At 38.8% G+C, this 288,358-nt stretch overlaps 1 protein-coding gene across 2 annotated transcripts; it reads left to right on the top strand.

Annotated features, from left to right (window-relative positions):
* Window positions 1–125,880: 125,880 nt before the first annotated feature.
* pcdh11 (protocadherin 11) lies at window positions 125,881–283,773 on the top strand. 2 transcript variants are annotated; one of them, XM_004545516.5, is made up of 7 exons: window positions 125,881–126,591; window positions 132,795–133,375; window positions 139,438–141,945; window positions 182,186–182,245; window positions 207,176–207,211; window positions 217,313–217,511; window positions 279,387–283,773. In XM_004545516.5, exons 2-7 carry the CDS (start codon window positions 132,836–132,838, stop codon window positions 279,839–279,841), a joined length of 3,798 nt encoding a protein of 1,265 aa, XP_004545573.1. In that variant the 5' UTR covers window positions 125,881–126,591; window positions 132,795–132,835; the 3' UTR covers window positions 279,842–283,773. The 2 variants fall into 2 exon arrangements, with proteins under 2 accessions (XP_004545573.1, XP_004545574.1); XM_004545517.5 differs by lacking the exons at window positions 182,186–182,245; window positions 207,176–207,211; window positions 217,313–217,511; window positions 279,387–283,773 and adding an exon at window positions 147,327–149,422 and having other exon boundaries at window positions 125,882–126,591.
* The last annotated feature ends 4,585 nt before the right edge of the window (window positions 283,774–288,358 follow it).

Here is a 288,358-nt window from a genome sequence, read left to right as displayed (position 1 = left end):
AACAGGCAAATTGAACCTCATTCAGATCTGGCGTTTGGAATTATTTTGGTTTTCATGTGACGTATGACCCTGAAGGTAAGCGAGTCATGGACTAAAGTAAAACAGTATGTTGGATGTGCCATGCAATGCTCAATTACATTGGTGTGAACTAGTGTGTTAGCGCAGTTAGCTCGTTAACGTGTTGGCCGTCTAGCCCCATGCACGGAGCGATCGGCGGTAGCTCGTTAACGGAGATTTGCCGTGTTGTGGCGTTAAGGTCATTTCAACGAGATTAACCTGAAAGCACTAGTGGGAACACAACGAATATGACTGCACATTTACGCCGACATCATCGTAGTGCAAAGACAAGTGGAAGCAGACAAAAAAAAGCAAGCATGCTACTAACTTTAGCCGAGTCATTTAGACAGCTGTTAGCACATGATTCTCCTTATGCTGCTGAGAATATAGCCCAGAAGAAGCGGATAGTATAGCTTTTATTTTGGAAAGAGCCATTTCTCTGTAATAAACTCTCTTTTCCAAAGATGAGTGATTCCTCAATCAGATACAGGGCTCGCAATATCGCTAGCCCGACGTCCTGGAGCTAGCGATTTTTTTCAGTCGGGCTACCAAAATCTTTCTCTTCCCTGCCCGTCGGGCTATTGTAGGAAAAATATATGTCAATGCTTTTGCATTCTTTCAGAAATGTAGCTGGGTAATTATGTCATTGGCATCGGTGAACCACTGTCAATATGTGACATATTGAAGTCGCGTTTGAATTTGCGCTTGTTTTTTTGCTTTCACTTTGCAATCGTGCGAACTGTGTATAGAGAGCGACAGCACTGATCTGTGAGTGATGATAATTTGTGCACCAATTCCTCTGACATGGTCTTATTAATCGTTAGCTTACTATGCAAACATGACAAGTGAAATCTCCCGCAGCTTACACATGTGAGAGGTTGATTGCGCAGAGAATCGCTGAGCTTATGTGAGTGAGCGTGTAAAAGCATTTCAGTTCTGCTGAGCCAAATAAGACAGGTCAGGGTGAAGAAGTGACAGCCAAAGAAAAGCTTACCACAAAACGGAGAAGTTATGACAAATCAGACTATAAGGCAAAAAGAAAGTGCAGCTTTATGGTTTCATGGACAAAAGAATTTCTGTGGCTGCGATATGATGTGTCACGGTCTGGGGGGCAGACCGTGGGGATGTGGGGAAAGGAGGACCCAAAACGCAGACTCTGCGATGCAAACAGTGCTCTTTATTTACAGTGGAAAACTGTAAACACAATAACTCCCCGTTGCTCCCTCGAACCCCGTGTGCATGCTTCCCTCCGACGTCTGTGCTCGTGCTCGTGCTCCCCGCTGTTGTGTTTCCGCACACCCCGTGCGTGCTGCCTTTCTGGACCACTCTTCCTCCTGCAGGGAAACCATAGAGGCAGCCGTCAACACTAACCCTCGGCGGGCATATACGAACAACACAGACATATGCTGACACACTAACTTGGTACGATAACTCAATGATCCCGCGTCGGTGGGAGCTCCAAGACTCTCCTAAGTAGCTCCCCCGACGAGCCCTGATCAGCGGCAGGTGTGTGGCTTCGGGTGTGGCCAGTCCCTCCGCAGGGCCACACCCCTCAGGCCTGCAGGTGGCCGAGCTCCATCCTCCAGGCACACCCGCAGACATACACACCCATACCTCGCCTAAACATATGAGTGGGACACAGACTAACACAGCACAGAGAAACACACATATGTACACGCACAGAGAAGGAGAAACGACACCAAAAATACATAATAATAATACACAGGTCCATGACTGCCCAGGGATCCTGGGTCGCCCAGTCCCAGGACCCTGACAGTACCCCCCCTCTAAGGGTCGGCTCCCGACGACCCAAAAACACAAACCAAAAACAGTACAACCAACCCAGGGTGGGCGGCGGGAGGTCCAGGACGGAGGGCAGAACCAAAACAAGCCAAAACCCCCAAAGAAAACAACCCCCCCAAGGTCACAGTCCCAGAGTCCGACCGCGCATCCCGCAGCGGAGCAACAAAAAGAAAAAACGCCACAAAACAGTCTCAGGCGGCCCATCAACATAACAAAAGAGTTCAGGGGGCCTACCTCGAGCCCAACGGCGGCGACGTAGCAGCTCCGGCGGACGGCCCCGGGTCCAGCAGCAGCAGCAAAACAGTTCAGGGGGCCTGCCACGGGTCCGGTGGCAGCGGCGCTGCTCCTCCGGCGGCCTGCCACGGGTCCGGTGGCGGCGGAACGGTTCTGGCGGCCTGCCACGGGCCCGGAGCGGCGGCGCTGCTCCTCCGGCGGCCTGCCACGGGTCCGGTGGCGGCGGAACGGTTCTGGCGGCCTGCCACGGGTCCGGTGGCGGCGGCGCTGCTCCTCCGGCGGCCTGCCACGGGTCCGGTGGCGGCGGAACGGTTCTGGTGGCCTGCCACGGGTCCGGTGGCGGCGGCGCTGCTCCTCCGGCGGCCTGCCACGGGTCCGGTGGCGGCGGAACGGTTCTGGTGGCTTGCCACGGGTCCGGTGGCGGCGGAACGGTTCTGGCGGCCTGCCACGGGTCCGGTGGCGGCGGCGCTGCTCCTCCGGCGGCCTGCCACGGGTCCGGTGGCGGCGGAACGGTTCTGGTGGCCTGCCACGGGTCCGGTGGCGGCGGCGCTGCTCCGGTGAGCAACAGCGAGGCGTGGCACCAGGTCCATGACGCGCCGATCGCTGACGTGGACGCACCGGACGTAGATGGCGAGGAGGCCGCGCTAGACGTGGAGGTCCCTCCGGTCCGCTGATCTCCGGCTCCGGCTGAGCGGGTCCCTCCTCGGCTGCTGGCAGCGAGAGCTCCTCCTCGGCTGCTGGCAGCGCCGGTTGTTCCTTCCGCTCGCCGAGCTCCTCTGCTGGTGGTTCGCTGAGCTGCTCCTGCTCGCTGAGCTGCTCCTGCTCCGGCTCGCTGAGCTCCTCGGGCATGCTGAGCTCCTGCTCGGGCATGCTGAGCTCCTCCGGCTCGCTGAGCTCCTGCTCGGGCATGCTGAGCTCCTCCGGCTCGGGCATGCTGAGCTCCTCCGGCTCGGGCATGCTGAGCTCCTGCTCGGGCATGCTGAGCTCCTCCGGCTCGCTGAGCTGCTCCTCGGCTGGCGGCTCGCTGAGCTCCGGCTCCCGCTCGCTGAGCTCCTCCTCGGCTGGCAGCGCGAGCTCCTCCGGCTCGCCGGGCTCCTCGGCTGGCAGCGCGAGCTCCTTCTTGGCTGGCAGCGCGAGCTCCTCCTCGGCTGGCAGCGCGAGCTCCTCCTCGGCTGGCAGCGCGAGCTCCTGCTCCGGCAGCACGAGCTCCGGCAGCGCGAGCTCCTGCTCCGGCAGCGCGAGCTCCTCCCGTTCGCTGAGCACCCACTGGGGCCCGCAGAGCTCCAACTCGGGCAGGGCAGGTGCGGGTGGTGAGGTAGCGGCCAGTGAAGCAGACGGCTGAGGGGCGACTGCAGGCGGATGAGTTGACGGCTGCGCTTCAGCCACAGATGGATGATCCGGAGGCGACGATGGTGTGGCAGCCACTCCCGGTAGACTGGACAGCGATGCAGGGACAGATGGGTGAAATGATGGCAGAGGTGGTCCGGCCGGCATATCGACCTCCAACTGAGGATGAAGGTGAGAGGCTGACAGGACTGAAGACTGAGCCACCAGCTGGGCAGCAGGTTGAGGTGAGGGTGAGATGGCTACTATGAAGGGTGGAGAGGATGAAAATGTTACAGCTGGCCCAACAAATTCCAGGGGTCCAGAGGCAACTGAGACCTCCAGTTCTGTCTCTGGGGAAGCCCTGGGGAGAACCTCCGTCTCCATGCGGCCAGACTGAGCCAAAAAGTCATTTGGGTCTGTATGCTCGGAACTCCCTAGCTCCCAGCTTACAGTCTCAGAGGGAATATTTGCTGGGTCTTTGGAGGTACAGCAAACAGTTTCTATTTTTATGTTTACAGAAAGGGAATTTATAACACCGGCAGAGTCCATTTTACTCACTGTGGCATCCAGAGCCGCTGGTCCTGAGTCTTCGACCAGCACAGGAGTGAGTGTGGATGTGGTTGAACGCTGCTTGCGAGGACGCCTTCTCCTCCGTGAAGGCGGGGCCGGGTGTATGGAAACAGTCTTCTGCTGTTCATCTGGGTTGTGATTTTCAATGACATGATTAATAGACACAAACGAGTCGGGTTTACTCACTGCGGTGATGAGCGCTGTTGGTCCGTTGCCAGCTGACTGGGCTGAAACCGCAGGAGTGGGTTGAGGCGTAATGGGATGATGGTAGAGAGTGCGGCATGCCTTCCGTAACGGCGGATCAAACGATTGTGCCGCGAGCACCGACGGGAAAGCCCTCCGCCGACGCGTGAAAAACCAAGCGGCTAGAGTCTCTAGGAGAGCAGCCGAACTGTCCATGCTCGGACCACCCAAGCCAAATAGTTCAAAACTCGAGCTCTCCCTTAACCTAGCGACCAGGTGCCTAAGTTTGTTAATGTCCAGAATGTTCGTGGTGAAGGTAGTGGATGAGAGATAATTGTCAAAGAACACTACCTGTATATGTCTCTTGGGTGGGTCTACAGCCTGGATTACGCTCCGGCAGTAATCCCATAGCTGCGTGAGCGATCTCTCCTCCGTGGCAACTCCTGAATTTGCTGGGTCCATGGTGGTTGGCGGGATCATTCTGTCACGGTCTGGGGGGCAGACCGTGGGGATGTGGGGAAAGGAGGACCCAAAACGCAGACTCTGCGATGCAAACAGTGCTCTTTATTTACAGTGGAAAACTGTAAACACAATAACTCCCCGTTGCTCCCTCGAACCCCGTGTGCGTGCTTCCCTCCGACGTCTGTGCTCGTGCTCCCCGCTGTTGTGTTTCCGCACACCCCGTGCGTGCTGCCTTTCTGGACCACTCTTCCTCCTGCAGGGAAACCATAGAGGCAGCCGTCAACACTAACCCTCGGCGGGCATATACGAACAACACAGACATATGCTGACACACTAACTTGGTACGATAACTCAATGATCCCGCGTCGGTGGGAGCTCCAAGACTCTCCTAAGTAGCTCCCCCGACGAGCCCTGATCAGCGGCAGGTGTGTGGCTTCGGGTGTGGCCAGTCCCTCCGCAGGGCCACACCCCTCAGACCTGCAGGTGGCCGAGCTCCATCCTCCAGGCACACCCGCAGACATACACACCCATACCTCGCCTAAACATATGAGTGGGACACAGACTAACACAGCACAGAGAAACACACATATGTACACGCACAGAGAAGGAGAAACGACACCAAAAATACATAATAATAATACACAGGTCCATGACTGCCCAGGGATCCTGGGTCGCCCAGTCCCAGGACCCTGACATGATGAGCTAAATAACCAGGGCTGCACATAAGTGGTCCGCAGGTGCGCATTCGCTGTCAAAATAAAAAACACGCACAAGGGTTAGGGTTAAATTTAAAAACTGTACTTTTGAGTTAAAATATATATTTATAATTTTAATAAATGACAAATTAAAAATGCATGAACATTTTTTTGTATCGAAAAAATATCGAACCGTGACACCAAAGTATCGAACCGAACCGAACCGTGAATTTTGTGTATCGTTGCACCCCTAATATATATATATATATATATATATATATATATATATATATATATATATATATATATATATATACGTACTGCAAATAAATCACTCTTTAGAGGTTAGTTGGTTTTCATGAAATACTTGAGAATTGTAAAGCTTTCCATTTTTTGCCATCACAAAAGGTTTCATTTGTAAATCCTTCTGATTTCTTCGCAAATTATAGAGTTTTGCTTGTAATTTAAAAAGTTTTGAATTCAAGTTAAATTTCTGCAAATGGTTGGCCTCCTTCACTGAAGGATGAGAGACAAGACACACTCCTGGCTTTGTCTGCATCACTGTGATCAGGTGATACACTTTGGTCCACAGGCAAAGTCTGGAAACATGGATATGGATTATGCTATGTTGAAAATGGCAATAATAAAGAGAAATAAACAGATGTACATGCCAAAGCTCCACCACGGATGTAAAATAACACAGAATTAGACCCAGGCAACTTTCTTTTGGGGTTAAAAAGCAACTGTGGACTTTACTAGAGAGGCGCACTGTGTAAAAAAATTTAGGAAGCATTAGCTAGGAGTCGCTATGAATCACACATCTTGCTGGGAGGGTGACTCAAAACTGTGAGTGGTGCTTAAGCCTTGGTTTTGTCCTGAAAGGCCCCTCCCGTTTAGTGTTTACATCCTAACCCCACATATTTCTGGTCAACAACAATACTGATATTTTGATGAAAAAGAGCAGAATTTAGTTAAACTGAAATTAATGTGGTCTGATGGAAGGAGGGAGGAGGAGAATCCCAATACAAGAGGCAGAGATGTGTCTTGGTAAAGAGGCAGCCAATTTGCTGTAATAATCACTGCATTTACTGAGAGCAGAGCAGTTCGTAGTGCTGCAGATTCTTCTTTACTCAACAGTGCATACGCAGAAAATCTTTCAAATGTTTTTTTTTTTTTTTTGTATTCAAACTTCTTTCGAATTTTTTGGCCATTACACAGCATATTGAAATGTTTCATAAAATGCAGCTATTTGTAGAACTCTAAAGTGTGTTAGATATGTGTATGAACATGCATATGTATGTATATGTATGAATACCTGCAGCCTGCTAAAGAAAAATAATTAAAAATACACAGCACAGGCACAGTAACAGAAAGAAACCACCATAAGCAGAAATTGCTTATAGTGGTTATTCACAGTGTGTTTAATTATACAGTTGTATGTATATGATCCTTTAGATAATATTTAGACAGTATTACCTCATTAGTATATATATATATATATATATATATATATATATATATATATATATATATGTGTGTGTATGTGTGTGTGTGTGTGTGAGTATTTTATATATTTAGATAGAGGCTAGTGAGTATATCTGCAATGTCTGTAGTTATGATAATTTTATTGCTCACTAATATGCAATTGCAAGACATTTAATCTAAATTTGATTAGACAAAATAATCACTTTAGAAACCATTTGCATTTCAGCTTCAACTACACGAAACTGTGTATATATAACCCCCGTAAACTAAGATCCAACTATACTGTCATTAAGAAAAACTTTGATTAGGAAGGCTTTAATTGTTTATAATAAACCAAAGCTACCATAATACTGCCTCATTATGTGATTTTAGATGGGGGTTTTTTCACATGTGAATGTGAAATTGACAAGACAGCTGTGCTAGATAGTGAAGCTACGTACTAACTACATTTAGTCAGTGGTCTCTTCGGTCATCCTTCAGTATAGATCCCGCCCACCCCATTCAAATTCTTTGACATGCAGAGAAAAATTATTCATACCCCAAATCTTTTTGTGAATGCACAAACAGAGAAATACATTTTGAAAAGTTCCCAAGTTTATGATTAAAACCAGCTAAACTGTACAGGATCATTTGTTTGACATCCACATAACTGTCTTTTCAGTTTAGTGTACTTAGAGACATATTCTTTTCTTTGTATGGTTTAATATAAAAGACAGAAAAGTAACATCATGTCAGGTATGGTGGACGGTGCACATGTCAGTCTTAACACAGAGACACAAACAGCCACTCACACCTACAGCCAACTAACTTAATGCTACGTTTTGTACTGCGGGATAAAACTGGCTCATAGGGAAAACATGCTGGCACAGGAAGAACATGGAAACTGGCAACCAAGTGAATCCGCATAATGCTTAAAGAGAAAAGTTTTTCAAGTAAGCTAGAAGTGTGACTCAATACTTTTCTCCTTATAAAATCAGGACTAACAGGATTTGTGTGTTATACTGTTAAAACCTATGACTTCTCTGCCCTGTCTGACCTCAGCAGCAATGTCCCTTTAGCCTTCACAACCTGTTAGGTAAAAAGGTTTGATCATTTGTGACAGTATTTGTTTTTCAATTATTCACATGAAATAATTGCCAGAAATCATATTAAATAGGTCATTGTTTTGTGCCACATGCATGTCCACATGTATTCCTGTACAGAAACAGTTAATCGGTGTCTGAAAACACATAGTATGGGAATGAGATAGAGAATAATTATCAGTGGAAGGAATATATTAAATTAATACCACTAATGTGAGCAATTAATTCAGTAATTTAAACTAAAATACAGCTGCTAGCTTGGAGCTAGCACGCTGGGTGCATTTTGCAAACTGCCTGCAATAGCTATACCAACTTAAAGATTTAATTTTAGGGAATGAGTGGAGTTATCTGAGGACTCTTAAGGGAAACTTAATTAGATGGCACAAATTAAGCAATTAATTTATTCATGCACACAAATTATTCATTCAGTAGCCCACCTAACAAATCTGTGCTGATAAATTAGAGCTACATAACTTGTATTCTCCCTATAGAGCCTAACATCAGTAGTTTAAGTTGTTGGAAGGAATACTTGACATTGAATCTCAATTATATCTGCTATTTCCATTAAAGTGAAGTGTTTTGCATCTCTACCTAGATACAGGAAATGCTTCAAATTAACACTGAACAACATTTAACTTTTGTGTGAATCAAGCTGGTTGTACTCCATCACTGTGGGGGCTCTACTGAATGGTTTGTCATACAGTGTCAAAAAAAGAAATCTAATTCTCAAGTAAACACTAATAGAATACGATATGCTATGCCTTTTAATCAAGAAGTAAGACAGTAAAACATTTATGTAGGAGGTTGTTTGTTTGTTTTTTTCATTTAACAAATAAACATTCTGCATCTCGCACATAGAGCTGAACAGGAGGATTTGTTCATCACTAAAATATCACCCTTATGTAAAAGCTGTATACAGACATAAACCCACATACATACAGTGACTGAAAACTGTGAGATTTCAGTAGTTGTTTAAGATGCACAAAAGTCTAAAAAATTCAGATGTGACACCACTTTAGTCTGAGTTTTAGAGTTTAGAGTTTCATTTTATGCAAGACTGTGCAAGACCATTACTTCTCTCACAGTGCAATGTAGGACTTTCATTTTACAGAAACAACTACACATACTGTCAGTGTTCTTCCACACTTGTATGTATACTGACCTTTACAGAAAGAGGTTAGTCTAAATGAATGAAGAGCTGGTCAGTGTGATCACCATTGCCTTATGATGAAACATAAATATCCTCAGTGTAGGGTCTCTTCCAGCTATTGGGATTCACCAGCTCTCCTCATCTCTATGGACGATTCTGGACCAGCATGTTAGCTTTCTCCATCACTTACACAAACACTGAGTTTGAAGAAATGAAATACTACAACCCTCAATTCCAAAAAAAGTTGAGATTCTGTATAAATGTTTAAATAAAAATAGAATGTAACAATTTGCAATTCTCATAAACCCATATTTTATTCACAATACAATGTGGAAAACACGTCAAATGTTTAAACTGAGAAAGTGTTCAACTTTAAGAGAAACATTGGAGTCTTCTCTCACCCCCATTCTCTGTGGCCTGCTGGAGCGGGGGGGCTAGGAGGAGTTGGCCGTCCGACTGCGGTCTGGAGTGTGGGGCCTCCCTGCTGCTACGGAGTCGGGGCGGTCTGCCTCTCCCCACCGCAGGGAAAAGGGTAACACCACCTGGGTCTGGGTGCAGTTCCCCCCTCCAGGGGCAAGGGTACCTAGACCTGGTTCGTAGAGTACGCTTGGGGAGTGTGATCGTGTGTACAGCATCTCTTTATGTCTGTCTCCACGTTGGTTGAGTGTGGAGTAAGTGCATATGAGAGCATGAGGGTGGGAATGGATGTTTGTGTCTGTGTGTGCCTGTATGTATGTGTCTATATGTCAGGTTGGGTATCAGACACCACCTCTCTGGGGACATCTCAGACCCTCCAAGGTTTGGAAGCCTATCTCCACCCACCACCACTTCCCCTGCCAGTGGCGGACTCCCTCAGGTATCGGTGCGTTGCTGGTTCTTTGTGTCTGGGGATGGGCGTCCGGGTACACACCGGCTCACTCCTTGGCGGCCGCTTATCGGGGCCTGGAGCCTGGGGCTCGCTCGGGCCACTTCGGAGGTGGGGTGCCCACGGGCTCACGGGCGCGTCACTGCAACTCCCCCTGGCTTCTGCTCGGTGGCTGCTGAGTGAGCCCTCATCTGGGACTCTCCTCAGCTCTTACTGGGACAGTGGCGCGGCTGCCCCTCTGTTGGTCTTCCTTGGTCTCTTGTGTTCTGGGGGCCTCTGGATGTCTGGAGTTTTGATCTCCTCCATACCGGCTTCATACCCTGGAGGACGGGGCTGTGGCTCCCCACACTCCCTAGCAGATCGTTACATGGAGAAACCTTTGGAATGCAAGCATGCTGATCCACACAGGTATGCACACAGGTGTACACACGGGTATTCACAGACGCGGACTACAGCTTTCTTGGCTGCTGCCTCAAAGCACATTGTGCGCTGTCTATCTTGCGTGCTGCACAATATCGTTTATTATTTAGTATCTACTGATATCTACTGCTAGCTAGTTTATTGTGATGGTGCTTTTTTTTATTATGCTGCTCTTTGTTGTTTGCTTTCTCTTCTGTTTTTTTTCTCCATACAGGTGACCCAGGTGTTTTGTTTGTTTTTTTTCTTTCTTCCCCCCCTTCTCACCGTCTCTTCTCCCCTTTGGTTTTCTTTCTCTCCCTCTCTTTCTTTCATTCTTTCTCCCTGTCCTATCCCCCAGTCATGTCTGTCCCGTTTGTAGCAACTGAAAATAAAATAAATTCATAATTATAATAAAGGTCAATCAAATGGACCAATATGGCAAGGCCATGATGATCCACTTGGTAAAATAAATCTGCTTGGCATCTTTCTTGGCCTTAAGACAACAATTCTGATGGCTAAAGATCCAAACGGGACACACAAAAGAAAAAAAAAAAAAGAGAAACATTAGCCCTTTTTGAATTTGATGGCAGCAAATTGTCTCAGAAGTTGGGACAGGGCCATATTAATCATTGTCTAATTTTCAGAACAGACAGTAAAGATTCTGGATCAGCATCTTGACTGGAAGTAGTCTCAGGAACTGAGAGCAGTGTTTGGATATTTGGGAGAGGAATCATGTCCCATTGTTGTCTGGTATATGGTTCTCGGTCCAGGATCTAATATCCCTACCTCCCCATACCATCAGAGATGCAGGTTTTTGAACTGATGCAACATCAATGATTTTAAAAAAGAACTTCAAAATCTCTGTTTGTCTGACACATTTTGCCTCAGTCCATTGTGAGTAAGCTTTGGCCTAGAGAAAACATGGCATTTCTGATCATGTTCACATATAGTTTTTGTTGGAAGTTCACAGACTGGAATTGTTCCTGGAGCCATGCCATGATTATCATGACAGAATCATAAAATAATGCATGTGCTGCCTGAGGGCCTGAAGAAGTTGGGATTTTCAGCCTTGTCCCTTGCATACAGAGATTTCTCCAGATTCTCTGAATCTTAATGATTGTATGCACTGTAGATGATGAGGCATTTATATTCCATCCATCCATCCATTCACTTCCGCTTATCCTTTTCAGGGTCGCGGGGGGCGCTGGAGCCTATCCCAGCTGTCATAGGGCGAGAGGCAGGGTACACCCTGGACAGGTCGCCAGTCTGGCATTTATATTCCTTAAAAAGGTATTTTGAGAATAATTATTATGCAATTTTTGACACATTCTTTTGCATACCGGTGAATCTCTGCCCATCTTTACTTTAGCAAGCGTTCTAAGATGCTCTTTTTTTTTATACCCAATTAAGTTACTGAACTGTTGCCAACGAACCTAATTTGCAAAATATTCCTCCAGCTGTTTCTTTTTAGTACCACTTACATTTCAAGCCTTTTATTTACTCCGCCCAACTTTTTGGAGATGCATTGTTGCCATTAAATTCAAAACAAGCTAATATTCTTCATGAAATACAAATAAATTCAGTGAAATATGGGTTTTATGAGGTGTGCAAATTATTACATTCTGTTTATATTTACATGTACAAAGTATTCTAATTTTGGGGTGAGGGTTTGTAGTTGTTTGCTTGAAAAGGTGATTTAGGGCTGACAGACTGATAAACATATATAAGTTCGTAATATAATGAATTCAGACTGGCTACTCAGTGAAGAAGCTACATGCAATATATTGTATTCTGAAAAAACGCAGTACTCAATTATCAGACAGAACTAAAACAGCCTTGGCTGCTTCTGTGTGTAGCCTCATTACAAGAATTTAATCTTAAGTTTCATTTCTGACATTTGTCTTGTTAGCTGAGAACGTTCTGCAAATAGTTTTTGTAAACATTAAAATCTTACCTCCAATTACAAACTGAGGACCTTGTAGCTGTTTAGTAGGAGTGACAGGCTGTTTTTTGTTTGTTTGTTTTTTCAAATCTTCTTCTTGTTGTTTATTGGTTAGGAGCACAGGTTAGAGCAGACCTTCCCAAAGTGTGGGGCAGAGCCATTGCAGGGGGCATGAAAAGAGGGGGGGGGGGAACAATGCTTGGGGCACCTAGACAAACGCAAAGCAGGAGATGAAGCATTGCTGAATATGTTTCCAAACCAACTTCATTCTAAGCCAAAGACTAGAAAATATAATAAAAATATTTAAAACAAAAAAAAACTACCTTTGAATGTTGTTGAAAAAGTAATAAAAATATTTAAAACAACAAGAAAATATGGTGAAACATATTTTCCCTTTGGTTTCACCTGCACAAGTGCCAAGGTAGGTCTCCCCTGCAGAAGTGGGTTTCCCTTCGTCGGGAGCACCGCTGGGCTGTTCAAATCATGGACAAACAGTATCCCACAATCTTGATTTTTAGTTCACAAACACTTGTTGTAATGACTACCTACTCCTGACATTTTTGAGATGTTAGCTCTTTATACAGTAAAGTTACAGCAGGATACAAATAATATCAGGCTGATCCTGCCACGATTTGTTCCCCTGTCTAAATCATGGACAAACAGTATCCCACAGCTGTTTATGTTTTTAAACCCATTTTGCACAAAGAGGCATTTTTTTGAAAAATTTATTGATGAATGTTCTTGTGACACACGCTAGGCACAGATACACCCACACACAGGTCGTTGTCATCAGATCCCACATTTATTAAGAGTGTGCACTGAATTACAACAGAACACCGTCTGACAGCGGTCGGTTTCCCCGGCGTCTCTCTCCTCCGCTCCTCTCCACCTCACTATATAAAGGAAAGGAAAACCACCATCAGTCCAAAATCGCCATCAGCTGTTCTTACCAGCACCGCCCCGTTGAGCTCACTGCACCACTCCTCCCCTGCAGCCGCGCCCCGGACCACACCTCCGCCACAGTTGAATATTATTACACAGGAAAAAATAACTACTTGTAAAATAATTACACCGTGACGCCTCTGCCTTTCTAAATAGAGGGACAGTAACGGCGTGTTTATATGTAAGAGTTTAAAAGCTGAAGATAAACGCAAAAAAATGAGTTTTCGGTGATTCGAAACGCCGTTTATGTGTGGACGAAACAGCTGCGTTTTCAAAAATACCTATGTAGGTGTGGACGTAGCGTAAAAGAGTTAGTAGTTTATTTTCTTACTACCTGCAGATTACTTGTATTTGCTTAATTGTTTACCAAATGTTTGAGGTGTGAAATAAACCGCAATTGAGCAAAATATGGGTGTGTGTGGTTGGAGGATGTGTTAGTACATGCGTGAATTATTCTTGTAAAACAAAGGGGGGCCCAGCGAAAAAAGTTTGGGAACCCCTGGGTTAGAGAATGATCAGTTGTTTGCTTTTTAAATTTTCTGTTAGGGGATAATAGGGATCATTTGAAGTTTTTGTTTGTTGTTTTGAGCACTGCTTAACATTAAAGTTAATAAACTGCTGCTCAGCACCTCGAATTAATCTGGGCTGCAGGCCCTTTCTTGGGAGTGGACTCTAAGCTGGGGATATAACCCATTACATGCTGTTTACCCTAAATGAAACCCAGCCTATTTACATAAATGAAACAGAATGTTACATTGTCCAGCGAGGTTTGCTAGTCATCAGTCATTGTTAAATTGTATCATGGATGGAAAACCATGAGAGCTCTGAAAGAGTCCAGTATTGAGTAAGGAACAGGCAAATCTGAGTGCTTGCAGAGGTCAAAGGTGCAAGGCTGGATTTATTGTGTGCAAGTGTGTACTGGGTCATATTCAACTTTATTTATCAGAAAATGGTTTGAGCACTGAATAACAATTGTGTTTAAAGTGCCACATAGAAATGTATCAGAATCAACAAGCGGTTCAATACTCACAGTAGACCGAGTTTCACAGCCTGTGATTTGTTTTTGGTAACAAAAATTCTTTCTTTAAAGGCAAGAAAATATTTTTTTGAAGTTGGTTACATGTAAGAATCTGTTTTCAACTATTTTCATGAAAGCTTTTGTCTATGTTAAAATAGTAAAAGATCTTTTCCTGACCTTGCATACTGATTTTAAGTTACTAAACATAACACGTTCTATTCAAAGAAAAACAACAAAAAAAAGAAATCCAAAAAAGCTGCAATTCTGCAAAGCAAGTGTTTTTATATCGTGTTTATCTTTATCTAAAGTAAGAGTTTTGCCAAGACTAAAAACCTTTTTTGGCAAGGGTGTGCTAATCAATAAAAGCAGCAACAGTGTTCAGACAACTTAAAAATAGCTGCTACAAGCGCACTGCTGACGCTCACCTGGTCAAGCAGGTGACTCACATTCCAAAAACAAGCTGGGACTGCACCGGACCATTTCCCATGGGTCATTACTCCTCACTATCTCCCTATTTTTCTGTCTATTCCCAATTTTCCTATAAGTAGAGTATACAGAGAATAATTAAATGTAATAATAATATTAGTAATACAAACTGTGTATCACAAGGTCTCAATAGTCACTATTAATAAGAAAAAATATACAATTCATGTGCAAGCTGGCAATTCCATAACCGCTAATGCACCCCCGTACTATCAGGCTTTTGAACTGAGCACTGATAATAAGCCATATGGTCCCTCTCCTCTTTATTCTAGAGGACTATGGCATCCATGTTTTCAAAAAAATGAAAAATAAAATAACATTTTGATTCATCTAACCACAGAGCAGTTTTCCACTTAGGCCTAGTCATTTTAAATGGGCAGGGGAAAAAACAGGTGTTCTGGAGGTGTTCCTGAGCCGATACAGTGATATCCATGAAAGAATCACATCTGTTTTTAATAGCAGTTTAATTGGCCTTGTTCTTTTTTGGCCAAAGAGATTTCTATAAATTTTCAGAATTTTTTGACGATATTATCTATTGTCGATGATGATACAATCAAACTGTTCACAATTTTATGTTGAAATTTTTTCTGAAATTGTTCCACAATTTGTACAATCAATCCTTTTGTTGACTCTACCCTAACATTTTTGAGACGTCTTGCTGCCGTGAAATTTAAAATAATCCAATATAGTTCATAAAATAATAATTTGTCTCATTTTGAATTTTGTATTGTGTATTTTGTTGTAAATAAAATATGGGTTTATGAGATTTTCAAATCATTGCACTATGTTGTTTTTCTTTTGTTTTTTATACACCCTCTAAACATGTCATAATTGTATTTCACTTTGCATTGAATTATTATAGAGACTGTATGAACGTTTATCTTTTTAAATTAACGCACAAAGAAATATAACTGTTTTATTTAGTGTATTATCTGGGAACATAATCAACGTGTTGTCATTTTTTATTTCAGAAACAAGGAAACCAGGCAGACAACTCAAAAGAAAAAAAGTATTAATTTTTTTTTACCTTAGAATTTTCAGATCAGACTTCAGACCAACATGACTCATTATACTGCATAACAACTTCATTCAGTCCCGTTATTAATTATGGGGTTAAGTCTGTGAATCAACAATTTGAAATTTTAAGACAGTCAATTTCCTAAAGTGGCTGTCTCAACACACAGTTGCTTGAGTCTCCTGAAATACATATATCAAATTTGAAGTAGATTGGATGAACAGTTTGCAAAGAATAGACACTGAGACATTCTCAAATCTATTAGTTAAATGAAAAGATAATTGGTTTACCAAATTGGTTTTGGTAAACCAACAGTAATAAACAATAAACAGTAATTGCACTCTGACCTTTAAAAGATAGCTTGAACCTATTTTTAGGCTCCTTGAAATAAACAGCAGGCGTTTGGGTGTGTTTCCAAGTAATTGTCAGCAAATATTGTCAACTTAATTGTTCTGATAGCCTCTTGCTTTGCTGTTCTTTCACTGGGACTTGCCTGGGCCTTTTCAAATGTATACAGCTGTCTTACAGATGAGGTTTATCCTCTCATATTTGAACATACACTGATAGGAAAAGTAAACACAGACTCCTGAAAGCTGCACATAGTTGTGCTGCTACGACTGGGACATGGAGAACACTAAGCACTGACTTAAATTCAGCATGGCAGACATTTGAGTTTTTTCCTTGCCAAGAAGGAAAGTATAATTACCATCCCTGGTGATAGCAACGTTTTGTTTGAGGGATCTTTTATCAAAAATTAACGAACACCTTTCCACCAATCAGAACAGCGTTTTCCGCCAGGCTATGTTTTAATGTAAAATATGTTCTACAATTCATGCATATGGACACTGTAATAACTATAATGAAAATGAAGATAATAGTTCTTTCTGGAATGAAGATGGTCTTCAGATTGCTGCCGGACCACATCCTATCATCATTAGGAAACCTACCAGAGATTCAGATCTAGGTAATACAGGAGAAATACATTTAGAGAGACAGAGAAAATGAGAAAGGAAAGATGAGGACGGGAAAAAATAGATATGCAGCTTCGACATTATTATTAAATACATACAATCACAGCCTGAAAAAATGCCCAAAGACCAGCTGGAGTGGCGGTACTTGACTCACCGCTGTTATTCCCCTCCATCCCTCCAGAATTCACTTTCATACACGGTGTACCAGTGCATAAAGTCTTCCATGGCTAAGACCTGACAGCTTCAGATGCCAAAAATCCATCTTCCAATGCAATTTAGCACAGAGGTAGCTGGGAAGATGGGGAAATTATACAGGACTTGAGTCAGAGTTTTAAGGTAGCAGTGGAGGCCCACTGACACATTTGAAGTGATGACAGGTTGCAAGAATCTGACAAGTCAAAAGTTAGTGACTCCAAAAATAAAATTTCAGTCGCTTTCTTGAGACCCTCGTGACAGAGCAAGTATTGATGTGCTGCTGCACTCCTTTTTGTTTTTCATAGGCTCAAGATAACTAGCCTTCTGACCAATTTTCCCATGGATTCTCCTCATTTCTCACCTCAGCTGAGAAAAAATGACAGAGACGGAGTAATGCCAGTTGTTGAAAATTGACTTGGTAGAATGGAATCTTATTGTCAGTACAATATAGTCACTACAGTACAGTGATTTATGAAAAACAAATACATTAGTGTGGAAGCATTTTTCCAGATGACAATTGGTTTTGACTCTTCTCCAGTTCTTGAAGTTTTGCTTTATGTGAGCTTTTGTTTTGTTTGTATGCAATTGCAAAACGGAAGGTGAAATGAATCAAATGTCACAGTGTATAAAATTGAGAGGAACCAAATGTAAGATGAAAAAGCAAATGGAATCAAAAAGGAAATGAAATGAAATATCACATGAAGTCTAAATTAAGTCCAAAATGTGAGGTAAAAAGCAAAATTCCTGAAACGCAAGAGGCCAAAGAATCTTTAGAGAAATCAGGGATGCACATCACAGACATGACATACTGACAGAGGACAAATTAGACTAAAAATACAGTAAAAACTGACTGAGGATGCCTAAAATGTTGGGAACAGGTCACACATTAAAGCTGTTGGTAGTTTCAAACAATCTGGAATCTACTGAAGATAAATAAGATATGAATGGACAAACCACACAGAAACATAAAAACAAAAGCGTAGGAGCAGGCGTTACCAGACAGAGGAGGAGAAACACAAGACATAACAGACAACTTAAAACAAGGAAGGAAATCCAATAAAACACAAATTAAAGCTCCAGCAACATTTAAACAGTAATGAAAATAAAGAACTCAAAATGTAAAATAAGAGTCAAACCTCAAACAATACAAGCTTATTATACCAGGATGAACATGAAACAAAATCACAAAACCAAAACTCGGCGTCACAATCGTCAAACTTAAGGCACTAGACTAGTAAAAACAAACAGAAATCAAAAATGTATTAATAAACTGTTCCAAAATGCCAAAAGAAGTTATTTATGGGTAATACAGAGTGAATATTTGCAGAGTGACATATTTTTTGTAGTTGTTCACTATTGCAGTGGATTTGAAATGAAAGTGTGGCTGAAGGAGTTTTACCAGACACAGTGCAATAACCATTTCGTCATGGTCCTCTCCTGTCCTCTTAGGTTCTGACCTGCCTTCTTTCTGTTCTCCTTTACCTGCTCTATTTCTCCTCACACTGTCATGTTCATGTGTGTGTGTGTGGGCGTGAGTATTAATTCTGCTTACCTCTCCCAGAACTAGGTGTGGCTGTCCCAGTTTCCACCAGTGCACCTGATCCTCATCTGCCATCTCCAGCAGTATATAACCCTGATTCTCCTCTCGTTCCTACTGTAGCTGGGCTGTTTAGCTAGTCAGTGTGGTAGAGTAATTGAGGCCACTTAGTTTGAGGCCTTGTTTGCTTGCTTACCTGTTGACATATGCTCTCTACTTACTTGACCTGTTCTCTTTTGTTGCAGATTCTGTCCTGGTGTGTCTACCTGTGTTGCTTCTGGAGAAACCTATGTGACCCACTTTTGCTCACAAAGAAATATTCACTTGTGGATTTGGAAAGACCTTACCTGCACCAGACCCCCATGGAGAAAAAGTGAATCACCAGCCTATGCTAGCAAAATGAAAGAGCAGTGAACACGTGTCATACAAACCTGTAGTAACTGGACTTCAACCTACAAAAAGGTGATATTCATACAATGGTTTTGAGATCATTAGTAGCATTTTCGAGGCCTGTAAAGCCAAAATGGGACAGATTTATTCTTTACAGAGGTATCTACATGGTCCCTTTATTTACCAAGCTTTAAATTTAATCAGATAAGTGAGTGATAAAGTCAAAGTAAACTACTTTTACAAATATACTTTTATAGTTAAAGAGCACATACAGCTTGGAGTAAATGTATTTTAATTACACAATATTAGAATATGAAATAATAATATTAGAAATAGTAGAATTTTCCCTAAGTTGTTCTGATTTCTGTACTACTAATGCTATATTATGTATACAAGATTGTATACATTTTTGTGAGGTACACAGGATGACTAAAGTCATATTTCTATTATGCGCCTCAGTAGATTTGGTTTCTTTCTGGACAGACTATGATCAGCTGACCAGTGCTGCAGGTCGTTATAAGGTTTACTGCTCTTTGTCCTATTATATAGAACTGGATGTTGTATGAGCCACCATTGCAGCTTTCTGACTGCTGGCTAGTATAAAGGTGGAATTTGGCAAGTGCTGCTAAAGAATATGGCTTAAATTCAAACTGATGACTCCTACTAGTCTCTCTAAATGAAAGTTGTTTTGTGTGGTAGCAATACTGAAACAGATTATACTACTTTGGGCAGTTATTTGGGAAACAAAACTATCCAGCCAGTGGCCAAGGGGATATAACACTGCGTACACAGTATATCCAGTCAAATATGATTCAACAAGAAAGTGCTTAAAAGTTTTAATGTTAAGCTTTTCCCCTGAACTTTATACCTTTACTACTACATTTGCTGTTGGAAAAGTGTCCAAAAACTCAATTCAGAATTCTTTGAGTGCCGTTCTGACCATAAATAGACATTACACGTAAATTTTAAGTGACTTAACTTTTGAGATAATCTCTTCCCGTCCTCTCCTGTCCTACAGTATGTCATTTTCCAACTATATATATATTCTACAAGACCTTTATTGTCCATTTTTTTCTGAAAACAAAAACAAAAGACAGAATAAAAAATTTTAACTTTTTTCCCTCCACAGTGAAAGTAGCTGCATTGCCAGTAATTCACGACTGATACATACTTTGCTAAATCTTACATATATACAAGTTTCAGTAATGCTCCTCATTTCATTTTAGATCTTTTTAAGCTCAGGTTTTCAAATTTCAATTTTTTTAGCAGATAAGTTAAGAACCTTTGTGAAATGTGAATTCATTTTTTTTTGTTGTGAAAAATACTCTTAATACATATGTGAATTATTCATTCAGGTAACTAAATATAGATGGGAATTAATATTTATGTTATTTCTAAAAAGCAACAAAAATCATCCCCAAAGCTGTTGTGAGTCAAAGCAGTTGCTGTAAATCAGAACCAGGTAAACAAATCCCTTTACATAGTACTAGTAACGGCTGAACACAGCACACTCAGTATATCAGTGATGCTGTCCTGTTGTAAAATGATTACAAACAACCACTATAAAAAGCATATTTACATTAACACACATTTCAGCGACCGATGTTTTTCTGTAAATTTTGCTAATTCTCTCTTCAGTGGCTCAATAAAACAAGCCAAGTACTGTATAATATGGGTAAAGTGTTAGTGTCCCTCAGAGGAACATGTGACCCAACTGTCAGATGCCAAAATGCCAATGGCTTGATTGACATTCTCATGTTAAATGTCTTTTTGAACTCATTAGCACATTAAGGCCTTTGTACATGGAAGAATGCCAGTCACTTGTATTATTTCAATTTGTCATTCAATAAGCTTGTGGGAATTTGAACACATTTTTTTAAAAGGTTGTTGTCCATTGATACATCTAGGGCAGACATTTATGAACAAAAACAAATTTCAGTTTGCACCATTACCACACAGACCATTTAGACTGCAATAGATTGAAATTTGCAATTGTATTGATCACGCATAGATTGATGTCGAGATAAACATGCACAAACACGCACATACACATTCAGTCAAAAGTCAGCGAGGGTTATTTCTTCACAGCAGCCGTAATTCCAGTTTCAATCATAGCAGAGTGCTGAGAGCTCAGCATCAGTCAAGTCCACCCACTCCCATTCTCACATCTGTCACATCAAACGATCATGTTGAACTTTAGGGTAAAAAAAACAACTTTCAAGCTTTGCCACTAAAAAGGGGTATGGAACAGGGACATATATAAACATGTGTTTGTGCATTTGGTCACAAAAGGTTAGCTCTGAGACAGATGTGCAAAAATATACTCATACATCCTCAGCGTGCAGTGTTGGTGCTAATACCTCGATACAGCACAGGTTACAAAAATGGTTTGCTTTTAAAAGATGAGTGTTTGCTTTTTCCCTTTTAAGTTGTAACTGTCACCCTAATGCATCTTTCATAAAAGTGATTGACGTATGGTGTTATCATCTTCAGTGGCATTCTAAAGAGGGCTAGTGGCAGTCTCGATGCACTCTTCATTTTTAACTAATAGGGACAGCACATGGCTGGAAGCTGTCGCCTTGTTGGTCTCTATTTGACACTGATGCATTTCTATGCCAACTGAAAATGTCTGGTCCATAGCCAGTCATAGTGCAATGGAATATATGAATCAATTTTAAGAACATAGTTAAAAAGAAAAAAAATATTGTGGGAAACTATCACAGAAAACAATAACTAGCTTTCCGTTAGGGTGCTTAAAAAGGTTAGTCCACTGAGTGACAAGAGCATTCCCTCTAGCACAATGACAGACACACTTTTCCATCCAGGTTGTAAATAATTACGCTGATGAAGTAAGCAGTTGAGAATGTCATGTCTCATTTGTTTACAATGAGTGAAAAAAGGCAATCATGAAACATGTGACAAACAGGAAACTATTGGACTGTTTTAGGAAAGTGATTTTCAAATTGAGGGTTTATTGTATCATTTCTTTTAGCTCACTTTAACAATATACTAAATTTGTATTTTCACTTTATCTTCATGAGATGAATGAGAATGAGAATAGCCTAATATGTACACAGACTCCTAAAAGAAGCTCAAAGTAGGTAATGGTTGGCAACAAATGTTGATTGTGTCTCAGTTTTGAGACTAGCGTTGAAAACACACTCAACATAGTTTTTTTTGCATAGAATTTTTTAAAAGTCTGTTTATGTTTTTATCTTGGGGAATTTTAACAGTCAAACACATGATATTGAAAGCATCAGAGGCCACTGTATGTTCCACTGTGAATTTGTTCAGAAAGAAAATCAAACAATCATTCTTTGAAACAATCTTTTTCCCAGTGTTTTGGGGAGTAGACTGACTGTATTGAACCCTCAGCATAGATCAGCATCCGTCTAACCCTCCATTCAAATTCACTGTATGATGCAATTCAATGCAAGTCAATATTTTAAGGGATTTCACTGAAATTACTGTGCATGTCTTACAGGGTCAGCGTACTCCAAAAATCCTGGGCTTTCTCTGGCCGTGTGAACGGCAGTTTTTCTCTTCCAACCTCTGCAATTTGATGATGGAAATCTATTTCTCTTTCAGGCTGACATGGAACATCATACAGGTCATATCAGCCTTTTGATCCAGTAGCCATTAATAATGATGGGGTGTGAAAAAAAGTAGACTTGCATATAGTCAGTCCCATTAATAAATGATAGCTCTGATCCAATTAAAAGGCCTTGCAAAGGAGGGTTTTTCAAAGTGTCCTCAGAGAACATTTTTGAAGGCACGCAGGCCGGTAAATAATCAAGCCTGGGGCAATCCCGCCCTCACTACCCAAGAGATGCAGGCTGTGTCAACAGCGTGGCACTGTGCTGTCACCACATATCACTCCTGAGCCTTCTCACAGCCCTCAGCTGTGTGAAAACACCACAGTCCTTATCTTTCCCCTCCTTACCACGGCACCATGTTAGCCGTAGAGCATACACACTTGAGCCAACTATACAGACTCCCTTTTTCTTTTTTTCTGTTTCTTCTTTTTTTCAACACCATATTTGCCGGTTACATTTGACTTCCATTCTGTAGTGTTTGAGCTGTGCAAACAGAATACAGAGCTATTATAATTGGTGGATATATCACCATGAATACAATAGATCTTCGCTCACTCTATTACCATTAATACCTTACAAATTTACAGCAGAATTTGTAAATTGAATACTCCAAACAGTTACATTGTTCTGACAGTGTATAGGTTAACATCTTAGTGAGATCGTATAATTATTATTGCACATTATCAGGAAGTACTTTTATTTCTAGAATCGATTACATTTAGTAAAGATATCTGACTCTTTGCTAATAAATATTTATCATTAGAAATATGAGATTAATATTTTTGTATTTTTTGCTTGTTATGCATTTGGGGTATGTGCACACACCCACACACACAGGTCCTGAAAATATACACAGACGAGAGCCTTTAAATGAAAATTCTTGTGACATATCATCATTAGCGAAACGGACAAGCTCATGGCGTTTAGCTTTGTGCCTGGGGCTTGATGATGCCCTAAAATATGAGCCACAGTGTGCGTGGAGCAGGCTTTGACCTTCTTATACAGATGCGTTAATACTCCAGAACAATATGATGGGACATGGGAACAAAATGATCTTAATTAGAAAAGGAACTCATTCTGTCTAAGACCAGCTCAGTCACCAGTCTACCAGTCCCCTCTCCAGCACCTTATTACAGCGTAATGACTTCCAATGAATTAAGCATGTCAGCCTATATTTAAATGCAGAATGCGAGACAATGCCGGATATAATAGACTGGTAGGGACTACTCTATTTGTGCTGAAGTGGGAATTGAAAATTATTAGTTTGAGCATTTTTGTGCATAATGCACTCTCGCTGAGTGAAGTGTCGAGCATAAAAAATTGCATTTCTTTATCTATGGCCGCATCATTATCATTTCTTATATACCAAAACATGAAAATTCATATTTTGAGCAGGGAAGGGCTGCCACTCATGCATCCATTTGACACTGTCATAAATGCAAAGAGTCATCTTGACATTAAAATGAATATAATTTTATTTTGATATTTGACTCATGAGCAGGGGATTAAACAGCCTTCATGATAATCCAGAAAATGAAATTCACCGCAAGCTGCCGATCAGTAAGCTTGTTTTGCAAAGTAAATAATTTTGTTGGACTAGTACATGGAGGACACAATGAACAAAGTGTCCAAAATACACTTATTTATAGGCTCATGTATTTTTTGCAATTATCCAAAAAATATTCTAGTTTTTTTTACCCCATGAAGTTATCATTAGTAATGTCCCTAACTATAATCTTAACCCTATGTTAACAGAATGTGCATTGTTTTATAAAATGTATTTTTCCATGTCTTGACAATCAAAGGACAACAAAGGGGTAGGGGTGTAGGGTAGGTGTCATCACCAGTGATTACACCATTGATTTACTGATGATGTTTTTCTCACACTTTAAAGGGGAGCCGTGCCCACCCTACCCTGCCCCAGTTTTAAAAGCTTCGTTTTAACCTTCTTATTTATGCCGAAAAGGTCATTGTGCTTTGATTGATCAGGTAGCCCTATGAAACAACCGAGGTTACTTATAGAAGCTGTATCTTACATTAATTGACAATTAGACCATCATGCATTGCAGCCTGTCTATCTGTTGCCAGTAGAAACAGAGCCTTAATATAATGAGCTAATGTGATTTTCCTTTTACCTTTTGAGAGTGCCCGGTGAGCACAGTAATCCTCAGAGATCACAACCATTCTGTAGCTCATCTCCTTCTCTGCCTGAACACTGGGATTTAAAAAAAAATGATTAAAACCACTACCTCAACTATATTTAAGAGAATTAAATTGCTCACCCTTAACTGTAAATATGTTTCTGATACATTGTGAAGCAGCTTGCTTTTGAAATATTTGAATTCCAGCTATAACTACAATGGGGTTTCTACTGCTTTAAAAAAATGTGTCTGCTGTAATGTATTGAATTGGTTTGCAATTGGAGCTTTAAATCACAATAAGGAAAGGCCTATAAAATAGCATACTTATGGACACAGAAGAATAGTATGAAACTGCAGTGTAACCTCACTGTTCACTTCTCATACTGTAATTGTGTCATACAAGTGAAATGGCCAAAGTGCAACAATCCTTCTCTCTCCATAACAACCCAGATAATATGGTGGCTCATTTACACTGACATTGTAAATACTTTTATATAGATTTATGCCATATGATGTTGACCTAGCCAAAATGTTTCTACTTTGTCACCATTGCTCTGAAATGGTGATTACAGTAACTCTGAAACTAACTACAGTATGTTGCTATCTAATGTTTGCCAATTATGGCTTATCAGTGACCCATTTAAATCAGAAATTCACATGAATCTGTGTTTTTGTATGCTTTATACTGGCAGCAAAGTAGGAAGAACTTTGCTAAAGTCAAGTTCTGGCTGGCAGTAGTTTGGTAGTAAGAACTATTTACCAGCAGGTTCCTGTATCAGGTCAGCACCATCTGATGTTTGGCCTTTGAGTTTACCAAACTAGTCATGTTAACAAAAGGTGCACATATTGTTAAATGCACCTAGTCCTTGTTTAGCGTGCTCCGATTGGTCTTGTGTTCAATGATTTATGACTGTCAAAATTACATTTGTGACGCAACATTATTGACAAGGTTAGCCACATTAGATTGATCTGGATCTTTGGTTACTCAAATGTTGGAAATGTTAGAGCATTCTTGTATTTGCTCTGGCAGCCAAAAAATAACTTATTTTTCCTTTTTGTGATTTCCATGGCTGAGACATTTTAGAGTTAGAGGAAATGGCTGGAGTGAGTAACTAAAAGTGACAGGCTATGAGGTTGCTCTGCACTCTTTAAGGGTATGCCAAAGTAGCTGCTTGGCAGGCATTATGTAAATTTTGTACTTAGTGACATAGATAAGTAACGGGAAAATAAAGAAAGAAAGAAAGAAAGAAAGAAAGAAAGAAAGAAAGAAAGAAAGAAAGAAAGAAAGAAAGAAAGAAAGAAAGAAAGAAAGAAAGAAGGAAAGAAAGAAAGAAAGAAAGAAAGAAAGGGGCATTTCAGATATTTCAGGAGCAGTCTTCTTTGTTAAGGAGAATATTTTCCTTTTGCAGGGTTTTGGGGTTTTGTAAATGTGTAGAGCTCTCACATGCACTAAAGCTTATATAATACATTAAAGAAAAAGGAAAACTCAAAAAGCCTGGTATTGGCACTTTGAATTTCAGAGAAATTGCACTATATCCTGCAACGACAGTGTTCTCAGTGTTATATAAAAAAGCTTAATAATAAAGGTTTTTTAGGACATTTTCTTCATTATTCTTATGTTTGTATTACACTTTAATCGTTGTTTCATGTTCAGGATGTGAGTAGTATAATGAACACATAACCTATAACAGTCAATATAGTTTTGGTTTGATTAATATTACAGTTCACTTACATTTTAAAACTTGAAATTGCAGCTTATTTAATTGAAATGGGTGTCGACAGCGCTACAGTGGATATCACTGTCACATCTCAGTAAGAACTTCCCAACCTGCTGGCTGGCTCGGACCATTATGCGTGTTTTACTCTTCCTCCTGCAGGCCAAAAAATATGCTGCTTAGTTACCTAAATTAGCTGTAGGTGTGAATGTGACCATGACTAGTTCTGTGTCATTGGGAATCCTGTGAACTGAAATAATCTCCAGCACTCGTATGACCTGGACAAGGCTAATGGATTATTGATGCAAATGTAGATGTATGTTGAAGAACATTTTGAGGTCTCCCTGAGAACTGCATATATCACGACATTTGTTCATATTGATCTTCCCAGTTAAGTTTCAGTCATGGTACCATTGTGTTTAAACCAGTGTAAAACACATTGCATTTCACGTCATAACCCAGGATATTACAAGTATACCTATACAGACGCTGGTCCTAATTCCGAGTAAGATGCTTTCTGTTTATGTCTTATTGTCCCCAAACAATAATTGACATATCCCTAAAGTGCAAACAGCGCATTAACTCAGGGACAAAAATAAATGTGAATGTTATGCATTTATTATTGATGAATAATCATCAAGCTGAAGTTCATTAGATGCTGCTTTACGTTTCTGTTTTAATTATTGGCCCTGGAAGATGTAACATGATAGGATCTTTAATCACCAGAGACAGAGGCTTGCTTCCAAAGGACACCTTGCTGACATGCTGAGCAGAGAATGTGTCTACAAAGCAGATTCACTGATCTCTATGAGTACATGTGTCATATCACCTTGATAATTAACAAAGGGATGTGTCAATTACCGCTGTGTTATCAGGAAAGCTATGCCAGCAAGTGAGTTATAGGGGTGCAGATTTCATTCCAATCCCAGTCATCGCTGCTGCTTGTCAGATGTATACTCATCTCACTATAAAGGTGGAGCGAGGCCACCATTAGCAGCACCGTTCCCACAGCACATATTCAAACGAGGGCAAATTGGACTCAGCTCAGCAGAGCAAAGAGGGCACAGAGAACCTTCAATGCCTTGTTTTGCACATTTGTACTTTGTGTCTTCTGTTCCCAGAGAGATAATCTGCTAGTGAGCATTGTATGACTCAACTAAAACTGGAGGTATATGTCAGGACGTCTAAAGCTTTTTTTTTTTCAACATTGTTTCTATGTGCATTTGTAGTAGTGACAATAAAATATGGAAGCATGCACTGATATTTTGAAGCATTTGTACCCATTTGCGGGTACATCACTTGGACAACTAGAAACAAGCAGTTCTTCTTGGCTTTTCCTCCAGGTTAGCTGAAGAACAAAAATGCATAGTTTGTGCCCCTGCAGTATAGTATGGATCACTACCACAAACTGGTGGGGTGGACATTGTGAAATGTACTCCAGTGCTTACCAGCCGATGACGATATTTATCTCACTATGGTCCAACTGTATACTTGCAGACTAATAAAGAAACACTGATGTAAGAAATCCACTCTGAAAATTTTAGTAAATATCCAATAATTAGATTCATGTTTTAATATTTGTGGGTTACCTTCTAATCTCCCTCTCATTTGCCGTGATTGAAATGCATTTCTCACCTAAACACAACACAAAACCAATGCAGCTGTTGGCCAGCAATGTTTATCAGCACATAATATTGCATGCAACAAGCAATGGATGCTATATAATCTGTTGAACTGGTCACTTCTTTAGGCAATCAGTTACACAGAGTCTCTTCCTGAGCAGATTTACCACAATCTCACCATCCAAGCAGTTTTCATCCAGCAAATGAAAGAGCAACACATTATTGACCTTTTACCTCAAGTCAAGGCTGACCTCATCTGTGGCTCATATAATCTCTATGATCTGTGTATACTGGGTGCCAGACTAACTTCCTTCCCTTCTCGCTGAAGTATCTGTTGGTTACAGAGGGCAGATATCAGGCATTATTTATTCTTCTGCAAGTCCTGATGCTTCATTACGGTGTTAGTAGATTATCTCTGCAGACATGTGATGTCACACTTCTCAAAGTGGAGGTGGAACAGTCTGAGACCTATTGCCTCTCATCTGTAATGTAGAAGGACTGTGCATTTGCTCTATTTTAAGATGCATTGTTGTTGACAGTGAAACTGTATTCTTGTAATAATCACCAGTTGGTGAAACTATCAAATCATGTTCACCAAAACTCTATAAGGTTGTAATTTTTAGTTAACAAATTGAAAAAAGGAATTTCAGAAACAATGGCTAATAGGTCATTGCTATACTGCACTACAGCCAATTAAGTGAATGTCATATAATGTTTCATTCTTGTTATGTGGTCACGGTGTGGTAACAAAGCTAATGCCATGCATTAAGTCAGTGCTTCACTTCTTAAAATAAATTAATAACATAAACATAATCACGAATCTTTACAAAATCAGAAAGGTGATTTTTGTAACTTTGAATGTGGCATGGTTGTTGGTGCCAGGTCTGAGTATTTCAGAAACTGGCGATTTACTGGGATTTTCCTGTGCAACCATCTCTAGGGTATACAGAGAATATTTGAAAAACAAAAACATAAGTAAAAAAAAAGAAAACATCCAGTGAGCGGAAGTTCTTTGTGCCGTTTTGATGTCAAAGGTCAGAAGAGAATGACAACACTGCTTGAAGCTGGTAGAAAAGCAATAGTAACTCAAATAACCACTCATACAGCAACAACCAAGGTATGCAGAAGAACATCTCTGAACTTGTGACATATCTAATTTTGAAGCTGATGAGCTACACTAGTAGAAGACCACACCAGCTGCCACTCCTATCTGTTAAGAAGAAGAAATAGAAGCTTCAGTGCCATGGGCTTCAGCAGAAGATTGAAAAGCAGTGCCTAATATAATGGGCCTCATAAACATTCATAGTAGGATCAGACTTTGACGTGACAAGAGAGTCACATCAAATGTGCAGATGTGCAGCATCTGATGTGTAGCCAACAAATCTGAGTCATGTCAGATTTGTTGGCTACATATGGATTTGGAACCAACAAATATTTAACAAAAACCAGACCAAATACAGAAGCAGTGTGTGAAACACTGCATACAGTCTTAGTGTTTCCATCGGCATTAAGAATGTAAATAGCAGACAGGTGCACTTCATCAGATGTACTTGATTAATTGAGCTTCAGCAAGTGTGACCACCTCTATAGAGTTACAAGATTTGTTTAGTGGTCTCAACATTCACGTCTGCTTTAGGACAATGTCAAGAAGGAATGGTATCAGGAAGGCTTCTAAGGATATTTCCAAACAGTTTAATGTCCACTATACATGTCTTGGTAGCCGGGGATCAGTCCGCCAGGACCTCCGCTCCTGGACGCCGCCCGGTTCACATTGCAATCAACCCCTACGTTGCCTCCTACGAGTGGTGGGCCTGCAGGAAAATGGGCCCATGTCCCTTTTTCGAGCTGTGCCTGGCCGGGCCCCATGAACTAAGGCCCGGCCACCAGACGCTCGCCCTCGGGCACCCTCCCCGGGCCTGGCTCCAAGGCGGGCCCCGGTAACCCTATCCCGGGCAGGGTGAACTGTTCCCTTGATGGTCTTTTCATACGGGTCTTCTGAATCGCTCATTGTCTGGTCCCTCATCCAGGACCAATTTTCCATGGGAGGCAAAAGCCCCCAGACAACATAGCCCCTGGGATCCCTGGGACACACAAACCCCTCCACCACGATGAGGTAGCGATTAGCGGAGGAGAGGAGGCAGGGAGGAGGCCCCAGGGCAGACCCAGGACACGCTGGAGAGATTATATCTCTCGGCTGGCCGGGGAACACCTTGGTGTTCTCCCGGACAAGCTGGAGGAGGTGGCTGGGGAGAGGGAGGTCTGGGCTTCTCTGCTTGGGCTGCTGCCCCTGCAACCCTGCTCCGGATAAGTGGAAGAAAATGGATGGATGGATTAAAGTCCATTATTCTACATTAAGAAATAATATTCACAAGTAGAGAACTTTCAAACCACTTGCCAGTCTTGCCAGGAGTGGACAGACCACCAAATTCACCCCAAGGTCAGACCTTGACCTGTAGAGTCTGAGACATAGCTCTGGGGTGTTTTTGGAATTTCTCTCAGCATTGCATGGCTGACCTTGGGGTCAGTTTTCTAGGGCATCCACTCCTGGGAAGATTGGCAGTTGTATTGGCAACAGTGTTGTATTTCAACAACACTGTTGTAAATAATTTTTGTCACTATAGAATTAGCAGAAGCTGACCATAATTCATCTGGAATTAAGAGGCTAAATAAGGGTAAGGGTGTACTTATGACAAGGCAATGTTGGTATTAAAGGAATAGAACGAAGGAAGGAAATAGAGGAAATGATTCCAATCTGTTCATGTAAAATAAGGGTCTTGTTTACATATGAGAGTTAGTCAGAGTGCCACAGAGTTCTAAAAGGTCCTTAAAAAGGACTGCAGTGAGCATACCGGCAGGGATGTGTTTTTTCTTAGGGTTTAAAACTCTTCTCTGTTGAATGATTAGCCCCCATCATATCTTAAAGACCTCACACTACCATACCCACATAGCAAACTTGGTATGACCCGGATCTGGCCCACACAATGTGCATGCACATGGCCCACATAGCGCAAAGAATGACGGCCCTCTGGTGGCCCACCCATGGGCCAGCACAAGGCCAGTTGCAGACACACTGCTGGCCTGCGCTAGCCCAGAACAGTCTCAGCTCTGGCCCCAGATGTCAGCCTAATGTGTACCTTAATCAAGCCATGTAATAACAACATGTGCCGGAACATAATAATGCAAAAGTAACACGACAAAACTCTGTTCAGACAGTGAATGGACTGATTCATATAGCGCTTTTCTACTCTCCCAGATTATTCAAAGTGCTCTATACAGCATGCGACATTCACACACTTCCCTTAAACTGAGAGCTTCCTAACTATATTCATACTCTTGACATAAAGACTGGAGGAACCAGCGATCGAACCACTACCCTTCCAATCAGTAGGTGATCTGCTCTACCTCCTGAGATACAGGCACCCAGTGTTAAGCATGAGTAAACCCTCACTAGGAATAAAGTGTACACTCACAAACCTGTCAAACCTGCATTTGAAATGTTGGCTACCAAAGCAGTATAGTATTGCATTTGGGTCTTCGAACTAAAATAGGAAAATAGGAACATAAATAGTGCCATCATTGCCAGACCTGGCCCACATCTGGTTGACATACACCCTGCCATGACACTAGTCAGTCACAAGTGCCAGCTTGATGCCGGATCCGGGCCAGACCTGTTTTCTATGAGCCTGGGCCACATAAACCAAAACATTATCGGGCCAGATGTGGCATGCCATCACATAAACAGTGCTATCTATGCCAGGCCTGGCCCATATCTGTATGACATATCATTTACCATGCCAGCAGTCAGCCAGCACTGCCAGCTTGACACCAGATCTGGGCCAGACTTGTCTGCTATGTGGGTATTATCCCAAGACTATACCAGGACTAAGACTGCAGACTCACTTGTTCTTAGAGTTTCTAAAAGCAGAATGGGAGGCAGACCCTTCAGCTATGAAGTTCATCTCCTCTGGAAGCAGCTCCAAGTTTGGATTCCATTTTGATAAAGCTGGAAAAGGTGACCCTAAACCATGCCTTATTTATACTGTTACAGGCTCAGTTTGCTGTAGATCTTCATCTAATGCACTAAACACTTTTTCTCCATTCACCACTATTCATTCTTTACATGTCCCCCACATGCGCCATTTTTGCCTCCTCTCTCTCTCTTAGTCTGTTTATTGTTCTGTATAACTATGGTCTCTTCTTTCTTCTCTTTTTTTCTTTTTTCTTTCCCCTCACCCCCCTTAACCAATTCAGGCAGATGGCTGCCCCTCCCTGAGTCTGGTTCTGCCGGAGGTTTTTTCCTCTTAAATGCTAGTTTTTCCTTCCCATCATCAAAAAATGCTTGCTTATAGATGGTTGCTTGAATGTAGGGTCTTTACCTTACAATATAAAACACCCAGAGACAGCTGTTGTTGCTATTTGGCACTATGTAAATAAACCTGAACTGAATTGAATTATGAATCATTAGTTTTAAAATATCACAATTAGAGTCATTCAGGCACAAAGATTGTCTGTGTGTGCTGGAAATTATTTCAGCAAACTGGTGTGAAACAATGTTTTGTTTACTATTATTATTTTATTAGTATATATTTTATTATCTCACAAAACACTTGGTGGTGTTATAAATGCCTAAATGCTAAAAAAAAAAAAAAAAAAAAACAGATTTAAAAATGTAAAGAGAAATATGCCAGTGCATTCACACATAAATAATTCTGCTCCATTTGCATTCCATTAGGCAGAAACTCCTCATATACTTTATAAACTGTACACGCATGCAATTTAGTTAAATAGGTACAATGATAAATACAATTTATTTCAAATATTTGCATAATACTATGATGTGTCTTTAAGTTTTACCCCACTTATAAAGCTCCATGAGCAACTCCTTAATTCGGTCACTGCACCGAGTGCTCCGATTACCACTGGGACTACTGTTACGTTGGTTATTGGGGCAGGGATAGCTCAGTAGGTAAAGTGGTCGCCCCATGATCGGAAGGTCGGCGGTTCGAATCCACTTAACGGCTACCCTGAGGTACCCCTGAGCAAGGTACCGTCCCTACACACTGCTCCCCGGGCGCCTGCTTAGTGGGCTGCCCACTGCTTCACTGAGTGAATGGGTCAAATGCAGAGAAAAACAAGTAATTTCCCCATGGGGATCAATAAAGTATCCATTATTATTATTATTAACAATCATGATTTTGTCCATCTGTATCTGGAAGTCCCACTGGATCTTAGCTCAATCATTGTCGACCATTCTAGGGGGTGTCTCCCATTTTGACCTCAGGACTTCCAGGCCATACTCAGCACATATGTTTCTGTATACTATGCCGGCCACTTAGGTATGGAGTTCAATGGATGCCCTGTTTGCTACTAGTCGTTTTACCATCAGTCTGGATGGTGGGTATCAAAGTTTCATAGGTCCCACATCTTATTCATGTAACCCCTTCCGCTGGGGTTACTTGTGAAGTAGCATTCCAACAGTGCCCACGTATGCCTTCTTGTTCCTGTAGCCCACTTGTCATCAGTGTGTCCTGGTTCCTCAACACCTGATGTGAACCTTGTTAATCCAGGCGACGTCCGAGTAAGGCTTCAGTTTTCTGTCTCTTTCTGTCTCCTACGACTCCCGTTCCAATGGCGTGTAATTTAACCACTAAGCTATCCAGCTGCTATATATATATATATATATATATATATATATATATATATATATATATATATATATATATATATGCTTACATTAACACCTATGGTCAATATGGAATCACCAATTAAACTGACATACATGTCTTTGGATTGTAGGAGGAAGCCAGAGTAACTGGAGGCAACCCACACAGCCACAAGGTAAAGCTGCACAGAGAAGTCCCAGATGACTGGTGGATTCCAGCCCAGGACCCTCTTGCTGTGAGGCTACAGTGTTAACTTACTGCACCACCATGCCACCAAATATGGTGATAGATCTCGATCTAGATCTTGATCTATTGTCATTTATACAGATATAGAAGTACATTTTCCATTGTGTTGCTGCACATTTAGTGGAAATTCCCCCAAGAAACCAGAAAGTGACACGCAAGAAACTATGTGGTTGTGGTCCAAGACCCATCCATCAAAATACTTGCACTGCCTTGTCTGAATGCAGGCACAATTGTAGAGTGCTACTAAGCATTTCATTTACAGATCATATTTTCTTCTAATGATCACATATTCCAAATAAATGTTCCTCTGCGACACATTTTTCAGGGTCTGCAGCCTAAGGCCTGGCTGCTTCAGATTTGGAAAGCTGTATCTTTAGAGGAATACAGTCTCTTGTAGTCATTCTGCTTTGGGGGACAACAGTGAGCTGATGCAGTTCCCCATCTGAAGTGACAGTCCTGACAGAATAAAAGTAATGGCAACCCTAAACAGTAGGAAATGGATCTGACAAACATTTAGATGCTATCTTCAAGTTACACTGAATAACTGTGCTGCCACTCCTAACACACCAGTGTAGCCACTGGCAACACCAGCCAGACATGTAATCCCTTTGGACAACAGAGCACCTCATCAAGCAAAGACCCAAATCAAAATAATTGACAAAAGCACGGAAACAATGAAATGACAATGACTGGATAACCTAACATTTATATCACAATAAAACCGTTAGCTGAGTATATTGTGCTGTTCAAAAGAACAGCAAATAGGACAATGATTTAAAAGGTTAAATTATATTTTATTCTTTTACTTATTCAGGTATCACCCTGAATATTTTTTATGCACAAAAAACAGCGTGTGAATTGAACATGTGTATTTTAGATCCTTAGATTTTATGGGTACTTTTTATGTTTTTTTGGGTTTTTTTTTAAAAGAAAACACAATTATTAACAATAAAGGATACAGTGTGTCAGACTAGAATGACTTTATTACTGCATTCTTGACTTTTAGTTGGCTTGTTGTCCATTTGTACTTGTAAACCACAGTGAGCAAAACAGAATTTCTTCATTTCACTTATGTCCCTTCTGGGTTACAAATACTATTTTGGCAAATAATTTATCACATTCAGAGCCTGTTTACAGATGCAGTTTTATTCCAGCTGTTGCAAAGGTAATTCAACAGTTCCATGTAGCTTTCCTGATCATTTTTCCATACCCATTTGCAAGTCTGCCTGCCCACCCATCCACCCCCACACCCAAGTGTGTCAGAGAAGCTCAAAAGAAATTTTAATAAGGTCAAAAAGTGCATAGCCTTAGAAAGGGTTTCTGGGGGTCCTGCCCATGAGACATTTTGACCATTTAAAACCAATTTACTGCAATTTTACAATAGATTTGCATATTATAATTCCATTATAACCAGAAAAATTGATTTTGTGCACAAAGTTCTAATCATCACAGTAGCCCGGTGGTTCGGTAATTGGTATGCCATTTGTTACTTGAAACTCCTAATTCTTTTTGGCACCTCTATAAAAGTTTTGCACCATATGGTCACATTGTGCATTCATTTGTAATATTGAAGAAAAAGAAACTATAGATAGAACTCAGAAAATTAGATATTTGCTTTTTATGTGCATTCTCATACAGTGTGTGCTTCTTTAATACACCCAAAGTACAATACAACTATCATATCAAGTAGTATTTTGCACGACTGTTCATCAATCACCATTGATTTTATAAGAATACACATTTATAACTTGTTTTTCTTTTCTTTTTTTAAGAAGCAGTTGTGTTACAAGGTATGGTCCATACCTATACTTAGACATTAATTACAGCAATGCCTATAGTAACAAATAGGAGTCAAACATTAAATCATCCTATTATCTTGCAAAGTCCTTAAAATGGTTTCACTAATTGCAGTCTACAACATAATAAGTATATTGAAGCTTACACAACAAAGGTTTAAAATATCCACGAATAACAGTGTATGTGGTGAATTATTTTCTTCTAGACAGTTACATAAAGCAAATAATACTGTGCAACATAAAGGAAGGGTAAAAAAAATCGAATTATTGTTCATTTACTATGTTCGCTATAGTCATTGATTGCAGATTTAATGACATCTGGAAAGAACTCATCATTGTAAATGACCTCTGAAAACCCCAGCAGTCAACCCATATCAGTCTCTCTGCATGTCCTGATCCAGTGTTTTCCTTAAAAAGGATCATGTGATAGTTACCTCATCTGCCCTAGTTTCAGAAGTATTACTTGATAGTCTAAAATCAATGACAGAGGGGAATAGAATAAACAGAGTAAAGCCTTTTAATTCCACTGTTTTTTTTTCTTTCAGGGAAAGCAATATGACCCAAATATGTTTTTTATAACTGAAAAAGTCCAAATTGTAAATGTTAAGAAAAGGACAAAGCCACGAGACAAAAGGGTTAAAGGAAGGAACAGTTTTAAAAAAAAAAAACTAAAACAAACCTTTAAATGATATTAAATGTTATCTTGTCTTGTAAAATTAAAAAAAAAAAAAAAAAAAGGTAGAGCAGGGGACCGCATGAATATTTCGAAGTCTAATTTAGTTCTCATATTAGGATTCCAAAGTGGACAGATGGCACCATTTGCATGTCTACCAGTACTCTTAGTGATCAAGCAACATTTTTGCACTTCAATGCAACTGTCTCATAAGAAGGTCATCCATTAAGTTATGCAAGCTTTAAAAGCCTTTTCATGTATTATGAAATCAATTTTAAAGATGGGATTGCACGTGCACATATATTATTCTTCAATATTTATATATTTATAGCTGAATTAGGACATTTACTTGTTTTATGCCAGAAGGAATTGTTTTTTTTTAGTTTAATTAGTTATTAGGCTTTATTTTTTGTTGTGACAGATCAAGAATAATCCACACAATAATGAGGTGACCTTGAGTTGTCCTCTCAGATCCGCGACCACCTCCTTAGAGGGCTTCGGCTTATAGTCATCAGTGGTGAAAATGTTTGCGGGATCATCTACATCTCTGATTTAATGAGGCATAGTCAAATCTTATGAGAGTCACTTATGTTCTATAAAATCCCTGGACAAAGCTGTAAAATCAATGACCTGTTTTGTTACTTAATGAGTAGCTCAACTGTGGAAAGGTTGAACCGCTGTGATTCCTATACTGCGCCATTGAATATATAACTTTCACCATGTGGCATCAAATATTTATGTTTTTATTTATATCTCTATATTTACCCTTTGCAAATCTTCCAAGGCACATTAAACTGTAGTCTTAGCTTACATGACTACACGGGCCTCCATGTTCTGATAATAGTTTGCTCTGTTATAAACTACTAGGTGCAAGTTTGCATACTTTGCTGGCTATTGTACTACAGTACTGTGGATGTCTTCCATAATATTGTACCTGCTAATCTCAGTGGGGTATTAAACCTGGAATGATTGGTATGCAGCTTTAATGTGGCAGAGTTAAGAGTTAGGGGTGAGGGAAAGGATATAAAACCAACCAGGAGAAAAATTAATATGAGGGAAGGTAGTGGAACTGATAGTATTCTATAATGTGTTGGCACCAAGATTGGAAGAAAAAAAAAAAGACTAAATATAAAGTGATGAAGGTTTCTGGATTGTTTGGAACATTTTCATATAGCAAAACAGAAGAAGATATAAAGTTCACCATGAGAGAAACTCTAAACTCTTGAACCGTTAATGATATTCACTGAATCTATTTCCTGAGAACAGCTGAAAAAATGCAATAAATTGTTTCCTTCTTTAAACTTTTGTGCTGAAAGTAAACGTACATAGTGAAGCTGTAGATCCAGGTGAGGAGCGATTATGTATTCTTCCCCATCCTTGTAAATCCTTAATCATTAACATCTGCTCTAGCTTTCTTTATTGAAGTATTTCGCCTATGTGTGGTCCACTTATCCTCGTTAACTCCACTTTAGCCAACTCAGCACATAGATCGAAGGATAGATAGAAAGGAAAAGAGGGAAAGACAAAAGGAGAGAAGAAGCAAGAGACAGGAAGGCACCTTTGGAAGATAAAACAAATAACTTCTGGCTCTATTTTAAGCTTTTAGGGACAGACATGCTCGCTACAATCCTGGCTGACTCACTTGTATTTTGTCCCAGGAAGTAATTCCTACTCTTTGACAATTGACCCATGGATTTGCTGTCTGGTAGCAGGATGTCTTGAAATAATATCTATAATTGCCCCTCCACAGTATTGATTCAGACAAGCATAAAATAAGATCACAGCATTTGTACTTTGAATTTGTTGACTGCTGAAATTAAAAACTCATTAGAAATCCCATGCACTGACCTTGAGTTTTATGGGAAGCCTGGCCACCTTTTAAAATCAAATACACCAGCTGCTGTCGACGTGGCAACCGCTGTAGTATTAATAGCACAGTGGTATTTAAGGGTGTATAAAAATAAATAAATAAAGCTGTGGGCGTTTTTTTTTTTTAAAAAATAGAATGAATAACAGAATAATATAAGTTTCAAAACAACGGAAAAACTCTAATAGGAGAAAAAAAGTTTGCAACAGCAATAAATTGTTCTCACCTTCCACAGAAGCATCAAAGATGTTCAAAAGGTAAAAGAGGGTAAACAATCAAGAAGAAAGGAAATATGGTGGGCAGTTACCTTTGTTTTGGTGGATAAATGGTGGACAACAAAAAAAGGGGTCATGGGTTCAACAGTGATGCTTCCAGTAGCATTTTTCATTTTTCTGCTCACATTGCTGAGTGCTGGCACACTAACATTAGCAAGCTGACAGAGAGAAGGAGACAGGAAAAGGTGAACACATTAAACATTAAATAGTAGCTTTTTTTTTTTTTTAAAGTTATCAGTTTTGAGTAGATTGATGCCACAGTTAAAAATAAAGATTTTTCCAAATTAGTCATGTGGAAATCTTATTACAAATTCATCTGTATTTAAGGAAAAGTGTCTTAGTTGGAGTATTAGATTAGTGTGATTTATAAATCCTGCAAAAGTAACGTCTCATTTGTCAAATTTGGTTGCGACCAGTTAATATCATTTGACATTAGCTATCAGTATGCCCAAGCCTTGGAAATATCAAGGCTTAGTGTTTATCACCAAAACAAGATGAAGAAGTTTCAGAATTGCATACATATAAAACTGAATATTCCTTTGTTCTCTAATTCCAATTGTAAGCATATACGATTTTTATGTTATTTTATAATCTTTGCTAATGCTTATTCTTGGCAAAGTGGTTTCCAGTCACAAATCCTGAAGGAATATTCACCTGATACCAGGCAGAAAAAAGAAAAAGAAAAAAGGGGATATGATCAATTAGTCTTTCCCTCATTTCTGCAAGTTACACATGATTCTCTCTGTAGGTTTTGCCATGGTTTGCTTGTTCCTGTAAAGTAGTCTTGGGGTTAGCTGCCTATTTTTTTCCTCTTATTTTAGACAGGGAGGTAAGTAGTACTTTGGTATTGGTCTGTAGGTTAGGTTATCTTGGCTTTCCTTTTATTTTTAGGGATTTTTCTGCTTGTTTTTTTATTTTGGCCTTTGGTCACCCTGATGCTAATTTGAGCACAGAAAGTGTTGTAAACCCACTGCCAAATGAAAACAGCATATATCAGATTCAACAAGATATTCCTGTCACTGCTTGGGACCTGGGGAAGATGGATCTCTTGCATGTTGTGTCTCTGCCACCCCTAGATGGGACATAACAGCCATAATTATTTATCTATTGCAACATGGTGTATTTTAGTGCACAGTCTTGCAATACATCACAATTTTCTCTAACACCCAAAATTGATACACTAGTCACACTCAAAGGCAATTTCAGTATCCCTGCACTTCTCTTAAACTGCTTCTCAAGTCACAAAAAACCCCCTCAAAACAAAACCAGAAAATCTTGAGCAAATTACACATTTACATGCATTTCCTTTTCAGAATACTTCCTGCCTCTCTTTCACTTTCTGTCACTAGCAGGTAATCAGGGCCATGACTGGAATATTATTTACTAGATTGGCAATGTTAAAGTTAATGTTGCAAAAATTTCCTTTCTACAGTCAGATTCCAGCTCTAATGAGGCTTTACTGATACAGCACTGATGGTTCTGCAAAGGAGACAGGTGCTTCTGGAGGAATGTCAAACATCTACCTGCATATTCTTGTGCACCATCATAAGGGTCATTTGGTATTTCCATTGAACAGCAGAGCAGAAATGGGCAAAAAAGTGCATGAAAAATCACCGTGCGCTTTGTACATGTAAGTGTATTTGCATGTTTGAGAGGGAGATTTCTGGCTGTATCTGCTTTTTGAGCTCTTAGTGCACATAAATGTATTCATTTGAAAGTAATTTCAGTATCCAGAGTCACTTGCAGAGCAGCATTACATACCATGAAAGGCTTTTTTGAAATAGCCTGGTAGCAGTGGAAGGATTCCAAGTGAAGTGATTTTCATGTTTTCTAACTACTACTTGCTTTTATATTTACTGTTGATGTTTTCCTGGTTTTGTGGCATATTCTTTAATGTGGCAGCAAAATCCTACATAAAAAGTCTTTAAAGTGTCATAGTTTATGGAAATACATCCCCTTTTCCGTTTTAGTGTTGGTCCATTTGACTGTGTGATGGCATTTTAAAGTCCTTGAGGAAAGCAGTGCTTTGGCAGCTCAGGTCAGCTGGACTGTCTTGACATTTGCTGCTGACAAGTGTTGAATCTGTGAGGATTGTGAGACTGCTGACTGATATTACAAATGAACAGCGACTAGAATAAAGTTGGTGGAAAACAGTGATAAAAGAAAAAAGTTCACAGTCAAGAAGTCCTCTCCAAAAGTGAATTATTCTCCATCGTGTCTCACATTCTTTGATTGACTTTGAGATTTGATTTTCTATTCACTTGGTTTTCATCAAATCAGTTTGAGGAGAGGGATGTCTCTAAATTTCCTGGTGAAATTCTCTCTGGGATGGTACAGTTTAAGTATTGCACAACAGGGGTCTTATCTTTATATTGTTTGACAGCTAAGATTTCTCTCTAAAGCAACAAGGGACACATGCTCTGTATGTTGAAAGACATAAGAATGCCAGTGTCTCCCAGTTACATTCTTTATATCTTATATTTTTATAGTGTTAAACGTGGCCATCTGCAGATCTTAAGTGGTACTTTTCTCACACAGGAAAAAAAACGTGTCCACACCTAACTGGCCCTATATGAAAAAACAAGCACCAAATAAGCCCCAGACCATCACACTACCATCACCATGTTTGACTGTGGGTATGATGTTCTTGTTATGAAATGCTGTGTTAATATTACATCGGATGTAATGGGGCTCACACCTTCTAAAAAGTTCAACTTTTGTCTCCAGATCATTTCACAGAATAGTTTCCAAAAATGTCTTGGGGATCATCGCGATGAGAAGAGCTTTTGTGTTCTTTTTGGTCAGCAGTGGTTTTCTCTTTGGAACTCTCCCATGGATGCCATTTGGTTCCCACATTCACTTGGCAAGCAAAAGGTTGCTGGTTCAATTCCAGACAGAGACACAAATCCCCTTTGGGGTTGCGTCAGGAAGGGTGCAACTCTGCCAAATCAGACATACAGAACAACCCACTATGGTGTCCCTTTGTGCTCCGGGAGCAGCCGAAAGTAGCTTCTTCTCATTCTTGAATCTTGAAGGCTAAGCTTAACCAAAGCAAGTGAACGCTGCAGTTCTTTAGATGTTGTTCTGGGTTCTTTTGTAACCTCCTGGATGAGTTGTTGATACGCTCCTGCAGTAATTTTGGTTGGCTGGTCACTTTTGTGAAGGTTCACCAATATTCTAAGTTCCCTCCGTTTGTGGATAATGGCTCTCAGTGTGGTTTGCTGGAGTTCCAAAGCCTATGAAATGGCTTAGTATCCCTTCCAAACGTGTAGATGTCAGTGACTGTTTCTCAGCTGGTCCTGTGTTTCTTTAGATCGTGGCACGATGTGTTGATTTTTGAGATCTTTTAGATCTTTTCATCACTTTGTCAGACATGTTCTATGTTAGTTGTTCCTTGATTCAGCAGGTCTGACAGGGCTGGGTGTGGCTAGTGAAACTGAACACAGCATTTGAAAAACATTAGGTTAATCACATTAATTCATGATGCATTTGATACCTGTTGCTAATAAACATCCAACCACTGTACTATGAAGCATTCTGTTTTGCTCCTACTATTCTGCTGTACTAATGTGAATTTCCAAACTGTGGTGCTCATAAAGGTTATCCTTTCTTGTCTTATTTAACAAGCGTTGAGGAAATGACATGTAAGTGGGATAAATATGCCACAAAATAAGAAAATTCATCTTCATTCATGATAAAACTATTAGGGATGGCCTTTCCTATTGAAAAACCTGCTGCTAAAATGCATCTATGACATTAGGGTAGCAAATCATGAAGAGTCACAAGTGACTAGTTCTGATTAAAATAAGGTGCCTAATTAATTTTACAGGGCTTTTATTCATTAATATTCTTATTTAAATTAATATTCATAAGTTTTCTCATTGCTATAATGTACAAGAGAAAGGTGAGCAAGCCTTAATAATAAAGATGGCTGGTCTTTGTGGGTAAAAAGCTTGGTCTCGTGTATTTCAGTGAAGATAATTTTAAAATATCAGAGCGCTGTGCTTGTTCTGAATGTGGAGGACTTTTATGGAAATATTTGCATTATGATACAGTCTGGAAATGTGCCACCACCTTCACTAAGGCAGCTAAAATCCACATCCAAAAGCTCTCCAAACTTTTACCTGCTGGGATCTGTCAGAAGCATTTAGAGTTTTAGCTGTTACACTTCACAGAGAATTATACATGGGGTTTCAACAGTGCAAGCTCAACATCATACAGACCTAATACATCCATGTTAAACAGCTGTCAAGATTAACACTGCCAAATATGTTTACATATCTTGCCTTCAGCGCTGAGAGGAACATCTAAGCTAAGGTCTCAATGTGTGACTGTGATGTCTGAGTGATATTGCCCGGTATCATGGGAACTCCTTTGCCTGTTGATGAAAAACTGCCAAATCTTTCATTTTCTGTCTGAAATGCATGGAGCTGAATTTTCATGATATTCTGGGGAACTTGTGGCCAAAGTGAATGATCTTGCCTCAAGGCAACGTCTTGCATGGTAGTTTGAAACTTTTCACCAGGTAATAATTTTGTTTTGGACAGGTTGATTTATATCCCAGTAATCAAACTTTAACACACATAAAAGACCGTAACTGTCAACAGGGTGTGTGGATAATGTGCATGTTTTGCTGTAAGTGTGGTTGTGTGTGATTGTGTATGCATGTATCCCCTACAAACACAATTCTCTTATGCCTCATATGCCCAAAAGCCATCATCAAACTCTTGTGTGTACTGTAATGTCTGTGTCATTAGTCATACATTTCTATAAATATTCAATCAGCTTGACTACCAGCAGAACACCAAGTTTCCAAAATACAATCTCACCACCCCTTACATTATTTATTTCTAAGCCCTCTTATGAATTATTTTTTCTTATATCATGCCTTTATTTTTTATGTTTGCTTTTCAGAATATAAACCTCAGCAAAATAAAAGCCACATCTAAGGCACGCTTCAGCTCATGATTTCACTTATAAATTTATGTCTTGCATCCCTTTGAATGTGGAATCTGCCCCAAGAAGTTTATATGAACTTTCTGGTAAACAAGGTGAGATATTTGTTTTGCTGGGATACGTTAAACAATGTCTTGAAATTTGACTTATAAAAAAAGTGTTCATAAACTGAAGAAGAATAAAACTTTATCAGATATCCCATAGTACTGGCATTTATATCTGTGCTTTCCGTATAAATTTAGCTGCATATTTCAGGAAATATAGGCTAACAAAGCACCCATCTGTCATTCAGTTAGGCTTATAAATATCTTCCGGGCAATGTCAACCTGTGTGTGAATGCTGCTCACTTCTGTTTCCCTGTTAGCTCTGTGGTCCATCATCAGTGGACTACAAACATTAGCCTATTGTTTAAGTCTGATATTCAACCTAACAGGTCATTAGTCCCTGTCTGTGCCATTGTTCATTTTCAAAAACCCATGTTCTTTTCATCATTCAGCCCATTTAAGCGCCATTTTCCTAAGTCATTTTTGATGATGAATTGGCCCCAACAGTGGCACTTCAATCAGGCCTGATTTTCTGTAACACGTTAGAAAATGAGAGAGAAAATGATATGGAAATAAATCACATTTTGCTTCTTGATCAGAACCACAGCCTGAGCCTGAGCTGCTCTCTGCCTTGAGTCAATTACTCATTACACACAGCTATTGACCTTTCTTCCAACAGGAAGCTCAGTGAATATCTCTGCAAGGATTGTAATTGACAAGATGTCTCTTTTAATAGAAAAATGCCCACATTTCCTCACAAGTTAATTATAAATTCAATAGTGGACCCAACGGCCACTGCCACTGAAAAAGGTTAGTATAGACATTTGTACCTGCCAGGCCACCCATACATGAACACATAATTTATTCTGAATGGAGAACCCATTAACACATGTGCATTTAAGCTACTTAAGATGGCAATGTCACAATTTTAAATTCTGGTTCATAAACACTATATTATTCTAGGAGGATGTAACTTGTTAAGGAATTTGTGCACCACAAGGTAAACATATACTACAGCTATGCTGACTGCAAGGACTGGCACCATTATCCAAAGTGAGAATGAAGTAATCAAGCGATTTAGTCTCACATTATGGGACAATACAAAAGTGGCAGCCCATATGTCAGCTTAAAGAAAACGTGCCAATTTCCTGTGATTCATATACATGTGCCCTTCATTTACCCTAAAGCCTCTCCTTGAACTATGTTGAGTAGCACAACAATAATCAACATAGTGCAAGTCCAATTCTAAATGATTTTTGTAAAAGCACTTCATTCTTATCTACTGAAAAAAATGTGATACATCCTGACATATAAACTTCAGGGTTGCCTGAATGCTTCTTAAATCCCATCAAATAAGACATCTCAACCTTCACAACCCTTTTTCTTATCTACAGTGAGGCTGATACGACAAAGGAGGGGATGTCGGCTTCTGCTTGTCATCTTCAAAAGTGACAAACACTCACAAAAAGCACTTTTTTATACCACATATATAAGATTCAAAATTTTGTCATTTACACTAATTTATAGCTTGGTGTTTTCAGTTAAATTAATGTATTTTTAGATGGGGGAAAGCACACTTAATGGTATCCTGCTGATCATAAGGTAAGTCAGCCTGAAGACCTACAACGTGGGAACCACTTTGCTCTTTGCTGACTGACACATCAGATTTACAATCGGGACTAAATCGAAAATAATGGAAGAAAACAAAGAATGATGAGTCAAAATATTCTTCAACAGCGAACAAGAGCCACGTAGGAAAGCATGCCATTAATCATCCTTTTTGCTGTTCTCACCTTAGGGGATGATACTGAGCTATTTTGCAAGTCTTAATCATTACTCCTTTGTGCCTCACTTGGGCATTTTTTCAGCTAATATGTCAAAATATGTGAGTTGATCTCTAAAATTTCTGTTGCCATCAGCTTCACAAATAGTAAGATACAAGTCGGTTTTGCCAAATATCCTGCTGACAGACATCCTTGTCATCCTGCAGTTATAATTCATCCATGTGAAATGATGGGCAATGATTTTGATGGAAGCAAATTCCAGCTGGCACATGAATCAAAGATAGCACAAAAATGTAATTTATTGATAGCTGGATGTATGGCATAAATAGGGCATAAATATTTAAGGACAACATTTGATAAAAGTAATCAATGAGCAAACTACGCCAGTATTAATCTTCTTTCTTGACAAATGCCAATGACCTAGAGACAACATGCCATGAGTGAACTTACAGAGTTCTTCTTCTTTCGGCTGAAACAGTTGCTGTGGATTCAGTGGAGTAAGGAACAGCAGACTGCACTAGACAATTGAAAATATAGATGAATCCTGGTTCCTGCTGTTCCAGACTGATGAAAAGACTAGAGTATGGAGGGAAATCCACATGAGTGCATGAATCATGCCACACATCAGGCCATGGCACATTGATGTGCGGTCTTTTTTCTCTGTGGCACATATCGTATTTGGACCCTTGATAAAAGAGAAGCAATGGTTCAATGCCACAGGATAGCAGAGTGTTATTGCCAATCAGGTGCATCCCTAACAGCATGGAGGCACTGCTGCGGAAGAATTTTTCCAGCAGGGTAATGCCCCATGCCGCATGAACAGAATTGTCCAGGAAAGGCTCCATGAACATGACAGTAAATTCAGCGTAATGCCCAGTCACACGATTTCAGTCCAATTGAGCATCTGCGAGATGAGATTGAACATTTGGAGTAGAGATCTACTTCTAGTCAACTTGATGCCACTGTGGGAAGCAGCAAAGTCAACATTGGCAAGCATCTTTGTGTGAAACCCTTTGACAAGATGTAAAGGTTATTACCTAACAAGCTGACACTGTGATGGAGGGAAATGGGATGCGAATCAAAATTAACACCATTTACTGTTTTTACATCTATTCATCTAGTGAGGGGAAATATATTTTACATATATAATACGAGCAGAGAATGAATGGTTGAAACTAAAGAAAAGACTATGGGAAAAACAAAGCTCACAAATAATGCAGTTAAAAAAAAAAAAAAAAAACAAAGGCATGAAATACCACTTTTTGTTACTGTTGTTGTTGTTGTAAACCATGGGTGCTATAGATAGTGAGCTTTTGAAGATTTTTATCAAAGCCAGGCTGTTTTCTCCTGCTCTAGTTTTGTGATACGGTATGCTAACTGACTGTTTCTGCACAGCCAAAAAAGCTGCATCAGTTTTTATAAAGTAACCTCAAGGTAACTATTTCTTAATTAGCAAATGTCTTTATGTGTTTGATACAGTGTATCTGAGTGCTTGCTGCATTGCCCTTTAAGAAAAGAAAAATGAGAAAACATCTTTGCCAATTTGAAAACACACAGACACATCACACAAGAGAATACTATGAAATACTGAGCAAGTGCAATGAAAATGTTTGCAGGGGCCACTAAAAAGTGAAGGTGGGACAAGCTGGCTCTTGTCATGGTGGTTCATCAAGTCACTAAAGTCCACTACTTTTCAGTGATTAATGGAAAATGAGCTAAAAAGCAAACATGTAATACAATGCATTTAACAATAACAATAATATATTTTTGGCATATGATAATTCTGCTGCCTGTTTCCATATTTGGTGTATCTGTAGCTTATCTTTCTAGTCAGTTCTTTTAATTTGCAGCATTGTTAGAATTTTTTTGCATATGTTCTCAAATCAGTAAAGATGTTTTCTTTATTTGCATGAAACTATTAATTTGCAGTGCCTCACGGCTCCCTCGCTAACGGATAATATTGTCCAAACTAGTACATTGTCTTAGCAATAATTTTCACAACAATAATAACAAATGACAGTGACTACTCTATTGTCAAAGTCATTTAAGTGCGGTAAAGTGATGATGCATCAACATTAATCTTTCTTTTCAATCGCATACTCGGCAAATGCATCTCTTGGGAAGTTTAGGGAACCTCTTGACATGCTGTTTCCTCTTCATTACCCAACCAGCTGTTGTTCCTAATGAGCCTAAAGGCAATCTCTCATTCTCCAACTTATAGCCATGTCTCTTGTGCAACTGGTGACACATCGTCTGCCCACAGACTGAGGACCAGCCACCAGAAAATGAAGTTCGTTGTCACCACCACTTTGCTCTAATTTTTTTTAGTATTATAGAGGCAAGCAAGAGCTAGAATGAGCAAACTTTAAAGTACAAGCAGTGTGGATTTATTTAAATGTAGGACATTTTAAATTAAAAGTTAACAAATTGAGAGTTTTTAACAAGTCCTTTAGAATTTCTATAATTTTTGAATTAAGCTTATAGCTTATCAGTGGACTAGAAATAAAAAAGCAATTCAACACATTAATAATTTACTAGTTGTTTTACATTAATCACTTACAAAAGAAAAAAAAAAGACATGTCTTAATGATGTGTTGGTTTACAGTGTGTGTATCAGCTCTTCCTAGTCTGAGTGCAGAGCCCCTTAAAACCACCAATGTAATGTAACTCGTGAAATAATATATACAAGCTCAATGCAGTATCTTCATGTTCCTGGTTGTTTTTTTTTTATTATGGAAATTCTTTTATTACAGCTTACAAGAACTAGAACGATGCACAAAAGGAACAAATCTCATCTATACAACTTACCTTCATAGACCATGCTGAAAATAATACCTGAGCAATTTATATGTAGTCACACAAATCTTTGCAAATAATTACCATCAGCTCCTGACAGGGTGCTGCAGGTGTAGATTAGCTCCCACTCAGATTACAGCCTCATGAATCCTCATAGATAGAGTATGTACCCTGACGCATAGTGAGTGAAACTGCTTGTGGTGTGCCAGAGGAGAATTACTCCCCTGATGTATCACATTAATATGTGATAAACAACCTTGCATTGCCAGATTACAATAAATAATTCACTGCCCTTCAGAGGATGTGGTGTGTGCCTGCACAGATTATTTACAGCTTTGAAATTATTCTTTTAATCTCATACAGCAAGCTGCCAAGGTGAACCCGGAGTAAATAATGCATGGTAAAAGTTTATTCCTGCTCTCTCTCTCTCTCTTTTTTTAGTATTACTATTTTTTCAATTATTTTCCAGTGAATGGTTGAATGACTAGAGAACTGTAGGACTGTGTGCTGGGTCTTTTGGTTCTAATTGAGTTTGGGATTCATTTAAATAGTATCCTTGAGTTACTCTGCAGGACTCATGTTTGGTCCACAGCCAAAATAAACAGAAAACTGAATACAGGTATTATCTCAAAGGAAAACAGTTGAGATAAATTAACAGGAAAGATATTTGTGGGCTTTTTAAAGTTCCTCTAAGGTTTTACTACACATCAACCATTTAACACGCCACAAATATTTAGAAGGTAGTTCATCTGGTGCTGGAAGTACGTATCATTTGTATAATATGTACTGATGAAGTATTGTTTAACCATCCAATATCAAAGATTCTCTGAAATGCTTTTGACAGAAGCAAATTTGAATTCATATTTTCAGGTTGTGGTTTAAAGGAAACACGTGCAAAAAATAGACATAAGACATAATTTGAAGGGATATAATGTGCATAAATTAAGCCAGCACAATGATACAGTATTTACTGTTGTCACCTGACAGCAAGATGGTTCTTGTTTTGGAATTCCTGGCTGACTTAGTGCTGTATAAATAAAATTGAAGTGAACTAAATTGAATTGGAGTCTTTTGGAATTTGGATTCTGTTCTAACCTGGAGTTTCCCCAAGTTGAGCGTAATAGAAGTACATATACCAGGGGTATACTTCTATACTTCTCGTCCAGTCGACGAGAGGTATAACTTCTTGTTTCTTCGGGGAATGGGTCCTGATTGTCATTTGCACTTTTTTGATGAACAACAGTTCAGAGAGTGCAGCCTTCTTGGAGTCACTGAATGGGATGCTGGAGGGTGTTACATCAGGAAACTCCCTTGTCTTACTGGATGACTTTATTATCCAGGTGGATACAAGCAGTGAAACAGGGGTGTGTTTAGGCCAGCCCAATCCGAAGATGAGCAATGTTCTGTTATTGGACTTCTGCATTGTCCATAACAAACAGCGTGTTCGTGTCTGTAAGCTCATTTGGCACCAGATCTTAAATTCCCACTTTGCTAGCCTTCTTAGATGGGGCTGGGACACTGAAGGACCATGTTTCACCCTATCATTGCTTTGGTAGCTGTGGCCACAAGGTGGTTGGTGCAAGTCATAGTGGCAATCCCTGAACCAGACATTGCATGGAAACATTGCATGGAGATCTGAGGCAGTTTTTATGGACTGGCAGATTGCTGGCTCCCCTTTATAAGGAAATTGCCTGGAGGGTGTGTGCTCCACCTAGTGATTCTAAGTTCCACTTAGAATCATTCCCAGTCTCCAGTGGAAGATCTGTATCTGGTCCACCGTTACAGGCCATTTAGTCACTGTACAAACACAGTGAGAGCTTGCACTTCATCCCCAGGAACAATTTAGACCCATTTACAGCTTTTGTTGGCCACTGCCAGGGCTGCCCTTTGTTGTTCAAAATTCCTAGGCTTAGCTAAGTGATAATGGTTTCCATTTTGGTGCATTTCCAGGGTCTCTGTTTTGCTTGTTTAGTGTATGAAATTGATTCTGTTTTTTTGCCTTCAACCAATACATTAAAATCAAGATCAATGTTTGGGGTGCAAATACAAAGGTTATTGAACAGGTGAGTGTCACTGAGAGAGGATCCATATGGTTTGTTAAACTTCACCACTAAAAATGTTCTTTCATGAAGGTATATTCAAAGAAACCAAAATAGGTCTTCTTATATGCGGTTTTCTTTGTGATCTTTGTGAAAATACAAAGTTGGTCTTGACTGCTTCATTCCTGGATGTGTAAACCTTGACCCTTCTAGGAAATGTTTAGATGTCCATTCAAGTTCCTGTAATTCGTGACTCAAGTTTAAACACAGAGATATGCTTTTAATAAACTAAGCGCATGTTTTTACCTCTTACATTGGTAAATAATTGTTTTTAACTGTAAACATGATTTTCCATTTGAACTTATTGCCACACCCTGCTTGCAGTCAACCAGTTAGATCATCTGAATTTGGCACGATAGAAATGTTCAGATAGAAATGTTCCATAATCTGCTTTCTTAAGTCTAGCAGCGAGTGTGAAAGAAGCTGAGAAAGAAGCAGTCCGAAGCTGCATTTTTGGCAAAGTTGTTCTCCTTTCAGTGATAAGTCACCATATGGTAAACTTTGCATAAAATCATTCAGCTGGGGAAACAAGTCATTGGATTGGAGGTTCAACCGGGGTCGTGAAACAAAACCTCAATGCTGTAAGACCCTCCAGTCAGTTGATCTGGTTTGCTCCTTGGCTTGGTTTTGTTTTATTACTTCTTTTCATGAACTTCCATTTGACCCATGGGCCATACACACCCATGTCTTCCTCTAGAGATAGGGCAAGGCATTTGGTCATTCTGGATAGACTCAAAGTAGAGATGCTACTTCTCTATACTCAAAAGAGCCAGTTGGAGTGGTTCAGGCATCTGACTAAGATGCCTCCTGGGCATAATAAAGGTTCTTGTAATAATAAAACAAATATTAAACACCCTGCACGTTCAGTTTGAGGCAAGCGAGAGCTGTATTTCAACATCACACATTGTCTGTGTCACTCTCAACAACAGTACAAATATCATTTACCTTTAGAACTCCAAAGACCATGTCTCCAAGAGAGCAGATAGTAATTAAGTGACCACTGTTGCTTCTCATGTGTAAATGTGTACAAATTACTTTGGTAATGATCATTGATCATGCTTTTGTATGATGCCGTTAAGTGAGAAGACTGTTCACAATGGAAAACATTAAACCAGACCCCAGTTCCTGTTGAAGATGGGCTTTTCACAATAACTTTAATATTGAAATCTATTCAGGTTATACTCCAGAATAACCTGGATAGCTATAAAATCAAGAACAGCAAAGCACATAAAACACTGGCAGGTGGATAACATCAAGCTAAAGCTTTATAGTCACCAAACCCTTAGGCTACTATTGTCATCTGCCCCATGAATCTGTAAAGCAAAGCACCTTTACTGTTGCCTTTTTTATGTACAACCACATTGGTTGTTCACTCAGTGCCTTAAGGTACTGTGTTTTAACTTCAGGAAACACTGCTGCCATTTTTTAAACCTTTCAAATGGGAAGATTAGTGTGCTAGTACCAAGGATTACAGGCATTGCTCCACTAGCAGGTCTATAGGCATTTTACCTGCATATTTAAATTGTTTCCCCTTTTCAAAAGAATCTATACAAAATAAAAACCATGAAATACATAATTAATTTTCTATGCTCATGTAGATGTGAAAAATATAACGATTTTATTAAATATGTTGTATGCTCCATGAAGAGTTAAGTTTCTCATACTAAACATACTAACTCAACATATATACTAAAGCATACTTTATATAAAAAACACAGATGTCAGTAATAATAATGTCAAGACCTGTTTAAGACATAATAACATTTCAGAAATTTCAGTTATTTCAAATTAATAAATAAATGAAGGTAGAAATTATTCGCCAAGTAAACTTGCAATGCCATTATAGTCAACTGGTTTAAAGGGAATATGGACCAGATGACTTGACTCCATATATGTATTATGTTGTTACACAACAATTAATAGGACAGGTGAAGGAAAAGGGGAGAATAAGAGGGAAATTTTCTATAGCTAACTGTTGAATCTGCTCAGTCAAGACATCCTTGAAAAAGTTTGCCTATGCAGTATTATAATAAAACTGTAGCACATTTTTTATTGTGAAATGCAATGCAGTTACAGACTTTTACATTTCCGAACCAGAAAATTTAATACATTTAAGATATGTCCTTTATTTTGCAATAATAATCTTGTGGTAAAAGACAAACAATTTAAGAGTTTTATTGAGTGAAACAGTTCCAAGGACTTTTGCAAAAGATTTTGTGTATATCTCACTAAGTCAGTTTTTCAGTTAGATGGAAAACCATTAAAAAGAATTCAGTTTAATACAAATAAATTCAATTAATTATATAAAAAGACCTCACTTTGGAGTGCATGATGGCGACTAAACAAACAATTCAAAAAGATATAACTGTAATTCCTTAGACATGGATGTATACAGAAATATTTTTTACTTGCTAGAATAATTTGCTTGATCAATCACCTAATTGGCCTAACTACTTAAGCCTTCTAAATATGGTAAGACATCATATATGCAAATAACTTTGAAGCTGGTCCATTGCTTCATCACAAAAACAGCACTGGTTTGTTTAAATACTTTAAAACTATGAGCCTCACATTCTCCTTACAAGTAAACTCTAGCACTTGTGACTAATTTATGCCTCACAAGTGTCTTACAAGTATTGCAAATTTGTAATATTACCATATTTTCATAATGTACACATTTATGGAACATGATTATGGATGCATAGGAGAGTCTTTCTAGGAATTAAGTAATATCAAATACTAATAGTCTGCTGCTCATGCACCACATGCAACTAAAGGAGGGGGGAGGAAACTTGATAGAAATAAAACAAGCATTCATTTTAAAAATAAATAACTTAATCTTAAATAAAATACATTAAACTCACTGAAGTGCAATCAAACAGGTAAACTGGTTCTTTCAAAATACCCTCCATAAGAAATAATGAGATAAGACTAGAGGAAATGTGAGCTGGTGCTACATAGCAAGGAAAAAAGCTATATGCAATCGATTTCAATTTATAGCGACTCAAGTAAAACGATGCAAAACATTACATTTAGCCAATGAAGAATCTTCTTGCATTCATCAGCAAACTTGTCAGGGGCCTATTGGTATATTGTGGAAAAGGCAAGCTGACACAAGAACTCCCTAACAAGAGTGCAAATACATACACAGTTGGTTAACTAAAGAGAAATTTAGCTTCTGTTTGGAAGTTGCTGTTTGCTTCAATTTTCACTATGATAAGAGGGGCACCTTAATTTCAAGTATTTGATTTTGTGTAATATACTGAAATATTTATAATTAGAGCTATTTGTATTTATCAAAGCAATTTTATAACTTTGCAATATATTGTATTATTTATTTTAGTTTAGTTAGTTGCTGTTCGAACTGCCTTGAAGCAACTATGATCACATAATTTCCTGTGGGATTAATAAAATATTATGATTCTGATTGGAAAGCAAGATCATTCCAATCATGACTCCGTGCAGAGTTTTTGAGTTGTACCTTAAATGTCCTGGCAGATTGATTCTGTTGTGGAAGGGACTAGTAGTATGGCTGGTGGGCTCCATGCAGAAACACTGTAACGTATTGTTCCCTAAGGTTCTTTATTATATTCAAATTAGCAAGTTCTGCAATTGCTGCACCTGTGCAAGCTTGCATAAGAGGTGAGACACAACAATTAGATATGCCAGTCAATACTTTTACATCAACTGCTGACAAGAAAAATTAATTCCCTTTCCTAATTTTAATTAGTCATCTCTTTTATTATGAGCTCTGATATTACTTTACATCTTTGATTTATTTATATAGGTTCTTCCAGTGTCAGCGTATAGTCTTGATAAGGGAGTCATGCTTCAGTTGGGAGTAAGTCAGATAATTGTTAAAGGAATATCATTTGCATTGTTAAACAGTTGGTAATTCTGGATTTAGTATATAATGTGAGACTTGTGTTTTTCATTTAGGGCAGTTTGGTAATGATGTGCTTGGAGACTAAATATTTGCTTTTATTTCTTTCAAAATCTGAAATACACAAAATATACAAGATGCATTATCATACTATCTTGTGTTACTTGGCTTAAAGATACTGTAGAACAATTTCAGAAACCAGGTGCAGCCAGGCATGGCCAATTCAGGAGACAATTTTCTCACCTTAAAAAGCAGAGAATGACCACCTCTCCAAGGGTTTGACTCGTCGCTGTAACCTCCCCACAACTGATTACATATTAATTTATAGTAGGCCACTTCTCAGCATATTTTTCTCAGTAAGTTGAATACTTTTCTGCTGTTCTTTTCCCCCTTCCCCTTGGCTTTTCAAATAGGTAACAACACACTTTTGAATTTAAACAGTAAAGAACTGTCAAATAATTAATTTATTTCAACGAACTTTTGCAAGCTTTCTTAACCATTGTACAGTATGTAACTAGAAATAGATATTCCATAATCTTTAAGGCTTTTTTTTGCTTTTATTTAATTTTTATTTTTTCTATTTATCCCCCATCTTGCTTCTCAGCTGTGTCCTACACCCTAGAGCAGAGGTGGGTAGTAACGAGTTACATTTACTCCATTACATTTACTTGAGTAAGTTTTTGAAAAAAAAAAAACTTTTAAAGTACGTTTTTTGCACGATACTTTTTACTTTTACTTGAGTACATTTGTGAAGAAGAAACGGTACTTTTACTCCACTACATTTGCAAAATTTGACTCGTTACTTTTTTAAAAAATAATTAGTTTAGCACATTAGATAACATGCAACCAGTGGAGTTTCCGGTAACATTTTTCCTATCAGATGTGGCCATGCAGTCACATGACCAGTTTAAAACTGTGGCGGGCAGAGCGGCCCAAGCGTTTCAAAGTAGCGGACACACGGAAGGAAGAAACATGAAAACATAGCAGAGCCAATTATCTACGCTAGAGCTGAAGAGGATGAACACCCTTGGCCTCACATACAAAGAATGTTTCGCTTAAAAGCAGTAAAAAAGAACAGCTATGTCTTCAGTGTCTGTGTCTTCAGTGAGAGCCAAAACAAACCAATTTTTCAGCGCACATGTAAACAGCTCGTCTCTACTGCTTTAACTGTTAACTGTTTAACTGCTCTGATGCGACCTGAGTGCGTCCATAACATGAAGCTTATCATACAAAATCTGTCTCTCCCTCTCCCTCTCTCTGTCTTTCACTCACACACACACACCATCAACTTTGCTAAATTACTAAGGAAAAACATTGACAAGGCAGCTGCAATTGAGCAGCAATGTCCACCCAACTCTTTTCATGGTTGTTGTAGTCGTGATAATTTTGTGAGGCCACATTGAAAAGCCTCGGAAGCGTAGTACGGAAGCGGAGAGCTGCCACCCAGGCAAAAGAAAAAAAGATAAAGGTCACATACTTGTCACTGGAAATTGTTTGCACTGTTTATATATTTACTGTAGGCATTGATGAAAAAAGCTTTGTTGTGAAAAACTGAAATCTGGAAATTAGAATTGTTGTGCCTTATTTTGTTGTTTTTACATATATTCCTTTTGAAAATACTAAAATTTGTGTATTTATTTATTTTTGTCTGATAGCATTTATTTAAAAAATAAATTGGACATTTCAAACAGTTACTCGCTACTTGAGTAGTCTTTTCTCCAAGTACTTTTTTACTCTTACTTGAGTAACTTTTTTGATGACTACTTTTCACTTTTACTTGAGTAATAATATTTTAAAGTAATGCTACTCTTATTTGAGTACAATTTTTGGGTACTCGACCCACCTCTGCCCTAGAGCAGGTCAATAGTAGTGATGTGTCGGTCGCGAACGAAATGGCTCTTAGAGCCGGATCGCGAGCCGTGGGTTTTTTTTCTTTCTCTCACCCTCTCTCTCGCACTTCTTTTTCCGCTTCACTCCGCATGCGAGCCTTGTGCTTTACGCTGGGATGAGAGGGGAGGGGCAGTAGTTACACTCAGTAGCACAGGAACAGAGCAGGAGGGAGAGACAGAGAAAGAGCCAGGGACAACAACAACACATTAGAAAGGTATAGTGATCGTCCCCAACTATTTTCAGTTGCAGACGATAAAGGTTCAGGTTTATTCATGCAGGTCCATATGACAGAGAATGTGCATGTTCTTTTTGTTTTCATATTTTAATTTATATTTAATTGTGTTGTGGTTTGCAGTGTTTTGTGTTGTTTCACTTAAAAGGAAAAAGCTGAAAATTTAAATAGTTAAAAGTTGAAATGTGAATAGTTGGTTTTTGTATTATATGATATATTTATTACATTTTATGTGGAGTGAATAAATAAATGTCTATTTATGGTGGCCCCTAGAGACAAAGCACATACAAACTTCAAATCACGTACGAACTCTGAAGCACGTACAAAAGACCACAGAAGTGCTCCAGCATGCTAGGCGCAGTGTTGAGCTTTGTTACCCAGTGGCTACAAAAGCCAGCAAGTACCAACGACCTGATTTGGTGTGTGGTAGTAACAGGTAAATGAACATTTTTTTTAATTATTTGAATATATATGAGTGCTTGTGTATAAATACACAAACAATACACATATGCTTTCAATTGTGTAATTTAAGTCATCTAGGTAGCTCTGTTTTGGAAGTTCAGTTAACGCTAGAAATGTGTTTTGGAGTTTGTACGTGCTTTTTGGAGTTTGTACGTGCTTTGTCTCTAGGGGCCACTGCATATATTTATATATAAACATATATAAATAAAAGCACATTTTTTTACATTAGTAATTCCTTTGGTGCATAATTTTATATTATTGTTAATAATAAATTAATTAAAGCAACAAAACAATCTGAAGAGCCGATTCAGAGCCGAAAGAGCCGGTTCTCTAAAAAGAGCCGGAAATCCCATCACTAGTCAATAGCAGTTCTCTGAAAAATGATTGGTAATCTTTTATGCCCAGTACAATGAATTTGTCTTTCTATGATTGGAATGAAATCGCTGCTGGACTGGTTTACCAAAAGACTATATTTTCTTCTTTTGTTTGACAAATCTTTCAGAAGCATTAACAAAATCTGCTGCTCTGTTGAAAAGACTTATTCAAGTGACAGCATTGTTATTCAGTGTTTGACTTCTGCAAGATTATTCTGGCTTGTTGTGTCTGTGTGTGCATTTCTGAGGTAATTCAACCACAGATGTTGATCCATTGGAAGTGATTGTAATCACTGATTTTCAGTAAGACAATCACACAACAAATGGATCAGTGTTATGTGCAAGTTAAAGCCAAAGTTTCTACTCTCCTTCACAGTCGCTATCTGGATAAGACAGCTAACGGCAACAGCCATACAATCTTCAAGTACAAATACAGCTAAGCCGCTAAGCTGATGATTGGTGTGGGAACACACTATGTAAGCAAATGACTTTGAGGAGAGGGAAAAGGCACTACTGATTTCTCAATTATACTTCCTCCTCAGGCTTGGAAAAGACAAAAAAATGCTAAACTGCTTCGTTGACAGTCAACTGGGCCAGACCAAACTCTTACCCTGAGGTATTGTGGTTCAACAAAAAAGGGTAATAGAGCTTGCTCCATGTGAGGAAAGCTTATGCTGCTGTGGGACTACAGAGAGCAAGGTTACGCATCTGAACAATGTGACAACTGTGCACTCTCGCTTTAAAGACATTTTTCATCTCTTGTAGTGCATAGAGATGGAATGATCTATGAATCTGAAACAAAGTCTCCATGGCAGAAAATTTTACATCTGCAGTGGATCACACAGGGAGACTTGCATATAGAGAACAAGGAAACAGAGGTGGGACCAAGTCATTGTTTTGCAAGTCTCAAGTCTTTATCCTCAAGTCTCAAGTCAAGTCTCAAGTAATGTCAGGCAAGTCAGAGTCGAGTCTCAAGTCACTGGTGTAAAAGTCCGAGTCAAGTCACAAGTCTGAAACTTTGAATTTCAAGTCCTTTCGAGTCTTTAAAAAAAAAAAATGAAAAAATAATGTTGCAGTTATGCTAAATGTAAATATTAGACCATGTAATTTTAAAATCTGTGTTTTTCTCAACACATGACAAAATAGTGAACTTAGAAAATATACACAAATTGTGAAATTGCACCTCTTTAAAATGCAGCTCAATTAAACCTAGCTCCAAGAATAATTTTCACCGACAGTTCTGAGATAAGCTGCATGTTATTCTTGGATGCGGTTGTAGGACCGGCTTTAAAATCGCATGACAAAAATATCATACACATTAAAAAAAACTGTATCACCAACGTAGCCTGGACAACATTTGCTAGTTAGATGAAGTCAGCTATCTCATCGTAGCATATTTATAATTATACGGTTCTTGGAGTGAGTGCATACACTCATGAAGTTTAGTAACTTCAGGTCACTGCAACAAGCCCAGGTACAGTTTACCGCCGGATGGGTGCAGGACCTTGAAATGCACCGTGTAGAACGAAAGACCATCGTACCTATCATAAGTTTACCAGTCTCACAAATCGTCGTCATAAATACACATTCCTTAACCGTTTATTAATATAACCTTTGAGCTCAACGGTAATTAATTAGTAGTGGAAATAATTTCTGGTAGCATCACAGAAATGTAGCAGTGACAATAATATTGTATGCTGTAATCGTACTGGACAATTAGTGATACAAAACAACTGTTTTATCCTGTGAATAAAAGTATATGTTTTTGTCAGTGTACCATAATAACAGAAGCGAAACGCAATATTGTGTCAGGACAATTCACTATTTATGCACAATAAACAAAGGAGCATAGCGCGACAATTTCTGTTCAGCGCCAGACTTGCTTGTAACCTATATCACTAATTATGTTATGAAAATGACGTATTAAGTACTAAAAAACACTGACCTTCGTGTAAATGCTTGGAGCAGACTAACCTGTGAGCTGGAGTGTTCTGGGACGTTATATTTGATCTTTGAATGGCTGCGATCCAGGCCATCCGTCGCCTCTTTGTTACTTCGGAAACATGGCTTGAACAATTTCTCTTCAACGACGTAATCCGATAACAACCGATCTCTTTACCCGTCGGCTTCCCGTGGCTGTCATGCGACCGGCTATTGCAGTTAATAATACAACAGCTTCTTGACATTTTTGTGTTTCTTTTTATCGCTGTATAACTGATTTTAATTGAAAGCCTGCGTGCGCTAGTACCGCTTGCCACGAGTTCCCAGAATCCTTTGCGGTTCTACCCGTGAATGACGTCACATTTTCAATCTCTATATAATATGCATGTTAAATTTTATATTTGGGGTAAAATATCAAGTCTTTTCAAGTAAACCGGTTCAAGTCCAATTCAAGTCCCAAGTCATTGGTGTAAAAGTCCAAGTCAAGTCACAAGTCTTACAACATTTTTTCAAGTCAAGTCTAAAGTCATAAAATTAATGACTCGAGTCTGACTCGAGTCTGACTCGAGTCCAAGTCATGTGACTCGAGTCCACACCTCTGCAAGGAAATTATATGACGTGCAAATACAACATTGAATTCTTCAGTTTTTAGTATGCATACACAGGCAATTGTTAAAAATTTGAATGGCTATTTTTTAAAACTTTCCTTAGACATCATACCTACCCCCATCATTAGCATAAACATGTAGGAATACTATTATACACATCTGCGTTTACATTTACACCCTTGTGATAAGTGGGTTACCCTAGAATAGAATACTATGAATCTACTGTGGTGCACCATTGTTGTTAAATACTTAATGGTGCTGCCAGTATCTTCAAGGAGCACCTGTCTCATTGTTTTGTTAGTGTGATTAGAGTGTGAAAGAGCTGTAGGGAAATAGAATCAATAGAGAGCTCTGTGTTAAGTCAACTTATTGTGAACATTAGATATGGCATATTTGTTGTGCTAAAAAACAAAATGGGCCCACAAGAGGTGTTTTTTTTCTTCCATTATCTTATTGTTGTAGTCCTGAAAATTATTGATCTGAGGAAATAATAACATCATCTTTGTGCCTTAGCTGCATGGGAATAAACATCCAAGTTTCTTTTTTTTTTCTCTTTGTGATATTTGCCATTGCAATACAGGAATGCTACCTATGATTCTAGCATGGCTATGCTGTGGAGCTGTTTTACACTTCACAACTGGATGAGATATGTCTATTGTTATTACTAAAATGTAACATTCACATTGCCAGGGGATATCATCACATGCACAGAGTTGGCTATTGGTTACGCTTTAGAGTCTTATTCAAGTTTAATGACACACATGTGCCTTTGATATCCGGTGATGGGTACACTGTTGCTATGAATAAACCAATTAACAGAGTAGTCACTTCTACCTGAGGTGCCCCCTTCTAGTAAAGAACACTTCAGCAGAAAAGTATGAAAACGTTTCGCTGAAAGGTAGGAGTAGTCTGAGTAGGAGTTTAGTATGTAATGTTATATTTATAATCCCAGTAGTAAAAGTAAAAACTGCTGTCGCAGTGTTTTGTTGACATTAAACTGCACACATAATGGTGTGGAAGTTTGATTTAAAAGAGACAAAGTGGAAGAAATAAGGTTATCCATGTCTGTGTATCAAAGCTATACAGCATTATGTCCAAAACCCAGTCAGCAGAGTAACTGAGGAACCCCAGTATGTGTCTTTGTGAACATATAATAACAGGTACAACAATGAACTCATGTCTCAGACTCAACTTTAACTGGAATTTACTTAACATGTTGCTTCAGATTATTCTCTTCCTTGAGCTCTGCCAAGTGAGGTGTGTATACACATATATTTAGACCTAGTCAGTGTCATATCATCATATCATACAGGTGCACAAAGATGCACAATGTAGAAATCTACCATTCAAACACCCGGCAGAAAATACCTGTCATTCTCCCTCTGTGAAGAGTGTAGGAGTTCTTTACCCCCCTGCCGCGCTCTTGTCTATTTTCAGTGATATGGTTTCCAAGCCAGCAATCACATAATTAAGGCCCTTCATCATATTTATTCATCCTCAAAGGTTTCTGACAACCTACAACTGTTTTCCACCCCCACTGCTAAACCTTGTACAAACATGAATACCCTTGGCAGTATCTTGATAATTTGATGCATTCTCTCTTTGGCTTGATTCATCTTTATAAGAGTGATAACGCGCATAATCTACTAGTATATACTGGCAGGACTAATAAAAAGAGAAGTGCAATTTTCTTTTGTGTCTCATAATGCGTACTGGGCTTAAAAGTCTCTGGCTTTTCATTTCAGTTTTAGATTCGACAATAGATATTTATGTTCATGGAAAATATTTGTGCAAAGATGAATATTTTCCATGACAATTTTGCAGTTGTCATGAAAAATGTATATAGATGTTCATGTGTGTGTACAGCCATGATCTCTATTTTTTGTCTGAGTAAAGTAGACCTGCTTAACCCCCCCCCCCCCAACTATTTACAGTATTTCTCAATGAAGTGTTGCCTCAACATGAGCACCAACGTTGTTCTCTTTGTTTTCGCATCCTTGTTTCAATCTTATGGATTAATACATCCATTACGCCACATATTCTAGTGAGAGACCAAGAGGAAGTGGAAGTGTTAAAAATTTCGAAGATAGCCACCATGGATATTCTTTACGGCTTTGAAAGTCCTGTTTGGACATGATTATGGTTCCGAGGTACGATTTTCTACAGAGAAAGTGGTGAGTAATGCATTTTCTGTGAACCAACCTTTCAAGTTAACGTGAAGACTCACATTTAGAAATAATTACATTGTGTTCTTGCTTTGTGAAACAGGTTGCGATATGCACCACAGCTATCATCCATCTGGCTTGTTGCAGATCGCTAAGCTGTGCTTTTAGTCTCATAAACTACAAAAAAAGGGGACAAGAAGGGACAAGTCCGTCTCGGCAGCGCGTGCACCCACCCCCGCACACCCGCACCCACATACTTTTGTTATTGTGCACATCTATGAAAGCAGGCACGTAACATGAGGGCTCCCTATGCCTTACAGAGCATTTACATATGAAACTGAAATGCCTACAGTACCTCGACATGACAGAAAATGACTGATACAGATCATGCAAATATTTATTCCAAGAATGAAATATAACCTACCTGTGGTTTATTTAATAGTCAAATTAATACAGAACCTGTGACTGAGCCAGTGTTCATAGGAAAAGCTGAATTTGGTATTTTGACCAACTGGAAGCAGAAGTTCTTTTCATTTTTATAATGATTAGTCTTTTATGTAAAAATATTAAGAAAAAAGAAAACATGAATAAAGTTATTCAGGAATAGTACATTGTAAAGTGTAAAGGATTTTAACAGTGTCCCATCACATTAAACTTGTAACTTACACACTTGTACACTTTGTTCCCCTTGGTTGTAGTTAGTAGTTAGTTAGCTACCTTTAGTCAGGTAAGTCAGTGTCAGACCCAAGCTGCTCTTAAACTAAAAGAAGTCACCGAGTTGTTTGATAAAAGTATATAAAATCTGTCTGTTTTTTGACTCAGCACTGACAATATTAATTGAGAAAATGTATTATACAGGAAAGTATATATTGGAAAGTAATACCAGGACCTTTTCCATTAGGACTGCTTTTCCTTTTGCAAACTAAAACAGTCGCACCGACTGATACAGAAAAAAGGTGCAAATTGGTGCACAGAATTTCACAGAATGCAGAAAATTAAGTATCCCACAGTTCCCCCTTGATGGGTCTTCTATTCGTGTCCGTGTTTTATGAAAAGGTGTTCCGTCACATTTTCTAGCTGCCATATACACTTGGTATGAAGAAAATTAAATAAACATGCTCAGTTTTGAGTAAATGACTTGCTTGTTTCATACTCTCACGAATTATATGTTTCAAGCAGAGACATTTTTTCTTGCTTTAAGCCCTGTGTGCAATGCAGTTGTGGAGTATGCATGACAAGACTCACAGATTCTCAGCACTCTTGCTCTCTAAGTATGGGCTCCATCACTTAAAGCCTCACACTCAGAAATGGTTTTAGAACAAGACCGAGCTCTATTCATTAATGTATAATTCCAGAATCCCATCAGAGTAATACACTATCATTCTGCTTATTATAAAATGTTTATAAGCCAGTTACAGTTGTCTGGTGCCCCCTTAAGAGCTTTCATGGATTATTTAAATAATACCACAGAGCAATATATATCAGCTTCACTTCACACAGGTGTATGGTGACCATCTAATGCCCGTTGAACGTGAGTACTTAACTGAAGTTTCTTGCTGAAAGTTCCCAGCAACACTCAGATAAAATCTCTTCATTTTTTTCTGTTTGAGTGCCGTGAAACCTGAGAGCAGACAGCATGTGTCTGTCTGAGAGCAGACAGACAGACACTTTTTAAGAAGTGGATTCACTTGATAAAAAGGAACATTGCTCCATGTTCCTTTTTACATTGTCCCATGTTCCTTTTTAGGTACATTTGAGGTAAAAACTTAAACTTTTTATCAAATAACAAGTTAACAATGAAAGCAAAATCTGTAGGCTGTCTTTTTTATTGGTCTCTGGTGTTTGCTTTCATCATTATACAATATAACTTTTTAGATGTCATCGTTGTCATGTACTTACATATTGTGCCTGCATGGATACTTGCAATTGCTTTTTTGATGTGTGCGATATGCTTGTTTGTTATCTCTGCCTCAGTGCCCCCATATATTACCGCACTAGTTTGCAAGGTATGTGCCAAACTTTGTAAAACTGCTGCATAAGTCCAATCAAAGGGCAATAACTGAGTTGGTGGTGTGGGACTCTGTGGTTAAGCTGTAAACACGGTGCAGCTGCATTTCAGTGCAACATTTCAATCATCTGTGAATCCATGGGAGTAAAGGCCTCATTTATACCATCTATTGTAAACAAATTAAACCCAAAGAGCAAGTTTGATATAATTAGCCCGAGTAGATCACAGGAAAAAAACATCAAAAAAAGCTGCGCGCATAGCCCTAATGACTGCTGCGTAAACGACTAAATAAATATGCACGTTTAAAAATGAGAGTGGGTTCACTTCCAGTTTTCTAGTGTAGTGCGCCACAGTTCTGGTGGCTAGGCATGCTGCCAGCACAAACTCATGAGGGTGTTGTGTCGTTAACAAACAAGCCCCACATAGCTCCATTCTTTGCCTCCTACAATTTAAAACACAAGATGGGAGAGTGTGCCAATGACAGAGCAGGGAGTGATGCCAGAGACTGCACAATGTGGGAGAAGTGCTAATGATCAACAGTCGCTTCTAAAACACACAGCTGGAGCGGGAAAAGAAGAGGGAACTGTAAAACACGGCTGAGTCGCCCTAATTCATGAAATTATTAACACTTAATTATGAAATTGCCGTTATCTATAGCTATCTATTTGTCTGTGTGTGTGTCTGTCTGTATTGCTATTTCTTGTGTTGTGAATCAATTCAAATCCTTGAATTACAAACAGAAATTCAGCAGCAGTCCAGACTCCTAATCTTAATTGACCTCAGTCTTGCCACAAATCACTTGTGTTTAGTCATCTCTCTCTCATCTGGAACAAGCTGCTATTTGAAGCAATTATGTCCGAGAACAAAAGTGTTTTCCAATACAAAAACAAAGCAAATTGCTATTGTTATGAAGAAGGAACAATTTTCCAAAACATTTGATGCATAACTACAAAGTCCATATATAGTCTTGGGCCACTGGCTATCCTTGTACAGCAAATTTGTTCAAAACCCTCAGAGAAAACATCATTTAGAAATATGTATACTGAACAGCCATCATTGTCACACGTTGCTCAGAAGAAGTTCCTATTATAAAATGAAGTTAATTATAAACAAGTCGTCTGTAAACAATATTTCATGGGAACTATGTTACACAAGGGACGTCCTTCAGAGTGGAAGGGTAGAGAAGATTCCCACTTTATAAAGAGCATTTAGGAATCTTTGGCACCAATGTGACCAGTAAATTTATTACATTTATAAAGTTCTCGAGCTATAACATTATCTTTAAAGATCTAAATGGCATTTTGATGAATCAATTTTATTTCATTAAAAGTCACTCTTACTTGGTTTCTTTGAGAAGACTCCTAATATTGCATTTTAAAGTCAACTGCACAATCAATAATGAGGCGATGTTTTAAACAGGATATTAACCAAGATAAGATGCCGATCTGTCAATATTGTGTACCTATGGATATATTGTCAGATGCACTGAAATGCTCATTTCGCCAAATGTCCCCAACAGAATTCTAAAACCTAAAAAGCACACTTAGACTTTAGCAAACTCGGCTTTCTGGAGTCTGTGTGGCATTCCAGCACTGGCCGTGAATATCACTGAGATTCACATAACTACTGAAGTCAGGCTTCTTTCTGGGCATCAGGTTCAATTATCTGGATTTACTGGAGGTGAAGAAAGAACTCGAGTTTAAGAGTGAGAGTGTTATAGTGACACTTTTCTTGATCCCTGGCCCCCCTGTCATCACCCGAGGGAGTCCCTTTCTAAGAAATACGAGGAGAGAGAGTGTTCTGTTTGCCCTCAGGAGAATCATAGCAGCCTGCCTAGAGGAATGGGCATCTTGTTAAGACTCAGTGGCTCACAGTGAAAATGAAGGACTTCAGTGGGAATTTCAGAATAGAATCGGGGCTATCTAACAAGCCATCACAAAAGTCAATTAGGACTCAGGTGTCACTTTAGGGACACAACACTTCCTAGGCTTGGGGGGGAAAAGTTTCTAACCTTGGCCCTGGTCTATAACCTGGAGACGAATTTCAGTGTTTTCAGCAGGAAAGCAAATTTCAGCTCTGGATCAATCTCACTGTGTGGGTCGACTCAGATTTCCCTTGGTCCAGTGTTCATGGAATGAATGCAGCATTTCCAGACTTTATGCTGTGTTTTGAAAACTTTCTGAACTTTGTTATCAGCACACACACAGATGATACATGATCATCAGGGAGCAGTTGTATTTTCAGATTTTTCTCAGGATAGTAACTTTTCTTCCTAAATGGTTTTGACATTTCTTGAAGATCTTTGTGCGCCTAAATCCCTAACACACACACACACACACACATATATATAAATGACTCTTATTGTGAGCAAATGAACCTCAAGGTCTGTGTATAATATATATACAGTTCATGGCATAATCCACTATTAGATTTAGGTGCTCATATTCCTCAGAAGACGATATCAGAAGGACTTTGACAGTATGACCACAGAGAAATTTAGCTTCACACATGGGAAATATGCCCAGTTGAAAGAAAACTATAATTCTCCTTCAAGTTTTATCATCTGAAGACCTTAACATGTGACAGATATCATACCTGACTGAAGCAAACCAAACTTGACCTAACGTAGTTGTGAGCTTTGAAACAATGAGCAGTCATCTTAAGCCAAAGAAATCTTTATATGTGTGTAGTGGCATTGCAAAGAAGAGTGGGAGAAGTCTGTAACACAAACGATGGCAGTCGTATGCCACTTCTTCCCATATTCCCCAAAGCCCCTTCTTCTTGTGTGTAACAACTGAGCAACTGTGTAGCTGCACAGTGCATGCGCAGTGAAATAAATACCTGTCCAAAGTTGTCACACAGACAGATGTGCACAGATAGCCCAGAAATCAAGTATATAGATTTGTCATTGTTGTTTCTTCATGACTTTTTACTTGTTGATTAAACATATCATTGATGTCTGAATTGAACTTATGTAGATGCAAAGTGTTGATTTATTTGATGCTGACTACTAATTTCTTTCTTTCTGTTTTTTATAAAAATGAAAATCCACTATGTTACTTTCACAGGATTATTGTGTTCAATACATAACCTGAATCTGAAAGTTTAAAAAGCAAATGAAATGCTGTTATATAGTAATTCGATCTTTAAAAAGGAGCTACAATAACTTACCTTAAAATAACAAAGAAAACAAGTATTACAGCTTAGTAATAATGTGGTAATAGCATAGTAATAAGGTGGAAACAATAGGAGTAAATAATAATAATAATAATAATGGATTGCATTTATATAGTGCTTTTCAGGGCCCTCAAAGCGCTTTACAATTCCAACACCAGTAGGCAGCAGGTGAAGTGTCTGGCCCAAGGACACAACAACCGAGACGGTTCGAGCCGGGGTTACAAGACGAATTGCCAACTCTTTGAGCCACGATCGCCCCAAGTTATTACAACTTAATTATCAAAGTAATGTCCCCATAATCATCTTGCATAAAGATTAGTTATAGCTAAACAGCATTACATTGAAATTTGTGAAAAAAATTCTGTAAGTACAGAAATTTGTGGAAACAAAAATATGCCTGTTATGCAAAACTAGTAATATGTTGGTAATAACATGATGGTCTGTGGTATTATCATATTATAATGCTGTAATTAATTCTACAGTAAGTCAGACATTGTTCTTCGTTTGAAGGTAAAAGTGTAAATCTTATGTTTAATGTTGTGACCTCTTGGTACCAGGCTTCCTTCATTCTTCAAATCCTCAGTTAGGGTCTGCCTATAGGCTATATCAAGATCTCATCTGGGACTTGAAGTTTAAATACTTGTCCATGAATACCTCAGCATGTGGACAGGAGGAGCCTGGAATTTTACCACCCTGTGGTTAGTGGACAAACAATTCAGCCATCTAAGCCACAGTCATCCCTAATCTTTGCCCCTGTATCCTTACACAGGTTTTTTTTCTTTTCAGGATTCCCCCCTGGCTTCTTGAGCCTAACACCTGAGAGCAAAATAAGAACAATGGTAGGCTGCCTCCTGTATGGCAGCAGATAGAAAAGAATTCCTGAAAGGATTGAGGGGAAAGGAGAGATTGCGAGAGAAAACACTGTATAACAACATAGACGGCTAAATTGTATATGTGTGTGTGAGTGTGTGTGTATTGCTCACAGTCAAACAGTTGAATAATATGGCTCTTAGTAAAGCATACATTAGGATCTCATTTTTATGCTACATTTTCTCCATCATCTCATTGTTTTTATCCAATAAAATATCACATTATGACAGTATGGTATATTTCTGTATAAATATTTTTACATGTTCTGAAAACAGAATTATGTGTAGATCATTTAACAAAAAAAAACTAAACAAGGGGGCATGTTACATTACCATGTGCTGACTACAGAAGTTTATGGCATGGAATCTGAAGAATTTATCCTTTAGTAGCTTGTTCTAACAGTACATCTGGAGCAAACCTCAATGCATATTATAAATGTTTTGTCTGAGTGCCAACTTGACATGCAAGCGTTTATTTATTTATTTTGCTTTCACTCATCTATCACTATGTTTATTTATCAGGGGAAACCACTTTACGGATGGCTGTATTTGTTTGGAATTCCTGAAAGTGAAGAGTGTTGTCATGAGGAGATTAGAGTTAATTGAGTCATCTGTCCCTGCTTATAGTTTATACCCTCAGTTTAAATCAAGACTGGGGTGGAATTTTGATTTTGCAATCTGCTGAACCAACCAATAAGATGAGCTTAGAGGCCTTCCTGTTGATGCCACAACACATTACCCCTATGTTGTCAGTGCATTATCCAAAACTTTGCTGTTGAACATAAAAGCAACTCAATCTTGTTATCGTTTATGCACCAACATCTACTTAACAAAAGACTTCCCCAAAGCCTTTGCCATGGTTCAATCCTAATAGTCTTAGCAGCTTTAGACTGAGAACAGCAACAAAAGGAAGATCACTCTTCCCACCTCCATAATTAAAAAAAAGATTAGCAGCATGCCACAAATCCACTGCATATTTACAACAGGTGAGGTATATTGAGTGTGCCTGCTTTAGTGAACAGGAGACCCTTAGACCAAGATAATGTTGACATGTCTCCTCTAAAAGAAATTACACGATATTACAATTCCATGACTAAGGATTTGTCCTGTCGTTAATAATATACTTAGTTTAACAATAATGCCTTTTTGGTCTTTGGAAATGTGCCTTTCAAATGTCAAATGTGAAAATCTGCTTCTCTTAACCAACATGGCTCTTTAGTGGCTCATGAGCCCACGTAATCCTAGGGTTAACCATAACCCTATTAATACATATGCATGAATTTATCATCTTCCAGTTACCGTATTTTTCGCACTATAAGTCGCACTAAAATCCTTTAATTTTCTCAAAAATCGACAGTGCGCCTTATAATCCTGTGCGCCTAATGTATGAATTCTGATTGTGCTTACTGACCCCGAACCGATTTTATGTGGTACACGGCGTTCAAAAATCTGTCAAAAATGTTTTCGTACGAGTTTAGTAAGCTACGAAGCCGCACCGCTTGATGGATTCTCGGAGCATTATGGCTACCGTAGTCAGGAGCCTCACGGAGTAATCAGGGTCCTGCAGCATTACTGAGAGTTAAAAACTGTCTAAATTCTTTCATCTTTAATAAAATGATCAGCGTTGGTGCTTTACCAGTTGTAACAATTAAGTTTAACATCCAGGCATCCGTGAACACAGAATTTTATTTAAATAAATTTAATGACGTTAGAAGTTAGCAGGAAGTTAACTCGCTAGTTTCCACCTAAACATGATATACCATGTTCTGACTGAGAGATTTCTGAAAAAATGTAAATGTACAGCTCTGCTTTCACTTCCAACATAAATGAGAACAGAAAACCTGTGATGTTTGTAGGGTTACTGAAGTTGGACTAGCTGGTATATAATGATCGCTAGCGACACAGCTTTGTTAGCATAACAAACACAGTAAAGCTGGAGGATGAACACTAACTTTTTTCCACTCAATAAAAGTTGATGTGAGGGTTCCGGATGGTTAGAGACAAATGCAGTCGCATGTCGGGATGCTGTAAACGGACTGAACTTCAGTCAGGAGAACAACTGTTTTTGCAATATACTGCAACGACACGGGAGAGAATTCAGTTGCGAGAGAATTCAATATTAATGAATCAATGGTAGTGGAGGAAGCAAGAAGAATGAGCTGAGTAAAGTTTGACTTATCTGACCGTTTTGTTTAGCTTAATGCGCCTTATAATCTGGTGCGCCTTATGGTCCGAAAAATACGGTACATCCATCCCAGCACTCTTAACCCCCACCAACAGTCACCTATGCATGTGACTCGCTTTCTCTTGTTGTTTGTTTGGCACTTTTGGTGTTGAAGGATGGTGACCCCAGTCTTAAACCAATACATAGGTGCTGTACACAATTTTCTTGTAAAATGAAACAGAAAAATCACTTAAAACATATGGTTTACTTAAGATATATATTTATATATTTATAATAGTTAGTGCAGAAAAGTTCGTGAATCAGGAAGTGTAGAAGATTAATAAGGAGAAAGGGGGGCCACTTATGAAGAAGATGAAGAGTGGAAAGGCAGTTGGTATAGATGACATACTTTTGAAGGCTATGGAGATGTGTAGGAGAGAGGGAAGTGGGCTCTTTAACCAGATTGTTTAACACAATCCTGGAGAGTGAGCGGATACGTTAGAGAAGGGATAAGAAGTATACTTGTACCATTTTTCAAGAACAAGGCTGATGTGCAGAGCTATAGCAACTACAGAGAGATAAAGTTGATGAGCCATGCCATATGGGAAATAGTTGTTGAAGTTAGATTAAGAAGAGAGGTAACAATCAGTGGGCAGCAGTATGGCTTCATGCTGAGAAAGAGCACTACAGATGTGATGTTTGCTCTGAGAGTGTTGATGGAGAAGTATAAAGCAGATCAGAAGGAGCTGCACTAGATCTAGAAAGCTTATGTTAGGGTGTCAAGAGAAAAGCTGTAATACTGCACGAAGAAATCGGAGGTGGCGAAGAAGCACATAAGGGTGTTGCAGAACATGTATGTGGACAGCAAGCTGGTCGTAAGGTGCAGGAGCGACAGATGGGTTTGAGGTGGGGGTAGCATTACATCAGGGTTCAGCTCTGAGCTCCTTGTTTGCAAGTTGTCACATGAGGTCAGACAAGAGCCTCTGTGGACTATGACAACATTGTAATCTGCAGTGAGAATAGGGAGCAAGTGGGAGAGACCCTGGAGAAGTGGAGATGTGCACTGGAGAAAAGAGGAATGAAAGTCACTAGAAGCAAAGAGAAAGTTAGATAGGCAAGCCTGAGATGGTTTGAACATCCAGAGGAGAGATAGTGGATATATTGGGCAAAGGATGTTGACTATGGAGCTGCCAGACAGGAGGAAAAGAGGAAGACCACAGAGAAGATTTGTGGATGCAGTGAAGAAGGATATGTAGACAGCTAGTGCGACAGAAAAGGAAAACATAGAAAGTGTTGACAGAGTCAGATAATCTAGATGAAAAAGTCCAGATCTTTTTTTCTTGTAGACAATCCACTACATTATTAAAAAGAAAGTGGAAAGATAGAATGGGATACGTTAACATTAAAATAGATAAATGTACTATATATATATACTATATTATTATCTGTATTACTCATTGAGTACTGTAAATATTATGCCACTGTCTAAAATTAGCAGCATGTATTTATTGTTTTTTGTGCTTTCCTTCATCACTGATTCATAACATGACTTTTATGTTTATGCACGTTTATGTAGGCCAACAATCACCACTCATAAAGTTGAATGCGGTGTTCTGTACTCTTTCAAAGTTTGCTTTCAGAGGTTGCCATGTAGGAAGAATGGGGCCTATGAACAAGTTTGAGCAATTAGGAGCATATGTCATCATTACTGACAATAATGCAGGTGCTAGCAAGCTACAACTAGATATTTTATTATACTATGGTACTGTTAATAAAGTGTTGAGTGAATGTCAAAGTGTTTGACATTAAATATTTAGTGAAAAACATAAAAATTGTAAATAATTGCAAAGCGCAGCAGCTAGCACCATACTCATAGTCAAATGGTGCTTTTTTCCAGAATGTCGATTTGACAAAATAGCCTATTGGGTTTTGTGCACTACACAAGTAACACTAATGCAGTAATATACACTAACCTAAAACGGTTATATAGGCCTCCTTGGTAGATGACTACGTACCATTAGATTTTAGTTAATGATATGACTTTTCTCAAATGCAGTTGGCAATCTTTATTGGCTATTCATCTGAAAGCAATTATTTTTATGAATAAAAACACCAAAAGAATCAATTTAGTCTATTCAATTACTTTTCCTGACGTTTTAGGCATCGTGACAAAACAAGTTGAGATACGTGTTTTATCCTTAATTCAAATGCATCTGAGTCATTTAGTGCATCACATTATATCTCACAAAGTTTATTGTAGCTGCGTGTTCACTCAGTTTTTCCTATTTTTATATTTTCTTTATATATTTAACTACAATCTCTCATGTTTATGTTATACAATAGTCCCACAGTACCTCGCCCCTGGCCTTCTTTCTCTCTTCTTTTTCTTTCTCTGTCTCTCTCTCCTTCTCTGTCTCTCATGTCAGTGTGTGAGTTGCAAGCTCACCTTCCTTGTGGGGATTGGCACGAGGCCTGTCCCTTCACCTGTTCCTGCTGAATCTCAGACTGGCACATCTGTCTTGCATCAACTCATTACCTGAACATAAAAGGACTGGCTTTTCATCCACTGCCATTGCCAGATCAATACAGCGTTATAAGCGGTAACAAGTCTAAACTCAGTTATGTTTTCTAGTTTGACTATTCCTCAAGTATTTATCCATTTTTCCCTTGCCTCCACTGTCATTATCAGTGTATCAGCCTCCTTTCTGTAGGCTTCTGAATGAAACATCCCCTGTGCAAAATTCCTCTCTGGAAGGAAACCTGTGGTGGAGCTCACCTGCATGCATGCTCTCCTCCACCCCTCTGCCATTTTGCACATTCTGGTGTTGTTAAAAAAATAACTCTGACACTTGTTCTGGGTGACTCTCTTTAGGTTCTGTAGTTTTAGAGGGTAAACTGTTACCATTTTGGTTTGGAGCACAATATTTGGTATGAATGTATTCTGTCAACTGCATTCAATTTTACATTCGTTGCACATTATTTGTCACTTTTTTCAAATGTAATGAAAAGAAAGTAAATGACGCTACTCGTCACTTTACTTCTGTTGTAATCAGAATGCATTATCATATAATTATTAGTTATCAGTACAGACCTTAAGTTACAGTCCCACACAGTGACATAAATCCCCATCCTAATGACGAGAGACACACAGTCTTTCTTTTAGTGCTTAAGTAAGGTAATAATCGCCACTATGACGCTACTGCAGAAATATAAACAGAGGCCATAACTTGATTGATCAGCCCTGCCTTTTTACCTGTTGAAGATCACGCTCTGGCTGTTGGACCGGGGTCAGCATATGCTCAGCTTTAACATCGCTCCAGGTTCTTCTCTGGTATTGTGTTAGCATGCTGTCTGTGCAGATGTTTGCAAAGACCTGATGCTGTGTTAGCAGTTTCATGCAGTTTTTTTTTTGCTATCGTGCTCTTGTCCATTCATGCTATAAAAATAAAAGTAATGACTGCATGTCCACTCCACAAAATTAGGAGACCTCTCCCTCAGTTTCCTTACCCCCTGCACACAAACTGAAATCAGCTGATTGCAGCACAAGTGGGGAGAGAAAACGGCATATTTGATGTTTTTTTTCTTTCTGCCCACTCTCTGTGAAAAGAACTGAAGAACCGTTTCAACACAAGGGATTACTTAATTGTAAGTGTAATGTGATTACTGAGAACATTAATGCATTCCATTACTGTGTTACAGAAGAATGCAATGTTATTATAGTAAGACAGTACTTTGGAATGCATTATGTCCACCACTCACCACAATGCATTCAAAATTGCGGTCAAATAGTTTTGTTTAGGAAGGTTCCTGAGTGAAGTACTTACAAGGCAGCCATAATAAGATGCTTCTGTGCTTCCTTTAATATTTCATTTACCATAAGTTACACTGAAGCATATTTTATGAAAATAAAATGGATAGTTTCATCCCATAATTCAAAGTGTCGTACCATCTGATTGTTCATGAACATAACTAACAAGTGGCACAGATCACGTCATTATTAATTATAAGTAATGCAAATTTTTCATTTAATGCCATCTGATCTGTTTAAGAATTTTTAATAATATTCTGATGAAACTAAAACTGATCAATAAAAATAATGCTATTGTATAATATGTTCTTTTAACTATGTAAACATTTGTTTACATTTTATTAAAGTTCACTATACTTCAGCTTGCTTTACATATATCTATTTTATGTTGCCAACTTTTAGGATTATCATTAATTAATTTTACTATAGAGGATCCAAGTACCAAGCTTTTCCTCAGTGCTCAGAAAGTCCCCTTTAGACTTTTGCTTGACCTCATGACATCTGGAAAAGGAAAATTGATTTGGAAAAGAGTTACAAGATAATAGGAAATAAAAAGAGTTAACCAAGTTTTGCAACATGTTTTACTTTGATCTGGTAGAAATTTATCTTGTAAGCTACAGAAAGACTGAATATCACAGAGATCTGTGAAATATGGTGAGCTAGCAGCTGCCTGAAAGTTTAGTTGCAAGAGTTGGTTCATAAATTAAAGAAGTTAAATCTTTAAAGTTAGGGAAGGTGAGGCCATACCATTGTTATTCAATGTAAGAAATGTAGCCTTGGACAAATAGTCAGTTCAAAAGACTGAAATGCTTGTTTATATAGATATATACATTCAAGAACAAGTATGAGAAATATAAAAAAACAAAAACCTTAAAAATCTTTTTTTCTTTTTTTTTAAAAAATAGGTCTTTCTGTGTCTATTCCCTGAGGCTGGCCGCACAATTATCCCCTCTCAGACCACTTCTAAATGTCATTTTGAAAATTGGGACCAACAAGATTAGGTCTGTTTCAGCTGAGCTCCGTTAGTGTCATTTTGTTTCTTAAGAACCAACCAGTGTGAAAAGATTTTTTAAAAATGTATTAGTATTTATCAGGGGCACTGTTGCCAGGGATACACCAGTAAACAGAGAGAGAAGCAGACACAAAGTACATGAAATAACTGAGAAGGAAGAAAAATTTTTGCAACAGATGAATGGCTGCGTTACACAACACTGAAGACATAGCCCGACAAAACTGAAAAAGGAGCCTGGCTACAGTTGCTGAAGCTTTGCATAAACTGCCTAAACAAATAATGATGCAGAAACAGAGGCACTGTTTTTAGATACTATCATTCCTCTCCACCATTTTACAAATCAGACATGTTATATGATTTACATGTCACACAACTGTAGCTGATGTATAGTATGAAAAGTAGCTTTTTGTTTTCACACCATGAAACTTTACAGCATTATGAGATCTATGGATGAGTATGTATTTATTGATCATTCAGGCACAGTATTAAACCAGTGACAAATAAATAGCATCTGCCTTGTCATCATCATAATCATCACCATCATGTAATGTTCTGCTGCAAAACCTTGGCTCCTAGAACTCATTGTTACTGTGACATGCACTTCTGACAACTAAAAATTGTTGAAGACCAAACAGAAATGACAGAGGCCTCTGCCAGCAGAACAATGCTTAGCACACCACAAAAGCTTATCAGAAGCAGCATGATCAACACAACAAAGAGCTTTATGTGAGCTCTATGTTTTGAATAATCCTCCAAACATCCCAGGTCCTAATCTGATCAAATGTCCGCACGCACCCTGCAAGTCACAGTAACCAAATGAGCCACTGTCACTACTGCCAGTTAGTCCAGACTTCCCATGTACTTGCCCCAGATGAGAGATGTTTTAAATGCAGGAGGGGACCTGGCACAATAAAGTAGGCTCCTTTAATGTTCTTACAAGCTGGTGTATGCAGTGTTTGCAGATGAAGGTGATGACCTAAAACAAATGTACCCAACTCTGTTGGAGAAAACAACATTTAGCTTGCTTGGTGTATTTTCTGAGTAGTGAACCTATTTGAGAATAAATACATAAAAAAGAGGTGTTGCCACTGTGTGGTTGGAGTAACAGCTCGGTAAACAGGTTAAAAATCCATTGAGAAATATGTGCTTTTGATTATGAATAGAGGCTATATAAATATTGTGTAGGATGTAAGAAAACCTTAAACGTGGCAGGCTCAAAGATAGAGACTTGATAGTGAAGGAAGGCAGGTGAAAAGATGCGTAACGCTGTGAAAGAGACCGGAGAGGCATTGATTTTTACAGTATGTGGTGTATCATGCAATAAACAAGTGCAATGTTACTAAGCCTGTCACATTTCATTTGCAATATAAGTGTGCTTATAGGAATCTGTAAGAAAAACATGATAGCACTTCAAAAATTGCTGTAGTTGTCCTTGAATAACATTTTAAACTCACGTTTTTAGTTGATGGGGTGAAATTAGGACTAGCTCCTTTAGGAACTAAGTAGAAATATAGCAGGCTGCAAAATCCAAGACTGAGTTATTAATGGTAAAAATATTATTTGATTACTTTACCACAAATGACAAAACAGAAATAGAAACTTAATTTTTTTTTATCTTTTTTGAGACATTTAAGAAAGAGCTTAGTGGGAAAATCCATCCCCACCTACACCTTTGCCTGTTCTGCTCTAAGGCTGCTTTAACTCTAATTTATGTCTTCATATAGTCTATATAGCTTTTTGAATTCATAGTAGTATTCTGAACTTTTCTTTGTAGCATAATCCATCAATTAAAAATTCTTTGAGAATGAGGAGCCAGATGACAACCCTCTTGATCAAGATAAGAGGAAAGAAAGGGAGTTTTTTCACTCATTCTGAATATGAAAAGCTTGTGCGTCCTCCTATTTAAAACATTCAAATATGCTTAAAAAAGAAACAAAACGACAAAGGCAAATTTTTTATTTTATGAGATTTTTGCAGTTCTGTAAAAAACAAACTGCAGTATTCAGTAGTTTCTAGAAACATGTGTAGCAGCAATAACTTTAATGTTTTCTGTATGACTTTATCAGGCTCTCATATCATTGTCATTGAAACATTGTTCCAGTTCATTTAGATTTTGACACAGCATTTCAGTCAAGCTGGGGTCTGGGCTTTGGCTGAGCCACTACAACAACTTAATTCCTTTCTTTTTCAGCCATACTGTTGTGCTTTTGCTGCTGTGTGTGAAACCACTGCTGTGTTTTTGATGCAATTTTGGGCAATTACTGCTGTACAGATGTCCTTATATTTGCCACTAGAAAGCTTCAGTTTTAAGAAGAGTTCATGGTTAACTCAAGGACTGCAAGGTGCCTGGGTTTTGTGGCTGCAAAACAAGCCTAAATCATTGCCCCTCCACCAGTGTACTTGACACAGTAGTTGAATTACTGGTGTCAGTTTTTGCTAACTTTGCCAAATGATACCATGCATTATGGCCAAACATATCCACTTTGGTCAGGTCTATCCTAAAGATAATGCTCCAGAATTTTTTTTTCGGATGTAATTTTTTGTAGCCTGTAAAATCTGAAGAATATATCTGAGTATTGCATTACACAGTCTGAACTAGGGATGAATTTGCTCAGATGTCCACTCCTGGGACACTGACACTTATAATCACATAATCAAGTGCATTTGATTCAAAGCAGTTTCAGCAGTTTCAGCAAGCTGAAAAAGGGAAAAGAATATGAATAAGAGCAGGATTTTATTTTATTTTACCAGTAGTAACACTGAACCTAACCAAATTCAAAACCAGTGAAAAAACTGTCAGGACAGAGAAGGGGAAAGATGCCAGTGGTCTCCACCTGTCAGGGGCATAATTTCCAGACCCAACCAATATAACCCCTTCAATAAAGTTATGAATTATCTTGCATAAATAGACTGTTGATTTTCTTTACTCATTTCTGGCATTAGCAGCAAAATAGTTGCATGTTTAATCATCTGGGAATTTACCCAGATTTATTTATTTATTTAGACAGAGATCTTGACACCAATTGACCTTTTCAATGCAATGTCATTGATTGTTGCTGAATGATACACTAATTCTTTCTCAGCTTCCATTCTTCAAAAAGTTCCACTTTGCCATTACTTTGGCTTCCTAACTGGTAACCTTAACTTAATCAGCCCTCTCAGCAGGGACTTCATTTGGTTGAAATTATGCTTTCATAACGTTACTTCTTACACACTTCCTAAAACATTGCAATGTTTGAAGCGACTTCAACATAATCAAGTTATCTTTCAATTAAATGGATTTATTGAATGGAGATATGTATTTGGCATCTTTGACTTCATTAAAAATGACAATTTGGAGTTAGTCGAACAAAAAACTTAAAAACTTGAAAAGGTAAAAAAAAAAAAAAAGTGTACAGCCTAGCAAACAGAAATCTTGATGACATTCCTGTAAGTTTTATCACAAGTGTTCACAAATAATTGTAGGTAGGCATCAAATGTAAAAGATAAAAATGGTTTTCTCTCATATATTTGTGCAAGTACGGCATAACTAAAAGATGCACTAACTTCATCGAGGCCACAGTTAACTAAAGAATACATCAAAAGGCCAGTGTTAGTTATTGCACTGCTGTATGGAGTCTGCCAATATATGTAACTGTGCTGTCTGAGAATACTGAGTTTTCTTCAGCTTTCAACTGCACAGTCTCTCACGATGATCAATATGAATTCACAAGTCAAAAACACAACAGATAAAAACATAAAAGGGAAAACAATGTTCATATTTAATTTAACTTTTAACTCTTTCTTTTTTTAAGTGAAAAGTGAACTGAGTTTGTTTGCTGGCGAGCATTAAGCCCAGTAAATATCTACATTTCTATTGCTACCAGGTGATTATTTTTCTAATAAGCATATCACATCAACAGTTTTTTATTGTCACCAGGGCAGCAAATTGATTTTAATTAGTACAGCCATTTTACAGGTACTGCAACTGATGACTTTTAAAGAAGCTCTTTTGTTTTTAACTGCAAAATTAATGTGGACGTGATGTAGTACACAAACAACTGTATATGTGTCTTGCAGTTCTGATTTTGTGTAAATACTCTGCATAGATATTGTGCTAAAATTGCCTGAGTGGAGATGAATAGACACATTAGTGCTGGGACTCTTTAACGATTTGTCAAAGGAAATTAGAGCAACTGCTCTTTATGATGGTGCTGCATAGGAAAGTAACTGGGGGAGAATAATTCAGTCTCAATTCATTTTATGCTGAAGGCAGGTCAGGGTTGAATTGCACCATTTGGCTTTCAAAACTAATGTCCATGCATATCTTGATTGCCTGTGCAAAAGCTCAGGGTGGCCTTTATGGATCCTGGACGACGGGTGTGGGGAGGGCTCAGCCTGTAATGCTCATTGCTGGAGATGATCACTGACAGCTATAACCTTAAGGCACTATTACCACCAGCAGCAACCATCATTTGGTTATTACATTCAACAATCTAGTTTAATGGGTTTGCCATCATAGCTGTGCTACAGTATGCTTCCTCACCAGGGTTGGCAATTGCTGACAATTAACAGTTTGGTAGTCTTTTATATTTTTGTGGCAGAGGAAGCGGTTGTTCTTCCTCTGTTTTTCAGACACAAAAATAAGATGTAAAAAAAAAACTCAGCTCATTTAAAATATAACATTTAAAAAATACAGTATCACTTTTCCTGTAAAAAATCAATTTCTGAAATTCTGGCTCAAATTCATCAACAGTAACACCTCTAGGACCAGATGCAACATGGGACAGTGTCTGTTAAAGTGGGTGTGGGTGGCAGATAAAGATGCACTAAGGTGTGACTGTTTTTACTAATTTATTGGTCTTTATTTTTATTCCATGCTGGTCTGTTTTTGGCCAAAACGTGTAAAACAAAGACCTCCTTAAAGTAATCATGATGCAACAGAATCTAATACCGACACTCTGTTGGTTCACTGAGTTTTACATTTTGTCTTTAATTATCAGCCACTTTGCAGTATTGCAACTGCAGCATACAGTTGGACATTTTCTATTATACTGATTACTCTAAGTGCTTCCATGTCTTTTAGTGTTGTTAAGTTGGCTAGTGCATTTCTTCTTTTTAAAAACGTAGCAGATTGTTGATTTGACCACTTGTAACATTTTTGCAGTCGTTCCAATAGGGGCAATTTGGTTTTTCAGCCGAATGATGGTGTCTTTCATTTGCGTTGACATCTCTATTGAACTTCATATTAAGAATTCCAGTGAAAAGATGCCAAATTCAAATTCAAACCCAGATCTTTCACGTGCTTAGTTTATCAGGGAACCAGCCTCACCTGGCCATGAAACTGCTTGTCAGTCAATTGTTTAATTATTTTTGTATATAAATATCTCACAGTTAATACAATACTTTTGTTAGCCCCCTTGAATCAAAAATTTAAGTGTCATGTTGACTTATTTAACTTATTTAAATTCCAAAAATGTCCAAAATTGACCTAACTGTATCACTGAAGAAAAAGAATTTTATTAATGTCTTTTCAAAAGAGTCCAAAATTCCCTTTTTACTAATTCCCTTAAGTATAAGCTGCAGTAAAGGCCCAGCAGAGCCTCTCAGGGGAGGAAATAGCATTTGGTAGTCCTTGGATTCTACACTTCAGGGAGTCTTTGACGGCAAAGAATTTGATCCAAATATTAAAAACTATGCCAGATGTGCTAGTTTTTCCAATTAATTTTGAGCCTCTGAAAATGGGGCACATTGTATAAAAATGGCTTTAATTCCTAGAGAGTTAGTGCCACCCCTTAAATTAAAGCTGAAACTCTGCTCTTTGAATAACATCTCAGTGTTTTGACTTAAAATGACCAAAAGAAAATCTGTAACTGTCCAAAGATTACAGACTTAACTGTATATCTATAGCTTACATTATGATTTCACACCTAACCTGTTTGGTTGGGTTCATTTAGGCTGGTGTGAAAGCTTTTACTCAAACTATAGTGCAGACTAGGGGTGGGTTTTTATAATCGATTCATCGATTAAAATCGATTCTGGCTTGGATAATGTAAAATCGATTCATTAAAATCCTGAATCGATTTTTTAATATAAATTTATTTTGTCCGAAATGCCAGAATCTCTGGTGACATCTCACAAAATTTCAAGAACCACCAAACAGTAAATGAGAGCAGGTACAGGGATTCTGCACATAGACTTAAACACACAGCGCGACCCGCGGATCAGAATCAGTTAGATGTTGCCTTTCTCACAGTCGGGGCTGAAAGCCGACAGCTCGCTGATCCGGGTCCGCGCTTTGTGTTCACGCCCTTTATGCGCTGATTCTAAAGCTGTTAGTTTGATCTCTCTCCAAACAATATTGACCGAACCAGCAGCTAAAGAAGATCCAAACGCTTCACATAAACATCGTCATGAATTCACTCTTTTACTGTTTTGCTTCCATTGCGATGCGCAGCTCTCTCTCTCTCCCCCCCCCCCCCCCCCCCCCCCCCCCCACCCTCTCTCTCTCTCTCTCTCTCGAACAGTTTCGCTTTCTTCATTATTCGCTTGCTTGTTACGCACAAGTCTACCGCTGTTTACAGGCTGTCGGCCGCTGTTTTTTTCCCTTTTACATTCTTCCGAAAAGAAAACCTCATTTCTGCTGTTCAATACTGAACAAATTTAAACTTTTTAATATTATTCAAAATGCAAAATGCTTAGCCGTGTGTCTAATAAAACCGCTGTAACGTCAGAGGTAATGTTCATTAATTAATGGTTTTCTTTCGTTTTTGATGTACTGCAGAATATTTTTATAAAATCCCAGGCCAGGAAAATCACCTTCATGTTTTTCTGTGTTTTATCTTCAGCTACTTTGACACAAAGGCATCTGCTGTGATGCTCACACCTTGGATAAAGTCTTGCGAGTGTCAGCTTCCTTTTTATAGATACAAAAATATGTAAATGTTCTGATCTGAATTATATCTCTGACTGTCAAAATTTCCCAGATTTAAATCGAATCGAATCGAATTAAATCGAATCGTGGATCGAATCGATTTGGGACCTTGTGAATCGGAATTGAATCGATTCTAGAAATCAGTGACGATACCCAGCCCTAGTGCAGACCTAACAACTGAGACAGCTTGAAAAGGTGGGTGGTTTGTTTGTGGTGTGAAAGCAAGCTAGGATTTTCTGCAGATATGTGATTTCAAAAGCTAAGCTACTAATAAGTCCATCTGCTGATTGTGAAATCTGTTTAGGAAGCAATCTCATACATGATCCAATGCAACACATAAACACATAATTTTAGGATCCATTCTTTTCAGGCTGTAGCTGTATTTGAGAGGCTGAAATGTTCTTACAACTGGTTCTACAACTTCAGCAAACATTTAACACCTGATTGAATTTTGGTCCCTTAATATAAATGTAATTATTTGTTATTTGACATTTTTCTTATTGTTGTAAGCAATTTCTAGTTGTTGGCATAATTTCCTTTTACAGTAAACTATTCATATTACAAATGCCACTGAGAGATTAAACGTTGCCCCATGCTTTAGAATCCAAACATTCTGTATTAGTTCAGTGGATACTCTAAAGCATTTTAAAAGCAATCAGCATTCTCGTTCTTTCTGCTTTAACACTTTTTATCTGGAAAATGAGCCATCCCTTAGAGGACCAGTGCACCCAATGCAGCCTCCGATTAGAGTTCACTCTTCACATGATACAGAACAGGGTGATATTGACTGCTTCCACTTCACTGGAGTTATCTGAGATTGACACATAATGAAAGCACAGCAGGGAAGCGAAAACAAGGAGAAAAGTATATATGCTTCCAAACAGTCTCTCTTTACTATTAGCTGCAAATTTAAAAAAAAGAGCATATGATTGTACTTTCAGAAGTATCCATTTCTCCCATTTCGGCTGATAAATAGTTCATTAATATTTCTGCTTTCTGATTGTTGATGAATAATAGGTTATCTTGTACCCAAAGAAACACCTACACAGACTCATAAGATCGTAAACAGGCTTTTATTTGACTTGGAAAAAATGGGTCTTTAGCATCCATTCACTTTAAAGCAGGTGTGAGACAACAGTCTTACACTAAAAATGGCCACCTCTATCACTCCTATCAAAATGGGACATGGTACAGTTGGTGCTACAGCTCTTGGATGGCTTGTATACATGAGGCAGATGTAACCAAGTTATTGCAATGAAACAGCACTCATGAGAGCGTGTATGTAGATTACTACTATGAAATCATAAAAAAAGTTAGCAGATTCTTGATGAATATAAACAAGAAGAGTACAAAGACAGGTATAATTAAGCAAGAGAAGTGACTAAGCACAGGCAATATAGTTCATCCCACTATACAAATCTTATATCAGCATATCAAAGCCCACTTTGCTGCTGGCTAAAACAGTAAAGCGCATAAGATTATTTAGAAATCTATTATTGTCTTTATCACACTACCCTGAGAAAGAAACCTGTGGAATGTTTGTATGTTTTTCATATTTACCTTACAATGTTCAAGTCACAAATCTTTCTTCTAAACACTGCCCAAAGTCCCATACACACAGATGTAAAGCGCGACGTTAAGCCAAATAAGGATGTTCTTACATTTTCAATGGGTGGAGGAGAGTCAAATTGCCTGAAACCCACTTCAAGGTCATCATCTTCTAAAGAAACTAGAGAGACAGCTGGATGTTGCCAACAAGCACAGTTTGCAAAGATCCAGGGAGCTTTACATCATTATTATGCCTTATTAAAAAAGTATATTTCTACTGCTGCAGTGGTTGAATTTACAGAAATACCCTGCATTCAAGAGAGGAATGCTGTACAGTACAGACTGCAGGATTAAACCTTCAATATAGTTTATGTAACAGTCTTCTATAGAATATGTGAGGTGTATCAACTTTAAGGCAGATATTTTAGACTGCAATCCATTAACTCATTGTACACTATTAAGAGAAGAATTTCAGCTATAGGTTATATTCATATCTCTAACAAAGAATAATCAGACTAATGCGACAAAATAATTATTCCCTTAATTTAAACAACTTATAATTAATGGGACTGGAAGTCTTAAAAGAGCTAATATTTCATTAATGTGTTATTACTCTATCAGGCAACTGACCTGCTGTCTCAAATTACTGCAGATGACACAGTCTGAGGTGTAATTAAAAAACAATTAGGAAAATATTGCAGGCTAAGAGCACCTTCACCTCCCCTCAGCTAAACGAGGGAAGTAAGCATGTTGGATATGACGTTTACAGATTATACAGGTGTGTGTAGGCAGTATTTGCAACAGCTCAACGAGGAGTGTCTTAACTTTAAGATGCCAAACTGTAAAATCATCTTACATGGATTCTGTTTTGATAAAGATACAGTAAGTAGAATATATTTGGCTTTAAGGTCTCTAAATTCTGTATTTTTTTATAGCATCAAAGTGAAAAGTTCAGCTTTGTAGACTAAAACTTTTTAAGCTGTGGACGAATATTAGTTATAATGATAATCCTGACAGAGATTCACTGTAAGCCTCTAACAATGTAAGGTATGCTTCCTCTACATATTACTGTCATTGTTCATTTTCAAAATAAGTTTTCTTTTTTACAATTGAACTCATGTTATGTTCACATTTTTATTGAAAATTCATGTCCATCCACTTATACAAGACATTTTCATAACGGTGCTGGAGCCTATTCCAGCTGATATCTGGAGAGAAGCAGGGTACTCCCAAGGCGCAACCACTGGAGTGGAAAAGTGAAGGCAATGCGAAAGTGCCAAAAAACTGTAGTTCCTCTACATCCCACTTGACTCCAAAAGGGAGTAAAGACCCATAAAGTCTAAAATTATAATGCTCAACTTTACCTTTAGCCTGGCAAAAACTTTTCGGTCACTATGGTTGGTTTTCTTCTTCATAGCAACTCTGAGTGTGGTGATTTTTTTATAACCTACTGATTGAATGGTGTCTTTATAAATACAGTTGTAGCCAATCAGCTCTTGCTGGCCTTGTCCACTTTTTCAAGTCATTAAACAGAAGCTATTTACTGTGTGTATGCTGTTGGAGGCTTTTGGAACATCCTTTGGTTTTGGAGAGTAAAGGGTTTGGTTTGGTTTTTGGTTTTTTAGTCCATTTCTTAGTACTGATATATGTGTCTCAGCATTGTAAACATGCAGATGTAGGTTGCTAACCAAGCTTTTCAGCTTAAGCTCCTAACTTAGTACACCATCCTTTTATCCACACAAGGTCTTAAATAATCAGGCCCCATCTTATCTTAATGACCTTGTAGTACCATATCACCCTATTAGAGCACTTCGCTCTCACTCTGCAGGCCTACTTGTTGTTCCTAGAGTATTTAAAAGTAGAATAGGAGGCAGAGCCTTCAGTTTTCAGGCCCCTCTTCTGTGGAACCAGCTTCCAGTTTGGATTCAGGAGACAGACACTATCTCTACTTTCAAGATTAGGCTTAAAACTTTCCTTTTTGCTAAAGCATATAGTTAGGGCTGGACCAGGTGACCCTGAATCCTCCCTTAGTTATGCTGCAATAGACATAGGCTGCCGGGGGATTCCCATGATGCATTGAGTTTTTCCTTTCCAGTCACCTTTCTCGCTCACTATGTATTAACAGACCTCTCTGCATTGAATCATATCTGTTATTAACCTCTGTCTCTCTTCCACAGCATGTCTTTTATCCTGTCTTCCTTCTCTCAGCCCAACCGGTCGCAGCAGATGGCCGCCCCTCCCTGGGCCTGGTTCTGCCGGAGGTTTCTTCCTGTTAAAAGGGAGTTTTTCCTTCCCACTGTTGCCAAAGTGCTTGCTCATAGGGGGTCATATGAATCTTGGGTTTTTCTCTGTATCTATGAAGCGCCTTGAGGCGACTTATGTTGTGATTTGGCGCTATATAAATAAAATTGAATTGAATTGAATTGAATTATCCATACTTCAGCTTAAAACAACAATGAAAACATCATGGTGGCAGCCAAAAAAACTGATGCTGAATCTTTAAACATGGAGTCCAGACACAATGGCTGATGTCACAGTGGCTACATCCATCTTTTATATGTTCTATGGGTATTCCCAGGATAGGTCAGCAGTCTATTGCATTTGTAATACAGAGAGACAGATAACCAATCATATTCAGTCACCCAGGGAGAACTCTCAAATTCCACTAGAAATCCTGCCAGCTGGCAGGTTTGAACCCAGAACCTTATTGTTGTAACTGTGCTAACCACTGAACTGCTCAAAAGGCTCTAGTACCCTCAAAGTCATGATTTGCAGGTTTTCTTCCATTGCTTGTTAACTCTTATTTGATTTTGGGTCAGGTCATGATGAATTTCACTCAGTCACTATGATTTAATAATGTTAGTTTGACTTTTGTCTGAGATTAATCCATTTTCAGGGTTTTTACTTTTTGACTTTGATCTTTGTTAATCACAGTTTCTGACCAATAATTCACAAAAATTACAAAATCTGAGGAGACGTTAAAGTGATTTGAAGGTACAATTCATCTAAAAGTTTACCACCATTACCTGCTGGTATTTCAATATAATATGCTTCTTTTTATAACTTTAGACAATAAAAAGCAGCTAAAAATATAAAAGAACATTTATATTACTAGTCATATTCATTCATTGCTCAGAGGCATTTTAAGAAATCTTTAGAGACTTTCTGTTGAAACCAGCTTCCTTATTGCCCTCCTTGTTTAATTTTTCAACCCAAGGAAATGAAGAGGAAAGTTTTTTTTTCTGCTGTCTGCTCTTTTTGTTGCTGTCTTCATACCCCACAGCATCGGTAAAGTCCATGATTTCAGTGGCGTATCACATAGACTTCTCATTTTATTGGCAGTTCTTTTAAATTAAAAGTCACAATCTGACTGTCAAGCAATTGTTTGTGCCTCGTAGCAATGAAGTCATCAGCTATTTAAGTGAAGATGCACGCTGTTGGTTCTCTACATGAATAACTGTCAATTGTAAATTCATATCCTTTTGCATTAACAAGACTGGAGGGCAAATTGGCTTTAAATTGGTGCTCAATTCCTTCCTGTACTTTCCAGTCTATTTTTCTTTCATTTTTTTGTTATGTAGTATACCACTGTCAAACACAAGCTTTTCTGGCTTCAGGTTGGGTCACAGTTCACAAGTTTTGACAGTGATCTGTGCATGCCCTTTAAGCCAATGTCCATCTTCACATGTGACCTACAGTACACTGACATTGCTGGTGTTTCACAGCGGGACAAGTCATATCATCAGTCTTTTGTCTGTGAAACTTATCCTGTAATGGTGCATGACTTCATTTGGTTTCAGGGTTTTTGTTTTGTTTTTTGTTTTGCAAAATCTGTGAAAATGAAAATAAAAATCAAATGCCTCCTTAAAATAGCATTGCTGCACAGCTAACAGTATACTTGGACAGATTTACATTACAGTAAAATTTAAACATATCTAGGTACTATGTGGCTAAGCAGAATGACCGTTACTGTCAGCATGTACTTCACAGCTGCTGGAAACATGTGGCGTCACATGACCTGCACTCACTGCCCATTTTTAAATTGCTCATTAACAGATGATATTTATACAGCCAATCACATGACAGTAACTTAGTGAATTTAAGCATGTAGTCATGGTCAAGAATAACTGCTTAAGTTCATACCAAGCATTAGAGGAATATGGCTCTACTGCTTCAGGCTGGTAGAAAAGAACTTCAAACCTTGAAGCAGATTTATTACAACAAGAGCAGTCCATTACCACATGCAGTGCTTGTCAATTAAGAACAGGAAACTGAGGCCACAGTTCATGCCAGCCCACCAAAACTGGACAGCAGAAGACTGTCAAAACATTGTCCGGTCTGATGAGTCTTGATTTTTGCCGCAACATTTTGATGACAGTGTCCGAATTTGGCATAAACAAGATAAAGGCATGAATACATGTTGCCTTGTGTCAGCCGTTCAGGCTGCTGGTTGTAGTGTAATGGTGTGGGAGATATTGTCTTGGCATTACATTACAGGATACAAGTCATATCCATACAAATCCACATTATCTCACCATAATTGCACCATATTTGGATAATTTCCATTCCAAATTGTCTTTGAAGATACAGACAATCTTTTTTTTTAGTTTATTTATCAGGGGGAAAAAAGCTTTAGTGGACTAATAAATATACATTAGTGTGTAACTACGTCTTTCAACAAATTGCTATATTGCCCTGACATCTTGAATACAGTGACTGAGACAAACATCTTTGTTCCACCAAACTGTATTTATCTATGTAGCTGAAGACTGGCCACATATGTAGTATGCCAAAGGAGAAGGACAAGTAAGTTCTGTACTTCTTTTGAGAAAAGTATGTACAGTACTGTACTCAAACTCAAGATATGAAATATTATACACATGTCTTATTATATAAGAAGCAGTCCCCCTCCTCTCCAAAAAAGCAAAAATGCAAATAAAAGAGACCAGGATCTAGATAAAATGTTATCCTCTTCATCTGCACCTAATTATATTAGAGCCCTGAAGTGAAGACAGGGACCTGACACATGAAAACATGCATCAACATGCTCATTTATTCCTGATTCCTTATATTGCCATAATTACTTTTTGTCGGCATACTGGGCATGGGACACTTCCAACTCTGGACAGCTGACACGGAGCTTACTAAACAAACTGCTGAGTATATGCTATAGTTACACAATCCTTCTAAAAAAAAACTTTTCTACACTTTGATTACATTCTCACGTCTAGAGTCCAATATGAGATCCACTTCGAACAGTGTTTCACTAACACCAGCTAACAGAGTCTACCAGTGGCAAATAATGCTGCACTTACCAATAGAAAAGTTCAGGATATCTTCAACAACTCACCTTAGTCTCTTCCAGAGTAAACAAATGTGGACACACTGGCAGCTGAGGTAAAAAACAACAACAAAAGACTGACATCCTACAGTCACTATAGCTGAACAGCAGCAAGGGTTGTTTGTTCTACAGTGGTCACCATAGCCAGGATTATAGACTTAAATTGGTAGGGGTAATAACACAAAATTTAGTCTACCAAATTCTACTGATTTCAAGTACACAGCAAATTCAAAAGTGTTAAATGTTTTGGTGTTAATAGTCTTCTTGCAAAAGTAGAGTTAATTTTACTCTAAGTAGAGTCACATTCTTTTAATGTAACTCTGAGGTGTAAAATGATAGTAGTTAAAATCGAGTGTTAAAAATGAGTGTTTCTCTGTCAACTCTGGAGGTGTTACAATGGAAACATTAACTCTTGACCTCTTAACTCTGAACTCCTAGAGGGGCTATGACACCAATAGAGTGAATTCACAGACTCTGCCCCCAGCACGGCTCCAATCGAAGCTGAAGTGAAGCCGTTTCAGAACATTTTGCTCTACATATTTGAGTTGTTTGCCATGCTTGGTAAGTCGTTTTTTCAAAGATTGTTTCAATTATTATTAGCTTTTACTTCTGTGGCTCTTTGGAGTTGAGACAAAGCTGTGTGAAAGGCATTAGCCATGTTGCTCGCTGATAGCATAATATTCTGTTTTAGCTAGCTGAAAGGTATTGTTTGCGGGCAAATACCACAGCCTTGAAAAAAAGCTTGCATGTGAATTTTCAGTCAAACTTTTGGTCAAATACACCTAAAACAATGTCTAGAATGTGAAATGTTGGTATAATGGTGCTACTTGAAGCCTGAAAACGATCGCCCATAAAAATAAAAAAACCCCGAGCAAACAGCAGTAGCAGACGTCCTGACTGGATTCTACGTTAGCATAGATAACTCCAGAGTTTTGTGCACACGGTTTAGGTAAAAATTAAAAAGGTTGAGGTTTTACATTTAGTTCAGTATTACCTGTTGCCTGTGTCCTTGTCTTTTGGGAAAATACTTTACACAAATAATGGCTCAAAGAGGATTCCTTTTTTTTTTTTTTTTTACTGTGCTGCAATTGTTTACTTGTTTGTGCCATTAATTAGTGTCAACTAATTTTTATTCAATCTCCGCACAGGATATGCTTGTGAAGATGGAATATGGGGGAGAGCAGAAGTGCGTTGAAGTTCCACAAAGGGATGAATGAAGGACATGCATATTGTATTGAAGAAATAAGTGATGAGAATGCTGTTATTTGCATTTACCATGTCAGACCTTTTGATAAACAAAATTCTAATGAAAGTGAGAACATGTATACTGTTACATCTTTCAGAAAATGTTTTGAAATTGTGGTGCACAGTTCAGAATAAATGTTTTTCAAAAACCATTGCATCTTTTTAGTAAATGTTTATTTCCAAAAGAAATTTCTAGAAGTTCAGAACAGTAAAATTCCCGCTTTTTAGAATGAATTAGAAGATAACTCTTACGTAGTTAAACTAAAATACTCTTTGAGAGTTAATATATAAACTCTTAACACCAAGTGTTAAATTATCAACTCCAGACAGATTTGGTGTTTAACACTAAATCAGAGTTAACGTACCAACTCTCCAAAAAGAGTTAAATTAACACTCTCTGGTGTAGACCCATATAGACACTTTAATAGTGTTGAAATCAAATCTGACAGTGTTAATTTGGACATGCTGGATTTGCTGTGTAGTGAGATTTTCATATTGTAACTTTAAGCCACTAAACATTACTGTTTCAGAGTAATAAATACAAATAATTCAATAAAAATACATCAACCACATTTGGACTATCAGGAGACTCACAAAATAAATAAATAAAAAATCCTAGAATTACCTGATCCTTCACATCATAATTCTATAAAACTGAACTCTTTCAGTTTCTTCTTTCAACATATGGGTTTGCAGAGCATTCAGGTCTGCCATCTATGACATCCTACAGTTATGAAGGGCAACTGTGAAGAAATTACATGCATGGTTTGTTGGCTTTGCGAGTAATGGTGCAGCTGCCATGAAAGGCTGACAGTGGGAAGCAGCACTACTCCTGAGTGAAAAGATCAACTCCAAACTGAGTATCATTCCCTGCATCATTCACAGGTTAGAACATACAATATTCTGATGCTGCGGAGCACATTACAGAGGTATTTTCACATATTTATTACATTAACCCTTAAACTCAGTTTCTTCCTTCTCTATATCGACACTTGCCAATGTCGGTAAAGGAGGGTGGCAGACTTCACAGTAAAGCAGAAATATCTGAAAATAAAAGTAGACTGTTTTCTTGGAAATCTAGCATAGAGGAATATTCATATATATTACTATTCATTGTCTTCACTCAGCACATGGATAAAATGTTTGTTCATAGGTAGAAAGGACTTTTTTAGTCACCCACTATAAAATGCCGGTATCTTTTAGTGGAAACAACCACTGTCTGTTCTTTTGACAGAACTTTGGGTTTTTAAAGTCTTATTTTCTTCAATAAAAAATATTGTGTCTGTAATGGTGGATTTTCATCCCAGTCATGGAACACTGGACCAGTTCTTTACCCTTTCGAGGATACTTGAGGGTGCATTCAAATTTGCCCAACCTGTCTACATGTATTTTGTGGACTGCATTCAACCGTTTCCCTCGGAGTATTCTGTGGGAGGTGCTTCAGGAGTATGGAGTGTCTGGCCCGTTGTTATGCGCCATTTGATCCTTGTGCAACGGTTGCAAGAGCTTGGTCCACATAGCTGCCAATAAGTCAGACTCATTCCCGGTGGGTATTGGACTCCGCCAGGCTGGCCTTTGTCACCGATTCTGTTCATAATTTTTATGGACAGGATTTCTGGGTGTAGCCAAGTGGCGGGAGGCTTTCACTTCGTTGGTTTCAGTATCTCGTCAATGCTTTTCACTGATGAACCCAGCTGAACCACAATTGTTGGTTCATCAGGTGGTAACCTGCAGCTGGTACTGGAGTGGTTTGCAGCCGAGTGTGAATGCCATTGTCCTCAGCCAGAAAAAGGTGGAGTACCCACTCTGGGTCAGGGACAAGTTACTGCTCCGAGTGGAGATATCTCAGCATCTTGTTCATGAGTAACAGGAGAGGGGATCTGGAGATTTACAGACAGATTGGTGCTGTGGCTGCAGTGATGTGGTTGCTGTACTGGTCTGTTGTGGTGAAGAGAGAAGATCTCGATTTACCGCTCGACCTACATCCCTACCCTCAGCTTTGGTCACTAGCATTGGGTAGTGACTGAAAGAATGAGAACGCGATTACGAGCGGCAGAAATGAGCTTCATCTGAAGAATGGCTGACCTCTTGCTTAGAGATTGGATGAGGAGTTTGGACATGCAGGAGGAGCTCAGAGTAGAGCTGTTACTCCTCCACATTGAAAGGAGACAGTTGAGTGGTTTCTGGCATCTGACAAGGATCCCTTCTGGGCAGCTTCTGGGTAAGAAGATTTTGTAAGCAATGTTGCTGAAAATTTGAAGCACAGACATACTTATAACATACTTACTTTACTTTATGCTTGTGTGTAATTAGCAGTGTCATGCCATCAACACACCCGTGGCACAAGAGTATGTATTTCTATTTGCTGCAACTAAACTTTTTTTCTAAAAATGTGTTTGTATGCAGTTTCTATCGAAGGACAATTTCACTGCTACCATTATTGGTGTGTTACTGGCCTTGCTATTTCATATATATATATTTTTTAAAAAACGAAGTAATTTGATTGAAAACATTAATGCAGTGCTGTACAATATTCAGGCAAAACTGGCTGGCAAAAGTACAAATTGTTTTGATGAGCTGAGACATTCAGGTGAGAAGTGTTTCAGCACAATAAGAAATATCTTTTGCAGTGAAGTGTGCACAGAAACCATGCACAAACACAAATAGAAATTGCTAACACTGGTGAGGAAATGACTGATTTGAGAACTGCATTAAGAGTAGTGAAAATGATGTTTCTGATGTGAGAACTGCATCAAAGTGATTTAGGAAAAACTGTTATCTGGAAAATGAGGTAGAAGGCCACTATAAGGTCTCCTCAGCAGTAGTTGTTGTTCTTTGGCTTTACTCTTTCACAGTAAGTGATTTTATCAATGTATATGTCAGGTTGAATGGTGATGTTTGAGGTTATAAGGTTATATAGTAAGTAAATATCAAACTGCTTTGAATTAAAAGGAAGAAACTTTCTTTAATGCATGCAAATAATTAAAGATCAAGCAAACAGAAGCAGCGCAAAAGTGGGTAGGTACAAAAAAAAAGCCTGGTATTCGATCTTATCTTACTTGTATATAATACGTTACAGCAGCATAAAAAGACAGAAAGGGATGCTTAGACGTTTGAGGACATTTAACCGATACTAAAGACTGTCTTGAGTGTTATGAGCTATGGTAATTAATTTAAGATGTTTTTACCTTGAATCTGCTTCTAACAAAAGCTTACAACAAGAGAAAGAATACAATGCAATATTTTTCATGTTATTCAGCCTACAGCCTGTATAGGAACTTTGACTTTCTTAAGGTAACACAGTATTTTATTACTAACAAAGAAACCAATGTCTTTTTTTATTCTATATTTTTCAATTACCATTTTAGTAAATGTTCAAAAATGCTTTAGAATGATGCTAACTTTAAAAGCCATTACTCTGCAATTGAGTATCTCACTATCAAAGACAATATTTTGCTGTGTGTGCTTTTAATTCCCCCAAAATGTATCATAGACTTACCATGTTAATGTACAAATTGGGTTATCCTTCTTTCAAGGTCTCCAGCCTTAAATTAATATGACATATTTGGCAAGGAAACTGGAATGGCTTTTAGAAGAATTTAATAAAAAGCATCGCTGATGAAATTAGCTAATGCCCATTGACATTTTATCCAGAGCATTAAAAGAATAACTGGTTCCAGTGATCATATTTCCCGTGGTTTCTGATGTTGCTGTCTAATCTATATTTCAAAATGTAAGCGAAGAAATCGTTTTAAGCTCAGGAGTGGCACCGGTGTTTACTATGAGCCAAGAAAAAAAACATGTACATTACATTTTTTCTTAGTTATTTGTAGTTCCAAAACATTGGCAGTAAAGCATTTAGTTGAGAAATTTTCTAGCTTAACTTGGAGATACAACTACCGCAAAAGAGTAACAGGCAATAAAGATTTGTGCACATTTGTATGCACAAAAACTGCTCGCAGCAAACAGCAATTATAAATCCAGGTCCCCTACCAACAGTCATATTCTTTCCACAAAATCTACTATGAATCATTTTACTTGTTTTGAATCACATGTCAGTTATAATGATGGAGACCCACACAGAGCATTCAGCAGACAAAAAAAAGCAGCAACCGCATGTCCACGGTAAAACCCATGAGAGCAGCTGCATGTGAACAAAGCAGCCTTCAAATTTGTCATTTTCTCTGTGGTTGTTGGTATAGTTGCAATGATTTGCCATTAAAATGTCAGCAAGAACCACAGTTTTTTAACTTTTCAAGCTATCTGAAGAGTTCTAGTTGGATTTTAATGCTAGTGGTTGTCTTCACATGCAAAGCTGTTTTTAAAAAAAGCAAAGGAAAGTAAATTTTCTTCATTTCTTCCATTATTTTTACATTAAAAGATGATGTCTTTACAGTTTCTTTAGTGATTTTTATGATTTAACATGAATGATTTAATATCATATCACATGATATGTTTGATAACTGTACTTCAAGGTGCTTGCATTTAGTAAGGCATTTTCTCTTGATGAAATATGGGGTGTGATGTCACACCTTTAATGTCAGTGTTGGATTGTTGCTTCCTTGCCTGTATACCCAAACTTTTTTGACACTTGATGCTGACACATGCATACAAATGACTTATCATCTAACACAACTCTAATTTACATTTGCAATTATCATTTGAAATGGCTGTGAGTCATATATTGACAGTGTTATAAAACTAATAGTTTTTTTTTTTCAAACTCAGAGAAAGAGTTACACTTTTCTCTTCTTGTAATAGTCTTCAAGGATACCTTATTAAACCATGCTTCAGCCATGGTTTGCTGACTTTGAGCTATCATATCAAAGATTTTGACAAGTTCTCTTTAAACGTGATTCTAAAGCGCAGTCACTGCCTCACTGAGAGCCCAATTAGTATAGGGAAAAGAATACCAGAGCTACAGTCAAAAATAAGTATTATAAAACATTTAAGAGTAATAATCTGTATCCAAGTCATAACTCCTTTTTTAAAACTGTTTCATTTACTTTACAAACTTACTGATTCAGTCTAATATTTTTATATCATATTCTATATTTTCTATATTTCAGAAAATTTAAGTCAATGAGTCAGCACTCAGTCTGCATGTGAAATGAGAACAAAACATATAACTGTCATTTTTTATTGTTATTTATTATGAAATTATAAATGCCACAAGTTTACCAAAACATTATGTAATTAAGCTAAACTATATAATGGTTAAATTCAAATAACATCCTCCAGATTTTGTAATTAATTTTTGAAGGAAAAGAAACTCTGCCTTGTTAGTAGATGTAACAAAAATGTTGATGCATGAAATCACACAATAGATGCGATCAAAAATGTCTTAATGTTTTTGTTTTTCCATTTTGGGGTGCTGGTTATGTTTACACAAACTGATTTTTGAAATAAACCAACGGATTAGCATTGTAGACCAAATAAATTTCTGCTATCAAACTCATTGATTTAATAACACAGCTGTGCTAAACCATTAATACAGCTCACTGCTTTGCCTGCTTTACACACAGAAAAGTGGCAATCTTTTTAGTTTTCATGTTAAGGATGGTACTTTCTTTCCATCCACCTTGTGTCATTTATATTTTCTGTATAAAATTATTGATATATAAGTTGTAGTGGCTTTTCAGCTTGTTATCGTGTACACTGACAGGCCACAATATGAAAACAGGTGAGGCGAATGGCATGGCTCATTTCTGCACAGTTCAAAATTCTGCAAAAAAATTGTATTCAAGCTGACATTACTTTAACATTCAAGAGAATGTTGCACACCAGGAAAATCCAACCCCCCGCACTACAGTGGCTTTTTTTTCCAATATCAGTGCCACCCACCGACACCGCAAAAACCTGAAGGGCTTAAGGCATTTACCTGGCCTCCAAAGTCCCAAGATCCTAATCCAATTGAGCATCCGGGGAATGCACTAGATCAAGCCTTATCCGTGAAGGCCCCACTCAGCAACCCACAAGACCCAAAGGATCCACTGCCAATGCCCGATACCAGAAACTGCAGCACACCCCCAGAGGTCCCGATGGGTCAGTGCTGTTTTGCTTATAAGAGAGACCTACACAGTGTTAGGCAAGTGTTAATAATATATCCACCTCTTCGATGACAAATTCCTGAAAGAGTCTGTAAAGCTTATTTTAAACTTTGTAAAGCCTATAGTGTAACCTGTGTGAGTGGTCGTCATCATTGTCATTATTTATGCTTATATGTGAATTACCTTGTGGTCATGTCTCTGTAATTAACATAAACCTTATGATAGAAACACATACATTTTTCAGTCTTTTTTAATTTTTCTATTTTCCAGGGACAAACATATTTTCCCCTCAGGTTTTTTAATTTCTTCGCATATTCCCACATGTCCATTCTCGTGGTTTTATCTCATCTTTAATCTTTCCAGGAATTTGCTGATATTTGTGAGTTATATTAATGCTATGATTACCGTTTCTTAAATTGAAACAATGACTGCAGTTCAAAAACTGCAGGGAAAAACTAGCCAAACTTTGACAGGTGTAGTCAGCTATATTGAATAGGCTAATCTCAATAGTTTCAGGCTGAATGAATAATGTTACATTCATAGAGAGTTGCACATTAGGTTATGCCGTAGGTCACGTTGTAGGGGTTGGCTGTTACAATGTATCTATGGCATAGATTGTAGCTACATATATTGGGGTGGCTATAGCTCTGGAGGAAGACCCGGTCATCTGCTAATTGGATGCTTGGTGGTTTGATCTCTGGCTGATCCAGTCTGCATGCCAAGTATCTTCTTTGGGCAGGACACTGACGCATCCATTTAAGTATGAATGCATGTGAATGTTAGGTGGGAAGCACTTCATAGACCTAGAGATGTTTATGTAGCCAAGACATGTAATCTGTCCTTGGGCTGCACAAGGGTCTTATCCTCAGTTTTACATTCTACTATATATGTAACAGATTTAATACAAGTAAAAGCAGAGACATGCACACATGCGCTGCTGAGGAAAATAAGCAGAGGTGCTATAGAGTATTCATTGCTCACCCCTTGTAGGTGCCCAGGAGTCCTTCTTGTCAGATGCCAGAACCTCCTCAAGTGGCTCTTTTGATGTGAAGGATTAGCAGCTCTATTCTACATGTTAAGTACATTTCAGTAAAGATCCACTGTGTCATCAAAATACCGTTGTTTTTTTATGGCTAGAAATATCAGGGCTAAACTATAACCATTCAAAGTGAAGACTCGGTGATGAGTTAGAGGTAGGGTGATCTGGTCTCAAAAACGAAATTTGGGGCATAGGAGTAAGATATAACCTCAAAGTTGATGTTCATGGCACTGGTCACATAAAAGATGTCTACTGATTAATTTCTTTACCAGCTTTCATAGCCTGAAAATCCACAAATAAACTGTCAAAATATACCAGTGGTAGTAGAAAGGTCTCTGTTTTCGCTTTCTTTGATATTTTCCCATTTGAATATCGCCATAGCCTTTGTTGTTGTATTTACAAGGAATGCAGTCAGGGCACTCATGAGATTGTGTCAATATTGACTTTGCAGAAATATTCCCCAAAATGCCAAAATAATATTGCAAATAAAACCAGAACTATTGTTAGATTTTGTCTGGTACTGTCAGTGTTAATCTCGTTAAAATGACGATGCATTAACGCGGCAAATCTCCATTAGCGAGTTAGCACGGATTGCCCCGTGCGAGGGCTCCACAGTTAGCTCTTTAACGCGTTAGTGCCGCACACAAGGGGCGATCCCCGCTAACTCGCTAATGGAGATTTGCCACGTTAATCCGGTTATGGCGTTAACGTCATTTTAATGAGATTAACGCTGACAGCACTAATTTTGCACTTGTGCCATTTTCCAGAAAAAGACTTACCAAATAATACCAAATACCAAATAATGGCAACATGGAACTTGGAAACAGCCAAGTATAGGTCACAAAGGAATTTCTGCAAAAATACTAATCTGGCATATTTTAGAATTTTAAGAACATAATCCCTTAATGTTGTAAATACATCTTTCCGTGTTTACAACCATTCGCACAGTTTTCCGTTCTTCTGAAAAGGTACAATACTCGATAGATGAAGTGCACAGAAATAGCAGTGATGGTGATATTGCCAGCAAACGACTCACGTGCTGTTTAACTGGTTTGGAGATTTATTTAGTTTAGCTTATGTATACTTAAGCAGTCCTTCTAAAAGTAGGACACCAGCAAAGATTTTTTTTTTTATCTGTGTGTGTGTTTTTGTTTGGTTTTTTGTTTTTGTTTTTTAATATGCATACTTGTTTATTCATTCCCTCTTCTTTGCAAAATGCAGAAGGCAAGAAAACTAAAACCAGATGTAGAGTATTCATCATCACTAAAGCTGAGGTCATCGTTCACTGTGCTCATCTTGCCTTTGCTTCCAATGAAAGCAGATGCTTTCAGAATCTATAAAAGACCACGTGTAAAAGTAGTGGTAGATTCTAGAACATAAAATACAAGAGAGGTATAAAAAAAGAAAAAAGAAAAATGCCTCTGGGCAAATGTCTGTTTTACACAGGCTGAGCCTCTGGGTCGCTGCTGGCAAGATACTCGACAAATGACAGCACTTGGTTGGTTGTTTCGAGGCTTCGAGGCCATTTGCCTTCATGTGACAGGTTGTGTATCTTTAACTACACTCAAAAAGGAACTGGTTATAAGCTTGTTTTAACATTAGCAGAGGATAAGATGACATTTTGTACTTTTCCCTCTGTTTTCCTCATTTTGTGTTCCTTTTTTGCTGTCATTAGGTTAGCTACAGGCCTACAGAACGGCTATGGTATTTGATAGATACCTTTCATGACACAAATTTTCAGTTGTACTAGTAGAGAATACAGCTCCATTAACTGTGCCAGCAAGCAATGACACTAACCCAGCATGTACAATATCAGGTCCTTCCCTAAGGGGAATGCAGTTATCTTTTAATATGCCTGTGTTTTCCCCATGATTACGTGTCAGAAATCTAAACATCACACTTTACATCGCATTTCATTTCTATCTGTATCTTTTTAAACATAAGAAACATTCTGAACATAAACACAGCACCTGTGATGGCATAAAGAATCAAACATGATGCATTAGACCACATGCTCAAATAGACAAATGCTTGAAAACACCATAGAAAGACAATAGCAGCTCTTAAATTGAAAAATCTAGGCAACAACAGTGACTATCCACAAGCAAAAAATGGAATCAGAAAGCCATTGTTCCTCAGAGAAACTCGTTCTGCTCCCATGGTTCTGTCTTGCTTAGGACAAACACTAGATTTTATGACCTGGCAAAGATTCTGTCTTCTCTCCAGTGACTCATTTTCACCCATAGTATCTGCAATAAACAGGACGAAAAACATCCTGGTGCTGTATGGTAATATTTTCAGTAATATAGTATCCCCTTTGTGGTTACCTGGAAGACTCATAAAAAGGTTTTTGGTTATACATATTGTAAGAATGATTTCCTACTTTAGACTTTTTTTCTAGACTACTTATTGTTTAAAGAAATAGCTGCATTGCTACAGTACATTGTATTAAAATTGAAGCCATAATGTCCATAACATCTATAAATATTTTCATTGCTTGTTGGAGATTTCAGAAAGCTTACAGAAGTTACATAGAGGTTTACAGAAAGTTACATTATTAAAGTTACAGAAAGTACATATTCACTATTTATTAGCAATCTAACATGTGTAAAAATTTTGTTCCTTCTAAACAAAATTTTACAAATTTCATTTAGATTTTTATAATCATTCATTTCTGAAGGCAAGGAAGGCTCATTTTCTGCAGACACTTTACACAGAACGCACCTGCCAGAGTTTGGAGTTTGATGGTTGTGGTGAAACAGACAATGTGGTGTAGATAAAGATATATCGATATAGGGCTTTTATTTTGAAAATCCAACACCTTAAAATAAGCTGGTAAATTCCTGTAACTAACTGACTAAAATATTTTGAAAACGTGTGCAAATACTGGATGGTCCAGGCACCCTACAAGGATGAACACATTTTCATGAAAAACAAGCAGCAACTGGTAGAACTTGTTTTACAAATTTGCTAAAAAACATTGCATAATATGTCAGTTAGTTTATGTTTCATATACAACTTCAGGATCCCAAATGAGTAAACAGTGAAAAAAATCAGAGAGTACAAGAAAATATACCCATATACCAGACAAAAATAGGAAAAGGTTAAACTGACCTAAATATATGCAAAAATAGCATTGTGGTCAATGTATACTATTATAGTATAATAATAAGATTATATAGCTGCTCAATTGTAGCTCAAGTCTATACTTAGGCAATCACCAATCTGCAGCCACCTGCTACTCAGAGTAAGACAGTGCACTCAGAGGATGATGTACAGTCTTGATTTTCCTAGCTCGTCGCATTTCTGGACTCCTAAATGCGGATTATATGAGTAAACTTGGGCATGCGCAAGTGCACGGACAAGCTCTTGCACATCTGCATATAAAGAAGCAAAAAAAAGCTAAAATTTGTTGATGAGGCAGATGCACTGTAGCCACTGTCACAGCTGTACACCAAGTCCCTTAGGGAGCACTTTGCCAGCCACCCTGTAAAAAAACTGCTACAGCACATCTGGGTCACAGCAGGTGCTGTGTAGTCTCATGATAGAGTGCTGTTTGTCGCAAAACCTTTGGACTGGTGTCCTTGTGCGTCATATATGGAACTTATGTTCAGTTTGCAATGCCCTTCAAATATTGCAGTAAGCTGAAGACAAGTTAAAGTACAGTACATAGACTCCCTGTAAATAACACGTAACAAGAGTAAGATACAATATATTATCCACAAAAAAGAACAACCATTCTTGGAGATAACAACAGTTGTGACTGTGATGTCGCTTACACAATTCCTGCAGGCAAAATGTCAATCCTATTACAACTGTATTCTATCACATATTGTGAGATTTTTCTTTTTTGTTCTTTACACAGTTAAATATGACAAGTTGTCTCCTAAAAAACATCAGTGTAAATTACAGGAGTGTTGCATCAGTAGTTCTCAGTGTTTTAGGATAAACTGTAAATATTGTTTATATTTTTACTGACGAGGGTGAAGGACAAAACAAGGACAGCCAAATGTCTGATCATGATTCTGTGGTGTCAGAGATAAGCAAGTGCAGTGTAATTAAAAAGATAACTTTCATTTCATCAAGCTCTGTTACTTGTCTGTGGCTCTTGATTGTAGATGTTCCCTTCACAAAGTAACTGACCTTCGCATCCCCTTTATCAAGCAAACCATCAAAAAGATCTTGATATCTGTGAGCAGCAGTGATAAATGATTGATTAGTGTGTCACAAGGTCTAATTATATTCTATAAATATAAGGAAATAGGAACAAGCTTTGGGGTCACAAGCCAGAAAATGTGTTGATTAACTAAGGCTTACAAGATATCAAATTATCTTAAGTCATTTTTTGGTTATATGTGCTTTCTGATAATTGTTTCCTATATGTGAGTCTCATAGCTGACACTGATGCTGAAATTAACCATTTCCAATATTCATAATATAGTTAAAAGAAATTAATCAAATATCGCAGTGAAACTGTTTTATGCCACTTCAGGATTCACCCTTGGTAGAGCTTGAAAATAATGACTAGTACAGCCAGAGCTTCCAGCTTCTTTCATGCACTTGCCTGTCATCAAACATGTTTATAAAAGACATTAAAATGGCTGTCATCAAGATGACACATGAAAAAGGAAGAAAAAATCAGTATGCTTAAAAGAAAATGTTGATAAGTCAAATGACAACATTTGGAAAATTGTACTTCTGGCAGAAGATTTTTCAGTCATGAAAGAGAAAAGTCAACAGTAGTGTAGGTGTTTGATTTAAATACTGCAGTGATCACTGGCATCAGTGCTGCTGATCAACTCCAGCAAAAATCCCCTATGGCAAGCTGTAGTGTTTTACTATGACTCTGGTGGCAGTGGGGTGAACGTGGGATAATAGAGGATTCATATTATCCCACATTCACCAGGATTTATGCCAATGATGGCATCAAACTTCTGGAAATTACAATAAGATTATATTAAAGAATAGAGCCCTCAAAAATATCCTTAACGATACATAAAGGTACCGTATTTCCTGGACTACAAAGCGCACCTGAATATTAGCCGCACAAGCTAAAATCAGGGGAAAATCTTGTTTTGTACATACATTAGCGCACCTGACTAAAAGCAGCGGGTGTTTCAATGTTGACTTATCATATGTAAGAGAATATGCACAAAGGGAATTGTCAGGAAAGAGATGGCTGTTTGGAGACACACCCCTTTTATTAATATTTTGAAAAACAAGTTATGGGTACATATTTGCACAACTTTTTAGGTATATGTACAAGTAGCGGTAATTACAAGTACGAAACATGTACTGTGCTTCATAAATGAGTAACAAATGTAGTACATAACAATAACCTACAGCACACCAGAAAAATAGATTGGGCTACCTTTTAGGCTCAGGTGCAGTGACACGGCTTTAACAAGAAGAAAAGTCAGTCATTCACCACCATCTTCCTGCGCACTAAAATCACAAAAAGTCCTCTTCTCCAGTGTCGGATGCGAACAGGCCCAGGATGACTACGTCATCCACTCTCAGCTCCTTTCCTTCGTTGTCACTTTCAAAACCAAAGAAATCCTCATTGTCAGTGTCAGAGTCGAACACCCTCAGAAGGGCCGTGGCGGTGTCCTCCTCTCCATCATGCAGCAGTCCAGCCCTTTGAAATCAGCTGGTGATCATGGATGTTTTCACACTTTTCCACGCTGTCAGATTCCACCAGTGGAGTTGAGCATAACTTGCTTTTCGCAAGTTTATTGCTGCTCGTCATCCACGCCTCCCGCTGAATGCGTAGCGCTACTTTGAAGTTAGTTTTTCGCGCTACTTGTACGGCACTATGTTGCCTGGCAGATGGACATGTGACCAACATACCACTCTTGAACCCCGATACTGTGTGTCTGATCACATGCCCTTCCGCCAGGCAACTTAGTGCCGTACAACAGCGGAACAAACAAAACAAATCGTCTTACGATATGACAAAAATCATGGATAATCCATAGAAAAGCCGCACCTGACTAAAAGCCGCAGGGTTCAAAGCTTGTGCAAAAAGTAGCGGCTTATAGCCCGACAATTACGGTAATCATCAAACTCCGATCCGAACTTGATAAAAATACATCTGCCAAATAATAATCTTAACAAACAGAAAACAAAAATGTTAAGGTTTTTTTTTCATTTGTTTGTTTTTTACGGAGCCCCGCAGGGGACATGGGAGAAAAAAAAATTAAGACGGACTTTTGCGAGATCTCGCAAAACAAACTCGGGATCTCGCAAAACTTTTAGCCGCATTCTTCAAACGCCGGCTCGAAGCCGACCGGGAGGTCGAGGCACGATGTGCCGGGAAAGCGGTTTTCCTCCCGGCTGTAGTAGGTCTCGACCTCCCGTTAGCTTCAAGCTAACGGGAAGAATGCGGCTAAAACTTTTGCTTTTTCGAGTTTGTTTTGCGAGATCTCGCAAAAGTTTTGCGAGATCCCGAGATAGTTTTGCGAGATCTCGCAAAAGTCCGTCTTAATTTTTTTTTCTCCCATGTCCCCTGCGGGGCTCCGTAGTTTTTCTTGTTTTGTTGATCTGTGAAAGAAATATTTCCTAATAAAAGGCATCACCTCTCTGACATGCTAAGCAATGATACCTTAAAATACCATAGTTATTTAAAAAACTGTCTTTGCTTGAAAATCTTGAAACAATAATATTTTTGTTTTCTTTGAAGGGGGTACAAATTTGTAAATGCCTTTGCTGTTAACCTTGCAGGTTTACATAAGCGGGTCAGTTACAGGCGAGACCTTTCCAGTTTGGGGCATAGCTGTTGTAAAAAACAGTGAGAGCTGGCCCACATTTAACAACAGCTAAGTGGAATTTGATTTGAACTCCGCTCTTCCACCTCCAGGTCTTAGAAAAACACAACGCATGTTTGTGCATCTGAATCCTCACCCCTTCAACTTGTCTGGGCTTTGATTTCTTGACATACTCCCTTGCAGCCTTCTTGCTTCAATGCTCAGTGCACTGTGTTGTCTCCCATCTTCTTGTATCCGTCTCCTATCTCATTCCACATGTGCTTGGCTCACAGTCTGCTTTCCATAAAGATAACATTGCTGAGTTAAACAGATGGGGTGTAAATGTTCTCTCAGTGATAAGTATCTGCGTCGACCAATGAGATAGAAAAAGATTTTTCAAGCGACTTAAATTTTCAAAAAATATATAGCACTCGGGGGTTTAGACAAGTGTAGAATGCATATCGATATGCAGGTTTCTTGTGATAAATGGGACTGTACATTAATAATGGAGAATTATGTCTCTCTGAAATGTGTTTGTCATCACGAGCTGTCCCTTTTGTGAAGCTAAGAGCCTTGAAAAACATGACTCTGATTTGTGATCGGCATGTCCCTGGCAAGAAACTCGGGGCGATCGTGGCTCAAGAGTTGGGTGTTCGTCTTGTAATCGGAAGGTTGCCGGTTCGAGCCCCGGCTCGGACAGTCTCGGTTGTTGTGTCCTTCGGCAAGACACTTCGCCTACTGGTGTTGGCCAGAGGGGCCGATGGTGCAATATGGCAGCCTCGCTTCTGGCAGTCTGCCCCAGGGCAGCTATGGATACAACTGTAGCTGCCTCCACCAGTGTGTGAGAGTGAATGAATAGTGGAATTTTAAAGCGCTTTAAGGGGTCCTGAAAAGCGCTATATAAAAATGCAATCCATTATTATTAATTGTTTAAACAAGAGAACAAAAAATGTAACTAGTCTGCTGGTCTAAAAGACAGAAAACCCTCAGAAGACAGTTAAACTGAGCACACTTTAAATATATGAAGGTAAATGCTATTTCAAGTGTATTTTAGGAGCTATATGAAACCATTAATCATGTTACTCATTAATCATATCATCTTTAAATCTCCCTGAAATGAGTCATGAGGTTGCACAAACACACACGGTGTCAGATTAGTTTCTTCTATGGTAGTGTCCACATCCTGGTGCAGAATACGCTTGGTTGCATTCCGTTTTATCCTGACAAAGCCGACATACGACTGCTTATTTTTTACATAAAAATACTGCAGAATTCTTTGTCAGGGCTGCATCTCCAGGTAGTGACCAGCAGTCACGCACCAGTATTTACTGTGGTACATCAATACAATAACAATAATACCTACTAGTATCGCTGTAGTCAATTAGCAAATATTTTTAATTATTAAATATTTATTCAACTAGTCACGCACATCCCTAACTTCCGATGTTTTGCCAATGCATCTATGGAACCTACTTCTAGTTTAAGATTAGGAGTAGTGGAACATCTTTCCAGCAGTTGCGTGTACTTTCTTTCACAAAAAATTCAACTCAGAATAGACCAAAAAAGAAACAGTATCGAAATTTAACAATGTAGGAACTATTTGAGTCCATGTAAAACTAAACCTTCAGGTTTCTTACCATCCTAATCATTTAATCAAGATTAGATGGTTAGAATGTTGCTTCACAGATTTCACCTCAGATAAAACAGGCACAGGCATATGTATTAAATATGTACAGTCTGTACAGAGATGACTGACCCAGCTGTCCATCCCTAAATCTGCACTGTAGTGGCATTTTTATTCCACCCTAGTCACTGCAACTTAATCCTAAGTGTTACTGAACTCCCTGTCAAACATTTTGTGTTGATAAATCTCCTAGTTATTCTTCAATCAATATAAGGGCAAGGTGGTGGGTGAAAAACCTTTATAATCCTTGCCCTCAGCAAGCCTTTGCACACAGGCCAATTTCAGTCTGGTTTTATCATTTGAGCCTGACAGTTTGCTGTATGTTGAGTGGATCCAATCCATATTGTTTGATACCACTCTTGGCTCACACCCATAAAGTATTCCAATGAAAGTAGCAGCAATGTGTTTTTAGTGTCAGTGGAAAACCTTGTTTGTTTATGCAGTTGTAAGATTTTCAGATAGAATATCAATGTGGGAGGCAATTGAGCAAGTGCTAATCAATTTCAACTACCATGAAAAATGTTGCAGCGGCCTACTTAACAGTAACAGTAAATACGGTCTAATTCACATTGGTTTATTTTAATTAATTGTGAGACATAATGCAAAGACACTAAAATAAGAATAATATGTGTGACTGATCAATGATTAGATAACCTATGCAAATAACCTGTATATGATTTTAACCACCCAGGAGCACAGCCAAGAGCATGTTCATTTCAACACCGATTTTTATTTTAACATAATTCTAGCACATAGTGCATTCAAGTTCCATGATGTATTTAAATTATGTATATTTAAATTCATGGTCCTGATGCTTTAAGTGATATTTGGATATTATCTCTGCTATTTCCACAAGTTATATGAATTATTCATGAATATTTTGACATTTGTGCATTTGGTACCAACTAAATCATATTAAAAGTAATGAACAAATCTTGGTGTCACATTGTTAAGAAGTAGACTGCAATAGCAGTTGACTTGCAGGAATAAAAGCTTCTTTTACCAAACCACCCTTTATTTCCATCCTATTGTTTTTGTAAAAAAAAATATGAAATATGGTTTAAAGGGTGGGTTGTTGTGACTTTATCCACAGTAATATCAAACTTACCCCATATGCAAAGAAATACGTATGTTTCCACCGCAAGAAAAAATATGATCAAACAATTGATATGTGAAGGATTAAAAGGGGTCTTACAAGGGGGGCGAAAGGTTTTCACATTTCAAATACTGATTCGTGGTCAGTAAATCGAGTATATCACAGTGTATTGTGATACCCTTCTTATATTATCAACCGCTGATTTAAACCCTGTCATCGCTTCAGACTGGAAAACATATACAGAAGTATACAGATGGGGAATGCACTAAGAAAAGGTAATGCACTAAGCGCTTTGGAGATCCAAAAAACATTTACAGCACACATCACATTACGTGACAAACAAGACAGCGCTATCTTGCTAGATGTCAAAACTGGGAAATACTCCATCTCTTTTGTCTGATGCGCATTATTTGCAATTTGGCCGAGCGGGTTTGCATGTCTTCGAGATGTTGTACAGTACATCAATAGGACACCTTGTTAGCATTTTTTCAGCTGAGGCCCATTTCACAGGTTGTAAAAGACAGAAACAATCTTAAAAAGCTTCTGCTAGGCCGTGAGAAGCAACGTCAAATGAGTGAAGGGTCAGCACACCAACAGTTAGAGGGAAGCCTCAGGGACATGTATAAAATTGGATCTGCCATTTTCTGAAAAATGTGCTGTTGATTTGATACTTTTCGGGTCTGGGTTTTGTTCCTGAGGATGTCCATAACAGTTGATGAAGACAAATTACAGGTGCCTTCCTCTAAAGGAAAAGAAAGGAAAGGAAAGCAGAGGAAAGAAAAGGAGATTGCCCATACTGTACACAACTGCTGGTCCATGGAAGAATAGACCAAGTAAAATGGCTTATTAAAAGGTAATGACAGACTCTTTAAGTATTTATAGATCATTTCAGTGTCCCAGGACAGTTTGTGTGATGTCTCCGGACTTGCATCAGTCTTTCCTAAAGCTACACATCAGAGGCAGAACCTCTGAATTTGAGATGTCACTGCTGTGTAAAATTGGGGCCTGCTGATTTGCCAATGCTTACACTTTCTAAGTTCACAGTAAAATGAATTAAAATTCTAGCTCCGTGAAGCATATTATAAACCTCAATGAGAGTGCAAGTCTTATACACAAAGTCAGCTTTTAACAAACTGTCCAAGGGCAAAAATTATAAAATGAAAAATATTAAATGAAAAATAACGTAACATATCATTTGAGAAGTTCAAAAACGTTTTTAATTCCCCTTAGAAAATCAAAACCCTAAAATTAGTTTGTTAGCTGCCGCGTGCAGTTGAAAGGAGCCATAGTTCCTTTAAACTAGTGAAAGTTAAAGAGAGATAATACCTTTATGATACTGTAAGCTAAGACTGAGTTCTTCTTCAGAAAATGATGTGTAGACTGAGCGCTCAGAAGTAAAAGCATATTTTTCTACTTGCGGGTTGTGTCATTTTCAGCACTGATGTGTTTCAGTGAAAGTCTGTGTTGTGTTGTAGTGCTGGCATACAGCCTTATTTGAATTTTCTATAGTGGTTTCTATGAGCTTACTCTATTAGAATCACAGAGGGCTTCCATCTAGTCAGCAGCAGCCTGCATGCAAAAGAAGTGTCCCTGGAGCCTCTGTTTACCAACCAAGTCGGATTTGCTGCTCTCTAACACAGCCAGGCTAAAGCTCAGCTACCCAGCAACCCCCCCTCCATACCCCCCACTCACCCTTCTGCTTGCCCTCACCACAAACAACCTCCCACCCCTGCCCCACACCACCCCACACAAACACACACACATACACACCACCCCCACCTTCGCTACCACCCGCTGGTCCTCGAGGCTTTCCTTTTGTCGCTCATCCTTAGGCTACTTTTCGCCAGAATCTGTGCAAACTTTTCAGACTGCGAGCTATTTATGTAAATCTAGCGGCACAAAAAAAAAAAAAAAAACATTGTGAAGCCATGGTTACAAGCCATCCTTAAAAAACGAGACACTTCAAACAAAATTGTTTAAGCCTCCAAATAAGAAAATTGAAGGAGAATTGTACTCCTGCTTTGACAAAATAGAGGGAGGGACTTCAAGAGCTTTTTAATAAACATTGAACACAAGCCCTTTTGCCTCCGTAAAAATGTCTTCAATCTGTTTTTAAGGCAGAACAGAAAATAGTTGTTGTTTTTTTTTATTTTATTCTTCACTTCTTCACATGTTAGAGGAGTTTCAGCATCAGGCAAGTTTAGTTATGTGATTTCAAGACATTCAGAATTTTTGTTTTTGGCACTTTGATAACCCTCTTTCTCAGTAGGGGAGTGTGAAATAAACTGTCTGTAAGAATTGTTGCAATCCAAAAATGTGCCTGTACAGGAGGGGGTCTTTCTCATCCTCACATTTCTTCAGGGGAACAACTTCTCAAAGTTGATGAAGTTAGTTAACAACTTTAGCTTCTCGTGATGGGAGGATGGCATATGTTAGTTGTTGTTAGTCTTTCGCAAACACGCTGCATGTGCTCGTGAGGATGTCATCAGATTTTTTTTCTTCACTTTTTTAACCCTCAACAGCCTGTAGAACCATCTTAGTCTGAGTCAGAGCGTTAGCCTGAAGTAGCCGTTTTCTGCTAGATTTATCAGTCTCTCATATGGTTGTGTAGTAATTTTGAGCCAATCTTCTTTGAACATCACTGTTTCAGTTCATTGAGTTTTGTTGACATTTGCTCATCCACAGCTCTCTTAAGGTCCCGCAACAACATTTCAATCAGGTTGAGGTGTGGGCCATTCCAACGCTTTAATTCTTTTCTTTCTCGGCCAGTCTGCTTTAGATTTGCTGGTGTATTTGGGACCATTGTCCTGCTGCAAAACCCAGTTTGGACCAAGCTTTAGCTGTCAGACAGATGGCCTCTCATTTGACTCTACAATGCTCTGATATATACAGAGGAGTTTATGGTTAACTCAGTAACTGCAGGGTGCCCAGGTCTTGTTCATTCAAACTTTGCAAACCTAGGCTTTTCTGCCATGTTCGCTTTTAAGAGAGAAAAGTTGTTCTTCTAGAAAACTAATCAAATAAGCCACTTTTTGAACTTTTTGCTTGCACAACCAATTTATTATTTTATGTGTTTTTCAACCTACTTATTCTGCCTTTATCTGTTTCACAAGTTGTCTTTTATTTGTTTATTTGTTTATTTATTCATTCAGCCTATTTTTTTCTATCCATTTATTCATTTATATATTCATATATTGTTTGTTCATTTTTAATATGGCCCTATAAGAGCTGGGTTAGACTCCACTCTTTTATTTATTCTTTTCTTGTTTTTTGAATTTGGCGAGTCCCATCCTCCATAAGCATCATGATATAGAAAATTACTTTTCTGAGTAAGCATTATCATTTCTTTTTGGCAGCAAATATTTTGCATTTAACTTCAAAACACAATCTTGGCTCTCTGTTTAGACATTCTGGCTTCCCCATTTGCCCTCATTATAAAAGTTTGACCTGCCAAAACACAGAAAACAATAAAAAGTAAATATCAACAGTCAGTAAGCAACATGGATGGCAGAATACCAAGCACAAAAGAACGGGACAAAACTGATACTACCATTTTCATTATTCTTAGCTTTTTTTGCAATTACTTGGCAAGAAGATTAATTTGAATTTACACAGAGCTGCTGTCTTGGCATCAGCAGTTGGCAAACTGCCACAAACTTGGCATAATGCTGTCATTCTTCTTATCAGAAATAACATAGTTATGAGTTCACCAATGCTACGCTACTTGGCACCTATTACTTGCATGACATTGTCAAGAAGAAATTATTTTCTGTCTTTACAATAAACATCTGCTTGATAGTTTCTTCCTGCACCTTCAAAGCTGTTTCTCTTTTAGCTTTTGTCTGTCACCAGAACAGAGCTGAGTCACTGACTGTCACTTCCAGCTGCAGTTTGTAGAATCTCCAGACATGAAATCAATACAACATTTTCCTTTTGATGGACACATACTGGGGACAGACAAATTCACCTTACCAAGACTGCACTTGATTGAGCCCCAGTTAGATTGTGAATGTAATTGATGGACTGACACAGACAGCTCTACAGGAAGTTACTATTCACTGACAGCAAGGAGATGTATTTGAATAATGTTAAATATTTTGCTTTTCCACTCCCTACAGTTTTTTTTTTAATTTTTTACACCTGTCCACACCACAGGGCAGCAGATGCTTTGATTTGAAATCACATGACGTGTACAGCACTGTATTTGCAAGGGGAAGATTTAGCTTTGTCTAACTAGTAATGACTAATGACGAAACTACTGCACAAAAACACAAGTATTTGCTTGAAGAGAGTCTAAAATATATTGTTTTAAGCTCTCATCCAGCGTGACATGAGGCTCTCGCAATCATATTGAAACATGATATGTTTAACAGTTTGCTTCTGTTGGATAACAAATAGGTATGAACAGAACAGCAGAATAAAGATACTAGATAGTATAGATAATGTGTTCTGTTCATTACCAGAACACAGCTACAGTGAATAAAAGGGTTCTTTCGCTTAATATTTTGTTTCAAGTGTGGCTTTTTGTTTTTTTGTTTTTTTCTTTTTGGTTACAGGCCAGTAGTCTGCATATTTTGCAAAACATGAAAAAAACAACAACAACAACAACATTACAGTCCTTTGTCAGTTAAAAGCAGCCTGTTGTTTTTAATTATTTTAAAGGTTAACCAAAACCACTGTTGCAATTTTTTTTGCATTTCCATCCCAGAGACCGAACAAGCCTACTGTTAAAATCATACTGCAAGAAATTCCTGTTTTAAGTTATTTAAAAAACAGCATACTAACAATGACTTACCAGGTCTTAGAATGCCAAAAAAAGGTAGGTTAAAAATTCATAAGCTCCATAATAAACAAGATTTTTTTTTATTACTTCCAGGGTTACATCATGTATTCCACCTACTGATTAGATGGTGCATGGTTTAATCTCACACAAACTTTTACAAGAAAAAAAAGACCATGGGAACTATAGTTTCTATAGTCTGCTTCCTTATAATGACCCAATTCTTCTGACTGATTCATATTTTATGTCAAATTTCACATATAAATGAGCATTTTTTCTCACCTTACATGTTGTGAATGCCAAATGCCAGGTTTGCCTCTGCTTTCCTGGAAAATGATCATCAGACTGTGATACTGAAGAACACATGACAGTGTTTCTGGGTGGCTGTAGCTCAGGTGGTAGAGCAGGTCATCTACTGATCGGAAGGTTGGTGGTTCGATTCCCGGCTTCCCCTAGTCTGCATGCCAAATATCCTTGGGCAAGATACTAACCCGAAATTGCTCTCCGATGCATTCATCGGAGTATGAATGTGTGTGAATGTCAGTTGTGCTTGTGTGAATGGGTGAATGCACAAGTTGTGTAAAGTGCTTTGAGTGCTCAGAAGAGTGGAAAAGCGCTATATAAGAACTAGTCCATTTACCATTAATACTTACAAAGTTAAGAGCATTATTGGTGCAGGTCACCACACTAGATTTCATTTTACTCTGAAACTTTAATTACAGTGCATACCATCACCTCCTACAAATAAAAGCAATACAATACAGAAAGCAGAAGTGGCCCTGAAACAAGATGCTGTCTAACACAATAACAATCTATAAATGCCATTGGTGCACACAGATTTTATTCATTTACTCATCAATGTCCTTTCAGTGGCATTCAGGGTGCTGCCCTTCCTCTATTCAGTAACCATTCACTCCTCTCCCACTTCTCTTCCATTACCTCCCTGCCATTATATCATGGCAAACTAATGTTGATAGCTTTAAAAAAAAATCCCTTTTAGGCTATATCTATTCACACAGATTACATTAAACAACAAGGTCTAAGGATCAAGCTCAGTCATTCCCGTTTGACTGGTTTAACATATCCAACCTATTATAATTTTAGTCGCAATTACATTACAAGAAAGACATCTCAAGTGAAGCATCTATAATATATCTGGCATGGCAGTAATTTGGCAAAACACAGATCTTTCAAAATGAAAGTGTTATGAAACACACAGAAGGGCAATAACAAAGACAAATTGCCAGAATGGAGATAAATAGTGCAAGGAAAAATAGAATCAACCATGTTCTTTTTCACCAAGACTATACCATCTGTTAAGCTCCACGGCCTTAATCACTCTGCTGTGTGGAGAAGATGTTGTAACTTTGCTAATAAAAAAAAAAAGACTTTCTTTTTTTTTTTAAACTCAACCAATGGACACTCTTAAGGTTTCAGGTGATTCTTATCTAACCTGCAAGATTTCTATATTTGTCTCCTTTTCAGCCAGTTGAGCTGTTTAAGTTTGCAAATGTCTTACTTTATTGTAACCCACATAAAAATATGTGGGCATTAGAAAGTTAACTCCCTGCAAAAAAGAGACTATTTTATCTTTTGATATCATGTCTGCCTACCACTGCTGGTACCAGACATCACAAAAAGAAAGAGAGTAAACATATGTTGGTATCATTTTGCAGTGCGCAGGGTAGTCTTATAGGATCATTAGGAGCCTCCAACATCTGAGATAGATGCCATAAGACTGCAACAACTGTTCCTATTACTATAAAGTGTAACCGTAGGAGCCAAGGAAATGCTGGAAAAGCTCATTGCAAATGGTTAAACTTTGCCTTTTAATGTCCTTAAAATTCTGAAATAGAAAATATATCACCAGAAAGCTCTAGATGGGTTCTACAGGGATGTGACACCAATCCCTTCACCTAACATGTTGCTTTTAATCTTTAAACATCTTAGAAATTGCAGCTAAAGTAGAGGTTCCCAAAGTGTGGGGCGAGCCATTGCAAGGGGGTGCGGTATGAATAAAAAATAAATAAATAAAAATGCTTGGACACTGCTAGCATAATGGACAGGTTTTTGATGGGGCTCGCACACAAATGCAAAGCAGAACATCAAGCATCGTCAAATAGGTTTCCAAACCAACTTCCTTCCAGAACAAATACTAGAAAATATGATGAAGCATATCCTGCCTTTGGCTTCACCTGCACAAGTGCGAAGGTAGGTCTCCCCTGCAGAATTAGTTTCCCCTGTGTCGGGAGCACGCGCTGGGCTGTCCAAATCACGGACAAGCAGTGTCCCACATTCACAAACACTTCTTGTAATGACTAACTACTCCTGACATTTTGGAGATGTTAGCTCTTTATACAGTATAGTTACAGTATAAAAGACCCTGTATAATGTTTCTGTTAGTTTGTTTTACAAGATTTTCTTGTAAAACAAAGGGGGGGCTAGAAAAAAGAAGTTTGGGAACCACTGAGCTAAAGAGATTTGTATGTCTGAAAATGACATTAATGAGTTGCTCTTGGTTTTGAATATCCCAACAAAGGGTTGCTGACCAACTAGAAATGTGTGATGCATTGAGGAAAAACATCAAACTGACTTTATTCATTGATATGCACAGGATTCTACTGCCATGTTTACAATTTCCTCCTAGCATTTCTATAACAGAAATGATGGCAGAAGCTACAAAAAAAAAAAACAGCTTTCTGGTGAAGATTTTACAGTGTATTTGTGTCTAGGACTCAACAGAGCTACAGTATAGGTTCCCAGAGAATGCTAACAAAATGGGGTCAGTGTTTAGACTAGGAAAGTTGTCAGAGTTGTTGTGCACCATCTGCTTGTTCATTAGTCAGACCAGGGAAAAGGTGGAAGTGGATGACCATTGTGGAATGGTGTTTTCTTTAAAATGACCATGCTAGTTATATTCCTTCCACCACTGAGGCCTGCTAGGCAGCTTACGGCGAAAAAGGAAATTCTGTTGTAACTCAGTCTGTGCCCACACACACAAAACCAAGAGAGTGGTAAGAGGTGCAGGATTAAGCGCAGTTTTGGCTTGAAAGCTTTTGGTTATCCAGTTTTGATTAGGACTTATAAAGCTTGGAGTCCTTGTGGCGTTAACAGAGAGAAATGTATATAGAAGGGGATGTCTCTGCTTGTTTGAGTTTTTACATTGTAAAATATATATGCAGTAAGGAAATAAACACACACACACAAAGATGCAATAAAACTGAATTTCATTTTTACCTATGGAAATTTTACGATCTGTCGATCATGTTGACATCTTATAAATCGCTCTTATATGATTGATATTCCCTTTATTTGATTTCATTTGTTTGCTTTTTATTCTTTGTCTGTCTGCATTGTGTTTAACTTTTGTTGTGATACACAATGCATATATAAAAAGTAGTATGTCATTCATTTCTTTCTTTCTTTCACCTTTAGTGACCACACCAAGATATATTTAAGATCTAGACTGGAATGTGCCGATTTTAGCATGCTGAGCCCAGATGGTGACTGGCCAGTTAGTCTTACATTTGAGCTGGTGGCCTATTTTAAGGATAGGCAACACAGGCATGAGCCAATAGCTGTCGCAGTCACATGCTATCATGTTGTTAGCGTGAAGTTGTGGCAGTTAGCAAGTTCTTCACTGTGAGTGAGGGCGATTCAAAACAAGCCAAAGTAAACAGTGGTGGAACCACTACAAAAATATCTGTAACAACAAACCAAATAACACATTTAAATCACTATTGACCAACTGAGAATACCCAGACTGGAGAAAAGGGAAAGTGGCTAAAGCTAAAGCTAGCCAGAGTGTAGAGCCAGCTGCCTCAGTATGAACAACACATTGCATTGTGTAAAAACACAATACAATTACTAACAAAATTATGGAGAGAAGTAAATATAAGAGGGAATACTAGAAACTGACATTTGTTTGGTTATATAAAGCTGTTGCACCTGCTTTTATTTGGTAAGCTAAAACAGACAAAGGTGTGTGTACAGTGCATCATTTTCAGTTAATTATTTATACCTCCTTCCAGTACCATAGCACTTTATTTTCAGAGTTGTTCAGCCGAGAGAAGATCCTGTAAGTGCAGTTGGGGAGAATTGTAAAGTTTAACGATTTCATTTATTAATAAAATAAAACTAAGCACTGAAGAAAAGTTTATTTGTTTTTTGTATATGTCTGTATATGCTGTCAATTATAGCGCTCAGAAAGAAAATAGAAAACATAAAAATCAGTCTCTCGGCATCCACCACATAGTTAATTGGTTCCCAGTTCCCTAGACTTGTGATTTCGTTAATTCTTGAGTGTGCGCTACAGCAGCTAGTTTTGTTGTACATGACTATGCACCTGATATTTGCAGTCATGCTCCATCAATTCTGTACAGCATGATATCCATGGTCCATAAGGACATAAATTTTATTACTTAATACAAATAATAGTAAAAACAACCAAACAAGCTAAAATCAACAAGAAGATTATTTTACAAGGATGGCTCTTAAACAAAGAAGAAGCTATTCAATTAGTTAAAACAATAGTATCTGAAGTTGAATTTACAAAATGTACCCTTTTCAAAGCGTTCCCTTTGAAGAAAAGGCCTGGGCTGCAACCAAGACGATGAATTTTGTGTCTCCTGAGACATAAAGGAAAGAAAAGTCTTGACATTAAAGTTAATGTGAAAAAGAATACCAAACCAGCAGAAAAAGGAGGAAGCAAGTGGAGGACAAGGACTACATGCACTGACAGCCCAAAGATGAGAGAATCATAAGTGCAACAGGGTACATGACAATGACAGTGATCACATTAGTCAAGAATGAAAGGGCATAATTTGGTGGTTATTTAATATGTTAGGTCAATGCATTGCTAAATTAACTATTTTCATTTTTATTCACCATTAAATCTTTTAATAAATACTCTTGATTAAAGAATATCTTTATATAAAATAATATATATAATACATTTATATTTTTAAAAAATTCTTAAATGTTGTATGACAGTCTTTATCATTTCTGCTTGTCTGGGGCAGTTTTAAAGGTATCCACAAATGAAAAATCCAACAAAGGAAATATTCACATTACATTTGTGCATACAGTTTATATACATATATAAAAACCTACCATTAGAGCAGCTTATTTATCTATGTCTAAGATCACTGATCACCTCTGTGATTCTTTTCATTTTGAACTTCACGGAAATTAGTCTATTGGATTTACAAGGCAGGTAATTTTAGGTTATTAGGCACTAATCACTCATATATTTGTTCTGTTGTTAATTAACTTTTATATGTTGTCTGTTATTCAGTCAAATATTATCATATGTCTTGCCATCATTATAAAAAGACTTTATGTGACAAAAAACTAAGTAAACCATAGATTGCATTCTTTGCTTTAAATATTTATTATGCCAACCAACTGTGTTTGTATTTGCATTTACAGTAAGTTTGCATGTTTGCAGTGGTGCAAACCCAGAAGAATAAAGCACTAGTGATTTATCTTCATAGATACAAGTGAATATCCTAGGTTAGGTGAGATGATGGATGCACGAACACCTTGGGATTATATTATAGTATCACAATCCTCTAGAGCTGTGTTGGCCAATTAATTTTCCCAGTTTCTTACAGCCTGCGTTCAAGCGATCTTTTATTGCTCAATGTTCCATTTGCCAGAACTGAACTGGGAAAGAGGGCTTTTACTTATGCTGCCCCTTTCACATGGAACATGATGCAAAAAGACTGGAAGATAGCAGATCTTATTTCATTAAATGCTTTTAAGTCCAGATTGAGAGAGCCAGAGAAAAATGTTTTTAAAATGTAATTGTTATTTATAATATGTATGTAACTTTGTAATTTCAACGTGTTGTCGCCTCTTGGCCAGGACTCCCTTGCAAAAGAGGTTTTTAATCTCAATGGGACTTTTCCTGGTTAAATAAAGGTTAATAATAAAAATAATAATAATACATGAGAAAATGGGACTGTTGTAGAGGGCCACACCAATAAGATGAACTCAGTTCTGCTCAGTCTTCATTTTATCTATTATTATTGCTATTATTATTATTATATTTTTAATCAATATGACCCCAGCTGTTAAGACAAGAAGCAGTTTTCCCATAGACTTCCTTTACAACTACAACTGTTCCTGTTCCTGTGGCCCAGTCGAAGTTTTGAGCAACTTGGCTGAAGTGCTGGGATGGGGCCTTAGGAGAACACCGGATAAATTGCTCAAAATGTAATTTATTGAAGCAACTCTGTAAAGAAGAATGAGCCAAGAATCCTCCCCAATAATATGAGAGACTGGTAAAGTCATACAGGAAATATTTACTTTAAGTCATTGCTATTATAGATACAAGCTATTGTATCTACAAACTACTCAACATTTTTACACATTTTTCATAGGACTACATAGACTCCTTTGAAAATGTAGTTTTTTCACATGACTGTATGCACCACTTCCATAGTGTTTTCATCCCTGATCTAGCCGTGTAGCTGTGTAGCCACTGGGTGAGAGCTCCCGATCATATTTGTGAGTCAAGCCTCAGTCAAGCAGAAAAGAACCCATTTATTAGCTATCATCATTTTGCACACTTAGTTACAATGTACAATGACCATGAACAAACTCACAATAGAAGTTGTTTTTTTTTTTCTTTTAAAGGGAGCTATCTGCTCAATGGTGCTAGTTGGAAACAGAAATCATGACACATACAGTATTATTATTACATATATACATGCATACAGACAGTCATGCGTCTGCATAGACTACACACAGTATTGAGGACAAAACAATCACTTGGAACTTTAATTTGTTTTTTTTTTCACCTTGAACTGCTTATTTACCAAGACGAGTGCAGAAATGTGGTTGATGTGGTAAATAATAAACTTTATGTTCTGTTTTATGAGATTTTATACAGGCATTTTATGAAGAGTTTGAGCCATTTTATAACATCTTTTCCTGTTAAACACAGATTACTCCTATATTACGTCAAACTGAAAATCACATATACTCATAATACTTTAGCTCACCTTGAAATTTTGATTAGGCTGATAACTGTGCAATACATTTTACCTAGTCCAATTCTGCACCAAGGTCACTTAAAGTAAACAGTGTGCATTCAGTAAAATCTTGTCTTGCTGAACGACATGATCAAAAGATGTTATTGCTTATGATTAAACATACTGATTCCCTCCTTGCCAGTATCCTAAAAAAAACTCAGCTGTTGGCTCTATCAGTCCTCTTGAAGAAAAGTCTACACTGTAAATAAGCATGCTTTCATGTCTATGTGACCTGGAGCAGATATAGCGATGTAACTGTACTTAAAATGTGATATTTTTGTGTGAGTACTATTTTATTTTACAAATTTACAGATTGTCATTTCAGAAATGTTGTTTTCCATTGATTACATTTTTATCAACTCAACCGAAACCTACAAACATAAACACCATATGCTCATGCAGATTTTCAAACATATTAAGGGAAAGGCTTCTGGAATGGAAGTACATGGTTAGAATAGCAACTTATTGTATTGTATATCAAACTCAAAAATAGGCTAAAATACACTTAAGCAAATATACAGTTATAGCATAGTATGACCTAGGTCACTTTGTTTTGATTTGGTTCCTTATTTATTTGTTTAGGCTGTCCTGAATGACTTGAGGTATTATCCCCTTTGCCACTACATCGATTTTATGTGTACTTTTCTGTGTTGGAGTCGTATGTTAAAGTTACATTTTGGCCAGAAATTATTAAAGCTGTTGGAGTCTGGTACTTTAGTGTAGGACAGTGTGCCCAGAATTTTAAGTTCAGCTGTGGTCTTGAGAATCAGTATCTTGGTAATGTTTGGATCAATATGTTTGCTTTTTGCAGATGATGCTGTCTTTCTGACTTTAGTGGAATTTTTATTAAAGCATTTCGGAGCTCAGTATGATGAACTTGGAGTGAATGCCAGATCCTTGGGATTTTTTAAGCTAGCTGCAGACCTTTGCTCCCATTCACCCATAAGAGCATAAAGCCCTGGCTTGCAATTGGTGTTCAAGCAAATCCAAATATGTCTTGTACAGTTGCAGTGAGACTCTAAAGACATCAGTGAAGCTCACACTGGAATTCCCTTTGTCCACTGAGGTAGCCTACTTTAATGTCAAGAGAAAAGGGCTTTGTTTCTACAAATTTGAGGACACTAAATTATTAAGGTGTTATCTTATTAAATATGCCCCAGAACCAGACCACTAGCATTCAGGAGTATTGAGCTGAGAACCCCACTGTAGAAAAAGGTGACTTTTCCAAAACGATCCAAGTAGATGTGTTTTGTCTACATTTGTCTAACCAAAGTCTCAATGGGCTTCTTGGTCCTTGATGAATTTATGAATGGATGGAATTAGGTAGTTGGAAGCTTATTGATGGTGACTATTATTTAAGTTTGTGTTTTTAAAAGCACTCAGTTTTATGAAGATTTCATTCCAATTTGATTACATTTACTAAAGGAAATCAAAAAGGCGTAATAAATTTCTATTTTGTGGCACTTGAAGACTTGGCCGTTACAGATTAATAAACATGTTTTCTGTCAAATACGATTGTTTGTGAACTGCAAGGACTCTTAAAATAGCAGATACAGATATCCCTCAGAAAATGTTGATGTTCCTGGAGTCTTAATTATTATTTGGTTGATGATGAGATTTAACAGCAAGGAAGTGTTTATCAAGTGCAACTATCAAGAGCTATAACACATTTTACAATTTCCAAAACAAAAAATTTCTATTTTTGTTACAGTACTTTTTTTTTTTTTGCTTCTCTTAAGCTTCGAACTAAGGCGCGTAAAGTCTCAAGAGTGCAAAAGAGATGTCTGCACACATTGTCTTTGCAGTGCCATGTCTTTGGCAAGGGGGCATCCACAGTTTACAAGGCTTGCCTTCAATTTTACTCATCAAACAATGGTTGTGTACACAGCCCATTCAAGGCAGGGAAAATGCAACAGAACGTGACAAGAACATCAAGCATTTGGCCATCTGGGGAGGAAGATTGCCAAATAATCGCTCCTTAGTGATCATGGAACAGTTATTCTTATTCGTGCCTGTCACACCTTAAAAATAGTGGATGAAAGAGAAATATGTGTGAGCACTAATCTCACCATGTGTTTCGATGACACTGGTAGGAATCTCGTGTTGGGAAACATGCAATGTTCAATAGGGAGTTGAAAAAGCTATAAATTGAAAGAAGCTGATTTTTAAACTCCTCCTCCAAGCCTTTAATTACACCCATACAATTTATTTTTCACTTCCTTTTGTTGCCACCAAGGCGAGTCTTTTTTGTGACCTTACAAAGATTCACCATTAACCCTGCAATCTCTAAAAATGTATTTGAAATCAATTCAGTGACCTTCACAATGCAAAGGCAAACATGATGTCAAGCCCATCCCAATGTCAGATGATGTGCTAAACAAATGTTGCATATCTTTATTAATGAGTCCTCAGTGAGTACTACAGAAGAGGTTAAAATTTCAACATGTTAATCTTTAGTTATTTTTATAAAAAGCAATTTTTTTCTTGCAGTTGTATCATCATCAACATTGTGCACTGTATTTTTTTTTTCAATCAAGGATTTTTCACAACTAGTGTGCAAAGAAATTAATGACTGCACAAATGTGCATGAATTTACACTGGGACTGCATACTGCCGACTGTACAGTATACAGCCAAGCAAACCACTCTCGTCTGACAGCGTTGCCCCGGGCTCTGTTTCACAGTAGACAGATGGAAGGAAACATCACCACAGCATGTACAATCGCCTTCATCAAACACACAAAGGGTGTTTTAACAGTCAGTTACTTCTTGAGAAAGGGAAAGCTTTCCAGGAAGCAGGAATTATATAGTTTATGCATCCATCTTAAAACGAGAAACATTTTCATACTGATCTGTTAACGTTCTGCAGGTACTGTTGAGCATTTGTACTTGGTGTGTTTATTTTCAGCAAAAAATTGACAGTTGAAAGTGAATAGGTGAAGCATGTTGCGCTACAAATTGATCTAGCACCATACTATGAAAAAAGCAGACGTATGATGTTGAAACAAAGCAGAGGTGCAAAACACTAGGAGTCTTTCATTAATAATGTAAACACAAAGTCATGTCAGTGTATGTTGTCATTAACTGACACACTTCCCACCTGTTCTTTATCATATGATAAGCCCTTTTAGTTAAATCTATTTATAACCTGGAATACAGATCTTATTACCGCCATGTGGTAAATAGGTGGCTCATAAATAATAAATAAGCACGACAAATTTCCTTTTAAAAAGCATTTTTTTTTATTTCCAATCCTGTCAGTACCTCTTTGTGAAAATATGGCTATTCTTCTAAACATAACAACATTCTGATAAGAGTACTCTTACTTGTTAGGTTGTCAAAAGCAATTAACAGTTCAGCTGCTGTCAAGGACAAACCTGACATGATACATTCACGGAGAAGTCAGCCTAATCACTACAGTGCTTGTATGCAGTTAGTTTAATGCACAACATTAACTAAGATTTGTATCATCACTCACGCACATAAACACACACACATACATATATTAATTTGCCTGTGGAACATTAGGTGAGGACATTTAAATTGACAATAATGTGGTTCAAAGACTTTAGTCTAATTGGTGCATTCCAACTACATGCCACTCGGCGTTAGACCGACCCCTCATTAGTTTTGAGAGTTTTTTGCTTAATGAATTCGGTCCTATTCTGTTATAACCATGCTTCAAACTTATCTGACAGGATATTAGTGACATGAGTTTCCTCCACAATAGACTTTTCTATTGGTATTAGGCTGACTGCTTGAATCAAACCAAATGCAAGAGTTTTTATAAATAAAATTGTGCTTGCTAATCTCATAAGCACTCTTTTGCTTATATGCATGGGAAATTGTTTAGACTTTTGATCATTTATTTTAATTCAGATCTTTTTAACCATCAGTTGATGGGCCAAAATGCATGTTTTAGCTCCAGTTGGGCCCCAGTCACCTGTGCCTAGAGACCATGTGGCAACCACTTTACACAAAGGAAAAAAAATGTATATTCTTCTACAACTGGTTGGTGAGTGGTTGTTGGAGGTGGCTGTGGGAGAAATTGGTTGCAAGTTGTCAAATTTTCTAAAAAACTTTTAAAGAAATGTGGTGTAGACCGGAAATTCACCTTAAATGCAAACTTCATCTTTGCACTTTTCAGAGTTGGTGTGTTTCATGCAAACCACAGGCAACACCTGAATCTGCTACTAACCAAAGCAGTCTGTTCAGCACCATGTAGCTTTTTGTAACCACTTTCATCACTGCAACTGTCAGCAACCGCCTGCAAAACGTTTGCCAACCAGTCAGAGATTGCACATTTTGCCCTTGTGACTCGTGGTTTCCAGGTTGTTGCCAGCTGGTCTTTAGGTCTGCATGTCAGGGTTCCTCCCTGTTGGAATGCCAGTATGATTTACTGTTGGTGTCTTGCCGCAAACACCCCTAAACTGCAGTGTCTTGTGTGTGTGTGTGTGTGTGTGTGTGTGTGTGTGTGTGTGTGTGTGTGTGTGTGTGTGTGTGTGTGTGTGTGTGTGTGTGGGAAACACACAAGCATACACAGTGCTATATCACTTAGCTTTAAGGGCACAATGCTATTAAAGGAAAATCAGAAAACAAAGAGAAAGGACTTTAATTTAATGGTCAGTGTAAGTAAATTTCCATTTCTTCCTAAATCTCATCACCACTATAATAGCATTTGCAGTCTGAAGCAAATTCTGGAAAGTAAACAAAAATGCAAAGCAAACATAAAGTATGTGGCAAATAAATTATGCTGTTTAAAATGATGATTTTTGCCATCATTCTTTTTGTTACAAAGAGCAAAGGCACAAAGTACAAAAGGCTGAAATGCAAGCAAATTTATTTTCATCTAATGTAGACAGATAATTCAGATTTTGTGTATGAATGCTAATATTCAGAAGTCTCAGGTGGACCCACTGCTTCCTCGTAATATTTTCTTTTTGGTTTTAGCAATAATGTCACAGACATAGTCTTTTTCTATATCTACTGCTCATTCATGCTGCATATTCATGCCCCATGGAACAGTTCAAATATTATTTCTTTCAGAGATTCTTTGTGTCTGTCCTGTGTTTCAACACTTTTAAAATTCTCTCTCGGATGCCAATAAGGTAAAAGCAAATATTGAATTGTCCTCACTTCGTCCACTCCATCTTTCTCAAATCTTTTTCTTTCTCCAGAGATCCTTGAGAAAGTGGGAGAGAAAGACACAGGCAGGAAGAAATGAGGCAATAGCGATAGTTTCAACTCATTGTGGTAAACCTCAGTGGTTCTTGAAAGTTGCCATGGATACAAACCCAGCCTGTATGGATGTGGAAAAAAAATGTTTTGTCAGGATGTATCAAACTCTTCAAAAATATCTTCTGTATTTCTACAGACTACGCTTTAGACATATTTGCATTGCTTTCTTTCTGAGCGACATGCTGTGGGGTACTTTTTTCCTACCAGAAAATCATACAGTGTTAACAATTTAAGCTCAAATGTGCAAATGCAAAGATTTTGCTTTTGGTTTTTTTTATATATCCATGGCAACTTGTAGAGTGGTGAACAAAGACAATAGCATAGCACGAACTTCATTGCTGTGTCTTTGGACAAGTTATGCTGTTTAAGCTGAAAGGATAATACAAAACCACAGAACAGTATTGAATCAAGTATGGTCGGCAAAACCGCTGTCGTCTCTCAGCACCTCTGAATGTTAACGCACGACGACCTTGCTATTTAGCTCTGCAACCCATTCCTTCACCCATCCCTTTGCCCAGCTGTACCACACTGATAAGGTATATTAGTGAGTGTGCTCCTTCCATTTCTGCTACATGTGAGCATAACAAGTCATGGATTCACTGCAAGTATGATTAAAAGCAATGATGGGTAGAGTGTCAATTTGATCATATCTATAAAAAACAGAAAAGCAAGTTTTGCTATTTGAAAAATGTAAAAAAAAATGTAGTTAAGATTGTAGGAAATGACTGCAAAGTTCTATCTATCTATGTAGATACACACACACATATATATCTCTGTCTATCTAGATAGCTCTAGATCTAGACAACACTTTAGTTAGTATTTTGTGTTAATACTTGTTTATTACTAGGTATTAAAGTTGCATTCATATTAACATGCACAGTCCACAACTTTCCTGTCACAACACTACCTCTCCTAGTTAAGGAAAGACAAAAAAGATTAGGAAAAAACACATTGGGGTTTGAGTGATTTGACATTACTCTGAACAAAAACCTAACAAAAAAAAACTGTCGAGTGGACATTTAAGATAATCAGCTTTGGTTAAGCTGCTGCAACATTATAACTGAGGATTTCTTTTTGTGCCAAGAATAATCAAGAAGGTTAAACAGAAATATGAACCAGTATCAAATAAGTTTTACACCCATGGCTGTATTTCATGTTGAATTATATTACTTTGGGGATTCATCTTATAAAATTTGACATGAGGAATTATGTGCCTTCTGACAGATAATATTGCTTTTTGCCGTTCAGATACTGCAAATGCGTTCTTCAGAAATCCTCAGAGACAGTTAAATTAAGAAAACACATTGTGTATTATACAGTGTTTTCTCAATAGGAAGAAAATAAATCACCCCTCGTTTCATAGTAAATTAAGAAAAAACAGCAGCCTGTGGTTTTTTTATCCGCTGCTAAAAACAAGTATTATTTGGTCTAAACTTACAGTGGAATCATCTGGTGAAGTCCCTGTCTTCGCGGATGAAGAGCACAACATGGAATCCTTTGAAAGGAAACAGTGAACAGGTGAGGGAAAAGCACATAAAATCATGCCAGAGGCTAAACTTGTTAAAATGCAACAGCCATTTGTTGTATGAGGTGATGTCAGAGGGACAAAGGTAATTGGCAGTAACATGATGTTGGTCATGATGATTTGACCCTCTGCAACCATAACCCTTTTTGACCCCTGTAAAAGAATCTGTTAGAATCTACTGGAAGCTATTTAGGGACAGAAAACTCATTCATCTCACCACAGCAGGAAAGTAGTAGCTTGACAGTATGTGATTAGTAATTGGTAACATTAAACTGATCCCCATCTGACAATGAGACTTGAACCTGCAACTGTATTTGCTGATATTTTGGTTCTAAAGTTAAAGAAATGGCATCGCTTTGCTAATACCAAATAAATGCTCTGTATTGTTTAAATGAGGTATACTTTTAGACAAGGCATTGGCATTTTTTAACTTTGTTCATTGTCATCTTGTTATTTCTTACATCTCAAGCATTCAAGCTATTCATGCTACTAAGATGGTCTGTAATACTCATAGCCCATAGTAATTATTTCTGTATTTATAAATACAAGTTGTGAAAAATGTAAGAAAATTCATAACCCTACTTTTCATCCCGGAGTATGTCTCAGCTTTTATATGCTGACATCTCAGGAATGTCTGAAAAGAATTCAAATCTCAGATCATTACACAAACGTGCCATTGTTACAGTAGTCCCTCACTGAAGGCTTTGTATAAACGCGAACAGTGCCCCCCTCTTGCTTTCAGGTAGATTCCTGGAGCACTCTGTCTACAGCAAACAGCAGAGGCATCTGTGGTCCACGTATACCCCAACATCCACCTACTGTACATCTCAGTGCGAACATCTCTCCAACGCAGTGCGGCTTTAAGAGAACCGGGGCTCTTAAATCTGAGCTTGGCTCCTCCTACCTCCATGATGTCAGTCGGAGGGAGAGCGAGAGGGAGAGAGGTGAGCAGCATTGAGGAACTGAGTTCATACAATACTACTGAGACATCTACAGCTTAGCAGACAGATACGGTGAACCGCCTATCCCGGCTCCTGTAAGTGATGCTGCACTGAGGCACACTTTGATCCAACTCCACTGGGGGGGCGATGCGCTCTATGCATCCCGCATTTAAGAGTTTTTTTGGGGGAGAGCGCGTACAGCCTTGAATCAGTCAAAACAAGTGGTTATAACATTAAAATAGGTTTAAGCTTTCACTTCTTCATCAGAAGTCTCTCTCTGTTTTTTTCGCCCTCTTGGATTTAAGTTTGATGTGCGGTTTAAGAGGCTTTTAACGCACACACGTGCAAGTTTGCTGCCAGCTGGCGAAAATAGGAATTTCAAGGCAAATTAGGCTAGAGAGACAAAGTTTATGTAAAACAAGCGTGGATCACTGCGTATCTCCGCCTGTGGGATTGTGAGCCCAATACATCCGAAGAGGAATTACAGCGTCCTTTAAGTTGATCGCTGTGCATGCCCTTTTTCTCTTGCACGGGAGGACCACATTTTTTTAGCACATGGATAAGTTTTTGTAGTGGATAACATTTTTTCTACGCTTCTTTCCGATTTTGATGAGGATCCTTTCTGCCCGTTTCCCCCACTTCACATTAATTCATGGCACTTCTTTTTTGTGAATCAGTGATGTCTCTGCGCGACGGTACTCACGGTTGATTTTTTTCATCGTATTCGAACGGAAAGGTAAGCTTCGATCTTATTTACTACTTTACTGTTAAAAACAAAATGCATTTTACTTTAGCGCTCTCTGAATGTAGGCGCATATGACCGCTCTATCCTGTGTGCGTATTTGGAGAGCTCCATAACCTAATTTATTTACTCTGTACGTACTGAAATTTCGGTAAGGGTGAGGACATGAAGTACATATATATATATATATATATATAAAATCAAGGACAACAACATAAACTGGGCGAAATTCGGGGGCTGTAAAGCCTAAAAGGTAGTTTGATAGTGTTGCGACAGTGGGTAATTTTGATGCTGAGTAGGTTTTCCTAGAGCTGCTCCAAAGATATAATAGGCGTCCCCATGAACCGAGTGTAAATACAAATTATCCATTTACACGGTGCATCGTGGAGCATCTAAGCGGAGTTGTCGCACCATGAATGTGTACCGCGTGGCCGGTCACGACTTCGGGCTTTATTTAGTCTTGCTCGTTGCTGATCGCTAGATAGATAGGCCTACTTTCCAAGAGCATCCAACAACAGGGACTTTTCAGCGCAGGTTTCTCAACAGCTTGGCCGCTAAGCTCGGTGCGTGGGTGCGCGGCAACAGCGCGCTCCTGGTCAAGCGGTTTAGCTGTCACAGACCATAACCTCAGGGGCTTTCATCCTGTTCACACTTCTACTCGGGGGGGGAAGCAAACACGGAGTGAATTTGTTCGAGGAATAATAGTTCAAATAGTCAATATGAATTCCACTTCTTCCTAGAATTAAACACCACGGTTGGCTTTTGTAGATAATTTGCTATACCTGACCCGCATGCATATTATTATTGTGGCTGTTTTGAGAGGCCTGTTAAACTCAGTATTTCCTGGAGAATAACTTCAAATGGTAATGTGAAGCTCCCGAGATGTGCCAGATATTTTGGCAATATCCTCGGCGGTTTATATTAAAAAGGGAGTCAGTGGATGATGGAAGCAAGGTATATACTTTATTTGCAAAACACAAAAAAAATATTTTATCATTCACATCCACATTTTAAAATCGCCAAACGCAACTGAACCAACTGACTGTAGTCTTTAATATCCTTGCATGACATGCTCCAAATTTGTTTTATGGCTCTTAGAGGTTGAACTACAGCACTACCGAGTGCTGAGTTTTGGGAGTCATTAACTTGCTCAGGGACACACTATGTGTTCTGAAGAGCTAATACAGTAAGTAACTGTGGTGTCAGGGATTCTTACCAGGAATGGTGTCTTTCTGCATTTGCGTTCAAACTCTTTCCACAGTTATAATTAGTTTATATAATACAGTTAATTAAGGATTTCTCCACAATTTAAGTTCATTTTAGTTCCTCTCTTGGGTGACTTTCTGATGACACACTGTAGCAGATAGCAGAAGGTGTCCTTTTCATTCTTCATCAACTATGACTTATTAAATTTGACTACCTTTATAAAATGTATCTTTTCTGAAATGATTTCAGAATCCACAATGGAAAACTTTTGGAACATTTTGGAAGCGTCTTTCCACATCATTAAGAGAGACATTTATATTTTAGCACTTATTCATAATAGTGAATTTTTTCACAAGTTTTTCATAAGTTTTATTATTTTGATAGTTTCTCTGACTATTTAGGATTGAATTTAGGATTAGTCAACCCAGACCCATAAATAAAAATTTAATACGATTTTAAAATGTACTTACAAGTTATATTTAACTTGAGAGATGACGTAAAACTGCACCAATCGAATCGATCACTGATTTAGCTTTTGGATTTCCATGTATGGACTGCCCTCTTGAGGTCCATGATTACAGCACTGATATTTAGCTTGTCATCTTGGAAATAGCGGAGGTCATTTGTTTACCTGTGTAGTAAAAGTCTTCTTATGCTAGTTAATCTAAGTATTAAATTGATTCAGAGGTGAATATGCAGTGGCTCAGTCAGCCAAACAGCATTGCTTGAATCTACTTAAACATTATGCTAGATATTATGAATCAGAACTTTTTTTTATGTAGTAGGTAACCCTCTTTTTTAGTTGAACTTCACTCTACATACATTGCTGGTATTATTTCCATATCGAGGATATTTTTTCTTACAGTATATTACCTTGCACTATTATATTGTCTAAGCACTACAGCTTAGGCAATATAGACATTGCTGAAGTTTCCCAAGAGAAAACAACTTTTGTTCCACCACCATGTGAAGAGAATTGGTCTAGCGGTGTGCACTAAAAAAGAACTGACTGATCATGACAGAAACCTGGTCTGTCAGACTGTCAGCGATCCTTAAAGCTGTTAAAAGGGAAAATGCTCATGACAATCAAACGTATTCCATCTACCGGTGCCCTCTCTTTAAAATCTCTTTGGATCCACAGGCAATATTGATATACAACTGTGGTAAAAACCTGGCTTTGACAGTTAAAGGACTCCAAATGTCAGAGTAACTACACTGAAAGTTTCCAATAAGGGTATCTTTTAGGGGTGAAGGTAGGAGGTGGCAGTCGATGTATGTCTCCTCTCCCACTGCTCCCTTCAGCGGTTGCAAACCACAGGAAGACCTGTCCATCACACTGTCGTGGAAAGTGATCTCGGGCCAGCCTGCTCCTCTTCGCTGTGTTTCCCAAGAGGGAGGCTTGAGTTTGCCTACTGGATTCAACCTGCTGTCTGGGGCTCAAAATAGCATTTCAGCAGACTAGTGAAATGTAAGCAAAGGAGACACTCTGACTGACACCTAGAATCCCCCTCCTCTTACTTTTTCCCCCTCCAGCATAATTCCTTTCTCACCTAGCTGATCCCTTATGGACAGGTTTTTAAAGAAGTGTGACAAGTGAAAATCACTGCACTTGTTGAAAATCATGGTTCAGAGAAAAGATCCCACATCAAATTAATAGAATACCAGGAGTAAATATGTTCAAGGGCAAGGCGTACCTCTCACTTGTTAAATAGTTAATATTTTAACTTCATTAGTTAAATAGCTACAAATGTGTATTTATCCTGATGTATATGTATATCTGAAATAGAAAAAAAAAAACGCATTTGCAACACCCATTAGCGATGCAAGGGTGTCTTGCTTATTACTACATTTGTACTCCTGCATGTACTGAATGAAAAACATACTACACGCCTTCATCCTGCAGCACATTATTGTCACTTACCAGAAAGAGGAGATCTAGATCATGCTTTGATCTTTTCTGTTTTTTTCACTTCAGCGAATCACATCCCATTTAAGGATGTAATTTAAACTTCATTTTGCGTCGTGCGAGCTCAGCCTTACACTGCATGGCGACCATCACAGTAAAGCAATTGCTGCTCACTCTAAGAAAGATGCACACTTCAAAGTAAAGTGTGTCACGGTTACTAATAGGATATATCTCATCGATATTTTGACGTGACAGTACAGCACTGCTAATATTGCACGTGTAGAATGAGTAACCCTCACACAGATCAATGTCATCTCGCTTTTTTTTTCTGTTCAACTGTTCTTTAATGAGTCTCGTGCGACTGCTTTGTGAAATGTGGGAAGTCTGTGTCTACACATTTCATGAATGCCTTGCAATTGTTGGAGATTCAAAACCAGCTTAATTAAATTCTTATTTTTAATCAATTCCCCTTTGTCAGCGGGCAGAAAGCTTCAATAGCTATGAACGCTGTTGCCTTGCCAATTTAGAGGACCCCTGTAGTGCAGTTTAGGTAGTCATACTTTTTCTACAGAATACTGTCTCAAATGGATGGAAATTTTATAAAGTAGGTAATATTATACCTGGATAGCAACAAGTCGGGTATGCGTACAAATTTAAAGTAGAATCTGTAAACTGTTGTGTCGTGGCTGTCATACACATTTGCCATCCTTCGACGCAAATGTGTGTTTGATTTCAAGGCAGCCGCCTTGTGAATACAAATCGATATCTTGTGGATATTCATATAAGGTTAACAAACACTCACTGGGAAAGTTATTAGCTGTTAATTGTGCTGCAATGCAGATGGGTGGTTGTGGCTGTGGGGTGGGGGTATGCTTATAAGACTTTTAAGACTTTACCCTTACATGTTGATTAAAAACAGACCAGTAATATAGTATTCCTGTCCCCCCCCCCCCAAAAAAAAAAAAAAAAAATCTAGCAAAGAAGGATGCACTTTTGTAATAAGACTTAACTTCTGCCTATTAATGCATATGTGGCAAAACCTCAGTGGAGACCAGCGCAGCTGTGGGTGACACTACGGAATACAGTCTCTTGAGTAAATCCAAGAACGTTAAATGAATGACCTCATAGAAAATGCTAGCTAGCAAATCACATCACACATAGAGTAACTCACTTAATAACAGGTAAGGGTTCAGGGGGCAACATGTATTTGGTGTCACTGGGCAAACAAATTAATAATAACCGTGTGGTATATTAAATTAAAATGCTCTCACAGAGATCTAGTCTCTACTTCTCTCCTATCCTCTTTCTAGGTTTTCAAACAATAGAAAATTTAGCCTGTGACTGCAGACTTTAGTACGTTAGTAACCTTATTAGACCAAATCAGGCGAGCTGTACAAATTAGTATAGTGAATGGAAAAGCCAAGATAGGAGGTATAACACAGTGACGTAATGTGATAAGCAGGGATAAACAGGGTTTGAGTTTTTGTAGCATATTGACATATTTTTAGCTTGTAGTATGTGCATATGTCCATGTGCTCAGAACTGAAAGGGGGGAGCTGCAGGAGGGCTGCCATTTTTAAAATCTGGTATTTTTTTTCCCTGCAACCTTTTCTCACTTTCTGCCTACTGCAGCTTTAACCAGTGGAAAGCAGTCAATATTTATGCTACAATATGTGCTGAATTGTAAGGTATTACTCAGTATCGTCTTCCGATGAGCTACCTGGATTTTAGCAATCGAGGATCTTGCGCTTTGGCAAGCTTTTGTACTTGTACAAAAGAAAAATGTATAACAGACTCAAACGAATTGGGACTCTGTGCTTGAAAAGTCATCAGTGAATATTGTTAACTTATGTGAAATCAGCCTCACTGTGTTTTAAACATTTTTGCCTTGCAAACAGCAAACTGTGTGCAGTTTAAATTTAATGCTGGAGATAAAACATTTGCTAGCATGTAATGAAGTTCAGATTAAATTTCTCTAATTTGACTAATGGTGGCTCTCGCAATAAATCATTTCACGTTGTTGTTTCCTTCTACTGCTCTTACTTAAAACAATGCTTTTATCATACTGTGCTAGTTTACGCACACACGGACGTTCATGAAATATTTGAGAGCTCGATTGTTTACATTCCAAACAAATGATAATCTCCATTAATAGCTGCTGTCAAGCGGTACAACTCCAAGTGTCTTTGTGTGTGCATGTGTGTGTGTGTGCGTTCATGCATGGAAGCAACAGTGCTTAAGGCTCATTTCTGCTTTTTCCAAATGAGCCAAAGCCTGCGTGTGGATGCGCTTTATAAGGACACTACTGTAGCATATTGACTTAGACCGACTCATATATGATGGCGGAACAGCAGAACGGTGGTTAGTACTGCCTCAAAGCAAAAGGGCGCCTGCGTGGGTTCTCTCTTTGTACACTGGCTTCCTCCCACAGTCCAGAGACATACAAGTTAGTTAAATTGGTGATTCCAAATTGGCTGTAGGTGTGAATGTGAGCATGAGTGGTTGTCTGTCTGTCTCTCTGTGTTAGCCTGTGATAGATTGGCGACCTGTCCAGCGTGTACTCTGCTTTTGCCCTATGACAGCTGGGCTCCAACCCCCCACAGCAACTCTCAAATGGACAAGCGGTTAGGGAAATGGATGGATATAAATGAAGCTTTTATCCAATTTTTTGGTTCTTCTTTTTTCAGGCAAAGTAGTTTGTTAACAAGTTTTGAAAGAAAACTATTTCATTGTAACACTGAATCTAACTGCTTTCATACTTCTCAATAAAAATATTAAATGGTTCATTACAGCGATGAAATGGATTGATGGAATGCATGAACTACTAGCCTTTACGTGTCCGCTTGCTCAACGGATGTCATCAAAGGTTAATTGTGTAAAACTGCCATTAATTTGCTCTCAAAGACATGGGAAGGATGTTGGCTCATAACTAGTTAGGATGAAGAGGTCAAGTTGAAAACTCTCCATGAGGGAAAATAGTACTAATTACAGCAGAACTTGAATACCGTGTAATTTTCTGCACTGACATTGTGCGTTCTGTCTTTCTCTCTTCTTTTTTTCCCCTCTGGCTCGTCTGTCATGACAGATTTGCTGCAGTGAAAGTGAGGCTCCCATCTACTCTTGAGTATGGACTTAGCAAGTCAGGCTCATGTGCTGGTGGTCTTGCTCACCTGTGTGGTCTTACAATGCCAGGCCCAGGAGAGGGACTACACAGTGAAGGAGGAGCAACCAGAGAACGTCCGAATTGGGAATCTGCGCAAGGACCTGGACCTGAACCTAGACCCCAGCATCAGGCTATCCTCGCCGTTGCAGTTCAAGCCTGTGTATAAAACGGGCGATGTGCCTTTGGTGAGGGTGGAGGCTAACACAGGGGAGATCTTTACCACCAATCACAGAATTGACCGGGAGAAGCTGTGCTCCGGGGTCTTCAATGAGAAACGCTGCTATTACGAGATTGAGGTGGCAGTGTTGCCGGATGAGATCTTCAGATTGGTCAAGATCCGCTTCCTGATTGAGGATGTGAATGACAACGCACCCCTTTTCCAGTCCACTGTAATAAACATCTCCATCCCAGAGAACACAGCCATTAACACACGATACCCGGTGCCCTCAGCATTTGACCCTGATGTTGGGATCAATGGGATCCAACATTATGAACTAGTCAAGGTGAGGATTAAGCCTGTTTCATTATTGATATCTAAAAAGAGAAAAAAAGGAATAAAGTATTTTGTTGTGGTCTTTGAAATCTTATTAATGTTAAAATGGAAAATGAAATAAGGCGGTATTTACTTATACATTAGTGAATTTTCAAAAGATTATTGGAAGTATTGGAAGAATCAAGTTTTTTAAATATCTGGTTCAAAGTGGATTTTGTAATGAGCTTTTTCATTAATGAACCTGAAATGTTTAACAGACCTCCGATGGATCTAATGCTTTTTGTTGGTTCTTCCGATTTCGGATGTTGTATTTGATTCTTTTACGAATTACGATTTTGTTTAAAAATCACTGTGTCTGAGTCCCTAGCACTAATGTATCCCTGTTTTGTTTGATATGTGCTGAACTCTCAACTGTAACAAATTCATTAATAATCAAACTCATCCAGGTATCAGAAAAGAATTTCCACGTAAAGACTAATTAAAATATCAACTTCACTATAATACTCCATGCTGGCAGCCTAAACTAAATGCTTTCTTCCAAATTAAATGGAGTAGTAAGTGACTGAAAGAATATGGCCCGAAGCACTGTGTTACTGGAACAGCATTCAAGGTACACGTTTACTGAAAGGACTAAATAAAATAAATAAACTTTAATTGTCTGTTATGTATGTAACTTTCCGAGCAGTTACAGCCACACATTTGAGAGATTGAAAACGATTGTAGTAATTTGTTTTGGAGAAACACTTTTAAAGAACAAACACACAATAGAAAGTATGAAATTAATTGTCTGACTTTCTTCGAAGCAAGCACAATATTCAGTGCTCACATTATTGATTAAGCTGTGACAAACTCTTATGCCTGCAACATGCCACCTGTGTACATCAGGTCTGAATAGCTGACTATTTGTTAATTAATGAGCTCTTACATCCTTTTTCTTTGTCAGTTTTGTAGACTTCATTTAATACGACTCAGATTCTGCATTAGCTGATTCTTTAAACCCTTTATGGTGCTGTAGAGTGTAGTGCTATCGTGTATATATGCATACTGCAAATGAATTCCCAATTTGCATTGAAAATATGACCTACTTTTTCATACAGTGCAATATGTTGGAGAGTCTAAAAGATTAGATACCAGCCATTAATATCTCCATATGTTTTTCATTAGTAGAGAAGGCTGTTTTCACTGTGTATTAACAGAGAACATGTAGCAGAAAGTGCAGACACATCATAAACTGCATGTCCAGCAACAGGTTACATATGCTAAACATAGCGCATTAAAGCAGGTGTAAAGGAATAAACTGTATTGTTGTAATATGCATCCAGTACAGAACTAGGAAAAGCCTTTTTTCTGCACTGTAATATTCTTTGTTACCTAATGAATTCAGCTCCAAGTTGAAAAATGTAAGATATTATCATGTGTTCTTCAATTATAGTCTAGACAACACTTAAGGCTTTGCAGATAAGTAGTGAAGATTACATGATCACATAAAACGAAATTATATAACTGTAATAATAACAAATGCAAAAAAGTTGTTGTACTTAAGGGAACGGTGTGAGGCAGCATGACAAGTACACCGTGGAGTCTCAGATGACGTTAACATTGTGTAGGAATGAACAGAATCATTGCTGTCTGTGTCTGCCTTGAATACCAATTTGCATTTTTAAAGAGTCTCCCCACTGCCAAGACCTCTCCAGCGCAATGTCCTGAATTGTTCATGCCTGGAAAATCACCAACCAAATGTTCTGCTCATTACGATGATCATTTGCAATAATTTTCTTTACCCTTTCTACAATATGGAGCTTTCTAAAAGCTGTACCTAGGCTGTGGTTGTGTTATCTTTTCCAGGAAAGTCTTCTTTCAGCATCCTTGGCTCCACAGCCCCGTTTCGGTACTTCTCATTATATTCTCATTGTATTCAAGATTAATTTGCTTGTATCCCAGGTTCCATATGAGTAAAACGATGTAGGGTGAAGCATTAAAGTGAGTTGGATGCACTTTCAGCCTTTGGTATGTTTTATTTCAGTGGTGAAGTAGAAAGCCAGGGGTTTAGGGGGGAAGGAATGTGTAAGCAATTCCTAGAATAGCTCTTGGCCGCTAAGCCACCCTTGGACTATCTTTGTATGGTCCTGTGAGATTTGTCTCAGAAGCTCCCTCAGAATGATAGTTTGCCCAGTTTTTTTCTCATGTTGTACAGGGCACAGTGCTAAAATTGCTTCCATTGTGTAGCACAATGAGCCATACTCAGTGGTGTGTCACTCCACATGTAACTTGCCTGAGTTGTCAATATACAGAAGAAATGAAAGAAACATGGTGGCCTTTTTTGTGCAACTTCCTTCTTTTTCAAAGCCAAGAAGGACAACGGGTAATTTCGTCCTACACAGTGCTCCAGCTCCACATATAATGGTTGGTAATCATACTTTGAGCAAAACTCCACCATCAGTGCAGCGGTGTGTTACGTCACCTGAATTGAATAGAAGTTGTCCTAAGAAATGGTCAAGGTCAGAGAAAGTAATCACATGCATGACTGGAGAAGAATCCCCCACGAAGGGAGATTTGATCACTACATATTCACAGGATAAGTCGGGTCAACACAGAAACGTACTCAGGACTAAATGAGATTTTAGCGTTTGTTTTCCTCTCGCTTTTTACAATTTCAAAAGTTGGCACCGTTCTTTATTCCGGTGCTTGGTACTTGACATGTGCCCTTGCATTCACGTCAGCATCTTTCAGTAGATTTAAAACAGAATATATTTAGTTTAAATTTGATTCTGTCACTAGCTTGACTATGTTCCACTAATAAAACAATGTCTGTATTTAGGGCATTTATGCTTAACCTTATTCCAACAACATATTTTGTCTGAAGTTATTTCCAAGGCCAATCCACTGTTTTGTTTTGTTTTTTTACATTTCTAACTGAAATATACCTTAGATTTGAAGCGGAGTAGTCTTTTTTTCTGGTACTCCAAGTCTGAGCCTGACCAAATTCATTCCCAAACTGATTTGAAGATGAAAATTTATTCAAGCTTCATTCCCATGTAGCAAGAAAAATGTGATTAATTCATTGCATGGCGCCTATAGGCATTGAATATTTGGGTGGAGAACTTACTCTCAAGCATTTCTACTTTTCATTAGCATCCTATTTTGACACATTTTCTTCTTCTAGGGGTTGACGAAAAGAGGCAAACACTTCCTAGGTTCCTTTGTCTTAATTATATGCATGAGATCATGGCCAGGGGCAAAAGGGGATGAGGGATAGAGAGAAAGAATGAGGAAGAGAGAGAGAGAGATAGAGAGCGAGAGAGAGAGAGAGAGAGTTTCTATCAGCATTATAAAGAGGTGCTATAGCTTGTGATGAATACCTCTGCCTATTTAGTCCCATCCATGGGCATCACCGTGACTAGAGTCTTCCTGATATATTCACAGCCCAATCTGAGTCTCCTCTGAGTTTTAATAAGGTCATCAAATTGAGTGAAAGATGCATCTACTGATAATCTGAGGCACTGTCGGCAAAATGGGGTTCAGATTCATCCTTCCCTCATCATCTGCCACCTCTGCTTCTGTCAGTGTCCCTCAATCATTTTCATTTAAATTAGCCAACTCTGATTAGATTTTGTACTTCACAAACCTCACATATACGGTGCTCTAATCCCCCCCTTGGCTTCCAGAGAACCTGTGGCCCTGTAATGTGGGATGAAAGGCAAGTCATCAAAGTTCAAGAAGACATGTACCTGTACGGAATATATGAGGTGGCAGAGCAAGGCATGGTCTAATGTGCACACTTGACCGTTTAGAGAGCTTTGTCCTTCTCACTCAGCCTTAAGGTTTCCAGTGAGTGATTCATGCTAGTATTTGGCCTTTTCTTAGCCTGCCCTAGATCTTATCACAATCCACCAGACTAATTCTGCATTCAGGAGGATGCACAGCCTGAGAGATAGCTCTCCCCAAGTTATTGAAATGCGGTGAGTGCTGCCTTGTCAGTTGTAAAATTGTGTGGAAAAAAGACAAAAGCATAGAGGAAACGCTGGCTTATAAATCATTGTGCAGCATTCCCTTTGACACATGCTAACTCGACATCCTACTATTAACATCGGGCTTTGCGAAAATATCAGCGTGCAGCTATACTGTGCCGAATCTGCAAACTATTCAAACGACTGAGGATTGAGGAGATCTGTATAGCTCGAGTAGTGCTTAACAATACAGCCCCTAGAATGTTGTCTTGGACTTTTCAGTTAGAAATACTTCTGCTGGGTACATAAAGATTCAGCAGAGTTTATCCATAAGGCAATTTTTTTTTCTACAGTTCCACGCAGAGTTTTATATGCAATGTCTGCTTATCCCTATATGACTTTTGCTTGCCAGAAGGATGACAAAATAAGGTCTGAAAGATCATTGCTGCAGTGTTGGCTGTTTTAAGTAGTTCTGTCAATCACTGACATGTTGACAACATTCCCTCTGCAAGCAATTTTTCAGAGTACACAATAATTTACATGCTGCAGCTGCACGTTTTCTTGTGTCGGCTACAAAGCTATGTTGGCACAAGGACAGTTCTAGATGTTGAAACCTACTGAGGACTCTTGTGCTCACAATTTGGTTGAAGTGTTTCTCCCTTGAATAAGCAGAATGTATATATCTTAATCTCATTTGATAGCTGTGCCTAGACAGAGTAATCTCTTCCAACATTATGTGCAGCATGAAGCTTATCTCTTTAAAGAGGATGCTTTTTCTTGTTTTACCATGAAACTGCTTCTGACTGAAAGAGCTTCAAAGGGCTTCTTTGTTTCATAATGTGCATGCAGCTCATTCATGGGCTTGATCGTCTTCTTATTTCCTCCCCCTACTCTCTCTCTCTCTCACTCTCTGTTTTTTTCCCTCTCTCCCTCATACTAGTATGCTATGGTATGGATCCATACCATGTATTTGTCAGGACTACGAAAATAGTGAACATTAATGCTAGTTTTTTAGGGGGGTGGAAGGCAATTACTCTTAGCATTGAGTGCCAGATCCTCGGGTTTATCATGTGGATTATTCTTGTATTTGTTTTTATCATCCTCCAGCTTTACTTTTGCCTAGATTTAGCTCCTCCTGACTGAAAAGCATTTCTAATATGCAGACTTTTTAACTGTCTTTCTTTTTATGTATAGAGACTTCTTGAGGCATGTGCAAGTGCTTTATTGGTGTGTCTCCATTCTTGGCTGTCTCTCACTCCTATGTCAAAGTTTAAATGTTTATAAAGACAGCTGTTTTATTTTAACTTGAGACTGTACAGAAAGGTTGAGTGAAGTCTGATTTTATTGATAGTAGCAGAAACTGGATGATGAGGATAAAAAGGTAAACAAATCTCTTAAAGTAGTAGTTAGTCGAAACAGATCATTTACTAAAAAATGGTCATTTGAAAAGGATTTATTACCAAGTATTTCATATATTTTTTGGGATGTGTTTAGAAAGTGTCAAAACAAAAAGCCTGAAAAAAAGCTGATGATTAGCATGTTTGCACATTTGCAGGGACCCAACTGAGATGAGCAGAGCAGAGCAAAGAGCCAGCTGCCTTTGTTGAAGAATTTCCCAGGCTGTTTAACTTGACATTCATCAGGATGCATAAGAAGGGCTACAAAGGAACCTGAATAACCTAAGGAGAAACCTCAACAAGATGTTTGTTGTTATAAGATAATTGAAAAATCTGCAATTTAAGAACAAAAATGCCCAAGGATGCCTTGGAATTGTTATCACATATTTTTTTGTTATTACCCAAGTCAAAATGTGATGTTCTTAGTTATGGTACTAATATATCAGTCGAGTCTGGTTTTATTGAAGTGGCTTAGCAATTTTTGCACCAAATGAAACTCACACTGTCTTGTGCCAGACAGTATAAAGGGGAAAGCCCCTAAAAAACAAACAAAGAAACAAAAACTTAAGGATAAAATCCTGTAAGAAATGTCATTTGAAGTTAAAAACAATGAGTGGACATGTAAAATGCTATTTAACACTAACAAGCTGGTTTCATTTTGTTTCCATTATTCAAATAGGTATATAAAATCAACACCTACAATTAAATATATTGTCCTGTCTTTGCAGAGTGTCAGTGAGTTTGGCTTAGACATCATTGAGACGCCCGAAGGTGACAAGTGGCCGCAGCTTATTGTTCAGCAGAACCTGGATCGTGAACAGAAGGATACCTTTGTCATGAAGATAAAGGTGGAGGATGGTGGCAACCCTCCCAAATCCAGCACAGCCATTCTCCAAGTCACCATTTCTGACGTCAATGACAATCGCCCCATTTTCAAGGACAGTGAGCTGGAAGTCACAGTACCAGAAAACGCACCAGTGGGAACATCGGTCGCTCAGCTTCATGCCACGGATGCAGACTTGGGTTCCAATGCGCAGATCCACTTTGCCTTCAGCAACCAGATCTCTTCCTCGACCAAACGTCACTTTGCCATCAACAGCTCTACTGGACTTATCACTGTGAAGCAGCCACTGGACAGGGAGGTAACTCCTGTTCATAAACTCATTGTCCTGGCCAGTGATGGCAGCTCCACCCCTTCCAGAGCCACAGTGACTGTTAATGTAACAGACATTAATGACAATGTTCCCTCTATAGACACTCGCTACATTATCAACCTGGTTAATGGAACTGTTCTGCTGTCTGAGAATGCACCTCTGAACACCAAAATAGCCCTAATTACTGTTACTGACAAGGATGCAGATCTTTATGGCAAAGTAGCTTGCTACACTGACCATGATGTTCCTTTTCGATTGAAGCCTGTCTTTAATGATCAGTTTTTACTCGAGACAGCTGCTCCTCTAGATTATGAGACGACTCGAGAATATGCAATTAAGATAGTGGCCTCGGATAGGGGGACACCTCCTTTGAACACTTCAGCTATGGTCTTAATTAAAATCAAGGATGAGAACGACAATGCGCCCATCTTTCCCCAGCCAGAAATCCAGCTTTCCATACCGGAGAACAATGACCCCTCTACACAGTTAATAAAAATAAGCGCCACTGACGCAGACAGTGGACATAATGCAGAGATTATTTATACTCTCAGCCCTGATGCGCCTGATGGGTTTAACATTGACAGACGGTCAGGAATTCTCTCTGTTGGCAAACGACTGGACAGAGAGAAGCAGGAGAGGTACTCATTCACTGTCATAGCGAGGGACAATGGCTCTACATCCCTGCAGAGCAATGTCACTGTCAAGCTAATTGTCCAGGACCTTAATGACAACAGCCCAACTTTCACACACCCTGAGTACAACTTCTATGTGCCTGAAAACCTGCCTCTCTATGGAACTGTTGGTTTAATCACAGTAACGGATGCAGATGCAGGAGATAATGCTGTTGTAACTTTGTCCATTTTGAATGGGAAAGACAATTTTATCATTGACCCCCAAACTGGCGTGATCAAACCCAATATTACCTTTGATAGGGAACAGCAAAGCTCCTACACATTTATGGTAAAGGCAGTTGATGGAGGACAACCTCCAAGCTCCTCCTATGCCAAGGTCACTATCAATGTAGTCGATGTGAATGACAATCGCCCCGTGTTCGTCATTCCGTCCTCCAATTACTCATATGACCTAGTGCGAACCACCACCACCCCTGGTGCTGTGGTCACCAGAGTGTTTGCCATTGACAATGACACTGGTATGAATGCTGAACTGCAATACAGTCTTATTAGCAGCATCATCATTACATCTAGGGTCTCCCCTCGAGGTCTCTTTGCCATCGACAAAACAACGGGTAACATAACACTGCAGGAGAAAATAGTTGCAGCTGATCAGGGGCTGCACAGGCTGGTAGTCAAAGTCAAAGATTTAGGCCAGCCGGAGTCATTACATGCTATTGCACTCGTTCACTTGTTTGTAAATGACTCTGTGTCAAATGCTACCTTTATACAAGAGCAACTGCGAAAAAGTATGGAGACACCATTGGATCGCAACATAGGGGACAGTGAGGTAGCCCCTCAAGCTAACGGATATGTGATTGTCGTCATAGCTATCATAGCAGGGACCATGACTGTCATCTTGGTGATATTTGTGACCGCTTTAGTGCGCTGCCGACAGACACCCAGACATAAAGTAGTGCAGAAGGGCAAGCAAAGTGGAGAGTGGGTGTCACCTAACCAAGAAAACCGTCAGATCAAGAAAAAGAAGAAGAGAAAGAAGCGATCTCCTAAGAGCCTCCTCCTGAACTTTGTGACCATAGATGAATCCAAGCCTGACGACCCCACGCACGAGCATGTTAATGGTACACTGGATCTCCCTGTGGAGCTAGAGGAGCAAACCATGGGGAAGTACAACTGGGCAACCACGCCGACCACCTTCAAACCTGACAGCCCCGATTTAGCCAAGCATTACAAATCTGCATCCCCTCAGCCTACGTTTCAAATCAAACCCGAAACACCAGTGGCCCCAAAGAAACACCACGTGATCCAGGAGCTCCCCTTGGACAACACATTTGTGGTGGGATGTGACTCACTCTCCAAATGCTCATCGACTAGCTCCGACCCATACAGTGTCTCAGAGTGCAGCTGTCAGGGGGGATTCAAGACTGCGGGGCAAAGCACCAACCGACAGGTAATTCATGACTTCCTTTTTAAACCCACCCACACTAGTCCCCACTCACGCTCCCCTTGCTGTCCTCTGGTAGGTGATGTTAAAGGGGGTGGGTGGGAGCATGAAGGAAGGGGATTTACCTACACAGACCATGACCATGTCTTCATGAATGTCATTTCCACCTAAAAATGGGAAGAAATGAAACAAACAAAAATGAAAGAAAACGTAATTTGTTGCAATTAATGCAGCAAACCTTCCACTGTACTGTTGTTAATCCACCCTGTTTTCATTTTGACCATTTAAATGCAACCATAACTGTATAATCATTTACCATAAAACATGCTCAGCTTTCAAAATCCAATCTTTGAGCAATGGAAGCAGAACAACTACAGTGGCTAGCTGTTTTAAAATGGACAGGGAGTAGTTGCTGGCGGTGCAAACTGGGATATGCAGCAACTCTGAATTTGAGTTATTAGGATGAATGAAGCTGTGACTATTTGGCTAACATTGTCAAAGGCACAAGTGTGAAAGTAAAAGTGCAAAAAAAGAAAAAAAATGTGCTAAAACAACTTGATAAAGAAATCCCATATTTTTGTGGCTTCAGTCGTGAAAATATTAAGTCCTAGCTTAACTGTGCCAGTGCTTCTTTGTGGGAGTGAAACTCATTTGAATGCCAAGGTATAGCAAAGGGCTTATGATTCCCTAAGAGATATTTGCCAAATGTGAAGTGCCCCAATAAATAAAAACTGGCAAAGGGAAATAAATGTAAATCAGAAGTAAGGAGAGGTGGCCTTGCTCTGTGCTGACAGCCAGAGCAGAGCGCTGTGGGGAAGACTGAGTACTGTTTGGGGCGGGGGAGAGAGAGAGAGAGAGAGAGAGAGAGAGAGGGGGGTCACAAGGATCAAGGTGACGCAGAGCCTTGAGACCAGTATACATAAACACCAAGGGAGCAGTAAAATAAAAAAGCCAGCCAGGCCAGTGTTGCATTTAGCCCATAAATGTCCTACTTTAATGACCCCAATTATTGTTATAAATGGCATATGTTGATTCAAATACTTTACATTTTTTAAATGGTCTCACATTAGAGAGGATCACAACAAAGGTTTGCCACACTGATGTGTTGCAGTTTGTGTTCGACAGGGTGATGTTGTTGTATTTCTAATACGTGACAAAGTAATATCATGTTGATATTTGACCTGCTATCACTCTGACGATGGAATTAATGAAGGTTGATTGGTCTGTGCGTGGGGTCGTAATTTATTCATACCGATCTGTGTGTGTTGCCATAGTTTTCCCTTAGTGTCAAACATCCAGTTGATTTTTTTCTAGCTTTTCCAATCATTTCCTTGTCTTTCGTTTTGCTTCTTTTAAGATTTTTGATGATTCCCATTGTTGCTTGGTTGCACTAGCTTTCGTTTTTGTTACTGTTTTGATCATGACTTTCACAACTGTCATTCATGCAATTCTGGGTCAATTTCATGATATTGCATCAATAATTGATTTTGTTTGATGAGGTGCTTGCTTTTCTTTGTGTCTAGCATCATATTGCACACAGTTTCTCGATCTTTGGTTCACTTCTTTCTTTTTGCTCTCACTATGCTTCTATTTGAGATCTAGCAAGCTTTAAAATTCATCATAGCGTAGTTGTGGCAAATGACTGTTGATCCTGTGAAGTATTGTACTTAGGCTAATTTATGAAGACACCCACACAGACTTGATAGTCATTCCCTTCATCCACCTTTTATTTGAACCCCTAGTTAAAAGCTATGCTCTGCCATGGTACATTATACATAAGCCTGCTACATGCCCCTGGTACCAAAGATTTCATCCATAATGTGTTTATATGACACACTGACGAGTTGTCAGAATGATTTTCCCCTCTTACAAGTAGTGGCTGCCCTGAAATATGCAGAAATATTCAGCCTGTGTTCAACCATCCTAAATTATTATCCGTTATGAATTTTATGCATCAAGGATTGAAATTGATTTCCACTCATGTTACTGATCAGAGTGAAGAATTGTTATTTTTATTTTTTTTTGCAAATAATTTCAAATCAATGAATATTTAATTAGTAAACTTTCTGCCAAATCTCTTCGGCTATGGTTCTATCTGATTATTTCTAAGGTATATTTATCCACACTTCTAATAGAACATGGGTTTAATATTCTCATATTCTGGTATTATATCCAACTAATATTTCAATATTAGCAAAAAAAAATTGTTCTCATTGGTTTTCCTCAGCAATCCATCTTTAGTGATGTTAAGCTGGCAATATATCTATTTTTTTCTCTCTGTCCCCTTGAGCAATTGGCAAGTGATTCCTCCCACTTTACACATTAGATTTCCCACAAGTTTAAAGTGTGCTTATTTAAAGCCTATGTCATAGAAAAAAATAGCATGAAGCTTTGCCTGATGAGAATCATTGGCTGCAAAGGTTAATTAAATGCACTAAAGGGTTAATCACTCGTAATACAGTATGATTAAAATCACTCTAATTGGTTTGAGAAAGAGGCTGATAAGAAAGAAGAAAAAGGCAGCTGTCCTTTAAGATTATCAGGAGTACCATAAACTAGCCTTGAGTGAGTCCTGTCCTCAGGATCCAAAGCGATATGACAATAGATGCCCAGCAGCCCTGTTTGCTAAAGGACTATTAAAATTGAATCTGTTTGATTTTATCTTTACGCTTCTTCAAAGAGACTACATTTTCAAAGTTTTAAATAGCACTTATAAACAACACTTCAAAATGTGTATGATTCTTGATCTGATGTGGTATAAACATAATGTTTGAGAACTTGTAGAGATCATTTGTAGTGTGGTTCTTAAAAGAAAAACTACATTTGGTCTGTAAGTGGCAGCTATTCACTCTCTGTTCAGCTTAACTTAATAAAAAAACTCCAAACGCGAAGATCATAGGTAGTTTTCCCTGTTCTTCATCAAAGTGACGCAGTTCTTTTGTGCATTAAAGTAATATCTAATTGTCACAGAAGAAGGTGAAAATGAAACTGACAAAAAGCCGAGCCATTGAATAACAATAGAGAGGGAATGCGGGAGGAGATAATTATGGTTGAAGGTCAACAAAACGTTTCCAGGGACTTTACAGATGTAGCTGATAAAGACTAAAGCTTGTAAAAATACTTCAGAGACTACAGATTTGTGCCACCATATGGCTTCATTATACAGTAAGAGCTATAAATGCAAATCTCCTCTTTTCCCTCCCTTCTCTTCCTATTTTTTATGCATCTCATCATTTTCTTTTAACCCCTACCCCCTCGATATTAGAGGTCAATCTGCCTCCAGTGATGAGGAGCACTTGTGAGCGTATGTGATTTAGAGGAATCAGATCAAATGACTACCACCCTGCTTAAGTGATCTCAGACATCATGATGAATAGGTTGGCTAATATTTTCTTATGTTTGGCCCATAATTCTACGCCCACAGTGCAGGAATTGAGATTAACAATTTGTTAGTGTCTTCTGGTACCACTTCACAGAGTACTGTGCAAAAGTATTGAGCTCTCCTTGATTTCTTGATTTTTTCATTCCAAGAAGCCAGACATTGTTCTCAATTTTAAAGTTGTCCTAAGGAATAGTTCTCCAGGCTTCCGGAAGGTCTTTCAAAGTTTTTCTTTGGACATTGGCTGCTTTTTTTCTCTCTTTTTCAGTCAAATCCCACTACCTGACCAGTTTTAGAGGAATGTTTTATTATTATAGCATAAAAAACACATAACTCAAGGGATAAGCCAGTGATGCCTCTACAATATAGGCCCTTTTTTGCTTAAATGTGACACAAAAACATGGTGCCAGTGGTCTCCATGGACAAATATTGAGGTATGTCAAATTACACAAAAACTGGATTGAAACTCAGTGGCGACAGGTCTGATGGATTAATTAATCCAAATGTAACTTTTTTGTTTCAAATCATTGTCAGTATGTATGTAAAGCATGGTGGAGGCTTTGTCATGGTTTTGGGATCCATTTTAACCAGTGGTTCTGGGAACCTTGTCAAAATTGATTACTAACATAAAAAAGTGTCATCAAATTTTGATCCACCATGCAATACCTTCTGGAAAGCATCTAAATAGCAATGGCTTCATTTTCCAGCATGACAATGATCCCAAACACACTTCAATAATGTAAAAATAAACCTGGGTGGAAAAGCACAGAGTGGAACACTCGGTCATGGATTGGCCTCTGCAGAGTCTGGACCTGTGTGGGATCATCATGACAAAGAACTGAACAAAAGGCAGCCGACATCCAAAGAAGAGCTTTGAATATCCTTCAAGAAGCCCGGAGAACTATTCATGGAGACGATTTAAAGAAATTACAAGAATACTTAAGAGAGTTCAGGCTGTCTTAGAGATTAAAGTTGGTCATACCAAATATTGACTTTGAAGCTGGTCAGAATTGTATAAGCATTGTTTTTGCCTTACGTGCATACTGTATTCCCATGTATCTTTGCACATTTTTTAATAAATTTCCAAAAATATAGCAAAATATCAAGAAATTGGATGACCACAGTACTGGACATTGAATAAATAAAGATATTTTATAGATGTATTGGATAACAAAGGCAATATTAAACCTTATTTGTGCAGAAATCTTTTATTTATGCGGGGGAAGGAATGGGCCAGTAACACTTGCCACCTATAGTTTGATGTTTGATTGCAGGATGTTTGTGCTTAATGGTAGTGGGTGCACAGCCGGGCATTAAAGCTATGATTTCACAAGGTGATCAGTTTCAAATCCTTGCAACTGATTATGGTTTTGTTTGTAGTAGGGTTTTTTGGTCATTTTTTGCATTTTATTATTATTATTTGTTTATTTCTGTTGAGTCATTGTTGAGTCATTGCATCTGTAATCACTGTGCTTTGTTAATGTGAGCACTATCAAGACAGATCCTTCCCAATCGCAGATATGTTGGTACCTTTGTGAGGAACAGCAAAATGTAATATTCTGTACATATCAGAGGACCCACTGGCAAGGGTCCGAAATAAAGACTGGGCCTAAATTGATCCAAATATTTTTTTTTCTTTTTTGAGGGGAAATGAAGAGTGCTGCACTAGTGTGGTGGGAGAGAAAAAAAGACAAATTGGGAGTGGTAATTGGATGAGATTGCATGCTCTGATAAGTACAGGAAAATGCACAAATGTGTGATACCTGTAGCATTCTTCAAGGAAACCTGACAAGATAATGACTTGATTGCCAGCCGTACCTTGAAGAATGCTTTATTTTTTATTTTTTTATTTTTATTTTTTTAAATATCATCCACACTCTTTTTGGAGTTTTCTTTAATCAGTGTTCAACGTAGCCTCACACTGATAAGGCTACAGCATAGGCTGCTCAGAGCTCAATGATATTGTAACTACAATCTCCCTATATCTGTCTGTCTCTCTATATTTCAGGAGATGGCACTGAAACCACCACACTATGGCACACTCTGTGGCACAGGTACAGCTCGCTCCCACAGGATTAAAATCAATCTCTAGCTCCCAAAAGAGAGAAAAGAAAGAAAAAAGAGAGAGGGAGAGGGCAGAGGGAGGAAAGGAGGAAGGCAAGAACTGAAGAGGTGAAAACAAGTACTTTACTGCCTCTACCGCCTCAAACCACACCTCTTCACACAATTGAGCGAAAAGATGAATTTAGAGGGGGGGGGAAGGGGAGTCTCAGAAAAGAACAGACAATGCTTCATGTTGCTGCCTGAAACTTGACAAAGCCCTTCATGTGAATCTGTTGGAAGTTGGAAATGCTTTACTGAGTCCTCTGCTATTATTTACCTTTGTCAGTGGGGATGATATTGTATGCCCCATACCCTCCTCAAAAAATGTCCCACTCCAGCACCCACTCTGTAAAATAGGTGTCAAATACAGTCAGTAGATCTGTAAAGTATGTTTATATGTATGTATGTATATCTATCACAGAGTTGATGGTGTTTATATTTATTGATTGCCTTTTATTTGCTTTGTTTTCAAAACTGCCTGGTGGCCATTTTTATTTTCCTACTTTCTATTTTTTGTATCATTTGATGTTGCTCTATCTGGGCTTGCTCATGGAACTAATGACTTTTAATATATTTATGCTGCAAAGCCTATGATCTGTAGGCTTCCATTAGTATTGAGCCCGCTCACAGTGTATCATGTCTGTCACCCTTTGCCTCGTTTATTTCCACTTTTGCAACTGATTACATTGTTGGTGACAAGTGTGGCTGATGTTGCAGATGCATGCATGGCCCTACAATACCAACAGATTCGCAGTGCTTTTTAGCTGTGCTACCGTTCGCCATGCTGTTATTACACTGGTAGAAATGGTAGGACAAGTTTAATACTTTGAGCTAAGCCACAATCACAAGGGACTAACTGCTGGGGTTATAATCAAAAGCTGTTTATGTAGGGCAGATTTGAAGAGCACTAAGCCTAACCTTTTGTGTGTCGCTTACTATTTCGAAGTCAGAACTGATTTAACTGTTGGGACCCATATTAAAATGACTCCAGATGGTAGGGGAAAAAAATCATAATTATAATCCTCTGGCAGTCATTAATATTTCTTGGGTTCAAGCAAAAAGTGCTTCACTTTGTACACTTATTTACACTGAAAAAAAGAGAAACGTATTTTCTGATGAGAACAACACTGAACACCAAAATAAATAGGTACTCCAGGATTGAGTTTAAAAACAAGCAATAAGTTAAGATTTGATTTTAAAAAAATCCACTATGATGCACTTAATACTTATTATTCAGAGCAACGCTTTTTTCTACTTTTTCTCCACTCATAGGACCACCATGACACATTATGTCTTATTGAATCATTTCTACCATGCACACCAGTAACTGGCTCGATGGGTTTGCAGCGTTATTGTTCAATAATCCTGTTAATTGATAAGCTAAACGTCTTTAATAGGTAAGGCCTAAAAGGCAACTTCAGTACAGAAATATAAACATAGAATTAGAGTAATTAAAATGGACAAAGTCTGTGTAGTCAGTTAGAAATGTGCGGCTTGACTTGGGTAGGTGCTGTTTTCCCTCCTATATATAGTTAAATGAAATGACTGCACAGACAAGATGCCTTTTTTTCATTTTGTTCCAGTCTTTGATCTGTCATGGTTGTACAGGCTGTGTCCATTTTAAAGCTTTTAATTTTATGTGTGTCACCTCTTTGTAAGGCAGGTTGTTATTATTTAAGGAGGTATATTCATGTAATTATGGTATCAAATGTATTCACTACTGCGTAGGAGCCACAGTATGAAATATACATAGCATCCTAGCACTGTGTAATAATTAGATTTGCCTGATCTTTGGGGAAAAGACAAAAAAAAAAACATGCAGGGGAAAGCTTTTGTCCTTGTAAGGGAGACAGAAACCTCACTTTTATTCAATGTGAAGTACAATATGCACCTTACATGATCTTTGTAATTGACTTTGATTTGCCAGTGTGGAGAAAACTGTAAATGTTTTGTTTATGTATGTGTGCGCTTCTGAAATTTATTAAAGTCTTTTGCATTGTATTGCATATTTCGATGACTCTTCTTATTCATTGTTTTAAGCATCCAATATTAGTTTACATCACACAGTTTTCTGCACACGATGCCGTGTCTGCCTGATGAGAACAGTGAGACTATAATGAGGCCAGCACATGTTGTAGAATAATTTGTTGTTTTTCTCATATACACTTAGTTGGTAACATTAAGTATTGGTAAAACAGGCTGTGGCCTGTAAAAAATATATGTAGCTGTGTTGGTTGAGGCAGCATTAACAGGTCAATTTCAGCCACAGAAAAACACCCATACATTTCTTCTACATTTTGCAACAGTATAGCATTTAAATAGGCAAAAGAAACAAAAAACAATGATTTATATCGCTAATTAGGAACAGATTACAGATAAATAAGTTATGGAAATCTCGAGAAGAACGCATCCTTTGAAGTGCAGAGACAGAAAACAGCCAAACAGGAGCTTTTTTTGGACCGACACTTTTTTTTTAAAATTTATCTTCCTTCCATGAGAGCTGATAATGATCATTTGATAAAGATAACTCAGCTATTATGATGTACAGTAGGGCACGAAAACAGGGGTTTACACATCTGAGAGAGACTGATGCTAGAAAGTACAATAACCACTGCTCAAACATTGTGTTATGTGCTGTTTATGCGGATTTGATCCAAAAATACAGACTTGAAAGACATAAAACAAAGTCTGAGTCGAGACAACAGAAAATGTTTAATTGCTTATCAGAGTTACTTCATAGTTTGAAACCAAGCGAGCTAATCAGTTCCCGTGGGGAAAGTGTCCTTGGTGATTTGAGAAAGTGGTGCACACTCAAGAAAAGCGTTCTCCAATGGAGAGTGCATAAATGTCAACTTTCTATTAATAGATAAATGTAAACCTGATAAATGCATCGTCTTGGCGTAAAAACAGAGAGCGTAGATAGATAATAAGGTAGATGTATCTCTTTGAGGAACACAAATTCAGCTTGATTTTTTTCTTTCATATATAATTAGGCAATACATGTTTTCAGATGAACCATAAATAAATTTAACAGCCAACCATTAATGAGTATTGACATTTGTTCATGAGTGGTATGTGTTAGATGGAGTTTTCTCCAGCGTCTTGGTGCAAAGTCCAAATTAAGAAGGAAGAAAGAAACAAGAAAAGGAAATTTATTCAGTGGATGCTGGGTTCTAGCTCTGTCTGTGAATCACTGTTTTTCTTTGTTTGTTTTTTTGTTTTTTGGTTGTTAGAAAAGGCACACAAAATCCAGTGCTTTTATCTTTTTACATGGCTATTAAAGCTTGCCCCATAGCTACATTACAGCGTGTCACTGAGCAAAGCATTAGCAGAGTTTCTTTGTTGACATATTGATTCATGATTTATGAGACGGCAGTGTTCAATTTCATTTACCAGGCCAGGAAGCAAGTTATATGTACTAAGTTTGATTACTTATTGTATAATGCAATGATACGTTTGCAGCTGGAGCATCATATATATGGACCAACATGCTGGGCTTTACACAGACACACATGCGGCCAGTGGTTATGTTCGTGGAGAGGCTTGCTAAATGCCCTTCATTAAATTATATGGATATGTTTCTTTTTCCACTTTGTTTGCTTAATCATTTAGACAGTGGCTTCTTATTTTCCTGTAATGTCAGCTATTCACTTCGTTATTTAAGATTGCATCCTAATAACTAGTTGGGAATACTTCACAATACTCAGAAAGTATGTGTGAAGTTTGTTATACCAGACAAAGATTGCATAGCTGGCCCAGTGACTTTCCTCAACCTTGAGAATGCATGCAATCAGTGCAATCAGTACATCAGCCCTGTTATCAGTTCTTTGCCTCTAATAAATGTAACATAAAACTAAAGCATGTCTGTTATTTATGTGGTTAAGATTGCAAAGGAGTAACTGAGTAGGCAAAAACCATTACACATTGATTTTACAAGTCACTCACGTTCTCTTCTGGGATCATTGATATCCGCTGTAGACGGTATAAAATTACAATTCAAGATTACAGATTTTTAAACCAAGTTCACTTTTTAAATGGTGAATTGGTGAATTCTGAGGATGGTATTGCATATATTTGATGTCTTTTTATGTTATAGAGAATAACACAGGTTAAAGTGAAGGCATTTAATAGTTTGGTTGTCTTTGGGGAGGTGTAGGTCAATTTAACAAGCAGCAAGCATGCTCAGGGTATGATGTGAAGTTGTCCTGAAGCAAAACTGACTGTGTAAGCAGAGGCTATTTATGCATGTGCTGTGCAGTGGTGCAGGAAACAAGAAGATGCTGTGTTTTTTTTTTTTTTTTCTGTTGCACTCCACTCAAGGCAACACTCCACACAATTGCTGCCAAATCTCTGCCAAACTGAATAATTCAATCATCCCCCATAGCTGCAGTGGTCTATCTACCTTTGTGTGTGCAACAATCAAATCAGTGTGGAAGCCTGCCGTGTGGTTCTTTCTGAGACACTGAGTAGCTCTACAGCCCGGAGATTGTTTTCATTGAAAACAATTGTGTTGATTAAACGAGGTGTGACTGTGGAGCAGGCATCTGAAGAACATCGATTGCTTGTACAATTGTTTGTTCCTTGTTAAAAGTGTGATCTAAAACAGTGGACGCCGTTAGTGTGCAAGGAGCATATGGTTGGCTGGTGTGCCCTTAAGACAGTTAGTGTGCTTCTGTATTTCCAAAAATATCCCAGGTAAAGAAATCCATTGTGATCGCTTGTGTGGGCTTAATAATGCCTTTTGATTAATGACCACATAAAATTCTTAAATCACAGTTTCGGGTGGGTTAACATGGCTTTATCAGGACCTGATTTATATTATTCTTTTTATTGCATTTTATCTTTTGTGAATGTACATTACTTCATACAGATAAATGATCTTTACAACATTTTTCAGCAGATAGCAGCCTTCCCATTTCCCTTATCCCACAATTCTTTGAGGTACTCGTGTGGATTCAAGCTTTGCTTAGCTCTAATTCCCCTGTAAAAAAAAAAGAGTACTGTAAAGATTAGGCAAAATGTAAAATTGTTATTCTGTTTTATATGTTTGGCATAGCTGGACTGGCCATCTGGCATATTTATTTATTTTTATAACAGTATAAAAAATGAAAGGTGATGGATTGGCCAGATGCTAGCAGATGTGTAAAAATAACTTAGTTGTTTGGTGGTGGCTATGGCGGAGCTGCCACAAGAGGCCAGGTGGATGAGGGAAAGGAGAAGCAGCAGGAGGAGAGACCCAAGGTGGCCGCTGGTCCGAGTGTCAGGTGAACTGAACTTCAGGTAAGAAGTATGACCTGCAGTCTGGGTCGGATTTAAACCAAGTTTAGGTGGAGTTTATTTTCGTTGTGCTGACTTTTTACAGTCAGTTAAAATAACTCGTACTGCGTGGTAGCTAGCATGACGGAGTTTCTACAGCTGGGTGGGTGCTATGATGTTACTGATAGTGAACTTTATTTTATTCATAAGGTTAGTTAGTAGAGTTGCCAACCGTCCCCTAAAAAGAGAAAATATTACGCGTTTCAAATTGAGGTGAAAAGGAACACAGTTTGTCCCGTACTTCAGCTACAATGGAAAAAGACACAAAACTGGAGTTTTTCTCTGTCTTTACGCTGCAGCTGCCTCTTCTCTCATTCAATCATGAAATTGATCAATGATTAGCTGATCGGCTTTTCTCTGTTGTTTGTTTATCGCCCACTTTGCGCCAGAAAGAGGAAACCAGCGGATGTCGCGCTAAACAACAGCAGCACGTTTAAGCTTGATCAGCTGTTGTTAGAATTTATTTAATATTAATTTCTAGTATCAGCTGATGTTTGCTGGAGCCACAGCTGTAAAAGCTGCTGGTCATTATGTCGGTTTGGTTATCTGGTGAGAGGGAAACATGAAGATGAAACCAGGAGATGTCCTTACTAAATCATCAGAGCTGAACAGGTGATGGAGAAACAGGTTTACCTTTTAGATGACATGAATAAGTTGAAGGGAAGTTATGAACTGTTTCTGAGAGACAAATAACACCAGGATCCTTTCTGTGTAGCTGACAGCTGGTAACTGTGCAGGGGCGGGTCTAGCAAAGCTTTGCCAGGGTGCAGGTGGGGCATTAGTAGGGAGAGGGGGGCACAAAGAAATACTTTTCTTTCTTATTCTCATTTAAAATATCTAGCTTTTATTAAATAATTATCTGAATCTTACAACCAAAGTTTTTATCTGATGTACAACTTATAGAAATCATACATAGACCAACAAGACAGTTTAAATCACTGTCACAACAGCCTTCGTTTTCAATCAAAGGCTTTATGAGTTTTCCTATAATACCTGGTGGGCCGGTCTCTAGTCAACATGCCCGGGCCGATTTTTTGTCCTAGTCCAGCCCTGATGTTTGGGTTTTTTTCTTTATCAGTTTTCGCTACCTGTTGTGGACATCTGTAAAAAAAAAAAAAAAAACCACTCACATAAAGGCTGTTTGAGTTTAAATTAGTTCCTCATTACCAGCCACAGCAGTGTGCTGATACAGAGTAAAATCAAAAGTGCTGGAGTCATTTCATCTCATTTGGTGTAATTTAACTACAAGAAAGGTTTTCCTCAAAACGATTTGGAGTCAAATGTCATATTCTGCAAGTAGCTTCACACAGTACTGTTTTTAGAAGATGTAAAATATGATTCGCAGCAGTGAGCAGATTTTTTCCTGCATCTTCTGTCACAGAGGATTTTATCTGTGGACAATGGTTTAAATAAATTGGGTTCTAATTTGCCACTGATATTATCTGGTGAATGGTCATTAGTGTTATTGTTCTTTAACTACTTTTAGTGTTCATTGTAGTTTACTGTTGCTGTTGTGTTTTGTTTTCTTTCCTGTTAATGCAATAATGTCAGGGCATGCAGTCTGGGAAGTGTGTAGCTGTGATGGAGCGGGTGTGATCATTGGTGCTGGTGTCTTCCCATTGTGAGAGAATTAATAGTTTTACTTTTTTTAAAGCATACAGTAGAATACCTGCATGCCAATCTATTGTGCTATTTCATTGCCACTTCTCACTATGGATCACTGTTTAATACTATGTGATGCTGTCAAAATTGTGCGAAGCAGATATTCTTTTCTGAAATGTAGCTGGGTTGCTTGACTGATGGCATGTAATGACTGGTGATATGCAAATCAGGGTTCAGCTGTCTGGATCTGAACACTACTCTTTTTGAAAGAGACTAACAATACTTCGTGTGACAAAAACAACCACTCCTAGGAATAATGTCTTCGCTCAAGAGAATTAGTCAGTGTTAAGGATGTTGTCATGGCAAGATGCATGAATTTTTGCAAGCTGAAGGTGGCCAGACTAGAAGGCGGCAACTTAAAGACAATGTCCAAGGAAGGCTATGTCTGTGCTCCCCTTAATCCTGGTAATCCTCCTGCAGGATTCTTGATTTGCTTTTGTAAAAGAGATTGGGAGATGATAAGATGCTCGTCCGCCTCCTTAGAATAGCTGATAATCTGGTTTGAACAGAGGAATGAGGGGGTATTTAGCTTGCCTTAACATTTGCCCAAGCAGATGGCGCTGACGGGGGAAGGCACAACCTTAACCTTCATCCCCCTCCCTCTCTGCTTGGTCTACTTTGAGGGGGAAAAAAAGAACAGTGGGATGATAATCAATGTTGTTTATTTTGCTGCTTGACTCTTTAAGTACTTTCAGCCAGATTATAGGCTTTTGCAGGGGATAATCAGGAGACCGCAGACAATTGCTTTTTTCCCATCCTGACAGTATCCCCCCACGAATGCGTAAAGAAGGCGATTTAAAGTAGATGCCAACTCTTAATTCCTGATTAGTCCCATTGCAAACCCTGTTAAAATTAACTGGACACTGCGCTAATCACTACATTTTGAACACTTGCTGTTCTGGTGCAGTGGACATACCGTATCCAGTGAGTAAGACGACTTCCCACAAGTGATAAATCCATTAACACTCCCTTTTGAGGCTTTTTCCTCAGTGTGGTTACACACAAACACACTATGAACCCCCAGAAAGTTCTTGAGGGTAATTGTAACACTTCAGGACTGAACCACTAGTGGGCTGACGTATTATAAAAAGAGACAGAGACAAGCCAAGGTCCCATCAAAGTTTTAAGGTAATTTAAAAAAAGCCAGTAAACAGCCAATATTAAAAATAATACATGTTAAGACTCTCTTCTCCCTGAAAATTGTAAGTATACAATTTAACTGTTAAAAAAAGGAGCAACAGTAACTTCTTTTGGTTTTTGGACTGCAATATCTTCAGTAGCATTTATGTAAGCTGTAAGCATGATGGCATGTAATCCATTAAGTCATTTATATTGGTTCCCTAAGTCTACCTCTCTACACTTAATACCTCTGGCAATCTTCTCAGCTTGGACTGGACACCTGCAACAAAAGCATTTGAAGAAATGAGATCAGCCCATTGACTAATTAGAACTGTGCACGGCATATGCGAGCGGAAGGACTATTTAACTAAAGCATTTGTTGCATCCATTTTTTTTCTTTGTCTCTGCAGTTGTGTGCTATAACAGGATATTGTGCATAGCTGTCAGGCTCAGTCTGGTGTAGAAGCACAAAAGACAAGCAGCCCAGAATCCATCCTACTCAAACATGTACACGGTGCAAAGTTAATCCACATATACACAATGACATGCTGATTGTCTTTGTGCGCTCTCACTTCATCCAGACACAAGCAAAATAGTCAAGCGCTCTCGAACAAGCCTTTTGAGGGGAACGGTCATTTTCAAAACAATTTGCATGAGACACACAAACATTATACATTGTAATTGCACCTATCAGCACAGCTTGATATCTTTGTGTGATACTTGCTGTAATTGATGCAGTTATTGCATTTGTTTCTTCTCGTCTGTGCTGTGCTATTTAAGTGCTTCCTCGTAATAAAAATGTATTCAATGTGATGTGCTTGAAAGCTGATGTCAGCAAGGAGGTATGTACAGAACCATTAACAGAGAATATTAGATGGTGAACCACATAAAGCTAATGCTAGGCTGTGGTAACACGCATCATGCAGCTCATACTAATTGCTTGGACCTTTCCGTGTACCAGAGTTAAGACGTCGCTGGCTCTTTGAGGTTCACAAAAACAAAACAGAACACATCAGTGCCTTTAACTTAACTTTTTGACCCAATGCCTTCAGAAACGGCTTTTATTATGCAGCAGCTAGCACTGAAAACTTTAGCTCCAGTGCTTGGAAACATATGCCACAATAAGAAAAGGAAAGAGACCAAGATCTTGAAATGCAAAAGGATAATAGAATCAAGGAAAAGTCTTCTTTAGTAATGTGTGAGAAAGTCACAAATTGGCACACAGAATTTCAATGCATACAGTATTCAAAAACAGCAGCAAGCCATTCCCAAGATCAGTCATACTATTTTATAGTATTCTGACAGTGTCTGTATTTTTTGAATGGCAAGAGACTCTTTATAAAATGATAAGGTTTCATGTCAGACACTTGTGCTTAACACTCACCTTTTAAGATAAAACTGCTGTTAAGACTGCATTATAATTGTGTTATGACTGTGTTATAAACTAAAAAAATAAGTATAACAGAACGCTTTTACTCTATTTGCATTTTGTGCTCTGTTTCTCTTGAGCTAATGAAACCAAAAGGTAGGAGTTTGTACACATAAATTTGAACATCTTAGTGTCATACAGTACTGATCTTACAGAATGTCCACAATATATCTTTTTATATACACTTTTCAGCAAAAGAAATGGAATGGCACAACTTAGATTACCTGTAATCCACACATATAGATATGCACTCCCTGTGATGGAGCAGACATGTGTTCCAACCCAGAAATAATGGACAACACTTCAATGACTTCAGTGAATTGTGCCGACCTTTTTGTATTGTGTGGATGATTGTGTGATGCTCCCTCAGATAATGACTGTGCCCTACTTTGACTTTGAGGCAATGACCTGAAATAAGGCACACAAGTGAAATCTGAGTCTCGATGAACCTGGAAGTGATTAAGGTCACCCAGACACACCACATTTGTTTGCCGGGTGACTCACATCAGCCGATGTCTGCAAATCATTTGGGAGTGCATTGTGGGAATCCTTTCCAATGCAAACAGTGACCAGCACGCTTAGGAAGACTTTCAGAATGATTGGTACTCCTGTATAAGTTTGATACAAGTCCATTCTGAGTTCAACTCTACAGATATACGAGTTTGTTTTTTTGTTTGTTGTCAGAGCACCACTTTCTGAATGTTTTTTCCTGAAAACTATAGTTTGTGACATACTTCTTAGACTGTCCAACAATATTAGCAATATGATGAGAGTGCAAAGCATCAAAACATGCAGTGACTCATGAGAATACTATTGCTATGCATTAGCTCTGGACACTGACTCGACAAAGGTAGACTTACTTACTCAGAAAAGTTAAGAAAGGGCTTTATTAGTGCAAGTGCACAGCAAAGTACAGTGGCAGTGAGTCAATGAAAGTTTTTTTTAGGAATATAAAGATACATCCAAGTACTTAAGTATGCATCACATATAGGGAAGTAAAACATCAAGCAAATGAAGACATCACAAAAGATGATGCATTACTGAATCTTGCATTCATCTCAACTTAACTCTATTCAGCGCTTTGATACATTATTTAACAAAGTGACTGAAAAGGCTGAGTTGCAGACTCTGAGTCTCACTGACATGATGCACATATGACTTTGGGGAAAACATGGATAACATGAGATCATGTCTACCTCTTGAGGGAAGGGTGCACTGCGTGGATCTCTGGCTTGTTTTTGTGCCTTGCTATTCTGCTGGGGATCAGTAAACAGATTCTTGCAACAGCCATGGTAAAAAAATAAATAAATAAAAAACTATTCTTCCTCTGCTGTGTATGTAAATCAGAGTAGGGGGATGTAATGAAATAATGAATTCTCCCTATTTTTTTTTTTTTTTTTTTTTTTTTTTTTTACAAGAGGGACTTATGGGACTCACTATATTTAGATAGAACAAAGAGATTGCCAGCGGTGTCCAATCTCTCTAGTTAAGTTGTGGAGTTTTAGCCAACTTGTCAATGAAGAACTGCTTACTTCAATGCTTAAAGACATGCTGGGTAAAAATGGAGCTCTGTGCCTCCCTCCAGACAATTTCAATTAAGCCTCTGTGGGGCTCAAAGAATAGATGTGTCAATAGATGGTAATTTTTTCACCTTAATAGATTACGGATGTTATCAGTAAGATCACTGGAGTTGATTCTGAGTTATGTGCAGTGTGTATTGTATTGGCTACATGCATAGCAAGCCTGTAAGATGACCCGCCCTGCCAGCAAGAATTGCTTTGTCACTCAGACAAATACGGCAGATGAATGCTCAGCATGATGCTGGGTTATTTGTCATCTGGTGTTCTCTTTCTAATGGGTTTACTGTTTATGATCCAGGTCAGAGAAGGACAAAGCACTCCACACCAGAAGTTACAGCACAATCTTAAGAAAGATCACTCGATAGAGCCTAAACTCTCAACTTTTTAAACTGTTTTATTATTCCCACTCTACTTATCAACTTAACCTCCAGCAAAATATAATCATTTTTGCTTTTTATACTCATTCTAAACTGCTTGGGGTTTTCTCTTCAGTAAGTGGGGTCTTTACCTTAAAATATATAATATTTTAAGGTAAATATTATAAACACCCAGCTCACCCCTGCAGGCGGTTTATCTTTCAAGCTCGGGTCCTCTACCAGAGGCCTGGGAGCTTGAGGGTCCTGCGCAGTATCTTAGCTGTTCCCAGGACTGCGCTCTTCTGGACAGAGATCTCCGATGTTGTTCCCAGGATCTGCTGGAGCCACTCGCCTAGCTTGGGAGTCACCACACCTAGTGCTCTGATTACCACGGGGACCACCGTTACCTTCACCCTCCACATCCTCTCGAGCTCTTCTCTGAGCCCTTGGTATTTCTCTTTATCTGCCGGTGGTACATACCGTGCAGGGGCTTGTCCTTCCATGATGGTTCCTTGTCTCCCTCCTCTTTCTTGGGTTTCTGCTGCCTGAGGTATTCACTGAGCACGCTGTCAGTTGGGGCCATCTTCTCAATGTATTCTTGGATGTTCGTTTTCTCATCCTGGACTGTGGTGCTGACACTCACCAGTCCCCGGGCCCCTTTCCGCTTAGCGTACAGCCTCAGGGTGCTGGACTTGGGGTGATACCCTCCATGCATGGTAAGGAGCTTTCTTGCTCCGTGACTTCTATCTCCTCCTTTGGCCAACTTATTATACCAGCTGAGTACCTGATCACGGGCATATATATATATATATACATTTATACATATATATATATATATATATATATATATATATATATACAGTGGGGCAAAAAAGTATTTAGTCAGCCACCGATTGTGCAAGTTCCCCCACTTAAAATGATGACAGAGGTCAGTAATTTGCACCAGAGGTACACTTCAACTGTGAGAGACAGAATGTGAAAAAAAATCCATGAATTCACATGGTAGGATTTGTAAAGAATTTATTTGTAAATTAGGGTGGAAAATAAGTATTTGGTCACCTCAAACATGGAAAATCTCTGGCTCTCACAGACCTGTAACGTCTTCTGTAAGAAGCTTTTCTGTCCCCCACTCGTTACCTGTATGAATGGCACCTGTTTGAACTCATCATCTGTATAAACACCTGTCCACAGCCTCAAACAGTCAGACTCCAAACTCCGCCATGGCCAAGACCAAAGAGCTTTCGAAGGACACCAGGAAAAGTATTGTAGACCTGCACCAGACTGGGAAGAGTGAATCTACAATAGGCAAGCAGCTTGGTGTGAAAAAATCAACTGTGGGAGCAATCATCAGAAAATGGAAGACATACAAGACCACTGATAATCTCCCTCGATCTGGGGCTCCACGCAAGATCTCATCCCGTGGGGTCAAAATGATCATGAGAACGGTGAGCAAAGATCCCAGAACCACACGGGGGGACCTGGTGAATGACCTGCAGAGAGCTGGGACCAAAGTAACAAAGGTCACCATCAGTAACACACTACAACGGCAGGGAATCAAATCCCGCAGTGCCAGACGTGTTCCGCTGCTGAAGCCAGTGCATGTCCAGGCCCGTCTGAAGTTTGCCAGAGAGCACATGGATGATACAGCAGAGGATTGGGAGAATGTCATGTGGTCAGATGAAACCAAAGTAGAACTTTTTGGTATAAACTCAACTCGTCGTGTTTGGAGGAAGAAGAATACTGAGTTGCATCCCAAGAACACCATACCTACTGTGAAGCATGGGGGTGGAAACATCATGCTATGGGGCTGTTTTTCTGCCAAGGGGACAGGACGACTGATCCGTGTTAAGGACAGAATGAATGGGGCCATGTATCGTGAGATTTTGAGCCAAAACCTCCTTCCATCAGTGAGAACTTTGAAGATGAAACGAGGCTGGGTCTTCCAACATGACAATGATCCAAAACACACCGCCCGGGCAACAAAGGAGTGGCTCCGTAAGAAGCATTTGAAAGTCCTGGAGTGGCCTAGCCAGTCTCCAAACCTCAACCCCATAGAAAATCTGTGGCGGGAGTTGAGTTGAAAGTCCGTGTTGCTCGGCGACAGCCCCAAAACGTCACTGCTCTTGAGAAGATCTGCATGGAGGAATGGGCCAAAATACCAGCTACTGTGTGTGCAAACCTGGTAAAGACCTATAGTAAACGTTTGACCTCTGTTATTGCTAACAAAGGTTATGTTACAAAGTATTGAGTTGTATTTTTGTTATTGACCAAATACTTATTTTCCACCCTGATTTACGAATAAATTCTTTACAAATCCTACCATGTGGATTCATGGATTTTTTTTTTCACATTCTGTCTCTCACAGTTGAAGTGTACCTCTGGTGCAAATTACTGACCTCTGTCATCATTTTAGGTGGGGGAACTTGCACAATCGGTGGCTGACTAAATACTTTTTTGCCCCACTGTGTATATATATATATATATATACATAGGACATTCAATTCAATTCGGTTCAATTTTCATTTATAGAGTGCCAAATCAAAACAACAGTCGCCTCAAGGCGCTTTATACTGTAAGGTAGACCCTGCAATAATACATACTAGCTTAGGACGGTTTATTTTGTAGTCACTAAGAACTGCTTAACCATGATTTTATTTGACCGAAACTCTGTTAGGGATATGGGTTTATCCCCGTCATTTACTGTAACACCATCATCTCACATATTTTTAATATAACATTTAACCTTGAAAATATGATACTGCAGATGCAGAGAGACAGAATCTTTGCAAAGTCAGATATTTTCATCCTTACCAAGTAGGAAGGGGGAGTAATGCTGCCATGTTTGCCTTTTGGAGATAACACCTCAGAGGTCATTTGAATGACTTGTTGTAATGTGGGTCACATCAAACACACCAGGAAACCAACTTCCTGACATGTGAGATTTTTACTCTTTTGCATTTTTTTTTTTTTTACTATCGTTATATTATTACATAGCTGTGACTGGTGGAGTGCAATGCCACACATATGGGGCTTGGTGATAACACAAGAGGCTTTACACATCAGGTTTGTTCAATATTAAAGTTATAGAGACTTCCCGTTATCCCTCCATTAGATTTCTCATAAAATAAAATTTAAAAAAAAAAATGTTACAGAAATGGAGCCCATAATCGTATCCTTAACATTCAGGATTAGAATTCCTCCAAAACTAACTGTCCTTGACTACTTTAAAGGAAAACATGAAAGGCGGTGCATGTCAAGACACACATTCCCCAGCAACGTGAAGATTCTTGGCTCTTATCTGTTTGATTTTGCACTTAGGGATTTTTTCTTCATCTTTTCTCTTCAAACATCAAGTGCCAAAGTCATTTACATGTGCTAGGGGCAACCAGAGTTAAAACACAGACATACAACTTACTGCTGTCTAGAGGCAGTGTATGAAGAAAATAAGGAAGTTGTAAGGGATAGGTAAAATAAGGCAGCAGAGGAAGAGTAAAATGAAAGGAAGGTGAGGAGGAAGGGAGGAGAAAGAGAATGAGAGAAATGAGGACAGTAGGAGGTGAGTGCAGTGAAACACAGAGAGGGTAATTCAATTTGACTAAAACTCTGTCGCTTCATACAACAGGGGATTGGCCTAACCACCAAAATGAATTAAAATTCATGAACTTTTGAAGAGAGAGCTGCCAGCAGGAAGTGGAGAGGATGAGACACAGTTAAAGCAGATATTATTTTTTTCTAATTACAAATAAATGAAGCTATTAGTTTACCTTAAATTAAAAGCAGAAGGGTTCCCTGAGAGATATGCGATCCCATGTGTAAGTCATTTAACACTGATTGGGCCCCTATTGAGCTATATAAGTCTCTGTGAAAGTATCTGTCTATGTGAAAAAATACCTTTTGGCTATAAAGAAGTGAAACTTTTAGCCTGTTAGCAATTCCATCCTCTATATAATATAATCGTATACCGAGTCACATGTCTGCACGGTGGAATTTGGCATAGACAGAACACACGCAGCCGATTATTTGTAATGCTTCCCAAACCAGACAATCAAAAGAAAATCCAGTGTTTGACTTTGATCCATGCACAATATAAATAACTAATTTATCAATTGTGCTTAAAGAGGCATACAATGGGCAGAACAGAGAACATTGTGTAGCCGGGATAATCCCTTAGAAGATTTATCCTGACGTTGCCTTGAGGGGAATAGTGGGAGCAAGAAGCAGATCCTATTCCCTCACTCTCTGTCTCTCTATCTCTGTGTCTCTGGATACATAGCCACTATCTCAGCTCCTGATCAGCCCTATTTAGTTATATTGCATTGTGTTCTTTGATATTCCAGTTAATCCGTCAAGTGAAGAGATTTAAGCTAAGATTACAATGATTCAATGAACTTTTGATTACTTGTGTCTGTAGCCCTATGGCATTTTCTTGATGCGCTGTATGTGCGTTCATATGCATTTGTTTGCTCGTATGTGTTAAGTGTGGGCGACTTTGACTGTTCCGCGTTAGAGTAGCAAGAGGATTGGAGTGATGTATCGATGGTCTGAAGCTAGACGGCTTCTCTCAGGGTACTCTGGGGCTATAGTAGGTGGTTCTAAATGTGAATAGTAGCGCAGATACATATTGTCTAAGAGTTTAATTTAGCCTAAGAGTTGTTGTTTGTTTTTATTCTAATCGTTGTTTTTATTCCAATTGTCTCGATGTAAAGATGAAATCACAGGCTTCCACTTTACGACTGCCCGGGCTCCCCAAATTTAGTATGCGAGCTTTAATCCAAGGTGAGCTCTCATGCCTGGGAACCACACAAACAAGCCAGCATAGATTTGGATAACATCTGTTTTCAGTTTTCTATCAGTTGGAGCATTCTGTATGTGCAATTACTTGAACCAATCACATGCAAAAGCTTTTTCAATCTGGCTCCTTGAGTGCTGTCACTAGTTATTACAGTGTGTGCTGTTTAGCAAAAGTGCTTTTGCAGTTTGAAGAGCATCCCAAGATATTAGTGGCATCTAATTGCATTACCTGGAGGAGACTGATGGCGCCAGTTAAAATGGCTGGAACCTTCTCAGACTGTGTTGAGGGCAAGTGCTTCTTTACAACTTATACTACATGTTTCTGACTGGAATCTTTTGTCGACTAAGTGATATTCTGACAGCTTTAAGCCTCCACTCGCCTCACCAAATACCCTTATTCCCTCAGCAATCATACATCTTACCATTAATCCACTTTCATCCATGTGAAACTAAAACAATGACAGAATGATAATGGCAGCTAATGTGGCCACATTTTGATTGCGCAAGTCAGTTTTGTTCTCATTAACTTATTCTGAATTGATTCATGCATTCATGCTTGTTTACCTAGCAATAGTGTAAAATGTCCCTGCAGTGCAATCCATATTCAAGCAGGCCAGCTGTGAGGCTTTCTGCAGCACTTGTCCATTTAAGCTCCAAAAAAGCCAGATTGTTTTCTTGGTTTTTCAGCGTTCAATTGCTTCTAAATAACCCTTGATCAAATCTTTACATCTTTTCAACAATCCATTACACTGCTGACATTTTTCATGCATAATGTGCATAACAGAGATCTCCAAGTGGCTTCTCTTTGGCAAGGTGACAAAAATGCCTTTTTAAAATGTAGACTTTCCATAAGAATACAAAAAAAGTCATCTTGTGGGCAGCTCAACATCATTTTCCAAAGAAGCCACAGGCAAATTTTTATGACTGAGAAGACAATAAGGTGAAAACTGCCGAGTGACCCTCATGGGATGTGTCTCTAGCCCCTTCTGTCTTCCACTTCTAGATTTAGAAGGGACTGGAGGGGTTTTTAATGCACAGTCCTCACACAGTCCAGTGGGACTCTCATCTTGGGAATAGCATGCCAGTTTTATAGAGCAGGGAGTGGCAGTGGAGAGAGACAAGGGTCCTTAGAGACGCCTGGATGTTTTCCATATTAAACTGAAGAGAACACGACTTAAGATCTCACTAGTGAAATGACTCATTTTCAATGTGAAAATGCCAGTTAAATGATATGGAAATTAGCATAATTATGGAAACTGTGACATATCTAGGTCTGTTGTTGGGCTGAGATTTTATCCCACTTATACTATCCTACTCCCTTTCTTAGTCTCTTTTTTCACTTCCCACCTACACGTTCCTCTAATCATTTCCCACCCTCACTTTTCCCCTGGACCCTTTTTGCACCACCACCCTTCTCACTAATTCCCCAACCTCTAACTCCCTGTTTTCTCTCACTCACTTCCTACAGAGAGTAAAATATCCATGGGCAGTTTAATCACATTAATATGAGCAAAGGATGTGAGGTAATAAATCGCTTCTTTCTCTCAATGAGCCATAAGAGGTGGTGATAAAAAACAACTTTTCTGTTGTTGTGCGCTTTTGCCTTGCAATGTGAAAAGAAGCTGTGTTTGAAGTTCAGATTAGTCTTCAGGGAGTCCCACCTATTGGGACTGTTAACCTTTAGCCATTCAGCCATAAAACAAGTGAGTTCCATTAAAATACATAATGCATGAAGGCCGAGATTGCATGCCATTGATCAGCACTTGAATAAATTGAGTTGAAATCTTATTAACATAACCAGTTACACATAAAGTGAGATGAATAAAGTGCACTATAACACCTGCAAAAATTAGCTACCATCAACCACAGTTTGTGATGGTTGAGGTGGTCAGGCTAACTGAAGCTAATTTAAAAATAAATTGTAATGAGCTATAATTCCAGCTATTTGTGCAGTGAGATGCTGGAGTTTTAGTCACAGTTTGTTTTCCTTTTTTTTTTTTAATCTTTTTTTTTAACATATTAGTCTGGATTGAAATGTCCTTTTTCTATACAGTACACACTCAGAGATCAGGCTGTGACCCTTTCTTCGATTTAATTCTGGAAAATGATTCCTCTGTATCACGACAGCAGAGGTTCACTTCGAGCAAGTAACACCGTTACATTCTTTTTCACCTTTTACTCTCTGTGTAACTAGAAATTGTTAATGTTTCATTGTTGTTTATTGTTTGTTCTTTTGGCTGGGTTTGAAAAGTTACCATGAGATATGCACACGAGCTGTTTAGCGCGGTGCAGCGTGGCCTCCAAGGCAGCTTTGACTCATGGCGCCTGGCTGCTTCAGATGTGGTAACAAAGATTGCTTCCCCCTCCTCCCCCGACAACCACACGACACTCTTTAAAGCATGAGCATGTTCCTCCTTTTAACGCAATTAAGAGATGGCTTGTCATCTTGACAGGTTGCCTTCATCTCCTTAAATGCGTGCATGCTACAGCAATAAGTCTTTACGGTACTGAAACACCACATTACTTTTTTTTTCACCATTTTTGTTTTCATGTCTCAGACTCCCTGTCTCTCTTGTATTAGGAATAATTGGGGCAATTAATTCAGGTGGATGCCCATTACGCCATATGTGTTTTCAGATTAAGTGCGGAAAAGGCTCTGTCGCCTGACCCCATGCAGACTAGGAGATGACCCAAATTGAAGCATGTTTCCTCCCACCCAAAGCTCCCCCTTCCCTCCCAGATTTCCCCTCCGACACCCGACATCCCGACGTCCCCACCCCCCTTCCGGTCCCATGCCAGCATCTCAACAACAATGCCAGAGAACGCCTGCCAATGGTGGCAGCTCCTTAATGAAATAGTAATTGTGACTGTGACTTGCATGCATCAGTTGCTTTCCTGTTCCGTTCTGTTTCATTGCACAATACAGACAGGAGTCTACTGAGTTCCAGCTTCGTAATTTCATTAATGCTCAGTGTTGCACCTCTGCGCATGGTTTGTTTTCATTACTACTTTACATTAGCCGTGATTGCATTGCCTTATTGTTTGCAGACGTAATATTTTAAGACATGCAGTTTATACATAAAGTCTACCGCAGAGTCTACAACATGTGTCTGTTGTAGAGTGACAAATAAAGTGTGGTATGCAAGAAGCAAGATCGAATATTGCCTAAAAATTGGCACAGCAAGTTTTCCGTGGTATGGTGGTGGTAACAGCTGTTCAGAGAGACACGAGAGCATGGAAATATTTAAGATCAATATATCTTTGATTTCACTGGGAGTCTATAACGGGCCTCCAATTGTACGCTTCATTACTGGACACAGGGGCCTAGAGTGCTGACCAATCCCACCTAATGAAAACAAATGCACTTGCAACCTGAAGAAAAGAAACACACTACACTGCAGTTAACATTCCACTGTCATTTTGTATGAGAACTGCGGCTGTAGTATATCCTGAACGGCAGACCTAGCAACTCAAGTGTGTCATTATGTGTGGGCAGGGAGAAGGAAAGCCAAAAAGTGCTCTAATTGCAGACTTCTGCTGAAACTAAAAAACAGATTCTATCTATCTATCTATCTATCTATCTATCTATCTATCTATCTATCTATCTATCTATCTATCGTTACAGTATTAAACTATTCTTTCATGCAGATGTTCATAAATGGTAGTGTCGTTCATCAGAGCACAAATGAGATCAGGACTATTATTTCCAAAGTGCCCATGCTGATCTGACATCAGTTTTAGCTTCAGATCATGTTGAAAATGGAAGAAAAACAAGGACATATTTAGTGATCCTAGATCAGCGTACTTTCTCTGAGGTGTTTGATGAGAGCAGCTCCAGATTAGATTAGAAGCCTTACCCTGATGAAGGTAATCCATCATCTTGTAAGCAGGAAAGAAATTATGACAATTTAGTTCCAGCAAGTCTGTCAGAAGCTCTTAGCTTTTAGTTTCTAGCGTTGCGTAACTACAAACAGAATAAAGAAGTACAAATGAAGGCTGGTGGCTCGACATGTTTTATAAAACTTGGGGGATTTTGATTTGTGACCATGACAGAGATTGAAAATACATCATACGCTGAAAGTACCTCTTTTCTCTTTCCTGCTTTTTGTTTCTCTGTTTCACCTTTTGCCTTACCACTGCAGGCAAAACAAAATGCGTGCCGCTTCCATTTCATCTGCTAAACTTGGAGATAAAACACGTATAAAACTGGATGTTTTTTGAATGTTTCACCACTTTATTCCAGTTTGTGAGACGACAACGTCTTTGAACTTGATTTCCCCCCCAACGGTGCAAGTGCTGTGTAGCCCATGAAGTAAGCCTTCTTACTGGGCACTGAGGGAACGAGCTGATCAGCCTCTCAACACAAATCTTTTGTTTTTGTTATTCATGTCATATTTCTGTCAGGTGTGGCAGCTCATCAAGCTGAAATAATGAGGCCACATTCCATGATTAGTGACAGACTCTTTAGATATTTATGTGACAGTAAACTGTTTCCTTTGTCAGACAGTTGGTTCTTGTCATTATTTCACCAAAGATCCTATTTTCTTTTTTTAATTATTATTATTCTTATTATTTGTGTTGCTCACAAGCAGTGGCATTTCTCACCACAGCACTCCTTTTGCAGGACTACAATACCCCCTCTCCCCCGTCTCCCATAAATAATTAAATAAATAAATAAATGTATACTGTCGGTTGAAGTCATAAATCCAGAAACCACTTTATAAGTGGGCGTATTAATTTAATTGAGGCAGAATCTGTTTTGTGACATGAAAGATTAATGTGGGTGGAGAGTTTTAGCAGCTTAGGAGTTTAAATGTTTATGCATTTTTTGGTTTTATAATTCCTAATACCCATTAAGTGACATTAAATAATGTAATTTGAATAGCAATTTAAGTATTCCAGGATGACGTTTTACTTTGCTCCCGCGGCACAGTCGTAGCATAAGGTGTTTACTGCTTGAAAAACAATACCTGTATATCTCTGACACAGCACCGTTATTACGCTTCACACTGTTCTCAATTAGACTGAAAGTATGATACTGATAAAGGTGATCAGTGAGTGTCTCAAACATATCACAAATGGTGTGGTAAGAAAAGCCAAGCCACATATTTATTCAAGTGAATCCAAAAAAAGTGCAGGTTTTGGATGAACTCTTTGTATGCTGCCTGCACAGACAACAGCTTGACAGTTGGTTTCAAAGAACATCTCAGCACCTGAAGGGAGGTGTGCAAGGAAGGGGAGAATCACAAAAGTGGTTCACTCATGCACATCACACTGTTCTTGTTTTTATTAATTCCCACTGTACATCTCTGCAGCACTTAAAACAGACTTTAGCTAGCACCCTCTAACTCGCATCAAAGTCAGCACTTGTTTATTGTGTCAGCTTTAGTAATAGACATTTGCCCAAACAACTGACAGTAACATTCCTTATGCAAAATAGGCAAGAGTGAATTTCCATTGTTCTCGCTGTAGGGTGGTACTGGTTTCGCATCAATTTACAGGGGAAAGAAAGGAGATTATGAAATTTCAAATCTGAAAACGGTAAATGATATAGAAGAAAACCCTTTGTGTCCACACAGATGTTTGTTTGGATAGATTTTCTCTAGTTCTAATAATTTGCTTTGCTGTTTTACAACACTTTGCACCCAGGAATTTTCTTTATAGGTGACAACTCCTGTTTCAATAATAGCTGATTTGAAGCTGATCCCTTCATTTTGCCGCATATGACACGTTAAAACTTAATTAACTCTCCGTCCGCCATAATGAGGAGTGTGATGTGTGAGTTGAGTGCCAATAAGGCGCAGTGGGGAGAGCTCGGCAAAAAAAAAAATAAAAAAATCACACTAATTTAAATAATTGACATTATACATGCTGTGTTGAATAAATAATTAAATAAATAAATAACACCTCTGGATCATAGCTTGGGTTTCTCATTAGAAGGCAAACTGTGCAACTCCGTGCTCAGGAATGAAAGTCAAGTGAAGCAATTGCAATAATTACAGCAGCAAGAAAAGTCTGTGCCTGTTGGGAAGGGTATAGGGGCTTCATGGAAGGCAATGAGGAGGGAGGCGCCGGCTGTCTACAGGTGCCTCTGATTAAGGGTAATCTGGCTAGCCCTCCCCTTTTTTATCTCTGCAACAAGCCCTGCTGCTTCTGGGTGCCTTGAGCTCCGTAGCTGCCTGGCGTAATGAGCTCCAAAGCCACACAGTAGATGCCCTGCAGGACAGTCCCTACAGAGCTATAATGAGCACTCCAGTGTACCAATTCGTGCTCCCCACCAAGGGGCCCTAGAAGCCAGCCTTCATTCAGACATGGGTGGGCATGGCTTGTTCACCAAACCTTCAATAGCCACCTTTCACTTCAACTCCCTTTCCAAGGTAATGGCATCCCATCTGGACTTAGTGTGATGCCGTTGCGTGTGTGGTATGAGGAATGGCAACATCGAGATCGGAGTGTAAGTCAGAGGCGGCGATAGAGATTGAGCTGCTGCAAAAATAGAGAGGAGGCAGGACATCAGAATAGAGTGCCAGGTAAAGAGTGAGGACAGCTGAAGTAGCTGGGGATAGAAAAAAAAGGTAAATGAAGGTAGAGGGATAGAGAGTACTATAACTGACAGATAGAGTGAGCATAAGAGAAGGAGCGGAAGGTGAATTGTAAAATGAGGGAGCTGCCCAGTTAGATGGGAGACAGAGGGGTGGAGAGAAAGAGAGAGGAGTATCCTGGTATAATGAGGTCTATGGAGGAGGGTGGGTAAAGAGAGGAGGGGGTGTCAGAGTCCAAGGTGAGATAGTGGAAGAGCAGGAGAGTGAGAGAGAGTGAAAGAGAAAGAGAGGCTCTTTTGCCAAACAGCGGTCCCTCTGTTGGTGCTGGGGTGTATCTGTGTGTTTAAGAAACTGCACTGCTGTGCTTTTGCTCTCTTAAACAACCAGGAGGTAGGTGAGAGGATCGACGGGCCTGACCACAGAGCAGGGCTTTGAAGCTGCCTCACGCTGCGAGAAACTGTATTGGATTTAGAGAGACTGCCTTTCAAAATGAAAAAGCGGAGAATGAAAGACAAAAGAAATGGAAAACTAAAATAGAGAAAATATTACAAGAGAATAAAAAGAAATATGCATTATGCATGAAGTATTCCTCATACATGCACTTTCTGCAGTTATCACTAAAAGATTAGCATAACAATTAACATTTTATAATGGCCTACATGCCAGTAGCAAGATGGGGATGAAGAACATGATGTGGGATTATTCGCCATCATTATGTGGCCATAAACAATTTTCAGGGCTAGGAAAGATTCTGTTTATTTTTCAAATTAGTTGTCTTTTGCATCAAAGCCTTGTATTTTCCTGCATTTTGCATTTGTGGATGTGCTTCTCTGCGTGAACGCCTGCGCGTGTGTGTGTGTGTTCTAAGATGTTTGTGAAGTCCACAAGTAAAAAGGCCCTCATCATCTTTCATCTGTGCTGCATTTATTCTACAGTAGCAGTGCAGCAGCTGTTGCAGCTATATTTTTTTCTCCTTTTTTCCCCCTCCACACGTATTTTGTATTGCGTATAAAATCTTGTGCATCTTCAAATAGCACGTTGTCAGATCACCAGTTGTACCTACTGGCAACTGAAAAGAATACGTTATCATTGTCTGAAGAAATACGCTTGGGAGGAGAGTAAGTGTACAGCATTGTATACAGATACACAATAGACACCGTCAAATGAGTAACTTTTTTATACTACAACAGCTACATCTGTATCAGAAAGGATTAGCATGGCGGGAAGGATTGGACAGTGTGTCTTATTTTAATTGCTGTGTATTTTAAATAAATTCCCAATGCTTTTCTTCTTGAATAGAACCTCTGTGGGGACAGAAACTGTCTTTTCTGAATACGGTTCCATATGGGAATAAGGATTACATTATTATTATTATCTTGTGAGGGATTAAGGATTTGTCTCATTTTGTCCCAGTGAGTAGTGTTGCCCTGCAAAATACAACTAAATCACAACACAGTGTAACAAAATACATATACTTAGTTTTATTTTTTTAATAACAGCATCTCATGCATGGAAAACCAGTAACATTTTTCTAAAAAAGATACTGAAATTAAAAACGACATTCGGGCTCAGTTTTCAATCCATCATAGAGGACAGATCAGTGAAATTTCCTGTTATCTAAATGCGCAGCTTGACATTTTATTTTTGCTGTCATATTATTCTGTGTTACATCAATGTCATCCTATTGTTGGGAACACGTGATAAAGAGCAATGCCAAGCAGTAGACGTGTCTATATGAGAACTATGCAACACGTTTTAGCTTAAGAATGGAAGGAGTGTTCGCTTTCTACTGCACATCTAAAATGTACACAAATTGGTATCATTACTTGTTTCACATGGGTCACTTGGCACCAGTGCAGTATTAACCGAGAGGACACCAGAACAAAGCGCCGCCCACAGCCACAATTGACCTTTGGGGTTCTGATCTCTTAATGTGTTTCTCTGTGTTGGTGCTGATAAAGCTTTTCTTTTCCTCTGTCCAAATCTATAAAGGTTTTTTTTTTCAAAGATGCTGGCAATGCGAAGTGGGAGACACAAATACCCTCTCCATTCCACGGTCATAATCTCTGCCTCTGCCATCGATAGCTCTAATAGGTGTTTAGAAGGCCTTGTATGTGTCTCCATTTGATAGCCTGCTAATGGTTCGACATGTCATTCAGAGAAAATGTTTTGTGTTGAGTGGGCGGGATGGAAGCAAGATCAGAATTCACCACAGGAGGCCTTGGCTGAACAACTGAAACATGTAATCAAAAGCCCCCCAAATAAACCCCAACCCCCAAATCTTGTAAAACAGAGTATTTTCACTAAGTTAATCTATATTCCCACCTGAAAGAGATGAAAAGATGTGCATTCATGCTCAAAACACCCAAGTTATTTTGTTATGGCTATCTGGTAATTGTCAGGGCAGCCTCTTTTAAGAAAGTCCCTTTTAAATTATTGAATCTGCCAAACGATTCACTGCTACATTTAGTCACTGTAATTATGAACTCACCACCCCAGCATAATACTGTGTTTTTGTGTATTTGACAAGCCATGTGTGATTGTGTGGTGATTCAAAAAAGTTTAAAGCCAGTTCTCAAATGTACACTTTGTACCATGTTAGATCTAAAAAGAGAGACGTTGGTGTCGGCGATGTGATTAGCTTCAGTCCCAGTTGGGCTGCAGAGAATGGAATACATTAGTTGACTAGTAGATATGTGAATTATATAATATTAGATTGATGTGTCCAATTGGATTTAAATGACAGTTATATTGTGTCTAAATCATATTTAAAACTGAGTGTCATATTGGATTCACAAGAGCAGACAGTCTCCCATTGGAGTACCTGCCAAAAAATAGATGAATCTATGAGTTAATTCTTAATCATTGCGAAAATGGATTTTAAAGATATCTGAAGTCTCGTCGTGCAATTTTTAACATTTTTCATTTCTTCGGTTGTTCATTAATTAAGAATTGTTATATATTTTTGTCCTATAATAGTCACATTACATTTTACAGCAAGAATTAGTTCGGCGGAGCACAGTAAACAATATATATAAATATAAACTGTAAAAACAATATGACTTTTTGACATTCAACACCACCATGGATTAATTATATCCTCTTTCCCAGAAAGAAATCCATTCATAATACTTTCTGACTTAACTCTGCCTTTTACACCAGGCTTCAGCAGCCTGCTGCTGCTACTTGGCCACAGAAGTTCTCCACTGGGGTTTAACGCAACCAATGAGATTATTTATGCTTGCATAGCAGCTCTGTCTCTGAAAAAACATGTTTGTATTGCTAAAACCCCAATCTGCCTACATGTCCTGGTTCATGTGTGGCCGTGACTCCCCAGACTGAAGGTTTGGTCGAGGTCTCTCTTTCTGCTAGTAGTGTGGAACACATGCCTGGCACGACCAGTGCCATGGGGGGAATGGCACACAGCTGGTTTGATTGGACTCTGGCCTTAATCGCCCATGTCTCTGCCATCAGCGCTCAAGGAGCAGTAACACACATGTTAACTGTGCTCATACAAGGGAAACTGATTGGAGCCTTCTAGATTTATTCCTAATCAAATACTGAATTGTGCCCAGACAGATAAAATGCTGGTGTCGCTTTCCAAGTCTGGTATCAGTGTCTAACAAGAAAGTTTGGGCTAGGTGTTCAACGAGCTACTTTGCGGTCTCAATTTTTCAGCAAATGAAGGGGGCTGTTGTCAGAGAGCTGATTGTAGGGTGCAAAATACTGGGTGACAATCTGCGTGTCAAGATAAATACATCTGCTCCTGAGGAAATGCCATTAGCCATGCATATTTTAATCCTAAATAACTGTTATAAAAGGTTGCAAAACAAAAATACAAGGATCTAAAAGGTCAGTATTGAGCAGCTTAAACAAGAGTAGACTGCTCATCTAAACGAGAGCATCTCACCTGTAACTGATGAGAAGTGCAAGTTGGAGACTTTGTTTTTAATTCTCGTTCCTCGGATGTACTGTTATGCATCACATTTATCATTCTGACCTCTTTTGTCAAACAGCAGTCGAATCAGAATGCTTTTTTTAATAACACATGCACTGAATAATATAACTTGCTAAGATGTTAAATATTGTCATTTATCAAAAAAGCCATTGCCTGACCATGAGAAGAAGTCAATAACAATGTGTAGCTAATGTAATTTTGAATACACTTAATGCTCTGCTTAGCCGACTAGAGAGGGGACTGCAGTAATAAATCGGTTGACTGTTACTGATAAGCTTAACAGCAAAGCAGCATCCAAGCATTTGAATGAGGGCATTAATGGTTGTTTAAAACAGGAATAATGAAGTGACAACAGCAGTGTTGTGTTGCCTCTTGCTCTTGAGAGGAACGTCTGCCAGTGGAGGAAAATGGTGACTTGCTTACTTCTAAAGGACATCAGCAGAGAAGTAGTACTTCCAGTCATCAGAACTTGGCGAATACTTTAATTGCAAATGACAAAAACAAACAAACAAACAAACAGAAAAAACAAAACAACGTGGCCTCATTTCAGCATTTCATTTCATTTGTGTCAACAGCTTCTCGTGCATGCGCACAAACTTAAAAGCGTACGCACAGGGAGACCACTCTTAATCTTTTTGACGCACACATGTGGATGCTCATGCACGTTTGCTTGCGAAATACACATAGAAGCTCATATGCAGTGCACAAACACAAAGCAAATGTCCTCACAAAGTAGATGAGCTCCATTCTGTGTCGAATCGAAAGCATCTGCAAAGCCAGTTGCTCTCGGCCGTGGAGGCGTGCATCAGCCGGCAGAGGCGCCTGCTTGGTGTCCCAGGGTGGCTCGCGTAACACTTGGCCTGCTCCCTAGCCACTGCCGGGATCAGAAAGGCCCACTGCTATCATCCGGGCGCTGGCAGCAGTGAGGCTAGGCTTAGAATGACAAATTGGTTTGAGGGAGTGAGTGAGGGAGAGAGCAAGCCAAGAAATATACTTTGAAGAGAGAAATGCATTCCGGGTTTCGACAAGCATGCCATATTATATGGTCAAGTGTACAAGTCTGACTCCTGCCACGCGGATTGATCGAGATCCCAAAGACACTTAAATGAGGCGAGGGTCTTTCATCGTGACAATACCAAAGAATTTATCTTAGAAAGTCACCCAAAATATGACTGGATTACAGAGCTTTTCAGCATGCGGTCTCTCGTCTCGTGGCCTCAATTTTCATTGAACTGCCCTTTTATTTTTAGCAACAATAGTTTAGTAGTATTTGCTTATGTTTCACAGTGTTGGAAATGTAGAAATTTCTAAATGCACATTACAATATTTCCAACTTTATCCAAAGAAACCCGAATTATTGTGTAAATCAGGATGTTTACATACAGAAATGCATTTCAGATAATTGTAGAAATAATCTGAAAAAAATATATGTTGTGTAATACATGCTAATGTAATTTTCTCTGATGGATTATTGATTCAGAATGTATTACTTGCTTCATATTTCAACAAACTCATCATTGCCACCATCATCAGTGATTACAGCCAGTGAATGATGCTCTGTGTTTATGGTTTGGGAGAGTTATTCTTTTCAAATGAAACACGCAGGGAAAAATGGTGGTTAGTGAAATGTTATCTTTATTTTGGACTGAAGTAGAGCATGAACTGATATTTAGCCACTAAATATTGCATATATAATACATGGCATGTATAGCATATCACTATTACAAGTATCAGCTTAAAAAATTGTGTGTCTGTTTTCTGTATGATGGTTCTGAAAACAAAATCTCCTAATGCAAAGTCAGAGCAATAAAAACAATATTAAGCTTCTTCAGCATATTTTAGATTATCGGAAACCCACATTCGGTGAAATCCGACTGTTGTTAATCCACAACAAAACTGCATTTGTAAAAAAAAAACGTTCAAAATTATAGGGGCAAGAAAATTCCAAAATAAATGGGGAACGGTGCAACTATTGACACTGGCAAGCTGTTTAATGTTGGAGGTCCACAGCATTCTGCTCAGCCCGAGGAGGAGACTGCGTACGAACGCTTTGCATATTCAAACAGGAAGTACTTTATTTATCGCGTGCAATCAAATCTACAATTGACTGTATAAGGGATAATCTAATTAAACATTAGCACAATTATCGGTCTTGGCCAATTGGATAACTGACTTATTAACTAGTGTTGTCTTCTGCTGTTTTAAGCAATAGTTGTTTTAAACAAGCAGCTTTGTAGGTTGTAATTACATTTTCTGCAGGCTTGTTGGCACCTTGGTCAAAGGCAACCTCCTGTGTGGACTCCCTCATGTAAATAAGAGCCCCTTTCCTTGCCAAAGCAATCATGACATTGCACTGGTGTAATGCTAGGCCTGCAAATAAGCCATGTCAGAAGCATACGCACAAGACACCGGATGTAGCCCTCTTGAATTCCCTCTCTCAGCAAACTGCAGAGATGCACCATTTGGCATCTCTGGAATTTGGTTTGAGGTTGCAGAGTATTTTACTTTTGTTGTCAAATTGCTTTGCAAATGAGGCCCACTCTGGCATGATTTCAAAGAGCTTGTGCTATATGTGCAGCTTCCTTCAGGCACTAGTTTCTGAACCTTCATCATTCTCTATGCATATGCACAGTACTGCGCTAAGCTCACATGGAAGGCTAGATAAACATGCCAGGCTGGGAGGAAGATGGAAGGCAGTATGCTTATGTCTTGTCAGCCTGTCTGTATGTTGATTTTGTGTTGTTCAACTTGACTGGCATGGTCTATCTAATAACATGGCAGGTAGACAGTACGAAAGCCTCGTAGGTTTCTACCCATTAAAATGATATTCAATCATTTTTGATGCGCTTTTTTTTGCCCCAAACCACGCCTTATAATGATTCAAGGTTCGAGCGCCATTCACATTGAAATGTTGTGTTGCTTGAAGCCACATCAAAATAATTGTTTTGATATGTTCCGTTTTTGACTTGGCAATGACATTAATAGGAGGTGATTGTACAATGAGGATAAAAAGCATTTTTTGAGGTATGTTGACTAAATTTCAGCCATGAATCCCCTGGCTCACAATTATACGTTTTTAGTCTGGGCATCATGGAACAGCCATTGCTTTGAGATACAAGTGTTGCACATATTGCGTGTCCTTTTGATTGCATGTCCAAGTCAGCCACTAAATAATAATGCAGGGATTGAAACAAAATAGCCCAAGGCTCAGAAATTGCTAATGAACATCACCAGGGTGCAGCTGGGGTTGCACTGTGTGATAAAGGCATTGAAACCTTACTTCATGTTTCAAAGGCAAATAATCTGTGGTCGATTTCTTTATACTCCAAACATCTGTGTCACTGCCTTAAAAGTGTCGGGAGACAATAAATGTGCACTAAGGAAAACTACAGATGACTCGCTAAAACGAGATATATATTCCAACGTGTCATAGTTTCAAGTGTTAACTTCAGCACTGGACATCTTTATGGCATATGTTTCTGTGGACTGATAAGCAGTGGAAGCATGATCTCTGTCATCACAATATTACAAATATGTGTTTTATACTTGTTACATTTTCTCCTTTCACTGCCTGTCTAGAACTATTCTCACTTTGCAGAGAACTGGCAAGCAACGGGAAATCCGTGGAGAGGCAAAGAGACAGAAGGCAAGAAAAAGAGAATATATTTGGTGCTATGTGCTGCAGATCAAAAACGTGGCAGTCACATGATCAAAGGCATTTGATAATCCTTGAACTACAATGCTTCTTTAATCCTAGCGAGAGAACTATATTTTATTGGGGGAGGAGGGCTGAAACAATGTTGGGGTGACAAACAGAGCTGAAGAAGCAGTAACTAGCTGGTAGAAATACAGTTTACTAAATGTGGCACAGTACTTTTGTGGGAGCTGGGGAAGAAAATAGTATAAAGCCTCCTTGTGTGGGGAGAAAATGGAGGCTGAGTTGATGGGACTAGAAACACAAATGTGCCACAAGTCAGTGTCCACTCAGCACTGAATAGTGCTCTTGTTTTTTTTCACTATACTTGTTGGGGAAGTTGGCTCGGTGAATGTGACTAGACTGCCTTATACTACATCTGCCACACAGAAACAGAGTGCAAGCTACACAGGGTTTGGGCTACGACTTCTCCCAGTCAAGTTGAGTTTCTGGCTAGTTCATTTTCCTGAAGATTCTTTTATACATATGTTTAAAAAATTGGATGGTTTACAAAAATATGCTATATAATCAAATGGCAGAACAACAACATACCAAATTGTATTTATTATTTATTAATTTTAATTCATTGTGAATTTACATATGATATATTACACTTTTAAAAAAACCTATGCAATTCTTGAACTGCAATATTTCATGTTGGGTGTAAAAGCAGCACCATCCCTATAGAGCCTGAAGGTTTTCACAACTTGCAAAAAACACTTGTCCACAAAACATTGTAAAGAAATTTGAGATTTTGTTCAGGACTTAAAGTAAAGGCGTCCAAAGAATTAGACAACTCTGTGCACAAAGGATCAGGCAAAAAACACATATTGAATAGATGTGATCGGTGAATTATCAGGCACAACTGCTTTAAAACAGATGTCGCTCTGTAGTGAAAATCATTGCCCAGGCTCAGACACATTTCTGAAAATCATTGTCATTAAACACAGTTCATCCACTAGATGAAAGTTAAAGCCAGGAACATTATAAGAGAGTCTATTGTAACACTATCATGAAAGAATCTGGGGACTATTTCTAATCTATATATTATACAGCAGCAAAGCTGAGAGTAGAAAAGCTTTTTTAAAACCTGAAGTGACATCCACACAGAGAGCGATTCACTCATCCATATCACTTTGAAGTTAATGTAGGTGCAGACTCTGGTTGCCTAGGTAACCCTCTAATGCATTTACTACCAGGTCATATGTCAATCAACAGTATCCTGCACTTTTAGCTGTAGTTGCTTCAGTTGCTCACCTCAAATCTGAGAAACGTTGACTTGTTGAGGTGTATATGGCTGCTGAGTGGAGTTTTTTATACCTTACAATGCAAAATAAAAAAAATAAAAAAACATATATTTTTTAAAAACTTACCCATTTTCTCAGAAAGTTGTATATCAAAACTTTTTTTTTTTGTTTTTGCAAGAGCATGATCCCGGAGCCGAAGAGAAGACGTAACATTTTTATCACCTCACACCTGAAAAGTTTTACTGAAGCTTTACTTGTGTTCAGTGATGCACATCTTCTCTTAAATGTTTTTTCTAATATCACACAAGATTAATAGAGACAGAAAACATATAAATGACAAATAGTTATTTATGAAGTCTTTTATGACAAAAGATTTCAGATTTTTATTATTATATCTTAACAGGCACATAAAAGCCCATTTTTAACATTCACCTTTTTCAGTTCTGTTGTTTTTTTTTTTAAAAAAAAAAAGACAAAGTAAAAATCAAGAAAACTTTCATCTGAAACTCTTCAAAGTATGCTTGTTCTGAAGAAATTTAAGATTCCGTGTGGGAAACTTTCAACAGAGAAGCAGACAACTCACAGGTCCTCAGCTGGCACTGTCATTACTATAACCTTAGACCAAGATTGTGTTGGACTGTGAAAGGAGTAGCACACAATGTACATTTTTTGGCAGATTCCCACATGGAATATCTTTAAAAGAAATACTCCAGTGACTTTCAGAAGGCAGTCAGTCTCATTGTTCAAGAACCATAGAACAACTCTCTGTCCCATGCAGCTTTTTACGCACATGTTGGTAAAGTGAAATAAAAAAAAAAGAGTATGTATTTATAGCAAAAACAAAAAACCCTTTTAAATAACAAGTATAAATATTTTGCATATTTTTGTTTTCATTTGTCTTTTATGCAGACTTTTAGCGGAAAAACTGTGCGACATTTATTAAAGTACACAATTAAGACTTACACAGTTTGTGAGCTGCTGAGTGAGGCTCCTAATTTATATGATGAGAGTAAAGACAGCGAGATAGAAATAGAGCTCATTCTTAGATTTTATCAAAACATTTCCAAGAAATCAGAAAGATAAAATTGTCTTATATTTTCTTCAGAAACTGTAATATATATGTGTGTAACATGCGCTCTCTCTGGGCCTCATCCTATTACAATGACCAGCCCATGCATGGTGAGAAGACAAAAACATCAATATGTGGCATAATCCAAATCCCTCTGTTGCAAGCATTGTCAATAGTCTTCATTATCAGATGCAAAATGTCCCAGACAAAGGTGAGTTGAAAAATGACAGTCGTTTTTACTTCCATATGTTTTCCCTTATCACCTCTCTACTCTACTGTCTCTCCTGTAACTGTGCGGAGATGAGCTATGAGCTGTTTGTCAGAAAAGCTGTACAGTTTCCACGCTGATGAAACACTAATGATTATTATATAGATTCAACGAGTGAGTTAAACTAGGAATTTATTAGAAATGGCATGAGTGAAAAGTGGTGGTTAGCTTTATTGTTTTTTTTACTTTTTTGCATTTGATAATGTCTCTTCTTTAACAGTATTTGTACTTCCAAATTAAAGTAGTTGTTAATTTGGATCACATATTGTTTTGTACAAATTCAACAAAACAAAACAAATAAATAACTAAATGCTTTTGCATAAACATCACATTGTGTGTTCAATAGTTTTAGCATATTTGGCATTGGTGGTAAAGGGAATATTTTCCTGAATGCTTTGTGTGAAGTTTTTGCAAGTCATGCCTTGATTAATCGCCAGTATTGATGGTGTGCCGAGTTATCTGTACATTGCAAACACTGTGGTTCACATTATAATTGATTGGACTCTCTTTTTTTCTTTTTTGTCACTCTCCTCCTAACTCTACAATATCCTGTAGAATCTAATATTCACAATTTTGGAGGCAGTGTTCAGAATCAAGGTCATTCATTTTCCCCCACTGGGAACATGCAGAAGGAAACTCCATTTCCTGCTCCTACCCACAAAGAAAATAATTCATGTTTATTTGTCACATCAATTAAGATATCATGGTTATATTGCCTACTCAATCTGTAGGGAAAATTTTGTCTACTAATTCCATCGTCCCAGCAAGGCCCATTTATTCATTTATATTTCATGACCTGGTGTTTACGCTACAGTGAATGCCTGGCTGATTTTTTTTTTCTCCCCTCTCTTAGTTGCCTTGTCCAGAGAGGTGTTCTCCTTCTACGTTGCGATGAAATATAGATGTTAAGAGTCTGGAGAGTCGAGTGTCTCATCTGTCCTAGAGAAACCATAAGGCAGCCATTAATAGTGTCACAGAGCATCAGACGTACCACAGGCACATAATTGGAAATGAGGACATAACTGAAAGCACCTGCTTGAAAATCAACAGGGCCTTCCCACGAGGCAAGCCCTCGGTAGATTCCAAAAGAAGTTTTCCGAGCCCCTCCGCTTCCCTGCTGGTTCTGTTTCACCCATTGCTCTTTTTTTTTTCATTTCTCACTGAGGTCAGCTCAAGATGGCTTATTGTTTTTTCTTTTTTTTTTATGATGGCATTGTGAGTATGCAAATACTTTGGATCTTTGCATAATCACAAGCAGCAGGACCATCTGTTGTTGGCTTGTTGACTTACCTTGTGTCTGCTTTTAATGGTGTTTTCTTGTATCTGAGTGATGTATTGGTGTATTAACAATGTGATAATCATTTAACCTCAAAAAATGCAGTCGGGCGTGTACGAAAAATCCGAACATATGTTCAGCGAAATCTTCTGACAAAGAAGGATTTATAATCTTTGAGCAGGGATAGAAATAAGGGAACACAAAAACAAATAACAAAAAAAATCACTCCGCTCACGTTATGTCAGATAAGACGACGCTGTCAAGATAGAGATTTAAAATGTGACGCTTGACAAATGTTGTGATCTTGGCTTAGTGGGTAGTAAAGAGTGGGAGTTAACCCCCACTTAAAAACACAGCAAAAATACTAATAGCAAGGAATAGTAAATAAGATGAAACTTTATGCAAGGATATGCCTCCAATGAAACATGTCCCTGATAATGTTTTTTTTTTCTACTAGAACCAGAGCCAGACACCAGAGAAGTCTTTTAACTCACCGCCTCCCATTTGTCCTCATAAGGTAAGCTCCAGTTTGCTTTCAGGCAAGGAATAAACAGCATTATGTGAAATAATTACAGATATTTTAAGAATGCGATGTTCTTATTAAGCTGTGATTCTGTGTCTATTTGCAATTTTGCATTTGTAAATTAGCTGCATAATATGTCAAGACCCTTTTCATCTTCTCACATATCTGATGTTCCATTCACCATATCATTGCAAGACTCTTTGCCAAATGGTGTGCAAAATGAATTTGTTTATCATGGGTTCTTAAAGAAACTATTTTCATTTCCAAGACAACAGTTTCATCTGTTTTCTGTTCTTCCTCTGTGCGTTCTGCTAATCGTTCGAGATTTATTTAACATGAAGCGAGAAGGGCAAATTTATTCAATGCTAATTAGTCTTGTACATGCACAGTCAAAGTCATCACTTCACTGTGATGGTCTCAAGTCGTCACCACACACTGACTGAAGTCACTGTCCCCTTCAACCTCTACTCCTGATGCGTGACTCTTGCAAATGTGATAATGTGCCATGCAGTGAAATTCGCGCAATTTCAGTTCACTTAGCACCAAACGTGTCAAAAATGCCTGTGTCCTTTTCTGGATGAATGGGCGTTATGGCTGAGAGTGGCTTATTGCAAGAGTGGACCTTGGTAAAAGGAGCCCAATAGATGGAAGCTGTCTGACAGGCTGTCATCAACTGTTCAAAGCCTAACACCGCTCTACATCCCTAATGCACAGCTAGCTGTCTGAAATGACTTTGGTGGCATTAAAATATGCAGACAGTGGTCGGACAGTAAATAATAACAAAATATGATACCCGTTTCTCTGCTCTGTCACTGGAAAATCACTGGAAAAAGTAAATTATCTGCATATCTATCATTGTAGAATAAGAACGCACATCCATGTAAGGCATGAACTTTTCAAATTTGGGTTGCTTTTGGTGAGAAATTACAGCGTGCCGTAGCTCTAATGGGGTGTTACAGATGTGTTAATGTAAGAAGACATCACTTTCGATTGCTCCACATACTATGTCTACGTCTTGTTTCCTCTGGACCCCATACTTCTCTCTCTTTCACTCTTTCCATTTTTACCCAGCTGATCAGGGCTGATGTAATGGGGGAACACTGTGGGTTTGCGGATAGTGTTATTCACGTTTTAGCTGTTAGCAGCTGAACATAATCTCCCTCTAGTCAGCTCACATTAGTCTCCATGATCCACACCAGCCCAATATGTGCAGCGAATGCATTGGGCCAGCTGGGGTAATTTAGTATGTCAGTCAGTTCAGGAGGCTGGTAAAATGAGTAAATGGCTGGATATGATTTATATGTAAAGAATATTCTGATTATAATGGCTCTCAGAATAGAATATCCACTGGCTTTTTAAACTTCTCTTCATCTGCATTGTGTGCATCCCCCAGATAGATAGCGAAATGAACAGAGGGCTTTTAAACTGACTACTCTGTGATTATATTAAGAATGTGAGAGTGAGAGAGCGAGGAGAGGGAGGAGATCGGGTGCCCGAGCACTAAGTATATATAATTGCTTCTTGACACATTGGCCAAATTCTGCAGTGCCAGGATCTGAGCGAAGATGATTAACGGCTGTCCAAGTGGGTGGGCACTGCAGGTCGTTCAGGGCCTTTGGTTTCCATAGTGATTCTAGTCTAAAGGCCATATATTGCATAGTGAATATCCCAGAGGTCCACACATTGTTAAACTACAATTATAACTCACATCAAGAGCATTGTCTGTCCACCGCAAACTCTCTTATTCACCCACCAAGTGTCTTGCTGCGTTTTCCCTCTGCTCATCATTTATTTTCTCTTCTTATTTTCTTAAATTGTCTCCCCTAGCTGGCGAGAAGATAAAGAGTAAAAATTTTGCATTATGTGAATAATTGATGTGTGGGCTCACCTCAGAGCATCATCACACTACGGCAGTCGGGGTAAGAGGTGAGGGTAAGATCATATTTCTGACATGAGGCTTCAGGCTACAGAAAATTGTTTCACATGGGTTTTCACAAGGTTTTCCTGTGAATCGACAGCGTGAATAACAACTCCTCATTATAGCACAACAGGGTAGTAATAAAATGTGAATAGGGATGCACATGCTTGGTTCTGTACATAAAGTCATGTGCGTCTGACAAGCTATAACATACAAGTAGTTCATTATAATACGGTTCTTGGTATCTGAGGTGGCTGTGTATAATAATGTGTGTGTAAGCATGCCAAAGTATGTGTATGTCTTTGTGAACACCACAATTTAAATAGGTGACAGATGGAGAGGACAAGGGATGGGGGTGGGGATCAAGCACCTCTGACAATATGGGGCCTGCACTGCACCTTGTTCTTGCCAACTCTGAAATAGCTACGGTAAACTAAAGCCGTGTGACTCCGGGATGCCATTTCACAGTTTTGTTTTCCTCGCGTTTCACAGTTTTTATTTCCACAAAAGACAAACTCTCTTGTGAAATGTCACCTAACAATGTAAAGGTTGAGTGATGAGCATGCGAGAGAAACACCTTGCTTCTTGAAGGGTTAGACTTTATTCTGTGAAGTTTGACAAAGACATGAATGTAAATGCGCTGAGTGTTACAGATAAAATTCTTAAGACATACAGTGTGCAGGAGCTTTTTAAAGCCAAGGAAAGGCCACCGAATAAACACATTTCAATGGTGATTCACTCTGTATAATAAAAGGAAATCCCTCAGGCATCCAAACAAAAGGCCTGTCATGCAGCAATTAAGCTTTGTTATTTGCGTCAAGCAGACTATGGATAAGTAATGTATCTTCCTAAAGATGTACGTCCACATCCTCGCACATGCAAGTGCACGGGCAAACACAGTCAGTCACTCAACTCCAATTCATTTGAGGTAAATGTAATCTCAGAAGACAAGCAGCAACAACCCACGGCTCCATCAAGGTGCCTGGGGTTGCATTGGTGGCCATCGTCAAATAAATAATGCTTTGTGACTGAAAAAAAGACAATCCAAAAGGTCATCTGTGACCTCTGGGACCAGTGCTGTGCAGCATCTGTCACTAGCAAGCACCGCATGTCTGTGTCAAATGGCAAAAGGTATGTGGTGCAGCCAGCCTGCCATGTAATGAAGGGAGTAGGCCTCTATATACATAACATCACAGTCACAATTGTATTAAGAGGGCTCCACAGTATCCTGGCTCATCTGCAGGACATCTTCTACGCACCATAGTATAAATGACAGAATGGAAAATTATCTACAATATTATTAAAAAAATACACTTTTCAAGATCATACCTGGCATATCAAGGAAGAAATTCATGTTCTTTGGAAATCTAACTGAAAAAAAAGGATAAAAAAGTATTTGACATCCCCTTAATCCATTTAATCGGTAATGAGGTTTAGGTAACTTTCAGGATGTTAAGTGAACAATGGCTATCCTCTCTGATGATATTTCACTTGTCACATAATTTCCGTAACAGCAGTTAATGGTATCAAATATTCAGGGTAAAATGATGAAGAAATATATAATCGATGCTTTCCTTTCAGCCAACTTACAATTCTCATATATCTGCATCAGACCACACCTCCGTGTGGAACAAATCAATAATATTCCATTTCTAACCAAATTCTTCTTTTTGTATGGTGAAATCCGATCTTTATGGACACAGTAACAAATTGGATATCCCCACAGTCACATTGGAAAAAGAAACACAAGCTCAGAGACAACATGGGTTGCTCTGTAAAAGAATGTACCATGCATATTGTTTGACGAAATTGCGTACCACACAAATTTCATTCTGAATTCTCTCAAAGTGCAAATGAGGCTCACTTCTGTTAGTATATTTCCCAGATCCCCTGCACTGTACTCTCTCACATGCTGGCTGTCCTTTCCTCTCACTCGCCACGTATCTCCCTCCCCACATCCAGCTAAACCAATCAGGGATTTGAGGGCCTCGCCTCCAATCAATTACGACCCAAATCAGTGCAGAGGCCTTTGATATAGAATCATTTGTCAAATCAGTGCAGATGGCTGAGGGCAGGTACCCTTGTGCTATAGGCCATATCCATGTGGAAATCTCTGCTCAGGGTGGGCTCTCCTGATGCTCCCCAACCTATTAATGGGAAGTCATTTTGTGCGCCAGGACTGCAGTCCAGCTGCCTGGTCTCCTAGATTGCTAGTGTTTAAGCATCTTAGTCAAACAGAGGATAATAGCAAATGATTTGAACTTTGTAGGCAAACGGAATATGAATCTCATGGATCCTACTTGAAGTTTTCAAATGGACTGTACAACGACTACAAGAGTACCCGTGTATTTTAAAACTCTAAATTATCACATGCAACTAGAGCAGGGCGATATGGCCAAAAATATTTATCACGATATATATTTGAAAATTTGCGATAACGATATAACCGACGATATAATTGATGCGAGACAAAATACAACTCCACAACATTACTAGCGCAAAAATACAACCTTCCATTTATTTTCACTTAAACAAGAAGCTGGTTTTTATGTACATTAAAGCTTTATAAAAATGTAACAGTGCAAATGCAAATTCCTTGCTGAAAGTTTAACCAAAAGGCATTTCCAGTAGAAATGGGCTGACATATCCTGAGCATAACCATGTATAATATCCACTGAAGTTAAAAAGAGGTGCTTTGCAACATTAAACTGCAGTGTGCAGTACGCATTTTTCGGACCATAAGGTGCACGGGATTATAAGGCACATTAAGCGAAACAAAGCAGTCAGATAAATCAAACTTTATTAAACTCATTCTTCTTGCTTCCTCCACTTCTGTACCATTGATTCATTAATGTTGAATTCTCTGGCAGCTGCTCTATTCCCATGTTGTTGCAGTATATTAATGACTAACCTCGTATTGTGGATGGATTATCTCAGTTGTTCTCCTGACTGAAGTTTGGTCCGTTTACAGCATCCTGCCATGCGATTGCATTTGTTTCTAACCATGAAGAACCTTCACGTTAACTTTTATAAGTGGAAAAGTGTTAGTGTTCGTCCTCCAGCTTCACTGTTTATGTTATGCTAACATAGCTGTGTCGCTAGCGATCACGTAGCACATCATTATATACCAGCTAGCCCAACTTCAGTAACCCTACAAACGTCACTGCTGTTTAGTTTCCTGTCTTCATTTATGTTGGAAGTGATAGCAGAGCTGTACGTTTGATTTTTTTCAGAAATCTCTCAGTCAGAACATGCAATATCATGCTTAGGTAACTAGCGAAACTAGCGAGCTAACTTCCGCTAGCTTCCTGCTAACTTCTAACTCCGTTAAATGTAATAACTTTTGTTTTCATGGATGCCTGGAAGTTAAACTTTATAGTTACACCTGGTAAAGCAGCAATGCTGATCGTTTTATTAAAGATGAAAGAATTTAGACAGTTTTTAACTCTAAGTGATGCTGCAGTGTTGTTTGACCTGAAGTATACGGAGTTTAGGACCCAGATTACTCCCAGATTTAAGAGCATCTTAGTCCGACAAATACGACAATAACAACGGCCGCTTGCATGTTCTGCAAAAAAATGTGCTTTGTTGTGTATCTGACGGACAAACACCAAACCAGTTCCACATCACGGAAGTTGCACCATTTTTACAAACCAATTCTGGTTCATCTGTTTCACTCAACAATCGGCCATGTGCGTATGAAAACAAAGGCACTGCGCATGCGCGTTTTACTCCCATTCTATCGCGATATTTCATTTTCCTATCGTTGCCTAACATTATACCGGTATTACCGTGAACGGTATAATATGGCCCAGCCCTACATGCAACCTGCTGTGACAAAATACTTTAGTACATGAGCTAATCCACTGCAAATGGTGCCCCAGAAATACCAAATAGAAATTCAGATTTTCATCATGCGAGTGCTGTTTACTTGTGCATGTTCACTTTTGAACAGTTGAAGAGAAAACTTCTGAATACAACTAAAACTGAAATACAGCTAAACCTAAGACTTAAATACACTAATTCAGATTGTGGTAATAGTAACTTAAGGTCAAGAGTTCCTGTTCACAACCAAATTTTAACCAAGCAATAGCAATATATAATAGTGAATAATCAGACAATGCTTATCAAGAGAAAAAAATATAACCTAAATATATTTAGAGGACATTGTGAGTGTGCCTGTCTCACCGGTGCTGTTTGATATGTCCTCCTTAGGAAAAGGCAGAATTAAAAACATTATAAATACAATATTTTCAGTGTATTTAAGTTCATTTAAGTGTGATTGGGCTACTTTAATAAGCTTGCCAAAACTCACCTCCTAAAAAAGTCTTCAACCTTTAGCCTTTGTTTCTTTATACTCTTATATAAAGGGACCTTGGGTTTCAGCAAATTCAGCAATAATACATATAACTAAATAATTATTATCTTTTATTGTTTTTGTTTTGAAAACCCAACATATTTTTAGAGCCTCTGTAAAGCTCCCTATAACTTCTTATAGTGATTTATCATAGCCTTCAGAGTTTCAAACCAAGTTGCTTCTTCTTAGAGTATCTCATGTAGAATCTTGTCTCAAGCGATGACATAGTGAGCTCCTTTAAATACCTAGGAGTTTTCATTTTTACGATCTAGCACATTTCTAATAAGATATTGGCAGACGTTAAACACGGCATCACAGGAAGCTATGATGGATGGTCATTGCGAGATTGGATCAGAACTGCCATCTAAACCAATCCTCCAACCTACCACCACCTACTCTTTGTGTCTAATCTAACACTGAGCATGATAGATGGTTCTGGAAGCCCTTTTACAATGTGTAAAAAACAATATACATGTAAGTATATCTACACATTTTTACTTATATCATGTTACAGAATGAAATTCTGTTCTGTTGTAATAAATAAAAACTCAAAAGAATAAAGATAAGATAATACAACCCTAGTCTGGTCATTGTCATCATCATCATCAGTGACATTTTATTCTCTTATATTTTGTGTTCCCACCCGTTTTTTTCTTTTTTCCTGGGCATGATTAAAAACTCTCTAAAATGCACAGAAATGTTTTTTAAGGTCTTGAGGTTTTGAGCTATTTTACAAGCAGTAGTTTTCTTGGAAACCAGTTGCAGAGTTTGGCGTCATGCAATATTCTTTGCACTGTGAACATCAGTGAAACAACAGTTTCCAAGGATTCCTTGTGCCAAGCCAGCAGCACTCATCTGTTTTTTAAGGCACTTTAAATACTAGATTTTATTTGGCATCATTATTTAAGGATACTTGTAGCTCTTTCTATACTTTCTAATAACTGCTGCAGATGTGTTTGAGGTTTTAAGTCCCTAATATGCAGGACTATGTAGCAACAGTCAAAAATGCGAAGCTCCAGCTGTATTTGCGGTCACGTCTTTTCCTTGGTAACCGTGTCTTTACAGTTAACCTTGAATTGGAAATTATATGTCCAATCATTTGTATGGCAGTAGAAATAACGTGATCTCATCCAATTGTAAATTTGCTGTGTAGTCTCTGGTTTTAATTATACACTTTCACTTAAAAACAGTGCAAATACTGTAAGATTATGCAATAACATATATTTTTTTAAATAACTGGGCAATTTCACAGGGTGTAGTTTTTTTGTTTATTGTAACAGCAATACTGAAACAAGACATTGTCACAAATTGTCATTAGGCAAAAGCTGTGTTGTTAGGCTTTCGTGTTTAATGACTTAAAAACAGCATTATAGGCTTCATTAGTTAGCACGTCGGTGCAAGCTAGATTATCTAGGAATAGATTTGAAAAGTTAAAGCAAACATAACTTGTGTCCTTAGGTTATCTGACTTGTCAGAAAAGGCATTAAATAATAAATGATTAAAAGAACATAAATAAATGTAAAAAAAATATCCTCAAAATCCAGCATGTTTAATTTATAGCTGAACATTAATCACAAAATGCTCAGCATTCAGCATTCACGGGTGAGGTTTAAGTTATATAAAAAAGCTTCTTTTAATGATTTTATTCATGAGAAAAGTATTATTCAATGCCTTCATGTTTCAGCGATGTATCCTTGCTAAGATGTATCCTCCCTAAGATTATAAATCAGTGCAGTGCAGTGGGATGTCATGGATGCCAGCCCTCAGTTCTCTGTGCAAGAATAAGATGAGTTCCCTCTAGTATTTGATGCACATTGAATATGTCTTCAGATCAACACAGCACAACTGTTTCCCTGGCAGACAGAACAAAGATCACAGAAATCTGAAATGCAAAGTAAACGTTAAAAAAAAGAAGCACAAAAGCAAAACAGCCTTACCCTAAAAGTGAGAGTTTTGAGCACTGTGAACACATTTTAACCCAAAACTGCTCCTGCAGCAATCAGCATAATCATCAGCCTGCTGCATTCTCAGATAAGATAGTGGGTGCATTATCTGTCCTCCAGTTTCACAATTTTACTCATCATACAAGCAACACTTTCACTGTAGGTGGCAATCAAGCTGCATTCTTAATTGATGTTAATATGTCGCATGTTTTTGGGATGTCCACACTTATTTATTTTATGAAGTAATTATATTACTTGGAATTTACACACTACTAGTAAACACACACACAAAATGTTCAATTAACAAGTGTTTTGTCAAAAATATCCCATCATACTGTGGGAGATGTATTCCTCTGTCTCTTTGACTTTTGTTTTAATACACTCTAGTTTGTGCACCATTGCCAACCGTGTGCACCACTTTGTTTCCACAAAGTGAAAGCCAGCTTTTGTTTTCTCTACAATTGTAAAGGAGATATATGCGTGTGTATTTATATTATGACACTGATTTCATGATCTCTGAAATGCTTGATATTACTTAAGACAGAAGAGAATAAAAACCAACAAATGAAAGAGGAATCCGCAGTTAGGAAATGATTACAAGCATGTAAGCTCTCTAGGCAAGAACAAGCTGCATTGCTCGGGATAGTTTTCTCACCCTCTGCCTTTGCATATTTCACACTGGCATATCTTTCGAGATGTAAGTCATACTGAGAGATTTGACTCTGCATGCTAAAAAGGCATAAATACAGGGGAAAAAACATAACCAGCAGATGACCTTATTACACTCAGTATGTAACATGCAGTAGCAATATTGCCTTTATTTGTCATTATTACCACCCGCAATTACTGTGAGTAGGAGGAATATTAAATTGACAAAGAGGGCCTCTGACTAAATGTTAAGGAGCCCTCCTGTCATGTGAGACACATTCCTACTGTTCTGAGTGGGCTGGTATGGCTGTGTTTTACTACTTACGGATATTCAATGGAAGAGCACAGAGCGGGTCTTGCTGTAATAAGGCATTTACCAATGCAGAGTAGCACTGTGCGCTGTGAGAACATATGTTAATGCACTTGGCTGTGGCCAGAGAAACAGCGAGAGGTTTGGAAAAAAAAACACATGGGACTGGCCTCCTGGAGCACACATAGCCTTCTACAAAGATATTAATATGAGTCAGTGGTGGAAGAGGAGGAAAAATTACCCTGGCAGTGAGGAGACGTTTGTTTTCATGATGGTGATGGACCCCAATTGAGTAAAGCAGGCTGGAGAAGAGAGGATACTCTGTATTGGATGGCTTTTGAATTGCATCAGTGGCACACCTCTAACTGGCTCCTTTGCCAGAGAAGCTGACAACAATGTATTTGGGGAATATATGCATGAAGGAAATGGGAATATGTTTATGAAAATAGCCTCTAATTTATCGAGACTGTTCTGCTAAGATTTTTGTCTGTTTTCAAGAAGAGATCTTGTAGGCTGTAAGTAGAAGTAGGATTCAAACCTAATTCAAATTTTGTCATTTGAGTGTAATTTGGCCATCCTTTATCACAAACCATGTCAAGCTGCCATGTTAATTTGTCCTAATACAACGCGTGGCAGTACACATGCATCATTTGTGTTGAAGTTCTTTTGGCTTGTTTTTTTTTTATCTAACTTTGAACAACATGTAAAAACATAATGATAAGAAAAAAGGAATTAATACAGTTCACAATAACTGCTGTGAAATAACTGGCGTCTCTCTTTTTCCTGCAACCTACTAGTTTAAGCAGTTTACAATGTTTTAATTTTTTTCTTTGCTAAATCCTATGCAAATTTCCGCTCACAGAGTTTGCATTTTACTTGTCAAGATTTTCTAAAAGTTTCAAATGTTGGTGTATTTCTACTCCAGCCTGGCTCGTTAGCTGCTAACCTTTACTGTTCGGGCCAGCTCTATGGTGATGAGGGGGAGGCAAAAAGACAGCATCATAACGTTGCATGATTTGTTTCCTTTTTCACAGGGCAGTGCACATGGCACAAACATTTAGATAACTGTTACACCAAAAACTTAGCCACATACAACCATTGTTTGACTCTTTGTGCACTGTGTCCTAGTTACATGCTCACATCCTACCACACTGGACCTATCTCTGGTTATTCACATGGCTACTTCCCTTAAAGGAAAATATTTTCCAGTACAAAAGTTTCTGTTTAACCCAGACTTTCTGATCAGTTAACCTAAAGCACAGCACTTGTCACCTTCAAATGAGTTTCTGAGGTGCTAACAGTAAGTTGTGAACTTTATATAGAAAACACCATGGAGACATGGTCTGACGCTGCTTTTAATTTAGCCTCTAATGTATTGTGTTATTTTTGTGCCACTATTCTGAGCGCACGTAAAAGAAAATTGAGCGCACGTAAAAAAAAATTGCAGGTGCAAGTGTTGCATTTTGAGGAGAAATTTATTTTGAGCGAAGAAAAGCTGAATTTGAGTGAACAAAATTCATTGCTGCGTGCAAAAAATGTATTTCAGTGTTTGCTATTATCCACACACACACAATAGCAGCCCCTGTCGCTCAGTTTTTGCATTTGCGCTCACTCGCAATGTGTTGCTTGCGCTCTCAACATTTCTGCCCGTGCGCGCTCAACTCTTTCTGTACACCGTTATATTTGTGCCACAAAACCAGCCAATCACAGATTTGGATGCAAAAAAAATCTGATTGGCTGTTCTGGTCTCCATGTATGTATCTGTATATATATATATATATATATATACACACACACACACACACATATATCACACGAAAAAGGTCAAGCCGGTCATTAACATTGGGCCATAAATTTTCATCAACATCACAGTGGATGTCTTCGTTGTTCAGGCACCGTGGGAAAAATCTCCTGGCATGACGAATCCAGGCTTGACATTGCTCAGCAGTTATATCACCACAAGCTTCACACATGGCTTGAAGAAGGGAGACATGCTCATGGGGATTGCGATCATACACCTTCCACCTCCATGTAGAGAAGAATTCCTCAGTTGGGTTGAGGATAGGGGAATATAGTGGAAGATAGAGGGTCATGAAGCGAGAATGTGTTTGAAACCATTCCTGAACCAGCTGTGCATGGTGGAAGCTGACATTGTCCCACACAACAACATAGACGATGTCTTCTCCCTGACAGGCCTGCTCCAGTTCATTTAAAAAAAACTATCAGGTGTTCAGTGTTGTATGACCCTAGAACTGGTCTACAGCCACAACCACACCATCTTCAGATATAGCTGCACCCATTGAGATGTTTCCCCCATGTTTTCCAGGGACTGGGATGGTAGCCCTTTGTCCAATAAGGTTACGTCCTCTGCGTCTAGTTTTTGCCAGATTGAAACCGGCCTCATCAACAAAAATATACTTGTGATGATTCACAGCAGCGTCCAGCTCCATCACCCTCTAAAATGATAATTTAGTTAGTTTTTTTTACAACTAATAGTTGTCAGTACTGTTTCAGTAATTGCATGCCAGTTTAGTGTTGTACCTGAATATATTCTGAACGCAGTTGTTTCACCCGGACATTGTTCCTCTCAAAAGGAACCAAGTAAATTTGTTTCATGGAAACCTGGTGCTTCTTCAAAAGCCGGGCAATCGTTGGAAGGCTAATTGATGGCACATTGGCAAAGGTGTCATTGCTGTTCTCAATAGCCTGTTTGATTTCAGACAGCCATGTGTCATTCCTTGCCCTGACCATTTCCACCACAGCCAACTCCTGCTGGTCAGTCAAAACACGTGGGCGACCACCACCAGGTTGTCTCCTGTTAATTCTGAGGACAATCATATACTGTCAATATTGAAGTATTACAAATTACATTACTGTAAACTGACAATTACATGTTGTTCATCTATACAATAGAGTACTATATTTTAGAAGTGAAGTTGCTGTAGCAGACATACCGGTTTTCTTGGCGAAAAGTTCTGATGATAGAGCTGACAGTTGACCTTTGTAAATTAGGCTGTACCAACCTGGCAGCCTCAGCCATGGTAAGGCCTCTGTTAACCTCATGGTCAACAATGATGGCCCGGACTTCATTAGAGATGATGATGCGTTGTCTTCTGCCTACATTTCTCTGAAGACCATCTCTCTGTCGAGGAGCACCACCACCTCTTTCTCTTTGTCTGTGCCCACCTCTCTGTCGAGGAGCACCACCACCTCTTCGATGAAGGTTTCCTCTCCCTACGAGTCTATCCTGCTCCATATTTGAACAGTGCGAAGTCTCAAACACAGTTCTACTTATATGGTAACTAATTGTGATCATCAGAGGGAAACAATTAGCAATTAGTATTTCTAGATTGAAAGCTCTTGCAGCAATGTGTAACTTACAAATGACCAGACAACAATCAGTCAAGTTGAAAATCCATGGACATAATGAATGATTCACTGATTAAACATTAAGATCAGTCGAATTAAATGACAGACAAATGTATTAAACTGAATAATAAAAGATGCAAATCAAAAATTTTATAGTGATAACATTATGAAAGGCAGTAACTGTGAACGAAACATTTATTTAGATGGAACACTTATTTTGTGTAGTGAAAAGGATATTTTCACTACTTTTTGAAAATATGCTGAAATGTTTGAAAAAGGTGCACTTTTGATGATCTGTTGTGATATAAGTCCTAAGAGTTTTGAAAATGTACCAATTGCTTATGAAAACTGCGCCAAACCAATAAAAAAAACAGTAATGGAAAAAAATATACTTACTGTAACAATACCCAGAACTTACCTTTTAAGTTTTACGGTTACTGGACTATTATAACTACAGTCTTTTGGTTATATTAAACCTATATGAGCTGTTTGTTTTTAAAAAAAGAACAACACTTTTCACCACTGAGTAATGAAAACACACCTGTTACCAATGCGGAAAAAAACTATTCTGGAATATAGAAAGACAATCAGAATCAATTTCTTGGAGATGAACCCACACTGTTGGTTATAAACACAGATATAAGCCAATTTTAGCTGCACAAAAACGTCATCCTCATGCTAAATTTGATCGCTTAAGATATAAATTGATTTGTGTGTAGGGAACAGATTACATATAACTGGAATAGAAAAAGAAGACGTATTTCTGAAATGAGACATGTCAACATTTCAGCGAGAGGGCCATTATTCTCACAGAGATTAATAAAGTATTATCACTTCTTGTTGTGGGGTTTTCACTGAAATTTATAACAAGGCCACTGTCATCTAATGTTTCACGAGCTTCTATGTCTGATCCTTACGCCTGTTGTAATATGTGAAGAATGACATTGAATGTCAATTCAATAACATTGATAACATTATAGCTACCATTTGGCAAATGGCAGTGTGTTTAAGACAGAAGCATCTACCACTTTTAGGAGATCAGTACCATAGATTTAGTGACAATGATTAATCAGTATCATAACTGTGTTTCATGTTCGTCAGAGAATGACAGTGGTTCAGGCTCTTTTCTCCACACTCGAGCTTGTGATTCACTACGTATTTGCACATCACAGTCTTTGGATAATGCTTCCATAAGTGTCAATGAGGAAAACTGTCAAATGTTTCAGTAGGAGAGCGATCAAATTGGTGAACAACTCATATTACAACAGGATCTTGATAAACTAAGGTATGACACATTAGTGGGTCTTTCCATTCTCTTTTTTTCGTGTTTCCTCCTTGGCAGTGCACTTTATTAGATAAACCTCACTGTTAATGCTGCTCAAGCTCTTGTGACTCACTATGGAGGCAGACATGCAGACAGGGCTGAACAGTTCAATTATTAGCCATTGAAACATGTAGCGTCTGCTCTTATGTCACCAACATTTACAGTATATTTAACTTAATTCCTGTCAAATTCTGCATCAGTTTTTAAATTGGTATAAAAACCACTGGACAAAACTCCGAACTGGATATCACTGTAGAATAGGGTTGCCAACTCCCTGAAAAATAAATAAGGGACACCTCGTGGCCAGGGCCGGGCGACCCAGTTGTCTTCACCCTTCCCAGTGTGGTGAATTTTCTAGCTCTTTTTTTGTGTGTGAAATTATTTTTTTAACCATTTGACTTGAAGTTGATTTAAGTACATGCATATTCTATTCTTTGTGATATGAACACATGGGAAACAAATGATCATTTAGCCATTTATTTTTAGCTCAAAATGACAACATTAACACATAAAACAGGTCTCTTTCTTAAACAGAAGCCTGTCATGCTTAACTTTTGAGAATATAAGTAAATCTTTCTTTAAAAGAACTCTGTCCTGCTTAACTTAAAATAATAGAAAACAATAGAAAGAAAAATATTCTTGTAACAGTGCACATTTAGTGCATTTAGTACAATTGGCTTCAGTTGAGGTATTATTTCAGCTTTTCTAATGCTAATCAGCTGCTCCTGTTTGTAAACCCGCTTGTTCCCATGATTACGCATCATAACTCATCATCATTATTCATCTATGTATTACTTTTATGTATTAGTCATCAATTTGTTGTAATCATCCATCCTTGCAGTTGTTTATTACACAAAATAAATTATATTATCACACTTCTGGCCACATAGCGCTGATATTCATTGCACATGCCCATATTAACTTTTTCCAGCCAGGTGTTTTCCTTTTCCCATTCTTCCCTTTCTCTGAGGGGAACAAACATTGCTGCTCTAGTGCTGGGCTCACACTGTGCGATTTTTGGCCCATTTTGAGCCGATTTTTGAGTGATCGGACCGATTTTGGCCTTCATCGTGCGTCGTGTAGTATACGTGGGGTAACGAGAAGTGATTAACACCTCACGACCAGCTCCCGATCATCAATCGCTCGTGAGGGTGTCACCACAGGCGCTCACACTGCTCACGCGCAAACGTAAACGTTGGTGAAAAAGACGTTGCAGCACGGCTGTGCAGCGTGTGATCTGGACACAAGCGATGGAGGCACAACTTGTAGAACTTTGGAAAGCTCATCCGAGCCTTTTCGATGTGGCATCACAAAATTATCACGACCACAACAACCGTGAAAATAGTTGGATTTACACTGCTGCTCAATCACAGCTGCCTGATCAATGTTTTTCATTAGCAATTTAGCAAAGTTGATGGTGGTGGTGTGTCTGTGTGAGTGAAAGACAGAGAGAGCGAGCGACAGATTTTCTGTTATAACCTTCATGTTATGGAGGCACAGTGTGAGCACTCAGGTCGCATCAGAGCATCGGGCGGTATAGTGTGAGAGTACATCGTGACATACGAACTTCTAACCCCTGCGAGTCAATCGTGCAGTTTGAGCAGGAGCTGAATAACGTGACTGAAAAAATCGCACAGTGTCTGCCCAGCTTTAGGTGTACTGTCATCCGAGACTTGCACCGCAGAGTCGGCGTTTGTTCCCCTGTTGGCCATGCTTCTTGTTGTGGTCATCTGTTGTCTTCCGGTATTTTCTCCGCAAGCGACCTTTCCTCGACCAATGAGATGAGCGGTAATCTGAATTGTCATACTCGAATTGTCATAAGTGTGCTGTCAGCTCATTGGTCACAAAGCAGGAGAGGGGCTGGGAATTATGTTTTCAAACAAAGTGTTAATTCCATAAACATTTATAGACTACTTTTGATTCTCACTGTATTACGGGACAAAGTGCGTCCCTTATTAGCTCAATACGGGACGTGTACTTTTGTTTCGAAATACGGGACGATTCCGTATTTTAAGGGACGGTTGGCAACCCTACTGTAGAACCTTTAGCAGACATGGTGAATAAAACCGAGTTTCTAAAAAGTGGGCAAATTTTGACAATTCTTTAGACCATGACAACCTTAAAATCCTGCCACTGGCGAGTAAAAGAAAATGGCTCTCAATACATATAACATGAGTTTTTTCCGCAACAATATTACAGTTAATAGCACACTAGGGTCGTATGACTAGTGTTGCTAAAACACTTAACTTTTTTTTCCCTGTCTGTCCTTTCATATTGTGTTTTAGCCAGCAGCAAAATCTTCATTTTCTTGTAGCAAATAATATTGTAATAATGCAGAGACTGCGAGGCGGATATAAAGCCCTGGATGTTATTATGCATTAGTAAGATTGTTATCATCCATTGTGACAGCACCAGCTGACATGCTATCACCAAACAGGGGGAAAACTAAGTGTAGACAAGGTGGAAATCAGCAAGGGGCACGAGTATCTTCTCTCACTTACACACTATCTCAGTCAGTGTGGCTGTGTGGAATATATATATATATATATATATATATATATATATATATATATATATATATATATATATATATAATTCAATCAGGGCAAACAAACTAGGCAGTGCTTGTTCTGTCCCTCTACAAGTCAATCCACAACACTGCCATTAACCAGTGTAAAAATATCTAGGGCCTGACTTCAAGTGTTGGTGGTACTGTAAGAAAGAGCAAGGTATGTCTTCTGTGCTATAACTACTTGATATTGGAAGGAACCAAATTGAAGATTGAGTGAAAACAGAAAAACAGTGTTTGGTTGGTACTTTCATCATATTATTGCTTCCATAAATATATCTAACATTACTGCTTACCATTCTGTCTTATTCTGTTTTTTTAAGAAGGAAGTTTTTTTGCAAGAAAATGTGTCATTGTCTCAAGATGGTTCCAGGAAATTGCTTTACTTTACTCCAGTGGTCTGTACAGTCCCCAGATCACAACCCAATAAAACACTTTTATGGTGAGGTGAAGTGGGATGTTCATAGCATCTGTAACAATGAAAAACTGCAAAAACTTTGCAGTAAAGTCACAATAGATCGAAATCCTAATGTAACATCTTTAGCAACTTATTGAATCATACTTTAAAAAAAGGGGGCATCTCTGGAGGTCAAAAGATGACCCTATTACTTAGGTGTACTTAGAATTGTCAATGGAAGTATTTACAATAGTAGTAAAGGACTCGACTTCAGTTAGAGACCTCAGGCTGAAATATTCGTTCCGTTCCTTGACTTCTTAGCATAGACACCATGACATCCTAAATTTGCATAGCAGTAAAGATCAATGTAGCTCTTGGAGGCTGCGGTGACACTTATTCAAAACAGCTCCTCTTTTTTCCCTAGTGTAGTCTGGAGCAAAAGGAGGTGAGAAGGCATTGAGTGATGTGGGTAAAGAAAGCCAGACACTTCCTCAACTGTAGTCAACCTCAAAGAGCATTTTGTCATGTATCTTCACTTGGTAAAGTACCTGCAACCCTCTTCACATCACTACTGAATCAAGGTGTGCTTCACATGGTTTGATGCTGTTTGATGCCAGTTGAAATATGGAAAAAGTAATGGCAAAGTAAGAATGTTTTATTTCTTTTTCTCTAAAACTGGCATAGCATTTTTTTTTTGCCTTTTAAGCACATGAATGATTTTTGGTAAGTGGTAATTATTAAGTTAGATGTCACTGCATTATGAAGGATGTCCTTCAAGCTGTACCTGATTTCAAGGGACAGCTTGACAAAGCTCACTTTGAATTTGGTTGAAAGCATGTCTAATTGAATTTTGATACGTAATTAAATCAAGCAATAAATCAGCGCAGATCCCACTGCAACCGACAATTCAACACTCCTGAGCACCACAAGCTAATTATGATGAAGTTATTATCTCAGCCAAAGGGAGTTCTCTGAATGGCTCCTTCTGCATCATGTAGAATCTTTTCAACTAGAATGTACTCAACCTTGAGAAAAGGGCATCTTTCATAATGGCTCCAAAAGATCCTATAAATTTTACTTGCTCTCTTGGTAATGTATCCATGTCGCAAAATTGTCCCACTTAAAGCTTGATGATTTCTTAGAGCAGTCACAGCAGTGGAATGTTTTTGACTCACTTGTGCACATTCACACATTAATACACCAAGTTAGAAATGATCCGATGTACGCGAGCGATTGCGGCTGGTAGTAATTTCTGTCAATAATCCCTTGATGTGTAGGAAGTGGCTATATCGATTTAACATGGATTTAGAGCATCATCCTCATCATCTGTTTCCCGCCCTCATATGGTTAATCAATTATATCCCCTGAGATTTAAGTATGCTTTAGATGCCATGCACCGCGCATGTAATCTCATGACATAAGGTATTAAATGAAGTCTAATTATAACTTTGCAGCTATGTGTCATGCCGCACTCTTTTAATACCTTCCCTAAGAAGACAAATTGGTGTGTGCTGGATTTTGATTTAGTGAAAAATAAAATCTTAGGACCATCACATGATCCTGGTAAATAAAATGGGTTTTAATCACCAATCGGCTTGACTCTACACTACCTTTGACACGAGCCCAAAGACGTGAAAAAAGGACAAAATTCTTCAATTCCCAAGACAACCATACTAGTTCTAGCTCATATGGTTTTCATAAATGAATCCTCTGCCACAATTACTGGAGTAGCCTCCTTCTGCATAATTTGATGAGCAAAGAGAACATTGATGAACTTTTTTAATTATTATGCCGCTTGGGATTCTGACACAAACGCCACAGAAAGGGAGGGGGTCCACCAGCATAGCTGCCAAGGAGCTTTTCCCCCTCCTTTCTCTCTTTTCCTCTTCCCACATCACCTTTTTTTTAATTCACCCAATTTGTTGGCCCAAATGAAACAGCAAAAGGTTAGAGTGTGGAGTAATTAACAGCAGCTAGCTTAATGAAATCAGGAGGGGCTGGTACACTGGGAGGATCAATACTTCGCTAAGAGTGAAGCAAGAAGGGGGATTGTCCAGGGGAAACACACACATATACAGACCACTTAATAATAATAAGCTAATTAAAAGGCAACATGGTGTCCACTTGTAAATCAAAACTGGTTCGAACATACGGTGACATTATTGCTGTTTAGTAATTGTGTTAAAGAAATGTTGCTCCTTATGCACACTCAAGAAGTTTACAGGATTTACACCGCTCTCTGTGGTTTGCTGAGAGGGTTTCCCTTTAATGAATGTCAATAAGTACATCAATACACTTTGGACAACTGAACACCAGTGCAGAGGGAAATGGTTATTCTATTTATCTAAGGCTACACTTAAGTATATTGAAGACTTTATTAGCCTCTTTCGATGAGGAGGTGTTTTGTTTTGCAACCGTTTTATTATGCTGTCTAAGGCATGCTGTGTTTGCCAGATATATAAGAGATGTAAACTTGAACTCTGCTCACTTTGTCTTGACTGAGACATCCATGTCTCTCGAGTCTGCGTGCATTAGCAGATGGCATGCACATCCAAGTTTTCCGTGGTGAATAGTTATGTGTGCATATGTATGCATGTGTCTCATTGTTTTGAGGCTACCTGACAGTTGACAATTTGCTCCTTTTGATAAATTCGGACACATCCATCTCTTCCTCTGGGAAAGCAGCTGATAGCGGGCCATGTGCTTTTCTCCCACCGTCTCCAAAGAGCTCAAGTAATAGACCACGGCACGTTTTTTTCAAATACTCCAATCTTGTCAAAGTGCTGCCTGACCATTGTTTTCACAGACTTCATGCAGTAAGACTAACTGAATTGCAGAAGACCCGAGTTTCACCAAGGAACCCTAAGTTGCAGTCAAAACAAATGCGAAATATACAAGTTAAGAGACCGTGGCCAACTAGAAAGGTTCTCGTCTCTCTGGCTTGCTCTGTGCTTCTCCCTACCTTCAAAAGTATTTACACTATGAAATAAACTGTTATGTGGGAGGCTGTAAAGATGGGAGCAGCAGATCTCATTAGTGTTAAACTATTAGGAGCATGAGGACCCCAGGGATGAGGGGTTTTAAGGCTTTCACTGTAGCTTGAAGTTATCACATCATATGCTCTTTAAAAATGTTTTCACAAACTGCAGTGAGGAAGTTATTTTTTCTTTTACTTTGAAGTTATTGCTAATGGAACTTACTCAGCAAAGCTTATTATTGTGATACTTATATCTTAATTGCTAACATATTAGAGCGGTCATAATTGAGCATGGACCTTTGTGCCATGATGTTAACAGAGATCAAGAAAAAGTCACAAAAATGATGGAATAACAGGAGTCAGTGATTTGATTGCCATTGTGTTAATGGATGCCTGTGGAAATTACTGGATTATAAATGTGTTACATGTTTGTGATATGTGGTAATTTAACTATTTTTGGCTCCCAGCTGTGTTTCTGTGGTTTTAAAGTGCACTTGAATGTGTTTAGAGCTTGATGAAGTTAAAATTGGACCCCATTGTGGCTACTAAATGTCATTAGAGTGTGGTGTAATTTAATATCAGTTTGTTGTCCTTCTCTGGTGACATATGTTTACAAATAAGTCTCTGTTTGTAATGTCCTTTGGACTACAAATGTATCTGTAAGTAAAATACAAGTCTGGGGTGTTCTGAACACCTAAAAATTTTATTGAAGTTAAAAAAAGATAGATGCACCTTTCAAGAGTTCAAAATTGAAGCCAAGTGTTTTACACCTGCATTCTTTCCTCTGGCCGGTAGTGGACAGCTCAACAAAACAAAAGTTTGATTGATTGTGCAGTCTTTGAAAAAATAAGGTTACTGTTCTCCTGTTAGATGATCTCAGTAACCAGTTCCTAAATGAGTTTGTGATCTATGGTTTATGGTCTTAGGTGTTAATTTTAAATCTTATTTTGGACAACATGATCTTGTAAATCATGTTCCCCTTTAGTGTCAAAAAGACAGCATAGCATTGGAGTACCTTATGATTGTCAATAGCTACCCAGGGGCAACCTCCATAGCTGAAAGACAATGCAATTGGAAAAAAAAAATAGTTCCTGTAGGCACCGCTTGAAGCTCACTCCAAACTGGAGTCAACACCCCCCCACCTTTAGCAGCATCGCAAAATTTCTATTTTTCAGACATTCAACTAATAAAGCCCAGTCAGCATGGGAGCAATTGTAGGTATTGACTTATCAGTTCAAACACTTGATTTAATTAGTTTTGTAGATCAATTAGTTGTACTTGGGTTTAGTTTTAATATGCTATCTTATCTCTGCACATAAAACACGATCTCTGTAAGGCCTTTCATGTTATCTCATTAGAAAATGTAAGGCAACCATTCTTTAGACTGATCACTTTGCACCTTTGTCTCATGCAAAGAGTCCAATAAATATGTTAAAATAACAGGAATAATGAGGTGAAACCTGACAGTGAAGAACACGTGCGGTAATCAGAATATGTTTAGAAAAAATGATCATCGTGATCATGAACCACTACGGTTGAACAGGCATACACACGTTGATTTAGTTACTCATACAAACGTGGTAATGGATTTATTCAATGGATAAGTGGGCCCAGTGAGACTCTGCATGGGGTCCAGAATTTGTACTTCGCCACAGGCCAAGTATTATAAGTTGGAACAGGAATAAATTTTGATTACCTTGGACTCATTTTTTATACTCAATATGCAAATGTATATGTACTTAGGGAGACTTCAATACTGGCCCATATATAAGCGTAAGATGAAGGAAAATAGCCTTTTTAATATCCCTAATATACACATAGTGTTCATGTTGCGCTTGTCTTGCATACTGCGTGCACAGTTTCCACTGTAGATGGAATATTAGCTACCCTCCTGTAACCTACGCTCAGCTGGAATGCACTCATTTCTGTGACTTTTGATTTGTTTTTTCTCGGTTTCTCTACCACTGTAGCAGCTTGGCATGCCAGAGCTCAGACCATTGCTTGTGAAGAAGGTTTGTCATAGGACTTCAACCTGCCTTCAGTTCATACTGGAACTCAGTCAGTAACTCAGTCCTCTAGTCGGTTCACTATCAAGTCTCATTACTAGCAAATATTTTGCAAAACATGCCCTCCAAAGCAACAATATGTCCTATATGTCCCTTTTATTCCTATGTACAGTGTACCCACAGTGTCTCAAAATTAGGATACATTTGGATACAGAAACAGAGCACAATAAGGTCTGGTGTTTTTAATCAATTATTTATCCAATATTTTAATGATCAGAGTGCCTGGGGTGATCAAAGGCGAGGTTTGAGCTCCACTGCCTTTGCTCGCTAAGACATCCCTCTGTACTTTGATGTGGTTCACCAACAAATGCACTTATCTTAAGCATAACTCTCTCCCAGGCTTGCATATGAGTGCTTTGAAACTGCTAGTTTGAGAGGCGTAAATCCAGAGAGAGGGTCACTGACCAATCCATACTGAGGAGAGAAAAAAAGAGAAAACTCATACATTTATGGTCTCTGACAGTCAGATGTACAACTACTGCTTTGAATGTCATCTAAATATGAAACAACCACAGGTCACTTTCTCAGGTCCCTTATGTGCATTATCATATATTTAATTGGTTGGCAAGGTCTCTAACTTGAAGTATGTGTCACAAGATGTTGAATAAAACATTACTTGAAGAAGAAACAACTGCCCGGTGGCAGCCCTAAGTAAAATTCTGCTTTAAATGACCAGTCATTAGATGCAAATGAGTAAATCTTCAGACAGACTTGACTGGTGTTGTTAGTCTCAAATGTGCAGACAAAATACATAAATAATAAAATAAACATGTACTTCTCATTTGCGTAAACAGTAAAGGTACATTTAAAGAAAGACACCGATATATGCCTTTATAATATTTTTGTATTCCTTATAATCTGATTATGAGTGCTTAGTAGATATTTAGGGCATAATGTGATGATGAAATGATAAGTGGAGTGTTAATTCTAATTACAAGCTTATGTAATCTACTTTGATATGAGTGACATTGTCTCCATATGTAGAAGAGATTGTTAAGAGTGCATCTACAGTTGCAGTTCTTGAACAGGATACTTTTGAAATTGATGTGCTGCTGATTTCATAGTAATTACAGTGATTCATATGCCAAGCAAGTATCGTGACTGTGTTAGAAAGATCTTAATCATATTTTTGCCTTGCAGAAAATTTAGATATGGAGAAAAAAAACATAGAAATAAAAGAAATGGAAGGTGGCTTTGAAATCTGCCCCATTTGCAATAATACCTAAGACGACACAATGTAAAAATCCTCGCAGCCAGCAGGATTTATGAGCGAAAACAAAACGAAGGGACATTTCCCATCCTTCTTTTCCACTAAGCAATTGGCATTGATAACATACCTCCTAATTCATTTGTTTAAATCTATTGCCACAAGGTGCCAGCAGCAGCATTATAGTGCAATTGTAGTGAAACAGCAATACATCCAGTGACACAGCATAAGTCAAGTGTAAGCACAAAAGTAAGGCCTAGGCAAGGTTTTACATTTAAAATTTTCTCAGTTGAGTCATTTGTTTACTAATGGGTTACACACTACCAGTTGTTAGTACCTGCTCCTTGTAGGCCTTCTTACACTGGTTGTACTGGATGGTCTGTTTTTGATTCGAGTTGTGAAGCTTGTCGTTTCTGTTTTTCTCGAGAAAAGTATTCTTTTGTATTGTGCTCAGAGGTCTGACTTCTTGTAGCCAAACCACTTCAATAGTATTGAAGTGGCTTCTTTTCTAGGTACTAAATTGTCATCAGAGGCCATCATGTTGTGTTACTTTCAGGCATGTTTAGGTTTGTGTCACTGTTGTCCATGCTGGGGAATATATGATCAGTAATATTGCAAATGAACTTTCATAAACAGTTTATGCAACATAAGGTTGTTGCTGCCTACAAAAGATTTTTTAAAAGCCATCATTTTCTGTATGCACATCATACTCTAAAGCCAATATTAACATATGTTAACTCCATATATTTAGACTCCAGCTTTTGAGGGAAACACTGCTAAATGATATGCTTATCAGCTAACTGCTAGCTTTGCTTGTCTGCCTTTTAGTGTTGGCTTTATCAGAGCTTTTGTGCTATAAATGCAACAGTAGGGTGTTCTGGGCACAGTGGATGATGATGAGAGGTGAGATGGAGCCAAACCGTAAATGTATGTGCTGTAAAACTATAACAATGAGTTGAAAGATACTAAAACCCTTTATGGATTCTTATTTTTTTCTTTTTAATTTAACTGGCCACCACAAAGAACCATTTTGTTTTTAGTGAATATCTTGGGGCGTACTCCTCTATCGCTCAGTCAGTAACAGCATCCCTTGGCGAATAATTATGGAGGGATAATCTGTTGACATGAACTTGTTTCCTGTTCATTGTTTTACCGTTCCACCCCAGTAGTCCTCTCAGCTTCTCCCCTGTCTAAGTGGCACTTCACTGCCACATTTCTTCTATTTTCTTTGCAAATAAAGTCACGTATTCAGATTATTATACACAGTACAAAGAAAACAAAATTGGTGATTAAAAATTAAATACTCTTATCTCTCTGTGAGTTATCTAAGTCCCCAGAGAGAGGATGCTATTTTGCAGGCTTGCGGGTGTCTTTTGTTCCCAATTTAGAAGCTTGTCACTGTTTATTGTTAATTTTTGACGCTTCATTTGATATTCTGTTCACTTTCCTCCCTGACATGTGGAGAAAACATCTTTATCAAAGTATCAGATGTAGGGCTTCTGTTGTCAGGATGTCAGGTTTGCCCTATTCTTTACTTTTCTGGGGAGCGGGTGTGTACTCTGCAGCCTGGTTTGCTGGCGAGCCAACTGGGCACGGAAGTGCACTGCACAAAGTTTGTATCCGAGCAAGAAATCAATATGTATCCTTATTCTCAATTCCTACTTCAAAAAACTCTCAAATCTACGTGGTTCTCGATTGTGAACTCTGATTGACTCTAAGAACACCGGAAAGTTCCCCGTGCACTTTCCTTTGCTGAGTTCAAATATCAATTTCAATTGTAAATTCTCTATAGAGTTACAGTCAGACAGCGATGTAAAAATCTGTCATCTTTCCTTGCAGGAGGCCTGTCAATTGGGGAAGATCACCTCTGTGAATGTGAGTGCTTACCATTTTTTCTGCTCTCTCTTGCATGTTCACATCTATCAGCATGAATGTTGCCTGATAAAGCACTTGTTTGGACTGCTATTATATTTTACAGCAAACAAATTAACACTGTCAGCTAATGTTAATACTTGGGTGAACATTACAGATGTCAAGAACTGTTGTCTTTTTCAACACAATAATTATTTACTCTGTGCAATTAGAGTCAAACACATCTCACTAACGAATGTTTGACGCTCACTGTCAGATGCACATTCCTCCACAATATTATTTTTTAACTGCACAGGTGTGCCATTATATTAACACTGTATGGTTTAAATATGGTTACATGCAATTGAGCGCTAGTTTCAGACTTTAAATGCTTTTTGTCTGGAGTGTAACACATTTTTTGTTTTGCTTAAAAAACATGTCGTTCCTCACTAAAAATAGCAAATAATAAACAGCTCTGCTTATGCCGTTGGTTGAATCTTAAACAAAAAGCACAGATGAAAGTCCATTGCTGGATTTGATTCTAAAAATTCTGGAAATAGCTAACAGAAATGGCAAATCTTCTTATTGTGATGGCCTTTTCCGTTTGTTATAATCATATTCTAGTATAAATACGACTAACGCGAGTTAGAGCTATAAAGCCCTCCTGGCCACATGGTAACGTGTGACCAAACGACCAATAACTTGTGTCCATAATAAGACATGTGAATGAGATAATTAAATAGTATTCACGAGTTAATAAGACATGGGAATTAGATATTAAATCGTGGCCACAACTTCATTATAAAGTGTCCATGACTTTGAATATGAGATAAACAAGATCAGAAAGCTGCAAGGTGTCTGATCTTTTAATTGTTGCCTGAAGCGCATAGAGCTTTGTTCACGTCTGGGCTCAACCATCAAGTCAGATGCTTGTAATTTTTGCCCTCTCAAGATCTATACGTGTATAAAAATAGCATAAACAACAAAATTACAAACTATTTTGGCTGTTGCTTCAGAGCAGGTTGTTGTTTTTAGGTGCCAGGCTGTGTTTAAACAGAACACAGGTTATCAACACATCCGTCATGTCACGTATTTTGATTTCTTAGCCACTACTCAGTATTCCTCAATTATATAATTCCTTAAACAGAAGAAAACAACAGACATGTAACAGGACTGAGAGAGCGAGAGCTGGTTCAGGGCCCCTCCCACTGCTGATAATGCAGGATATTATTATAACTCATCCCAAGGTTAAAATAAAACAAAATTAAATCAAATTTATAGATGCTTCATGTGTGATAATTTCCCTAAAGAGCTCGCTTGATGCTGTCAGTAAACAACAGATTCTGTATCTTGTGGCCAGGCATTAATAACACATGGCAACAATTTAGTTATCATATCTGTATTCCTAACTGCCTCTTAGCCACAAGTTATTGATCTTGTCATCACAAATAACTAACTTGTTGCCATGCAGTAATATTTTGTCCACCAGTGTCCCCATCAGGCTCCATAAATAGCTGAAAGATGTTGTCAAATTTCATGTTGACAACAGTATAATGTCATAAGTATTGAAAAGCATCGTCTTATTACTTTAAAAGTTGTTTGTTGGATACATGACAGAGTGAAATGTTTATTCATTTATCACTAAATCCCATCCAGTATATGTTCATAATGTTTCACTGTAAGGTTTATGCCACAGCTGACCTAAATTTAGACTATTGGTAATAACAATACAATGTAATGGTAAATCTATCATCAAAATATTTTTAAATGCAAAAATATAATAACTGTTGTAATCCATGAATTTTCAAATTTGCTGTTTTATAAAACAGCTGAAAAAAGTAAAGCACATCATTATTATTTTTTGATTAAGGTGCCAAATCACAATTATTTACTTGGCTTCCTGAACAGAAAAATTAGTTTTAGTGGTTGATTGTTATGCTTGATTAATTTCTGACTTCTCACAGCAGTCCTGTGTGCTGGCTCTGTTATGGGTATAAAAGCACAAATTCAGTTTGTCATTTGCCTAATAAATAACAATATAAAACACACATCTGATTTCAGATGTGTGTTTTCATGTTTTATGACAGGTAGTCTAATAGATTTGTATTATGTCTGTAAGCATCCTGAGGGATGAGGAGTGTTTGGGGGAATCACAACAGGACTGTTAAAGTTCTTCCTTACTGTTTGCACAGTAACTTGCAACCCAACTTTTCTGCAGTTTCAGCATAATGTTAAGCGGCAGAAAATGCTTGTGTTAAACTCTCACATTAGTTTTTTGACTACACAGTCAGAATTATTAATAACATCTGTTGCTTATTCATACTGAAGTCATCATGTTGGTGACATTTCACATTTCAGTGTGAGACCACAGTTTGCCAGGACTGGAGATATTATATGTTTTGTCATAACAGTGTCACACAAAGAATATCAGAATTATCAGTGTATAACAGCAGATGACTCAAAGACTGATGACAGTCAAAAAAACCACCCAGTAATCTCTCAGCCCACTTGCTAGAATCACCTCCTTCTTGTGTTTTCCTGCTAACTCATCATCTCACAAGCAGCGGCATATCACCTTACACATAATAGGCAGAACTGGAACAGCATGTACAAAAAATATCAAAGAAAGGACTAAAGAAATACCTAAAACCACATTGGTTTTTATTTATTTATTGCCAATGTTGCACCACCTTCACATCAAGCAACACTGGGACATGCAGGACACTGCTTTTTGGATCTTGCCATTGCTGTATAGCCGCTTTTTTTCACTCTACATAAGACACGTGTGACATGACAAATCGCCATCTCCTCTGAACAGATTTATGCAGGTCTAGGTGTGCCCGCGAGCTGATCCTTATCTGAAATGGCAGAGCCAATCTCCCCTGATTCACTCCTAAGTGGTCTCTGTTTATCACTCAGTAAGGTGGTTGTCAGCCAAGTCCCCCTCTGTGCACCGCTGACTTCTTTGCTATTTTGAGAGAACGGCAGTTGGGGGGGGCAGTATATGTAATAATAAAAGCCATAGAGCTGCAGCCTACCAGAGAACAAGGTGGCAACCACTTGGCCTCCCCTCTTCTCTATCTAAATATAGCCGACTTATAATCCAGTAACCCGTGAATTCATCCCTGCCAGGGTGGTTACCAGAGGGCTGGTTTTGGATTTTCGAGCTTGTTATATGGTAGAACTTGGCATGCACGTCTCCTGTTCGTTTATCTCTGTGTACATACTTCTCAAGGCAGTGTTTTATCTGGCTGAACGGGCTTTGTTTGGTCTTGATATCTCTTACAGCAGCTTGTCTTTGGTTTATGGATTTCTGGCAGCTTCTTTAAATAAGTGATTATGCTTAGCAAAACACTCACCTTGACTCCTTGGTGAATGTTTGTTTTTGTTTGTGGTGTTTGTTTTTCGACATTAATGTTTTATTCGCATTAGTCATTACCTCTGGGAGCAAAACTTTTATTTATTTAAGACCTATTAATGGTATTTAATTGTAATTAATATTGTAGCTCCGAGTGACTTTGTAGCGAGGGCACCATGAAATCGAATTAGGCTTTTCTTAACATCTGGCATCAACTTGAAGGAGCCTGAATAAACAACAGTCTAAAAATGAAGACACTCCCTCATGCAAAATGATTATGTCCTAATTGTCACGGGCAGCTGTTTGTTCTAATAGATTCTGGGAGCCATTGTTGAAGCAAGTTTTCAGTAATTAGAATCATGTGGAGAGAAAGCGTGCTTTTTTGTAAAGCTGCCAACCTTCCGTAAGTGGGCTTTTTCTTTTGCTGGAACCTGGACATTGCATTTGCGTGCATCCTCCAGTAATTTGAGAAACAGCTGCCAACGCTGTTTGAGAACAAGTAGATATTTAGACCACTTGAAAGCGTGGGCAAACATGGCACACATAACTATATAATTTTGCCAGCAAGGTATTTCTTCTTCCACTCTGTCTTAGAAAATGAATAAAACCATGAGAAAAAAAAGGCTCTGTGCTGTAGAATATATACCACCAGAGAATCTCCCGCCATGTGCAATAAAAAGAAGATTGATTTTAGTACTACGTCTTGTGTTTTTATGTATTTGAGAAATTAATGCAGCGCATGTGAACAAATACATTATTCCTCCAACAAAACGCTTTTGTTTCAGAGTTTTTATGTCAGACAATAGTTGACGGCTATGTGTGTTTGGCTGTTTGTTTCTTTGACTGCATGCCCCCTTTTTCTGTCTTTTTCTTCTTATTTCTCGTCTGTCTTTTTAAGGGCATACGCACACTCAAACTCTCACACACACTCGCACAAACGGAGAGCAGGATTTGAGGCCTCGGGTTCCAGATGAATCAAGAAAGAGAAAAAAAAGAGTATTTAACAAACTGCTTGAACATCACAGTATTGAAACCACTCAGTTTGTGCTTTCAGGGTGCTAATTGTGAGGATTTAGGTTAGGCAGCCCACTCTAATAATTTTTAAATGAAGCTTTTTGGTGCACTTTGTTTTTGGCAGCTTGTCCTTCTTTAGAACCAGACTTTAGTTCGCTCTCCATCTCTCCTCTGTTTCCTTTGCCTTATTTAGACTTATCAAACAACAACAACTGCTTTATCTATACACTGTGGTGACTATGGAAAAATATGTGTGCGCAGCTTCTCCTGAGCTTAAAGGCGCAAGTGTTAATGATGTTTTTAATTCAGGACATGCATATTGCTTTTGTTGCTATAGCAATGGAAAATCAAGATAGTCATTTGTGCCAGTTGTATTTGCTCTCGGAAAAAAAAAAATCTTATCAGTTTGAATAATGGGATGAATAAAATTCGCCGCAATAACCGAAGCTGAGGGCGTAATTATATTTTATACGTTTTATGCCTCTATACAGCGTGATGCAGTATGATGTTACTGAGGGAATCATGTGTAGACATAAATTCAAGCTGCAGTCTATATTACAGAGACTGCACTGTGTTTCACCATGGCTGCATCAAACTCAGATATCCTCATGTCTGATTTTGTCTTTGTAAAGGAAACAATTTTTTTATCAAAGTAAAAATATAAAAGTCTGTGGAGTCTAAAGATTGCCCACAATATAAAGGACTGTAACCATGTAGTTTGCTTTCTGTTAGATTAGCAAACATGTTAACGGAGATACTTACAGAGTATATTTCTTTGTTAGCTCCAAAGAAAGGTCACAACATAAACTTCTGTAAACCTCCAGAGAAATCAAAGAAGCCTGTACTGTTGAGAAGAAAATGCCCACACTCCTGTGATCCCCAAGACTTTACAAATCAAAGTCTCAGCCTCCACACACGTTTCCACTTCTTTTGTGTCTAAATTGGGTGAGAAGGAAAACTAGGACATACAGTATTTCAACCTGTTAATACACATCCCATATACCACAGGACCTGTACTGCACAAGTGTCAATTACAAGCCTTACAGATACCCTATATAGGAAAAGTAAATTAATTATTTTGTGCCACTATTGTGAGCGCACGTAAAAAAAAGTTTGCAGGTGCAAGTGTTGTATTTTGAGGAGAAACAACAACAGCATGTTCAAGCTTGATCAGCTGTTGTTAGAATTTATTTAATATTACTTTCTAGTATCAGCTGGTGTTTGCTGGAGCCACAGCTGTAAAAGCTGCTGCTCATGATATCGGTTTGGAAACATGAAGGTTATACAAATCATACATATATACCAACAAGACAGTGTACATCACTGTTACAACAGCGTTTGTTTTAGTTCAAAGGCTTTATGGTTTTTCCTATAATACCTGGTGGTGTAGTCGGTGATTTTTTGTCAGTTCATCCTTATATATTATGTTTAACCCGAGTGACCACCCGGTCAGCTGATGGGTAACAGGCATCTCCGAAAACGTTAGAGCAGTTATGCAAATATGTGATGTCTTGATGAATCGAGCAGATATTAGAAGTTTACACAGCACCATTCTCACATGAAAATATCTTAAAAGTTTATTTTGTGACCCAGACAGAGTAATATTTCAAACTCCGCCACTCTGAGTTCCTCCGCCACTGCCTCGTTTGAATTTTGGACGAAATGGATTTTGGGATATTGCATTTTGTCATTTCGAGCTGATTGGAGACCAGAACAGCCAATCAGATTTTTTTGCATCCAAATCTGTGATTGGCCGGTTTTGTGGCACAAATATAACGGTGTAGAGAAAGAGTTGAGCGCGCACAGGCAGAAATGTTGAGAGCGCGAGCAACACATCGCTCAGAATAGTGGCACAAAAATAACGCCATATTTAATAGGCCTGAGACACCCAAAACATTTTGCCAATATAAGGTCACTGTCTCAGTTATTCAGTTTAAAGATGGATACACTATGGAGTTACTGTAAAAGAAGATAAACACTAGATAACACAAGTCATGAAAAACATTTAGGCATGGATTTCCCTTGGAAATGTCATCTCACTATACTCATTCGTCTATGAGTAAGTGTTGCTGTCACTCCTTCCTTGGTGTTAATATTCTGTCTTTGTCATTGGTGGTGTCCTTAGAGCAGGGATGTGAAACACATTTTACATCGTGGGCCGCATACAGCCCACTTCGATGTGAAGTGGGTCGCACCAGTGAAACACAATAAACATGTAACATTACAGAAGACATTGATCATTGTGCCTGTAATTATGAATTTAGACTATAGAGTTTTCAATAGTTAACAGAAAATGTTCGTGTGCTTCGGTGTAGTATGGGTGGCAATGGACGGTGGGGCTCTATATCAATCAGAAAAGCTGTAACACTAAGGGCCTTATGTTAGACACCCTTGCCTTAGGGGGATGTGACCAGAACCAATACCTGTGCTACTTTTCAATACCAAAATTCTAAAAAAACAAAAACTATTTTTGTTTAAGTGTCACAGATAAAAAAAAATCAAAGAAAACAAAGGTACATATGCTGCTATTGTTCAGAAACCGATGGGGACAGCATACATCTTGAACATAAACATGTGTTCGTGTCTACTCTTATATGCTATATGCTGAACTATATGAACCACAGAAAAAAAACTTTGCATGGAAGATGGCGGCTAGTGCCGCTGGCCTGACTTATTGTTACGAAAGACAGTAGAAGTCGGGGATGGAAGTATTTTGCATTGTTATGCTGAAATACCGTACCTTAAACCTGTATTTTAAGATGACAATAGCTGTGGTGCACAAAGAATTCTGGGGCTATAGGGGTCTGTAGAAAAAACAGGTTTCTGTTTTGACCTCGACAAACACTTTTCTGCTGACTTCATGGCCTCAATCACTCATTTTAGGTCACACTGAATAAAAACGAATTATTGTAAATCTTTGTTATACATGGTGTCTCAGAAAGAATAATCTGATTTCAAAAGGCTATATATTATTAAAGTGATGGAAGTTTCAATTTTAAAATACAGCACGTCTGAATATAGAGTTTCACATGTAAAATAATGTTCACAAGTGCTCAGTGTGTTTATTCATTTTATACTTAATATTAAATCCCATCCAGTATATGTTCATAATGTGTAATACAGTGCTTAACACATTTATTAGACCACCCAGTGTAAGGTTTATGCCACAGCTGACCTAAATTAACAGTGTTGCTAATTACCAAAAATCATTGTTTATTTTTTCTGTAATGCTTAATCTACCAGTACACACAAGTTATTTAATCCAAATATTTTAAAATGCAAAAATATAATAACTGTTGTAATCCATGAATTTTCAAATTTGCTGTTTTATAAAACAGCTGAAAAAAAGTAAAGGACATTATTATTATTATTATTATTATTATTATTTGATTAAGGTGCCAAATTAAAATTATTTACTTGCATTCCTGAACAGAAAAATTAGTTTTAATGGTTGATTGTTATGCTTGATTAATTTCTGACGTCTCACAGAAGTCCTGTGTGCCGGCTCAAATGTGTGAATAAAAACACAAATTCAGTTTGGTATTTGCTTAATAAATAACAATATAATTTCAAACACATTTTTGACTGATTTCAGATTTCTATTTGTGTTTTCATTTGTTAAACACTGTGTTATGTGCTTAATGTCTGTACGCATACTTAGAGATGAGGAGTGTTTGGGGAATCACAACAGGACTGTTAAAAGTTCCTCCTGATTGTAGTTTGCACTGTAACTCACAACCCAACCTTTCTGCAGTTTCAGCATAATGTTAAGCTTAAAATGCAAAAGTGTTCGGTGCGTCCCTCTTCTGGACGCGTATATCTACACGATAGTCAAACCCATACTTTTGTGAGCGTGTCTGGAGTCAATGTAGCCACTGCTACTGTTATTCTACCAGCAATCATGTAAAATTCACAAACTGCTCTTTCTAACAGTACGTGTTTTGCTTACTCTTTACTATGTTTCAAAATAGATAATTGTCTACGATATGAAACTGCATGTTAGCTAACGACTTTTAATTGATGCGTCATTCAACAATTTACTTCTTCAGAAACCAGCGGGCAGTGTCACTGTAGCTAAGGCCATCTTTTATACTGTTTATATAAAATACACACTACCTTTTTATTTGGAATTGGCATTATGATATCAGTTATGTCCCATAGGCTATAATGTTTGCAATGGCTAAAAAGATAAATAAATGAATGAATGAGCTAACATATTGGAGCTAATGATCGACTTCATAGTACCATTAGCAGGTTACCTTTCCAACCATTTCATTCAGTCTTTTCGTCTTATAAACAAAGTATCATGTTAACGTTTTAAGTAACAAGTTTGTCACCACCTTGTTGGTGTCTTTAAATTACTTTATAATAAAAGATTTTATGTCTAAGTAGTGATGTTTTTTTTTTTTTTCGATAGTTGGAAAAAATGGCTACTGAGTATTGTGTAATTTTACTGGTACTGGAACAAACTAGTCTCTGATACTGTAAAATATCTATGACCTAAAGCCTACAGTGTAAATGATAATTAGTTAAACACCAAGCTCACCCATGAGCCTTACCCTACTTACATGTTAAGGTTAATTGAATCAACATCTTGATATGAAATGGTCTGGTCTGTATTTGTATAGAAGAAATAGAAATGGAAGAAACAGGACTCAACAATCACAGTTTCAATTGATGATAACACTGGTTTAGTGAATCACTAAAGCCTTTTATTCTGTTTGCCCCTTCAGTCAAAAAAGAAAAAAAAATCTCAAGTAAGTGTTGCGGTTAACACCATACACATAGTTTTGAGATTTCTGCCCTCACCCCAGCACAATGGCTGTGAGAAGAATTTTGATTGTGGTGCTCAAAGCTTTGATATATTTTAAAAGATTAAACAGTGTTTTTCTGTAGAAGAAATGTCCTTGTTTTTCCAGACAGATCTCACTTTGAAGTATTCATAGTAACTCCTCACTGCTGAATAAAACAGTCTTTAAAAAAAGAAAACAGTTCACTCTGTTCTATGGATTATAAAGAGTACCTTTAACACTACTTCTAGAATGAAGCATTGCTGCCAATATTTCAATGTAATTTCTCAACTCTGTAGTCTCTCTATAGTCAAAACAAAAACTGAGATTTCATTCATCCTTGCAATGGGGTGAAGGTAAAAATCTTAGAGGTGGATATTTCAAAACCTGGACCGATACAGTGGGTTTTATTCATTCAGCAATCAGCCCATTGTTTATGACCACTCACAGGTGAAACAATCATATAGGTTATCTCCTAACAGCAGCACATGTCAGGGTCTGGGATTTATGCGATTTAAGTAAAGAGTGAGCTGTTGTCGTCAAAATGCGGGACCGGGGAGAATGAGGAAGCGTAAGGACCTGAGACGCTTTGACAAAGGCCAGATTGTTTGAGCCAGACGACTGGGTCTAATAACAAGGGCTGTTTGTGTTAAGCTGTGATGAGTGAGAGGAGAACCATAAAATGGTGACAGGGTGTTTGTTGCTGAGGAATGTGGAGCAAGTCTGATCCAGGATGGACTTAAAAGATCTGCTGTCTAGGTCTGTCTTTAGTATGAGAGTAACTACAAATTTAAAAAAAAATGTTCACCCCTTACCTCTTAAACTGCTTACAGTCACTATAATAATGTAGGTTTCTGTATTGTTATTATTAGTAGTAGTAGTAGTATGATGATCATGATGTTCATATTAACAGGACAGAAGCGTTTCTCATATAAACATTTCTTATCTTCTGGTGTGCCTCAGACCCAGCGCCGTGTGACGTTCCATCTTCCAGACGGTTCCCAGGAGAGTTGCAGTGACAGCGGGCTTGGAGACCCGGAGCCTAGCATCACTGCCAGTACCACCCAGCCTCTTCCCCTTAGCTTCCCACAAGAGGAGTACTATGAGCAAACATCACCTAACAGCCGGACCGAGGGAGATGGAAACTCAGACCCTGAATCCAGTGAGTAGTATATTTTTGCTAGATCTGACAGCAGGCAAATCCTTTCTTTTATGTTTTTCATTTTTATTATTGTTTGTGCTTTGTGAGGCTGACAGCATAATTTACAAGTGGCCATCTGTGTTTTAAAACAGTACAATTATTTACTGAGATTACAGCTGTGATTGTAATTGTAACAACACAGCTTTGCAAACACTAAACCAGCCATTTTTGTACAAAAAAAACCAAAAACAACTAGCTATGCATGTTGTTTTTGTGAGTTCATTCTTTAAGCAAGCAAAAAAAAATCCAATATTTCGCTACGTACTCATTCTTAGTGTGTTATATTTGACAGTTTTCTTTATACAGATTAAACCAAACACCATCTCAGTCATTTTAAAATATGCAAGTGAATTGGTTTCATTAAAAAAAAGAAAAACACAAGCAGTGATTCTGTCATGGGAAAGCAGAATAAAATAAAAAGGATGTAATTTGCACAATAGTGTGTTTGCTACTTAAAATTTATTTTGTAAGGTTAATTTTTTTTAACTGTTGTCCAGTGTTAAGCTGTACAACGTAATGGGAATTATTCCTCTGAAGTTTTAACTGTGTTGCCAAATTGTATTTTAATGATTCACAAGACAGCTGTCACTCCATGGCTTACTGCCCACTGCTGTTTTCCATAAAACAAGCCTTTTTAAACACAGGGATACACAACTCCTTCCTCATGCATATACATTTTAATAGTTGCTCAAACAAGTTCCAGATGGAAAAAGAAATGTCCTTAAGACAGTGTAGAAAAAAACCAAAACAAAACAAAAAAACTCTGGGTTTTTTCATCAGTGTCAGTGATGAAACACAAGCAGCATACCAGAGATGCTGCTGAAATTATTTCGCCATATATGACAAGACAGCATGAACAAGGCTATTGTGGGTCCCAGTGAATCCAAGTGAATCCGATTTCATTTTCTGGATATAACCCTCCATCGTATATTTCGGACAGGACTGGTGTAGATCTTCACTCTGTTGATTTTCAGTTTTCTGTCAAAATGTGAGACCGTTTTTTCTTTTTCCTATGCAGCATATAAGATCCAAAGAACACTGAAAAATAGCTTTCTTTGTATACACCTACATGCAGTAAAGCCATTGTGTCATTGTTGTAAGTGAGACAAGAGTCCCTGGTGTCTCCCCAGCATCTGGGCTGACAGGTTTGGGGCCTGGGTGTCAGTGTGAGTGTGATTGTGAACGCTTGTGTTAGGTATTAAACAAAATGGGCGACATTGTGGTGATGGCCTTCTGTTCATGGCAAGATTGTGAAGTTATAACAAGACATTTTTGTACGTTTAAAAAAACAGTTTTCACACATCTGTACACATGCATTTTTATAAATGCATGCAGCACATCTCCTTCCCCAGCTGTTCTCTATAATGTATTCACCATGTTGACAGTAGTGATTCATATGTGATTCATTCGAATAGTGAGGCAATTGCTCATGATTCCATTAATATACAGAGACATAAACATCTCATACTTCATAAACTTGCTCAAATACTCCACTTATTACCCACTTTCCCTCTGGGGTAATATTTGTTGAAGTGTCTTAGCTTTAGACAGAAGACCATACTAATGTAATAAATGCATGTGTACTTTTACAAATTGCTGCATGAAAAATCCTAGTGAGTGCTGTATCGGAGTCTAATATAAGTAGTTGGATATTAGAAAAGCTATTTCTAGTTATTTGACCACAAAGTCACGCGTAATACTGTATTAAAGTCAATATAGTTCTAACAGATAAATAGTAAAGGCAGGGAAGAGGAGAATGGATCATTTTCAAAGCTAATGTGCAAGCCATATAAAGCGATTTGATTAATATGCATCTTGTGTAATTTAGCAGAACCTTGATGAGTTTACAGGCTCGAGGAAATTACAGGAAAATCTCATTTTAATTCCTATAAAATAGATCTTTCATAAACCATGCATTTCCACCTAAAACCAAGAGTCTTTTTCATTTGCTTTTGGATGCTACCGATTCAACACACAACACACTTGCACATCATTTCAAGGCAGAGTGAAATTCACCTGACTCATCGAGCTCCATTTTCTTCTTTCAGAAGTTAAGTCAGATAAACTCTGACTCTGTGCAGCTCAGTTCAAAAAGAGAGATGGATCCTGTGCACGTTGACTGTCTCAGAGATGAGTGTGTTGGTGACAGAGGGGGGCCTAAGATGGATTAGATATGGTTTTATCAATGAGCACCAGGCTGGCATGGCAGTGGCAATCTCTTATCGTGTCGTCTCAATTTGTAAAGCAGAAAGAACAAGGAAAAGTGTAAAGAGGAGAGAGGAGATGGAATGACTCCAAGTGAAAAGTGAGAAACAGAGCTGAGAGATTGAAAGACCCGAGCAACAGTAGAACGAGAGAATTTCGAGAGTCAAAAGCAGTGTTGTTTCTTAAAGGTGCTTCAGCTAGAACCTGAATGTCAACTTGCTCTGAATAATTGTCTGTGCCAAAGGCAAGCCATGTGGCCTTCTTATGACAATGAATTTCTCAACTCCTCTTTAAACCTGCATCTTTATTAGACCACCCTCTCTTGATATAAAGTTCATATGACATTTTATGTTTCTATTATTTATGAGTAAGGCGGCTGTTCATTTTATGGGTTCTTGCCTCCCCCTCCAGGCTTATTTCACCACCCTGCCATCAGTCTTAAGCTGTCGCCTCTCTTGTCACACATTATTTCGAAGATTTTGTTAGTTCTTCTTCTGTCTCGACAAATATATAAAAAGTCCTAATTAACATCATTTGCACGTACGTTTTTATGTCAGAGCTGTATACGTCAAACAGCTGGCAAGTGCAAAACTATACAATCAGAACAATTAAACATGGTGAATAGTTCAAAATGGGACATACATGTAATTCTTTGCTTTGGCATCTACACTATGTTTGTGGGTAGCGTGAGCATACTCTTGATCTGTCAACCTGTGTGGACACTGACATATTTCTGTGTTAATTTTTAACCTCACTTTTTATCTGCTTCACTTTTTTTGTGGTAACCTGTGCCGTTAAGCATATGTCGGACTAATGATGACCTGAAAGGCTTTTGAAGAATGATGGGAATCATCATGTCGCGAGCAGCGATCAGTGCTAAGCCCTCAGACAAAGTGGGGCAAAGTGGGAGCAAATCCCTGAGTCTAAATCCCTCACATTTTTCAAACAATACACAATTTTGTTCTCCGGACGATTTGTAATATACTTATTTCTTTCTCCTGTTGTTGGAGTTGAGGGATTTAGGAGCTTGTACTTTTGCCCACTTACAAGCAGCTCAGCAAAGGCAGTTCCGACGAAGTGCATTAGCCTCTGGAAGGAACATGAAATATCTGCACAGCACAGTGCCGTATCTTAATCTGTGGCATATGGCTTTCAAATGACCAGCTTACACCTTGTCTGTCTAAGATCTAAATCTGCTATTAAAATAAGCCAATCCTTTTTAAATACTCCAAATGTAATACGATTACAGTTCTGAATGTGTTGCAATGCATTCTGTATAAATCTAAAAAAAAAAAAAAAGTAATTACTCATCAAATCAGAGATTTCAATCATTATTTTTTGTGTGATGTTTACTTTAACATTTTTGGGGGGTCTTTTATGGCACATTCTATAATTCCTGTGATACCAGCAGACAAATAATCTGATTAAAGGCTTGCAAAGTTCATACTTTCTGGGGGTTACATTCTCAACTCTTTGATTTCTGTAGGTCCAAAATTTTCATAATGGCTCTCAGACTGAGTTTCCAGTTGGCTGATTTACAACTGCCCTTTTCTTGTCTTTGGAAAAGGCCACTTGACTTGATCTAGTGTGCCAAACACGTTGGTACCACTTGAATTTTTAATACTTCTCTAACCTCCAACTCTACTCAGTATGTCTGGCCGCCCATTCGCTTGTGCTGAGATTGGAATTCAACTGTCTAGACACAATCTGCCAGCAAATAAAGGGATTTAATGAGGAAAAAAATAAGTTTGTGGGTGATTGGGACTGTGCATTACGAAAAAGTATAACACTACAGTTTATCATTAAAAGCAATAGTTTAGCACATCATTATGTGACAGCAGCAACATTACAGTGTTCAGTACAGTTAGCTGCATTAATTATTCATATGAGCCGGATCTCGGTTTCACTTTGAGGGTTCTCATATGCAATTAGAAGTAATGAATGTGCTTCTTAATTACATTCATTTGTGCAAATTTCCATTCCCCATTGAATTTTTTTCTGTGGAAACATTGTGACACTGACCAATGGCATATCATTTGCAATGTGACTAAATCCATTCAGCATAGAACAATTAGCTGTAATTAGTGTTACAATGTCATGAGCGACCAGGGGGAAAGACTAAGCTGACATGCAAGGGAGAAGAGGACCCTTGTTCAGAGAGTTAAAAGTCCAATATTGTAGCAAGAGCCAGATAATTGGCTGACCACAGGTTAGAAAGATGATGAACTGTTGTAAGAGTAGTTTTTTTTTTTTTTTCAGCTTTTATGTGCAAGGTTGGCTGAGCAGGCATTCTCTTTGATAGCAATGCCACACTTACTTTAGCTGCCAATGCAACCTTTTACTTTTGCCGGCCCATCTCATCATCTGCTGCTGACAAATGAGCAGCTTCACAGGAGTAATTAAGAACCAAGTGCCTTGCTTAAGGGTACATCGCTGGTGGTTGAAGGATGGGAAGAAGGATTACCTTACATATTGTCATGTTATCTGACTTATTCTGGCAGCAGTGTGTATATTTAATTCATACCGCACATAAAATGGTAATGCAGCCTATTCCTTCTCTTGCAGTTATCCCACAATCTGCAAGATAACTTCTTCAGACTAGTTTTTCTTTCACATCATTTGCACCAGTTTGCTTCCTGCTATATATTTCTCCACGATATAAATAAATAAAAGCCTTTGTGCCTTCTGGCTCCCAGAACTTTTTTTACAGCTGCCCCAGTGGGCCTGCAACAGAGCTAAATGAAGCAACAGTGAATATTAACCTACATAGATTGGACCTTTCCTTTCAAGATGATTTTAGGTGCTTTTTCCTGCATTTTCTGATCACTGGGGGTCTAGAACTGAGTTGGAAAGGGGATTTAAATGGACTCATCTGTATCCTTCTCATCCAACTGGGATTTGGTGGAAGTGCTCAGTTGTCAGAGGTGAGGTGGAGGGGAACCCTTGTTTTATCTGGTTCAAATGCCACACCAGTTGTCTTGGAGAGAGAAAGAGACGAGCTATTGATCTGGAGGAGTCAACTCAGCTCACAGAAATCTCTCTCCACCCTCCTTCAAACAGCTGAAAAGTGTCATGTTAGAAACCTCCTTTTCCACAGTATTAGGGCCTGTTCTTTGTTGGCCTGCCAAAGTCTTCTGTGAAGTTGAGACAGGAGCTTTCTGGTGCAATCAGACAGAACTTACCATGAAAGATCTCGAGAGTGGCAGTTGTAGATTTAAGACATTTTAACAGCTCTACATATTGAAAGTTGAGCATGTTATTAGAGCTGAGAGCTGCAAACTAACTGCATATTATCCACAAGATATTAGGTAGATATATTTTTAGTACACCACTGACTTGAAGTCCTAACTATGTGCTTTATGTGGATAAATGTACTTTTTTCAACTATTGTAGGGGATTATATTTCTGTTTTAAATGAAAAAATGTTTGTGTTATTATTGGATCCTTTGATACTTTTATTTCAGCATCTGTGAAAAAGGCAATAGGGAGCTGATTTTTTATTTTTTTTAAATGTTTAATTTCACTATGAAATAAATGCTAATTGCACAATGTAGTGGCTATAGAATCATGAGATCATCCCCTTTTAGGTTGGTTCCCCATAAGCCTTTTTTTTCCACTATGCTATTCTGTCTGCCACTATGTATCAACATACGCAGGGAAAATGTGAGGCACAGTTGTGCAACCCAAATAGGTAGAGGAGAGTGGATTTTTTCCCCCAGTACCTATTGGCAGCTTTCCCCAGGTAGCTGAAATGGTGGATGGTGAAACAAAAGGAGTTACTGTGGAAACTCTACCTAGAAAAATAAAAACAGCCTGGTTGTCAGGGGAGGAAGGCAAAGAGGGAGAGTGATATAAACCGAAAGTAAAACAAAAGTGATCATGACTGGTTTACACTCATTGAGCTCCAGGGCTTTGGAGCAGTTCAGAACCAACGTACACTTAGTATTATTTTAACTAGATCACCAAAAAAAAAAGAAACAAACAAAGAAAAAGAACATTATATTTGTCACAGTGACACAAGGAAGGCTCGTCTTCTTGCACATTTATGCATGAGCGTCCTCAGAATGAAATTTTTGAGAGAAAAATAAAAATATTGGCATGATACAGTGTCTGACTGTCCAAAAGCTCCTTTTTCAAACTGACTCAGCAGCACTGTGATACGAGTGGGTTTTTGAAAGACGTACACAATTAAAAAACGTATTTGAAAGTTCTTAACATGTTCAGTATGTCTTATGTCTGATTTGGGAAGGAATCAATAGCTGCCAAGTTTGATCGTATCTCTGGACAATGTATTCTGAACTCGGCAGGGCTGGAGAGAGACTTCAAACAAGGATAGCCGCTCAAAGGCCCCAGCCAGCAATCCACTTTGTTCCATTTCACTGACTCTGTGATTCCCAAACTGGAATATGGCTCAGGCTGCATATAAAACCTGTAAAATATTGTGTTTGAAAGAGGTGAGTGTTGTGAGTCCTCGATTTCATAGCTGATTTGGTCTCAGTATTATCAAACATGAATCATCAAAAGCAAAAACAACACACTTGAAGTAAAAAATCTGCGAGCTATGTATTTGATGATAATGGTGTCTGGCATATGCATGGTGCGATTAGCTGTAGGTTTTTATAGTCATATATTTTAGTCTGGTTGGAAATAAACAACCACTAAGCCTTGTCTTGAGCTTCTGGTCAGAGCTCCTCAGACAATAACCAAGATGAATTTTTAAATTTGGAAGAAAACCTCATCACATATTTGGATCCCACAATGCTCCAAACATTTCCTAAGATCTCTCCTTCAAGTATGATGACCTGAGGTTACACCTGACTGTAGAGCAAGAACCTCTGAGTCCCTACAGAAGCAAGAGGAAAACATGGGAAGCTATAAAATATGGATTTGCTAATATTTTATTCAACTTAATTAGATACAGATAGCTTTCACAAAAATCCCAAATGTAGATGACGTTAAAAAAAAAAGGGAAAGATGTAAAAGTGAAAAATAATATCACCTCTGCACCAACCTGCAGCATTTGATTGTGCAACCAACGCTACATTCAGTTCAAATTGGCATGCTGGCTGCACTGTTTTAGCACCTCTGCTTTGACTACAGAAAATAATATTTACATATCCAGTCACTAAAACATAGGTAAGCAGTGTCTGGCCAGTGAAATTTAACTTCTTGGGTCTCAAAACCGTGTTCTGTCTGATTAAAAAATAAATAAATAAATAAATAAAACAAAGCAAGATGGATTAGCTACTGCTCTTTGATGGGAAACTGATAGGAAGACCAGAACTGTCCCAGCAAACATCGTTGAAATATTTGACGTCATTTCTATGGTCAAAATCGTCACATCACAGGTCAAATCAGACCTTTTCTTACAAAGTGAGAAATACTGGCAAGGAAGAAATGACATGTTTTAGCCTTTGTTTTATTTATTTATTTATTTATTTATATTTTTAAACAACAGCTAATAAGGTTAGTACTACAAACTGGTTGCACAAAGTTTAGAATCTTTTAATATTCTTTTAATAAAAATAAACAATAATTTTATGCCATTTATAGTTTTTTACATATAAATTCTATTTCATTTGTTGCACAGTAATTAACAGCAACTCTTATGATTAGCCCCTCTCTGTCCATAATGTCGGGAAACAAAAGCAGGATAAGCTCGGGATTGCTATTATTTAAACACAAAGAGCTCATAGGAAAAGTGCTGAACCCAATGACAAGAGTGTTCACGTTCGACTTACACTTTTGAAGTTGTGTTTTCTCTTTTTCCTTTTCATTGATTCTACCAAGTTTCTTTTCCTTTTCATTTTGGCTATTTAGTTTTAGTATTGTTCACAAAAAAATCTGAAGATCCCATTTCTGTTCTGGAAGGAAAGACAAATCCCTTTGAGTTTAGAAGGTCATGCCTTAAAAATCTGCTAAATCTAACATGTGGCGCTACCTTCTGTGGTGACCCCTTGTGAATAAGAGACCAGCCGAAAGTAACTTTATTCTAATGATTAAAGATATAGTAGGGAAAAAAATTGAACACAGAATTCCTTAGGAGCTTTCATTTTTGAACTATTTTTCAACCATGATTAGACGCCAAGAAAAGACCACCAGCTGACAGTTATTTAGCATTGAAATTTGGGGTTTTTTTTGGGTGGGGGGGGGGGGGGGGGGGGTCGTGCCCTTGGCTCACCTTTCACCACTCTTAAATCACTTACGATGTGCAAATTATTATACACATGTGCAGATGCTACTTAGCAGTAGGAAGTAAGTTAGCAAATTACTCTGTGATTTATTATCTCGATAGATAAGTTGTATGTTGCTAATCACCTTGGCAAAGTGTGGTGCCGCACACAAGCACGATCACCATTTCTGAATTACGCTGCATGCCATACCACCGGTTCTCATTGAAATTACAATAAATAATTGTGGGTGTTGCTTCCCCTGTGAAAAGCGCATGGCATTTTTTCTCTTCCCACACAGCACACCTCTCCTTCTTTCTCCGCGTCCCTTCCTTTAAGATATTGCTGCATATTAAAATGCATGGTCTCATCCCATTCTCATTTTTCACATGCAGTCGGTCTCAAGGATAAGGATGGCCTCTGCTCAGAAGGACTTATTGACCAAAATAACTGTGCATCAATATGTCTCCTGAAGGCTGAGCAGACCCAGCATCACATGAGTTGTATTTTCACCAACTCTCTCAGCCTTTAATGTCATTGACCTGGGTTGTCCGGATACTCTGCATGCAGTACACCAATAGCGGGCTAGAAGCATATGGCAAAGACGTCTTAAAGCTTCATTGTCCTAAAAAGAGCACAATTATTTACACATCAGGGGAAGCTGAATAATAGAAGTGTTCTGACAGATGAGAAAAATGAACATTAAGCAGATATTTACTTGAAGAACAGCCTGCTGTGACTAAAGTAAAATTATATTGCGGCTTTTCTCTGCCTTATTTTCCAATACGAAAGCGTTATGAGATTAACTGCAGTTTTGATTAGATTCAATTTACAGTGATAGCTTCAGCATTGCAGCAATGACATCAATGATATGATGACAGACGGCTACAACTATGATGCCATCTGTCTATATTTCACGTATTAGCATATTTCTGCTAAAATGTGTCATTCACAAGAAATGCAATATTTTTCTGTGAAATCATTAATTTCACAAGCACAAGCATAAAACTGCAATAAATTTCATGCTTAACAGTACTCATACACATACATACCCAACTGATTTCTGATGAAGTTACCAGCTTTTAATCGAGTTGGCTGAAATATAATAAAAATATATTTCTATATGGTAAAGAATACAGGTTACAGTATGTTTTGAAATTGTATTCTGAATTAACACAATCATTTAATCCGGGTGTTGAATGCACAAGCATGCTTGGGATTACTCCACTGCATTATATGGAACCTAACCACGCTCAATCAATGTATACACCGACTGGTTGATAAACTGGTATTCATGGAGATGTGGAACCCCTCACATGCTGGTAATACTGATGCATGGAGTCAGAGTGTGGTGAGAAACGACGGAAGAAGTTGTACTGAATGAGTGCAAGAAAAAAGAGAGAAGAAAGAGAGTGAGGCTTTCAGATAGGACAAGGGGGTTGATCTTCAGCTAGGCCCTCCAGGACATGTTCGGCCTAACAGAAAATGACAGTGGAGTTCAAGGAGGCTTGACACTGAACACATAAACCTGATTGTTGTGTACTCTATGCTGCAAGAAAGCTGAGGCATTCATCACATCCACCATCACAAGTTTGTGGTGCACTTCTGCCCGTGCTCTTTGTGAGGCATCTGTGGGGACCTCAAGGCAATGTAGCACTCGTGAGCAGTCTGCCACTCCATGCATGCAGAAGCAGACCTGGTGCACAAAATACTTGCCAGAAGCTCCTGCGAGCAAGCAGACAGACTGTGTGCTGTTGTCCCCATTTCCCCCTGACACCTGCATGATTGCATTGATTTGTCCTTATTCTATTTAGCCAGATGTCCCACTGGATTTCAAGCGTCAAACATCTGTCATCCTGACTAATTCAAAAAGAAAAAATAATATTGACAATTTCCAGGATTTTGTGGAAATTGTACTACTTCTCTGGATTATTATTCCATTTATAAGATATTCAGGCTAAAACAGCAAAACATAACACCAGTGGTTGCTGAAAAACAAGACACCCTTTTATTTTATTTTCCATTTAGACATCTCAACACTCTTCAAAGTTCTAAAATATTCTTTTACTGTAAACAGCGTATCCGAAGTATTTACTGACATAAATGCGGTTCTTTGGATGTATCCCTCGGTGTTCATTTCAGACAGAATGGTAAGAGAGAGAAGAAAATACTGGGTGAAAGAAAGGCAACGTTAGAGAGAGTGAGTTCATAGTATTAGCAGAAATAGACTGAAACATCTTCTGAAGCTAGTTACAGGCACTAGCAGCAGCAATGTCTTTGTTATGATAAAATCGGGGACCTCTGCAAGTATGCCCTTGATTCTTCAGTTGGCTTAACTCGGCAGGTCACCAAGGGGAGGCAGATGCTGTCTTGAGGCATGTCCCATTGCCTCCACGAGGGCTACTGCTGGTGTTGCTGAGCCTGTAGAGGGGATGGGGGGTTGGAGGTGCATTAAGCCTCAGCTTAGCCACCACAGGCCAGCGCTGGGGATGTTGGAATGAGCAGAAATGCTCATTTTGATCCAGTGAGGTATAATAATTGATGATCAGTCCTGCTGTCGCATCTGGGACCCACTGGTCCATGCTATAATACACCCTTAATACAACACATGGTGGTGTGGACAGAGGTGCCATGGGGTCTCATGCTGACTTTCATTTCATGTGGTATAATGGATGATTGAGCGAATACAGTTCCATATAATGCACCATGGAAAGCCCTCTCTTGCACCTTAACTTCTTGAATAAAAGGCTGAATTCATCCCCGAAGAACTTGAGACATTTGATCACTAAAAGCTCTCTTTTAAGCTGTTGTTGCCTTGAAGCGTCTAATTATAGTTACAGTTTTCTAAACATATAATGCAGAAGAAAAGCACAAACACTAAAATGTTTGAGATGAAGGAAAGTAAACACGAAGAGTAAAAGCAAAAAGTAGTCAGCAACTGTCAATTTGGGAACATTTTAGTCGTACAGAAAATGAAAGTGCAGTTTAGTGGCCCTGGAATTTTGTCAAGAAGATCTTTGAGACCACGCAAGACAATATTTCTCAATTCTTCAAGTTAATGAATTGGCAGAGAGTAAAAGAGAAAGTCCTGTGAGGAAGGACATATAAAATCTGCTCTTTTCTGAAGTTCAGCTTCATCACTCTTAAGGCTTAAAAAAAAATAAAAATAAAAAATAAAATAAAATGAACATCTTATTTGTTGTTTTGTTTCTTTATTAATCACCCTTGTTGTCCAGAGAGACACAGCGCATGCAGACCCTTTATATGCCAAGCATATATATAAAGCATTCCTACAGAAGCACATACATAGGAATACACCTTGATCGGCATCTAGCTGAACAAACCTCCCACGTTGCACAACTACAGTTAAGAACAGAGAGGTCGAACACAAAGCACTAGCATCGACAACCTAAGGGTCTTTGAAAACCTCCCTTGTAGATCTTTCTTCAGTGTGATTCTCCTGCTGCAGGAGATCAAACAAAAAGCAGAGCTGCCCAACACGAGATCAGTCCAAAACTCGAGCAAAACAAAAAGTCCCCCAGTCTCCCCTCCACACAAAACAGGTCTCACGTAACGTCACGATTTCTTTTAAAAATTAACATGAACCGCTTAGAAAGTTAGAGTTTCAGCGTAAATGCCAAAAGCGATCAATAGGTTGCCATTATCCTGGTCACAGTGGACAAAATTTAAACCATTGAGCAGCTTTGTCTGTTCAAAAAAGGAGCTCTGTTTCATGTTTGTTGTCATTGTTGGTCGTCAGTGATCCGATCACATTTTAATCACAGTACTCGGCCTCATTGATTTCAGTTTACCACAGATTGTGCAGAATGAAATATTGTTCTTTTTTTTTTCTCCATCAGTGGCAATTATCCAACAATAGGAGCTTGATATTGCAGCGTATTAGAAGGCATGGTGTTTGTGAAATACTGGGTTTGGGCGACTTGTGTGCAGCAGCCAGGATTTGAATATAACAAGCACACACACACACATTCACATGTGCAGCAGACACATGCCTGTGTGCTCTCGAGCAGGCGCTGATATACACCCACAGGCCCACTTATACTGTCAACAAATGCAGATAAGAAAGACAACTGGACACATAATTAGTGAAGGGATGCCTTTTCTTGCCTTATCCCTTATCACTGATTTTTCAGAACAGCATATGTATGTTTGTTAAACTTTGTACTCACAGTTTCAGACAAACCAAAGCCAACACGTTACACTTCCATACAGGTTTCTTGCCCTGTCTTTTACAAGTTGTGTTTTTAAGTTTATAAAGTTCTGGCTGCTGGTTATTCAAAACATGTTCTTGGCTTTAACTATATTTTACTTGGCCCATACTATTAATGGCCATATTTGCAAGGGTCTGTCTGAATAGTATGGCATATGTTATTTTAAATAGAGGACATTAAGAGTTTCTTTCCTCATCATTTCAAACTAGACATTGCAGTTATTAGGGCCCGAGCACTGAGAGTGCGAAGGCCCTATTGTATCTGCTCCGTTTCTTATTATTATTATTATTATTATTATTATTATTATTATTAGGGCCCGAGCACTGAGAGTGCGAAGGCCCTATTGTATCTGCTCCGTTTCTTATTAGGGCCCGAGCACTGACAGTGCGAAGGCCCTATTGTATCTGCTCCGTTTCTTATTATTAGGGCCCGAGCACTGAGAGTGCGAAGGCCCTATTGTATCTGCTCCGTTTCTTATTATTATTATTATTATTATTATTATTATTATTATTATTATTATTATTATTATTCACCCCAAACAAGGGCCTTTTTGAGGGCCTAAACATGCTCAAAAACTCATGAAATTTTGCACACATGCCAGGTCTGGTGAAAAATTTTGTATTTTAATGGTTTTACATATGAGCACTGGGAAATGGCTCTACAGCGCCACCTATGCCTTGTTAAATGCAGCCCTACGACCACATGGTTTGAGCTACATGTATGAAATTTGGCACACATGTGTATCATGCCAAGACGAACAAAAAAGTCAGTGGGCCCATTGACGCAAACCCAACAGGAAGTCCGCCATTTGGAAGAGAAGGTGACATTTTGGCTCTAATTTTGCCATTTCCATGCCTCGAACTTTTGCGAACTCCTCCTTGGGGTTTCATTTCTTAACCTTCAAATTTGGACAGTGTCAACTACACCCTTGTGCCATGTTAAATTGCGGAGCTTTTGAGTTTTCACAATACTATGAGGCCGTGGCGCCATGGCGAATTTCGATGACTCGCCATGAAAATCTTATTGCCTCTCATTTTGTCATACATTTTCTGACCTTGACCAACGTGAACACATATGATAAGGCTCCACCCCTGAACATATTTCAACTGCCATATTTGACATCAAGGACAGCGCCACCTAGTGGGAACAGGAAATGTCATGTTTTACACTTTGGGGTACAGTATAGTGATGGGTGACATCTGCAGCCTCAAATTTCTCCAGGAAAGCCTTAAGGAGTTGGTCTTGGGTTACAGTGAAAACTGTGAGTTTTCGCAAAAGGGTGTGACCCCAGCAGCATGGCGAACTTTGATGTCACGCCATGAAGAAACAAATTAGTATAACTCAATGAAATCCAGTCTGATCAGTACCAGACTTTACAGGCATGATGTCAGACGCGCCCTGAACAGATTGATGTGCCCATAATCGGAAATACGGACAGCGCCACCTAGTGGCAACAGGAAATGTCATGGCTTTAATTTTGTTGTACTGATTTTCACAGGTTGATCGTGGCCACCTCAAAAGCGGTGAATATCACCATCAGTCCCTCGTGATGCTTCAGTGCAAAAATTGTGACTTTAAACTGAACGGCGCACCCTGGTGGCAACGCTGTTCACGATGAAAGATGAAGTGGCTTTTGAGGGTCTTGGCAAGTTTATAGAGGCTTGAAATTTGGCACACACCTCCAATGTGACGAAGGCTTTGTTGTTATGTGATCATTTTCATTGAATATCCCAAAATGGCTCCACAGCGCCCCCTACAAAATTTCAAAACCACAGCCCCAGCTCTGTGTTTTATGTATGAATCTGAAACCTGGTAGGCTTATAGGAGATATCAAGATGTACAAAAAAGTCTCTTGGAGCAATATCCCAAATCCAACAGGAAGTCAGCCATTTTAAAATTAACGTGCAATTTTGGCGACATTTTCTCCTCTTTTCAGGCTTCATACTTTGACGAACTCCTCCAAGGGATTTCATCATATTGAACCATTCTCCAGTGTGTGGAATCTAAAGACCTTTGTGATTTTAAATTGCGAAGCTTTTTACGTCCAGGGAAACGGGGTGGTTATGGCGGCACTTAGAGTTTGAATCACTCGCCAAAAAGCAGTAATCTGCTGTCACTCAAAAACACAATATCCAATCTCTCCCAAAGGTCGCAGGCGTGATGAGACTCGAGCTCGGAAATGTTTGTTATGCCATTTGTACATAATGGTTAGAGCGCCACCTAGTGGAACGACTAACTAATCATGAATGAATGAGTTGAAATGTTAGCTGGTGGTTAAATGCATGAATTCCATCAATGTGACATCAGATCGGAGGTGCTGGTTTTAGGTGTTGGGCGTGGCTCGACGTGCCGGGGGTGCGAGGGCCCTCATAACGCTGCTTGCAGCTTTAATTATTATTATTATTATTATTCAGGCGAAACAAGGGCCTTTTTGAGGGCCTAAACATGCTCAAAAACTCATGAAATTTTGCACACATGCCAGGTCTGGTGAAAAATTTTGTATTTTAATGGTTTTACATATGAGCACTGGGAAATGGCTCTAGAGCGCCACCTATGCCTTGTTAAATGCAGCCCTACGACCACATCGTTTGAGCTACATGTATGAAATTTGGCACACATGTGTATCATGCCAAGACGAACAAAAAAGTCAGTGGGCCCATTGACGCAAACCCAACAGGAAGTCCGCCATTTGGAAGAGAAGGTGACATTTTGGCTCTAATTTTGCCATTTCCATGCCTCGAACTTTAACGAACTCCTCCTTGGGATTTGGGCGTATAAGCTTCAAATTTGGACAGTGTCAACTACACCCTTGTGCCATGTTAAATTGCGGAGCTTTTGAGTTTTCACAATACCATGAGGCCGTGGCGCCATGGCGAATTTCGATGACTCGCCAAGAAAATCTTATTGCCTCTCATTTTGTCATACATTTTCTGACTTTGACCAAAGAGCACACATATGATAAGGCTCCACCCCTGAACATATTTCAACTGCCATATTTGACATAAGGGCCAGCGCCACCTAGTGGGAACAGGAAATGTCATGTTTTACACTTTGGGGTACAGTATAGTGATGGGTGACATCTGCAGCCTCAAATTTCTCCAGAAAAGCCTTAAGGAGTTGGTCTTGGGTTACAGTGAAAACTGTGACTTTTCGCAAAAGGGTGTGACCCCAGCAGCATGGCGAACTTTGATGTCACGCCATGATGAAAGAAATTAGTATAACTCAATGAAATCCAGTCTGATCAGTACCAGACTTTACAGGCATGATGTCAGACCCGCCCTGAACAGATTGATGTGCCCATTGTCGGGAATACGGACAGCGCCACCTAGTGGGAACAGGAAATGTCATGGCTTTAATTTTGTTGTACTGATTTTCACAGGTTCATCGTGGCCACCTCAAAAGCGGTGAATATCACCATCAGTCCCTCGTGATGCTTCAGTGCAAAAATTGTGACTGTAAACTGAACGGCGCACCCTGGTGGCAACGCGGTCCACCATGAAAGATGAAGTGGCTTTTGAGGGGCTTGGAAAGTATATAGAGGCTTTAAATTTAGCACACACCTCCAAATGGATGAAGGCTTTGTTGTCATGTGATCATTTTCATTGAATAGCGCGAAATGGCTCCACAGCGCCCCCTAAAAAATTTAATAATCACAGCCCCAGCTCTGTGTTTTATGTATGAGTCTGAAACCTGGTAAGCTTATAGGAGATATCAAGATGTACAAAAAAGTCTCTTGGAGCAATATCCCAAATCCAACAGGAAGTCAGCCATTTTAAAATTAATGTGCAATTTTGGCGACATTTTCCCCTCTTTTCAGGCTTCATACTTTGACGAACTCCTCCAAGGGATTTCATCATATTGAACCATTCTCCAGTGTGTGGAATCTAAAGACCTTTGTGATTTTAAATTGCGAAGCTTTTTACGTTCAGGGAAACGGGATGGTCATGGCGCCACGTGGAGTTTGAATCACTCGCCAAAAAGCAGTAATCTGCTGTCACTCAAAAACACAATGTCCAATCTCTCCCAAAGGTCGCAGACATGATGAGACTCAAGCTCGGAAATGTTTGTTATGCCATTTGTCATTAATGGTTAGAGCGCCACCTAGTGGGACGACTATAATCATGATTGAATGAGATGAAAGGTTAGCTGTTGGTTAAATGCATGAATTCCATCAATGTGACATCAGATCGGAGGTGCTGGTTTTAGGTGTTGGGCGTGGCTCGACGCGCCGGGGGTGCGAGGGCCCTCATAACGCTGCTTGCAGCTTTAATTAGGGCCCGAGCACTGAGAGTGCGAAGGCCCTATTGTATCTGCTCCGTTTCTTATTATTATTATTAGGGCCCGAGCACTGACAGTGCGAAGGCCCTATTGTAATTGCTCTGTTTATTAGGGCCCGAGCACTGAGAGTGCGAAGGCCCTATTGTATCTGCTCCGTTTCTTATTATTATTATTATTATTATTATTATTATTATTATTATTATTATTATTATTATTCACCCCAAACAAGGGCCTTTTTGAGGGCCTAAACATGCTCAAAAACTCATGAAATTTTGCACACATGCCAGGTCTGGTGAAAAATTTTGTATTTTAATGGTTTTACATATGAGCACTGGGAAATGGCTCTACAGCGCCACCTATGCCTTGTTAAATGCAGCCCTACGACCACATCGTTTAAGCTACATGTATGAAATTTGGCACACATGTGTATCATGCCAAGACGAACAAAAAAGTCTGTGGGCCCATTGACGCAAACCCAACAGGAAGTCCGCCATTTGGAAGAGAAGGTGACATTTTGGGTCTGATTTTGCCATTTCCATGCCTCGAACTTTAACGAACTCCTCCTTGGGATTTGGTCGTATAAGCTTCAAATTTGGACAGTGTCAACTACACCCTTGTGCCATGTTAAATTGCGGAGCTTTTGAGTTTTCACAATACTATGAGGCCGTGGCGCCATGGCGAATTTCGATGACTCGCCATGAAAATCTTATTGCCTCTCATTCTGTCATACATGTTCCGATCTGGACCAAAGAGCACACATATGATAAGGCTCCACCCCTGAACATATTTCAACTGCCATATTTGACACCAGGGACAGCGCCACCTAGTGGGAACAGGAAATGTCATGTTTTACACTTTGGGGTACAGTATTGTGATGGGTGACATCTGCAGCCTCAAATTTCTCCAGGAAAGCCTTAAGGAGTTGGTCTTGGGTTACAGTGAAAACTGTGACTTTTCGCAAAAGGGTGTGACCCCAGCGGCATGGCGAACTTTGATGTCACGCCATGAAGAAACAAATTAGTATAACTCAATGAAATCCAGTCTGATCAGTACCAGACTTTACAGGCATGATGTCAGACCCGCCCTGAACAGATTGATGTGCCCATTGTCGGGAATACGGACAGCGCCACCTAGTGGGAACAGGAAATGTCATGGCTTTAATTTTGTTGTACTGATTTTCACAGGTTCATCGTGGCCACCTCAAAAGCGGTGAATATCACCATCAGTCCCTTGTGATGCTTCAGTGCAAAAATTGTGACTTTAAACTGAACGCCGCACCCTGGTGGCAACGCGGTTCACCATGAAAGATGAAGTGGCTTTTGAGGGGCTTGGAAAGTTTAAAAAGTCTTGAAATTTGGCGCACACCTCCAATGTGGTTAAGGCTTTGTTGTTATGTGATCATTTACATTGAATATCCCAAAATGGCTCCACAGCGCCCCCTACAAAATTTCAAAATCACAGCCCCTGCTCTGTGTTTTATGTATGAGTCTGAAACCTGGTAAGCTTATAGGAGATATCAAGATGTACAAAAAAGTCTCTTGGAGCAATATCCCAAATCCAACAGGAAGTCAGCCATTTTAAAATTAATGTGCAATTTTGGCAACATTTTCCCCTCTTTTCAGGCATCGTTCTTTGACGAACTCCTCCAAGGGATTTCATCATATTGCACTATTCTTCAGTGTGTGGAATCCAAAGACCTTTGTGTTGTTAAATTGCGAAGCTTTTTACGTTCAGGGAAACGGGGTGGTTATGGCGGCACATAGACTCTCAATCACTCGCCAAAACGCAGTAATCTGCTGTTACTCAAAAACACAATGTCCAATCTCACCCAAAGGTCGCAGGCATAATGAGACTCGAGTTCGGAAATGTTTGTTATGCCATTTGTAAATAATGGTTAGAGTGCCACCTAGTGGAACGACTAGCTAATCATGAATGAATGAGTTGAAATGTTAGCTGGTGGTTAAATGCATGAATTCCATCAATGTGACATCGATCGGACGTGCTGGTTTTAGGTGTTGGGCGTGGCTCGACGCGCCGGGGGTGCGAGGGCCCTCATAACGCTGCTTGCAGCTTTAATTATTATTATTATTATTATTATTATTATTATTATTATTATTATTATTCCGGCAAATGAATCGGCCTTTTGAGGGCCTAAACATGCTCGAAAACTCATGAAATTTTGCACACGCGTCAGGTCTGGTGAAAATTTACGTATTTTAATGTTCTCAGACATGGCCAGGGAAAATTAGCTCAGTAGCGCCACCTAGAAAAATGAAAAAGGCGAGCCCCCGGTATGGGTATGGCCTACATGTTGGAAAGTCGGTACACTTATATAACGTTCAGAGTCGAACAAAAAAGTCTATTATGGCAATGTCCTAAACCCAACAGGAAGTCCGCCATTTTGGATTGAAGGTGACATTTTGGCTCCAATTTTGCCATTTCCATGCCTCGTACTTTAACGAACTCCTCCTTGGGATTTGGTCCTATAAACTTCAAATTTGGACAGTGTCAACTACACCCTTGTGCCATGTTAAATTGCGGAGCTTTTGAGTTTTCACAATACTATGAGGCCGTGGCGCCATGGCGAATTTCGATGACTCGCCATGAAAATCTTATTACCTCTCATTCTGTCATACATGTTCCGATCTGGACCAAACAGCACACATATGATAAGGCTCCACCCCTGAACATATTTCAACTGCCATATTTGACACCAGGGACAGCGCCACCTAGTGGGAACAGGAAATGTCATGTTTTACACTTTGGGGTACAGTATAGTGATGGGTGACATCTGCAGCCTCAAATTTCTCCAGGAAAGCCTTAAGGAGTTGGTCTTGGGTTACAGTGAAAACTGTGAGTTTTTGCGAAAGGGTGTGACCCCAGCAGCATGGCGAACTTTGATGTCACGCCATGAAGAAACAAATTAGTATAACTCAATGAAATCCAGTCTGATCAGTACCAGACTTTACAGGCATGATGTCAGACCCGCCCTGAACAGATTGATGTGCCCATTGTCGGAAATACGGACAGCGCCACCTAGTGGCAACAGGAAATGTCATGGCTTTAACTTTGTTGTACTGATTTTCACAGGTTCATCGTGGCCACCTCAAAAGCGGTGAATATCACCATCAGTCCCTCGTGATGCTTCAGTGCAAAAATTGTGACTTTAAACTGAACGGCGCACCCTGGTGGCAACGCGGTTCATCATGAAAGATGAAGTGGCTTTTGAGGGGCTTGGAAAGTTTATAGAGGCTTGAAATTTGGCACACACCTCCAAATGGATGAAGGCATTGTTGTTATGTAACCATTTTCCTTGAATAGCGCAAAATGGCTCCACAGCGCCCCCTACAATATTTCAAAACATCAGCCCCTGCTCTGTGTTTCATCTATGAGTCTGACACTTGGTAAGCTTGTGTAAGATATCAAGATGTACAAAAAAGTCTCTTGGAGCAATATCCCAAATCCAACAGGAAGTCAGCCATTTTAAAATTAATGTGTAATTTTGATGACATTTTCCCCCCTTTTCAGGCCTCATACTTTGACGAACTCCTCCAAGGGATTTCATCATATTGAAGCATTCTTCAGTGTGTAGAATCTAAAGACCTTTGTGATGTTAAATTGCGAAGCTTTTTCCGTTCAGGGAAACGGGGTGGTCATGGCGGCACGTAGAGTTTCAATCACTCGCAAAAAGCAGTAATCTGCTGTCACTAAAAAACACAATGTCCAATCTCTCCCAAAGGTCGCAGGTGTGATGAGACTCGAGCTTGGAAATGTTTGTTATGCTATTTGTCAATAATGGTTAGAGCGCCACCTAGTGGCATGACTATAATCCTGGTTGAATAAGATGAAATGTTAGCTGGTGATTAAAAGCATGAAATCCATCAATGTGACATCACATCGGACGTGCCGGTTTGAGGTGTTGGCAGTGGCTCGACGTGCCGGGGGTGCGAGGGCCCTCATAACGCTGCTTGCAGCTTTAATTATTATTATTATTATTATTCACCCCAAACAAGGGCCTTTTTGAGGGCCTAAACATGCTCAAAAACTCATGAAATTTTGCACACATGCCAGGTCTGGTGAAAAATTTTGTATTTTAATGGTTTTACTTATGAGCACTGGGAAATGGCTCTAGAGCGCCACCTATGCCTTGTTAAATGCAGCCCTACGACCACATCGTTTGAGCTACATGTATGAAATTTGGCACACATGTGTATCATGCCAAGACGAACAAAAAAGTCTGTGGGCCCATTGACGCAAACCCAACAGGAAGTCCGCCATTTGGAAGAGAAGGTGACATTTTGGCTCTAATTTTGCCATTTCCATGCCTCGAACTTTTGCGAACTCCTCCTTGGGATTTGGTCGTATAAGCTTCATCTTTGGACAGTGTCAACTACACCCTTGTGCCATGTTAAATTGCGGAGCTTTTGAGTTTTCACAATACCATGAGGCCGTGGCGCCATGGCGAATTTCGATGACTCGCCATGAAAATCTTATTGCCTCTCATTTTGTCATACATTTTCTGACCTTGACCAAAGTGAACACATATGATAAGGCTCCACCCCTGAACATATTTCAACTGCCATATTTGACACCAGGGACAGCGCCACCTAGTGGGAACAGGAAATGTCATGTTTTACACTTTGGGGTACAGTATTGTGATGGGTGACATCTGCAGCCTCAAATTTCTCCAGGAAAGCCTTAAGGAGTTGGTCTTGGGTTACAGTGAAAACTGTGACTTTTCGCAAAAGGGTGTGACCCCAGTGGCATGGCGAACTTTGATGTCACGCCATGAAGAAACAAATTAGTATAACTCAATGAAATCCAGTCTGATCAGTACCAGACTTTACAGGCATGATGTCAGACCCGCCCTGAACAGATTGATGTGCCCATTGTCGGGAATACGGACAGCGCCACCTAGTGGGAACAGGAAATGTCATGGCTTTAATTTTGTTGTACTGATTTTCACAGGTTCATCGTGGCCACCTCAAAAGCGGTGAATATCATAATCAGTCCCTTGTGATGCTTCAGTGCAAAAATTGTGACTTTAAACTGAACGGCGCACCCTGGTGGCAACGCGGTTCACCATGAAAGATGAAGTGGCTTTTGAGGGGCTTGGAAAGTTTAAAAAGTCTTGAAATTTGGCGCACACCTCCAATGTGGTTAAGGCTTTGTTGTTATGTGATCATTTTCATTAAATATCCCAAAATGGCTCCACAGCGCCCCCTACAAAATTTCAAAATCACAGCCCCTGCTCTGTGTTTTATGTATGAGTCTGAAACCTGGTAAGCTTATAGGAGATATCAAGATGTACAAAAAAGTCTCTTGGAGCAATATCCCAAATCCAACAGGAAGTCAGCCATTTTAAAATTAATGTGCAATTTTGGCAACATTTTCCCCTCTTTCCAGGCATCGTTCTTTGACGAACTCCTCCAAGGGATTTCATCATATTGCACTATTCTTCAGTGTGTGGAATCCAAAGACCTTTGTGTTGTTAAATTGCGAAGCTTTTTACGTTCAGGGAAACGGGATGGTTATGGCGGCACTTAGAGTTTGAATCACTCTCCAAAAAGCAATAATCTGCTGTCACTCAAAAACACAATGTCCAATCTCTCCCAAACGTCCAAGGTGTGATGAGACTCGAGCTCGGAAATGTTTGTTATGCCATTTGTACATAATGGTTAGAGCGCCACCTAGTGGAACGACTAACTAATCATGAATGAATGAGTTGAAATGTTAGCTGGTGGTTAAATGCATGAATTCCATCAATGTGACATCAGATCGGACGTGCTGGTTTTAGGTGTTGGGCGTGGCTCGACGTGCCGGGGGTGCGAGGGCCCTCATAACGCTGCTTGCAGCTTTAATTAGGGCCCGAGCACCGAGAGTGCGAAGGCCCTATTGTATCTGCTCCGTTTCTTATTATTATTATTATTATTATTATTCACCCCAAACAAGGGCCTTTTTGAGGGCCTAAACATGCTCAAAAACTCATGAAATTTTGTACACATGCCAGGTCTGGTGAAAAATTTTGTATTTTAATGGTTTTACTTATGAGCACTGGGAAATGGCTCTAGAGCGCCACCTATGCCTTGTTAAATGCAGCCCTACGACCACATGGTTTGAGCTACATGTATGAAATTTGGCACACATGTGTATCATTCGAAGACGAACAAAAAAGTCTGTGGGCCCATTGACGCAAACTCAACAGGAAGTCCGCCATTTGGAAGAGAAGGTGACATTTTGGCTCTAATTTTGCCATTTCCATGCCTCGAACTTTAACGAACTCCTCCTTGGGATTTGGTCCTATAAGCTTCATCTTTGGTCAGTGTCAACTACACACCTGGGCCATGTTAAATTGCGGAGCTTTTGAGTTTTCACAATACTATGAGGCCGTGGCGCCACGGCGAATTTCGATGACTCGCCATGAAAATCTTATTGCCTCTCATTTTGTCATACATTTTCTGACCTTGACCAAAGTGAACACATATGATAAGGCTCCACCCCTGAACATATTTCAACTGCCATATTTGACACCAGGGACAGCGCCACCTAGTGGGAACAGGAAATGTCATGTTTTACACTTTGGGGTACAGTATTGTGATGGGTGACATCTGCAGCCTCAAATTTCTCCAGGAAAGCCTTAAGGAGTTGGTCTTGGGTTACAGTGAAAACTGTGACTTTTCGCAAAAGGGTGTGACCCCAGCAGCATGGCGAACTTTGATGTCACGCCATGAAGAAACAAATTAGTATAACTCAATGAAATCCAGTCTGATCAGTACCAGACTTTACAGGCATGATGTCAGACCCGCCCTGAACAGATTGATGTGCCCATTGTCGGAAATACGCACAGCGCCACCTACTGGCAACAGGAAATGTCATGGCTTTAATTTTGTTGTACTGATTTTTACAGGTTCATCGTGGCCACCTCAAAAGCGGTGAATATCACCATCAGTCCCTCGTGATGCTTCAGTGCAAAAATTGTGACTTTAAACTGAACGGCGCACCCTGGTGGCAACGCGGTCCACCATGAAAGATGAAGTGGCTTTTGAGGGGCTTGGAAAGTTTATAGAGGCTTGAAAGTTGGCACACACCTCCAAATGGATGTAGGCTTTGTTGTTATGTGATCATTTTCATTGAATAGCGCAAAATGGCTCCACAGCGCCCCCTACAAAATTTCAAAACATCAGCCCCAGCTCTGTGTTTTATGTATGAGTCTTAAACCTGGTAAGCTTATAGGAGATATCAAGCTGTACAAAAAAGTCTCTTGGAGCAATATCCCAAATCCAACAGGAAGTCAGCCATTTTAAAATTAATGTGTAATTTTTGTGACATTTTCCCCTCTTTCCAGGCACCGTTCTTTGACGAACTCCTCCAAGGGATTTCATCATATTGAACCAATCTCCAGTGTGTGGAATCTAAAGACCTTTGTGATGTTAAATTGCGAAGGCTTTTACGTTCAGGGAAACGGGGTGGTCATGGCGGCACGTGGAGTTTCAGTCACTCGCCAAAAAGCAGGAATCTGCTGTCACTCAAAATCAAAATGTCCAATATGTCCGAAAGGTCGCAGGCGTGATGAGACTCGAGCTCGGAAATGTTTGTTATGCCATTTGTCAGTAATGGTTAGAGCGCCACCTAGTGGGACGACTATACTCATGGTTGAACCAAATGAAATGTTAACTGGTGGTTAAATGCATGAATTCCATCAATGTGACATCAGATCGGACGTGCTGGTTTCAGGTGTTGGGCATGGCTCGACACGCCGGGGGTGCGAGGGCCCTCATAACGCTGCTTGCAGCTTTAATTATTATTATTATTATTATTATTATTATTCACCCCAAACAAGGGCCTTTTTGAGGGCCTAAACATGCTCAAAAACTCATGAAATTTTGCACACATGCCAGGTCTGGTGAAAAATTTTGTATTTTAATGGTTTTACTTATGACCACTGGGAAATGGCTCTAGAGCGCCACCTATGCCTTGTTAAATGCAGCCCTACGACCACATGGTTTGAGCTACATGTATGAAAATTGGCACACATGTGTATCATTCCAAGACGAACAAAAAAGTCTGTGGGCCCATTGACGCAAACCCAACAGGAAGTCCGCCATTTGGAAGAGAAGGTGACATTTTGGCTCTAATTTTGCCATTTCCATGCCTCGAACTTTAACGAACTCCTCCTTGGGATTTGGTCCTATAAACTTCAAATTTGGACAGTGTCAACTACACCCTTGTGCCATGTTAAATTGCGGAGCTTTTGAGTTTTCACAATACTATGAGGCCGTGGCGTCATGGCGAATTTCGATGACTCGCCATGAAAATCTTATTGCCTCTCATTTTGTCATACATTTTCTGACCTTGACCAAAGTGAACACATATGATAAGGCTCCACCCCTGAACATATTTCAACTGCCATATTTGACACCAGGGACAGCGCCACCTAGTGGGAACAGGAAATGTCATGTTTTACACTTTGGGGTACAGTATAGTGATGGGTGACATCTGCAGCCTCAAATTTCTCCAGGAAAGCCTTAAGGAGTTGGTCTTGGGTTACAGTGAAAACTGTGCGTTTTCGCAAAAGGGTGTGACCCCAGCAGCATGGCGAACTTTGATGTCACGCCATGAAGAAACAAATTAGTATAACTCAATGAAATCCAGTCTGATCAGTACCAGACTTTACAGGCATGATGACAGACCCGCCCTGAACAGATTGATGTGCCCATTGTCGGGAATACGGACAGCGCCACCTAGTGGGAACAGGAAATGTCATGGCTTTAATTTTGTTGTACTGATTTTCACAGGTTCATCGTGGCCACCTCAAAAGCAGTGAATATCACCATCAGTCCCTTGTGATGCTTCAGTGCAAAAATTGTGACTTTAAACTGAACGCCGCACCCTGGTGGCAACGCGGTTCACCATGAAAGATGAAGTGGCTTTTGAGGGGCTTGGAAAGTTTAAAAAGTCTTGAAATTTGGCGCACACCTCCAATGTGGTTAAGGCTTTGTTGTTATGTGATCATTTTCATTGAATATCCCAAAATGGCTCCACAGCGCCCCCTACAAAATTTCAAAATCACAGCCCCTGCTCTGTGTTTTATGTATGAGTCTGAAACCTGGTAAGCTTATAGGAGATATCAAGATGTACAAAAAAGTCTCTTGGAGCAATATCCCAAATCCAACAGGAAGTCAGCCATTTTAAAATTAATGTGCAATTTTGGCAACATTTTCCCCTCTTTTCAGGCATCGTTCTTTGACGAACTCCTCCAAGGGATTTCATCAGATTGGACCGATCTGCAGTTTGTGGAATCTAAAGACCTTTGTGATGTTAAATTGCGAAGCTTTTTACGTCCAGGGAAACGGGGTGGCTATGGCGGCACGTGGAGTTTCAATCACTCGCCAAAAAGCAGTAATCTGCTGTCACTCAAAAACACAATGTCCAATCTCTCCCAAACGTCTCAGGTGTGATGAGACTCGAGCTCGGAAATGTTTGTTATGCCATTTGTACATGATGGTTAGAGCGCCTTCTGGTGGAACGACTAACTAATCATGAATGAATGAGTTGAAATGTTAGCTGGTGGTTAAATGCATGAATCCCATCAATGTGACATCAGATCGGAGGTGCTGGTTGTAGGTGTTGGGCGTGCCTCGACGCGATGGGGTGCGAGGGCCCTCATAACGCTGCTTGCAGCTTTAATTATTATTATTATTATTATTATTATTCACCCCAAACAAGGGCCTTTTTGAGGGCCTAAACATGCTCAAAAACTCATGAAATTTTGCACACATGCCAGGTCTGGTGAAAAATTTTGTATTTTAATGGTTTTACATATGAGCACTGGGAAATGGCTCTACAGCGCCACCTATGCCTTGTTAAATGCAGCCCTACGACCACATCGTTTGAGCTACATGTATGAAATTTGGCACACATGTGTATCATGCCAAGACGAACAAAAAAGTCAGTGGGCCCATTGACGCAAACCCAACAGGAAGTCCGCCATTTGGAAGAGAAGGTGACATTTTGGCTCTAATTTTGCCATTTCCATGCCTCGAACTTTTGCGAACTCCTCCTTGGGGTTTCATTTCATAAGCTTCAAATTTGGACAGTGTCAACTACACCCTTGTGCCATGTTAAATTGCGGAGCTTTTGAGTTTTCACAATACTATGAGGCCGTGGCGCCATGGCGAATTTCGATGACTCGCCATGAAAATCTTATTGCCTCTCATTTTGTCATACATTTTCTGACCTTGACCAAAGTGAACACATATGATAAGGCTCCACCCCTGAACATATTTCAACTGCCATATTTGACATGAAGGACAGCGCCACCTAGTGGGAACAGGAAATGTCATGTTTTACACTTTGGGGTACAGTATAGTGATGGGTGACATCTGCAGCCTCAAATTTCTCCAGGAAAGCCTTAAGGAGTTGGTCTTGGGTTACAGTGAAAACTGTGAGTTTTCGCAAAAGGGTGTGACCCCAGCAGCATGGCGAACTTTGATGTCACGCCATGAAGAAACAAATTAGTATAACTCAATGAAATCCAGTCTGATCAGTACCAGACTTTACAGGCATGATGTCAGACCCGCCCTGAACAGATTGATGTGCCCATTGTCGGAAATACGGACAGCGCCACCTAGTGGGAACAGGAAATGTCATGGCTTTCATTTTGTTGTACTGATTTTCACAGGTTCATCGTGGCCACCTGAAAAGCGGTGAATATCACCATCAGTCCCTCGTGATGCTTCAGTGCAAAAATTGTGACTTTAAACTGAACGGCGCACCCTGGTGGCAACGCTGTTCACCATGAAAGATGAAGTGGCTTTTGAGGGTCTTGGCAAGTGTATAGAGGCTTGAAATTTGGCACACACCTCCAATGTGACGAAGGGTTTGTTGTCATGTGATCATTTTCATTGAATATCCCAAAATGGCTCCACAGCGCCCCCTACAAAATTTCAAAACCACAGCCCCAGCTCTGTGTTTTATGTATGAATCTGAAACCTGGTAGGCTTATAGGAGATATCAAGATGTACAAAAAAGTCTCTTGGAGCAATATCCCAAATCCAACAGGAAGTCAGCCATTTTAAAATTAATGTGTAATTTTGGCGACATTTTCCCCTCTTTTCAGGCTTCATACTTTGACGAACTCCTCCAAGGGATTTCATCATATTGAAGCATTCTTCAGTGTGTAGAATCTAAAGACCTTTGTGATGTTAAATTGCGAAGCTTTTTCCGTTCAGGGAAACGGGGTGGTCATGGCGGCACGTAGAGTTTCAATCACTCGCAAAAAGCAGTAATCTGCTGTCACTAAAAAACACAATGTCCAATCTCTCCCAAAGGTCGCAGGTGTGATGAGACTCGAGCTTGGAAATGTTTGTTATGCTATTTGTCAATAATGGTTAGAGCGCCACCTAGTGGCATGACTATAATCCTGGTTGAATAAGATGAAATGTTAGCTGGTGATTAAAAGCATGAAATCCATCAATGTGACATCACATCGGACGTGCCGGTTTGAGGTGTTGGCAGTGGCTCGACGTGCCGGGGGTGCGAGGGCCCTCATAACGCTGCTTGCAGCTTTAATTATTATTAGGGCCCGAGCACCGAGAGTGCGAAGGCCCTATTGTATCTGCTCCGTTTCTTATTATTATTATTATTATTATTCAGGCGAAACAAGGGCCTTTTTGAGGGCCTAAACATGCTCAAAAACTCATGAAATTTTGCACACATGCCAGGTCTGGTGAAAAATTTTGTATTTTAATGGTTTTACATATGAGCACTGGGAAATGGCTCTACAGCGCCACCTATGCCTTGTTAAATGCAGCCCTACGACCACATCGTTTGAGCTACATGTATGAAATTTGGCACACATGTGTATCATGCCAAGACGAACAAAAAAGTCTGTGGGCCCATTGACGCAAACCCAACAGGAAGTCCGCCATTTGGAAGAGAAGGTGACATTTTGGCTCTAATTTTGCCATTTCCATGCCTCGAACTTTTGCGAACTCCTCCTTGGGATTTGGTCGTATAAGCTTCATCTTTGGTCAGTTTCAACTACACACCTGGGCCATGTTAAATTGCGGAGCTTTTGAGTTTTCACAATACCATGAGGCCGTGGCGCCATGGCGAATTTCGATGACTCGCCATGAAAATCTTATTGCCTCTCATTTTGTCATACATTTTCTGACCTTGACCAAAGTGAACACATATGATAAGGCTCCACCCCTGAACATATTTCAACTGCCATATTTGACACCAGGGACAGCGCCACCTAGTGGGAACAGGAAATGTCATGTTTTACACTTTGGGGTACAGTATTGTGATGGGTGACATCTGCAGCCTCAAATTTCTCCAGGAAAGCCTTAAGGAGTTGGTCTTGGGTTACAGTGAAAACTGTGACTTTTCGCAAAAGGGTGTGACCCCAGCAGCATGGCGAACTTTGATGTCACGCCATGAAGAAAGAAATTAGTATAACTCAATGAAATCCAGTCTGATCAGTACCAGACTTTACAGGCATGATGTCAGACCCGCCCTGAACAGATTGATGTGCCCATTGTCGGGAATACGGACAGCGCCACCTAGTGGGAACAGGAAATGTCATGGCTTTAATTTTGTTGTACTGATTTTCACAGGTTCATCGTGGCCACCTCAAAAGCGGTGAATATCACCATCAGTCCCTTGTGATGCTTCAGTGCAAAAATTGTGACTTTAAACTGAACGGCGCACCCTGGTGGCAACGCGGTTCACCATGAAAGATGAAGTGGCTTTTGAGGGGCTTGGAAAGTTTAAAAAGTCTTGAAATTTGGCGCACACCTCCAATGTGGTTAAGGCTTTGTTGTTATGTGATCATTTTCATTGAATATCCCAAAATGGCTCCACAGCGCCCCCTACAAAATTTCAAAATCACAGCCCCTGCTCTGTGTTTTATGTATGAGTCTGAAACCTGGTAAGCTTATAGGAGATATCAAGATGTACAAAAAAGTCTTTTGGAGCAATATCCCAAATCCAACAGGAAGTCAGCCATTTTAAAATTAATGTGCAATTTTGGCAACATTTTCCCCTCTTTCCAGGCATCGTTCTTTGCCGAACTCCTCCAAGGGATTTCATCATATTGCACTATTCTTCAGTGTGTGGAATCCAAAGACCTTTGTGTTGTTAAATTGCGAAGCTTTTTACGTTCAGGGAAACGGGGTGGTTATGGCGGCACGTAGACTCTCAATCACTCGCCAAAACGCAGTAATATGCTGTCACTCAAAAACACAATGTCCAATCTCACCCAAAGGTCGCAGGCATAATGAGACTCGAGTTCGGAAATGTTTGTTATGCCATTTGTACATAATGGTTAGAGTGCCACCTAGTGGAACGACTAGCTAATCATGAATGAATGAGTTGAAATGTTAGCTGGTGGTTAAATGCATGAATTCCATCAATGTGACATCGATCGGACGTGCTGGTTTTAGGTGTTGGGCGTGGCTCGACGTGCCGGGGGTGCGAGGGCCCTCATAACGCTGCTTGCAGCTTTAATTATTATTATTATTCACCCCAAACAAGGGCCTTTTTGAGGGCCTAAACATGCTCAAAAACTCATGAAATTTTGCACACATGCCAGGTCTGGTGAAAAATTTTGTATTTTAATGGTTTTACTTATGAGCACTGGGAAATGGCTCTAGAGCGCCACCTATGCCTTGCTAAATGCAGCCCTACGACCACATGGTTTGAGCTACATGTATGAAATTTGGCACACATGTGTATCATTCCAAGACGAACAAAAAAGTCTGTGGGCCCATTGACGCAAACCCAACAGGAAGTCCGCCATTTGGAAGAGAAGGTGACATTTTGGCTCTAATTTTGCCATTTCCATGCCTCGAACTTTAACGAACTCCTCCTTGGGATTTGGTCCTATAAGCTTCAAATTTGGACAGTGTCAACTACACCCTTGTGCCATGTTAAATTGCGGAGCTTTTGAGTTTTCACAATACTATGAGGCCGTGGCGCCATGGCGAATTTCGATGACTCGCCATGAAAATCTTATTGCCTCTCATTTTGTCATACATTTTCTGACCTTGACCAAAGTGAACACATATGATAAGGCTCCACCCCTGAACATATTTCAACTGCCATATTTGACCTCAAGGACAGCGCCACCTAGTGGGAACAGGAAATGTTGTGTTTTACACTTTGGGGTACAGTATAGTGATGGGTGACATCTGCAGCCTCAAATTTCTCCAGAAAAGCCTTAAGGAGTTGGTCTTGGGTTACAGTGAAAACTGTGAGTTTTTGCAAAAGGGTGTGACCCCAGCAGCATGGCGAACTTTGATGTCACGCCATGAAGAAACAAATTAGTATAACTCAATGAAATCCAGTCTGATCAGTACCAGACTTTACAGGCATGATGTCAGACCCGCCCTGAACAGATTGATGTGCCCATTGTCGGAAATACGGACAGCGCCACCTAGTGGCAACAGGAAATGTCATGGCTTTAATTTTGTTGTACTGATTTTCACAGGTTCATCGTGGCCACCTCAAAAGCGGTGAATATCACCATCAGTCCCTCGTGATGCTTCAGTGCAAAAATTGTGACTTTAAACTGAACGGCGCACCCTGGTGGCAACACGGTTCAACATGAAAGATGAAGTGGCTTTTGAGGGGCTTGGAAAGTTTATAGAGTCTTGGAATTTGGCACACACCCCCAAATGGAGGAAAGCTTTGTTGTCATGTGATCATTTTCATTGAATAGCGCGAAATTGCTCCACAGCGCCCCCTACAAAATTTCAAAACCACAGCCCCAGCTCTGTGTTTTATGTATGAGTCTGAAACCTGGTAAGCTTATAGGAGATATCAAGATGTACAAAAAAGTCTCTTGGAGCAATATCCCAAATCCAACAGGAAGTCAGCCATTTTAAAATTAATGTGTAATTTTGATGACATTTTCCCCCCTTTTTAGGCCTCATACTTTGACGAACTCCTCCAAGGGATTTCATCATATTGAAGCATTCTTCAGTGTGTAGAATCTAAAGACCTTTGTGATGTTAAATTGCGAAGCTTTTTACGTTCAGGGAAACGGGGTGGTCATGGCGGCACGTAGAGTTTCAATCACTCGCAAAAAGCAGTAATCTGCTGTCACTCAAAAACACAATGTCCAATCTCTCCCAAAGGTCGCAGGTGTGATGAGACTCGAGCTTGGAAATGTTTGTTATGCTATTTGTCAATAATGGTTAGAGCGCCACCTAGTGGCATGACTATAATCCTGGTTGAATAAGATGAAATGTTAGCTGGTGATTAAAAGCATGAAATCCATCAATGTGACATCACATCGGACGTGCCGGTTTGAGGTGTTGGCAGTGGCTCGACGTGCCGGGGGTGCGAGGGCCCTCATAACGCTGCTTGCAGCTTTAATTACTGTTAATTTTCTTCCAAGTGAAAAATGCGCATACTGCCATAGAACCCTGGCAAAATCCATCTGTCTTACCTTTGGAGCATCTGCCATTGCTTACAGGGCCGTCCACCTCACGAGTCACGGGGACTTAGCGACATCTGTCCCAACAGATAGAAAATCAGGATAGGGCCATCCATTCTGTTAACGCTCCACTGAACTCTGTGTTATGTTCACCATAATTTGCTTTTGGTTGCTGCAGCATCCCGGAATATTGCTTTGCAGCAGCTCAGACAAAGTCGACTGGTTGTAATGTGTCCCTTTTCGGCCATTCTGCAAGCAGATAATTTGATAAACCTCCAGACTTAATGGCTATGCTGCATCCTGATAAATGTGGGTAATATGACAGGGGACACAGGATTTCCCTAACAATTTCTGAAGAGAAATTTGGCTATTAGGATGATTTGATATTTTCCGGAGAGAGTACATTTGATCTGAAGGGAATGCATTTTGCTGACATTCAGTGTATTACTGTATGACTTTTTTTTTTTACTTACTGGAACCGATTCGTACATTGTTTATTTTGTTTCCCATCTTGTTCATGAATGTGGATGTAAATGCTGGATTTGGACCTCTTCAGGCAACATTTCATTTGAAACTGTTTTTCGGAGCGTCACATACCAAACTCATATTGCGGAGAAAACAAAAAAGTAGCGTTACAAAAACAAACTATTACTCAGTTTCCTATTTTTGTTTCCTGCTCCATATGCTCTTTCGCTTCTCCCGAGCAAGAACGCTCTCCACTGCACACATACAATATTATTCACAATACATTACCCTTTTATATATTCTTGAAAACACAAATCAGAATAAAGTTAGTGAAACTGACCATGCAGTGACCCAAAAGCTCTCTCTGGTCTGCCTCTCTCATGCTTTGTCTCAATCTTTTGAGGGTAAATGCGTCAGCTATTGCTCATATGGTAAAATATGCAATCTGTGCCTGCCAGTCTATGAGCGAGTTTTGGGTTAATCCTCATGAATACGTGACTTTGTCTGCATGAATAAATAAAAACCTGCTCACTGGGTAATTGAGGTGCTGTGCCACTAACAAACGAGGACACAATTTGTAAATGAGATTTTTTTTCCTTCGCCAATCTAGACCTGTGGTGATTTATATGAAATGAAAATGCTTACCAAAAAAGAAGAAATCATATTGATTCAAAAAATAATGGAGATGTGACAGCGAAATTCACACCTGAGGACTCTTGTTTTGCTTTTTTTTTTTTTCTGTCAATTTTGGAGAAGCTTAAGGGTATGAATGCCCCATTGTGTTAATGGTGGGTGAGAATACATGAACAGTAAATTTCAAGCACAGAACATTTATAGCGCACTGCTGAAGGTGGGGGGAAAGGAGAGACAGAGACAGACCCTGGAAAGTGTTCTATTTTGTATTCTGAAAGAGCCCCAATTTCAGTCAGTTTTGTGCTGTGTGTGTAACGGATTCCATATGTTGATTCCCTTTATAGATAAAAGCTACCTGTTTTAGGGCTACTGTTTTGACAGAGCACTTTCGGATTCACCGCAGCAACATCCCAGATAATGGGAGCCAACAGCCTAAAAAGGTTTCAGTGTGTCAAAAAATAAATAAAAACAACAGTGAGGTTACTTAAACTGAGATACCTAGAGCAGTTCAGAGAACTGAACATTGCTGCATGTGTACCACAAAACTGTAAGTTTCAATTTGGACCCTTAATCTGGTTCAAATTTGCACCGATCTAGTTTATGTTCACGTGTGCTAAGCATGCACTCCAGAATTTTGACCTTTTGAGCTCAAAAAACTAGTCAGCAGTTCCGGTACTTAAAGCCTTTCAACCTGGAGTAGTCCGTATACATAAAAATCAAAAGCTTCTATTCTATTTACAGCCTGATTTTATTGCAAACATTACTCAGCTAACTCCATTCCCCTGAGTCAGTCATGGGCTCACCTCAGCTACGACGTCTCAGCCTGTAAACATCTTTTCTTTATGACAAACCATGTTCATCAAGGCTTCTTAAAAACCTTAAAATAATCAAAGCAGATTTCATTTTGATAACATTAATGGGATTATATTGCTCTAAAATGTAAGGGCTTTGACTCTTATTAGCTTTAATTTTTATTTGATTCAGTTTGAAATCATGAAATGATTATTTCTTCTCTCCAAATATGTAGAATAGAAAGAGAATTTGAATTGTTGAATATTGACAAATCCGTCAGATAACATGTTGACCTTGTAAAACGTGTTTTTTGGAATTCCATTGATTGTTTTTATTTGTATATTCTTAGATCGGTTCCCTTCACCTTGTGTTTGTAATGGAGAGTCTAAACTGATATTATTTATTTTAATAAAAACCGATCATTGTGCTGCAGCTCCTAACTCACTAATGGGCACGTATCTTGCCAAGTTTTCTCTGAAAGACCAATTTTCATTAATACAAATCTGAAATGTGTCAAATTAGAATGTGGAAATGCAAATGTATGAAGGTTAAGGTCAAATGTTAAAACTGTATTGGTTTTTGTGAGTATTGTTTGTTTGCCATTTGTATTTGAATGTCCCTGGTAAATGCTGTGAAGGCCGGTTCATGTTTGCTCAGGGACTGACAGAAACAATTAGCTTCTTTAACACCAGGATGCCCGTGAAGTATCATTGCTTCTATCTCAGGAGACAAGAGTTATAATGGCTAACAATTTGGGTAGCATTTACTGTAACAGCAAAAATACACAACTATTATGATACTTATCTCGCAAGATATGATGACGACGAATACCTTGGGAACGAGATAATCAAACTCAGACAGGGCACCTACAGCTTTTAGCCCATCGTTTACCACCACAGTACACTTTTCTGGTGTTCGATATCCCACCAAAGCAAGCCTTGAGATGTGCATTGATTTCACTGGTGTCCTCTTTGCCAATCCTGCCCCTCACGCCTAGTGCTTGACCCACTTATTTTCTCATCTTTCCCTGTTTTCTCATGAGAGTTTTGCTTGCACACTGCTTTTCCCATTACAAGGTGAGTGGATGCAGGCCAAGTATGATTGCATTGCATAGGCTGTCTCTCTCATTCGCTCTCGCTCTCGCTCATTCTTTTTCCCACTGTGACTCACACGCACACATACACACTCTGTCTACCTGAATGAGTTAGGTGATACCAGGCCAGTCAGCCAACAAATAAATCACCAGACAAATTGACATATATGCCACAAGAGAGACCGTCATTAAAGGAGTCGTTGAACACTGCGTGCGCTATAAGGATTTCAGCAATGATGGATATTGACAAAGCAGTGTGTTTAAACTAAACTAAAACCCACACTGACCAACTAAATCCACAAATTACTGATAATACAGGGCAAGACAGAGCTCTTCCCTTTCTGTTGGAATTATGGACATCTAGTGATTAAAATGGAATATTTAGACTTGCCATGTTTTTATTATCTTTCAGTGAATGCTTTATATCTACATGGGAGTGAGTTCTCTTCCAAAAGACCACCATGTGGACTCCCTCTGTCCTTCCATGTTTTACAGAAGTTAGTTTTTTCTTCTTTAACTTAGCCACTAAATCCAATACACTTTATATTATATTATATTATATTATATTATATTATATTATATGATATTAGCTGGCTGGTGATCCCCCTGGCACCAACTAGTCCTGTGTGAAAAATGCGTATTCTCAAATCAGTTGGTGAGTGGTTCCTGGAGGTGGCTGGCTGTTACTAGATGAAAAAGCTTTCAAAAAAACTTCACCATAGCTCATAGTTTCATAGATAATGCCATTTTTATGCAATTTAGATGGGAGTCAAAAAAAGGTTGCATGTGTGGCAGACCACGTATTATGGCAGATATTCATACCAGATATTCAAATTAATAAATTTACAATTTCTTCATGTAGAAATACTGCACATCACAGGCCTCCGAGTACCCATAAGGTCATACATTTTTAAGACAACTTAAAAAAGTATGCACATAAACTTTTAAGATAATTTATTGCAACTTGTTGTTATCCCGCAAAATCTTTTACAGTCGAATGTAAATGAAGTGCACATTCAGTGGATCTCTCAATAGTAAGATTGTTAGATTAGATTATTATTAGAAATATTCACGCGGAGTGGCAACTCGTGGCAGTTTCTACACTATGCCACATTGGCACCACCCCTGGTTATCTGCAAAACACTCTGAGTATAAACTGTTTCCTACATGTATTTTAGCAGTCCCCCAGTTTGCCAGTGGCACAATTACAGTCGATATAAAGCTGAAAGGCATGCAACCAAATATCTTCTATGTGCTGTTTTAGGATTTGGTTTGTTTGTGTAGTAAATGCGTGATTGTAGTTTCAAATTTTTCTAGGTTCATCCAGATGCAGAGCAACTCTTGTAAAATCTTTTAAATATTTGCACTTAATCAGGCATCCTGTGTTTAAAGTGGAGACTTTTTGTGTTATACTAACACCATTGTATTTTTAATAGCAGAATACATACAGTAACATAAAAAAGACATTGGAATACTTATTTAAAAAAATGTGGAAACAGTACTGTACAAAAGGCTTGAGCCAGCATTCATTTATTTATATTTTGCTTCGAGGGAGCCAGATTGTCTTGCAATTTTAAATGGGCCTTAACAATAGTTCTTTTTAAAGGTCTTGAAAGTTTGTTGGATATTGCCTATCTTGCAAGATAGGTCTCATGGTGTGAAAAATCCATATTTAAATGTTTGGTTCAAATCATTGTCAGCACATACAGAGGAGGTCAGGAGAGAGGTACAACAGTGAGTTTCTGCAGCCGTCTGTGAAATACTGTGGAAGAAACCGCAAGACAGTCACAGTTTTAGGGCTGCATTTCAGCTAGCAGTTTCAGGGATGTTGTTAAAATTGATGGGATTATGAATGCAGAAAAGTACCATCAGATTTTGATCCACCATGCAATACCATCTGGAAAGCATCTGATTGGCAATGGCTTCATTTTTCAGCATGACAGTGATCCCAAACACGCTACCAATCCAGTAAAAGCATACATGAGTAGAAAAACAAATAGTAGAACACTATCAGTCACGGATTGGCCTCTCCAACTCACAGATGCCAACATCTTGACAGAAAACGGAACAAAAAACGGAGCCAATATCCAAAGCAGAGCTTTGGAATGTCCTTCAAGAAGCCTGGATAACTATTTCTGAAGACTACTTAAAGAAATTACAAGAACACTGCTAAAAAGAGATCAAGCTCAGAATCAGAATCAGAATCGTGTTTATTGGCCAAGTATATGTGCAGACACATACAGGGAATTTGGTTTCGGTAGATGGTGGCTCTCAAGCACAGCAATGTAAATCTCACACACACACCCACACACACACAAGTGTCTATATATACACATTACACATACATACACAAAGCTGTGTAAACCAACTATAAATAACGAATCTAAACTTATATACATAAAATACAGAAATGAATGAGGTGGAATGAATACTACAAAATGTACATAAGGTGCAGCTGCAGTCTGGCAGTGGGAGCAGTGTGACAGGTCAACTGTTAAGAAGGGAGATGGCGAGGGGAAAGAAACTCGCTGTGTTGAAGAATAAAGGTAATCATAGTAAATTTTGACTTTCAAGTTCATCCGAATTGTCCAAACTGTGTTTTTTTTTTTTTATGTATTTCTGTATTTTGGTGTATGTTTCAAAATAAGAAAGGGTGGCTGAAAACATTTGAATATTTGAAAATCGGTCACACACCCACAAAAACCATTTCTTATGATCTGGTATTTTGCAGGTACTTACATTTTTGTTCCAACACTTGTTTGTCAGAAAGAATAAAGGAGGAAACGTGTGTGAGAGGCAGAGTGAGGCTGGTGTCTTTGGAAGGATGCATAATATTTCTTAATAGTTTTGGAAGCAGGCTTGTGGCAGGTCTGTGGAGATCCTCCCTTCCTTCCCTGGATTATCATTTTTAAGCAGCATTCTTGGGAGCAACTAGAATCAGCATTATAAAAGCCAAGGATGGAAAAAAAAATGGACCCAACCATTTAGGTTATTTCACAAGTGTATTTTCCTCCATATGTTTTGCTCCTGTTACTGCTCACACTGATCCAAGTGTGTTTCAAGTGTAGTTTTACCTCAAAAGCAACAGCACTGTGTGAGCTTCACTTTCTCAGGCCAGCTAGTGTTGTAATTTGAACTCATCTAGTTTTAGGCATGTGACACATTTAGCATACTGCTGTTATATCATCAGAATAATGCCAAGAGAGCCCTTTGTTCTTGATTTTTGTTCTTAGTTGTTGTTGTTGTTGTTTTTAAGTAGTCATGGAGTAGTAATATTTTGTTATCCAATCTTGTGGCAATGCAGTGTTTCTACATTTCTTTTAAATAATTCATGCAAACCTTAGCTTAAACCCCAAAATATCAATTGTGGTCTCGGGATGGTACAGGGAAGACTTTTTGTTCTAAAACACTGTCAACATATCCATGGATTCCACAAATATTAGACAAAGGCTTTTTTTGGTAATATATATACAGTTATTATCCTTTCAGCAGTACATATGCACCACGGCAAATCCTTGGGAGCAAGTTGCAATTTTATTTTGAAACAAATGGTGAAGTTACAAATCAGTATTACTATTGATTTTTATTGGAAGGTGAATTACAAAGGATCCATCATGTGAATTGGCTAAACACACAGCCTGGGTTATGCATGTAAGACAAAGCCAATTTTTATTAAGTGGAAAATCTGAACTTCTTCAGGTAGCTTACCTAGTTTCTGATTTTTCTTTCACAGCAGTAGCATTTGCATTTTTCAACAGAGGCAGGATTTGAGCAAAGACTGTGATTGCTCTCTTTGCTAGTTAAATGTTTAAAGAAGACATGCAATTTGAATTGCTGCAGAGCTCATCAATATGAAATTGGACTAGTGGAGGGAAACAGAATGTAAGGAGGCAGCCCAGCAGCTGGTATGCCAAGATCCACACTCCGATACTCAATTTTCCACCACAAAAAAAAATTGCATTCATCCTTGATATCAATGGCACATATATTTGGGTTACGTATTAGCACATTTGTGGTTACAATCTGGGACAGAATAGCTTCTAAGGGAAAGAATGAATGATAAATATTTGATACATACAAAGAAAAAACAGTTATTGATTCAGCAAATACAATGAAAATAGTGTGGATAATAAATTTTATTTCCACATTTTCACTGTTTTTAATGACAAGAATAAACATATCTGTTAACTGGCACAAAGCAGACTATATTCATCTAGGGAGAACTTCCCTGGGCCTCCAAGCTTGTTATCTGTCACTCAAAAAATGATCCAATAGCATCCATAATGCTTCTAAAGCCCTCCCGTTGTCTTCTGCCCCTGAATCCTGCTGTGCTTGAAGATGTGTCGGCAGCAGCAAATTATTAAATTGTATTTTCCATTCTCAAGGGTTGTCAGCAGCCTTGCAACAAATAGAATTTCCCAATATAATTATGGTTACTAGGGGGAAGGTGAAAAAGAAGAGCCAAGCAAGGATACTACTGGCAAACAATGAGACTCGGGGTTCTGACAAGTATTACCTACTTGGCTCTTATTATTATTCTCAGGCCCAAATTTGACTGATAATCTAACACTGTCCTAATACAAATGTTTCTCAAAGGAACAAAATAATATGTGTGGAGAGACAGTCAGAGTTCAATAGAGTTTCTGTCACCGACTCTTTCTGCTGATAAAATGCACTAGGCAGCAGGGTGAAAGGGAGCCATTTGTAGAGTTGACAGATTCCATCATGAATGACTTTAGCATACCTGAGAGCTGCTCTTTCCCTGCCTTCAGCATGCCCTCTGCAAGTGATAGGGGTGATGAATCAGGCTTTATGGGCCTTCAGAATGCCAGCGAGGCCAATCTGTGCGAATGGCTGTTAAAATCTGACATAACTTGACCAGGCCCCTTTAACAAGCTTGAAGTCATACTACACTCACAGTCCAGGCACATTTGTATGATTCTCTAATAATGCTTGGTCCTCATAAGGTGCTCGCTGACTTTCTGAATACCAAAGTCAAAAGGGAAAACAAATATTTTTTCTTTGCAGTAAGGCTCGTGATCTTCCTTGACTTCTTCACTGGCTTTTCACTGCTGCTGGCAGTGATGGAAGATCAACCGTGGTTGAGTGGGTGCTAGTAAACTGCCCTTGAACTGAATTATTCCTTCTAACAAAAGAGTGCTAAAAAATAAAAAATTAGAAATGGCAGTGAAAGACAGCTAGCAAGACAAAAACATAATGAAATCACTCTACATGTTCTTTTCTGATTTCTAATACAGTGGCCGTGAAAGGAAAAGAAAACAATGTGCTACCTCATTGTTTCATTATTATCCAAAGTTGATGAGTTAATCTCTTTGAAGTTATTTCCCTTTCATTATTTAAAACCCCCTCCAAAGCACTACAGGCAATCAAAATATATACAGACACAAATCACAAAGTTGGAGAAAATTTAAAAAATTACAAAAAAACGTAACTTATCAAGATGAGTTATTCTGACAATTGCAGCAGAGTACAATGCATATCATGTAAGATAAACAGATGGAATTTGTGTGGCGTTTTCTCGAGTTTCATCAGACACTCAGATATTCCTTTCCTCTACAAGCCACAATCACACAAAGCTAAACATAGAGTTCATTTTTTGTCACACACACACCAGTGACATAAGTGCAATTTTTGGCTTTTGTATAATGCCCAAGGACACTTCAATATGCAAAGTGGATGAGCTGCGGATTGAATCACCATCCTGGTGGACAAAGCACTTTTTTTTCTTCACCTGAGCCAAAGCCGCTCTTAATTGAAAAGTCGAAATGTAGCTTTTCCAGCAGAAATTGAAGTTGAGTGTTTTTTTAGCATTGCCAAATGGAGCTTTATCAATGAGCACAGTTCACTCCAGTGCAAAGCATAAATCCTGAATTTTACAGTAAGTACACCTGTGTTTGTTTTTGCATGGGACAGTCAAATTAATGTTGTATGCTAGCTTGTATCAAAATGTTTCTGATTCCTCAAAATTGTATTGCTCTATTTCATTTTGAAACAACACACTGAATCTATTAATCTGTCTCCACTCTCTGTTTGATTTTACAGTGACCTCTTTTTCTGAGCTTCATATCGAGAAGTTTTTTTTAGCTGTAAAAGCCTCTTAATTTTGTTTTGTTGTTGTTGTTGTTGTTGTTGTTGTTTTTTTATCTATCATGTTGCCTTGACAACAGATTTAGCTAATCCATAGTGCATGGGCCACAACTGTTGGGCCATAGAGAAGAGCAGAATGATGCACAAAAATGGTAATATCACCTGGACTTGGATGTGTGATGTCTCTGCACTCTGATCTTCCCTCTGAATATTTTGTTGATGTTTTGAAGTCACATTTTCACACAGTGATGCTATGTGCACATCTATGTGTGTGTGTGTGTATGTGCATGTGTGTGTGTGTGTTTGCACATTTTGCCAGTGGTCTGGCAATCATAGGGAATAACACAGCTCCATGATTGCACACTGCCCTTGAAAAAAATCTATTCCCAGTTGAACTCAAAACAGCCCAAAGTCTTTCTCACCAAACTCAATATTTTTCCTGTATACATTCTGCTATAGGTGGATAAAAAACATAAAGAAACAGTGGTATTTGTGGCAACGAATTATAGCAGGACTCTAAAGTGTAACATACAGTCTGCCCACACATAAAGACAATCTTATTATTTCTAATATAAGTCATTATTATTCTCTAGAGATAATTATTTCCATTCCACTAAATAATTAGAAGCTTATATCACTAAATAAAAATAGTATGGGATCACAACTTAGCACAAGCTTTGTTTACTCTGAACAAATACATCGTAGCACTTCCAGATTTAAGCATTATTTTCATCCACATGTCAGTTGGATTTTTTTCAGGCTCTGACTTGCTTTTTCTTCTTGTTAAATGTCAGTAACAGGTTTTGACATCAAAACTTAAGTTAGCAGTATCCATCCTGTCATACTGCATTTGTAAACAGCTTACGTTTCCTTCTATGAGCTTAGGAAAGGAGGTGAAGCCTGACAGCAGACAAGGGTTTTTAACAAACATCCTCAGATGCATACATAATGCCTCATTTCAAAAAAGAGGAAGTTTGCCGCTCCATTTCATACATAGCATTTCTCTGAGCGCCCAGGGGATACCTTCTGTCCACAACTTCTATGGGCTGCATGCACTATACTTAGCAACCCTGCATCATACTGTATGGTTTCACAGTTCACCACTCCCTCTATCTATGCATCAAGGGAATGAGTGATTTAGTGTAAAAAGATTATGCCTCCTGAGGAATTTATGTGTCTATGCAGAGTCAAAGTTTCCCAGTATAATCCATCTGATGATGAATTACCTTGAGTTTTTGCAGGATTAACTTTGGTTTGCTGGACAAACTTAGAACGTCGTGCATCAGCAGCAACATGCTGTGCCCATGTTGTGTAGTTATTGATTGATGTAGCTAAGAAGTACGATTGCTGTCCTACACAGCAGCAGACAAGGCCAATGGAAATCCTGTGGATTTCTGTGGCTCAAGCAGATTTAACTCATCAGCAGAATAGGAATCACTTGGATCCTCAGGGAGTTTTGCTGGGGATACATCAAGGGCAGGTGTGAGGAGGCAGGTGACCCGTGACCTTTGGCTCCCAGTAACTGACCTTAGAATGAGAGATCTGTATCGGAGCTAAGGCTTAAATCTTCCTTATTGGATCAATTTGATGATGTATAGAGTGTTATGCAGGAAGCTTAGGATAAGAGCTCAATATTTAAGTATAAAGACACCCTTGGGACACAGTGTATCTGTTAAGTCACTGCTCTGTTTTCTGCTTAGATCAAGAGTTAACTCAAAAAGGAGGCAAAAAACCCCAACTTAGAATTCTTGTTAGTATTATATTGGGGGAAGGGGGGTCATTGTTAATGGAGTGCGTGTGTTTAGTTCCTTTTATAGGTTTTGAATTTTCAGAAAACCTCAAAAAGAGGAAATAAATACTTGTACCAATCAGAATACACAGAGATTTTAAGGGCAAATAGTATTCTGTCAACTTACATTCCAGAGTTACTTTATTGAAAACAAGTATCATATTTATTACATGACATGTAATTGGCACTAGTCATGAGGTGGCCTGATGGCTAAAACATCAACCAGGTGGGAGTTTGAAATTTCTCACCTTTGGAAGGAGCAAAAGTAAGCAGATGGCAGGCCTTTAGGGTCCATAGCACATTGTCGACAACGAATTACCGTCCAGAGGGGAATGGGATGGCTGATAACCTCCATCCCATGGTTCCATCTGCTGAATCCTAAGCAAGGACAGTGCATGCAGACATGCAATGACATTTTGCAAATATGATGTAGAACTGTATAAAAGGTGAATGTGGTGCCTTTTTTTAAACACAATTTTTTCTAGAATGTGTAGCCTTCCTGGAAAAAGTAAATTAAGATGTATAATAATGTATCATTACAATGTAGCAACAGAACATTTTGTTAAAGAAAAATTTTATTTTTCTGTAATATAATAGCTGAATAACAGCTCATGATTACTGGTGGTTTAACAAACCAGATTAGATGGTCATTCAAAAGGATTCAACCTGGCCTTCCGTGCAAAGCAAACTCTAAACTGTTTTCATCTAGTCAAAGCTCCTCCGCATGCCCCTTTAGGGTGATCTAGAAAGAAAAGAGTTAGAAATAGCAAGCAGACTGTATCAGAAAGCATATGCCAAGGCCAAGTCTCTCTTTTGTCTTCTAAAACAAAGTGGTTCGTCATGTTGCATACATTCACTAGGTTTGAAAATAGGCTTTCATTACAATGGGACTATCTCAATCCTATTGTTACAGAACAAGGCAATGTTCTCAGAATGAAACAGAAAAGAAATAATGTTGTATATAATCGCAGGCCTTTCACTATATTCTCCGACTAGGTTTAGTCTAGCTCCATTCATGCCTATGCTAATCACAACATAGCCTGAGCAGGAGAATTAGCGCCAAACATAACTGAGTCTGTTATAATTGCACAACAGGAATTGGCATGAATGCTCAAAGCCATCAGTATAAAGCGAATTACTTCTTTTCACATATGCCTCAGATATCTCAGTCTCAGTATTTTGGGACCAGAGGAAGAATGACTACATCGAAAAGTCCTGCTCTATTGAAATTGCAACCAGTGATGCAGCCACTTGCTCCGTAAACCCTGCTGCCCCACAATATTGTTCAGCCTATTTGTATGTGACAGGGGTCCCTTCTCCCGCCACAGTTCTATGTGGAGCAGCTACAGTAAGAAATCACAGCCTCTGCCGAAACAACAGCTGTTTGTACTTATGTAATGGCTGCAGGATGACTGTTCATATCCTGGCTCGTTGAAGCTGTCACAAATCATTAATCTTGGGCCTGTCTGTGGGGCCATGCTGTCAAGTTGCCTTTGGACAACTGTGGCTAGACAGGAGCAGGACATATCATTTAGGCAGGTGCCTCATACCTTCATAATATTACAAGATCGCTTATAATAATCTAACCTTACCCGCAGCACTTGCCTTTGAACTTGAAGATTGAAGTGGGTGGATAAGCTACACGGTGAACGCAATTTACACAAAATAATCATGCAACATGCAATGTAATCTGTTCTTTTTATGTGTACACTTTTTCTGTTTGAGCACAACTAAAAAACACAAACAACAGCAACTGCACATTTCTTGATCCCAGAGAGAATTTATGTCTATTTCGTTGCCTTGTGCAGTGTTACATAGATGCATCTTGTAAGCATGCATTGTTGGTATCACTCTGCAACACAGGCACCAGATCATATAGCACATCAGAGGGCTTAGCAGCGGCATTAAGGGTCTCAAGTAACTTCTTAACACAGCAAGACATTGAAATGACTCACTGAGGGAGACTACAGCGTATGCCCTCTTCTGGCAGTTAAATGCAGAGAGACTTCCTTGGATGCTTCCATGCATCCCATATTGTGCTTAATATAAGTGTTTTACTAACTTTATATTTTACAAATACAGGGTTAGTCATTAAGCCAAATATTAAACCATCTGCATATTAGCGAATAACAAATTACATTTATTTTTCTTTTTTTGTCATATGGATGCATGTTGTGTGAATGTTTGATTGCAGTTGTACACATTTCAGATCCAAACGCGATGACTAAATTTAATTAATACTAGGTTAGACTCTAAAAGAAACATTTGATTTTTAATGGAACATGGACCCTGTGGCACACTGTAGAGGAAAAATGAAAGTGATTTTTTTTTAATTATTTGGTTTTTTGGTCTGCTTATTGCTGACATTTTGCAAATTAGAACAAATAAATTCTAACATTATTGAACCATTAAAGTGAGATGTAGAGTTTGGCCCAGCTCATAATTGCTTTTTCAAAGACTAGCCTTGGAAGTAATTAGAGGTCAGAGTAAAAACACTAACCGCTCAGATAATCAGCCTGCCATCAACACCTTAGGGGCTGTATTGTGCTATCAGCTTGACCCTGCTTGGAAAACACACTCGCTCTGCCTTATTTGCAGACTTTACTCTTTAGACACAAAGCGTTAGAGGATTGATTAGTGCAAAGGTCGCCATGTAATACTCCCAGCATATTTGTGGCCCAGGAAGCTATTGACTAAATAAAATGGATTGCATCATACTTTTCCGAAAGACTGCTGTTTAGCTGTCCCATTTTGAGCAGAGTAAACTAATTAGGCAGTGCCTTTTTTTCCCCCTCTGCAAACAAAATCTCCTTTTATTGCTTGACCTTTTCGCTGACAAACTTGTGATTGAGTGCAGATTTCATTAAGGAGAGAAACTCATCTTTATTGATCAAATTAAGAGACAGGTTGTAGGAGATTGTAAAATGCTGAAAGGTGGATTCTGATGAATATAATCATAATCATAAGGCGCCAAACCACCCCGTCTACTTGGCGACCTCTTTTTTTAATGTTTTTATTTTTTAGTTTGTCCTTTTTTGATTAATCTCCTGCATAGATTTCAAATAATATGGTTACATCGAAATACAATGTTTCATTTGAATTAGACCCACGTATTGTTATTCCTTTAACGTAGTGTCCGTGATCATTTGGCAACAGGTATGATTTGCAAATAGCTGTGAATAATATATGCTGGCCTTCACATACCAGTGTCTTGACAGGTTTAAAGAAAAACAATACTGGGCTTTCACTAGGAAGTCATGCTTGTTTATTTATGGTTAATTTAATTTATTTACAGTATTTCAGCTTCAATAATTGATGTAGCATCCATGGATCATTCTTTTCACTAGAAGGGAAGACAGCATCCTATTTAATTTTGTTATTTTCCCATTAAAACCTGAGAAAACATCAAAGGCAGAATGATTTAATTAACAATGTGGAGAGTCTGTGTACAGCCATCTGCATTTTGCAAATTACTCTTTGCTGAAAATAAGAGACTTATCAGGTCCATACAGACATCGCTGCACACCTCAAAAGAAGTTGTGTTGACACAAGGAAGGGGAAAATACATGTCTCCCCCAGACAGAATTATCCACTTCACAGGTATTTTCAGTTTACAGTTTCCAGGTTGAAAAATTAATATCCTTTCTTCTTCTGCCAGTACAGTTTACAGTTCTTTGTTGTGTTTGCTGCAAAGTGCAGACGGAATGAAGAGTGGAGGGAGAGAAGGTGTCAGAAACGGAACATTTTTGTGATTCACATTCTTATAGCATTTGAATCCTTGATAATTGTTTTTGACGGGTCAGGGCTTCAAGGAAGCTGCTTCTTAATGATTATTTCCCATATTGCCACTCGGGTTTGCCAGCTTTAGGTTTGTTTACCGGTACTTGAAGCGAAGATGTGCAATATAGCCAGCCAACTCCAACGAGGGCTCTCAACATGTTTGATAATGACAATGAATAATAGTTTTGATGAAAATGGAAAGAAATGTCAGCTGGGGCATGTTAACCACTTTAAATGATAATTGGGCAACCTTGCTCTTTATAAGCACATATGAATGAAAGGGCAACTGGAATCAAGGGGATGCGAGCCCACATCACTTGCAGTCTCAAAGCACTGTGCAGGCAGCTTGTTTTAATCTCTAACAATATTATAGAATGCTGTGTATTCCTTTTGCTTCTTAAAGAAACAAACTTTTGGTAAATGGTAAAATAATAAGTGTGAATACATTTCCATACTGAATTTCAAATTAGACATTATTTGGGTGACATGCTTGCAAATTAGTAAATTGACTGAAAGGTACCACAAAAAGTCAGCGTTGGAGAGAACTGAAAGAAAGAAATGCAAGAATTGGTCCTAACTATAGATCATGTTTGGATGAGGTTGAGCGTACAATATATTTTTAGACTGTATCCAGACGAGCACGGGAAGTTGCCTTTTCCAAAGCGTGATTTAATAAATCAGACTACCTGAAATTGTCCCGACAATAAACAGCAAGAAGAAGGCAGAGAAGCGCAAATAGCACGAAATCGAGACAGACAGAGTAGAGACAAAGACCGTAGAACAGTGAGAGAATCACTTTATGTTCTTTCTAGGGGTGACAGTCCTGACCAATTCCATTTCATACCTATGTTTTGTTGCAATGTTCCTCCTTCTGCTTGACATTTCTGGGTTAGAAAGTGCCTATTACAGGCTCCTATCGTCATGTTTCACACAAATTCACATTAGATAGAAATTATCTTTTTCTCTGTCGAGGAGTGGTCTTGTTCTATTATTCTAGTCATGAGCAAGTCACCACAGGTGAAGGCAAAAGGAGTGCAAGGTAGAGTGTTATGATGATAGAAATGTCACATTTGATAGAATCACTTTAATTGCATGTGTGTACTAAGTTGTTCTTCAGCGTCTGCACATTGTGTTGGCTAATGCCATTCTTTTGATGGCATTTGAATTCACAGTATTTCATTGGACAATGTGGAGAAAGCACCCGGTGTTCCGTCTTTTGTTTTAATAATCTTTATAATTATAGCTTGAATTAATCATGGATGACCTTTTGTAAATATTTGCAGAGGAACCCATTTCTGGGAAAAAAGCAGCAATAAAGTCATTAAAATGGGGGGGAGGATGGTAGTTGGGCACAGTATTAATTAAAACAAGACTTATATCACTATGTCTATACTTTTATCTCAATACTACTTGATTATTATTATTATTATTATTATTACTGTTAGCCTTACTGTTTATTACAGATGAGAGCCGGGTATGCTGGGGAGTTGGTTTAAGGGATTGAGTGTCATCAATCAGCATTAACCGTCAGCTCTGAGGTATCGACTGATGATTCACTACGCCAGAATCTCCTCTGACTCTAAAATGAAAGGCAGCAGTAGCAGCAATAACACGACACAGAGACACTCAGTTGATTGGCACCTCATTGAGTCTGGCAGGGGAGCGTTTGATTGCACTAGCTGTCAATATCACGTAATTGTTTTTCTTACATACATGGTGCCCTCTGTTTAGTCTCTGTTTTTCATTTCTTTCTTTTTTCTCAGCAGGCTCTACAACTGCATGTAGCTATTTTTGCAGATTTTTTTTAAAATTAATTACATTTCTTTTCAATAATACATATATACTGTATATATTTCAGTTAGTATGAGTTTGATGCAAGTGACCGTTCTGTTGGTAAACCTACATTTACATTCTTGTTAATACTGTGAGCATAAACTACCATGTCATGTATGTCATCTTAACATCGGTGTATTAAGATTCATACCCCTTACTAGACAGCTAGATTAGCAGCGTATGGCTGTAAATCTGTCCTTGCTAGCTGCCCCAGGGTGTGTTGGAGTAGCCAGTTATGCCTTGAAGCTTTAATTGGGTCCCTCTCGATTATCACATTAAGTGTGTTACTGGAATACATATACTGACCACACTTCTGTCTCACTGTGTGTTCACTGAAGTCAAGCTCAAATTGAATTTAAATCTTAAATGACACCCATAACTTCCAGAGGAACTATTCAGGGCTGCGAGTGCAACCCTGTTTTCCACTCCAAGGTCAACAGAGAAGATGAGATTTAATTGAAATTGAAGCTGTCTACCTGATAGTTTGAAATAATTAGCAATGTCAGAGTGGAGAGAGGACAAGTCAGGGATGAAGACAAATAAAAAGGACATCAGCGCTAGATAAAAATGGCAAGTCATCAATTCTAGTGAATTGAATGTCACTGTGATTGACTGGACTTGCCTCTGGATGTCACACATGAAACTTAACCAGGGAATGTAAACACCACAAATGATACCGAAACTTTGTGAAAGATTTATAGAGACAACTGGGCAGTTTAATTTTTTTTTCTTTTGAAAAAGCATGTGTACTTTTGGAACTGATACACTTTCGCTCAAGGTATCATGTAGATTCGAGAGGCCACTAAATGTTCAGTGAAGACTAAAATTCTGTCTGGCAGATACACTATTATGTATGCTGGACCCCTAAGATCAGCCACCCTGTATGAGCAGCTTTCTCTTCCCAGCCGTAAAACAAACTCGACCACCCTACAGCCCCGAAAGACTTCAGAAGTCACTTCTGCTGGGTCCAACATTTCCGCACCAGTTAATAAAGGGGAAATGAATTGTATCAGTGTTGCTGTCTTTGCTCATAGTGAATAGGAAATTATCATAGAGATAGGTATTGGTGCCTTCACACACTGAATTACAAAGAGAGAGCCTGTTTCTGTTTCGCTCTCACACATGCACAGATATGTGCATGCCCACAAGCAGACACAGTATCTTAGAATAAAGCCCCAAATAGAGCTGGCTATAGTGATGTCAGTGTAGCCGGGGTGATTGTATCGATGAGCCGGGGGTTGCTGGCAATTACTTTAATAATTCCATAAACATACGGACATGTTAGTGACATCCAAGACTTTTGACTTTCTGCGGCAAACTACCTGTACTTTCAATCTAATTCTTTAAGTGTGCTAACACATATAAACGATATAGCAGATACAGCTTGCATTACCACTTTTTCTACCCTCTTTATGGACATTTTTTAATACAAAGAGGATGGTGTCCTGAGTGAATGAAAAATCAAAGGTGTGGCGTGTTAATATCTTCAAGTTAGCACACAGGACTAAACAATATAAAAGACAGTGAGGTCAATGGGATGTTGGCAGTCTGTAGCGCAAAGGAGTCACGTAACTGTTAACTGTCTTCTCCTCTGTGGAAAGCTGTAGCCACTGGAGGACTGCCTTCATCATTGCAGACAGAATACAATCAGTGAACCTACTTTACATAAGGCATAGGGCCTGTACTACTCTAAAGAGCTTTAAAGTCAATATCTAGTGTGATCACCTTTATTCCTGACAGCCCGAATTCTCTTAGGCACACTTTCTTATAATTTCTTTAAGAAGTCTTCAGGAACAGTTCTCAAGGCTTCTTGGAGGACATTGCTTTCTGACTTTTGTTTCATTCTCTGTCTGCTTACAGTAATGTGGAGGGCAATTCATAGATTGGTAGTGTTCCCAGAGGCGCCACGTGCCATCAAGTAAGGCACGCATCTTCCTAGAGTCTCCGGCCAGTTGGAAGCCTCCAAGGGCTCACAAACCTTAAACTTTAGCAGTGGCAATGTGCAAAGTTTGTAATGAAAGTCAGAGAGACCTGAACTGTCTGATTCTAAGTTATACTATTGCAGTTGTATCCATTTGTGGAGATATTTGCCTACAGAAGGCCTATAATCTATCACCACTAATGTGATCCCCTGCAGTCCACTAAAACCCCAAATGCACAGTGCTCAACAAGGATGACACTATGCGTCAGTTGAATGCTGATTGGTTGACATTTGCATGTGGGACAGAAAGGAAGTGACGGCAGAGAAGCACAAAAACATCAGAGACAAAAAACCAAATACAATATGAAAAGTACAGCTTTTTGAAATTATGTAACTTCACTCTTCTCCGTGACTGGTTGATGGACCACCAACAGCACAAGTACAAGTAGCCCACAAACCTGTGGTACCACATATTTTTCTCTCTGCCCCCATCAGGCAACAGACGTTCTCTGCAGGTAGACAGGCAGTCTGAAGCTCCCCACAGGCTGGCAATGGATTGCCCGTGTGCTGCCACTGCTAAACCAAAATTTCTCCATAAGGGGGCCCCACCTGACTGCACTCACTCCCATTACAAGTGATGCCAATCAATGAAAAGGATTGGCATCATTACCCTGCTAGGAGTGAAAAAAGGAAAAAGTAAAGAGGAAAATGAGAATTAAAGCAAGTCTGTGGTGAGCTGATAACATCAATTAAATGCAATGCTAAAAAGTGAAATGCTGCTTATCTGTAACATTATATTGTAATAGCATCATATTATTGTTTCTGTTTACTTTGATGTTATCTTAGTTAACTTAGCTTGCAGAGCAGCCTGACGTGTCCATCTCTGCTGAATGTCAGAATAAGTGAAAAAGCATCCATCTGGAGAACTATTGCATAAGAACAGTTAAAGAAAACACAACAAAGCCTGGCTCCTTGAAAGCGAGATATAAAGAAAGGATAGCTCAAGACTTTTGCACACTGCTAAATGTTGACTCCAACTGTACACTGTTATTATGTGCTATAGTTACAGTGAGACTGTAATGAATAGTTTTGCAACAAAATTAAGCATTTTTCTATCCTGGAGTAATAAAGTCACGGCAGAAACAGTTATTTTAAGTATCAAAAGTATTTTAGGTTGTTCTTTTTGTTCAGATTTTGAAGTCATGTTCTAGTTTTTATTGAATTATTTATGGACTTAACTTTATACCTCTTTTGCTTATGTTTCAGCAACTGCCATTTTCCACGCGCTCTGCCCCTCTGCATGTCTATCTGTGGCTGTCGCTCTCTCTGTTGTGAGCGTTAGTTGACAATGTCTGCACTCAGCACACCCCAAATAAAGTGCGTTGTGACAGAAACATTAACACAAGCCACTGAGTACCTCTGTGATTTTAGTGAGAGCATATCTGTCAGCCAGGGCCTGGAGGAGTAAAAAGCATATATCTGAACTTTCAGCGACTGGTGTTTGGGTGGAGGATTGTGACAGTCAACATCAAAACAGTAAAAGTAAAGCCGTGATTTATTGAATGTGCCGTTTGTGTCTGCTTTCATGTTTGCCAGTGATACATTATATGACTTTTCTCCTGCTTTCAAGAACATGGCGATGCGGATGAATTAAACATGTTAAGCAGGAACAGGTCTTTCTCTGAAAGCCTTACCCTTTTCACGATAACCCCTTTTTAGACATTCAGTGGACTTATCACAGCGTATAAATAGGACAGAATTCATTATTCAGGGGAGGTTCCAGTGAAAAATTAATAGTTGTCCCCGGAGGAGGGTCTGTGGTGCTTCGGAAAAGGAAAACCTTTAAAGTGTACATGCTCAGGGGGATTTGGGGAGAGTCTGCCCTTCATATTAAAACCGTTACCATGCTACCATACACACTGATATTGCAAATGCAAGTTTGCTCATCACTAATGACTGTCGCTAACGCTGTATACAGCCTCCATTCATGCCTAAGCTGTCTGCAAAATATTTTAAAGCTGGAGAGTGAAAAGGCAGGAGAAAAGGGCAGCATGAGTGTCTGCCTCTGATACTGACACCTTAAACAGATTACACATTTTCAGTATTGCCTATTAGGACAAAACACCAGGACTTTGGCTGCTGACTCCTGAAGAGAGACTCATTTTTGATAACAGAGTGAATGATTTCCCCTCAAAAATACCTCACTGTACAATAAACTGACATCCTGGCAGAGCACAACAAAAACATCAGGTCCTCCTCTCACCTTTGTCATATAAGAGATTACAATTTTCAGCATGTCCAGATTACTCAAACACTGAAAACATGCAGCCCGTGGTGCTGAGTGGTTTTCAGCCTGCCAGTTATCAGTTGAAAGATGGGCTTCACAATGTCTTTGTATCCGCTTCCTATCTGCTCGGCCATGAAGGCAATAACCGTAATGTATGGCTAAGGGAAAACAGAGCTAATCATCAATGACTGCAAGATATATAGCATATACAGTGGAACCTTGTTTATTACCCTCTCTTCTCCTGTCGTTGAATCCATCGGCTATACAGACAGCTACTGGACTGGAGAGCTTCTTCAATGTTAATTTGATTCATTCTTGTTTTCCATAATAATTGGGGGCAATGGGTCAGTGTGATGAATTTGCTTGTTACACGACACAGGAGGTAGCACGTCGGTGGCTGCTGTACAGTTTGTCTGTCTAGTCGTTTTTTTGTTTTGTTTTTTCCATCATGTGAATCAGGGGTCTCATAGTTATTAGCTATTTTCAGAAAATATCCAGTTCTTACATAATAGATTTGATTCTGAGGACCTGCTTATGCTTCAAATCAGCTTCCGATTTGATTTTAAAACGAAAGCTAAGAGTGTTATGAGTGGCATTTTCATTTTTAGATCAAAGTCATTTCCTAAAAATCATGATTGTTTAGATAGTATTCCTGCTGGAACAATCCAATCTTTTTGCAAATATCAGAGTGCTTTGTTATGTCCCACTTAATCAGCCTGTTTTTCTTTCTGTCTTAATTCTCCAGTAATGTTTTTTTTACTTCCTTTTCATTTTACACGCTTTATTTCCATTTCCCAGTTCTCAAATTATCTCCACAATATGGAAATGTTCAGACATTCATCCACGAGCAATGAATTTTAAGGTAGATCCAATTTTTTTAGTCTTATAAATATACATTTATGTATTGCTTTTTTGTTGGTAACAGCACACCTGTACAGTATATCTGCACTTTCATCCAGTGCCTTCGCAGCATACAGGTTTACAAAAAAAATAAAAATAAAATGAATTGCTACCCTTGTAGAAGATTTTCAAATGAAAGCATCAGAGTGTGTGTGTGTGTACCTACATCAACATGTCTTGTGTTTCTACCCCCCATAGAAACTCTGTGCCTCCACCTCTGTGTGTCATTGTGTTGATGAGCGCTGATTGCAGATTGTTATGGTGTTTGCACCTCTCATCTATCTGGCCCATGCTGAGTATTTGGCCAGGCCTGATTGTGTTGATGGTGACACCGGCATCTTGTCCTCGGGTGGGAAGGCCCAATAGTGGTCCAGACATAATGAAGGAGATGTAATCAACCAATGTCACACACAAAAAGTCAAGTGAAAGAAAACTGTTTCTGTGTTCTACCTTCCCGACTGTGCTCTCTGTTGATGGAAATCACACAGTCGTGGTTGTTGATGTCGGGGCTTGCTTTTTTAGCAAACGCTTTATGCTGGGCGAAATAGAAAATTTGAGGGTTTTTCTTGTTCTTCACAACAAAGGTGACTTGTAGATAAAGGAATTTGCATTAAATTAAGTCTGTACATTCTCTCTGTTTTGTACGTTCTCAGTGGGAGAAATGGGTGTTTCTACCTACAACATACTTTTAATCAATGGCAACAAAAAGAAAGAAGCAAGTGTTTGGCACTTGGTTGTTCAAGAGATCCTTTCTCTCTTTGTGCACTTTGTCCTCTCTCTGTGCTTTGTTATTTGTTTTGGTGTTCTAATCTCTGGCAAGTCAATAATATTCTTTGTTGTCTGAAATTGTGTGTCGGGAACAAAAAGGCCTCCTCCTTTTGTTGAAAGTACCTGTCTGTGACTTTTCACTCTCTCTCAGACTCCCAGATAAAGTAATCATTAGATGTTGTTTTCTGCCTGCAATTACTTTCAGTTACAATGGGTCAAACACTAGGAAAGCAAAAAGGGTCGAGAGAAGACAAGGCTAGATGGATTACAGGCGAGGAACTGTATAGGTCCCACAAGTGCTGATAAATACGTATGTGGCTCAGAGACTCACCGTTGTCAGGAATGTCTCCGTAAATGCATCAAAAGTAATTAGTCTAGAGTATATATGGACAACCTTGCTCCCTTCTTATCTGCATCACATTGTCTCCTTTACAAAAAAGGCCATTCATTACATCTGGCACTATTTGTTTTAAGAAGTAAAAAGGGGCAACTATTACTCTGCCACTTCTTATATCTGGCTTTGTATCGTTTGCAACAGAGAATTGCCCTAAATAATGTATTTCAGTGGAAAAATCCACACTGAGCTTGTCACACAAGTAAAAGTTCTCAGGGGTTCTAATGCCTGTTGAGGATGACCAAACAAGGCAGGTGCTAATCCCAACGTGTGTTTTAACATAATACCATAAATCCATGTTAAAATTAATTCCAAAGAGGCCCCTACAAACTGTTTACCTCAGCATAGCTTTTTTTTACACGACAGAAGTAGCTGGATTGGAGAGCCTCTTCAGAGTTAATTTGGACAAACTCTCAAGTTCAAACACGTCATTTTTCTACTGCCACAAAGGAATGCTTTAATTACTTCTACAGCCATCCCTTTGGCTGCAAGGACAGTCTGTTTATCAGTTCATGAAATAATGATGTATCAGCCCTATTTCCAAAACATGGGCCTTTGGGGGGCCCAAAGTAATCAATCAGTGGTCAAACTTGCCAGAGAAAACCCTCGGCATGTCCCAGATATAAAATATTTAAACTTTTGGGCCAACTAACATGTGAGGAGGACATTAAGAATCAAGACTTTGTGATAGCAAGTAATTCAAACCACAGTCCAACGTGTTAATTACTAACCTCATGTTGTGGATGGGCTAATCTTGAGCTCTATATTTTCCTTGTACTCATGCGTTTGTATTAGCATAATCATAGCACTGTAGCTAGCCACCACATGGCAGGTTATTATGCGTCAGGTAGCTCGACTTCATTAACACTCTAAACCTCAGTGCTACTTAGCCTTCTGTCTTTTCTATGCCCAAAGCTATTGCACTGCTGTGTGTTTGTTTTTTTTCAGAAATACTTCAGTCACATTGTGATATGTCATCTTTAGAGGGAAACTAGCAAGCTAACTTCTTGCTAAACTCTAGCTCCGCTAAACGTTCTTTATTCTCTTTGTGATGGATCCCTGTAAAAAACACGTTATTGTAATATTTGGATCGTTTTATTGGTCAAAATATTTTCACCATTTTGGTGCATGAATTTTGGAAATCAAAATTTTTAGTGTAGAAAATGCTTAACAATGTCATCTTCATCAGGGATTTTAATGTATCTCCTCCTGATAAAAGTAGAAAAAAATCAAACAGCATTTGAAGCTTACAAAGTTCATTTTCAGACTGATTCAGATAAATGTTGGCCCTTTCCAGTGAAGTCACAGATGTTGTCATATCATTTCCATCTCTTCAGAAATCCGTCTCAGCTTAAAGCTTTTGAGTACAACAGGAGTTCACACATCAGTAGACATCATCAAACTATAAGACGAGCATCAAAAATGTAAGCCCTGAGAAAGGAAGGAGGATGTTGAAATGCCGTCTTGTTTTTGTGATGCTGTGAAAATTAGACAGTTGTCTCTCCTTCAAATGACGATTGCCAGAGCTGCGATGAAAGTAATGGCATCCCTCTTTTCAGTGCAACACCAAGGGGTTTTAATAGCGCTATTATTATTAATGACCATCCATTTGCTTATCCAGATTGTACATTTGGAGTGGGCATAAGGCCGAGTGAAGTGATAAAGTCTTAGTAATTACAAACCCAATTATTTCTACTGAGATTCTATTTGTTTGAAATAATCTTTCATATTCTTCTATTTCTGTGTGTTGGTCTCCCTCCAGAGACAAGACACGTGCTTGTACAGAGTGTATCTTGTTTCTTTTCTTTTCCCAGTTTCTTTCTCATTTCCTATCTAACAAACAAGAACATATAATGTATAATAACACTCAGTCTGCACTCTTGATAACTGTGTTACCTGGTTTGATAACTTTTGATAAAAGTCGCAGACTTCATTTTAAAAGGCTCTTGCATCTTTTGGCACTGTTATTCCTGTTGGTGTCAAATTGACTGAAGCTGTTGTAACTCTACATAAATGCAGATGAAAAATGAAATGTCAGTGAGGTTAAATTAGTATCAGCAAATCCATAGCTACAGGGGCATTTTTTGACTATAAATATAACACTGGCAATATCTTTTACACGTTTAGGATGGAATCGTATTCAACTCTATTATATGGAAGGGCAGAGATGTTGAAAATGGAGAAAACTGCAACTGTGCAGCAAGACAGACAGATCCTAAACACATGGTGCAAATTAATATGTTCTTATATACTTTGAAATTTTGGCTCCTGAAAGTGTGACCTTAAGCTTTTTTTTCTGAAATATCTGAAAATTGTGGCCAGGTAGTGATTTGTGCTTTTAAAAGCAATAAAATATTAGTGGAAGACTGTGAGCCCGGGGGCTGTTTTGTGCATCATGGTAATTTAAAAGCTTAGCTTAAAGGTGTGGTATAAATGAACCAAGAATATAGATGGGTTGGATAACAATTTAACAGTTTTTTTGAGGATTTATGTATATTTGATAAAAAGCACAACAACACGGCACAGCAGCTTGTTGAAAATAAGATCCTCAGTCAATGCAGTACAGGCCTGGAGTGTGAAATAGTGCTATGAGCATCCATACATCACCATCTAATAATCAGATTGTTTGAGGTGGAGAAAGATGTGTTTATATTAAATAATTTTTATGAATTTTTCTACATTAATAAAGTTTTGTACTATAAATAACTTCTATAGTCTTTCTGTTAAAAATAATTTTACTAAATGACACATGCATTAATTCAAAAATATATAATATGGCTTTCATTTGAGAGTAAATGTGTTTGATGCATAGATGCATGCAAGTTTCTTGCAAAAGATTTGCAAAGACTGAACCAATTAACTCTGTAGGATGAGTCACGGGCCTAGTCCACCTTCTTGATGGCTGTTGGAAGAATTTAATGTCCTAGATGCATGCAATTATCCTTTTAATTAGCAATAATGAGTTTGTGCATGCTGAAATAATGACTTGAATCGTGATATGTGTGCAGACCTTAATGTGAAGCTCATCAAGATGTAACAAGCTTTGTCGGTAAATATCATCAACTGTCATGTTAAATATCTCATGCTATTGTACTGAAAAGGCCCAATAAGCTGCTTAAATTGATCCTAGCTATGTATGTGTGTGTCCATTTGTGTTTCTGCCTGTTAGAACATGCATGTTCTGATGAAGTTTATGGTCATGAAAAAAAATTAAGTGAATCTGAATGCAATCCGAAGCACTAAGCCCTCATCAACTTAAATGGCATCCTGTGTCACCAGCTGTAGTGCGTGAGTGTAAGTTCAAGAGGGCTGCCTGAATTCTTCTAGGCTCTTGGATTGCAGAGTGGGCGACAGGCAGTTGTGAAATTACCAATTTATTTGAGTTTGCCAAACAACATCATTAAGCAAAAAAATGAAAGTAATGATTAACGAATAAGCACACTCTGACTGGTCAGCTGGTCCAGTGAAAATAACTAATGCTGGTTACGTGCCAACAGAAAGGATTTGCCCACAGTAATTTAAGAGTTAGCAGAAGCTGTTCTATTCATTACATAAAAATGGCAAAATGTGAGTTGGCTGCTCATTTTTTATGAGAGCATATGCCAAACTAGCCGTTAGCCAAGCATTATGTGGTATGAACTGACATAGAAAAGTGATGTGGGAATAGCCTGGATGGCTAAGAGAACATGAATTTGTTTCCTGGGATAAGATTAAAACTACACTTAAAGGAAGATTATTATCAGCGTGTCACCTGAACCCCAGATGACTAGAATAATATAAAATGTCTTTTAACAGAGGCTGTAAAAAACAAGATGACCATCTGTATGCTATAACACAGTTAGACACTTTGTTATGTCTGCCTCCAAAATGGGTTTATGCAGCTTTTAATTGCTTTTGTTGGTGTACTGGACCAAGCAGAGTGAAAAACATCTTCATGTGATATCAGTGCTGATGTTATTTTTTTCAGCTAAAAAAAACATAAATTACACAACTTAAAAGTCTGAGCAAACATAGTATACCTCACAAAGTTGTGTAAAGTTATTGGACCAAGTTGTAAAATGCTGCACACATTCCAGGCATTGTCTTCAACCCCATTATATTTTTAATTAAAAGATTGCAAGTACTCCCATTAGTGAGAGGCATTTGCATTATATCAACCCCACCTGGTTTAAAGTCAAATTGCGGGATGTTATTTGTTCTATATTTTCATTCAGCACCCAGAAAAACATTTTGGGAATGGTTTACACACCATCCAGCATCCTCACACCTTTCTCTTACACTTGTTCAATATTTATACAAGCTGTAAATGTTTGACCACACCAAATGGAAGGTCAGCTGAAGGTGAATGCAGCAGTTTTCGATCTGTGGCTGGCCACAGGATGTGTTGATGTTGCAGAACAAGAATGCTGAAAGGTACGGCTGGTATGCATATTCCCGAAAGTGTGACACACTGTCTAAAAATGCAGAATAGATCACCTAGACCATCAAACAGGCCATAAAGCAAACAGTATTTAATTTGGGAAGGAAACAATTATTTACAGTAATTGCTTTTATTAAATGTTAAATTAACAGAATAAACAGTTATCAGAGTTATTTTTCAAACGCATGCTACTCAGTAAAAATAAATCATCTTAAACGAGAACACTACGTCTGATCTCACTTCTATTACAACTCATTGTTTGCTATTATCCCCACTTGTCTGCCATTCAAATTTCCTTGAAGGGAATGTAGAAAAGTATGTTCACAGCATCAGGGGATCTGTGGCATCAGTGATGTGTGATTTCTCCCAAAAGCTCCGTGGGGTACAATTGTTCCCCCTGAATACAAAAGACAGCGGCATCACAAGCAGGCTGCGGCATACCTCTAGCTGACGAAGGCAGCAAGAGCTGTCAGCGACATCACTCATACCGTGTGCCCACCCTCCCGAACCCGCCGCCGCTGCCTATCCAAACTACCCCACCGGAATAGAAAATAGTACGAGCCCATGTCGTTGAGAGAGGCGGGTCGGTAAATATTTCATATAAAATTTGTAGGCATTGAAGGCTGTTGACATAGAAATGCGATGAGTTCAGTCTGTCTAAAGTCATAGAGGGAAAACGTACCTTTCATTTGTAAAAGCGTCACCTTTAAATAGAATCTGAGGAGGAAGGAAAAATATTGAGGACAAGGCAACATTTTCTGTGTGTCTGGGTGGGTAATAGGGCATTTATGCTAATTACATTACCTAATCAAAAACATCAGCAACCTAAAAAGGCATTACCAACAGGAGAAAACACTTGGAGAAAGATTGAATCAGCGCACGGCCGAGACTTGGCTTGGCCCCATTGTCCTAGCTCAGAGAATGAGAAAGCAGCATCCATTTTTCCCTTAATTAAGTTAGTGACCCTTTGAAAGGTGACACATTTACCGCCCAGGGGATTTATACACTCCCGCTTCACGGCTTCAGTTCAATATGGAGAGGACAGATTTGACTCCACGTGGATACTTCAAATATATCCTTACAATTTATACCAGGTGATTCATTTTCAGTAGCTACTCTTATAATTAAAGTTGACGTCGTGGTATTCAGTGTAGGGTAGCAACGATATACAAAGCATGTTCGCCGTGCCGTTACGCAGCAATCAAGACAATTCGTATTACTACTAGACGGTAATCACGATATTCATTTTCATTCATAAAAAGCCATAAAACAATAAACAAGGTGATAGGAAAATGTCTGGGAAAGAGACTCACATAGACTATGTAGAATTGCGTGTGGAAGAAATAGTCTTTCCAGCGTACTAGGGTCTAAGACGCCTTAATTATTTAAAGCATTCTTACTTATGCAAATACACTAAATAATTTCTGCATGACAGCTTGAAGCTGAGGCCTAGAGGAGAGATGTGATGTCTGAATGAGGACCCCTCTTGCCTTTGCATGGCCTAGGAACCATAACACTGCAGGCTTCTGGTTGCCTTGGTGCATACTGTTTTACATTCTAATTATCTGGCATGACAGACTTTATTGCAGAGGCTCAATGCTGAGGTCTCATCCCAGACTCATTCCACATGTGATGTCAGTTCTGGGATAATAAGATGAGATAGTCTGAGTGCTTAGCCTTGCCCATTTTGCCTCTTCATTGAGTTTTCAGATTTTTTGTTTTTTTCCCCCTAATTTTTCCAAGCGTGCAGCCTAATTCTTGGCCCAACGAGCATGAATTTTACCTGAATAAGATTCTGGAATGATTCGTATCTTTTTCACAGCTTATTTGACCAGATTTATTTTGGATTCTAAAAGATCAAAGGAGTCTAAGGAGTGGCACATTGACAGTGATTAAAATAAACAGTATTTTGTTAAGATGTTCATTAAAAATTGAATACAGTAAAGCCAATCCAAGACACAAACAGCAAGACATTTTTTTCTAACTAATTAAGCTACAGGGAATTCAGTGCATATTGTAGGTAAACAGACAGAGTCATGGGAATACCAATGGAAATTAAATGCTCTGCTGGTGTTTTTCTCATTACAAGATGAAATGAAACATTTATCACTGACTTTCATTTCACTAAAAGGCTGACATTTTCTGGGTCAACCATTGATAAGTGGACAACTTTCTTTTATTTGCATTATGATTCACGAGTTCATTCAGCCCTTTTACATCACCACAGTAAAATTGTTGTTTTCCAGTTCTCTGTATGTTCTGACCTGTTGTTTTAACTTTGTTTTGTTTTTTTCCCCTTCTTTCTTTGTCTGCTTTTTTACAGCCATCGAGGTAAACCTGCAGAAAGCCTTGGCTGAGGCCTCTGAGACCTGTACCCAGGAGTGTCTAATACTAGGCCACTCTGACAGCTGCTGGATGCCCCCAGCCCTGGCCCAGTTCCAGGGTCCTGGCAGCAACAGCCCCATCTCCACCCCTACCACTACTGCCATCACTGCTGCCCTCCCCTCTTTTGGTTTCCAGCAGAGCTGTGCCCGGGGAATAAAAGCTAACATGGGCAGCATGGGGGTCATGGATGGCCGCCATACGTTGGGCAGGTCTGTGCCCAAAAAAGATGAACTGGACAAAGGGATCAATCGTCCACAGTTCTACAACACCCTGGATAGACACTGCAGTAAGAAGGAGGACCCCATCAAGGTCATTCCCCTGGCAAGCTTCTCCTCTCCCGGGCAGCAGACTGGTGGGGGCGGCAGCTCTTTCTTACATGAGAACCAGTTGTAATAGTAAAACACGGATCTTCATTGGCTTAGCATACACGTGACTCCATCCAAAGATGGCCTACAACTATTAGATTAGTATGTATGCGTATTTGTGGGGTATGCATAATTGGAATAACTTGACCAGCTCAATGACCAGCTCAAGCTCAGTTTCACTAATTAAGATATCTGAGAATGGATTGGAGATAATTATGATGATGTTAAAAAAAGAAATCATGTGAAACCAGTCTGACAAGCGAGGAAGGAGCAAGCAAGTCTTAACATAGAAGACACATGTATAATAAATAAATGGTTATATGCCAAAGTAGATCCATCACAAAAAAAGGATAATCTTGCTTTCTGTTTGGTGAAGTTTGCTTAGCGATAAAAAAGGCCAGTGTACACCTTCAGCTCCTTGGGTTTAGTTTTGTGTAAGTGCATTCCAAAAGACAATTTCCCTGCACAGAAGCAAAAGCAAATGCAGTACTTTGTGTTATGTGAGCTAAATTGGGCTAAATGCTAATTACAAACTCTTGAGTGGATGGTTTTTTTTTTTTTTTGGTTTTTTTTTCTGTTGATGTTCTAGTGAAGTATTGCTTTGTAAAGCACATGGCACAAACCTTTTTGGTGGAGGAATATGTTTCTTTTGTCTTGTCTGGACATGTTTTAGAAGACTATTTTGGTCAAGGGGCTTCAGAAGGATAAAAAATGTCTACAAAGCATAACTGGGCCAATAGTAGACAGTGCTGCATCTTCGTCTTTTGCATTCTTTTGCATTCTACAATTCTACAATTCTACATTCTCACCCTGGACCAATGCATAAAAAAACCCACAAACACAAAGCGTTGCACATACACATACGTTTTTTGTTTTGTTTTTTTCATATGTGGTGATTGCTCTATGCCTGCCAACTCTATTAAGAAAATGTTCACACTTAGCATTGTCGCAGTAGCTTAGCCTTGAAAGGAGCAGACAGATGCGCTTTGGAAATGTCGTCTCTGTTTTCTTCCTTTTTGTTTCTATTTCTCTCATTTTGCTGCTGAGAAACATTCAAATGGTAACAGCTCTGGAGCCAATTATGAAATTCTCAGTCTAATTACTTTGATGTGTGATCTCTGTAGTGACCCTCATTGTGGTTTGGAGGTTTGGATTAAATCTATTGCTTTTCCTAAAACATGCTCTACGTGTGCAGACGAAGTGTAAAGGTGACAATAACACAGCAAAAGCAGCTTAACACTTCCTTTATTCCCACTGTATTTTAACACCTGTGTTCCTGCTATTAATTACTACTCTGTTTTCATTTCACTAAGTTACACTGCAAAGTTTCTATTATCAGTTTTTACAATGTGTTGACACTGGAATAATAGACCAGGGAGCAAAAATTTCTTCAGGGCTTTGAGTCTAGCTGAATTATTGATGTTAATGTTATTTTGGCAGTTATCATAAGAATAGGCATCGGTACTATTTGAAAGGCCCTCCCTGCAGGCTGTCGCTCACAAGGTTCGATAAACACACTACATCACTGCCGGTGTGTGCAAATTGTACTGATGATAATAACTACTTCAGACTAACTTCCTGCTGTAACAGATTGGGTGCAGTATAATCTATTGCTACAGCAATAAGTGACTTTGCTGATATCCATTTTTCTTGCCTGTAACATCCAAGCCAGGTGTCTACATCATCAGGTATGTGATTCATGTGATTAATTTTGTAGTACCACCTTGCAAATTGGGAACAGGCCTAAATCTATAATGCAACACGGTATTCTCAAGGGAGGGTGCAAGGCAAATTGTGTTAGTATGCTATTAGTTGCCACACCTATTCTCTCAGATCAGAGCTCTTATCCTTATAAAGGGGATTTATCAGAGACTTTGTGAAACGATCACTTAAAGGAACGGCGTCAAGGACTAAAAATAAAAAAAGAAGGGGCAATTCAATTTCACCTTAGTCAATTATGAAAATGAATCAAATTCAAAAGTTAAATCCTCCTATAAACATACACTGATGGAAATTGCCCTGTTTGGGAATCCAATTTCGACCTATTTACTAATACTTTCATTTTCTTTTCTCTATCATTTTCATTTCATATGATTCCACTGGTGTTGGTGTAGGAGTGCGGAAGGGGGGGCGGGCATCACACAATGATATGAACAATGCATTTTTAATCAAAAGGAGCACATATCAAAAGGAACATACATCATGATGTCACTGAAAATTGGAATATTATCTCTGCCAAATACAGATCCAGCACTTCATATCTGCCATCACAATGTCTAATCCAAAACCTGTCTCAAAATCATTAAAAGTCTTTTCAAGTTCTGTCTACAGCTATGTGAAGGGTAAAAAAAAATTCTTAGTAACATTTTTCCAAAATAAGAATTAGGTTTTTAAGAAATGTACCCATTAATTAATTCAATCAGTATAGGTAATGTCAGCTTGTTTCTAAATATGGTAATCTGTACTGTTCTCATATCATGAAAAGAGTGTATCTAAGAGAACATGTATGAGTTAACACACTATTACACTATAATAAAAATGTGATTGTTTAAAATACACTGCCCAGTCACACATGCAACGTGAGCACAATACTAACTGTACCCTGTGTTTTGACTTACTCTGCCTACATAACTCCTATGTACTGTAATATTGCAGCAGATCCATTAAAGACTACATGAAATACTACTTTTAGAGGGAATACTATAGCAACTGCATGAATGTACACCAGCAGGATGTTGCTTTTTGCAAAAATATGATTTTCTTTTATTATTGTTGTGTGGCCGCATTCATTTTGTTATATCTTATGTCCTCTCACGGGTCAAAGTGGTGTTTTATTTATTTTCAGAACAAAGTGCATACCATATGAATGTCCTGTTTTTTTTTAAGTAAGTACTCTCTCTGTGTCAAAAATTTTCATCCGTTAAAAAACATCAAATGGAAAGACTAAATGTCGACTTTGCATGATTCTGCTCTCACTATTACTTTTGAGTTTTTTAAATTTCTTACGCCCTAGCAATAGATGTAGAGACGACGCTATACATAAAGATGAGGATTCCTTTTTATTTTAAGACTATTTCTATTCGAAATGTGTTTCATGATTAACATGTCAAGCTGTGTCATAAACTGCATGAACTGTTTGAACTTCCACAAGGCCTTTTGACACTTGACTACGTGGTTCATGCATCAGTCATTAGAATTGATGTCAGTATTGATGTTTACTGCTTTACACGTTTGTCTGTCTTATGGAACAAACCAATGTTACACCGTGTACATGGTCAATCCTTGTGACGTGTGCATACCACTTACGCCTACGTGCACACAAATCTATCTATACATCTATACTGTCAGGTAAACCGGAATTTAAGCTGTACATAGCAGTACCCCTAAGAACTAGTAATAAGGGTCACAAACTGGAAAGACACACATGGTAAATACTAAAGCCTACTTCAATGCTATAAATCACTTTGTTCATAAAAACTGCAAAAGGGAAAAAAGTGAGAACTGAGGAGATGACAATCTCAGTTGTAATGTAAATTGATACATAATATCAATGAGGGTGTGTTTGAAAGTGTTAACAAGTGATGTTGTATGTGTGTAAATGAGAGAGCGTGTATTTCCTTGCATGTATGCGTGGGTGGGTGTGTATACTGGCATGTACATTGCCAGAGTATTTTATGTACACTAATGTATCTTGTAAAAAACTATATCAAAATACGATATAAGACTTAAGTATATGCTTGTAAATTAGTCATCAGTGAGTCAGGTCAAGTTTGCGTTGAGAGAAGGCTTCAGTGCTTGCCAGCGAATCTGTATTTCTTAGTTAAAGCTATACAGTCTGTGTTGTTATGCCTTTGTAAGATATCCCACATAAATCTATGAAAAAAATTAACTTACATGGTGAAATGATTTTTCCTGTCATTGAATTTTACTTGAGCCATTAAATATTGAGTCCTTGAAGAATTAATGGATCATGTTTGTCCTTCACTGTTAATTATTGTTTGATAAGGTTTTCTAAGAGCAGTGGTGTATCAGCGAAGCAACGTGAGAGCATACTGTCATCATATTCCAATTATGACAAATACAAGCTAATGATAGACGATCGATCAAATGGGAAGTGACATGTCACCTTTTTTTTTCACTTCTGCAAATTAGCACTTCTGAGGAAATAATGTAAAGAGTTCACACCTCAGCATGCTGTCTGAGAAGCTGATTCACCTAAATTTAAACTGCACTGTCAAGGTGTCGCCTAAAAAAGCAAAATCACCTAAATTTCAATGCAACAAGACTGCCTAATTCACAGACAAACAGACAGAGAGACTTTGAAACCAGTGGAAACAATTCCAATAGTTCAACTGCTGTTGATCACTTGCAATTCAGCAGTTCAGACTGTACCAAGTGGCAGAATAAGACCCAGTGCAACTGTCGGATTGTATCTTTTATTTGTTTTTTATCTAATTTCTAATTTTTGATTTCAATTTAGTTTAAGTTAGTTTGTGGTTTTCGGTAAGTTTTAAATAGTTTTGTTGTTTTTTACTTTGATATTATAAAGGGTTGTCAGCGGCAAATTTTAAGAAGATTAGAATAAGCATTGTAACAATAATACATGCATAATTTGTGAGTGACTCAGAAAGATCTAGACACAAAATTTGAAGAATTTCTCTATCCATCAATCTATAACAGAAGAGAATTCTGACTTTAATCTCAGAATTCTGAGAAAACCTCTTTTTTTTTCTTCTTTTCCAGAATTCTGAGAAAAAAGTCAGAATTCTGAGATTAAAGTAAAAAAAATCGTTTTTCTCAGAATTCTGAGAAAAAATAATTCTGATGAAAAAAGTCACCATTCTGAGAAAAATTCTGCTGAAAGTCAGAATTTCTCAGAATTCTGACTTTTTTCATCAGAATTATTTTTTCTCAGAATTCTGAGAAAAAATAATTCTGAGAAAAAAGTCAACATTCTGAGAAAAAATAATTTTTTGAGTTTTTTCTCAGAATGTTGAGTTTTTTCTTAGAATTCAAACTTTTTTCTCAGAATTCTGGAAAAGAAGAAAAAAAAAGACATGCCCAGTTTTTGTTTTTGTTTTTTCCCCAGTGGCCCTTCCATAATCTATCTTGTTAATCAGTTGTTGAACAATATCTTGACAACGACCATAGGACACAGGAAAATGTGTCTAAGTTGCAATCCCATCGCATCTATTTAAGACTGTATTTCCACCAGGCATGCATTGCACCCCATGACACATAAAATACTGTTTGTATGGTTTTTTTTAAACAAAGTTTGCTGAAACTGCATATAGAAGATGAAGAAAACAGTAAATAAGACAGCAGAAAAACTCCTATTTCCAAATAGTCCTCTGGTGAAACACCAAAGTATGATTTGAAACCATTTGAAGACAACAACAGGACTGTGTCGTGAACACACGAGTAGTTAATTTAGGTTTAGGATAAGTGAATAAAATGTATTATTGTTGTTGTTGCTTTTAATACAACTTTACCGGGTGTATTTGTCTTCCATGCATCTGACCGTCCCTGTCATCCATCAGCCAAGTACTCATCTCTCAATCTATCCATCCATGAGAACTTTGATGCCTCAAAGGCAAACTGTAAAACAGCCTCAACAATCCCCTTGGGCTATGAATTCTACCTGAGGCCCTTCTGGCTTAATGCTTTATCCACTATACTTTCATGAATACACAAGACCTCAGAGGGGGAACCTCAGGCATACAGTACACTATTGATGCTCACAACAACAGGACATGACAGGATCTCTTGGCACTGACTCCTAACTTGTGTGACACAAAGAGTCATGTCATGTAGCTTGTAAGACTTCAAAGCCTTTCTGGACTGTGTCATCTCGTAGCATCTTCAGCATATGCTCAGTCCCCAATCTCCTTAAGAGAGCTGGCTTTGACCTGCCCCATTAGTTTTCCATGGTAATTGGTTAATAATGAGACAGTGAAAGTCCCAAGGATGTCTGCACTGTCAAAACACATACCCAACTACACAAATCTGCATTTCCAGTAATTACTGCATATTTGAACAGAAAGAACTTTGTGATCCTTACAGTGACTTGAATGCTTGCCATGCACACACACATACACCCCACACCCTCGTTCCCATCTGCTAACAAGCACCAACTTATTGTAAGCCTACTTAGTTCTCAAGGTGTCATCTGTTGAAGTGTCAGGAGAACATATAGAGATTGTCAAACAGTACACTCATTTCAAATTGTAATTAAACTGGCCATCAGGTACCTAGAGGCTGTTTAGTCAACAGCAGGGTACTAATTACTATAAGATGACCTTTGGAATAATATCTGGTGAATTATTCATAGTTGAGAAAATTGCTTCGGAGACATGCCAACGACATCCAAGGGGCGTCTGAGTGTACACATACTCAAAGATTTCAGGATGGCTATAAAAATAAGGTCACTAGCTGGATAAAACAAGAACTTTTTCCTCCGTGAAAAAGAGGTGTCTGGAATAAAAGTATAAGGACAAAATCCAACTTTTGAAAAGAGAAATGTTGGAGAGAGAATCCACTGGCTTATGTAAAGGTAATGTAAAGGATTTTGAAGAGAAAAGATGTCTGTCTTGGGACGCCTTAAGAATATTAACAGCAACAACAACAAAAGCAGTGTGCTTAAAAACAGAAAAACAACTTTCTATATTATTTGTTATTTTCTACCTATGATGATCTCCAGCAGAGACATAAGGTAATTAATTTAAGTGAAAGAAATCAACACTTGTACATTTAAATTAAGAAAAAAAATTAGAGACAAAAAGCAAAGCACTGTTAACATATTTCAACAGATGCATCTGCCTACGTGACAAAACCATTAAAAGCATCTCTATCATGCTGGAAATGTTTCTGTGAAGTATTCTGCACTGAGCAGATAGAGGTCTAAGATAGTTTCTTCCCCATCTCTGTTTAACCTTTAGGGACACTTTGCTGAAATTACTGCTAGGATCTCATACAGAACCCTTCACTTTATTTCTAGGTGGCATAAGTAGATAGCTCTGAATCTACAGTAAATGATTAGACATCTGTGGACTCTTTCTTTTCTCCTGTAACAGGGAAAAAAGAAATGAATTGTCTTTTCACATGGCTAGTTCATTTTTACAGTCTCTCTATTAGTAAAGCAGAAAAAGTCACCCATGAGCACCATGACACTTTTCCTAACTTTATGGGGAAGTTCTCTGAATATCTGAATTCAATATGATCTCAGTCGACTATTTGTGCGATGCTTTGAAAGAAGGTCAGAAACATGACTCTTTATCACCATCGCAGAGGATTCAAATGATTAGCCAAAATTTGTGGTAATTGGTAGTAATTAACAAGGACCTTGTTCTCTTGGACATTGGAGAGCTGCCGCGATGCCAGATCCCACCCTCTCCACCTGCCATTAGAGAGCAATTACTGATAGGAATCAGTACACATTAACGCAAGATAAAATGTGTGCAGCTGCTTGTGTGTCTTTATTTAAAATACTTGGCTCAAAAAACTTGGTCACATCTGAGAACCCACTGTCATAAGATCTAGCATTCGCATAGTTTTACAAGTTAATCCACCTATAACAATTTATTAGGAATGTACCAAAATTTGACATTTATTATTAATATTTGATATTTATTTATTCATTCATTTATTACATGTCACCCAGACTGTGCAAAATCATTTCTTTGACATCCATAGCTATATTACAAATAATACCTATAGGCCTATATTCTTCTCATAAAGATACCCTTTCCACGTAAAAAGAAATTACATCGACAACAGATAACCAACAATATTCTCACACGTAACCTGCAAAAACATATTTGTAGAGCCTTCCTTTGAAGACCACAAACAATTGCACTTTTTGATGCACGTATCAGCATCAGTCCACAATTTAACCCAAACAACAGAAATACATCTTTGTTTAATCTCTTTTTAGTTCTTTTTATTAAGTTAAAATACAAAAATCTGTCAAATGACTTACTTACGCTCCTGTACTGAGAAAAATCCTAAATAACTTCAATTTAGTGTTAAACATTATTTGCATTGTTTTAAAATAAACCAAATCATTAAAGTTCTTTATATGGGAGCTTGGAGACAGTGGCTCAGGGTGATCATAATAACCAGCCTTGTTAATGACCCGTGATATAAATACTGGATTTATTATTGTTTTAAAAGTCAATCCCCCCAATTCCACACAGTAAGAAAAATAAGAAAGTATAAGTGAACAATAAATTATATGGAAGGCATTATAATCCACTACATACTTAATTCTAACGTACTGTGGCCTCTTCTTCCTTGGTGCAGCATAGCTTAAATGAATGACTTTTTTCAGTGCCTGGTACTCTGTTTATTTCTGCAGAGAAACACTTTATCTGAACCCGGTATGCTTAGCATGTTATAGGGTTACCATTTAAGTTTACCCACTCGACATGCTAATATTTCCTAGTGAAGCACAAACTGCAGCTGCTGATGATAGGAATGTCATTTGTTGTGTAAGTATTTAGCAATGCGCCTACTGAGTTATATAAAATTCTGACCCCCTCGTAGG

Source organism: Maylandia zebra, linkage group LG2 (assembly GCF_041146795.1).
Source record: "Maylandia zebra isolate NMK-2024a linkage group LG2, Mzebra_GT3a, whole genome shotgun sequence".
Taxonomy (NCBI): domain Eukaryota; kingdom Metazoa; phylum Chordata; class Actinopteri; order Cichliformes; family Cichlidae; genus Maylandia; species Maylandia zebra.
This window is presented reverse-complemented; position numbering and strand designations above follow the sequence as displayed.

Excerpts from the sequence above, each read along its gene's own strand:
- pcdh11 (XM_004545516.5), top strand. The coding sequence starts at position 132,836 with ATGGACTTAGCAAGTCAGGCTCATGTGCTGGTGGTCTTGCTCACCTGT. Across the intron at positions 182,246-207,175 it reads CTCCCATTTGTCCTCATAAG|GAGGCCTGTCAATTGGGGAA; the intron begins GTAAGCTCCAGT and ends CTTTCCTTGCAG. Across the intron at positions 217,512-279,386 it reads AAACTCAGACCCTGAATCCA|CCATCGAGGTAAACCTGCAG; the intron begins GTGAGTAGTATA and ends GCTTTTTTACAG.